At 39.8% G+C, this 288,358-nt stretch overlaps 8 protein-coding genes across 21 annotated transcripts in view; 5 read left to right on the top strand and 3 right to left on the bottom strand.

The window, feature by feature from the left end:
* LOC119735233 (lysosomal acid lipase/cholesteryl ester hydrolase-like) overlaps positions 1-11,370 on the bottom strand; it is a 153,329-nt gene extending 141,959 nt beyond the window's left edge. Inside the window, exons 1-2 of the mRNA XM_038208939.1 lie at positions 10,795-11,370; positions 5,751-6,115 (exon numbers count right to left, since the gene is read on the bottom strand). Of these exons, the coding sequence (XP_038064867.1) occupies positions 5,751-6,115; positions 10,795-10,926 (497 nt within the window). The 5' untranslated portion in view covers positions 10,927-11,370. The remainder of the gene's footprint in view (positions 1-5,750; positions 6,116-10,794) is intronic.
* Positions 11,371-12,646: 1,276 nt separating this feature from the next.
* Positions 12,647-47,697, top strand: LOC119735939 (AT-rich interactive domain-containing protein 2-like). The gene is made up of 18 exons (XM_038209896.1): positions 12,647-13,187; positions 13,334-13,427; positions 18,868-18,965; positions 24,091-24,230; positions 25,523-25,741; positions 27,034-27,171; positions 28,185-28,267; positions 29,699-29,857; positions 30,624-30,720; positions 31,729-31,938; positions 33,856-34,053; positions 34,972-35,068; positions 35,746-35,880; positions 36,174-40,553; positions 41,357-41,495; positions 42,561-42,740; positions 43,392-43,483; positions 43,667-47,697. Exons 1-18 carry the CDS (start codon positions 13,096-13,098, stop codon positions 43,806-43,808), a joined length of 6,693 nt encoding a protein of 2,230 aa, XP_038065824.1. The 5' UTR covers positions 12,647-13,095; the 3' UTR covers positions 43,809-47,697.
* Positions 47,698-49,674: 1,977 nt separating this feature from the next.
* Positions 49,675-68,062, top strand: LOC119736055. Its single transcript, XM_038210059.1, has 9 exons — positions 49,675-49,914; positions 52,402-52,615; positions 53,676-53,818; positions 55,983-59,225; positions 59,799-59,946; positions 60,556-60,674; positions 61,145-61,273; positions 63,535-63,634; positions 64,154-68,062. The coding sequence occupies exons 1-9, from the start codon at positions 49,767-49,769 to the stop codon at positions 67,341-67,343; spliced, it is 7,434 nt and encodes a 2,477-aa protein (XP_038065987.1). The 5' UTR covers positions 49,675-49,766; the 3' UTR covers positions 67,344-68,062.
* A 2,576-nt stretch (positions 68,063-70,638) lies between these two features.
* LOC119736278 (amino acid transporter AVT1J-like) lies at positions 70,639-80,972 on the bottom strand. 2 transcript variants are annotated; one of them, XM_038210322.1, is made up of 9 exons: positions 80,773-80,972; positions 77,452-77,595; positions 76,859-76,974; positions 75,207-75,375; positions 74,467-74,655; positions 73,561-73,802; positions 72,982-73,188; positions 72,169-72,367; positions 70,639-71,076 (listed from the first exon to the last, which is right to left on the bottom strand). In XM_038210322.1, exons 2-9 carry the CDS (start codon positions 77,559-77,561, stop codon positions 70,914-70,916), a joined length of 1,395 nt encoding a protein of 464 aa, XP_038066250.1. In that variant the 5' UTR covers positions 77,562-77,595; positions 80,773-80,972; the 3' UTR covers positions 70,639-70,913. The 2 variants fall into 2 exon arrangements, with proteins under 2 accessions (XP_038066250.1, XP_038066252.1); XM_038210324.1 differs by having other exon boundaries at positions 76,859-76,970; positions 77,451-77,595; positions 80,773-80,971.
* A 3,909-nt stretch (positions 80,973-84,881) lies between these two features.
* On the top strand, positions 84,882-110,851 carry LOC119735232 (inositol 1,4,5-triphosphate receptor associated 2-like). Its single transcript, XM_038208938.1, has 12 exons — positions 84,882-85,179; positions 88,724-89,271; positions 99,016-99,134; positions 100,809-100,942; positions 103,581-103,652; positions 104,301-104,376; positions 105,208-105,366; positions 106,775-106,871; positions 109,482-109,532; positions 109,690-109,740; positions 110,311-110,388; positions 110,795-110,851. The coding sequence occupies exons 2-12, from the start codon at positions 88,741-88,743 to the stop codon at positions 110,849-110,851; spliced, it is 1,425 nt and encodes a 474-aa protein (XP_038064866.1). The 5' UTR covers positions 84,882-85,179; positions 88,724-88,740.
* A 34,109-nt stretch (positions 110,852-144,960) lies between these two features.
* LOC119735558 (inositol 1,4,5-triphosphate receptor associated 1-like) lies at positions 144,961-221,969 on the top strand. Of its 12 annotated transcripts, none has more exons than XM_038209298.1 (32): positions 144,961-145,133; positions 147,873-148,145; positions 151,954-152,045; positions 152,931-152,968; positions 154,705-154,865; positions 155,717-155,808; positions 157,010-157,050; positions 157,608-157,639; positions 158,980-159,102; positions 171,062-171,169; positions 174,743-174,887; positions 176,419-177,043; positions 177,608-177,725; positions 179,221-179,357; positions 180,030-180,133; positions 181,219-181,386; positions 182,938-183,146; positions 187,700-187,864; positions 193,337-193,665; positions 196,341-196,512; positions 197,190-197,324; positions 198,269-198,366; positions 199,066-199,133; positions 204,672-204,724; positions 209,188-209,271; positions 211,079-211,150; positions 212,134-212,202; positions 215,377-215,448; positions 217,276-217,427; positions 218,436-218,672; positions 219,141-219,281; positions 220,478-221,969. In XM_038209298.1, the coding sequence occupies exons 1-32, from the start codon at positions 145,086-145,088 to the stop codon at positions 220,734-220,736; spliced, it is 4,620 nt and encodes a 1,539-aa protein (XP_038065226.1). In that variant the 5' UTR covers positions 144,961-145,085; the 3' UTR covers positions 220,737-221,969. The 12 variants fall into 12 exon arrangements, with proteins under 12 accessions (XP_038065226.1, XP_038065224.1, XP_038065230.1 ...); XM_038209296.1 differs by having other exon boundaries at positions 204,663-204,724; XM_038209302.1 differs by lacking the exon at positions 209,188-209,271.
* Positions 221,970-227,329: 5,360 nt separating this feature from the next.
* On the top strand, positions 227,330-241,229 carry LOC119735845 (growth arrest-specific protein 2-like). 2 transcript variants are annotated; one of them, XM_038209783.1, is made up of 7 exons: positions 227,330-227,436; positions 228,847-228,996; positions 229,514-229,635; positions 231,210-231,351; positions 234,575-234,759; positions 235,697-235,792; positions 237,089-241,229. In XM_038209783.1, exons 2-7 carry the CDS (start codon positions 228,876-228,878, stop codon positions 237,278-237,280), a joined length of 858 nt encoding a protein of 285 aa, XP_038065711.1. In that variant the 5' UTR covers positions 227,330-227,436; positions 228,847-228,875; the 3' UTR covers positions 237,281-241,229. The 2 variants fall into 2 exon arrangements, with proteins under 2 accessions (XP_038065711.1, XP_038065712.1); XM_038209784.1 differs by having other exon boundaries at positions 227,339-227,436; positions 228,798-228,996.
* Positions 241,230-242,792: 1,563 nt separating this feature from the next.
* LOC119735231 (nuclear pore complex protein Nup205-like) lies at positions 242,793-275,436 on the bottom strand. Its single transcript, XM_038208936.1, has 26 exons — positions 275,367-275,436; positions 275,094-275,305; positions 274,194-274,376; positions 272,836-273,093; positions 271,410-271,592; positions 270,566-270,816; positions 269,556-269,676; positions 268,211-268,469; positions 267,150-267,392; positions 266,205-266,360; positions 265,356-265,460; positions 264,735-264,985; positions 263,610-263,801; positions 262,774-263,059; positions 261,408-261,646; positions 260,732-260,923; positions 259,027-259,148; positions 258,667-258,826; positions 257,886-258,018; positions 256,918-257,190; positions 255,777-255,857; positions 254,990-255,156; positions 254,452-254,575; positions 253,172-253,300; positions 249,674-249,771; positions 242,793-243,435 (listed from the first exon to the last, which is right to left on the bottom strand). The coding sequence occupies exons 1-26, from the start codon at positions 275,434-275,436 to the stop codon at positions 243,283-243,285; spliced, it is 4,641 nt and encodes a 1,546-aa protein (XP_038064864.1). The 3' UTR covers positions 242,793-243,282.
* Positions 275,437-288,358: the final 12,922 nt, after the last annotated feature.

Genomic DNA, 288,358 nt, shown 5'->3' with positions numbered 1-288,358 from the left:
GACGTGTGGGTTCACGATCTTTCACATTGATCTCGAAGCCGAAGGTGTCGCTCTCCATACACCACAAGACTCCAAGAGTTTTCTCTGGTGGAAGAACATCTTGATCAATCTGCAGGCCTTTTACCTCCTTAGACCATTCTTCCCTAGGAATCGACCGTAAGACTTCTCGCTGATTGCTGACCCACTTGGTGAGTCTGAATCCACCCTCAGCTAACAGGTCTGTCACTTCCCTCGAGATGACCTTGGCCTCTTCTTTATCTGGTACTGACTTGCAAAAGTCATCGACGTAGAAATTCTTCCTGACAGCATTCGTAACTTCCGAGCGATAGCGCTGTTCGTTGTCTGTAGCTGTCTTACGTAGTGCATAATTGGCACAGCTGGGAGACGATGCTGGACCAAAGACGTGCACTGTCATTCTATACTCTTCTAATTCATGACTCAGATCTCCACCTGGCCACCATAGGAATCTTAGGAGATCTCTATCTTCCGATCTCACCCTCACTTGGTAGGACATTGCCTCTATGTCAGCTTTGACGGCAACTGGTTCTTGTCTGAATCTCATCAGCACACCTGTGAGACCATTGGTCATGTCTGGCCCTTGTAACAGCTGTCGGTTCAGGGAAACACCACCATACTCTGCGGCGCAGTCATACACCACTCTCATCTTCTGCTTCTGAACTTGGTAAACACCGTGATGTGGGATGAACCAGACTTTACCGTCACTTCTGAACTTCTGGCTGTCGGGAACCTTTTCAACATAACCCTTGCCTATGGTATCTTCCATAGCTTGCACATATTTCTCTTTGAACTCTTGGTTCTTATCGAACTTCCGCTTCAGTTGAACAGCTCTCTTTTCTGCCAGCGAGCGGTTGTCAGGCATTCTTACTGTGGGTCGCTGTAGTGGTAGTGCCATCTGATAGTGACCGCCTTGAAACTCTGTAGTTTCTTTGACAATGTCTAAGAAGGGCATGTCTTCCTTTGACAGTGCACTTTCATCTTGGCTTTCGCCCAACCTTTCATTGAAGTCTAAGTTCATGTAGTGCTTGTATTGATCTTCCAGGTTGGTCAAGCCATCTAGTACGTTGATGTAGTTCGCATCAAGTTGGGATTTCGGTCTGCCGGGCACTCCATAGATGACCCATCCCACAGGGGTCTTAACACCATAAGGATCTCCCGAGTTGCCTCTGATGACCTCAATTGGTGTTGTAGCAGCTGGTACGTTCATACCTATGATTAGGGTTACCCTTGGAATCGCTGGGCTGCACAGTTGTGGTAGTTGTATGTGTGACAGGTGGGTCCATCCCTGCAGATCATCTTTCGTTACCATGTCTTCTGGCGACACAGGAATGTCATTCTTGACATACACATCAGGTAGGTCGATGAAGCTGTTCTCCTCTATCATCCCTCCCAACTGGAGTCTATCTATCACGATAGCAGAGTCGACAACTTCTTCTGAATTCAAGGTTTTCAGTATTATACTTCTCTTCCTTGTTCTCACCTTCAGTGCTCTGCAAATCTCGCTCTCTGCGAAAACTGCTCCACATCCGTTGTCTAGAAATGCGTACGTGGCAATGCATTCATGACTTGAAGATGCCTTTACTAAGACGGGTACGATAGCCATTCGAGGACTGCCAGATGCGTGCAAATTCGCCCCAGCCCCTAGTACACCTGCACACCCCGTTGTGACTTGGGTCTGAGAGTTCTGCGCGGCGAACGAACTGAAACAAGTACTTGCCACGCGTAACATTTGAAACTGATTAAGAACGCGTAAGTGCGCGCAGTACGCAAACCAGAAGCGCGCAGAAGACTGGCCTCAACAGCGATCTTAAACGCAGTCACACAAAAAATCGACGAAAATGTGTCCGATCCGGCGGAAGACACCCTCCACATTTTTCCACGGACGTGGAGCGATTTGGCCTCACGAAAGACCGCGGTCTCAGATCGTTTCGGGAGCAAACATTTCTCGGAGGCCGAGTAAAATTTGCTCTTATATAGATGGTTGACCCAAGTTGAATAACAGTTGACTCGACTTTTTCCTCGCAGACAGTCTCGCAAATTGTAAGAAGTTCAAGTTTACGTTTGTTGAAGAGCCCAATATACTGAAACTTAATTATGACCTTCCTAATCAGCCTTCGCCTGTGTACTACGGCAAGCCTTTCAAGTACGTTTTCTCACAAATGCCACTGCCTCACAAAATGCCAATTTAACAGACCAACGGGAACATTTACAGACTGTTGCCATGGTACACAATTATCATGGGCGTCAATCGGTGGGGGACGGGGAACCCCTCCACCCCCCCCCCCCCCATTTTAAAGCGGTGGACACTGTTTTGGTCCCCTCCCCCCACTTTTCTTCCCCGAATAAAAATTGTAGCTACTACATGTATAATGATTCTATTACTCAGAATAGCTGATTCAATGACACCAAACTCGAAAATGATATTTAAAAGATGATCTTTTGCTAAAAAAAAAAAATTGTTTTAGTGGTCAGAAATTGCCTCAGATCGCACCACAGAAATTGCTTTTCTATAACTGCATTTCTTCTCAACTAAATCCCCCAATTACATTCATCTCCCCACATTTTCATCCCCAACTCTACGCCCTACCCGATCTATGATCGGGTAAATCAACGAGGGATCGATGCATTGCTTCAAATATTGTGATCTTTGAACTATGTTGGGTTGGAATAACGAAGAGTGCATAAATAATAATATTGGCGGTTGTTGGCTGTTTGGCCTTGCTTATATTATGGTTGAACCATGCCAACTTGAATAAAATAGTTAAATCGACTTTTTCCTCGCAGGTCTCGCAAATTGTAAGAAGTTCAAGTTTACGTTTGTTGAAGAGTTCAATACTGTACCTTCATAATGACCTTCCTCCATGATTCAGACTATGTAATTTTATGGTAACACACTCAACATTTTCATTGCAAATGCCACCTTCACGTTTTATTCCATTATGATTTATTGTCAAAACAGTACAATCAGCCTTCGCCTGTGTACTATACGGTAAGTCTTTCAACTCAGTTTTCCCACATTAACAAACGCGACTGCCTCACAAAATGCAATTTAACAGACCAACGGGAAAATTTACAGACAGTTATGCATGCCATGGTACATAATTATCATGGGCGCGGCGTCAATCGGTGGGGGACGGGGGACCCCCACCCCAACATTTTAAAGCGGGCAATATCGTTTGGTTCCCTACCCCCACTTTTTCTTCCCCGAATAAAAATTGTAGCCCACTATAATATTCTTTTGCTCAGAACAGCTGATTCAATGACTCCAAACTCGAAAATGATGTTTAAAAGATGATCTTTTGTTTTACTATCGTACGTGGTCAGAAATTGCCTCAGATCGCGTCACCGTAAATTGCTTTTCTATAGCTACATGTCTTCTCAACTAAATCCCCCATTTACATTTAACTCCCCACACTTTCAACCCCAACACAAATGAGCCCTACCCGATCTATGATCGGGTAAATCAGCTTGTAAGGGAATAAATGTGTGCTCCGGAGGTTTTTATCACTCTGTTTAATACCGCTTAGAGTCTGGGTGCTGATAATTACCCGAGCCGGAGGCGAGGGTTTAATACCGCTTAGAGTCTGGGTGCTGATAATTACCCGAGCCGGAGGCAAGGGTAATTATCAGCACCCAGACTCTAAGCGGTATTAAACAGAGTGATAAATACCGACCGAGCACATATTTATTCCCATTCATAAATACCTTTTCGGTACAAAATATCAAATAATTCGTTCACAAAATCCCGATTTTGTTGAACAAGTTCACTGCATGCTTTTTGAAAAATCCCTCTAGCAAAATAATGGAGTGTTCAGCTGGAGAGTAAGATGTAAACAACCCTTTTATGGAGATTGACGCGCGCGTAGCATGTTCTGCGCGATGTCGCGCAGAACGCACCTGGGGCGTTGCGTTTTGAATTTAGAACTATAAAATTCTGACTCGCTGGTAGTGTTGAGCATGCCTACGTGAGGATTGTGAACGTTCAACCAATGAAACGGTAAGAGGCACTGGATTTTTAGGAGTCCACATTTTATTGTGACACTGGAAAAGTGTTTAAGACCAGCTACATGTAGCCATTTCTTTATCATCCGTTTAAGACCGGCCACGTGACGGGCTCTCGACCAATAGGAATAGCTAAACTGTCCGAGGTATTTATGAAGAGCCGTTAATGCCAGTGCAGCCAATTTCATGGTCCTTAATTCTAATGTGCTCCTGAGCAAAACCAGGTGATGACCAGCCTAACGGCCTGGGTGGTATCATGCTAGCGCCTGATTTCCATTGATTTTTGCTTTGTGCACAAATTTGCTGAATAATATTTATCTCCTAAGCAGTTCAGAGAAATAGGGCCAAGGTTAATAAACTCAAAATTCTACAGAGGCCATGAAAGTGCATGTACCTAGCCAGTTGGTAAACAAATCAAACAGTTAGGCCTACCATTCATCATCTCTTCATTTTAAAGTGGTTGCCTGCTATGCTAGAGGCCATTAGGAATGCTGACAGGCTAAATAATATTCAGATGTGCTTTTATGCTGTTCACCAGATGACCATTGAACTATTGAACTATCCAATCAGATAATATAGGAAAGCAGTAGCCCTAACCCTGGCTCAAGGTTCATTTGAATCATGCAGAATCTTGTTGAAGTGAGCATGGTTAGGTTTATTTTCCCCAAAAAATGATGGTGTGACAGGCAGCCACCCAATATAAACCATCTTTGCATCTTGCCAACTGATCAGCTGTTTGGGCTTTACTGGCACGGTACTAATACTGTGCAAGTGCAAATCAGCTTGCCAGTGCCGGTATAGTTTATACCAAACAGAGACCAGTTGCAACCAAACATTTACAAACTGTACTAGTCATGTGACATACAGCAGGCCTAGCCTTTCAGCTAATAAGACTCCAATTAACTCTTACAACCAGCAAACCATGCAGCCTATGGGCCAGTATCCTCATATGCTGTCGAGAAGAAGCCACTGTCAGTCAGTCCTTCCTGATTTCATTTACACTTCTCAATGTGTCACTTCTAACCATTTTCAGTGTCTTTCATTTAAAGCCAGAGTCCACCATTTGCAGCTATCCAAAAAGTAACTGGCGTAGTTATTGTTGAAAAACATACTTGGTTGAAAGATAGTTAGGGGACTAAACTCCCTGTGAAATTATTCTTTCTGGCAAGCTGTCATTTTGAAGAAATCAACAAAAGAAGGTATTTCCAACGGTGCTTCTAAGAAGCACCGTAGGAAATTCAAATTAGTATTTCGTTTTGTTATTCGGCGAAGCGCGCGCAAGCATTGGCACAACGCACACGCGCGCGCGGTTGTTATAATTCGTAGGATCAGTGCGCGACATCGCGTAGCTGCAATGGGCTCAGTGAGAACGTGTATCGGACGAGGCTGAATTCAGGCCCAATTCAAAACATGATTCAGCAACTTTTGATTTGAATCGAGATCCTAGAATGTTGTTTTTCTCGAAATATACAGCTAAAGCTGAGCTGAAACTTCATCAGGTTAGTTGTTCAGCACCCTTCTTTAGATCTTGAGAACTGTTGTTGTTTCAAACGAACAAAATGCACAATTACAAATGATGGACTATACCTTTAACCCATAAGCACATTATGTTGTTTTACATTATACATTGTATTTATTCTGTAAAGAATTCATAAAACCACAGAGAGCTCAGGTGGTTTCAGGTGGTACAGGAAGTAATAAGCAAGGCAGTTGGCCCTTTTCTGACAAACCTCCAATCCCAGAACTCATTCGAGTCAGAACTCAGGTGGGTGTTCCCCATAGAGTAGACATTGCCCCTGACGTTGCCCAGCCACACGTCGAATCCCGCATCGGCCAGGATGTACGCAAAGCTCTGATTGGCCAGGTTGGTCAACCAATTGGTGGAGGAGCAGAGCAGGCCATGCTGCAGGAAGACCACAGGGCGCTTGGTGGTGTTGGTTGATGGCTCAGTGGCGTTGATTGCCTGGGCGGTTGACGAGTGGACACCAGTTTCGTTGCGGCCGTGCGGGATGCGCTGCAGGCCCAGAATGAAGCCATCGGCGGTGGTCACGAAGTGCCTTTCACACGGATAACCTTTACTTGTGATCAGCTCACTCTGTTGAAGATGAATCACAAAAACCACATCAAAACCTTGGTTTGATATAACTGGTATGAAAAAAAATTACACAAAAGAAAATACTAAACTTTATTGGCAAGGCAGGCCCAGCACTTTCACTTTGTGTTTCACTGAAATGGTGAACCAAATAAGGACCGTTTTAAATACAAATCCTTTACAATCACGGTGTTTAATATTGAGGATGATGATTTGCACCATGGAGGTCTGAATTTGTAATCAAAATACCTTGAACTTACAAGCAAGTGAAGATTGTTAAATATCTTTACCTTATGTTTTGACGATTTGTATCAGCTAAGGCTAAGGCACTGTACTTTTGGGCTGGCAAGATCTGACTTGTCCTTGTTCTTTAAGAATGGTACCAAAGGGCACTTCTGATATAAACATGATAAACACAACACTTTTCCCTCTGTCCTTGGTGAAATCCATTGACTTTTAAAGGGAATGTACAACATTTGCTTTTGCTGCAATTTTCAGAAACAAATGGATTTGGAGGATTAGAATATTGTAGCAAATATTGTTAAAGTAAACTGACTTGTTTCACGTTTTGGGTTCGGAGATGCTGTAAAGTCCAAGAAAACCAACCATGTTCTTGTAGTCTGGTTCCCTGAACCCACATAAGATGAAACTGAGCAATTTATAGATGTCGGGGAATTGTAAGGTAGAGGATCAGTCTAGCAGGATTGTACCCCTTCACAGGTGTGTAATCAATTGCAATGAAAATGTGGAATAACTTAATATGAAAAATTAGGAGCACTTTTTTGAAGAAAAAAAGTTTTCTCCAACACTGGTCGGCCGACCAGCATTGGAAAAATTCAAGTTAAAATTCTTACAAATGTCAGCACACCAGGAGCAACAATTTTTTCAGAATGCTTTAGAGTGTCATTCCGTAACAATTCAGTAAGATGTTTTGTGATAATTTGATCATTTTGTTTTTTGATGTTTCAAAATGTTGTATCTTCTCTTTAAAGGGAAAATACAACATTTGCAATTTTTGCAAACATCAAAAAATAAAACTACCAAATTAATTTGAAATACCTGGCTGGACTGTTGGTGAATGACAGTCTAAAGCATCCTGTAAAATCATGGCACCTAGTATACTGTCATTTTCAAGAAAAGGGGTACTTTCGTATCAATTTCCAACGCTGGTCGGCCGACCAGCGTTGGAAAAACACTGGCTTTTTTTCAAATACTGGCCCCAATTGACCATATTTAGTCCGCATTTGTTTGCAATCGATTACACACCTATGACAGGTACAAGCCAGCTAGATACTGGTTCCCTGGCCTTACAATTTCCCAACGTCTATAAAATTGCTGTTTCATCTTAAATGGAGTCAGGGAACCAGACTACAGGAAAACGATTGTTTTTCTTGGTCTTTAAAGCATCTACGAACCCAAAACGTCAAAAAAGTAAGTTACCAACCCCCCAAATCCATCCATTTTTGAAAATTACAGCAAAAGCAAATGATGAATATTCCCTTTAACTTGCATTTTACAGATTGGGGGCAAGGTCCCTGCATGTTGATGCCCACCCTAACTTCAGGGCAATTGGCCCACTGTGGGTCTCCAAAGTTTGTTATTCTTACTGAGAACTCTCAAGGGGAGTTCCCATCTTTGCACCTGCTCTGCTTCTTTTATTTATTAAAGGTGGCTGACAAAAAAATCTCCTTAAAGAAATAGAAACAGAGGAAAAAGAACTTATTGTGTCTCTTTACCAACTCCTGTGCGTGTCTTTTGTTTCAGTGTATTTTTTTTAACTGTCAACTTTGTTGAATTTGTTGGAAAACACTTTCTTAGTGAAACATTTAGATAAAAGCACATTTTCTGTGTTTTTGTTTGATACATTTTTATTGCCATTTGCAAATTACACATAGGTGAATGTAGGCATGGGGAGCATTGCAATAATTATTCCACCATTTCAGTCACAAAATAAAAAATGATAAAAATCATGGAAAAAAAGAAAAGCACTTGTTCTTGTTAATGTTGACTGCATGCTATGTTTAAAAACAGATAAATACTTTGATTTACTTTGAATTAAAATCAAATTTACACAGATTACTTGGTCAGGCAAATTGCTCTTTGGGACAAATGAACAATTTGATACATGTTTCCAAGACTTGCGTAGCGGGTACATCTTAACTTGAAAAAATATATTTAAATGTAACTGATCCTCACACTAACAGGTTTGGCCTTGAAATAAAGTAGGTAAATACACTCCCTCTGCAGAGTAATTAATTGCATATGAAACTACAAGAAAGGAATTGCAAGAATGCCAAATTAGTGTTTTGATTGGCTATTTAAGGAATCCGATCCTACGGTTGTACTTAGGACTAAACTAGCAGATGTTCTTCATACCAAATATTCTTGGGTACTGAAGCATCAAAACAGCTAGCCAACTTAAGCGTGAAAGTTGAGACATATGCAAAGATGATATCCACAAATAAAAACAGTTCATGAAATGGTTCTCCTTATTTCATGCAAAACACTAGCTGTGTGGACCTTTTGGTCTTACCAATGACTTTGGTGGTTTGGCAAAAGAGGTTTGTTTTTGGTTTTTAAGTTTAGGTATAAAAAATATTCTAGTTCAACTACATTGAATGTTATTATTGTACAACCTATTTTAGAGGGTTATTTTGTTAAAACGCAATAATGTCCTGCATCTGCCACATAGAACAACTGTTTCTTGCTCTCAGTGGTATAATCCAAGAAAGTTTTAACTTCACACATCATGGTACCGCCCAATCCTTGGTAAAGTGGACCTTCACTTGTGACCCTTAAGGCTACTCAGGAGGGGGTAAAATTTAAGCAAGATAGAACCAGCTGAATTCCTTTAACAGGTGTCTATCAAGAGGCTTGTTAAGTGAATTCCAACAGATTAATTCCCAATGTTTACAACTAGGACCCAACAGGGGGCTAGCAAGCAATTTCACAACTATATTGTTCCACAGTCTTTCATGTAATTCTGGCCTCCCGCCCTCCATCCAAAAGGCAGGGAACAAAATGAATCCAAAGAATTGAAAATACAACATTTCCCTTAATCTATCAATCCTTTCTTCTAAACCGTTATGCCTTGAACCCTGATCACACTCTAAAAAGGGGAAAAACAAAATGACGCCAAAAGTTATAACAGTTGAGCTCCACTTCCAAGTTCCATGTTCAGCAACAATATTGGAAATCTACTCAGCAGAAGTATGGAAGGGTACTTTTTGATTTGCATAAACATTTCGAAATTAAATTTCAGTCATGCAACTTTTCCTCAGATCAGCTGATTCACTCATTTTTCACTTCACACTTGAATTAAATTGAAAAACAGTATACAGAGTCTTGTAAGGTTTGGAGTTTCCACTTTTTTGTTACTTCTAATGTTCTAAGTTGCATGCCTGAGATTTCCAAAAAGGATAAAGATTAGTCATGTTAAAAGTCATGGTCTATCAAAAAAAGGGTAATCCTTACTTTTAGGACCCCATTCCTATATAGGAAGGGAAAGACTCACCAAAACAGTTGACTAAATGACACTCAAAATTGACATTCTGATATTTCTTGGCACATCTGAACAATTGGCAATGACACCTTCTTGAATATCAGCAGGATGTGGAAAGAGGGCAGGGCTTTGATTTATGAGGGAAATTCAGGGGTAAAAGACGAAGATGACAACCAGAAAACAGACTCAAAAACCAAGATGGCAAACCTGAAAGCTCAATGCGATGAAAGCTCGATGCTGATTGGCTGATAAAAAATAAACATCTTATTTATTTATTTTAGCAGCCAATCAGCATCGGGCTTTCATTATGTAGGGCTTTCACACGTGTGAGAACTACAACATGCACGTCTGACTGCGAAAAAAGGTAGGAAAGTCACATTTTCTTTGAAAGTGCTTTCAAAATTACAACTAACATGAGTTTATATGAAGAAAAAGGACTGCTTTAGCCTGCAAAAGTCACATTGGTACTGGACAGTCATCTGCAAAAGTCAGTTTTGAACAGAACTCGTAAAAAATAGAGGTGTCCTAAAAGTAAGGATTACCAAAAAAAGGATGTGAGTCCCTCAAGATAGATTTTGAAGGGGAAACACATAAGGCACAATCACATGAACATGATGAATGGGCCTGGCATGCCTGGGATGCCTATTTGGTGAGCTTATGCATGTTATGCCACGAGATCTCATCGCAGATTTGACCAACTTGACCAATTTGTTGAAGATTTGAAGTTTTTGTCAGTTTGTTTTAAAATCAACATGATCAATGACCATGGCGACTGATTGACATGATTGAACACGGGTGAGATGTCAACGGCGCGCTGAGAAAACAACCCTTTTGTTGCAACCACACCGACGGTGCTTAAGTTCATACATAATACTCCTATCTATGATTTTTCTGATAACCTTTCTTTAAATTTCATCATGCACCATGTTATCCAAAGTTATTGTAACGCAACATGTTCAAACATCGTAACACTATGACATGGAACTATGACACTTCAAGCATGACAGGGAACCGTAGGGCCTATTAACTATGTTGACAAATATTCACCATGATCATGATCAATATTAATCATGTTAATCATGTTAATACTGTACTAACTATACAGAAAAGTTAAGAAGTGAAAGATTTCAATCAAATAAACAAGTTGATGATCACTGAAGCTGGTATCACTGAAGCTTACCGCGTTTCTCATGACGTCCGGATCGGGTGCCTCGCTGGAGTTCCAGCTCCATAACCATTCCAACCACGCATCTCCGCGGCTGAACAGAGCCAAAAATACGAGGACACTGCAGAGAACCGAAAATCGAGCCATCTTGGTGGGACAACAGGACTCTTTCTGAAACTCGATCGATCAGCAAGCTGAGTATCAACACAGGCGGTGGGAAGAGAGTAGGGCCTATATCCTCGCCAAGTCCTCTCTGGAGCGTGAGAAGGCAGTAGCCGGATGGAATCACGGACAGCCCGTGATGGAATTAACTTGAGTCGGCCGGTCTTGATCTTGCGATCGAATTTGCGATCAAACCTAGAGCGCGCACAAGTGTACCACACGTGACGACTACTGATGAACTGCGACGATGACAGCTAGCTAGCTCAGCTGGATTTATTATTACGGTGATCGTGTAGTGCAAGTGCCCAACACACGTGGAAACCCCCCTTCTATTCAAAGCGCCAACTTCGAATCACACAGCATGTAGTGGGAAGATCTCCCCCATACAAAAATCACAAGGTCCACAGCATCATTCACGAACTTGTACATGTATGTGTATTCGTACGTGGTGGGCGCACACATGGCCACATGGCGATTCATCGTGGTTTGTTTACTACCGGTGGAAAGCACGTGCGTAAAATTTGCATAAGAAGTGGTTATGCATGAGTGCCTCGCACACACATGTCCTATCAACGAACATTGTGTGCAGTTTACGTTTGTTTCATTTCAATAATTTTAATGTATAATGAGGAAATTTGGAATTGCGAAAATGAGCACTCCCCAGAAATTAAGTCCCATTTTCTTCAATCAGAAATAAAAGATTTGAAAGTCATTATGTACATGTAGACCTGGAAGCAAGAACGTTCCAGGTTTCTTAATCGGGGTGATTTTATTAAACTACCCGGACAATTAATGCACAAAAGATTTACGAATGACTGTCGAACCATGGAGCTAACTCCACCCTCAACGCATGGCCTTTTGAAAGTAAAGATGTTATTCGTTCATGGTGACGGGGATATCCACGACTCGAGCTTAATTATTTGAATTGCGCCATAATGTGCTGCTTCGGTTTTGAATGGGTATTTCCCAAAATTTGTTGGCGACAGGGAGATATTTTCCTGGTGTGGGGCTGATAAAAAATCGCCGATTAACTCACCTTTAGAGAAAAAGGGGCCAACCGGAGGATCAACACAACATGTATTTGAATATCCAATGTTCAGATCTTTTTCTGTCTTTCTTTAAATAAATGGTCAGTCGATTGGAGTTAAATTTCGATAATGTCTGTCATTTTATATGATTCGTTCCAATATCGATTCATAATTATTGAGATGTGGCACAAAAGACAGAATATACAATTTATGGATAAAGTTCTTTATTTCTTGTATTCTTTTCTCTTGAACTCTGTGATTTGATCGAATTCGTTCTTGAAAGGCAAAGAACGCTTTTAATTATGTTTCAATTTTCTTTTTAATATTTGTGCCAATTTTTATTAGACCATTTTCCCCATTACAGTATTCATCTGCCCGATTGAATGATTATCTTTTCTTTATAATACGTCTGTTACTTAATTGTTCCTCTTGTTTCAAGATTTATTCTTGTTTCAAGTATTTTCCCAATTATTTTGTGCAGATTCAATCAAGTATCACTGGGGATTGTGTATGCAGTACTTTGAACCATTACCCAAATACACGTACGTTCAAAACACTGAAACAAACATCATACAAAAATAGTTTTGTAATTTGGCGCTCCATATCTAATTTGCATATCCAGGGCGCCGCCATATTTGCTGGAGTGGCTCGGCGCATTCTCAATTGCAGCACCCCCTCATAGCGCCATTGCTATTTTCGGCATGTTCATTTATGTCCTTTTTGTTACGGATTTCTCGGACCGCTTTTCCTTCACACAGTTGAACTCTACTACGTGGGCTATTTTCCATCACCAAGCGTCTTCTGAATTTGAAATTGACCGGCCCGTCGGTGAGCGGAGGGACTGTCCTTTGATCCCCGCGGCAAAATTTTGAGGAAATCGGCGGAAAAGGGGGAAAAATTGCGAGTTGAAAATAGCCTTTGCTAGCGGTTTAACAACAAGGAGTAACATACAGCGTGCATATGAGAAGTTGATTTTTTTGTCATGAACGGAGCTCCTGTGGCCAAGATTGGTGTTGGAAATTTAAACTGATGCGCCACTTGGCATACAGGAAATTCATTAACAGATGACCTAACAGAACTCATTCTCGAAAAGGTGCTGAAGTTGGAGAGTACATGGGGCAACATTATGGCGAAATTCCTGGATAAAGATCCGTTCAGTTACGAGCAAGAGCGTACAGCATTCGTCAACCAGCTTCGTCAGTTTCACGCATCGAAAGGGTAAATCCGAAAAGAACTCTATCCTCCCGACTTCGGTCTCCATTTCAATTCTTTATTTCGGGACTAACTTTTTTTCAATGCCATTGTTCTCCACAAGTTCACTCTTCTTCAATGTGTGTTGTTTTCTTTCTCTTTTGTCTGTTTAGGACACCGTTCTTTCGTTTGCCGACAATTGCTGGCAAAGAATTGGATTTATATCTGTTGTACAGCAAAGTCGTGGCTTGGGGTGGTTTGACGAAGGTAAGATTATTTTGCACTCGGAATTCCCGCACCTTGCCTTCCCCGGGTTTAGCATTTTACGTCCAAGTTGGCTCCAAATGGGGGTTCTTTCTGTGACTGGGGTATTCTATAGATGTGCGCGGAGATTGCCACATGGATGTTCGACCGCGGTGAAGGGAATAAAGATGTTGTTTGAGGTGTCTTTTGGGGACTGTTTGATGAATGTGAAATCGTTTCGGGTTGTGTTTCATTTCGAATAAAAGGTGGAAAACCATGGCGCAAATTCTACATGACATGTTTATCTGTGTGCGGCGTGTCGGGCGTGCGTTGGTCTATTCATTCACGTTGGTGGTTTTTGTCTTGTAAAAACATGAAAACAGAGGGGAATTCCTTGATGTATTATTGACAATGTTTGTGTACAATTGTGTGTGTGTGTTCTCTGTTGTCAAATAGGGATGGAATGGGTGTAGTGGGAAGGGACTGATGGGGTTAAATTTTAAGCAGTGCTGTGTGGTGTGTGCTGTGTGTCTAGAAACAGGGAGGGGTTTTGAAATGGAGCAATGCTTTGTCTGTCATGTCTGTTCGGTATCAAGTTGTATGTACAAAGGAAAACAATGATTCCTTAAATGTATTTCCCCAGTAATTTGAAGAGTAAAATCGAACTTTACGTTGTTTTGAATACTGCTGAAGTAAGATTTTGATTCAGCTTTCATGGCTTTGGACTGAGTATTTTATTAGCAATTTAGGCCTAGAGTAGTGACCTACTTTCCTTTCATTAATTTTTTTTTTTTTTTCAAATTTCTCGAGACCAACCTTGCATTTGCAACAAACCTGTACTGTAGGGCTGTTTCACGAAAAAGGGGGCAGGTTTTTTTAAAACGTTCCTGTTGTCATCGGAAGACAGCAGAGTGGTGAATAAAATCTATGATTTATAATTTACATGTAAGATTAAAAACTAGGCCCCTATCCAAAAAAATTATAACGGAAAGAATGTTGCAACCTCCTGAGGCCACTTTTATCAATCATCTCGAAATGTCAGTCATTGCACAAGTGTTGAAAAGACATGAATCTGGGACTGAGAAACATTTCCAATTTTGTAACAAAATTGGAGAGTCAAGAATTTTTTTAAAAGTATTTCCTAACAAATTGTTAGGATTAGAAATACTTAAAAAAAAATCTTGACACTCCATACATGTAGACCTTGTACACAACTGCTGAAGTGGCGTCTGGATACTACATTCTTTCCATTATACCCACTGCAAAGTTTAATTGATGGTCAGTGAAGAATGGGTAGTAAATCCATTAATTAAAAATTGTATACTTGGTAATTGTGATTACTTGCTTCACTTTCAAAACGTGACATGACTTTCTTCATCTTTCAATGAAAACCTTGTGTATGTGGGTGAAGCACCTGTTGTGGCATGTGCAGTAATGTGATGTAAATGAGATGTTCATTTTTACTATTATTCAGAATTGATAATTTTGTGTAGACAAGTGAAATTACAGTATGTCCGTAGGGACATTGCCATAATATCCTGAGATGCACGGGTGTACATTCTAGGAAATTACAAAATGTAGATTGTGACAAACGAGGAGGAGGCGAAGCCAAGGGTGATGTGCTCCAAGCGGGTTAAAAACGCAACATCACAGTCAAGAATTGTTTTGTTGTATCGTGCCAACAAGTCAAAAAGATTAGGTTTTTAACTTACTATTCAAGAAATACAAATTAAATCACTACACTGCCAGACTTAAGATTGAAAGCTTGCAGTTCTCTGTTGCGAGGTGCGCGGGCCCTACACACTTAACTATTATGCAACACGGTTGTATGAGATAATTTCCATGCAATGCGGTATACAGGCCAGTTTATACTTCATGCGAATGTCGTTAGGGTAACGGGGAGCGTCACAATGAACCTCTAAGTGTTGATGTCATGAAAGTTGCTTCGCTTTTGGCGTGAAGTATTAACTGGCCTTTATGAGGTACTGTATGCAACGCAGTGTATGTATGACGTAAATTCTTATATAGACTGGACACGTGGCCATTTTAGACCAATGAAATTATAGTATCCAAGACACAATATAACTTAGTCTCATAGCATCAGGGCCTATTATGGCATACGTTACACATTTTTCGATGCTGTCAATTTCTTAACATTGGTATGAATGTAATTTTTAAACAAATTGTAAAATGTAATCATTGAACTGATAAAGATAATGAAGTATTAAACCTTTGAAGGCTGGAGCTTGACTTTACAAGATTACAAAACATCTCATACAAACAGATGTGTATCATACCATGAACAGTTTTTGGCATAGCAGCATAGCAGACAAAAGTTGGGATTGCAACATGGCATATTTTACTGGATTTTTTTGGGTTTTTTTTACCACTTTCGAGAGCCCAGTGGATGGCAGTTTATGGCACACCCACCGCGTACACGTACTGGTTCGCGCGCATATACTGAGCCAGTGTTTCCCCTGGCAATGAACTGAGCGAGGTGGTAAAACTTCAAATTGATGATTGAAACAAAATTTAAGCAGTCTGGCCAACTGAAAAGAATGTAGCGCTCACAAAAATACACGATGATTCTGTCTACACATTGAAATTGTGAGTTCTTGATGCATAGAAGTCAAGGAAAACACTCATAAATTACACAAAATAAAAAGTTTTTGATTACTAGTATTCCTTTATTGCCAATCTTCACAGCGAGGTGGTGATATTGGCAAAAATTGACCGAGGTGGTCACTGAAAGTAGCGAGGTGGGCAGCCTCACGTTTGAATGGGCAGGGGAAACACTGTACTGAGCGTGAAGTATGAACTCTAGTTTTATTCTGAATCTACACAAACATTCGAATGTCTCTCCAAGTGGTCTCCCTCAACTCTCCCTTTCTTCTCGTTGAGAGGATGCTTGTGCATGGAACACATAGAGGGCAGTCTTTTAAGACATCAAATTTGTGATCACACCTTTGTACCGATGATAATCAGGTACATGAACTTGAAGATGTGTTAACAGTTGCATTAATGAATGGAGATTACCGTTAAACCCAGTTCATACTTGGTACAAAGCATGGATACATAATTATTGCAAACACAAGTTTTTGTTCAATACACTTTACGTGTAAATGATTGAAGAATCCATCCACGTCATGCAGTCTTTTATTTTGTGCGGTTAACTGAGAAGTGGGTGATGGACTTCGCATGTAACAGGTCACTAAAAACTTAAGATCCACGGCATAAACACCTTGCGGAGAAAACTGCAAGTCTTGTCAGTGTATTAATTACTCACACCATGGAGCAAGGAAAGCTCACACGTACATGTACATAACGTGTACAATATGTGTTCTGTGGTTATTTGTTGTCTAGCATCGTTTCCTTGCTCCATACTAGCATGTACCGGTACATGTGTACATGTACCACTGGCTGGAGTTTGTACAGTAAAATCAGTGTAGTTTATACAAGGACTACATGTATCTATACGGCTTCACAGCATACATTCGTACGTGTATGTACTGCGGTAGGTTGATGCACTGTTCGAATTGAATGTACAACATTTGGCAATAAATAATCAAAGACTGGGTCCATAGACATTGGTTAAAGGGAATAAACAACATTTGCAAACATCAAAAAACAAAACTACCAAATTATTATGAAATACCTTACTAGACTGTTAGTGAATGACAATGCATCCTGTAAAGTCATGGCACCTTGTGTGATATACATGTAATTGCAAGAAAAGTAGTATTTTTGTATCAATTTCCAACGCTGGTCGGCCGACCAGCGTTTGAAAAAAACTGGCTTATTTCAGACACTGCCCAAAATGCACCATATTTAGTTAGACCGCATTTTGTTTGCAATCGATTGCAAGCCTATGAACGGGTACAAACTAGCTAGATTGGTTCCCTGCCCTTACAATTCCACGATGTGTATAAATTACACTGTTTCATCTGAAGTGGGTTCAGGGAACCAGACTACAAGAAGTTGATTGTTTGGGTTTTTTTGGTGTGTGTGGTTTTTCCAGCATCTTCGAATTCAAAACTTCAAAACAAGTCAGTATAACAATATTTGCTATATAATACTAACCCCCCAAATCCATTCATGTCTGAAAATTACAGAAAAAGCACATTTATGTTCCTGTACATGTATATTGTCCTTTAACTTTAAAAAAGGATGTTTAACAAATGTCTCTCCCCACTTTGGTATGTTCAATAACTGTTTAGTGTTTCCATCAACCTAAAAAGTGAGTGATTTCGGCAACCCCGGTTGAAAAATGCACAAGCACACATGCATCAATGTCAGTTTTTTGTTGCATTTATGTAATCCTTTTTTAACAGCACCAATGAATCAAAAACTTGTCCTTTAATCGCCGAAATCACTCACCCTTCATTTTTGTTTCTTGAACAGCGTAATATTAAAATACACAACTGCTTTACAAATTTGTATCCAAAATACCATGTTAACCAAATATGGTCATGAAACATGATCCTGTATACTAACTTAGCACTTCATGTAGGGATTTTTTTTGCAACTTCAACTCAACCCAATAAACGAGAAAACAGGTCAGAATAAATTTACTGAAGACATCGAAAAGGTTACATGTTGACATTTCGGGATCAGAGAGAAAAGGAATGTGCAGTTATCCTACATTGTAGGTTTGCAGAGGTAATAAATGTTCAACAATAGTCTGCATTGCTCTTGTAAATAGATTAACATTGTACAGAGCTTTTCCAGGCCAACAATTTGTCCTATTTGCCCCTACCATAAAGCAAACATGGCAGACACATTCTCTCTTGATACATGTATACGCAATTTACTCAAGCACTTTATTTTGAAAGGCAATCTTACCCACAAAGAAAGCTGCAAATGTGTGAGGACAGCATTTCAGAAAAGGAAAAAAAATACATAAGTCTTTCACATCCTTTATTTCTTACATTTTACATTTTATCAAATACCGGTACTTCATTTAGTTAAGAAAATAGAACATGGACAAACCATGGATGTAGAACTTACGATTGTCTAGTTGTATCTCACATAAGATAAGGATTTACGGTAGCGCAATGTGACAAATCTCTTTTGTGAGTTTGTGAGGTTCTGAAAAGAACTGTGGAAACTCGGCTTTTAATCATGGTTTGCCCCGTTGTCAGGAGACTCTCACATACACACATTACACCATTGACAAATCAATCATTGGAGTGACATCAAACAGATTTCATTGATGTTAACTTGGATTTTACATTAATCACTAAGCTTCATTAGTCTCTACATGCGCACAAGGTACTCCTGTACATGTACAATGTACACTCATTAATCTGTATTGTCCTAGCCCATACATGTGCAGCATACATGTACATAAATGTGTAGCTTGGTAACTTCTCAAACCTCTTCTTTTGTATCTGAATGATACATGTAGATGTCATACAGTTGCCTCGTGTTAATCCATCTTCAAACTCGTCTTTGTCCAATCCAGGTCACTGATCAAGGAAAATGGGAGAGCCTTCAGGAGTACTTTGGGATCGCTGCCACCTGTGGCCATGCTGCCTTTGCCCTGCGCCAATTCTATGTCAAGTAAGTCTCATATTATTGGCTTCACCTTTGCATTTGATGCAAGATGGCTTGAGTGCCTGGTTGGAATAATATCAAATGACGAATCATGTTGTTATTCTTTTGTGATACATTGTATGCGTACAGTGCTATAACTGAAGCAATATTTTCCTCAATTTAACGCTGCTTAAATAATCTACCGGGTACATAATATGTACATACATGTACAGTGTACAATACAACATGCCCTGTTTTCAAAATAAATGATGTACCAACAAAATACTAATATTAATTATGCATTTTCACATCTGCATAGTACAATGTATACATGAACAAATGTATGTACCGTACATTGTCAATGATAAGTGTATGCCTTCTCATTTTGTATACAAAAGTGTATACAAACATGTATGCATGTATGTGTGTATGTATTTGATTGTTGCTAGAATTGTTGATGTGCATGCTATGTACTTTACTATGTACATTGTTCATTTTAAAAACTTTGTAGTACATACCATCGTACATGTACATGACCACTTGCATAAAATTCATGTACTATACATGTACATGTGCACACATGCACGTTGTTTTTGTACAGAAACAGTGGCAATGAATGGGATCATGTAGGTCGAACCATGTATCATACAATTACAACATGGTTTAGAGGAGAAGCTGTGCAAAATTACTGGTGCATGATTTTATTACCTCCCGAGTCCCGACGGGAAGCAATTTTGCATTTCTTCCCTGAAATACAATTTGTTTTATTACATCTCCTATACGTATTTTTATTATCAAAAGTGGAAAAATTCTTTGGGAAATCTCTCCCCTGGAATGCGTTTGCGATCATAAATGCTACAGGGTTGGAAGTCTAGGATCTAATCTTGAGGGACTACATGTACTTCCCTTGTACCACTGACCAATTAGGCAATAGTACAATGCATGTACAATGTACATGTACAGTATACATGTGTTGCACGTAGCCTTCCCTTCCCTCATGCATTGGACCATCGACCAATGAATATGTACGAGGTGCTATTTAAATATTCATGCAATCGCAAGCAGACATAAACATTAATGATGACAAATTGGCAATACAGTATATTTAGTGGCATGTATGCAATATTGTTTGTCAGGGTACGTGAATCAAACATCACGTGTACAGTACTGTACATGTACAATACCGTTTCCTGGATTTTGTCACCATTAGCAATGAACTGTGTGAGCAAGTGCGGGTAAATTTGAGAAGGTTAACAGTTAAACATTTCCATTTTATGCTTTGCCAAGTGTGGTGCACATACCCGTACAAGAGAGACCACAGGCAATATACACGTACATGCCTATAATATGACCATGTAAATATTAATAGTGGCAGTTTATTGCATTCAAGGTACATGTATGGCCAGCCAAACAAACAAAAATGGTTAGTGAAGATATTAAATTGCATGCACTGTGTTCACATGTCTTTGGGGGCCTTATCATTTTGAGGTGACTGATCCTTTGCATGACTGCAAATCAGCAAAGATAATTTGTTTACTTGAGGGATTATATTAACCTTTGTTGACTATCTTCAAGATCATTGCCGAGAATTTTTGTGATTACTTCCATTAGTTTTGATTCTGAATTCCTTAAGTAAATGATTACTGCTTAAAAATGCTTAATTGAAAATGAAATTCAGGGGAAACCTTTCATTATATTTATATTCCTTACTTACAAAAAAATTATTGAATTGCATACAAATTGCAGCTGGGTATGGGGGTTTGTACATTGTAAGTACATGTACCGGTAGTTGTCATTACTGTTATTCAAAACACTTTGATTTTATCAGATTATTTAGGTTTTTTTTAATTGCTTAGGATTTATTACAGTTTGGTTGGTGTGATTTTTTTTCTTCATTATTGTTTCACTGAAGGAGAAAAAAAATGGAAGTTTGTATTTGAACTTTGCACACAACAACTTGTGTGGCATTCATAACATCCAAAAAATCTTGCCTCGAAATTCATATTGTACACGTAATTGCTGACCTGTCTATCTAGAGATAGTGTTACAAACAACTCTGTGCCTGCATGTGGACCTTGGCCTTTGGGATGCTTAATTGTGTTTATCGCAAACATGCCTCAATATAACCAGCAAATTTTTTATGTTACACTTTATTTACATTTAAATTTTTTTGTATCTTTTATGTTAATTTTTGTGATGGAATTTGAAAAACAACACACAAAAATTTAGTAATTGTGACAAATGTCTTAATTTTTATTTACACCTAATTTTGTTAAATACATTGGTCACAATTTTGAATATGTAAAAGAAAAGAAAAACCTTCAAGCTTCCATATGATATTTTCCGAAATGCTTTTAAATTTGAAATGGGAATTTTTACCTTTTAAAAGGCTTTTAACAATTTGCGCTTCACCAGATGTGTTTCTCAAAAAAGCAGAATATTATTTTAAATGCTTTGTACTTATGTACGCACTCAGTCTGCCTTTAATACACTCAAATCAACAACGAGGTAGCTGCGCATACATATTCCTACCAGGATAAAAGTGTTGTTGTTATTATCCCCGGAGTCCTTTCACTACCTTCTCATAAAAGCGAGCCATTGATAATAAAGGCGCATTTCACACCGTGTGATGGAGTTCCCATAGCAGGGACTGGGCGCCCAAGGCTGGCCAGGATGGGCTTCTATTGTTACTGCGGTATGCTTCATTCCCTGCGCTTTGCCAAAGCCATCTATTGTTGCATTGTGTGCCCTGTAGTGTATCACTAGTGTGAATGATACACAGTGTACAGGTACTTTTTATGGGTGCCAAGCGCTTTGGTGTTACCACATGGTCTAAGAAAACAGATGTTTCATTGCCTTATTTTATTGCTGGTCAGTGTTTTATTTTTCTAGTTCTGCAAATACTGTATAATCCATGCACACTGTTGATTATGGTACCCGTGCACTTATTCAAAGACAGTGTACATGTACAACCTGAAGAGTGTCACGTAACGCAATTAACCAAAATGATCATAAACATACGATCGTTAAATTGACCATTTAAATGAAAGGGATCGAATGATAAGCATTAACCCTAACCCACCTCACTCCTCCAAAATCCTCCTGGCGGTTTTGGAGGATTCTAGAGGATTGAGGATGAATGGTGATTGAATCAAATGAGGATTCTGGAGGATTGAGGATGAATGGTGATTGAAGCACATGAGGATTTTGGAGGATTGAGGATGAATGGTGATTGAAGCACAAGAGGATTTTGGAGGATTGAGGATGAATGCATTTTGAGGCAGGACTGTCTGATGATTTTGAAGGATTTGGCGTTGGTTATCCTTCATTTAAACACGAGTGCAAAGTTTTGGGATGAGGAGGATTTTGGAGGATTGAGGATGAATGCATTTTGAGGCAGGACTGTCTGACAATTTTGAAAAATTTAGGCGGAGTTGCAAAATTTTGGAAAATTTTGGAGGATTTTGGAGGATTTTGGAGGATTGAGGATGGTTGTAAGCAACAAGGGCCTAGGGGGTTAGGGTTAAAACAGCACTACATGTAAGTGTATAACATGACATCTTGGTTATTCAAAGGTTAGACGATATTTATTTGCACAGTATTGAAATGGTAAAAAGCATGAAGGAATTTAGGTTACAATTTCTGCATTACATACATGAACACACACCATCATAATTGTATTGAGGTGTGAGATGTTTGCATAATGCTGTTGTGTACCACTGAACTTAAATGAGCAAGTACCATTTATTTCAACAAAACTATTCAGACAGCATTGGTTTTTTCTGTCCATTTCTTTCATTTTGTTCTTGATCATGTATGGTAAGCCCAAGTTTCTTACGGTACATTTACACAACATGTGTGTGTGACAAACTTAGTCTGACAGTTCTAACACGTAATTGGTTAAAGTTGGAGGCAGCATGTTACATGTAATTTGGGATTCATAGACTGTACATTTTGTATTCATTTACATGTAGTTCATGTACCGGTTTACAGTAATTTTTAGTAAAAAATAAATGCATATGTACATGTATTGTCACATGTTTATTCAGTCATTTTATGTATTAATACTTCATGATGTTGGCATCTTATGTGTCACTGGTTTCCCTGCACAATTAACATGTGCATGTGTATCCACAAACATTTGTCTTTGTTGGAGCACGGACCATTTAGCCTCACTTACTGGACCATGTGCATCAATACATGGACGTACGTACATGTACATTGTAAACCATGTGCTTAACAGACGTGCGGTAACTCAAATCACCGTGCTGAATGGGTTTAATGAATTGTGTGTATACTTGAATAGGAAGATGAGTTGGCGCAGCTGTTGGGATTAAAACAAGTTGGGCAGAGCCATTTCCTTTGTTAGGGTTTTGTCTGTTGGAAACATTTGTGAATGAATGTTTCAGTGCACGTGGTAGTGTTCTGGTTCTTCCACGTGCTTGCAGCACATTGCATAATGTGCGTTCATAGTGTAAAATGTACATGTACAGGTACACGTACAAGTGTGTACGTGTACATGTACATGTACTGAAACACTACATGTCAATATAAAATGTGTTGTTTTGCAGAAATCTTTGTTCAGTCATTTTCTGTTGACATCAACTTCATTAAACATGATGACACTGGAAATGGATTTTCTAACACAAAATTACAGTCCACATAAAACCATAGAGCTATATTAAATTACTAGAGCGCTAACTCCTCATTCTGCGCGCGGAGACGCTTTGAAGCCGTCCTGGGCGCAGACATTTTGAATTCATGTGCTTGTTTGTAGAACATAATGAATTTAAATGGATTGAATTTTGAAAGTGTACTCTACATGCAACGCGCAAGTAGAACATACGCAACAACTTAAGTGCGTCATTGACGCGACGGTTCATACATGTAAATATGTGACGGCAAAAGCATCTGCAGCGAATACGCGTACGCGTTGCGCTGTTTGCGCAAATTTCTAGGTCTCCATAGGTTTGTGCACAAACATGGATGCGCCCAGCAGGCATTACTTTGTACACGAAGTTTGCATTCTAGTAATTTAATATAGCTCTATGAATAAAACTGACAATTTTCCTGAAATCAAAAACAGACAATTTGAAATAGAATATCATTGGCCCTATACCTGCATTGTTTTGTTGTTGACGCCCCTTTTCAGATTTTTGGAGTCCTACGAGCGGATTCACCATCAAGGGGAGGATGCGGAGGAGGTGTTACGGTCACGGTCTCGGCCCGCGACGCCGTCCAGCCAACCCCAGAAGAGAAATATCGATACCAGGAAAGGCCTGGAGATCCCTGGTGAGTTAAGTGTTGCCTTACCTGGCTAAAACAATCGTGGTTTTGTCAAATGAATAATTTATCAGTCATATCGAAAGGTTATTCTATTAAAACAAAACCTACCTGAAAAACGATAATCCTTAATACATAACTGTTGGTTAATTGTGAATGATTGAATGAAATAAATGGTTTAATGAAATAAAATAATGTTTATATACATGGACCTGTATCCTAAGGTTTCTCATGAAAAGAAATGGTGAACTAAAACAAAAATTGTTGATGCTGCATTGTATGCAAAATTGCACATAGTATCTGTCTTAATCCTGAATGGTATTTAAAATACATGTTTGGTTTTATCAAAAGAAAATGTCTACAATAAAAAAAACATCCTTAATTATAGTATTATACAGCCGACTCTCGTTAATACAAACTCGTTCGGACCTAGCCAAATTGTTTGTTATATCAGGATTTTGTATTAAGAGGAACATGAGTCCCATTCATTGTGCTTATAAAGCACAGTCGGGATCAAGGCTTTGTGTTTGCTATAACCAGAATTTGTATTAACAGTGTTTGTACTAACAAGAGTCGTCTGTACATGGTTTGTAAGTGGGATAATCACTGAGCACATTGTGTGTAATCACCAAGTTCAGTAGCGTCTATAAAGACCCGACGAATAAAACTGAAAACAAAGCAATGACAGAGTGGTACATATTTATCTGCATGTACAAACACAAGCAGATAGACATGTATGATGTAGAATTGTAGATCACACAGATTTATAAGAAACCAATATCCTAGCTACAGTCAGTGTTTCCCCTGCCCATTCAAACGTGAGGTGGCCCACCTCGCTACTTTCAGTGACCACCTCGCTCAATTTTTGCCAATATCACCACCTCGCTGTGAAGATTGGCAAAAAAGAAAATATCAATTGAAAAATTTTCATTTTGTGTAATATACAAGCCTTTTCCTTTACCTCCATTTATCAAGAACTCACAATTTCGATGTGTTTTTGGAATCATCGCGCATTTTTGTGAGCGCTGCATTCTTTTCAGTTTGCAGACTGTATAAATTTCGTTTCAATCATCAACTTGAATTGGTACCACCTCGCTCAGTTCATTACCCAGGGGAAACACTGGCTACAGTTATAGAGTCAAATTTTATTCGTTGACAAATTGAAGACATAAATTGTCCATTTTTTAATAGTAACCGATTCCTGTAATTCATTTTGTGAAACTGCTGCTCGGCAAAGAAATAATGTCATTTTGGCCCGTTTGACAGAGAACAATAATAAAAGCCCTCTTTCGATCCAACAGAGCAACTGCGCATCAATGCGGGTCTGTCGACCCAGAAACCCCGTCTCTCCGACTACGACAAGATCATGTTCTCGCTGCAGAGCGGCCTACCCAATGAGGTGGACTTTGCCATCAACGTCTGCACGCTGCTGTCCAACGAGGGACGGCACGTACTCCACCTGGAGCGGGCCGTGAAGCTGATTGATCTGCTCCTGGCCCACTGCGGCGTGTTTTATGAAGGTGAGGGGTGGGGAAAAGGCTTGTCTCGCGTGTCTGACCGTGTCCGCATACATGTCATTGGATTGGTTGAGTGTGATCTCCCAGTGTGACAAGTCCATTGAAAAAAACTGATAATTCTTAAAATTTTGTGGTGCACATTTAATTTTATTTGAGTATTGACAGTCCTTATTTTGGCGTGTGCCAAGGAAAAGGTTGTAAGCAGCCCAGGCAAGCAAAATGCACTTTTGGAGAGTATCAAGTTGAAAGGTTTTGTGCTCCCATTTCTAAATTAAAAATCACATTAAGCTGAAATTTGGACTCATGATATTGTGCATTTTTCTTTCAAAATATTACTTAATTTGGAAGTTCAATTTTTCTGCTTACGAGCTTTTACCGGGAACTCCATCTGCCTGAAACGTGAACTCACCTTGCATTAAACGTGCCCTTAAGCAGCAAGTTAAATCCTATTGACCTTTTGCCGGGAACAAACTTGGCTTTGCGTACCCACTTGAGTGGAATGTTAGCGCACGCGGAACATATTTTATTACATTAGAATTAACGACCTTTTGCCGGGCACAAATAAAGAAAACCTCCTTACGACTTTCGTAAAAATTGTGTTAATTATGTCAGTATGACGTAGCCCTTTGAGACTAAATGTATATCATATGAAAGATATTTCCATGATCTATCGATTACCTGAAAAATCTGAATTTGACCTTTTGACCCATTTTGTTGCCCTAACAATCTCCTTTCACGCACCCGACGAATGTAATTTAATAGTTAGTGGATCATTAAATTTTGACAAGAAAAACTTCGTTACTGGAAATGAGTGGTGACCAGGGAGTAGAATATTGTCACAATGAACAAGGGATTCTACAGAATGTTACTGGGCAAGATGCGTGTGCTGTAACAAAGAAACTTGCATGTACATGTACATGTATCATTGTATGTTGTATCAATCCCTGTTTTCGACAAAGGCCCTTGCGCATATTACTGCGGGTCACTTCTGCCTCGCCAGATGTTACATAATCCATAATCCGTATGCCATAATAGGCAAATGCAAGGGGACTGAAGTCCCCTCACTCAAAGAGACAGTTACATGCCTAATTACCTGCTTATACATGTACAAACATGCATTTGTTTGTTTATGTATTGTACTGATACTGCACATGTATGATCAGTTGCTGTAATATCTGTCTGAAAATGCTTCATGCTTATTTGATTGATCTAATAGCCAGTGGTTGCTGGCTGTGAAATAATCGAATCATGTGCAGGGTTTCGAATCGATCAATGGGTTCATGTTTTCTCGGCAGGGCCTGGGGGCTTTCGGTCACTGTACACAGAGGACTGGAAACCCACCACAAAGCGTGACTTTGTGACGTTCTGGTACGACACGGTAACGGACAGCGATATACGGGAGATTATCGGCCCGGACACGTTACGAGCAAAAGGTGAGATTTCACTTGTGCACTGCAAAGTTTGAGGGATGACATTTGCGTCTGTAATTGGTACCTGTTAATGGGGTGATTTGTTGAGAGGAAGAGGGTTGCATGTATCCTGCAGGTGCACTTGTAAATCATAGCTTTTTAACATTTTGTTCTAGTTTTCAGGCAGATTTTTATGTTTATCGGCTGTTTACCAATGCCACAATACATGTCAGTATTTTTTTTTCCTTCTCCCTTCTCACTAATTTTGTTGAATTTTTAGAAATATGGTTTGTTTTTATGGATAATTTGATCTAAATGTTGTATGTTTGTATGTCATTTACAGACAGTCATGTTTGTTCCAACTATATATTGACCACATAACCACTGTGATTAAAATTTGTTGGTCAGTGAAAGAAATATGCAATTAAACTTCTTTTAATGAAGGTAATATACTTTTGATTTTGCTGTAATTTTCAGAAGTGGATGGATTCGGGGTTAGTATTTTGTAGTAAATCATGCTACACTGACCTGTTTAAAGTTTTGTGTTCATAGATGTTGGAAAAAAAGTCTTGTAGTCAGGTTCCCTGACCCTACTTGAGACTAAACGGAGGAATTCCAGGGAATTGTCAGGTTCAGGGAACCAGGCTGCCCTGGTAGCTGGCTTGTATCCATTCATGGATGTGTAAACTGATTGTAAACAAAATGTGGATTAACTAAATTTGGTAAATTGGGGGGCAGTATTGGAGGGAAAAAAATAGTTTTTTTCCAACGATGGTTGGCTGACCATCATTGAAAATTGGTACAAATTTTCACTTTTCTTGAAAATGACAGCGCACCAGGTACCTGATGCTTGGGACTTTTATTCACTTACATGTACAGTCAAGTGAGGTATTTGATAATTTTTTTTTTTTTTTAATATTTTTTTTTGATGTTTGCAAATGTTGTATATTACCTTTAAGCTGGATACCAAATTACACAAATGCTGTATTATACTGAAGAAACATTGACTATGTCTACGTCTGTTATTGGTTTGACAGCCCACTGTAAGATCAAAGATGCTGAGCAGTTTACCGTGAGGAAACTGGGTCTGAACGACATCGAAGGACAAAGAGCTCTCCAGGTAAAAATGGCAGCCTCTTTCCCTCCTCTTTTGATCCTTAGTGTGTGTCTCGGGTCCCAGCAATAGATATGGTGCATCATTTTTTATTTTCATTTTCAAAACTGAGATTCCCTGTAGCTCCGCAAACCACCAAGGGACTCCTCCAGCCCATGATCACGTTACACGTAGTGAGTCAAAAGTGGCACATGCCACTGGACTAGAAGTAACCTACAAATCATCAACACTATCACCTGACATTACTGTACCTTGACAAGCTTTCATGATTTCATGATAAATTTGGGTCGTGAGGAGATGACACTTACTGTACAATTGCATTTTTCTCCAAATTTGCATGTAACTGTAAGCAGCTTCATGAATAGTTGCAGGCATGTGCAGGTGGTTGCACATGCACAGAGTGTGAAACTTGACCCCAAAACTGCTCGAACAAAATATACCGCTGCAATTTATTTTGAACTGTCAAACAGGGAGTGTCAAATTCTTTCACTGTAAACATAGAATGCACTTGAAAGGGTGCGTAATTTGTACGGAGCCCACTTTTTGGTTAGGAAAAAGTATGGTAAACAGTCTGAAATTGCCTGACTGTTATCTTACCATCACCAGGTATTAAATATTCATGAAACATTATTTTTTATGAATTTAATTTCTTAAACATCAATTTGTGATGTGATCAAGCTCGTTTGTCAGGAATTTTTATTTGGAGATTCAGGCCAAAATAGGGCCACTTCATCACATCACTTCATCATAATTCTTGGTGTTCCAACTTCCATAATTTTTGCACTAAAGATGGTATCAGCATGCGGTTTTCACAGCAGTAATGCTGATATTGTGCTCTTTTCAAATCTGTAATAAAAAAAAATTTGACTAGGGTCGACAAACGACTCATGTTGCTTGATCGCATCACATTTTAACCTTTTCGTATGAAGTGTGGAACAAAATGTATCATCATCTTTCCTTAAAGCAGCTTTCAGGAGTTCCCTTACATCGGAGATTCATCCTCAAATTCCCCTTACAGAATGCAGGGGAAAGTTTGAAAAAATCTTCAAAACTTTCAAAGTTTTATGAATATAACCTAACTACTTTTAATTAAATTTCGCCACGTGTTGTAAGAATAGGTCTCCAACCAGCTAATGTGTGTTTTTAACTGAAATTTAATAGTATAGTGTCCGAAACGTTGAGTTTCTCCGGTTCTTTCAGAACCACACAAACTCAACGCAAGAGAGCTCCTGTCACAATGCAGCCGCAAAGTTAACCTTGCAAACCTTCAATTCTCATCAAACTGAAATTTACGTACATTCTCAAATGAAACATGCCTTATTCAGATTTTTTTATTTTGAATTGTACTAAATGATTCAAACAAACATTTTGTGCACTTGAGTTGTTTCTGTGAGTTGGTTCTGTGAGCTGTTTCTGTTCACTTATCGCGTCTCCCAGGTTGCGGTGATTTTGAGGAATTTATCCTTCGAGGACCACAACAAGCGAGTGATGGCAGCCCATAGGACTTTCTATCGGTTCCTCTTGCTGTGTGTCCACAATAGCTGCTCGGCTCTCCAGCAGATTGGGATGGACACATTGAGCAATATAGCTGAGGAGGTATGGAATAGTTGACTTGTGTGTCTTGCCACTTGCCCATGTAATTTTTATTATTATTTTTTTCAATCATTTCTGTCTGAGAGTGTTTTGAAAAACTTTTATGAATTTACCTGATGTGTTTCCTGCTTATTAGTCAGACATGTAATGGTTTAAAGACAAAGGCAATTTTCAACAAGTAAAACAAAAACAAATTGGGGGCTAAAATGGTCAAAAGGATAGTTTGAATCAAGCTATCCTTTTTGACCATTTTAGCCCCCAATTTGTTTGTAAATGTCCTAGTCAATATCTATAAGGTTTTTATTACCCTGCTGCTAATGGAGTACTTGTCAAAATCATTCCATCTTAATTTTTTTATATAAAATGGTTGTCCTTGTGTTGCACATGCAGCATTTGGCCAACCAGATGTCCTTTCATCTGTGGTATTTCTGTCCTCTCAAAAAGTGGTATGGCCGTTCAAACCCATGGCCAATGAATCTACTCAAGTGCATTGAAAATGATGAAACAATGTTCACAACTTAACTGTAAGCCATAAATCTTTGAATTTTTGCGTTGTAAAGCCAAAGCTTAGATACTAAAATAAGAAATCTCTCATTTCTGTTATGTTGCATTTCAATTGTATACCCGGGGGTCAACAAATTTGCAGCGGCATTGAGAAATTAATTGGCTTCTAAAATTGTGACGACCCTTAGTACATGTACTCCTGTGTAAACACATTTACAGCGGGTGAGTCAAATTGATGATCCAACTCTTCTTTTTCTCACGCCAGTTTATACTTGATCCCATTGACTACCGGAGCACACAGCTGATGTTTCACACCATAGATAAGGCCATGAAGAACCAGGACAAGTTCATCATACTGAGAGGTAAATAGTGCATGGCATCTGCTGGTAAAGTTTACAAGGTGGTTGAAGAAGGATATTTGTTAACAACTGCAACCGTGATATGGAAGCTGGTTCTTACAGTTAAAATCATCACAAGTCGCCCAGCCTTCTTTCAAGTCACAAGCTATTTAAATTAACTGTGACGAGGACATTCCATTGTAATTGTTTAAAGGGAATATACATCATTTGCTTTTGCTGTAATTTTCAGAAATGGATGGAATTGGGGGGTTGGAAATATATAGCAAATATAGTTACACTGACTTTTTTGAGGTTTTGGGTTCGAAAATGCTATAAAAACCAAGAAAAACAATCATTTTCCTGTAGTCTGGTTCCCTGACTCCATTTAAGAAGAAACAGAGCAGTTTACATACATTGGGGAATTGTAAGGTCAGGGAACCAGTCTAGCTGGCTTGTACCTGTTCATAGGTGTGTAATCGATTGCAAACAAGTGCGATGGTCAACTGGGGCCAGTATTTGAAAAAAAGCCAGTTTTTTCCAACGCTGGTCGGCCAATGAGCGTTGGAAATTGATACAAAAATACCACTTTTCTTGAAAATGACAGTATACCAGGTGCCATGATTTTACAGGATGCTTTACACTGTCATTCACTAACAGTACAGCAAGGTTTTTCAAAATGATTTGGTAGCTGTATTTTTTGATGTTTGCAAATGTTGTATTTTCCCTTTAACTCCTGTTACTTGTGATGCGTCTTTTGATCCAACTTTTTAATGACTGGATGCAAAAATGTATTACCTTGTCTTCATGGGAGTAAAGTGTAATTGTTTCATGTTTTGTGTTGTCTCAAAGGGAAAGAAAAAAAATTTACTTCACGTCAGCATCAACTATTTATTCAGAGTAGAAAATGTAGTTCACTTCTTGTGCTTTTGTAATGTTCAATATTTTTTTCTATGAGATACCTTTGTAAATCCACTCTCTGTAAAATGTCATTGTCGCGTTGATTAGAACTCTGTTGTTTTCCTTCACTGACAGCTATGGAAGTGGTAGAGAAGCTGTCACAAGTAGACAGCAACATTGACATCATCCGTCAGTGCATGGAGGAGCGGGTCTACCGTTCTGTCATCCGCCTCCTGACCATACACGACGTGCAGCTGCTGCTGGGGGCCTTGGAGGTCCTCCTGGCCCTGTCTGAGAGGGGTGAGGTGTTCTGCACCAGAATCGCCACCTTGGAGAAGAGTGTGGGTGAGTTGAACACTTGGAACAAGGGGGAAATCTCTGTCGAGGAACTTTCCTTTTATGAACCTACCGCTTACCCTCATGAAAGGAATCCTCTTAATCTGCCCAAATCCAAAACTCTAGTAAAACGATTGGCACCCTAGAATGAACCCTCCCTCTCTGTGTATAACCAGTAGTATAAATGGGTACTGGTATTAGCTGGGGAGTAACCTGCGATGGACTAGCATCCCATTCAGGGGGAATAGAAATATTCTCAGTCGTTTCATGCTTATGAAACCGGAGATAAATGCCGGCCTGATTGGGCCACATTGGCTCGTGACAAACTTTACTTTTACTCTGCAGAAAAATCCTGCTCAAAACAAAATATTTTTGCGACCAGCCAAAGTATCAGTGTTAACTCAGACCTGCCAACTAGTACGATTCTGCCGTATTTCGTACGGGAATTTGTTGAAAATACGACTGTACGTTTTTCCCCCATAAAATACAGGTTTTGACCAATTTGACAGGCCTGAAAAAATTCTAGTTCAAAGCGGCTGTGAGTGTAGATTTCTGCCGGATAAAACATCGTAAATTGCAAGCAGCCAAGCAAACGATATACTGCATGCACGAACTGAATCTGCTTTTGCGATTTCCCACTGTTCGATGTACATTATGTACACAGTATCACAAATTAGAACCAGCCCATTCCCGGAGTGCCGATACTTCAAGCAGCGGGCACCCCGCCACAAAAATAAATGTCTGTATTCGTACACACACATACCAGTAGTAGTACGTACGGCAGATCTTACGTGCAGTCAACAGACTTTCTTTTTCTCAGTGCACACACGATACACAGAATACACTTTGACGTCCATGTACGATAGTCACAACGTTATGTCAAACATTTTTGAATAGTAAAGTTTGATACTACATTCTGAAACGAATTCAAAAATCAGAAAAATCAACAATTAAAGCGGGCGGCCCAAACCGAAACCAGGTAAATCAGCCAGCAAATGCAAGAAATTGATTTCTTTTTCGGGCAGGCCAAGTTTATAATAAAACTCTGTTCGATTGCTGTGTATTTTTTTTAAACATTCAGTGTGTGCACGTGAATTATGATTGAAGAATCAAACTGGCACTTGGTGGCGACGTGATAAAACATGAATAAGTTTGATTTTACTTGGAAGTCATATTAATGTTTCACTTGCGTTATAGGTTTATTTATTTCAAACATGAGGAAGTCTAGTCTTTAGTTTATGTTTAGGTAGACTTGCATTGAATAGTTTTTAAAGCAGTTCGTTTATGAATAAGGTATATGATCAATATCCTTATTCATGCAAATTGTTTATTGGGTTTACCACCCGAAGGGAGACCTCTGGTCATTTTTTTTATAACTTTAATTAAGATTATTAATTTATTCGTATAACCCGTCTATGCATATTTTTGAAAAATACAGTTTTTTAAGAAAAATACAACTTCTTGAGATTCAGAGTACAATTTTTCGATCCAAAAGGTTGGCAGGACTGTTAACTTCTTCTCAGCTGATTTATTGCTTAGTACTTAAATTTGCCTTGCAGTTTGAATTGGTTTGTTGCCCAATGAAAGAGACCGATCCATTAAGCTCCGCCCATGATGTTTGGACCAATCACATCTGTTTTGACCAATTACATCTGTTTTGACCAATCACATCTGTTTTGACCAATCACATCTGTTTTGACCAATCACATCTGTTTTGACCAATCACCTGTCCGACATGTGTGAACAAAAGTACGACACGCATGGCTGAAATGTGCAGTGCAGCATTGAAGAGGCCCACGTGTAATACTGCCCACATGCGTGGAGTGGACGGGACGCCTTTTGGTTTCAGCCTGTAGATCAGTCATAAGCATGCTGCCTTTTCTGATGAACTGACGAGTTTGGTTTTCTTTGTTTTCCCCCTTTCAGATGTCTTAGTGTGCCTTGTGACATTAGATGCACAGTCTCTTGGTGCCGAGGCCTTTGTAGGCATCAAGATTGTTGACCACGCTCCCGATGGCATCCACCATCCCATCGTGACCATGGCCAGGTACCAGCCCATGTCACAGGCCACGCCGCCACCACCCCAAAATGCTGGGACTGCCGCCACACCTCCTCCTTCCATGAGTAAGTTCATATTCATAGAGATCATATTCATCCCCAACAACCTTGTTTAATCAAAATTCTCCAGGTATTTTTTGCCGGGAACGTCTGTGAATCCTCTGTCTTCTAAGATCTTTTTTTTTTTTTCTTTTTCTTTTTTTCAAATCAAATCAATTCGAAATTTATTTTCACATTGACATCCTCGGTAACAATTCAGACAGAAAACAGTATAAATATATGTATAAACAAAACATTCTTCACAGACAGTATGTAATTAAGTGTAAATATTAAATGTCAACATAAAGGAAAAAGGTGAAGCACTGCTTTTGCACCTTTCCCTGGGACAGGACAAAACTTAAACAACTAACTACACACGGACTAAGACAGGACAATAGGTTTAAGAGTGAGACCCGGTACAATATGTAAAATAATGACTAAGCAAAGCAGAGAAAAAAATGTTTTTTAAGTATCATGTACATGAACCAAATGGCACATGGGCTTCGCTCCCATGTGAAAATAATAGTTGCTTGGCTGTACATTTCTCATTTTCAAGATCGGGCAAGTGTCAGGGTTAATTTTCATTGAAGAGGTCAGAAACATGGAAAAGGGTTATTTCCTTTTTAATTTCATGTATACATATAATTTTGATTGATCATGTCAGTTCAAAAATATTAATGTTGGTATGTAATTATGTTGCAATTCTGTCATTTACTTGGTACAGATATCTTCTCTCAGAAGATATGTGATGCACCTGTTAATAACAGTTTAACAGCTGATGATGTGTCGGTTAAGAAACCTACATGCAAAACCTACAGATTTTCAAAGGCACTATTTAATTCTTTTGCATGTGTATATACACTACTTGTGATACTCATTTGTTCTTTTTCTTTCCGCAAATGAGGTGAGTATCCATTGGAATAAACACTTCCGTTTATGTTTCAGGACCTATGCAGCAGCAGCAGTCCACCCCAACACCTCCCCCAGCTCCTGCTCAACCCGTCAACCGAGACGCTGAGAATGAGAAATTTACTTGTCAATGGTGAGTGTACTCGATAAGATACTGAAAGTGGTCAGACTCAAACACAAGGGCTTGATATTAATGGGGGCAGGTGGCTAAATTACATTCTCGAAATTTGCTCCCTGTGTAGCATGAATTTAGGTTTTATGAAATACGGACTCATCGGTGTTATTGCGCATGCTCATGCATAGATAATTAGGAGAGAGACCTGTCATGTGGGAGGGTTTAACCAATAAAAGGGAAAAAGAGTCCGATTTTCATACGTGTCCGATTTTCATGTGACCCCGTAACCCATGATGACGGGAACAAATACTAGCTCCCAAAACATTTTCCTATCGTAGTTGTGCACCGTATTTTAGCGCCATGCTTTTTTATTTGCGCTAGCAAAAATATTGAAACATTACCCATTAAATGGGTGAATTTCCTTTCGTAACAATGCGGTATTTAGGGCTGATATTACTTTCTCAAAATGAATGCACAGTCAAGTCATGTACATGCAGTCATTGAGTACGCAGACAATGGCAAACAGTACCGGTGTGCCGAACCGTGCCATGTTACTGGCACCGTGCGTGTGGTGGGCCAAGCTAATTTACCCATCAGGTTTGGTGGTCCTTCACATCATGACATACTTCTTCAAGGGTTAAAATCTTCAGCCTGCAAACTGTGAACAAAAACTTGGTCTATTCCGGTCCCAACAGGTTGCATTCATTCTATGAGGCTGACAATGACGCCTCAGTGTCAAGACTGGATCTCTACAGTGACTACCTGTCTGCGTGTAGTAAAGCCTCCAGGGTCAACATGGTCACCTCCACAAATTTTGCAACGTGCATCAAGTAGGTGGACATAATTTTCCCGATCAGTTGATGCTCTTACTGCGTTAGGGATTGGGTTTTGCCGGTTTGGGGGATAAATATTTGTTGAATACTGGTTCCCAGAATTTGCCAAACAAGCCAATTAAAGGAAGATAATTGCTTTGAAAAATTAAACATTTTGAAAATTCCATTTATGTTTGAGCCTCACATATATCGTCTATACTGTGAAAATCTTTGAGGTATTGTTGCAACCACTAATACTCATCATGTAAGTTGTCAAGAGTTGTAATGGTATTTTGTATACCTTTTCACAGGATGGTGTTTCCAGCGGCAGGATTTCAGCGCGTGGATTCAGAGAGTGGTGCTCAAGTCTATATCACTGGTATCCACAAGCGCGTTCTACCACTGCCCTTCAACTGGCTGCTCTACCAGCAACTCCCCAAGCCTTCGCCCAACTACCAACCCCAGCTTGGAGGGCCCCAGTCCAACCTGGCCTCCAGCATCATGCAGCGGATGGCTCAGAGGCTGTCCCCTTCCCCTGGATCTTCCTCGTCCACCAGCCCTCAGCAACGGCTGTTCACCCAGGGGATGAGCAGTGTAGGTACCAACCTGATGCCCCCTCAAATGTACCGTGCCGGAATGATTCCGGGTCCTCCCAGTGGCAACACGGGAAGCACTTCCCAACTCCAGCAGTTGATCCTAGGGCACGGACTGCGACAGCAAAACCCTGTCACACAGGGACAAGTCGGTCATCCAACCTCCGTTGGATCGACTCCTAGTAATCAAAGAACTCATCCGCAGCAAGTAGTTCAAGCTACAGGAAGTGTACATGGGGCACAGCAACAGGTCCAAACTACACATTCAGTACCTTCAAACTGTTCAACACTTGCTGTTCAAAGTGCACAGCCAAAGGCAAACTCTGTTGATGACTCTGATATGCTGTCCCCTCAAGGAAGTCTTGTCAACCAGGCTGGTATCCCAAGTGCTTTTCTTCAAAATCCCTTACCACAGCACAGCCAGGCGATTGCTAATAATGATCCTAGCAAGAGCCCAGGTCGGAGTCCTGCCTCCCCTGGTAGGGCGCCACCGCCTTACAGACCTCGTAGTCCAGCAGGCAGTGGAGCCAAAGCCACTACTCCTACCTCTAGTGTCGCAAATTCCACAAGCCCCACACCCCCCTTGCCTGCAAGCTGTCCCAAACTGCCTAATTCCTCGGATACTATCCCAAATGAGGTGCTACAAGAAGGGGAGGTTAAGATAGAAAAGATTCCCAACATCCATGCTCAGCTGCCACTAGACACGAACCAAGTGTCCGTTGCATTCCCACAAGAAGGATCAGATAACTTTCCAGCCAATTCTATTCCATTACTGCAAGCCAAGGCGGCACCTGCAGTGTTCAACCCTGAAACAAGTAATGCACAGCAACAGACCTCATTGCAGGCCAAGCCAAGGGAAGTTTCCACAGATACCAATGCAACTCAAGCAGCCGGCAATGCTGCGGTAACAAGCAGCCAGCAGGTTGTAAACATTCCCAATCAGCAGGTGTTCATAACACAACAACAGCTGCAGCATGCCAGTGGCATTCCCGTGAACTCCCAGGGAATTCAGATAAGTGCCCAGGGAATCCAGATTAATCCACAGGGAATGAACCATTCCCAGGGGAACGTCATCGGGCACCAGCAGCAGATTGTCACACAGGGACCTCAGCAGAGCATCCAGATGCAAATACCAACAACTCAGGTTGGGGTACAGCAATGGATTCAGGCACAGCCCCAAGTAGGCCAACCCAACGCACAGGGTATTGTGAACATCAACGGACCAAGTATTGTTGCAACGAATGGTTTAAAGGGTCAGCCAAACATGCAGATTGTGCAACAAGGAGTTCTGTCTGGGACACATGGAATAAAGATTGGTGCTCTTCCCGTACAGACCAATGCACTTCCTGTGCAGACAGGCTTCCAGATCAAGCAATCTGACGCTCAAGGAATGCCTCCTATCTTACCCAAGACTGTCCCTGCCACTCAGCAGGTTATTGTTGGCAGCAGTGCTGCTACAAATGGGGGCAAGATGTATTCTGCATATGCCGTGGTACAGAATGTTCAACGTAGTGTGCCGACTGTTCTTGGGCAAGTCACGCCAACCAATCCTGGCCAGACAGGGCAAGGAGGTTCTTCAGGCACATCACAGCCAACAACGAGCGGTTCCGGAGCGTATATTCCAATTCAACCGAAATTGAGCGGACATCTCCATCAGCAACAGCAACAACAGCCACAGCAGCAGTCATATTCTGTTGCCCAGCCACAGCAGATTATCCATCAGCACATGGTCCAACAGCAGCAGCAGCAGCAACAGCAGCAGCCCCAACAGCAGTACATTCTCACCAGCATTCAAGGGACCTTGCCTCAACAGTCATTTGCAGTTTCAACTATTTCCAGTGCACCTCAAGTACAGCAAAGTTTTGCAGTGGGTGTAGCAGCCCATCCATCAACCCAGCCTTCAACGACAGTCTGTTCTCAGAGCCAGTCCATTGGCCATGTTGCAGCTCGGATACAGAGCCAAGGACAGCAGATCACATCTGCACACATAGACTCTCCCTTGATTAAGCAACTCCTGCAGTCTGGCTCGTCAGTTCACCCTCCCCAACCCAATCAGTTGCCTCAACCACAGGTTGTGAATCCAAATATGCAGAGCGCAGTTCAGTGGGTCGTCCCTCAGAATCCAAGCAGCGGGACAGCACCAGGGTATGGGCTAGTCAACATCCAGGGACCAATGGCACAGCAGTGTATGCCACAGCCTTACGCAGTGAATCCACCATTCACTCAAGTAGGCCATCCGGCTCCTCTGCAACCAGTGATGCACTTCATTCCCCCAGTGTGTACGAGTCCAAGCCCAGTACAGAGTCCAGCTTTAAGCTGCAGCTCTTCCTCAAGTCCGAATTCGACCTCCAAGTTATACCCAATGTCCCCATCCCCGTCTCCTCAGCATAAATCTGAGAAAAAGTCCAAGTCAAAATCACACAAGTCAAAGAAATCGTCCAAAAAGAAAAAGTCGAAATCTGGCAGTAGAAGTCCCCCAATCATATGCTCAAAGGCGGAGCATGGGAAAGACGTTTTGAAAGTTCAAGAGAAAGAAGCCCCCATCAACTTGATGGAGAACACTTCATTTGCTGAAGACAACAGCAATCAGTCATCGGAAAAGTCTGAAGATTTAATCGAAAACTCGAAACCTTGCAATAATTCTGAATCATTGGAACCAAAGACACAAACGGAGACAAACAGTGTAAAAGAGTGTGGAGATTATCAAGGGAATGCTAAGCCCACTTGTAATGGGTCAGCTACTAATGAAAGTAATGAAATTCCTGAAACAAACGAAATCCAAAGACTCAAATCCAAACTAGAGGAGGCTTCACTCAAGCAAAGCCTATTGAACGGGTTTGGAAATGGAGAGGATCTAGACAAAACGCAGCATGATGCCTTGATCCAACGGGCAGAATTCCTTTTGGAAAACTCAGGAAAGGACTTGGACAAAGTCCTCAAAAGCCCCAGAATTCGACGAAAAAGTGAGGAGTTTACATCCAAAGAAAGAACTTGCAGGTTAAGTATGGACCCGGATGCAGATACTGAGCCTTCAGAGAAACCCTGCATAAATCACATCGTGAATGGTGACATTCCTGAGAAAAGTGACAAAGCGGACACCGTAGTGAATGCAACGGATTCACAAAACCTGGATGGAGAGTCTAGAAAAGACCTCGGCAAGGATGACGTGAACTCACCTGCGGATCAAGGGGACAGTAAAACCAGTCATGAAGAACTAATGGACCACATGGATTCCAAAAAAGACAGAGACTCCGAGTCAGACAGCGGCATTGTCTTGAATGAGCGAACAGGGTTTATGCATGATGGCACCGGTGCTATAATTGCTCTCGCTGTTGGTAATGCAGACTCTAATAAAATGTCCAGTCAGGTTGCCTTCTGTCGGGACATCCGAGAACATCTGCCGGCAGACATGCCCATGTCTGACCTGGCTGCACCAACGTTGGAGAGCAATACAAACAACAACAGTAATCCCAGTCTCTGTGGTGCTGAAGGCACTGGAGAAACCACTGATAGCGTATCTCAGGAGGATCCCATGGAAGGTGTAGTCTGCCCCGCATTACCAAAGCCTCAACAACAAGCCGGTGACACAAGTAACCAATCTAGTGCTCCTCTGAACACAGAATCATCGACAAGCAGTGAAACAAACTCTGAGAACTCCACACTAGTGATGAGTGTCCCAGTTGTGCAAGGGCAGGTCCCCCAAACCCAAACACAAGCACCTTCAAGCACCTCGGCGAACGCACCCAGCATAAACTCCCGAGTGGCAACGCCCCCGCCGCCCTCAAAGCCAACACCCTCGTCAGAAATCAAGTCGGAGAAAAGTTCCAGCTCCAAATCCAGCTCCAAAAAGTCGTCAGGGAAGAGGTCAAGGCACAGCTCCAGAGAGTCCAGCTCTAGTAAGAAGAGGAGGCGGTCTTCCTCATCATCAGGCAGCTCACATCACAAGAAATCCTCTTCCTCATCCAGTGACAAGTCCAAGCATCATCACCATCATCACCATCAGTCGTCACAGCAACAGCAGGCGCAGCATCAAGTGCCGGTGCAGCAACAGCCAGCAGAGGCAGAGATTTGCATTTGTGACTGGAGGGGATGCAAAAGGTATGTGTTCATAACTGATGCTCATATCTTGTGACTGTTTATATCAAGCTCAACCTTGCTTGAGATTTATTGGGATTATTGGCATCATTGCAACAATAATATGTTGATTGTCCTGCCCACATGACAATTTTGGTTTTTTTTTTGATAAAGCGTACGTATTTTTCCAACACCACTAGGAAACGGGAAAGTATTGACTTTTTTAAATGGTACAGTTTAGACTGACTCTTGACAAGTGTTTCTAGGTTCAACCTTGAGGTTTTCATTTAGAAATAAATAACCGTTACCCAAGGAGAGTGTTTGACCTACATGTATTCTTCAATTTTTTGAGAGTCCGTTGCAAGCCGACAACTTTGGCCTATATGGTATGAAGTAAATTGAAAATGGAGTTCATTATTTTCCAATGATGTTATGTGATGTTGTCTCTTAAATGTATTTTGCGCTGATGGACCATGTTCAGTTCAGTTTTTGTAATAATTTGCAAGTCCTTTTTGTCTGAAAGAAAAAAGACTGAGTTTTAGTACCATAATTTGAAAGTTTTAGAACTTTGTTGTGTAGTGTTATGGCAAGGCAGGTGGTGAAATTAGACGCAAGCTGCTCTGAGAAAAATTACCAAGCACAATGGATTCTGAGTCATAAAATATACTCAAAGTTCAAACAAATACAGTACTATGATTGGTAAATGTTTGACGTCCAATCGTAGTTTCGCTCTCGCGCAAGATATTCTGAGAATATCTGGGATTACCTTTGCAACTCACTTTGCAAATCATTTTACGTGGTCAAAAATCTTGTTTTTTGTCACAAAGGAATTTCAAAACAAGGAAATCCTTGCACGTCCACGCCAGCACTGTTCACGTCATGGGCCCAGCCTACCGAGGCATGTGTGAGTGGGAGAACTGTGACAACATCCAGCGGCAACGGTGGTCTTGTGTCAGTCACATGTCGGTGAGTAATAAGATCTTCCTCTGTGATGTTGGTAGGGTTTTTGAAAGCCATCCTCCCTAGGGCTGAAACGATACACCTGGGTCACGATACGATACATATCATGATACATGCCAAAAGATACGATACGTATCACTATATATATTAAAACAATGTTCCATGCTGAAAAAAAATCCTGATCCAAGATGTCAAGGACACTCTCGGAGGCAGCAGCATGAGCAGGTTCAGTGGCCATGCTGATTGCAATTTGCAAAAGTGAAGTTCCCTAACACACACAATTCATCAAATTAATCAAATTAGGTTTTGCCTAACACTGTATACTCAGTGTGTTACCTCCCAAGTGAAAGTTGGAAAATATCACTAGGGTGGGACTCTAACCCACGGCCTCCTGCTTTCTAGTGCAGACGTCTTACCAATTCAATAAATAAAAAAATAGTGGGTAAAATGAGCGACGATCACACTGGACTAACATTACTTCACAATTCCAAACTCCCAAAGCAGAAACGAACAAGGAAAACAAAACCCGAGTCCGAAATAATATTACTGTCCTCTTATAATACATGATGCAAACCAGACCTAATCCTATATCTACAAAACAATGTGTAAAACCTTGCTCTTATTTGTTGTTTGATACATGTGTTTGTGCAAACTTTGTGTATGTGTATATATGTGTATGTGTATATATGCTGTATTCATGCCTCGTCATGTTCTCTGATTTTGTACATTGTATCTCTCCTTGTAATGAAAATCCTTTATTAGGGGCGGGTTCTAAAATTAAAACCCCAAGGCTGCCCCAGTGTTGTGTTGTCTTTAATTTTTTTTAGGTGGCAAGTCCGATTTATATAATTTGAACGAGTCGTTCACATCATTTGCTCAAAGCATGTGTAGCTTTGTTTGTTTTTATTGCTTATTTTACTTCTTCACTGGAAGCCTCATTGAGAGAAACAAAAACTTTTCAATGCTTAAATTTAGATATTGCAGTTGTGGTAGGGTTCAATTTACTTTATTAGTGTCTTAAGCACAGTTTTTGATTATTGTCTTCCCAATGCGATGTATTTTGCTCCACAGGAGAAGCACTGCACAGATCAGGCGCTGCGGGCAGCGGCCGAGAAACGCCAGCAGGCTTCCACACCGACGACGACTGCCGGTTCCACACCACAGCTCCCTACCCCAATCCTGTACAACGCTCACACTGCCTACCATGCCATCCGTAGGAGTCTTCACTCTCCATCTCTCAAGGATCTCCTGGTATGTTACCAACTTCCTTCCTTCATCTTTTTATTGGAAATGCAAATTTTGAAGGGTTTCAACTGCATATTTTGTATTGAGTTTGGAAGCAGCTTTAAAAGTTAATGTATTTAAATCCTAAGTCAATCAGATATCTTTCTAGGAACCATCCAGAATCCTCCAAAATTCTTTCCGCCTGGGAACCCAGTGAAACATATACTTGGTACTTGGTTGGTTCTTCTCCTAAGGACTTCCACAAGGGAGTATAACTAGGGGGCCAGAAACACCGGAGCAAACCCCTTCACTTAGCGATAAGTGTTACTGGGTTCTTTTACGTGCGTTAGGCCTTATTCAACACACGGGACTTCCGGCTTAACACCCCATCCAAAGGACGAAGCAATGCTGGTTAAGTGCCTTGCTTAAGGGCACAAGTGTCCGGGCCCGGGCTCGAACCCACGTCACTGTTGCCTCTGAAACACCAGAGCATGAGTTTGGTGCTCTTAACCACTAGGCCATGACACTTCTTTTTCCGTTGAAAAGTTTCCGTACTCTGTACGGAAACTTTTCAACATCAAGACCATCACGTCCATAAGTCCCCAAGCCATGAATAGCCCGGTGGAATCTGAAGGAAACTGTATAAAATTAAGCAATTACGCCTCCTCCTTACCACAGGGAGAAAGTGAAGGACCCGTGACCAAGAGTATCCGTATCACTGCTGCACTAGTCTTGAAGAACTTGGCCACATACTCAGCTGATGCAAGGAGGTATGTAAATCCAAACAATGCCGGTAAATAAAATTATTCATCAGTTGTTTGATAACAATTTAACAGATGGTGTTAAAGACCCTACGCTTGATCCAAGCTAGTTCTTAAAGTGATGGCAAATTGCCTGAAGACAGCAAGCAGGCGAATAACCGTTTTCTTTCTCTCTCCTCCTTGTCCTTGTAGTTCACTGCGCAGACACGAGATCCATCTTGCCAGATTGGCCATCAGTAACTTCGAGGCTTCTTCCACTCTGGCCAAATGTGTGGGCGAGCTGAATGACACCAGGCATCTGGCGTTGTCCTCGGACGATGAAGATGACTCTTGACCCATGTCCCTGGAGCCAAACCCCCGTCTGTCGACCTTCCTGTAAAATTCCGTTTACAGCAAATGCTTTCTCTTTTGAATGTTAAGTAACTGAGGGGGCACCTTTTGTGACCTATGCACCATTGTTGTCTGATGACAGCTTGAGATCCGTCAAATCGAACAGCTTTTATCAGTGAAACAAAACCTTCACAGCATTGGTTTACAGAAAGAATGGATCGGTCTTTAGAGTCTTGTGGACAAGGAAATTTATGGGAGGTTTCTGTTAGTATTCTTGGTTGGATGAGGCTGAAAGTCAAATTTAAGAAGTAGCTGGCAAATGACGAAGCAACAATGCGCATCAGAAAAATATCAATATGGTTCCTGTGGTGGATAATCTTTCCTTTTATTTTTTCTTGAGAGAGGTGCTGCCATCGCATTTTGGTTCCCAGAAGACTTCAGCAGAGAGTTTGAAATAAGTGTTACAGGCACCAGCCTTTGCCTCGTTCCAGATCCCTTTGTGAAGATGTGTGCTGGGAAAAAAAACTGATACCAAATGTCCTCATTGACTAATGATTCTGTTGCCACTTAATGTAAGCAGACAAACTGGGGGGGGGGGGAGGGGGAAAGAGACACCTGTTGGTTTCCGTAATCATCCAACTATAAATGCAGATTTGCCAGTTATGTCAGGGTATTGGAATATTTAGCCAACCGATGTTTTCTGTTTCATTGTGTGCCTGACGCGACATTGGAATGATTTAATATTTGTAGAAGAGGCTGATGGGAAACTTATCTCTGTTTTTTTTGGAAGAGCAGATTCAGCAGCAAAGTTGGAAAGTTAGAAACAGTCAATTCCCTTCTTTTTTTCTTTTTTTTACTTTAAATCAATGCACACACCTTTAAAATTGCACTGTTTAATTATTGGTTTTTTTCATCGGACAAGCCTTGTGGTCACCGTATTTTTAATCTTTCAAGTACAGAAAGTGATGCAAACAAATGTGAACTTGACAGAGTGATCCAGGACATTGCCTTTGTGAAAATTTGTTGATAGTTTGGTTGTTTTTGTCTAATACCCCTATGCAATTTAACATGACAAATATACTTTTTTTGTCGGAATGGAGCTTTCTGTTGAAGTGACTGTTCATCTCGGTTTCTGGAATAGTTTTCTTTTTCCATGTATTAGTTATTTTTTTATTTCTTTGTTTACCTTCTATTGCAATACCTCCCAAACAGATCTTTCTGGGTCGCGTCAAACTAGCGTTATCTTCCGACCTTGTCGCGATAGGTTATGGGGAACATTTTTGTGGCAGATACTTTTTCATTTTAACGATCTCCAAACAAGAGAAGAAAAAAAATACGCCAAAGCAGGAAATTACATTCACACTAAATACATTACTTGCACAAACATCTCTGTATTATAAAGGTCTTCAAAAAAAAGAACAAAAAATCAAAAGCTTGTCTTTTTCTTAACCGTTGGTGACAAGTTCAGAGAACAATTTCAGTTTTGTCTCGATTTGCTCTTTACTGTCGATCACAAAATGCAAGAAATTGAAGGTTCCATGAAAAAACGGACTACATGTTCAGCAGCCTGTACTAATTCCATATAGACAATTTTAAAACTCTGTTCTTTGCAGTCATGTGCAAGACATGCAAAGCTTCTTTTTGAGACTCTACAGCCGTCATTGCAGTCAGTGTAGTTGTTCATTTTTCTTTTTGTTAGGAAGGGGGGAGCAGTCGACGAGTTCCATCAGTTCTTTGTCTCTTTGCCTTGTTTCAGATTAGTGCTAATCTTGAAACCCTCTTTTATAGTGAGGTGTATATGCTCATCACCCTTTCGTGGCCTTTTCCGGACCAAAACGGTAATTCGGTTGCCTTCATGGTGACACCCGCTATAGCAAAATTGTAGAAGAGACGTGTTTTCGTTTATAAGTGGTTGTAAATAGGTATCCGTTTTTGTATCTCTCTACTGTGTATACTTGTACTATAAGATTGGAATAGATTATTTTCTAAATGAAATGCTGAGTTTCATTCTGAACCAAACTATCAAACCGTTTTGCTGTTTCGCAGTCTCATGAGAAAATATTCCTTGTTTGTGAAAAAAAAGATAAATACAGTAAGAGAAGCACAAAGTTCCCCTATACCATTTCACGCACATCTGACAAGTGACTCTCTGCTTTAATTCCAAATTTAGAAGTGTAACGTTAGAACATCAAAAGTGCTTCCTATCAAGTAACTTACCTGAACAGCTCTCTTGTATTCCATACTTCCTAGTCACAGTCACAACTAAGTATCTTTTTTCAAATGTTGCTGCAGTGGACCGAAGGTTTCAGTCGACGTCAAGGTTTCCATTGTGAGAAAAACTCATGCGCCCTCTTTCCCAGGTAGTCAAACTACCAGGAGGAGTTGTAGTCGACTGAAGTTGTCACAAGTCAGTCGCAAGTTATCTAGTGTCAAGCTGAGTAATGAGCTGTTCGTTTGAACTTTTTGCTACCTGTTGCCGTACTTGCATCTTGACTTGTGGTTTGACTCTTGATTGCTTTTTGATTGACTTGGGATGGACTTGACTGCCAGGACTAATGCCAGTCAACAGAGGGTGCATGTTACAGTCAGAGGAGACATCACTTATTCAATTATTTAATGAAATTTAATGAGAATGACTTAGTCCTAATGTTTACAGTTTACAGTTTGCATTCAATTTTACAGGAAAATTGCTCAAAACCCCTGCGTTAATTGTCATAGCATTGCCACACTCTATTTTTTATACAATCTACCCAGAAAATTTCAGAACTTAAGGTACACGTAAAGAGAAAAAGGGAGACGATTCGTCCACAGTACTTGTGATTTGATAGCAAAAAACCAACAAAAATCTCAGGACTGTTGTATTATGTTTTATATAGTGTATAGTTAAATTATTGTTATAAGAGTAATGTAATAGTGTAATAAGAGTATAATGTACATGAGTGTTATGTCCAGCCAACACTACAGCTATGTATTGGAAATACGATTTGCTGCTGTCAAAAAATAAGTTTACGAAAACCCCAAGACTTTTGATCGAGTTTATGGATTGCATGAAAGTGGACGCCTGTTGACTTGGATCTTAGAAGTAAATTATGATTGCATGTGTACTTTTTTCTTTGGTGGTAATTGCGAGTTGTTGGAGGGTGTGGCCACAGATGCATGCCTGCTTTGGTAGAAGGGAAGAAGCAGTTGGAGTTGCTGCAAAGACAGTGTTGATTGCCTTTCAAATCCAGGAAATGTGTTTTGCATGAGGTAACATTAAGAAATTGGAACCGCGAGGAAGAAAAATAACTTTTAGGAGTTATGTCAACCTGTGATCCAGATCATGAAAAGAAAAAGATCCATAAATCTGCCCGAAGTTAAGCATAAGGGATGTGTCTATGTTGGAAGGAGTTTTGTCAGAGTTTTTTAAAAACGAATCTGTACATTGTACATAAGAACATAAACGTTGGTTTATCGTGACTGTATGCGAGAAAGAGGTGTGAAGTGGCCCGTTGCGTTTTGGGGGCTACCTCCCCCTAAACACAACGATTCCTTATGATCTCAACGCTCTTTCCGTGAAAACGTTTTGCTAGTAATTTTCTGGATGAGAAAAACAAAAGATTCCAGCATACATGCCTGTTTAACGTTTATATTTCATATTTTTATGTGGACGATTACCAAGGAAAAAAAAGAGTCAGCTTGAGAAGACGGAGAATATTTAATGATGTAATAATTGTTGATTACAGATAATGAACTTTTTTCGTTTGTTTGTGTGTAGTGTTCTTTCCAATTTTTCTGCTGCGTGGAAAAGGAATTTATTAATGAAAGTTATATTAAGAGAAATGATTAGAAATATGTGCACTGGTTTTCTTTTTCTTTGAATAAACTTATTCTCTGCTTGGTTTACAACGGTAGATTTTGTTACCCTGTTATTTTTTTTATTTCATTATTTTTATTCGGCTGTTGAATATTTTGAATCAATTTCAATTTATCAACTTAAAGGTAATATACAACATTTGCAAACATCAAAAAACGAACCTACCAAATTATTATGAAATACCTTACTTGACTGTAAGTGAATAGTAGTCTCAAGCATCCTGTGAAATCATGGCACCTGGTGTGCTGTCATTTTCAAGAAAAGTGGAATTTATTTATCAATTTTCAACGATGGTCGGCCGACCATCGTTGGGAAAAAAACTTTACTTTCTTCAAATACTGCCATAACTGCCCCAGTTTATCAAAAGTGAGTTAGTCCACATTTTGTGGAAATATATACAGTCGATCGAACACCTTTATAAGAAAGTTCTTGGACTTCACAGATTACCTTGTTATAACAGGTACCTTATAATATCAGTAATGAAAAACAAAGATAAACAAAGATTTAGGACCTAAAATTGTCCTTGCTATAAGCAGGACGTTGTGTTTTAATAGTGCTCTCCTTATCAGTGTTCGACTGTACATATTGTAACGTGCAGAACTTTCAGCTCAGTGGATAATATACATTTTGAGAAAACACTGGATTTCGATGCTAACGCATGCAGAAAAAAAATGTTGCCAGCGCACATCCTAATTTGAAGGTGTCAGTACCAACCTCGTACCCAGTGCTTACTTTATTTCGAACCTCGTTTCTAATAGTAAGAGCAGGCATTGGTGGGTGCGTACTGCCCGACACCCTGGGGACGAGGTTGTGTCAGTACAGTTCATGGAATAAGGGTATTTCATTATGAGCTCTATCAAGGTTTCTGCCATCATATCGAAAGATTCTCTCTTTTTTTGGTTAACGGCCATGCTCTGACCAGTCATATTCGCGGATGTTTTTTGTTTTTTTTCTGTGAAAGCCATTGGGTCGGTATATAGGCCTGAATTTGACTGAATAAGTCATTGTCTCGCATAAAAAAAATGGCAAATGGTTTCAGACAAGAGAGATATATAATTGGCAGGGCATCACGGGGGAATTCACCAGCATGGGCGTCGCGAGGGGGGGGGGGGGCAAGGGGGGGGGCAAGGGGGGGCACTTGCCCCCCCCCCCCCCCCCGGAAAAGCAAAAAAAAAAAAAAAAAGGAAAAAAAAAAAAAAAGAGGCGCGAAGACAAAGTGGTGTAAATTTAATGAGTTGGGGGGGGGGGCAAAATGTCCCTGCCCCCCTCTAAAACTGATAAATCGAGAATGTGTTGAGAAATACAAGCATTTTTTGGCAAAATTTTTTTTGCCCCCCTCTAGAAAAAATCCTGGCGACGCCCATGTTCACCAGATATTAGTGTATCTCGTGTGGCGCTCTATACGTTATCCCGCAAGCGCGAGTGAGTGGAACCATAGATTTGGAACTTAAAATAAGTTCTATATCTATGAGTGGAACACGGAATGTGGGACACAGACGCACTACATTTTCCGTGTTCCGCGAGCGTGATAACGAATTTATCTTCAAACAAATTGACGCACAATGAAGATGAATCGCACGCTGTACACAAACTTCAGCGCTTATAAGTCCTATTACACGAGCGTGTTTGTACGGAATGGCGCGCGCATCTTAGAATAGCGCAACACGCGGAGGGCGGTGTGGTCGTGGCCGTGCTACATTGTTATATTTAGCACGGCTTACTGCCATGCATGGATCGACCAATCAGGATCGAGGATTCAAGTTTACTTGAAGATCAAGTTTAAAATTGGTCTATATCTAATAGTTTTCCATTCACTAGACTCTGAAGTCACGGTCATGATACCGAACGATAATGCAACAGTCGATCTTTCTACGACTTGTGTGTAGTCGACTAGAAAGCCCGTTTCTTTATCTCGCTCCAGCTCCCGCGCCTGCTCCTTTTATGCACGCGCCCGCGCGAGTCGAGCGCTCCGTGCGCGTCTCCACGCTTTGCACGCATTTTTCGAAGCAGTGCGCGTACGCATCGCCCAGACATACGATTTGCAAACCTAGAACTAGCCTAATTTGATTTTAAAAAATCGAAACTTCTTAGTTCCCAAATGTCGTCATGGATCCTCGTCGCTTTAGGGGATGGATATTGTTGGTAATTTTGGCCAGACTTGTACTTGTAGCTGAGCCTAGCGAAAATACAGTTTCTTTGGCTGCATTAGCCAAGAATGGGTGGCATTGCTATGACGGGAGAGAAGCGCCTAGTGGTAAGTCGATTTGTTGCTTAACTAGGCCGAGGCCTAAATAACATTTGACTTTGGATTTTAAATCAAGGCCTTAACAATAATGTAGCCTAGGCCTACAAACGACAAAGGATGGGTGGCATAAATCACTCTTTCAGCACCAATATACAAGTACATGTAGAACTATATAGGTCTACCATGTAAAACCGTTAAATCTACACTGCGGAGATCTAGCCCAGGCGGCCGTGGACTGACATGACTGATCCCTTACCGCAGTTGTAATGCAATCAAGACGGCGTCTAACCTTCACGTCAAGCAAATATTGACGAATATCCAACTGTTGGACGCACTGTCAATTACCCACGTAGAAGTTGGCTACACGATCGCCAGAAGTAGAAATGCCTCTTGCGATTTTTTAAAAAGACTTGTTTTTCACCAAATGTCGGCCTAGATAGAAGTCGGGGGCCTAGGTCGAAGTAGAAGTGATGAGGAAGGCATGGAAGGCCTAGGAGAAATAGGAGGGATAAAACTCCAATTCCCTAAATTTTTCTTAGGAACACATTTTGTGCAACTTTTTACTCCTCTTATGTACCGGTAGGCCTTTTTTGTTAATTTTATTGAAAAGTCAACTGAGGGCGTTCATTTGCTGTGATGTCATTTCAGGAAGACACTGCTCAGTTAAGGGGCTTTCTGTTCAAATTGGGAATTCACCCAACATGTACCAATTAAAAACAATTGTGTTAGAAAGTTTGCTAATTGGCTTACTGCCCTGCAGGGCCTACTGACACAAAACCGAATCACCAAAGAAAAGAAAAATCATGACAGCAAAATATCCAAAATTCTAGCAATTTTGTGTGTGTGCTGAAATAGCTGTATCATAAAGGTTTCCGCCCGGAATGACATCACAGTTTTGCTCATGAATATGGAAATTCACATCAGCATAAAAAAGGCACCAAAATTACCCTGGAAAATCGCAAAACGAAAATAGAATATAAGCTTAAATGGGACACAAAGGTGCATTTCCAAGAATTGCATTACAAAAATTACGTTGCATATAGCTGTAACATTAAGCTATAAGCCCTTTAATGTCACAAAACGGACTAGCCTAACCAGTTGGGACTAGCAGAAGTAATGTTGACATTAGCTTACGGTGTGAGCATCCCTTATAAATTAAAATGGGCGGTTCAAAATGACATTTCCGCTCGGCCCACTAAACAATATTGGACCAGTTAGGCCTAGGCCTATATCAGACTCTAACAAGTTTGTTTTAGGCCCTACCCCTTTGTTTTGCCTAGGCACCCGAATTGCATTGTATTTGTTTATCTTGCCTTCATTGAGTCTTGAATAAATTATTCACTCTGACGTAGTTTTTAAGACTACAGGCTTAAGTTCATTTGTGGGTCGCTTATACTTTTTTTATAGATCAAAATGTTCTCATCTCTCAATATTTAACACAGCTTGCTTCTCATTTTGTTTTTCAGCAATTTTTGTTTGTGTTCTCTCTTAATACATTTACGTAATGTTCTAGTTTGCAAGTTTGCATGCTTAGGTTCTGTCTTCATTCAACTGTCCGTGTGCATGTAAGCCTACTTGTTCTTGTTTCTGTTTTGTGTATTGTTGATGTACCCTAACGTGGCGCGGCCCCTAACGTGGCGCACTTTTATTTTTCGCCTGCAGCGCCTAGCTAGAGCAAAAGTTTTAACTGAAATTTCACAGAAAGTGAAATTTCGTCAAGTTCTAAACACTCCCGTTCATAAATCGCGAGTTTATTTACCCGTTACAAAGTTAAAAGAAAAAATTATTTTGGCGTGATTTTCCGATTTTATTTTCAAGTGCAAAGTGAACCCTTTGAAAATGCCCCGAAAAATAAGAAAATAATTTTCTGACAAACATCTTGCTGGGTTTGTAAGTAAAGATAAAAATTATTTATCAGAATTTATCAAGTTTACAGAAATTCTTAAATGTTAATTTGGAATTTTCTGAGATTATTTTATTCAAGTGCGCCACGTTAGGGAACACTCCGCCAATTTGTGCCCAATTTCCGGACGCGACCGTTTTTGCATTTCGGATTAAATTTTATGAAACTGAAATTGTTCACAGAGGTTAAATAGCAAGCATTAAAAAGGTAAAAGTACCAGTATTTCACTGCATGAATTTGAGGTTTGTCAACAAAGAGGTTTGGCAACACTACACGAGGAAAGTTGGGTAAGCTTCGAAGTGCGCCACGTTAGGGAACACGACTATATGTCCGTCCAAGGCATCTTCCAGTAGATGCCTCCATACCTATTCATATTTTCGCCTTTTCACGTACTTAATCGTGTATTCTATGCTGGTATTTCTCATTTTGGTATATAGGCCTATGTGAGTTTGAATTAAATTGAATTGGAATTGAAAATGTGTATGTGCATATAGCCAAGACGGTGTTCTTGTGGTTCTGTTTAAGTGTTAACATTTAAGGCGTAGTCTTTTTCTGAACTCAAACGCAATTATACTGATTATTAACACTATCAGAGCTACCAACGGATAGAGCACCATGCCTGAAAGTCATCCACCCCACGAATGGATTTGCCATCATCCCCTCCTCCGAGGATCATTTCCGGTTCGTCATTGGTGTCACCCCGCCGGAAGCTCATCGGCCGTCCTTGCCCATCCACATTGAATGGTTGGAGATAAAGAAGGGAAACACACAAGAAACTGGACAGTTGCGTCAAATCCAAGAGTGCCAGTGAGTAGTTTTACACATTGTACAAACGCATATGGCCTATTCTCGTAAATGAGGGGCCAATGAATTTTGGTATCCCTCTTTACATTGTGATATTTTGTTTCCCTAGTATTACCAACAGTAATCTCTTCAACACCCAAAGTAGCGTCCACTGTAGGCATGGCATCCTCTAAAGATGAGGTTCTCTCTGACTGGAGACCGCTTTCAGAAAACCCAAGTGTGGACGGAGGCACAGACGTTGACTATTCGCTCTTTTCGCACTTCCGCCATGGGCATGCAGAGCCTCGATCTGGCAACTTTGCACAATAAATATAGCCGGTTCAGTGATTCCCGTGTCGGGATTCAGTGATTCCCGTGTCGGGGTTCAGATCACTGAACCGGCCATTTTTATTGTGTAAAGTTGCCAGATCGAGGCTGTGCATGCCCATGGCGGAGTGTGAAAAGAGCGAATAGACTTTTCTACGCTTGGTTGGCAACCTGCATTTTTTGCCAACCACGGGTTGCAAATTATGGAAGGTCCAACACTGCAAAAATTAAAACGAGTTATTACAGATAACCGAAATATTATTTGATTGTTGGAAATACAACATTGTCAACAAAGCTACAACATTTTGCTAACCATGTTTTTTTTACTTTGTATTAAGGGCGTTATGGGGACTTTTTGGGGGGAAACATGTTGCCAACCATGGCTTCAATTTATGCACTTGCGGCAGCCCATATAAAATGGCGCCAATGTTTACAAACAAAAGAAAGGTCTACACCAATGATTTTAGTTGCTCAAATTATAGTACTTTTAATATCTGGCAGCAAAGCATATGAAACATCTAACTAATTTTCTGACAGCTAAATAGTTCACTGTTTCACGCGTAAAAGGGACACCAAAGCTGCGACATTTTAAAAACTGCTGTGAAATGTGTTTTTCTGTTCTTAGGCCTATTATGTAATATCTATGTTTTTAACCGTGTTTGACATTACTCAACCACTCTGAACAGATTGGTCATGACCAAAAAGCCGACATGATACTATCATCGTAATTAAACGCCTTGCTTCATTCTCTTTTAAGAAACCAGCGGGTTTGTGAAGTCAGAATCAGCCGAGTGGAGCCGCACCAGGCTGTGTACCTATTCCACGTTTCAGTCGGCTACCTAGGACGAGCACCGACGGCGTCGGATGACATTCTTTTGGAGGTTGAAGATTCAGGAACAGGTAGACATTCCCGGTCATACTTCTTAATTTTGCGTCATGTTTGATCTAATGTTTTATTTTAAAGGTTATAACAGACACCATGTGCAATCATTCAACAAAGAAACTGCCAAGATAGCATGAATTATCTCACTCGATTGTAAGTAAACAATAGGAGCAAGCATGCTGTGAAATCGTTGCCCTTCTTTGAGTGCTCTGTTTTTAAGAAAAGAGGAGTGACCATCACTTTCCACGCAATGGTTTGGAATCAACCATCGCGAGGCGGGGAAAACGGCGTTTTCACCCCTCAAATACTGCCTCCAATTGATCGAATTTGCTTTTGTTTTGCAGTTAGTGACATATCCCGAGAGTGAGACCTGCATTGTCACAATTTTTTCTAAACGTATGATCTCTACTGAGCTGAAACTTCGACAGGTTATTTTTTTTAACAATCTGCGTCAGATTTTGGTATTGTTCCATGAATCGGCAGAAGTACATTTTTTTTAAAGGGCCCATGTTTTTGTAATGTAATTGTTTTAACGCAGTTCTTAAAAATACACCTTTGTATCCTATTTAGCCTTATTTTCAATTTTAATTTTGCCATTTTTAAAGGCATTTTGGTGCCTTTTCAGTTTTTATGCTAATGAAAATTTGCATATTCATGAGCAAAAGTGTGATGTCATTTCAGGCGCAAAACTCAATGTTACAGCTATTTCAGCACAAAAATTGGCCAGAATTTTGGATAATTTGCTGTCATAAATGTTTTTTTTCTTCTTTGGTGATTTGTTGTCGTTTCAGCATATGACAGTAGGCCAAGGAGCAAAGTTTTCTCACAAAATGTTTCCAATTAGCAAATTTTGGCTTAACAATTTGAAAAGATTTGTCCGGAAAAGCATGGACAATTTTAAATGTTTAAAGAAGTGCTCTTTTCAATAAGATTAACCCAAAAGGGATGTCAAGGTTGTTGTTTTTTTTAGGAGTAGACAGTTGCACAAAATATGTTACAAAGTAAAATTAATGTGGGCCGTATTCACAAAACTCAAACTTAAGAGATAACTTAAGCCAGACTTAAATCTTAGCACCCTACTAACTTAAGTGGGACGCTTAATATGGTGTTCACGAAAGATCTAAGCACCCCAATTATATTAGTGCTCAACTTAACTTAAGTGTTCAAAACAGTCACTCTTGCTCAATGCACAAAATATGTACGTCATAAACGTTCCTACGCAGCAGCAGTTCAATCAATAATGTGCGTGTTTCCTCAACACAATCGTGCGTGTGCGTATTCTGCGACACAGTTTCCAAGCTCAATTTAATACACAAAAACTTATCTGCGTCACGCGCGCGTCCACCTAGTTCGTCATGCACATCGTATGCTCTCAGTGCATGTAGTTATTTACCATAGTTTTTACGGTCGTTTGAACAACTAAACTACAAGTGAATTGTTCATTTTATTTACTATCGAGTATGAAACAAATTGTCATGATGATTTATGTCATACGCGCTGGAAGGTAAGGCAGTTAATTTTAATTAATAGCCTTTCGGCAGTCACGTGGTAGGACTGTGCATGCCATTACATTGGTTTCGTCAATCGTACCCGTGCCGCCCGCATAAAAAATCAACAAATCGTTCGAAAATGACTGTCAGAATGTCGACGAACTACAATCTTTAGGTTGTCACACATTAATTTCAACGTGGCTTTCCTTTTACAATCATTCGTTATTGACGATATTTCCCTCTACCCCTAGAAAGTCCAATTTTGTGCCTAAAAATACCAACCAACGGAAAGGAATAAAGCCGCCATGACACCCTAGTGCCCCACTTAACTTGACTTAAGACAGGTCCGACCACACTTAGATTTAAGTCATGAAAATAAGTGGGGCGCTTAGTGAAAATGCTTTGTGAATACTGCTTAAATTGTAAAACTAGTCTAAGTCGCATATTTAAGTGGGGTGCTTGCTTTTTTATGACTTAAGTCGTTTTGTGAATACGGCCCCAGGGCGTTATACTTAAGTCTGTTAAACGTTAATGATGCTTGCTGTTGGTTGGCCATGGATTTCCGTGGAATCATCTTTTTGTGAATATTCATGTTGACATGTGTTCATCTCCCGGATGATACCCTTCTCTCTTTCTCTTGAAGTTAATGTATTTTCACACATGTAAAAAAGAAACAACATCTTCTTTGCAGACTTTACTGCGGACCTGGCTTCCGCCTCCAAGTATCAACCACCTCTACCGCCAGCTGTTACTACCGGAGACCAAAACCCGGTCCTGTTACCAAGAGACCGACAAAACTCCCGGCCCGCCCCTAGAATGGTTCAAGCGGACGACAGTCACCGTACCGATGCGCCTATGTTCTTTGAAGCCGACGACCAGCGGGCAGAGGGCGGGCCATGGGATCGGGTACCGGATCAAAATGGAGTCCTTGGACCGAGCGATGAAGATGTGATGAGTTTCAATGAACGGACCGACCTTCCATTCAGGGCCTCAGTGACTCGTAGACGTGCCCCGGTCAATCGTCCCGTATCCTTGCCGGACACTGATGTAGACTATGATTATAGTGATCGCCAAGTGATGGGAAAGTTGCCTCCTGCTCATCACGGGCGAATAACCGATGATTATTATGATGACGATGCGGACTTCCCGATCGCCGAAACAAGAGACAATCTCCGGGATCCTGTGAGGCACCCACTCAGACTGCCACAGCCGCCACGTCTTCTCGACGAATCACAACCGGGCTCACTTGTGGGCTTAGGAAACACAGAGGAGGACACTGAGGTAGATAATACTGAATTGCTGTTGGATGCAATCGACTCTATTAATGAGAAGCTCAGTCCAGCCACGACGACTCCAAGTCCGGCTGTTGTCAATAGAAACATGAAGGTTCTCTCTAAAGGTATAGACGACGTTCGGACGAACGTCACCAAGATTTTCGGCCTTCTATCAAACAGGAAAAGGCAAGCCGACACTTATTCTAAGGAGACCGGTGGTCATCACGAGAAACCGAAATTAACGGACAGGACGTCCGAGAAGAATGGGACTAGGAATGACTCATTACTGGGTGAACTGGGACAGATAGTCCATGGTCTTCGTGATCAGAAATGTAGGCACCTATTGAAGACATACACGGACTTCAAGAATCGCTTGCACTCCACGAAACACCCCTCAGGTCAAGTTTCGAAGCCTGTAGATACTGACGAAAACGATGAACACGATGCCGATACAAGCTTAGACAGTCCATCAGTAGTAAAGGGCGCCCAAAGACGCCTCGCGAGCATTTCAGGCAACAGTGGCGTAAAAGGTGACTTCCTAAAAATGTGGAATGAAATTGGTTTGACAGGGGACGACGCTATGCCGAATCAGCATCGGAGAAGAAAAACGAAGCAGGAAGTCAATAGTAATGGAGAAAAGGCAGAAGGGAAACACAACGATGCTACTCATTTCGATGAAAAACCGAAGCTGAATGGATTCTCGGAACCCACAACAGATGGAAATTTGCAAACGGAATACATGACAATTTTGACCCCAGAGCCAGGAGTTCTTGTGCGACAAGACTTAATTGTCCATCCCAATCCGGTTACCGACGACCTACGAGAAGCTGACCTGCTTCCCGATGACAATCTCCAAACAAGGATGAATGTGATCATCACGCCCGAGCCGGACGTGTTTCTCAGGCAGGACCTCGTCCTTATCCATCCCACACCGACACAGGCGGAGTCTTATGACAGTGTCCAAAATCCAGAATCGGGTGGGAGCTTTGAACAAAGCCAGAAGGAAGACAACTTCCAGACGGAGCTGAGAGAGATCGTCACTCCCGAACCCGGCATTATTCTCCGACAAGATTTGGTCCTGATCCATCCAGAGAATGGAACTACTTCGCATGTTACTAACCAAATTCAACCGCCAGATTTATTTCTAGAACCATTCCCTCACCTAGAAGAAAAGGTTGAGTATCAGACTGCCTTAATACCGACTGTCATTGGAAAGATTACCAAAGGGCATAGGACACAGGTGCATGACCTGGAGGCTCAGTCGTCTACCAATTCCCCACAAGACGTCGGATTTGAAATAGAGTTTGACGACACAGGCATATTTGACGACGGTGCAGGAACGTCTCAGCCAACTCAGGCACCTCCCATTGAAACACGAAGCATGACAGCTAAGCTACTGGATGGAGAAATGGCAAACGTAGATCAGGTATTTCATCGTCTCAAACTCGGTCCGAGTGTGATGCCGCAAACTTCAACTAGAAGTCAAAAGCCGGATTTCAAAGGTCCAAACTCGTTGCAGATTTATGAAAACCCATTCCCAGATTTAAACCCTGTGCCAACACAGCGACAGAAAGAAGAAAATGTGAAACTTCCCCTCCCCGTAGATTCCCATGAAAATGTCGATAATCGCAAGCACAAATTGGTCAACGTCTCCATCACCGGAAAGGTTGAGGCCGGTAACTTGGAATATTTCTCTGAAATGTTGGATCTTCTCAAAGCCGGCGAAGCTTCCAGTCAACTGACAAAACACCTGCTGCCACCCGCTGACGGGCGGGGAAACAACTTGGTTTTAATCAACCAAGAGGATCATGGTATCTACATAGGCAACCGTGATTTCGAGTCGGGCGGCGTCCAACCGAACATTACTTTAGCTGATGAAAAAGGCGACTCTTCCAGTCGGATTGGAAAAATAGTCAGTGGACACCAGCACCGAAAGAAGCCGTCAAGGGAGCAGATGGATAAAACAAAGATACACATTCATATTGAAGACGATGATGGGTACCAAGTAAATATTCATAAAGAAGCGGAAGCTGATTCGAGCAACGGTGGCAGTGGTGGGGTGCAACAGGCCAAGAAGTCGCGTAAAAATGCGTGGAAATCCAAAAGTGAAGATAACGATTTCGAAACAAACGAGGAGAGGGATGAGATGGATTTCGGTGACGACAATGATGATACTTTGGCAGATGATGAGGAAATGGATCAGATTGAAAAAGAGCTGAACTCAGTTGATAGGACGAGAGTGAGACGTGCCCGGAGACATCTCGGGGTCACTGGAGGTAAGCGGTTGGTCCTTGAGCAAGACAGCAAGAGAGAACAGAAAATGACAGGAGCCAAAGACCGGAGGAAGTTGACAAATACAGGTGCTAACCCGTCACCTGCTGACGGCAACCAGAAGCGCAGCAACCGGTTACGACGACAGGATCCGGAGTATGACCCTTCTGGTCAGGTGCAAGTGAAACCCCCGCCGTCATCCGATCAAACCGACCCCGTGACAACTTCTCCGGAGTGGTCGGACTGGAGCAGCTGGAGTTCCTGTTCAGAGACCTGCGGCAAGGGCATACTCGTCCGCAAGAGGACGTGCTCGCCGGAGAATCGGGACGACCTTTGCACCGGTAGCGGCGAGGAGAGTACGGAGTGTATTGTCGACGCGTGCCTGGAAGGTGAGCCGAGGATAAATGACTCTTTTTGGAAGAGAAAAACAAACAATGGTGTGCCCTGTTACGATCTTATTTGCGGATATGGAATAGGGAGGGGTCGAAATTTTCATTGACAAATGTATCAAATATGGAAAAATCTTTCAGATTTATCCGTGGTGAAAGTAGTATTATAAACAAGCCTATTTTGAGATGTGTGAGACGTGCCTATGCCATTTTATAGGTTAAAAGTTAAATGCTATCATTTGTCTAACATGTATGATGATTTGCCTTATGCTATTTCCAAGCCACGAAACAAGTTTAAAGATTTCACGCCTGTGCTTCTTGCTCAGGGCCTGTTATGAACATTTCAGAACTTATCTCAAACTTTTATTTGATGGTGATTGTCGCGTTACATTCGGAGAATGCACCACATTAAGAAAAAAATGAAATAAAAAAATTCAGAGGAACGGATTGGTACATGTACAACGAATATGTTGATGTACTTCAATGCCCTCCATAAATTGGCTTTCACAACGGTCGTAAAAACATACATAAGTGAGTATAATCAGAACATCTCCACCAAATTACCGGTCGCAGAGGAGAAGGCCGAAGATATTGTTCAAGAGGAGGGTCACAGCACAGAGATTGATTGCCGGTACGACACGAGCAAGACACCCACGGAAATCTACTGGATGAGCCCGACTGGGGAGAAGATTACTAAGGAGAGTGTCGCCTTCAGTGACAAGTGAGTGAGCCCATAACGATATACATGTATCAAACACTAAGAACTGCTTTGTCAATTAAATTATCACTGTGAAACCTATACGTGTATTTGCACCATTTGGAAGAAGCGGTTCAGTACAGATTCTACGATTTCATTCGGCTTTGCTAGTTTGGTGTTTGGTCTTAGAGCTGTATTTTGTTTTAGCGTGGCCATGTCGTTTCACATATTTCTTGTTACAGCCCCTTCGAAATAATGACTGACGGTTCTCACATTTTGAGTCAACAAGGTCTCCTGGGGTAATCAGTGATGCCGGAAATTAAGAATAAAATATGGAGGTCTCGGGCTCGCACCATAACTGGCACAGTTTTCATGAATCCCCCCCCCCCCGCCAAAAAAAAGATTTGAATCTCAAGTTTCATTAAACGTCAAAAGAGCCGTGTGTGATGGAATTTACCTGAACGAAATCACGTTATTGATGCAGCGAGCGAATACGTGTTTACCACATAAACATCGCTCGCGATTCTGCTTGGTACAAATATAATTGCAAATGTTCTGTGGTTTTCGTTGATGGCGGTCTACGCCAGTGCCCGACGGTTTTCGTCACTCATATAAATTTCTGTCCCTCGTTAGATTCAAGATAACGGGAAGCCAGCTGATAGTACGCGGTGTTCAGAGCGAAGATGCAGGAACCTATCACTGCGTCGTCATCATGGCCGATAATACGAGCGAGACAGCGGATGCTAAGATCGGTAAATATCCAGTCCATCGCTATACATCGGTTTTAAACTAAAACACGCCAAAATTTAATCTTAGACCCTGTTTATTATTTCTAACCTTTTTTTCTAAATGCAAAAATGTGATTAAAAAAAAAGACCTTTTGAGAAATAATGTTTTCCTCCTGACGTCGAAAATTATCTAGACACTAAAGCCTTAGATTCATTCCGTGAAATGCAAAGTTGTGATTTTGTACTGCGAAAGACATTTGACTGAAAGCTTGTACACAATCATGTAATTGTACATGTATGTGCTTATTGTATGAAAGGATTTTTTTATTGCTGTTCAAATCTGACTTGCAATTTGATCTGTAACTCCAGGTGCTTTTTCACTAAGCCTTTTTTTGGGGTGGGGGTGGGGGAGGGCGTAGTCGATGCAAAAGTGTTGCTGGATGTTCTCACGAGATTAGGAAAACATTAAATGTCTACAATTGTTTTTCTTTTAGACGTGCTCACTTGCAAGAACAACCCGTGTAAGAACGGCGGCTCCTGCGTGGAACACGATGGCAGTAACGGGCATCTGTTCCAGTGTGTATGTACCGTCGAATTTGAGGGCCACACGTGCGACCAAGTCTGTAAGAAACTTGATTTTTGACCATTTTTGTGATCTTTCTAACCTAACCTACTCTTTGTTAACCTGTGAACAAAAGAGGTCCACAGGATGCAGGAAGCGTGAGCGCTTTGATGACTTGCACGTCACTAGGTTTCCCCCTCTCTGGAAAACAGGTTTAGAGGCATTTTTGGATTAGGTTTATCCGTCGCAAAATGAAGAGGAACACTCAAGGAAATCGTGATAACAAATTTGGGTTGAAAGCGGGCTCACATCGGGAACAAAATGAGTCCTTATCTTTTTTCTCTTTACTACACGAATACAAAAGAACGTCCACAGTAGGTATAAGGTAAGGCTGTGTGTGTAGTGCGTGATCAGTTGCGGATCTATACTTGGTACTTGGTACTTGGTGGTTATCCTCTTCAGAACTCCTCGAGGAAGTATAACTAACAGGGTACAGGGTACAGGGCATGTGATGCAACATACGCGACGGAAGTGAACACCCCCCCCCCCCCCTCCATTCAAGGGCCGATCCAGAACACAATTTTTTGGGGGGGCCCAACAAAAATGTTGGTCCCCCAAAAAAGTGGGTCAAACAAATTACGGCGTGGGGTTCGGGGCCCGTTTAAGGGCCCCGAAAAAAATTTGGATTCTAGATGCTCTGTGGTACATGGTGCGATCTGAGGCAATAAAAAAAAAAAAAAGTTTTTTTTTGGGGGGGGTATGGTCCCCTTTGCCCCCCCCCCTCAGATCCGCCCTTGCCTCCCTTTTGTGTTGGTCATTGTGTTTCCGGAATCTCAGGAATTTCTTTGAGATTCTAGGGAGATGTGTTATAATACTGCAGACATGTATAGAGTATAGACCGTATTCACGAGGATATATTGTAAACTGTTGAATGGGATGATGCTACACTATTTTATGATTGGATTTTACCTTCCAAGCTTCACTTTTAATTTGTTTGTTTAAATGTTGCTTAAAACATTAGGTAATATTTTGTTGTCGCAAGTTTTAAATTATTCATCAGAGCACACTGGTATGAATTTGTGGGGGCACAGTCTAGGCCTAACGGGGGTTGGGGTGAGAGGATTTAACCCCCCCCCCCCCCGGGGGGGGGCCCAAAAAGGAGGAAATTGCACAGAAAAGAACAGAAAACGTCTGCTACCCCTCCCCTTCCTGGCAGTTAAAAGCCCCCGATCCAAGCCCGGATCTAATCTGTTCCTTATATATTGTTTCTGAAAACTCGCTGGGGTTTTGCTGCTTGGAGTATCTGTACGTGTTTCTCCCTCGAATCTATAAAACTGATCACTTATTTACCTTGGTCTTTCCTTCCAAGAAAGAGAGCCTATATGTGCAATTGATTAGTTACCTGTAGCTGGAGTTACCTCAGCCCTATTGTCATTTAGGATATAGGTCTGAGGTAACTCCAGCTAAGTTACATGTAATATGTACAGTGCGAGTCCAAACGAAGGTGACCCAAATGAATGTTGTTTTTCATAAAAAGCTATCAAATGTAAAACACCGATGAGATAAATCTTAAAAGAGCATGTTCTTCCACTCATCTCAAGAAGAATTACTGAAATTGATCCATGCTATCAGGGGTTGTGCACGTTTTACTAAAAGAACCCATTTTTATAGAGCGGAGTGCCATTGGAAGCTATTGAGCTGAGCGGGAATTACAGATTACACACAAGCATTCAGATACAAACGAGATTTTAATCATTTAAATCAAGACTGAAACGTTAATTTTACTGTCTGATTTTGTGTATTCAAATATATACACACAAAATAAGACAGTCAAACTAAATTATTAAAATCAATCTCATTATGAGGAACAAGTTTTTTTTTCCTGAAATATTTATGGAGATTTTGGTAATTTATGTTTTCTTGGTAAGTTCTCCTCCGTTCATTGAGGTGGGAAAACGTCCATGTTTCATTGTTCATCAGTTCGTAGACCGGTAAATGATCAGTGGTGGACAGCCGAGTTTTGTGATCTTCAAATCAAAATAGACTTAACTTGGGAATAGAGTATGCAAAATTACGTGAATTTTTCAGTTACTAGTCAATAACATGTTCTTTATTGCTGTGGTGTTTTTTTTTAAATGGGGCTAGGCACATATTTTTCATTTCCCCCCCTTATTCGGCCACTTTCTTTTTGACTCACCCTGTATTAACACAGGAAATAGAAGTAAAATTGCATAAGTTAACCATTTAGGCGGAAGTGATGTTAAAAAAAATCTGCTCAATCTTTCTTATTTTCATTTCCTCCCCATTATTTTGATGCTACAGCCTCGCTTTTCATCGGTGATACGTCCATGTCCGTGATAGCATTTTGTATTCTCGTCGCTGTTGTAGTTGGACTTTTCTTCTTCTATAAGAACAGAAAACCGTAAGTTTGGTTGAAAAAAAAACATTAATCGGTTATATGGGTTCCGTGGAGGAGTGGATTGGGTGATTTAATGTGAGGATGTAAAGAAGAATTTTGCATTCACGACGAATGAATTTAAAAAACACATGTTCTGTCACAAAAGAGCAACAAATGTGAATCATGAACTGATGTTGATCACTTAAATGTATCAGTCCCGCGAATATTTTCTCTCTCATGTTTTTTTTTACTCAGTCGTCCACTCAATTCTTATTACTCAATTCTTATTGATAATGCGATTGATAATTCTCATTGGGAAATCGCTTTTACCTTCATGTACTGTACGCATTCGTGTGGAAAATGTCCCCTATGATTTTTATCACTTCAATACTTTGATCATTATAAAAATGAATCTGCTCATTACATTTCATTTCATTCTCATCTTTCATGTTAATTCGTTTGATTATCAAACTGATGGGAACAAAAAGTCACAGTCTTTTTGTGCGTCTCATATTAAATTGCTTTTGTGTATGTTCCGAACAGAAAAAAGAGAGAACCTTCGCAGCCAGGTGCCTCTCCCACCACCGTCATACAAATGGACTCTGTCCCTCCCGACAAGCCTCTTCTAAGCGATGCCGAAATCGACCTGTTCAGGGAAATCTCGCGAGAGGAATTCAAGAACTTCAAGTCGTCGCATTCGTACAGTTTGTTCAAGGGCAAGAAGGAGAGCACGCCCCAAGCAACTTTAGACACTACGGAGATTGTCGAACCGATCACCGAAGCTGACAGAGAAGGCCACGATGGTCTTGACGAGAAGCCATCGGTGACTGGCTCCAAGGAGAGCCAATCAGCCATGCATAAGGAGTCCGTACCTGATGCAACATCGAGAAGAAAGTCCAGTAAGCAGATTGCGTCGACAGAAAAAGTTGTGGGAACGCCAACTAAGAAGTCTTCTTCAGCCGAGTCGGTCTCTCTCCCACCGTCTCCAGCACCAGCGATTGAACAGGTGGAGCAGCAGCGATCAACCCATATTGCTCTCTCCCCGTCACAGGGCCAGGCAAGTGTTGAGGATGTACTATCGTTGGCAGGGTACCAGGAGAGTAAACCCAGAGGTGGGAGCGTGTCCAGCGTCTTGTCCGGTCCTGTCCCCGTTTCTCCACTCACCATGCAGAAACGGAGCTCGCTGGTCGACAGCAAGATAAGGTCCAGCGGCAGTTCTGTATCCGGCGGGTCAACTCACTCGCGGTCGTCAATCTCTAGAGCCAAGAAGGCATTATTTACCGCTAGCCAAACAGAACATCTCTCCAGCCGCCACAGCGTGATATATGATGAAGACAGGGAAGCAATCACGGGTGGCGTCTCCATGGCAACTGTATCACGTCATAGCCGCGGGAGTCATCCCAGGGTCGACTCTGCCGTGATGCTATCGAGGACAGGTTCCGTTTCTACGAGCAGTCACGCAGCTCCCTTGATCGTCAAGTCATCGTCTGGGAAACTACGAGCCGTCAGGTATGAAGAACACATCCAGCAGCGGACTCCATCCTTCCAGGAGTCGCCTCCGCCAGTCGCTTCTCCTAGGCCACGAAGGAGCTCCGTGTACAGTTCTCATTCTGCGACGCTTGACACTGGGCGAGTTGAGGGATCACAAGCATGGATCCCAATTGAAGAGTCAACAACCTACGAAGCTCAGCCTGTCATAAAAACGCATACACCATCGGAATCTGAAAGCCTGATCAGGGAAACTTCTCTCCCTCTGTCGTCAGCAGGTTCACTCGATTCCTGCCGCCAGTCGGACATCAAACAAGTGACACAGGTAACAGCTTCCATAAAGGATCTTTCAAGGCATTTAGTCTCTGATGCAGGACCTTCGAGTGTTTCAGTTGCCAATGACAAGCAGTCTGAGAATGCCAAGAGCTTGTCGGAGGATGCCACTTACTCTGTAGCCGAGACGCAGGTGTATCAACATCCAACGTACGAAAGTCTCTCCAAAATGAACATCTCCAAGAGTAAGATCTCCGGCACTGGGGGCTCAGCAGCTTCGACCGTCTGTACGGCCCCACTTATTGTCAAGTCGTCTTCTGGCAATCTCCGCGCCGTTGTCCCTAAGGAGCAGTCGGACATCAAACAAGTGACCCAGGTAACAGCTTCCATAGAGGATCTTTCAAGGCATTTAGTCTCTGATGCAGGACCTTCGAGTGTTTCAGTTGCCAATGACAAGCAGTCTGAGATTGCCAAGAGCTTGTCGGAGGATGCCACTTACTCTGTAGCCGAGACGCAGGTGTATCAACATCCAACGTACGAAAGTCTCTCCGAAATGAACATCTCCAAGAGTAAGATCTCCGGCACTGGGGGCTCAGCAGCTTCGACCGTCTGTGCGGCCCCACTTATTGTCAAGTCGTCTTCTGGCAATCTCCGGGCCGTTGTCCCTGAGGAACACCATAAGCAGAGAAGACATACACTAGCGGGTTCACCTAAATCATCAGAGTCTTATACGAGACGAAGCTCTGTCTTCAGCTCACCAAGAGTTGGTTCAGTTGCTTCTACAAAAAGGTCCAGTGGTGTATTGGAGGAGCCAACCATGGGGACGGCCATTACTCCCTCCGAGGAAGAAGGTACCCAAGCCGCACAGGTGAGCCGGCCGTCTAAATTTGGCTTCCCGGCCTACACTCGGAGGTTCTCCCTGCCGCCAGACCCTGGGCCTCCCATGGATGACATAACAGAGAAACCATCTTCCCATGAGGGCCGAGAAACCACCGAGGTTAGTATTATGCGAAGAGCATCTTCTCTCGGGAGCTGTTTGTCGCATGAATCTCATGCCAGCTTACCCAGCGCCGTCCTGACAGCAAAAGAGATATCGAGGGTCCTCTCTGGGAAAACGTTATCATTCGTAAATGCCGAGCAAAGCGCCTCGACCGAGGAGTTGCCACCCAAGTCTGCTTCACAGGAGGATCGGAAGAATCTCATCACTGCATCATCATACCACACTGCCATCACAGACTTCAGCGATACCAACAATGCAGATGTTGAAGAAAAGACCCCGAGTCTAATGCTGGATTCACAAACGCATCTTGAAAGAGACACCCACGATGCAGACTCCATTGCCATGGCAACTTCTCATCATTGGCAGCCGCTTCCAGAATTTGACCAAATGGATGAGGAGTACGAGGAGAGCTTGCAAAGTCAGCAAACGGATATGCTACGTGTCACGCAGTCTGAAGAAAAAGCACAGCCTGTACTCTCTTCAACACCCAAAGTAGCGTCCACTGTAGGCATGGCATCCTCTAAAGATGAGCTTCTCTCTGACTGGAGGCCGCTTTCAGAAAACCCAAGTGTGGACGGAGGCACAGACGTTGACTGTACCAATGTCAATAGAGTAATCAGCAGTGGCCTGGGACCAGTAATCCCAATTGCGAATCCGGATGACAACATGGCAGTGGTAGACTCTGAACATGCTGAGCAGGACACATCCCAAACGAGGCGTGGTTCCAAATTTGGATACCCGGGTTACGTCGAGAGGTTCTCGCACCTCGGGGACAACTCAGAAACCCCAACCAGTGACCACACTCTAGTGGAACACCCGACCGAAGACCAGATTCACGATTCTCTGCTGGCTACATTAGCAAATCTCGTGGACGAGCCGTCAGAATCTCTCTCGAGTTCCCAGGATGACGAAGACGAAGCCGATTTGCCGTTTGACGATGCTCGTGAAAGGATGTCAGAGCGAGAGGATTAAGACAGTGGATCAGGGCAGATAATCCATTTGAAAAGATTAAGAGATTAGATACGGAAGGAAATTAGCGGCTCTAACCCTCGCAAGTTGGAACTTTGGATGAAGAGTAAGCCTCTTGTCCCACGTGAACGTCACAGCGAAACTGTGGACCATTTCTTGTAACTCTTGAAAACTTTGACGACAAAGGAGGAATAGGCAAAAGACTTTCACCTCCTCCATCAAAAGGATTAGACTTTGAGTTAATGCAACGCAGGTTTGTTTTTTAAAGTTTCCAACAAAGTTATATAAGTTTCAGAAACACTTCAATAAAGAGGCAATGTTCATTTATGTCGTTGGAAATGATTATAGATACTGAATAATTTATTTCAGTTGATTTAAATTTTATGAAATGTAAGCAGCTCAACAGCATTTAATGAAAGTTACAATTTGATTAACGTCGTTGCGTTTTTTTCATTAACAATTTCGACTGACATGTTAAAAAGAAATACAAATACTGAGTATTGTAATACAACAACATTGACCGCATTTGTGCTTGGTATAAAAATAAAATCCACCGCCGATTACTTTCACAGAGCAGGGATTTTAAAAGGTCACGAAATATGTCATTTATATTCAGGCCTCTTAAAGCTAATATACATATCACCAATTGTAAATAGTGAAAGACCAAAGCCGATTTTGTAAGGTTGAATAAAAAGTTTGCAACACAAAAAAATGTAAAAAGTTCCCGTTTATATACTATCTAATCCGTTTCTGCCATAAAAGCTCAAATGTTCAAAAGGACACAAAACTGACTGAAATCTTGCGTATTTTAAAAATACTATTTTAAATACTGTTTGGCTGCATGCAATGTAACCACAATTTTATCGTAGTTAATTTAAAAAGATTTACTTTCAGAGTACTTTGATATATCTGTTGATATTTTACAATGATATTCGCTCAGCCTGTTGAATAGTTTTTAAAATCCTCATTTCAGCATCTTCATTCGTTTTAAAAAAATTAAGATTTAAATGAAACTTTAATTTAAATGCAGTGATTGGTGATCAAATATACATCATACATTTATCTTTTAAAAATTACAAAATATACCGTGGATATCTATCATTTATATAAAAACATATTACATGAAAATTTTTAATCAGTATTGAAAGTTGATAAGAAATATACCAATTGACAATACTCTCATCGTATGTTGTGAATTCATCTCATATCGATAGTACAGAGGTTTTCTTTATATCACCACATTTCTTTGCATGCAGTGTATTACACAATATGCCGTGCATTATTAAGGGAATAAATGTGTGCTCCGGAGGTTTTTATCACTCTGTTTAATACCACTTAGAGTCTGGGTGCTGATAATTACCTGAGCCAGAGGCGAGGGTAATTATCAGCACCCAGACTCTAAGCGGTCTTAAACAGAGTGATAAATACCGACCGAGCACACATTTATTCCCATTCGTAAATACCTTTTCGGTAAGAAAAATCAAATAATTCGTTCAAAAAATCCCGGTTTTGTTCAACAAGTTCACTTCATGCTTTTTGAAACATCCCTCTAGCAAAATAATGGAGTGTTCAGCTGGCGAGTAAGATGTAAGCAACCCTTTTATGGAGATTGACGCGCGCGTAGCATGTTCTGCGCGATGTCGCGCAGAACGCACCTGGCGCGTTGCGTGTTGAATTTAGAACTATAAAATTCTGACTCCCTGGTAGTGTTGCGCATGCCTACGTGAGGATTGTGAACGTTCAACCAATGAAACGATAAGAGGTCCTGGATTTTTAGGAGTCCACATTTCATTGAACACTGGAAAAGTGTTTAAGACCAGCTAGCCATGTCTTTATCATCCGTTTAAGACCGGCCACGTGACGGGCTCTCGACCAATAGGAATAGCTAAACGGTCTGAGGTATTTATGAATAAGATTTAAATGAAACTTTAATTTAAATGCAGTGATTGATGATCAAATATACATCATACATTTATCTTTTAAAAATTACAAAATATACTTTGGATATCTAAAATTTTAATAAAAACATAATATTACATGAATATTTTTAATCAATATTGAAAGTTTATAGGAAATATACCAATTGACAATACGTTCATCGTATGTTGTATCTATATTGAAGAATTCATCTCATAACGATAGTACAGAGGTTTTCTTTATATCACCGCATTTCTTTGCATGCAGTGTATTACACAATATGCCGTGCATTATTGATAATTTATTGCCGAACAAAATTAGTTGCGTTGATTATGGCATGACGAATTTGCGGAACTGGTCCTAAAGGGAAGATAATTAGTAATTTCAAAATCGTAATCTGCCTCTGGGCCCATTTACAATTTGTGAATTTGTGACTGACATCATTCGCAACCGTGATTATAGGTAGAGTTGACCATTTGCAGCTATCCAAAAGGTAACGGACCAAATTATTGTTAAAAAGCTGACTTTGGTTTAAAAATACCAATGACACTGAACTCCCTGTGAAATTATTCTTTCTGGCATGCTGTCATTTTGAAGAAAACAATCAAAGAAGGTCATTCCCAAAGATGCGTCAAGTGACACATTTTTGGAAATTTCCGTTGGCAGTTGGTTTGTAATTGGGCGAATCCGTGAATGGGGGCCAACGCGTTGACATGACGCACACTCGCGCGTGGTTGATATTATTACCGAGAATCGTCGGTTCAGTGTGTGACATCACGTCCAGAATATTGGGTTTTTCTCCAAATATACATCATTCACAGAGCTAACATTTCCATCAGGTTAGTGGTTAAAGATATAGTCCATCATTTGTAATTTGTGCATTTTGTTCGTTTGAAGCAAAAAAGTGCTCAAAATCTAAAGAAGGGTACTGAACAACTAACCTGATGAAGTTTCAGCTCAGCTTCAGCTGTATATTCCGAGAAAAACCGCATTCTAGGATCTCGATCAATTTCAAATCAAAATTTGCTGAATCATGTTTTGAATTGTTTTGAATTGCAGCTATACGCGATGTCGCGCACTGATCCGACGAATTATAGCAACCGCGCGTGCCTGTGTGTCGTGCCAATGCTTGCGCGCGCTGCGCCGAATAACAAAACGAACTACTAATTTACATTTTCCTACGGTGCGTCTTAAGACGCACCGTTGGAAAGGCCTTCTTTCGTTGATTACTTAAAAATGATAGCTTGCCAGAAAGATTAATTTCACAGGGAGTTTAGTCCACTTACTATCTTTCAACCAAGTATGTTTTTCAACAATAATACGCCAGTTACTTTTTCGGATGGCTGCAAATGATGGACTTTAGCTTTAAGCACCCGTCTTTAGATTTTAAGCACTTTTGTTACCGTCAAAAAAAGGCACCAATGACATATGATATAGGCCTACCCTACCTTTAAAGTGTCTGAGTTTTTGGATACAGCTTTGGATTGTCAATGGCAAACAAAGTCACAAGCCTGATTCACACACGGCATTCAATCATCACAATTAATAACATCACATGCGGAGGTTATTTTGGATTTCCAATCCATGTGTCGGCTTTAAAGGGACACAAACAAAAATAAAGCAAAAAAGACTCTCCTCGTCTACCACCAGGTCAACCTATCCCGCCGTGCCATTTCGGACGACATAGCATGGCAAGGACAGTGTGGGGCCTTCAGCTGTTGCAATTTCATATATCTCACTGTACGTGGACGCCACTCCACCCACCAAACCTACCAGTATGATTTCAGCATGGAGGATGTACTCCCAAATTGCTATGTTCCTGCAAGAGAAACAGAACGAAGAAAGATATTAAAGTCATTAGAGAGGGTAGCCAGTATCGCAGCAAAATGGGATTTAATGCCCCCCCCCCCTATAATTAAAGGCGCTGTTAATCACAAAAGGTTGTGAAGGAATCTGGCAGAGTTTGCAAGGCATTGTATTTAGCTTGCCGCGAACGAGAGCTAAATGCTGAGGCACAAGTCATTGAGGTCATTTGCACAGCAGGTTGCTCACCGTGTGCGGTGGATTTTTGCTGCGTTTTCTGCCTCACGAGGCTGTGAGGCAAAATATCTCCCCTGTTTGATTTCTTTCGCCTCGCGAGGTAGAAAACTCACCGTGTGCAGTCAATCTGAGCTATGTTCTGAGCAAACGGCTTCGAATGACTTTTTGCCCAGCACGTAGCTCTCGTGTGCGGCGAAGTAGGTATTGCTGCCGTGATCAAGGTACACACACTCCACAGTGGCGTAGCGACTGTGGTAAGACCTTGACTTTGATAAGACCTTCCCCCTCCCCTCGACCAAACTAAACACCCAAAAAAGCAACAACAAAAAAACGGAGGGGAAAGCGGAGGGGGAAAGATGGGAGGGGTAGTTGTGCACACTTTCTGTACGCGGCCTGCTTACACGCATGGGCGTCGCCAGGATTTTTTCTAGAGGGGGGCAAAAAAAAATTTGGAAAAAAAATGCTTGTATTTCTCAACACATTCTCGATTTATCAGTTTTAGAGGGGGGCAGGGACATTTTGCCCCCCCCCCCCAACTCATTAAATTTACACCACTTTGTCTTCGCGCCTCTTTTTCTTTTCTTTTTTTCCTTTTTTTTCCCTTCCTTTTTTTTTGCTTTTCCGGGGGGGGGGGGGGGCAAGTTCCCCCCTTGCCCCCCCCCCCTTGCCCCCCCCATGCTTACACGTATTGCGCTGTTTGCAGAGTTGGCTTAAACCATCAGATTTGTCTCTGTCTTCGGCTTTAACCCCCCCCCCCCCCCCCATGAAAACAATTCTTATACAGGGAAATTGGCACCAGCAAACCCAGGAATAAATACGCAAGGAAGATTTGAACTGAACTTGATGAAAGCAAGGCCTTTCTTTCACTCACTTGGGACACCAGGCGCCGTCCGGGCTGGGCCTGATGCGGAGCAGCACGTAGAACAGCGAGGGGAAAACAAAGGTCAGCAAGGTCACCGTGGTGCCCCCGATCAGATTCAAGATGACGCTGAATTTGGGAATGGTCTCAGCAAGAAATACCACTGCGGCCATCACAACGGTGCGCAGAACGATCCGCTTCCAGCCAAATCCTGTAGGATAAAAAATCCCCCTAGAATGACCAACTTCAAATAGCTTCAGTGATTCTACCTGTAGTTCGAGTTATGCTCCAATAGATAATTTTCCTCATGTAGCCCGCTACGCGCATAATATAAAATTTTACTCTTGTATGATGAGGGTTTCTCCTCATTTAATTAAAATTTAATTAAATATATCTCTTTTGCCACTGTAAAGGTACTGGGTCGTCAGTATTACTCGGAATTCTTATTTGTCTAAATTTGCTTGTTGTTATGTATATTTTTCAGCTGGCAAAGAATGACAACGAATGTTTTTGTTACAATTCATACCTAGAGACTTCAGCAGACCATGGAGATATGAATGACTTGTGATTGGCGTTTGATGATTTTTTTTTTTTTTTTTCTCGTGGACTATACTGTTAGTTTATTCCTCTCTTCAACGATACTCTTGATTAACTTGGAGTTACTGGTCTGGTTTCTAGTTTTGTTATTCGGTATTTCACGTTTGGATTAGCAAAACATGCCCGAATATAAGGTACAGATGAGATTTACTTGTGACATAACTGATTACTAGTGAAGTTGTTTTGGTACATCCCACCCCCAACCCCCAAAGTATTAAAAGCACGTACTAAGTGGTATCTTGAGGAGTTCTTCGATCTCCTGGCAGAAGGGATTGATGACGATGATGACACCCATGGTGAGATGTAGCATGATCATGACAATCACGATGGTCGTGATTGTTCCTCCCGTCAGTGTGTCGAGGATGTTGGGTTCGAGCTGGTCCCCGTAGACCACATATCCACCCACTGACACTGGCAGATAGTATAAAACCACAACTGAAAAAAACAAAACAAGACAGAACACTCCTGTAATTGCCACGATATAGTTGCGTATACAGCTTGTCTGTCTTTCCCTTATGAACCTTTTAATGGTCCCAGGGGACCTCCCAGTAATGTTCTTTCTTACCGTCTGACTAACTGAATGTCACTTATGAGCCGGGCAGTTATATCATACAGGATGACCCCGTATATGCGTACCGACAACGAATGTTTCCATGAGGTGCATTGAGTTTCACTTCATCTTTTAAACTGGTTTGACGGACATTTACATGCCTACCCAGCGCCTTGGTTTAAAACTGTATGATAAACGATGGCTGGTTTAAACTGTCTTCAATAAAAAGGGCAGTACAGAGAGAAAAAGTGGCAAACTTGTGTAAGCAACCAGCACGGTCCAGTGGAATTTCCTGGTATCCTTCATGTCGTGTTGAACGGTCGGGAAGATGGCGTGACCACCGAAGGCGAACAAGATGGCGCCGAAGGCCGTGAAGAAACTCTGGAAGGTCGGGCTGGGATGCTGGACGTCAGGGACTGAACCGATGTCCACTATCTCCTGGACAACGATGAGAACACACGCCACGCCGGTTGAGACCGCAGCACCTGCTGCAATCGGCCTACAAGAAAGAGAAACAGAGTCGCCATATTTAAAATCCAAAGTGAGGTTTCCAATGCACAATTGAGAGGCTGTCAATGCATAACACGACATCATTTGCGTTCCTGAAATATGAACGTGGGTTGTATAGCCTACGTCATTGCATAAGCCAGCCCAGCTCAGATTTTCGATATTTTAGTTGTAATCCGCCACAGTACTGAACTTTTCAGTATGATGGTGTACGGGTGTTACGTTTGTACACAATCCCTTCAGTACGTGTTTCTCAAAGTGTCTAAATAGATGGATAGAGGTCCTTTTCGCTCAAGATAACAATTTGAAGCCAAAAAAAGGTGTATACATTCCAAGATTACTCTGTATTTGGTCAGTACCCATGTGAAAAAAGTTCAAGTTATATCTCCCTGGTTTTTGTCTGGCCATCTCCCCACTACAACAGCTCGATAGTGACTACATGTATATAGCTAAAAATGATGAGGACCACCTGTTTCCAGGCTTCATGACTGCATAAGCCCAACGACAGGATGATTGATGGCCTTGCGATATCAGCGGCTATATGTCACATGGTTTGAGCTGCAGCCAATACAAATCCTATGGGAATTGGCCTGGGTCTGATCTTTGCCTCGTACTGAGGCTGTCAGTACTGTCCGCACACCACAGAGTCAACTCACCAAAAGTCTTTGGGCGTCCCGAGCCAAGTCAACGGGCAAAGGCCGATGGCAAAGATGGGGATCCAAACACACGAGGATACGTGGACATGTACCTTTACTAGGAGACCCCCGAAGAGGTCCGAGGCGACCAAAAGAAACACGGTGGTCACGCTGAAGAGGGTCACATTGACGCAGATGGTGACAGCGATCCTACAAAGAACACAAGACATTTCACGGAACTGTTGAGCACATCAAACATACTTAGACCAAAAAGAGTTGCTAAGCCAAATAACGTAGAAACTTGCTGACAATCCATGTTTATAAACGGTAAATGTGTCCATCTATTTCCAAGGGCGGATCCAGAACACCATTTTGGGGGGGGGCCAAACAATTTTTTGGTCCCCCGAAAAAGTGGGTCCAAAAATTACGGCGTGGGGTTCGGGGCCCGCTTAAGGGCCCCGAATTTTTTTGGATTTTAGATGCTCTGTGGTGCGATCTGAGGCAATTTCTGACCACTTTAACCAATGTTTTTTGAGGAAAAGATGGTGGTGTACTCATTGCCTGCCTTTATTGCGACGTCACATAAAAAAAAAAAAAAAATTGGTTTCGTTTTTGGGGGGGGGGGGCATGGCCCCCTTTGGCCCCCCCCCCCTGGATCCGCCCTTGTCTATTTCACATTTGAAATAAAACCTCTGAATTTTAAATAAGAAACAAAAATGGAATTCAAAAGAAATGAAAAAAAAGAAGGTTTATGAATTCACCTGCCTGCTTTCCCCATTGCTTCAAAACCGATGGCCGGGTAGGGGTACCTGATATGTTCCCGGTAAAAGGGAAATCTGTCTTTTAGGATTTGCCAGGATCGGCCCAGGATGACGCCAGTATAAGCCGAGAGAAAAGCGCAGAAGAGCAGCAGCATTATCCCGCTCCAACCTTTGGTGCAATAAAAGAAGGGTCTCTTTGCATTACAAAGTCAACATTTTTAATTGAAGCTGCTAGTCCTTCATAATTCAAGATTTAAAATTAAACTGGTGGTTTGCTTTAAAGCTATAGTCCATCATTTGCAGCCATCTGAAAAGTAACTGGCGTAATTATTGTTGAAAAACAAACTTGGTTGAAAGATAGTAAGGCAACTAAACTCCCTGTGAAATTATTCTTTCTGTGAAGCTGTCATTTTGAAGTAATCAACGCAAAGAAGGCCTTTCCAACGGTGCGCTTAAGATGCACCGTAGGAAAATTTAAATTAGTAGTTCATTTTGTTATTCGGCGAAGCGTGCGCAAGCATTGGCACGACGCACAGGTGCGCACGGTTGCTATAATTCGTCGGATCAGTGCGCGACGTCGCGTAAAGCTGCAATTCAAAACAATTCAAAACATGACTCAGTAACTATTGATTTGAAATTGAGATCCTAGAATGCTGTTTTTCTCGGAATAAACAGCTGAAGCTGAGCTGAAACTTCATCAGGTTAGTTGTGCAGTATCCTTCATTAGATTTTGAACACTTTTGTTGCTTCAAACGAACAAAATGCACAAATTACAAATGATGGACTATATCTTTAAGCAAGACTTCTCGAATGTAAAACTACATAACAAGCTACGCTCTTTAGGTTTTGCCAACTCTGCTGGCCATATCATACTTATTGTATTTTTTATTTTGCCATGCATGAAGACGCAAGAAGGGGGGAATAAATATTTGAAATATTTTCAAACAGGCAATGACTTAGATTTTTTTTTGAGGGATAATGAGAATTAAATTGAAATTTCCCCGGGCTTGGTAGTAAAAATGGGGGTGTACACTATCTAACACCATTAACTAAATAATTACACGTGTTGAATTGTGAAACTGCATTCAGTTTGCAGTGTTACAATTTATCGTAAATTTTAATATATTTTCATTTACTGCTTTCGTTTGGTCTTGCTTTCCAGCCGGGACCACATGGTTGGCCGAACATGGGTGGATTTTTTTTGTTCGATATCTCATTCAAAAGTGAATAACTTATATATCGGGAGGCTAGTTTTACTACACCTCTCGAAGCAGTCAATATTTCTATAATATTCCACGGGAAATACATTTTAAAAAAAACTAATTCTGAAGCCATTGTTTGGTGGTCATTACAAAACATGGTGATGGGATGAACAGTCCATGCCCCGCTCAAAGAGTTTGGGAGGTATACTCTTTCTATTCAATGGCAATGATGCCTAGAGATAGGTCAATCTGAGCCACTAATTCTATCACGAAGGCCCCCTACAATAGAGAAACCAATATACAAAGAAACTGCCCCTTGACAGATTATCTGAACAATAGCTAGCGCAATGCTTTCGCCATTGAAGGGGGCCTTCGTGATTGAAATGACGGCGTGCCCGGATTGGTTTATTGGCACGCAGTGTATGCTCAGTCCACTTGTCGTTAATATACCTGCGGATTTGAGTGCAGCGGGAAGTGACAGGATACCACCGCCTGCCATCTCCCCAACAATGAACACTGCAGCGGTGATGATCGTCAGGCCTCGCCTATTGACGAGAGCAGGCTTTGAAAAAAGAAAGAAATATTCATCACAAATAAGGGGTACGCGAAAAGATTAACTATAGTTTGCAATTCAGAAACCGACGGCCCTTCCTTTGTCAGTTGCACAAACTTCACTGTGGTGACCAAGACATATTGCGCTCAACAATTTACTCTTATAACAAAATGTCGTAGGCTTGGATACCGTTCCTTTCAGATATTTTAATTAAAAAATAAACACTAATGATTAATGAAATGATATAAAACTTTTCTGCTCTCAACGGGAAAAAAATCACAACTATTCGTGCTGAAATTCGCATGAGTACACCTCATCTAATCTCATTTTGTTTTAATTTTACTGAGAATGTTCACGACGTCAAATTGGCTTTCACATTCACATTCGCTTCGAGTGCATCAATATACAGGCCTTTATCTTATTTGTCTAGGATATTGAGCTTGGGCTTGGATTTTAATCTGCAGACTATTTGGTCCTTGTGGCCTTTACCTTGTCATGGCAATCTGTACAGCCATCCATAGGAGCTTCATTGGTAACCAGCTCTGCCTTGTCCGATAGAGGTGTCATGGTGACTTCCGGTGCAGACCTCGCGTCAAACATGCAAGCAAGAGACCCGGATGATAAACCGCCGAACCTTTTAGAAAGAAAACAGTGTTCATTTTCAAACAAGTCGTGGATAATTCACCTTTATATATTCTCGTTAGCACATCAATAGGGAAATTCTTTTTAAAGGGGGGGGGGGCCTCTCCCACTCCACTCCCATTCAAGAGAAAATTTATTTGATTATGTCCATAACAAAGGGCCATGTAATGTAATTTTTATAAATGCAATCCTTGAAAATGCATCTTTGTGTCCGATTTAACCTCGTTTTCAATTTTCATTTTGCCATTTTTAAGGGTATTTGAGTGCCTTTTGGGTTTTTAGGCTAATCCAAATTTCCATATTCATGAGCAAAACTGTGATGTCATTTTAGGCAGAAGCCTCAGTGTTACAGCTATTTCTGCACCACAAAGTTGTCCGAATTTTGGATACTTTGCTTTTCTTTTCTTTTCTTTGGTGATTCGTTCTGTCAGTACAAGGCAGTAAGCCAATCAGCAAACTTTTCTCACAAAAGTTTTCAAAGAGCAATTTTTTGCTTCACAATTTTAACAGAAAACCCATAAACTGAACAGTGTCTTCCTGAAATGACATCACAGCAACAGTGCCCTCAGGAGTCCGGAAAAGCACGGACAATTTTAAATGTCTGCAGAAGTGCACTTTTAAATACAGTTTTCAATTAAATTAACCAAAAAGGGATTTCAAATACTTTTCATATAGATATTTAAAAAGGAGTAGAAAGCTGCACAAAATATTTTCCCAAGAAAAATTCAGTGTGGCTTCAATTTTAATAGATCGTTTGAACACTACCTCAACACATCAATGAGAAATCGTACTCGAGTTATAGTTCATTTTGATAATTCAAAATCACGTGAAAGTTTGCAAGCCATGTGGTATCAGTTCACCAATGACCTTAGTGCCATTTATTCATTTTTCACACGCAAATCTCCAATATTAATTCCGCTCCAGTCAAATGCTTTTGGCAAAATCAATCTTATCTTTATTCAAATAATGTTCTACAGATAGCGTCGTGTCTACACCCCAATCACATTGGGTTATGTCTCGCAAATTTTGCTTACTTTTCAGTTTTCATTCAGTCTGTACTAGGCTATAGGTTCAAGGTCCAGTTTAAAATGTGAGTCGTACTGTGCCCTCTTGTTGGCTGACGCAATGCTTTCAAGCCTTAGTAAAGCTTTATTAGATCATATGTCACTGGTGTTAAGGATGAGTGCTGTTGTGTACAGTGCAGTCCCCTACACCAGGGAGATAGTTGGTTACTGTACAACCATCGGTGGTCCTGCTTCGGGTAGGCCAACAACCATTATTGTATATAATACAACAGGCCACAACTTCCTGGTAACACGCTTAGCAAAACAGGATTTTAAGGGAAAATGCAAATTGGAGTTCTTGAAAGGCACCTTTTTATCCCATTTAACTCCTCGATAGTGTATTTCAACTTTTTATGGTGTTTACGGCTCTTTTTTGTTTTCTTTGCTAATACGATTTCTATGTTCTTGAGCAAAGCACTGCTTTCATTTTAAGCATGTATAGTACTAGGCGTATGTTTGATTGAGCAGAATTTTTCGATTTAGCTTTGGTTTGTTCTGTGTCTCTTCTTTGCTTGATTTATTTCAAAACAGCCATATGTAATCGGTGAGCAAACTTTTTGAACAAGCTGTTCTTATAGGCTATAAATTTCAGATTCGCATTTCATTGAACTGTACATCAAGTGTCTTGACACACAAACAGCAACACCGCTCTTTTGTGTATCAGGAAATGGCATGGGCATCAAACATTAATTCGAACATAATATTCCATAGGCTACAGATTTAGCAAGCCCAGATATAGACTCTAAAAACTGCGTTTAACCCATAGAGCTATATTAAACTATGGTTTAACCATTAAACACAACTTTGCTATCACTTTGTAAACATGTCTAGAAGCCTTACATTATGTGTTCAATTCCCAAACATCAATGTTCAATTGCTAAACACCATCCCTCCTTACTCTTAACATGTTTTTAAGTTATTAAAAATGTTTTCAAACTGATAGCAAGAAATTGTTTAGAAAAGTGTTTAATTGTCTAACACAGTTTTTGCAGTGTATTGGGTCTAGTGTGAAAATACTATTCACTATTAAAAAGTCAGCATCATCCCTAATAATTGAACTTTTCTACTTTTTTCTTAATTAATAGCATTATACCTTTGTGCTTTAGAAATGGTGAATAATAACAAATACTAGCTCCTAATAAGCCTTTGAAATAAGAAATATGTGAAGAAAAAAAAACAGTGAAATACTGCTGGAAAATCTAAATAATTCCATCAGGCCTGTTAAAATGATATGCTATAAAGTATTACAGCATGGCACGTCATGAACACCATAAATCCCAGTTTTCTTTTTTGGACTTTGCACTCATACTCCAGCGATTCCCAGATACAGATTTTTGACTGTTACTATCTATAAATCAGCATTTAGATTCATGCTGATCTCCAATATTGGGTGACCAACAGGTAAACCTTATTATGACCCTGTTGGATCTGATTGCTTGTTACGCTTCGAGTGACTGGGAGCATTATGTCCCAATAGTGGTGGTGGCAACTTTCATTAACAATTTCTCTGTCTTTTTTGGGGGGGGGGGGGGGTTGGTGTGGGGGGAGGGGGGACTGAGGTTTCCAGCTCCAGTATCCTATTCCTAACGTACTGACCGGACTCATGACTACAGTGTTGACTACCACTTCAATTTTCCTTTGTTGTAAGTTGAAATAGGCCTATACGGGCCTACACTTACAATTATTGTTCAGTATGATATTCAAGTTTAACAATTCAGTTCTAGTCCAGTTCAATGATTACTTCCGCATTCGGAGAGATCACGCGCCCGGCGAATTCGATTTGCGCAATAATATTGGAAGGACGATTTGTTAAACATGTGGGATAGCTGCAGTGCAAATTATACGTACTATTACTAGGCCTATAAATAAATTCGAAGGCGACGTATTGCTGTTAATGATTGAACAAGGAGTCTACATGAAATGACTCTGAACTTCTTTCTGATCTGCATGAGGCTTGAGGCTTTTTGGAGCGTTGTTTTTGGAGGTTCGGCTGCAGCTTTAATATCAACCATTGGACCAAGAGATTATGACAGTACTCTTTTTGGAAGAAGTTGGTATTCTTACTTCTTGGAGGAATAAATATGATTCTCCATAGAAGAACTTACCTGTCACGGTTCGCCTATGCAGTTTTGCCGCCGTGTTCACTGCCAAGTTCACGGCAGTGGTAGGTTGTTCCTGTTTAGTTGCTTTCTTTGTGTGTTAAACATGTACAATGTCAACTGTGCAATAATGCAGCGATTGCAGCCACTATGCAACCGCGGTGCAGGGTGCTATTTATACATGTTAATAATATTTCGTTGTGTTTGTTCAATGTCAGCGAGCACGTGATCGATCCACGAGGGCAAGGGGCGTAGACTGCGCTGACACGGGATCTACGATAGCCGAGATGCGCCATCGTGATCCACTTGAACTTGAACGCTGAACCCACGTGAATTGTTAAATTGACCCTGGCCGACCATGTAGGCTGTGGACAAGGTTGATGATGCAATTTGATGTAACTTTGCCCGCTAAATCAACTATCTATTTTAACCCCCTGCCATCCCCAAAGTCGTATGCAGTATTCCATCCACGCCGTTAAAGAAAACTATAGACTGTGCCGTGCGTGTTTAGTTTCCGGAGTTCCGAAGTTCAAGTTTGTGACAGTGTAATCGTCCACGTGACAATTTCGTGTACCAGCAGATTGTCATTGGCAAAATAATTCTGATCATTTTACATGTTTACCGTTAAAAGTTTAAACCCAAAGATGACGCAACTGCTTTTCTGCACGCGAGTTTTGACCTCGTAAATGCGTGAACAAATTGAACACGGCATACAAGAAATCATAGATGGTTGTATGTATTAATGTATTTAAAGCTACGTGAAATCAGTTATGAAGTAAAAAGGAGGAAGAGGTACGATTCGTGCTTGTATCATATAGGGTCAATTATCCAACTTGCTAAGTTTAAATCGATCCTGGGTTTAATAGCCTGGTCTGAAAGCAGGGGACGTATTGAAAGAAGTATAAACTCACAGTAGCGGATCTAGAGCGGAGGGGGGTCCCCCCCCCCCCTTCACTCAGCCGCTGACTAATGCTGTGATATTAGTAAAATGGGGCCAAAATAATAAATGGAATGCTAAAGTTCCTAAATTTATTCTGAAATTGCCTTAACGCTTAGAATGCAGGAGAAAGCATCAAAGATTTCAAAATTGTCCAGGGGGGAATGTCCCGGACACCCCCCCCCCCCTTAGCAGTACCAGCAGATTGTCATTGGCAAAATAATTCTGATCATTTTACATGTTTACCGTTAAAAGTTTATACAAAAAGAAGAAGAAGAAGAAGAAAGAATCCAAAAGATGACGCAACTGCTTTTCTGCACGCAAGTTTTGACCTCGTAAATGCGTGAACAAATTGAACACGGCACATACAAGAAATCATGGATGGTTGTATGTAATGTAAGCTACGTGAAATCAGTTATGAAATAAAAAAGGAGGAAGAGGTACGATTCGTGCTTGTATCATATAGGGTCAATATTATCCAACTTGCTCAGTTTAAATCGATACTGGGTTTAATAGCCTGGTCTGAAAGTAGGGGACGTATTGAAAGAATTATAAACTCACAGTAGCGGATCTAGAGCGGAGGGGTCCCCCCCCTGTTCAGCTGCTGACTAATGCTGTGATACTAGTAAAATGGGCCAAAATGATAAATGGAATGCTAAAGTTCTTACATATATTCTGAAATTGCCTTAACGCTTAAAATACAGGAGAAAACATCATAGATTTCAATATTTTCCAGGGGGAATGTCCCGGACCCCTCCCCCCAGCAGGGCGCGCGTGCAATCTGCCATCTTGGACTCAACCCCCGTTTTATACCCCCCCCCCCTGTTTCCCGACAGCCAGATCTGCCCCTGACTCTTCTTAATTTCTAAAAGACTCCCTAAGTGTCTATTACAAAATTAATGCTTTAGAAAATGTGCAACGAAGATAAACCATGGCCGTACCAGGGCCTGTTTATATAATCGTATGTCACGTGGTGCTAACCTGATGGCTTAGTTCCCTACCATTGCAAACTGTCATAAATATCAACTTCTCAAATTTATTATGTTGCCTTGACAAACAATATGTCTTATACCAGATCACCATTTCCTTCCTGAAATCCATACCGGGCATCTCGATGACTTTAGGATCAAAATCCCCTTTGCTAGAACAAATCTTTTAAATGTTCTGTTTTAGTTATTTCTCATATAATTATTTGGAATAGTCTGTCTATTGACGTTGTGACCAATCAACAGCGGTGGCATAGCCAAGGGGGAAGGGGGGGGGGGGTGTGAGGGGGAGGGACCATGTAACAATGACGTAGCCAACGAGGGGGGCGTGAGGTGGATTGGGGGCGTCCTTCTCCACGAGCGACCTTTTCCCCTCAAGCGCCTCTTTTTAACGTTGTGCGAACATGCGGCCATGAAGAGCGCCACTTATTGTCTGATACTTTGTCTGCTTTGAAGGGCGCCCCCATAGAAAGATGGCGTGTCCCCCCCCCCCACCCCCACACACACACACACACACTTTTTTCTTTTTGACCGATGAAAAAAAAACGTGTACCTTTTTCAGCAACGGTGCTATAAACATTGGGCGCCCCTTCTGTAATATCCAACCCCTCCCCTCGCCCCCCGGTGAGAACACTGGCTACGCTGTCAAGCAATCAATTCAAATGACTACAAAACTGTTCAATGCTTGTTTTTTTCCTTTAAACACTGTACACGTCGTCGAAGGTCAAAAACCCAAATATTGAATTTACCTCACCTCTACGCAAATTCCAAATTATGTACAAAACTTTTATTCATCGCGCGCCACGTACTACTAAATATTTGTAGGGCGCCCTCCTATCCTCTCCTCTCCTGAATTTTGAGACATAATCTTTGTATGTTTGTTTTATGCTTTATGGTTTGTATGTTTTATATATTTTCAACCCTTTTTGAAGCTTAAAGTCTTTAAAAAACACCGGCTTTAATTACTGTGGTTATGTAAAGGTTTCTATCTGATTACTTTTTTTCATTTATTGTAATGTGCTCTATTGTGTATAATTTTCGTATTTTGTTTGTTGTCTGGAAAGCCTTTGAAATAGTGGCTTAGTTCGCTTTTTGGGAAATCCCCGGGCCCGGGCTTGTATTTCTAAGTTGTTTCATTTTATGCCTCAAAATTAATGAATAAATATATAAATATATAAATTTTACCAGAGATAGCCTACACTTTCTGTTTTACATTCCATCCCAAATCTCCCCTAAAACTGTTGCCTGTCGCTGGCCCAGATTGACCCCCTGCCCCTATCATAAAGGGTCTGTTTGGAGTTTTAAATTTTATTTTGTGAACGTAATCCCCTGAGTTCGAAGCCACAAGTCCCCAGTGGCCACCCGGGGGGGGGGGGGGGGGGGGGCCTCGGGGGGCTTGAACCCCCAAGAGTTTGTCAATTTTTATTTTTTTTATTTTTTTGTAAGTCCCACGATTTGACCTTGGTGATAATGTATGTGGCCTATTTGCGAGTAGTATAATAGGGGTGTAAGTGGTGCCACCAACGTCAAAATAGTCCGCCCCCCCCCCGAAAAAAAATTCTGCGGCCAAAAATTTTGCTAATTTTTTGAAAAAAAAAAATTGCAAAAAGAAATTGTGAGCCCCCCCCCCCCCCCCCATCCAAATCCTGAGTGCGTCACTGCAAGTCCCGAATGCCTGATCTCCAGAAATATTTCTACAATCTGTCTGTCCCGGTATCCTATGTAATACCTAGCCCACGAGGTCATCGAGCGCAGGAGTTAACAGGTAGTGAACCCCGAGGGCAATGCGTACAAACATCCCCCTTCCCCTATCCCCACCCCTCGACAAAGTATTATGTGTACTGCCAACCTCTTTCTCAGTACGCTCCACTTTTAATGGAAACGTTGTTGAAAATACGAGTACTGCAAATGCGGCACCCGAGTACGGTAAAGCTCTCAAAGAAGCATTGACTGTGATTGGTTGAAAAGTTTGACGGGCAACAGAGGGCGCTATACTTAGTCTTTGTAGGCTCATCATCACCGCACCGCGATTTTGTTTGGCAATTTTTCACCAGTTTCAGGACAAGGTATCACCAAAATAATCTTCCACCGACAATATCGTTATTTTCTTGAATAGGAACGAAGACATCGTTGTTTAAACGGATCTGAACTGTTGAAAATCTACATCACCTAAACGGATTTAAGGCATTCTCGTGGCTGTCTTAGCCTAGTTTTACATTTGCGTCAAGTTATAATTACGATGACCTTTGACCCGAGATGTCACTTTCCAACAAATAAGAATTTGCAGACGGGAACGTGCTTGTGGCCGTGTAGAAAGGTAATCCACTTTCAATTCCCTTTGTATTTTATCAGAACGAAGGCAGTATAGGCCTACAACAACCACCTTCCACAACCTACCAACAAGGCACGAAGACATGGCGGGAATAATTCATGGTGTACGTCGTGGATGCAAACCGAGTCATTTTGGCAACCGGAATAAACATCAGTCATGTCAGTGTAGCCCCATAAATGTGGCCTGTTTACTGGACTGCCTCCGTAAACATAGGCCACACATCCACATGTACAAAAAACGTGTCGACTTTGCCAAATTTTGATTTTCACATTTAGGCTTACTTTGTAGATTTTTTTTGCTTTAGAAGCATTCTCACCCTCTATATAGCTATAGGCTAATCAGAAAGTGCTGCCTTTTTCAGATGTTTAATTTTTGTGAAATTTCATGTTGAAATTTTGATATGCAAACGTGTGCAAATGTATCTGGAAATTTCACGAAAAAAGGACATCTGAAAAAGGCAGCACTTTCTGATTAGCCTATAGAGGGTGAGAATGCTTCTAAAGCAAAAAAAAAACGTAAAAAGTAAGCCTAAATGTGAAAATCAAAATTTGGCAAAGTCGACACGTTTTTTGTACATGTGGATGTGTGGCCTATGTTTACGGAGGCAGTCCAGTAAATAGGCCACATTTATGGGGCTAATGTCAGTGATGATGATGATGATAAAATGTACGCAGTGGCTATTGTTACGGCAGCCGTAACGCATTTCCCATTTTCTATCGTTACGGTAGACTGCAACTTTTATAAAAACATGACAAGAAAATATAAAATTAGAAGGAAAAAAGTGAATTTGAACATTATGAAATTCGGACTTTATTTCCCTTTAAAAAAAAATCCTCCAAAGCCTCAGGTTAGAAAAGGAAAAAAATTCGAGTGCAAAACTGAGATTCGAACCCGCAACCTCGCGGTGCAAAATCCTACCCTCTATCGACTGAGCTGTCGCACTGCTCGCTAAAACGTGTGGAAACAAATAAAAAAATACCTGCGTGCGTATCAGTATTGTAGAGGGCGCTAAACAACGACTGCCGTAACGATAGCCACTTCGTAAAATGTAATACTGCGTTGAACTTAAGTTGTACTGTAGTGTAGCCAGTACTAGCCCCATAAATGTGGCCAATTTACTGGACTACCTCCGTAAATAAAGGCCACACTTAAAACTTGTACAAAAACATGTAGAACTTTGTCAAATTTTGATTTTCACATTTCCATTCCAAACATGATTCAGCAACTTTTGATTTGAAATCGAGATCTTACAATGTTGTTTTTCTTGAAATATAGGCCTACAGCTGAAGCTGAGCTGAAACTTCATCAGGTTAGCTGTTCGGCACCCTTCTTTTGAGAACTTTTGTCGCTTCAACGAACAAAATGCACAAATGATGGACTGTACCTTTAAGTTTCCCTATTGTAAAGTTAGGCAACCACAGGGAATACTACATTCTTCCTTAAAATAAATTGAAGACTATAAAAGCAGAAAAGATTCATGAGACATTGAACTCAGTCAACAGACTTGGGTCTGATATTTTTAGTTTAAAATAAATTCACAAAATGTAGTTCTTTTTCATGCTGTTACTATTGTTGCGGAAGTCAACTGTCGTGCATGTGTCAGTTAAATTGTCAAATCCATTCTCCCCCCCAAAAAAATCCAAACAAAGTCCACTGGAGCCGTGAATCAGAAAACAAGCTCGTGCGGAAATTTCTCGGAAGCTGCGGGCCAACGAAATCGTGTTCATGCATGAGTCACGTGATTGTGCCGTGTTATTTTTGGAAGGAGTAGTGTTTTGAGTACATTGTAAATAAATCAGCTTTTTGAATCCAATGACCCCACGATGACCTTTGACTCCAGTTTGGTCATGTGACATGTTGGGGCTGGGCTTCTGATACTTCTAACAAAGTTTGGTTGAATTTGGTCAAATATGTAGTCCTGAGCAATAGGCAATGTCAACATTTGTAACTAACTAACTAACGGACTATAACAAACTAATGGACTAACGGAGAGACATGATGATTTGTTGAGTTGCTATCCTGTAGCTAAAAAAATATAGTTTAGGATTTCAATAAAATATTTCCTGCAGCACATTAAATAAATCTCTTTTGTGAGTGTGTGAGGCTCTGAAAAGAACTGGGGGAACTCAATGTTTCAGACAGTACATTCTGCCGTTCGTCCCCCACAAAAGAGATTTGGGAAAGATTTATACAAAGTTCACTAATTTTCGTCTGTATTGACTAACAAGCCCACATATAGCAATTTCATGTCATCAAAGTCAATTTGAGCAGTGAGAAAATACAAGCATTTTCTTAGAAAACACTTAAAATTTTTCAGTCCAATCTCATAGGGTTTGTACACAGGGTGTTGAGTGAACTTCGTATAGGGCCTATGGAAATCTTTCCGAGATTTGTTGCATGGTGCAATCGTAAATTTTATTTTATTGCTATATTCGCCATGGAAACCATCAAATCTTACAAACATTTTAAGAAAGGCAAAGGGATGGAATTCAGAGGCTGATATTTTAAATGTGATTTCATGATGAAGTTACAATAATTTTCAGAATATAGGCTGTGTGGAGTATAAGCTGCAGCACGCAAAAATCTGCAAATTCAGACTTGAAGTAGGTGTATTAGCCGCACCGGCGTATAAGCCGCACCGGTTTCAATTTTGTAAGGCCTCCAAATTCTAAAGTCAAAACGCTCTGGACCAATTCATCATCACGTCGCCCGCAGGCGGGATCCCTGCGGCGTCTCCAATCTTCTCTATCCTTTACACTACGAATGCTATAAAAAGGGCCACAAAAGTTATATCAAAACATTTACGGTCGATACTCTTTAAAAAATAATATGGAAATTGACGATGAGAAATAAACACCGGGAATTGCTGCCGGCTGGCCCGGCCGGTCTGGCCCGGCAGCCATGCGCCGGTGAATGACAACATTTTCCCACAGCACTTGAGAGAGTATGCAAAAATACACCATGTGTCGTCTGACTGGGAGCGATACAAAGCTTGCTTTGTGGCAATAGTTGCTGATTGGTTTTGTCCTAAGAATAAACATCAGTGACTATATTGCACATTATTGAATGCATTTTTGTTTTTCTACCTTTCGTTACAGCAGTAAAGATGTTTTAAAACGTATTCAATCCCAAATTACAGACAAAATTGAAATCACAAATATGTTAGTTAAAAAGTAACTGGATACAAATAGAGATAAAAACAGTCCAAAATACGATATTGCCTTTGCAAGCCATATTAATTACAAAAGCTGAGCTTCAGCATTCACCTGCATACATAGAAGAAAGGTTATCTGCCACTCTACCGCCGTTTCACTTTGTGAAGGCTCAAAGGCCGCAACATGTGTAACAGACGCAACACGACAGCTTACCACTAATGCCACATTGAAAAACTCCAAACGGCTGCTTTAACACATGTACACAAAATATGGGCCACAGTACTCCAACTGATGAGTGCAAAACAAACAGTGCAGAAATATCAATAGCAAAGCTCGGGTAAGGTACACATGTACAGACCGTGCATGTCCTTTTTGTGTGTAAAATCTAAAGTACAATGCAAAATGTTGTGGTGACTGAAATCTTACGGTTGGGTTTCTACTTTAGGCATTGGCTGCGGGTGGCAATCGTTCCGTGCCTCAACATTGTGTACCGGTACTTGCTGGTGGTTGGCAATGACTTTTATCATGTGCTTCTTGTTGCTTTCAGGTACATAAGTCAGTGAGATGAGCTTCTTGTTCTCACCAAAGAAAAGCAACAATGGCCTGCAGAAGAAGCCACGGGGGCATTCCGACAAGTCGACTGATGACCTGGCTCTGTCAGAGCGGCCCCTCACCATCGGATGCTGCCAGCCCCCAGTCGACCTAAGCCCCACCTCTGAGATGAAGAGAAGCCCGACTGACAATTCAAGGCCAGCGTCGCATGGCCAGCTGTCCTCCGTAGCTGCTGAGACCAACTACGAGGGTCAGGGATCCTCCCCGCAACGCTTGCCGCCAAGACGGCAAAACGCCAGTTGGTGGGCTTCGCCGCTACCCCCAGATCTTATCTTTGCGCAGAATCGCCGGGAGCGTGGCCAGCGCAGACGGTCCGGACAGAGCTCAGGAAGCAGCGCCACTACAGACGACGGGGGACTGAGTGTCATTGACAAGGAAGATCTGCTGGATACGATATTTGTCTCCTGCGATACAGAAGGAAAGGGACGTGTAGCTGTGTCAAGAGTTATACAACACATACAGATGATCATTGAATCAAGTGAGGTAAGTTTGGAGTGAAGTATTATCACACATAAATTATGCACCTGAACATCAGAGTACATGTTGGCTATTGGCTTCTGGTTTTTGTCCTCATGACATTTTTGGGGGGTCGGAGCGAATACGTAGTCTATGCAATAGACCCTGGCCCTGACGAAGCCGACCATGGTCTATTATACGTAAACAGATTCGGCAATTAATTATGCAACTAGACTGTGTATGACCTCGGGAAATTGACCAATCAGCAGGGGCCTTCTATACGCACGTAAACATCACGCCCACGGTGAGTAGCATTTTTGTACAGGTTGTTGTATTACAAAAACGCGGTATCGAAATTGACCAATCACAATCTTAGTCCTGATTTCGAATGAAATGACGTCACGCATACAAAGATATCAGACTTTATAGACAGCAGACTGGGCTCCTTGGATAACGGGTGATACTCAGACTAGTGAATATGTTGCATGGAAGGTATACGTGACTCCATTGTGAAAAGGAGAAGTAAAAACAGTTTACTGTTATGTCTGAAAGCTTGCATGCAGTTTTGTTGAGATCTACAACTTGTGATCAAACACAAGTACATACCGGTACATTTACGTTCAGGCCATAAGCCTGGGGGTTGGTCGGTATCAAATGAGGGGAATAATGCTCATTGTGATATTTTGCAAAGTATGCAGCCCTGTAGTTGGAAAATATGTGATAGCATTGCAGCTGTGGCAGCTGTTTGGGTGCTATAACTTTTTTGTAAAAATGGCGGCCAAAACATGCTTGTTACCATAATTAATCCGGTATTAACAAGCATATTTGGGGCCATTTTGAACCCCAAAAAAATCGAAAGTGATAACACCCAAAAAACTGCCACCGCTCACACTGCAAAGCTATCACACATTTTCCAACTCTAGATGTGCATACCAGTACCTTGCCAAAAATTGCTATTTATAAGCATTGTTCCTTTCGATCGTTTGATACCGGTGGCCCAATTTTTGGACCAAAGCTGATAGCCTAGTTTGTGCCTCATTCTGATTTTGTTTGCTTAAAACATGCTATGCATTTGTACTTGTATGCCCTTTGGAATGTGATACCAAAAACATAAATTGCAGATTTAATGTGCAGTGCGATGGGCTATTAATTTTAGAAAGCTTGCCAACACCAACACATTCTAATGGGATTAATATACATGAACACTGTTTCTCTCAGATTTATGAAAAATAATAATCATTTTTCAATTTATGTGACAATTGAGTGATGCAATAAGCACAACACTCACTCTAGCTAAATCAAAACTAATTGGTGTCTCTGCAACACTTTATGAACTGTATTTTGAGGGGAGTAACACAAGCAGACACTAAAGTAGAATGGTGTACTGTGTGCATAGTCTACATTGCAACTCAGTTTTTCCACGGCGGTGTGAAACACGCCGTGGGCTTGAGCTGAGTGCTTAACTTGGTTGGTTGGTGGGTTGGTTGGTTGGTTGGTGGACAGCTTACTCAGGGTGTATTATACTGTTCCATGCCACACGTGTATCACAGCTTTGCCAGTGAGTTTCTATGGAATACCTACAGCTTGTGACACTGATGCGCATGCGTCTAATTTACATCTTAGATCACGCCCCATTACATTGCAAAATTCGTGGTAGTACTGTTCATGGAACCGCCGTGGGTTGTACCACTTGGTTCTTGTTAAATAATGTGGTTTTTGTCCTTTTTTGCAACGATGCTGCTTCGAAAATGTTTTTTTTTACAATATTTTATAATACCAAACTGGAATTGGCTTTTTTGAGGAGATTTAAATCAATCTTTATCAAGCCTTTCAAAATCCTTGCCTCAAAAGGCTCAATCCCAAAATACTGATCCCTGGCTATTCCCCAATGCAAAAGGGTGTTCAAAACAATTAAACAAACAAACTACAAACAACCCAACAAACACACAGATGAGTTTCTTAACCAGTTCACGTCGGATGACGTGTATACACGCAAACATTTTGCAGTTTTGGGAAAGGATTACGGATAAACACGCAGCGAGCAAGGTCGGAAATATCAGGGTATGCTACCCGCAGATGATGGCCTGAACCCGTCTGGCATCGAGGTTTGTGAAAACAGTCCCGCGTCTGGGTCCGGTCTTGTCAAAATAATCCCGGCGCGAACTGGTTAAAGAGAAAAGCTACCGGTACTGATGATAAGGGTGAAAAAGTCGAAACCAGTCTACACTAGATGCATTCACACATAAAATAGGACATAAGAAAGATACCGTTTATGGTTGTACCACGTATTAAAGCTATAGTCCATCATTTGTAATTAGTGCATTTTGTTCGTTTGAAGCAACAAAAGTGTTCAAAATCTAATGAAGGATACTGAGCAACTAACCTGATGAAGTTTCAGCTAAGCTTCAGCTGTACATTCCGAGAAAAGCAGCATTCTAAGATCTCAATTTCAAATCAAAAGTTACTGAATCATGTTTTGAATTGTTTTGAATTGCAGCTATACGCGGCGTCGCGCACTGATCCGACGAATTATAACAACCGCGCGCGCGTGTGCGTCGTTCCAATACTTGTGCGCGCTGCGCTGAATAACAAAACGAACTACTAATTTAAATTTTCCTACGGTGCTTCTTAAGAATCACCGTTGGAAATGCCTTCTTTCGTTGATTACTTCAAAATGACAGCTTCCCAGAAAGAATAATTTCACAGGGAGTTTAGTTCCCTTACTATCTTTCAACCAAGTTTGTTTTTCAACAGTAATTACGCCAGTTACTTTTCGGATGGCTGCAAATGATGGACTATAGCTTTAACCGATCTATTTCATGAGTTTGTGAGGTTCTGAAAAGAACCGGGGAAACTCAATGTTTCAGACAGTATGCTCTGCCCATCGTCAGGAGACTATCGGGCAGAGTACACACACTCACAGTTTCGAGATTTGTTACAAACTTTATCTTTTTGCTATCTTCACTATGCAAACCTTAAAATCTTATCCAAAATAGAACATAATTTCTTTTAAAAAATAATCTTCTGTAGGCCCCTTTATATTTAGAGCTCAAAACTATTTGTTAAATAAATGAACGTAGATATCATTTCGGTTTTAAAACATGTCGAATGTGTATCAAATTCTCGGCCCCCAGAATTGCAAAATTTCACACATTGCACATCACCCAAATACCACCACACTGCGCAGGACGAGTTGCGACCTGTTCTTTCGTGTCAAATATTTTTTCCGACTGATTAACTGTGATGGGAATGAATCTAACACAGACACCTGGTTAAACAGTGCCAACAATAGATTTATGGAGCCGTTGTCAATACACGTCACTCGTCAAACAAGGATCCTGGATGCAAATTATTTTTGATAAAGTGCTTTAAAGAATTTTTTTTAGATTTTTCAACTGTAATTATTTTGCACTAAGTATATTTAAATTTTAAATCTATTTCATATTATCTAAATTTACATTTGACAAATTTATCGCTTCGTTGATTAGATTTGCTTATTTAAGAACCTTTTGGAGAGAGATCAGATATAAACGAATGTGCATAAGTATACAATTTCTCAAAATAGACTATGACGTTGCAGAAATACAGTCAAATTGATTAAAACATTTTTGATTGTAATAGCTTTGTATGTTTACACGCTGTTATGGGAGGCATGTTTAATTCAATACACTTACATGTATGTAAATGAAATTTTAGGTTTGAAATTTGGGTACAGAGACACTATCACATATTTTCCTGGGAAAGTTTTACATTAATTAAGGTAGCATAAAAACTAGTACCTAAACTTTCCTGACTGAGCTGTTTGCTTTGAAAAAAAAAAAATCATACTTGTGTCCATACTCTGTGCTGTTTTAATTTGTTAATTAACTACTGTAGGTTTACATGTAAAATGTCCATTTCCAAAGAGCCATTTTGTTAATTCCGTCTGTTTTCCACTGAAAGCTGGTTCATACCCGGTAGTCTTGGAGAAAGTGACACACGAATTAATATTTGTGACATTGTGGCAAGTAATGGCACTGATAATTTTAGAAAAGGTTAAACACATTTCAATTGTCAAACTTGAAAATATGCTATGAAGCCAAATTCAGTTAAAGTATGAACTTGCCTTACGTACAACGTAGAATGGAAGTTATTGGCATTTAATTAATAAGCACTTTCGTATTGAGTGCAGGATCACAGAATCGTGTCTGTGAACATATGTTGTGTCTTTTGTTTGCAATTGACTGAGCTTCCGATTAAATATTTTAGATGAAAACAAAAGTGTATCTGAATGCTTTCTATTCCAGCTAATAAACTCCAGTAACAAGATTAATTTGCAGTACAACACTCAATTGGTCAGTCCACCCGCTATATTCAGAAATTGCACACACAGTAAATAGAATAGTTTGTTTTATACAACACCTGAATAAATCCCCGTCATCTGATTGGTGGATCGTTGATCACATGTCTTGAATTATTCGTACCAATGCACGGCGTGCGCGTGGCGCGCAGCGCGCAGTGCAATGGTAGTACTATTGCACTGTGATTAGAAGTACCATTGTACTGTCACTGCACATGTTGCCGAAGGTGGCTCTGTGGTGTTTTAATTGGCAATAAAAGTTCTGAACTTATTGAACTGTTTGAGTTCTAAACTTATGGAAAAGTTTAAGGTGAGATAAATTGAATATTATAGTTCTCAACCTGTTGAACAGTTTGCATAATATGATAACTCTGAACTTGTCAAACTTGTAAACAATTTTTAACCTGAATAAATTGGCTATTAAAAGTCAACCAATCAGATGACGAGGATTTATTCAGGTGTTATATAAAACAAATAATGAATGTTTTACGTTCGTGCAATAGAAAGAATAATTTCATTCGGTGACGGATGAAATGTTCCATTCCACTCGGCTTCGCCTCGTGAAATGGAACATTTCATCTGTCACCTCATGAAATTATTATTTCCATTGCACTCACAAACATTCATTATTTGTATACTAGTCTGAGTGAAGATATAGAGGTGTCCTAATCCGTACAATCCTTTGCATACAGGTCATTGACGACATTGGATTGATTGTTATTGATATTTAATCAACACTTTAAACTGCATAATAGGTTTTTTAATGCTTCACTGACTTGCACACAATGGTGTTTGAGTTAGAGATTTTATTTAGGGATAAGCACGTGTTGCGGGGGGCTTATTATACATATATGATGGCATTTATTTAGACCTGCGGAATAAAAGCCATAAAAATATTGAGTTGAACTCTGCAAGCAGCAGAGCGTCAGTCAGTTATGCGTGTTGATTAGTAGCGACAGTGTCAAATGCGGATTTCTAACAGTAGGGCCTATTTGTTGACAGGTACATTGTAAGTTGAAGTAGCTACAGCCAACTTTTATTAGATGGATGGTACATCATTGGCCAAGTTTGGGCAAGGACCATTAGTCGACTAGTGGTTGATTTGTGACGTACCTTACGCCTGCGCACTAATAGCAAAGTGCGAACGTCTCTAGTCAAACGCTGGTCAAAATGTCATCGCAAAACTTCTGGATCCTGGCTCTCTTCTAGCATTATGAATGCGCGCGGCTATTGGTTACCAGCGAAGCAACCAACCCCAGTAGGCTGGTTCCAAATAGTCGACTAGCGTAGTCAACCACCGTCGACTAGACAGAGTTCGGGCAAACGTTAGTTAACCATTGGTCAACTATAGTCCTTGTGCGAACTTGGCCTATATTGCAATCGTTAAAACTCTTTCTTTTTTTCAAAAGAGCATGCAGGCTAGTTGTTTGACAGTTGGTGTTATTTGAATCTTTATATAAAATCCCATGAATGTGAAATTATTGAAGTCTTATATGGAGGTTGTGAAAAATATCTACTTTTGTTTTCTAACCCGATATTTTCTAAAGCTCATCTTCATTTGGGTAAAGAAAATTTCCAAAGCAGTTTGAAAAGTTGCAAATTTAAAGATTTTGCTTGGAGAAATTGCTAAGCGTAACCACACATGCCTGTAATTGGCCCCTATCGACTGCACAGTGCCCGAACAAAGCGCAGGTAATTCAATTCGCGTTCTCCCATGCATACAAGCACTGTGCCTGCCATTCATTTCGGGCAGTGTAACATTCTCAGTATCACCCAGCAATTTCCACTTGCGTACTCTTTAAATTTGCAATTTTTCAAACTGCATCATTTTTCATAAACTGTTGTCAATGTTGGACAATTTACAGTCTTTGGTAGCAAACGGAGTATCAAAATGTAGCTACACCACACTCCCAAAAGGTTTATATAAATGACGTTATCATAAGTCGATCAGATTCAAAATTATGACCCCTCCATTGAGTGTTGACTTCTTTTTTTTGGCGGTGTTCATGTACCATGTTGTTCATTAACATTTATTTTAATTTATTATAATAAAGTGGTAGTTGGGAATGGGATATCATAGAAGTAATTTTTTTTGATAGGGGAGGGGTGCCTCTACCCACCTTTTGTGAACATTTGACTTAATTTCGTGAAGTTAGATTTTTTGGTCAAAAATCAGATTTTTTGATGATCACGGATATGGAATTTTTTTTCAGATTTGGGACATTTTGATGCGTAATATCATAACCTCTCATAGTGCACCTTGTCTATAAAGCTCATCCGGGCATAGCGGTACATGTGCTGGTATACAAAATTACTTGGTGAAAGTACCTCGTTCCAATTTTATGGCACTCTTTACCAGAGCAAAAGAAAAGTCTGCAATTTACTGCAGTTGATAATTCTACTTAAAAAAATTAGTTCATTTCATCGGTAAGCTAGGAATTGTGCATTTACGTGTAGATATTCTGTATAAGTGATGAAAACAAAAGGATATGGAAAACATTTCAGAATTGGGACATTTGGGAAAAAAAACTAAAATGTTTGTTTCCTCCCTGGATCCTGACTGTAGGGAGCTGAAATCTCTTGGGGATTTATTACTGGCCTCTACCCACCTTGTGTGAACATTTGACTTAATTTCGTGAAGTTGGATTTTTTGGTCAAACATCAGATTTTTTGATGATCACGGATATGGAATTTTTTTTCAGATTTGGGACATTTTGGTAAAAATCTAAAATGTTTGTTTTCTCCCTGGATCCTGACTGTAGGGAGCTGAAATCTCTTGGGGATTTATTTCTGGGCTCTACCCACCTTGTGTGAACATTTGACTTAATTTCGTGAAGTTGGATTTTTTTGTCAAAAACAAGTTTTTTTGATGACCGCGAATATGGAAATCTTGTCAGATTTGAGACATTTTGGTAAAAATCTAAAATAATAGTTTTCTCCCTGGATCATGACTGTAGTGAGCTTAAATCTCCCAGGAATTCATTTCTGGCCTCTACCCAACTTGTGTGAACATTTGACTTAATTTCGTGAAGTTGGATTTTTTGGTCAAAAATCAGTTTTTTTGATGACCGCGGATATGGAAATCTTTTCAGATTTGAGACATTTTGGTAAAAATCTAAAATAATGGTTTTCTCCCGGGATCATGACTGTAGTGAGCTTAAATCTCCCAGGAATTCATTTCTGGCCTCTCCCCACCTTGTGTGAACATTTGACTTAATTTCATGAAGTTGGATTTTTGGGTCAAAAATCTGTTTTTTTGATGACATTGGATATGGAAAAGTTTTCAGATTTGAGACATTTGGGAAAAAAACTAAAATGTTTGTTTTCTCCCTGGATCCTGACTGTAGGGAGCTGAAATCTCTCGGGATTTATTCCTGGCTTCTACCCACCTTTTGTGAACATTTGACTTAATTTCGTGAAGTTGGATTTTTTGGTCAAAAATCAGTTTTTTTGATGACCGCGGATATGGAAATCTTTACAGATTTGAGACATTTTGGTAAAAATCTAAAATGTTTGTTTTCTCCCTGGATCATGACTGTAGTGAGCTTAAATCTCCCAGGATTTCATTTCTGGCCTCTCCCCACCTTGTGTGAACATTTGACTTAATTTCGTGAAGTTTGATTTTTGGGTCAAAAATCTGTTTTTTTGATGACCGCGGATATGGAAAACTTTTCAGATTTGAGACAATTGGGAAAAAAACTAAAATGGTTATTTTCTCCCTGGATCCTGACTGTAGGGAGCTGAAATCTCTCGGGGATTTATTTCTGGCCTCTACCCACCTTTTGTGAACATTTGACTTAATTTCGTGAAGTTGGATTTTTTGGTCAAAAATCAGCTTTTTTGATGACATTGGATATGGAAATCTTTTCAGATTTGAGACACTTTGTTAAAAATATAAAATGATGGTTTTCTCCCGGGATCATGACTGTAGTCAGCTTAAATCTCCCAGGAATTCATTGCTGGCCTCAACCCACCTTCTGTGAACATTTGACTTAATTTCGTGAAGTTGAATTTTTGGGTCAAAAATCATTTTTTTTGATGACCGCGGATATGGAAAACTTTTCAGATTTGAGACATTTGGAAAAAAAAACTAAAGTGTTTGTTTTCTCCCTAGATCCTGACTGTAGGGAGCTGAAATCTCTCGGGGATTTATTTCTGGCCTCTACCCACCTTGTGTGAACATTTTACTCAATTTCGTGAAGTTGGATTTTTTGGGTCAAAAATCAGTTTTTTTGATGACCGCGGATATGGAATCCTTTTCAGATTTGAGACATTTTGGTGAAAATCTAAAATGTTTGTTTTCTCCCTGGATCATGACTGAAGGGAGCTGAAATCTCCCAGGATTTCATTTCTGGCCTCTCCCCACCTTGAGTGAACATTTGACGTAATTTCGTGAAGTTTGATTTTTGGGTCAAAAATCTGTTTTTTTGATGACCGCGGATATGGAAAACTTTTCAGATTTGAGACATTTGGGAAAAAAACTAAAATGGTTATTTTCTCCCTGGATCCTGACTGTAGGGAGCTGAAATCTCTCGGGGATTTATTTCTGGCCTCTACCCACCTTTTGTGAACATTTGACTTAATTTCATGAAGTTGGATTTTTTGGTCAAAAATCAGATTTTTTGATGATCACGGATATGGAATTTTTTTTCAGATTTGGGACATTTTGATGCGTAATATAATGACCTCTCATAGTGCACCTTGTCTATAAAGCTCATTCGGGCGTAGCGGTACATGTGCTGGTATACAAAATTACTTGGTGAAAGTACCTCGTTCCAAATTTATGGCACTGTTAACCAGAGTAAAAGAAAATTCTGCAATTTACTTCAGTTGATAATTCTGCTTTAAAAAAACTAGTTTATTTCATCGGTAAGCCAGGAATTGTGCATATGTGTGTAGATATTCTGTATCAGTGATGAAAACAAAAGTTAATGCAGTGGTCACCAGGAATTATTCTGGCTGAATTTTCAGCCCCACTGGGCCTTCGTCGGAGCTATGACTGTTTGAATGCAGAAAAATCCACATTCAAACCGCCTGGCATGAGCGTTCCAAGCTTGTAGATGATGCATTGTTCCATCTCCAAGCGCTGGGCGTTCGATGTTGTCATGGTCATAGCTCCGACGAAGGCCCAGTGGGGCCGAAAATTCAGCCAGAATAATTCCTGGTGAGCACTGCTTTAACTTTTGTTTTCATCACTTATACTTTTCTTCAGTGCTACGCAGTTCCGCTTCATTTTGCAGATGTTCTGTATGTACAGGTGCTGAAAGCACAAATAAATACAGAATCACATAATTTCATGGTTAGCACCTGGAGCCATACAATTGAGCCCTGAGCACCATAAATTGTAAATACAATGTCAATATCACATTTGATAAGGGGCTAAATTTGCTACTATTTTTGTTTATAAATTCCTTCTTTTTTTGTCATCCCAGTCCAGGGACATTGATGAGCTTGCATTGCAGCTGGATCCTACAGGACTGGATCTAGAGATTGACCTCCCGACGTACCAGAACGGGATAGCCCAGTGGGTCAAGAATGTGCAGAAGCAAAGGCAAGTCATTCTCCTTTTTTTATTCGCACAGGCAATCCAAGGCGATTTTGAATATTTTATAATTATAAGATGGAATTTTGCGTCGGGGTGATATAAATCAAAGTCTCGAGTCCCACCCGAGTGATTTTTTTCCAACTTTCACTCCGGAGGTAACACACTGAGTATACAGTGTTTAAACGTCGGTGAAGGGCAAAAACCTAATTTGAATATTTGATAACAAAACAAAACAAAAGCAAAACTCAATATTTTTAACGGTGGAAAAATTGGTTGCCCCTCTTTTCTAAGAAGGGTGCGTATTGAAGCTACATGTAGTTCCTAGCCATTTGCATTGATTCCGATTTGTGGTTACAATGTGGAGCATTGTGATCCAATGGTTACAGTGTTGGATTCACCGTGCCGTGGTGCATGACAGGGAACATGGTACTTGTGTTCTTGGGCAAGACACTTTATTACATTTGCCTCTCTCCACCCAGGAGTATAAATGGGTACCTGTGAAGGTAAAGACTAGAATGCACTGAACTCGAGCTGCTGCTGCTGCAAAAAAACATGGTCTCACAACCCGATGAACTGGGGTAATAATAATTGGTGAAAGCGTGTTGAGACCTGTGGTATAAAGCCCTATACAGCCTGTCTAAAAAAAAATGGTACAATCAGAAAAAAAATTGGTTAAATATGAAATTTCAAAATAAGTCATTCTTACTTGGCATAATATTAAAGAACAAAGACTGGGCTTTCCAATAGTGTTTGTTTGATCTTATTTTCTTTTGTCAATTCAGAGATATAATCAATTTAGTGCGATACACCAAAATTGATTTTGTGCCACTTTTATGCATGGGCAGAGTTGTTTCGAGTACTGTGCCATGCTGTCTTGAAGCTCACAAAAGATTGCAACTTGGCAAAAGAAACAAACTAAATGTTTGTGTTCCGCGTAAACTGGAGTTATCTCTGGATTGACAAAAGCAAATGAGATGATATAAAAAGTATTGGAAAGCCTGGTCTTTTTTCTTTAATGTGATGCTCAAAACGACTTACTTATGTTGAGATTTAGTATTGAAAAAAAATCGTTTTCGATTGTTTCATTTTTTTTTGAGACAGTCTGTATAAGCCCCACATTATTATTATTATTACATGTATTTGACCGTTGGGACAAATTTATAAAATTCTGCTTTTGTTCACAAATTAGCCCAATTTCATAGCTTTGCCATGAAGGTTATATGCCCCATGCAGTAGTTGAATTTCGTGGTTTTTTTTGGAGATTAAAGCATGTCTGGTACGTTATAAGTTGGGATTGAGCTGTTCAAGTCAGAACCTGCATGCCACTAATCTGAAAGTTAATCAAGAATGACTAACCAACCAAGGCTTGTGTTCCTGCGTCATCGGGTTGATGCCTCGTGCACAGTTCATTTTGTAAGTGCACCAGCTGACTGATTGACACCTCACAAACTGAAGTGCCATGCTAGAGTATTCTAGATAACAAGCATGACTTCTACACATGTGGACCTGGGAAGTCTGTGATATAATCATTAACAACAGCAGTGCTCAATACCAGGAATGACTGACTCAGTTTATCTTTGTGAAGAGGGCCCTCTTTTATAATTGTGCTTATCCTCTGTACAATAAGAAAGTAGTAGATGTTCATTTTGTCCTTGCATTGTTTGCATGCATGTGCACCAGGAAGGGCGAGTTAAGCGGAGCCATGGAGGACCGAACGAGTGGCGGCAATACCTTCCCTGCAGTTTCCACGCCAGAAATCGCCCCTCACTGGAAAACTAGAAGTCTAGACGGAGGTACCGGGTATCTTCGCAGTGGTGAGTTCCAATCATTAATTGTGATATTGGATTGAAAACTTATCGGCTGCAACAGTATACAGCTATAGTTCAGTCAAGAACCATGATAGGTAGACTAGTATTCATTGCAGTGGAGTGGCGTGGCCTCGTGGTCTGCAGCATTGAATGTTGTCTGCCTGTAATTCTGCAGGTTGTGGGTTCGAGTCCAGCCTGGGGTCATGGTGCGTGTGCCCTTGGGCTGGGCACTTTGTCACTCATTACTTAATTCTCCCCACCCAGGAGTGAACTTGGTACTTATGAGGGCAGCGATGGTTGTTGTGATTGATTTTAGCTGCTTAGCGCCGAAATGGCAGCATCGAGCTGTATACTCCCCAGGGAGCTGAGATGGTATTTAGAATGATTCATTGGCTCAATGAGCAGGGTAATAATGATGTAGCACCTTGAGCACCAATGCTGGTGGATATGTGCGCTTTATAAATACACATTATTATTAGAGCAATTTATTAACTTTCTGGTAGGATGCATCACTGATAATCACTATCCATCATGCGTATTGCAATGTACAGCAGAGAGCCAGAACCGTGAGATTTGGTGATGTTCCACAGCAGTTTGATTAGCGATTTTCATACATAAAAATAAGCATGTACATAATGTACATATAGGTTCAAAATAAGGATTCCAGTACTTGCCAACCAATAGCCCTAGCTTGATTCTACTTGCTCAGAGCTGTAACTGATGTGATTGCTTGTAATGTAAACGCCCTCTCTGGGCTACTGTCATTTTATGGCAGGCAAAAAAGGTATTGTCTATTCACTAATCTTCAAAGTAGAAAGAAGAAATCGACTGTAGCGGGGCTTGAGCCTGCGACCTCCGGAATACCATTCCGGTGCTCCAACTGAGCTGTCCAGCCCTATATTGGCGGTTCCCCAGTTTGTCATTGATGTCTTTGTTCAAGGGGCGCTAGTCAGAAGCCATTAACCTGTATATGTCATCTAGCCTGTGATCACAGCCAAAGTTATGATGCTAGCAACATCAGCAATGCTGCAAACCTGGGAAATACCAAACAGGGATTATTCAAAGAGGATACAGCTTTTTTTGTTACAAATCTTCAAATAATAAACCACAAAGGGAAGCTGACCAGGTTCGTTATTATAATTTTCGAAGTTGAACAAAGAAATTGACTGGAGCGGGGTTTGAACCTGCGACCTCCAGATTACCGTTCCGGTGCTCTACCAACTGAGCTGTTCAGCCCTATGTTGGCAGGTTCAAGCCCCGATCCAGTCAATTTCTTTGTTCAACTTCGAAAAATATAATAACAAACCTGGTCAGTTTGCCTTTGTGGTTTAATTGAAGATTATTCACTGATCTGTTAAACTTTCAAACACATTCTGTTTGGGCTTCAAATTTGTTTGCTCAAGATTCAATGGCATTAAACAATGTAAAAATTGAACCACGTTTTTTTTTAGATTAAGACTGTATTTATTATTATTTTAAGGGGGGGGGGGGAGAGGGTAAACATGCATTTCAGGAGGAATTAGTTAAAAAATACATGCTATCATTTTAACTATTGAACTACAGTCTGTGGAACAGCTGCAGTTTGATATATATATATGTGTTTCGTGGAATGGACTTTACCCATTGCAAAGATGAAAGTAACATTTGATGATTCAATTTTTGATGATTCAATTCTACTTGCTAGCCAGTTTGCGGTATGCGTGCCAGAAATAGCCGGAGTTTACCAGCAGTCTGGAACAGATGACGCACGGGTGCAGTTGATTTTGAAGTTTGGTAATTAATGTGGTATACGCTAGATATCTACAATCAGCGTCACATTGCTCCAGTGCGTCATGATGACACATACTGCGCGTGCTACCGTTTTAGACTTGGCAACGCTTCCTTGTTGCCAAACAATGAACCTTTTGATGGGATACAGACAGGGCAAAGTTGTGACCCTCTTCCGTAGGTCACTGGCCTGGTTTTCATCCCCAGTTGCAGAGTTTGTAAAACTCATTTTACAACTTCAGGGGTCAATACCTTGTTGCATAAATTCATTGCATCGACACTTGTAATTTGCAACTTTTGGGCCAATTATTTTTTGGTGTTACCAGTAGTCAACAGGGAATGAACATGGCCAGCTCCTTTGCATTCAGCTTTTGAAAAAAAACACTCAAAGTTATTTATAAGCATTTATAAGCATTATGGGGAGTCAGGTTGGCGTAGCGGTACTTTCCTCGCCTTCCACCGCTGTGACCCGGGTTCGAATCCCGCCCGGGCCAATATGTGGATTGGGTTTTCAGTCCCTACCTGATTCCGTGGGTTTTCCTCAGAATATTCCTCTGGGCTTTTCCTCCCACCTCTAAAAACTGTCATTTCTTCTCATTAGGCCTATATTCTCATTATCCATCCTGTTATTAGGCTTGCGCAGGTGGATGTGGCTGAAATAAAATAAAATAAAAAAAATTATTAATTCAAAAATATGTTCAACATATTTTACTTTCAAAATGTTGTTGCATTTATAATTTAATCTCAAAATTCAAAACAGAAACTTACAGACATTTGTATCAAAAGAATACACTGATTTCATTCACTTTACAAAGCTAAGTGTATTGATATGCAGGTTTTTGACATTAAATTTGAACATTTCTTTGCATTTTCGCAGTTTCTACACCTCTGAGTGAAACCAGGGCGCATTGGAAAACAAGAAATACAGAAACCTCACGTCTCTTTAGCGGTAAGAAAGAAGAAAGACTCTAAGAGTGTTTAAGAGTTCATTGACTGTGTTCTCAATACTATATTGTCTGCTGTGTTCACAGAAATTTTACATCCACTCATCATATCATTTTATACTTGAAAGTTTTTGGATATGAAACAGATATAATTGATTTCTTGTACCATGCTTATCTGTTGACAATGTCACATACTTGTTGTCTTTTGTCTGGATGAATTCTCGTCTAGCTGAGTCTCTTGCCAATCTGTTAACAAGTAACCTGTCATTTTTGTTTCATAATCTTCCATCTTTCGATTTTGTTTTGATAATTAAATTTATTCAGTGTTTTTTTTTCCAGACATTTCTTTTTATACTCCAATTAAAAAAACCCAGCCATACACATCAAATTCGTTCACCAGCACCTTCCCCCCATCAGAACCACATTTGACCCACATGTGGTAATGTTTGGCACAGCTGTCTGCCCTGGACTGACCCCCCCTTCCCAATAAAAAAAAAAACCACAACACAGATTTTCTTGTAAGAGCCTTGTCCAGATATGCCAACAGTCTCCTGTAGAAAGGAAGTCCCAATTTCCTGTTCCCAATCACTTACGGCCCCCCCTCGTGATATCCCACGCTCTGTCTATGTCATTGACTGTTCTCATGTACCCAGGCCTGTTGGATTCCTCGCTGGATTTGTCCGCATGCAGCTATGGGAGTCTGGAGGCAGAGGGCGGCGACTCAGCACCGTAAGTACGCAAAACACGTAAATGTGCGCGTGTTTTTTTATTGTACATTTCATGGCGTTGGTAAGCAGGGAGAAAACTTGACAGGCTGTTTGTGGACGTGACTGTTGAGGGATTAGTTTTGTTGGAATGAGACTTGATCAGCTGTGCATGTGAGGTTTTATTTTCAGCACGCGTCTGTGTGTAATTTGTAGTGTGTGCGTGCATACTTATGGTACATATCTGTGTCTATCAGACAATACAATGCTTGGTAAATATAAAGTCAGAACTTCTAGTTTTTTTACTGAAAGTTGGAAGTTTGGAGTGGTTTGTGCCTTGTTTGTTGACTAGTGAGCGAAAATTTGGTATTGGAGAGGTTTATGCCTTGTTTGTTGACTAGTGAGCAAAAATTTGGTATGATACAATTCGGTCATCAAAATGTCATAGGTCAAACAGTGATTTGATGTGGGTAGCTGTTTTGTTGGAGTATAACGCTCCAGATCCAGATTCCTGAGTGAGGCACAAATTGCATTATGATTTTAGCATGCTTACATTTAAGTAATGTTTAGTTTTCCAGGTTAAGTATTTGAAAGTTTCTTGTTCCAAATTAACCAAAGTTTATCATGTACACTAGTTAATAATCAGTTCTGTCATTGTGAGGCTTGTCCCATTCTTTTTTGAAAGAGTAATTCCATTGATCAATTGAAGTGACTCTTTCTGGTAATATCATGATAACTCAGTTTGCTTTGTACAAGAAATGTTTTCGGTTATGCCATACTTTCTTGTAGTTACATACACATAAAAGATATCAAAACGGCAGAAATTTGAAATTTTGTTGGTTGGTCCGTTTGACAGTGATATGGGGGACTTGCAGAACCGCATCGAGGACCTGCAGTTTCAGATCCGCAAACTGACAGAGCACAACATGAAGCTGCAGGTGCAGATTGAGACCTCGGATGAGTCCAACGAACAACTGATGTCACAGATTGACACACTCAAAGGAGAGCTGAAAAGGTAAAAGGGGGGTCACCATAAGCCCCGCCCCTTCCCTGTAAACCCCCCCCCCCCCCACCATGTAGAATCTAAAAAGGTAACTTAACAAGATAGCAATGTGTGAAGCAAAGAAGTGTGGAGTTACATCAGAAGTAGCAAATTTTTTACTCGGCTAAAAAAGAAATTTGCTCTTAATATGTGTTTCAAGTAAGATGGGTAAACAGAATAGTTTTCAATATTTAAAGCACTTTAAAGGAAGGGTAGATCATTTGTCATTTGTGCATCTTTTTTGTTTGGAGCAACAAAAGTGCTCCAAATCTTAAGAGGAGTGCTTATCAACTAACCTGATGAAGTTTTAGCTTTGTGAAAGCTGTATATTCTGACAAAACAATATTCTATGATCTCGGTTTCAATTCAAAAGTTGCCAAGTCATGTTTTGAATTGCGCCTGAAATCAGCGTCCAGGACACGTTCTCATTCAGTCGATTGCAGCTACGCCATGTCACGCACTGACCTGACAAATAATAGCAACCGCTCACGCGTGTGAGTCGTGTCAACGCTTGCCCGCACCCGTTCACGGATTCACCAAATTACAAATCAACTAGTAACGGAAATTTCCAAAAATGTGTCACTTGACGCATCTTTGGAAATAGCCTTCTTTTATTGCTTTCTTCAAAATGACAGCAAGTCAGAAAGAATAATTTCACAGGGACTTTAGTGCCATTACTATCTTAAAACTTTCAACAATAATTTTGTCAGTTACTTTTTGGATAGCTGTAGGTGTTATACTCTACCGTTAATTGACTTGAAAGTTACAAATGTGAAGTGAATAACTCCATGACATTAACTTGAGAATAGCGGTATTGACTTGATGTCTTAGTTCTGTTAGTATCATTAGGAGAATGATAATTGGCAGAGCGTACTGACCAGAATATTAATTTGCTTCACCTCTGGTTCTTCTCAGAACCATTTCTAATAGAGTTAGTCACTTCACATGGTGTATCCACAAACTTTTCCCAAGTTGTACTCTCCAGTGGCAAAGATAGGGGCAGCATAGGCGGCACCCCCCCCCCCCCAACTCGAGGCCTGTGCCCCCTTGTGCCCCTTCCCCTCAGAATTTGTGGAAGGTCAAAAATAGCTTCTTTTGTTTAAAAGCCCATTGAGTGCCCCCCCTCCAGAGATAGGGGCCCCCTCATTAAATGAGGGGGCCCCTATCTCTGGAGGGGGGCACTCAATGGGCTTTTAAACAAAAGAAGCTATTTTTGACCTTCCACAAATTCTGAGGTGCACAAATAAATTTTATTTGTGCACCTTTTGTGAATGGGACACTTATGCCATATGTACTCTCCACCATGCAAAGCCCAAACAATTTCTGCATTTTAGTTTTAAAAATGTATTTGAGCTTTCGTTTTTATGCTCTGTTACCCTAGCTTGCAGCAAGCGTGGCACCGGAGCCAATCTATCCGAGATGAAAATGAAGAATTGAAGACAGCCAACAAGGAATGGCACAGGAAACATGCACAACTGGTACGTGAAGCCCTGATAGTTTCAAGTGTTTGTAAAATACTAATCTCTGGCACCTTGCAATTTTATTTGCTGCTAGGGCTGTCCATTTTCGAATAAGTTAGTATTTGAGTATTCGAAACTGTGTTTGACAGAATATTCGGATATTTCAAACTGCCAGCTGTAACTGCAACTGCGGTCAAGATTTGCACGTAGAGCGCGCCAGTTAAAAGTTGCATGTGGTGATCGATATGGGCCACTGGAGTTTTCTGCAGTATCATTTTGTAACTGTCGAGGGCCTTAACCTGCTAAAAGGAATGGAACAATCAACCGCTGTGGAAAAAAAAGTTACCGTTAACAAAAAACAGTGGCACCTGACAATAAAGCACCCCAAACTTTAGGATAAAATGACATCACAGTCGTGTGTGAACGTGCATATTTTTTTTTTTTTTTGCAAATGCTCAAACCAGCAAAAAGCTATTTGAATATTCAGTTGATGATCAAATACTTGAATATATTTGGTATATTCGGGACAGCCCTATTTACTTCTGTTTTGTGGACACAACTGGACCTACATGTACAAATCGGAGGCCTGTTCAGCAGTTTTTACGCCTTCCTTCTTGTGTGTATTCATTCCCTCCGAAGACAGTGCAAAACATTTATTACAAAATTCATGTTTTCAATAGGAAAAAAAATTGTTGTTACTACCCTGTAAAGATACAACTGAATTCAACCTTTTTTCCAGTGAACTTAAATAATGGGATATTAAATGTCATTCATAAATACCTGAGACAGTATACCCATTCCTATTGGTTGAGAGCCAGTCACGTGGGTTGTTTTAAGCAGCCGGAAAACACCGCTGCAATCTGCGCCACATCGCGCAGTACGCGTCGCACGCGCCAATCTCCATATAAGGAGATGTTTAGCATTACACTTGCGAGGCACATACCATAGGAGGTAAAACTGTTGAAGAAAATCGTTGGAATTTTGTCAATTTTAGCCCTCTTATTTTGACTTTTTGACCGAAAAGGTATTTATGATTGGAAATTAATAATGTGCTTGGCTGGTTTTAAACAAGTACATTTAAATGTGCTTGGCTAGTTTTAAACAAGTAGGGCCTACATTTAAATGTGCTTGGCTGGTTTTAAACGAGTACATTTAAATGTGCTTGGCTGGTTTTAAACGAGTACATTTAAATGTGCTTGGCTAGTTTTAAACGAGTACATTTAAATGTGCTTGGCAAGTTTTAAACAAGTACATTTAAATGTGCTTGGCTAGTTTTAAACAAGTAGGGCCTACATTTAAATGTGCTTGGCTAGTTTTAAACGAGTACATTTGTGCTTGGCTGGTTTTAAACAAGTAGGGCCTACATTTAAATGTGCTTGGCTAGTTTTAAACGAGTACATTTAAATGTGCTTGGCTGGTTTTAAACAAGTACATTTAAATGTGCTTGGCTAGTTTTGAACAAGTACATTTAAATGTGCTTGGCTAGTTTTAAACAAGTAGGGCCTACATTTAAATGTGCTTGGCTAGTTTTAAACAAGTACATTTAAATGTGCTTTGCTAGTTTTTCCGGCAAATGTTTTTCCGGCAGTGCTCCTTCCAAAATGCGCAGTGTACCTTTAAAACCAAAATAATTAAATCCACATGTAAAACAAGGAAAAGTATGATTGTGCGTACAGGGACATGTGAATTCACCTGTTAACACCAAACTAGGCTTTTTTTTTAATTGGCCTTTTAAACAAACACAGCAACCTTCCGAGTCTTGTTACCGAGACTATTTTTGCTAAGCAACCGATTTCCTTCTTACCAAGAATGTTTACTTTCCTCGTTTCATAGTCTGATATTTTTTTTTTCAAAGTTCAACACATCTGTTCAAATAATTCCAAGGAAAAACGCATCAACATTGGCCCTGTGACAAGAAAGCTGCTAATAGTTAACACCTCCACGGTTAAAAGTATCACTGACAGTGGACTTGAAGAAATTTGCTGAAGTCGCACACCTTTCAGGGGTCGAAATGAGGGTTTGCGGGTATTGGGAAAGAGAATACAGTCCTTACAATACTGTTTGTTGCACTTCAGTTGGACATTCCGTTGACAAGTTATTTCTGATTAAAGTTTGCATTTCTTGACATGTCAAAAAAGTAAATACTGAGGAAAAGGTCTTTAAACTTTCAAGTTTTGTTGTCGTAAAATGAAAGATGCCAATTGTTTTCCATAAACACACTTTTATTCCATGATTCTCATACTATTTCTTTAAAATGTGTGTTGTAGACATATCAAAGATTACAAAAATCAATAAATCTGAAATCTGTAAAAAATCATCCCATTTGTTTTTTGCATTTTTTCTCCACTATGGCCTGAGCCCAGTTCCATCTCATTTTGCCAGAAAGTACGCCTCACATTTTGCAATAGTGCCCAAGATTTGTGAGTAAACCCTGAGCTAAGGCTCAAGAGTGCGAGTCGACATAAAGATTTGTAATTGTTTCTTCTCATGAACTCGGCATGTCTTGCAAGTTTTCTAAAGTGTGTTTTGAATTTCTTGTCATTCAATAAGTCTTGGTAGCATTTGTCCTGTAAATATACATTTCAAGGGTTTTATTTTATCAAATTTTCTTGCATTTGTTTTTCATAGGAAAGAGACAAACGTATTCTTGATGAAAAATTGGTCAACCTGCAGGCAGAGGTAAAAAAAAAGAGACAAATTATGTATATTAAGAATCATGAGCCAAAAATACAGAGGATTCAAAGGAGGTTGAATTAAACACTAAAAAAAACCTGCATTTTTGTTTTATTCTTGTTGTCAGTAATGATTGATGACTGTTCTATATTTTGAATTTCAGGCTAACAAGAGAAAAGCTGTGGAGACCAAATTGCAAGCAGTGCAAGAGAAGGTAGGCTGAACCTAATGCATTTGTCCACCTTTTTTGTTTTTGTTTAATCACTTACCAGGTTTCTTCAATTTACATATCCGTGCTAAGCAATTTCAGAGGTGTATTACCCCCAAATGCCCTCACCAAACCCCCCCCCCTCCCCTCCACCACCGAACACCCCCCCCCCCCCCCACCACCAGTATTAGAGACTGCTGCAATACTTTTGGATGCAGTTGAAGGTGTAATCTCTCTTTTGATTAACACAAATTATCCACTATTGACCTTTTGGAACAAAGAATTTTGTCAACCAAATGATGCCTGTCGTAGTATGTCAAAAGGAGTCCCTGTGCACTACATTTTGTTGTACACAGAGTTTTGTACCTTTTATGAAAAGCTTAAAAAGTCAGATCATAGGAATAAACCAGTGTGTGATGATTTTTTAAATTTTTGTTAATTTTTTTTTTGGCACAGAGTAGAAAGTACTAATAATATTACATTTGTGAAGGGCAAAACCCCTTATTACAATTCACCTCTGCCTGAGACAAAATTCCATCTTACAACAGTGAATTTTTTGGTTGATTGATTGAACAGCTGAGTATTTCCTTAGCGGAGGCAGATTCAATGCAGGAGGAACACCGAAGATTGCAGACAGTCCTGCAGGAATATAAGGTACAAAATCCTCATCGGATTATCTTAAGGGGAATTACCCACAATAATTTGTCTGGGAGTGTGTGTGGCCTAGTGGTTAGGGTTTGAGACTCGTGATCAGAAGGTCAGGGGTTTGAATTCAGCTGCTGGTCATATGTTGTGGCCTTGGGCAAGCCACTTCACCCCTGCTTGCGTCTCTCCACCCAGGAGTATGAATGGGTACCGGCATTAGTTGGGGAGTAACCTGCGATGGACTGGCATCCCATCCAGGGGGAACAGAAATATCCTCGGTCGTTTTACGCAACTGAAACCCAGTTATCCGCTGATTCCTCGTTTTTTAGTTCTCATGAATGCCATGACAAATTGAAAAACACTGTACAAAGTCTTGTGTGGTTTGGAATTTCCTATTTTTTTTCTAAATCCCCAGTCGCATGCCTGGAAACAGGAGAGAAACGACAGCCTGATTGGCCATATGGGCTTGTGACAGACTTGACTTTACTCTACCCACAAATAATTTGTTAGAGTGAACTAAAACACAGTTTATTACTAATAAGATCTGTTGACATTTATTTCAATGTTGAATTTGTGATTGGCTACAAGTGTGTATGTAAATTGCGGGCAGCAACAGTAGTTTCATTGCACTGTTTGCTCATTTACAAGAGCCAGTGCGTGAGACACAGTGCATGTGTGCAGAAGTCTGTGTGCATATTGCATGAGCATGACCAATTATCTGACAATTTGCACAAACCTAAACTGTCTTTGCACAGAAGTGAGCACAAGCATTTCTGTACTTAGGAAATGGTGCTCACTGCCTCTCTTTTATAGCTCCTTCACACCAAAGTAGTTCTCAAAACGACCTACCCCGTCCGTTGTTGCCAGTCCTCATTCGAGTTCACCGCTTCAAGATGTAAACATGCACACGCACTGCAATTGATGCCCAACTGCACCATGTCGTAATACCTTCCTAGTAGGATCGAAGTACGGCATTTCCATTCGTAGTACGTCCATCTCGTTTTGAGTATGTTGTCACTCCGTCTAATTGCAGAACGGAATGGCCGCCAGAAAATTTTGAGCAGGCTCGAAGTTCTGGAGCACCCTTCCCGTCCGAGCACGTCCATGAAGTTCGTAAAAGACAGTAATAAGTTGCTACTACATCCACTCCGTTCGCACACAGTTTGAGCCCGTTCGGCAACATTTTTAAGAACATAGTGAGAACTAGTTTGGTGTGATGGGGGTATTACTAATCTACTTTACGTATCAAAAACTAGTGCTCAAGAAATTCAGGTGGTTCTGTTTAACCTATTGCATGAGCATCACAGGCCGCATCTGAATAGGTGACTGAAAGTGCTTCCTATAGACAATTGGGTTTACTGCTGGCCCAAGCCAATTAAGTTGAATGCGGATTTGAGCTGTGTGTACTTTTGAAGTCTTTTTCTTTCTTATTGAAATGCAGGATCGGAGTGCGGAGAGTGAAGCACATCTTGAGGTCAAGAATACTGAACTCACAGAGGTACAAGATAGCTAGGGTCCTATTGTTTGCCTTGGATGTGTTCACAGATTTTTCTTACCTCGTTACTATTTTCTTCACTGATTTTCGAATAGACTCTTTGCGTTAACAGAAGGTGGTGCTTATTGACCACTTTTGATAGCCCCAGTGGGAGGAACACGCCCTATGCATGTACCAGTTTATGCATGTATTACGCAAAATACTCACAACTAACATAATTCCGATTATACACAAACCCAGAGCGTCTTCGCGTGAGCATGCATCAGGTGTCATCAACAATGCGTTTGAATGTCTCTCCTAATGGTCTCCCCACCAACTCTCCCTCTGTGACCTTTGAGAAAGTATTTGTGCATGGGGTCCATTGACTAGTCCTGGGGTGGCGCCAAGCTTGGGCGTCGCCAGGATGTGCTAGCCCCCCCCCCCCCCCTCCCCTCGGAAAAGCAACAAAAAAAATAAACAAATAAAATAAAGAAAATAAGAAAAAGAAAAAAAGGTTTGAAGTCATATTTGCTATTAATTTATACACATGTAACTAAATGGGCATCTGCAGGGGTGTCAATGGGGGTGGGTAAATGTCCCCCGCCCACCCTCGAAAAAATGATAAATTGAGAATATGCTATAACAAGTACATGAACAAGGATTTGGGGGCAAAATGTGCTTTTGCCCCCCCCCCACAAAAAAACCTGGCAACGCCCATGGCGCCAAGTGCATGTCCATGTGGTCAAGTTCACGCCCATGTGGTCAAGTTCACGCCCATGTGGTCAGGTTCACGCCCATGTGGTCAAGTTCATGCCCATGTGGCCAAGTTCACGTCCATGTGGTCAAGTTCACGCCCATGTGGCCAAGTTCACGCCCATGTGGCCAAGTTCACGCCCATGTGGCCAAGTTCACGCCCATGTGGCCAAGTTCACGCCCATGTGGCCAAGTTCACGCCCATGTGGCCAAGTTCACGCTCATGTGGTCAAGTTCACGCCCATGTGGCACACATGAAACCCTAGTGGTTGTAGGAAAATTTAGTGACAGCGTACCTCTGGTACATGTTTATATTGTCATGTGCCAAGGAAAAGGTTAGCAGCAGAGGCACGCAAAAATCAAGTTTAAAGGTTTTTGTGCTCCCATTTCTAAATGGAAAATTACATAAGCCTGGAATTTTGAATGATGAAATTTGTTAATAATTCAAATAACATTCTGAATTTTTATTTCAAAATATTAGTTAATTTTAAAGTTATTTTCATTTTTATGTTAACCTTTTGCCGGGAACTCATCCTGCCTTAAATATGCGCTTAAGCGGCATGCTAATTCATAACGACCTCCTGCGGGAAATAAACTTTGCTTTACCTCCGCACTTCAGTGGGACGTAAATTTGCCATGCGGTGGGAACACTGCTTTGCTACATTAGTAAGCAATTGAAAACATGCTAACGTCCTTATGCCGGGGAAAAATAATGAAAAACCTCCTTCCGTCAATTTTATTCTGTTAAATATGTCAGAATGAGGCAATATGTGCACCAAACGAAAGATTTTAAATGCTCTATTGATTAACCGAAAAACCTGAATTTGACCATTTTTCACCCTAACGACATTCCATGCGCCCATCGATATGGCCTAAAGGGACCGATACAAACAAAAGGGACAGTGGAACCACAGAGTCTTTAGAAATCTCAATACCCCACGAGTAAAATGCTACAGAGTAAAAGATTTCAGTATTTAGAAATCTCATCTCATCAATGCCCCACAAGTCAAATGCTATGGAATTTAAGTTTCAGTTGAAACAAAGAACAAAAGTAGGGAAGTAATGGTTTACTAAAAGAATCCCAACTTAAATCGCTTTTTGTGAGACAATTTTGAATTCATTGATTTTTTTTTGGGGGGGGGAACAAACCGAGAAATCCTTCTGTGAACATACAAGTAAATAGACAGAAGCTGTCAAAAACTAAAATGCTTGTAGCAGGTGCAGCAGACACATTTTCAATCTTCTTTTTTTTTTGGCAACACAATCTTTAACATTCAATTATCATGAAGGCCAGATGTGCAAACTCCAACATTGCCATTAAATCATTCCTACCTGTAATTTTTTGACATAAAGGTGCTCTAAACCATGTGTTTAAACCATCTCTCATATTAAACTTATTCAAGAGTTGCCAGAGTTAGTTAGAAATATAGGCCTGTAAAAACAAGAACTTTCAGTCATATAATGTGCTCGTTTGATGCATGGCAAAATCCAACATGATCTCGTTTTTGATAACCTTCCATGGCTTAAAGATATAGTCCATCATTTGTAATTTGTGCATTTTGTTCGTTTGAAGCAACAAAAGTGTTCAAAATCTAATGAAGGATACTGAACAACTAACCTGATGAAGTTTCAACTCAGCTTCAGCTGTATATTCCAAGAAAAACAGCATTCTAGGATCTCAATTTGAAATCAAAAATTGCTGAATCATGTTTTGAATTGTTTTGAATTGCAGCTATACGCGATGTCGTGCACTGATCCGATGAATTATAGCAACCGCGCCGGCCTGTGCATCATGCCAATGCTTGCGCGCGCTGCAACAAATAGCAAAACGAACTACTAATTTAAATTTTCTTACGACGCACTGTTGGAAGGCCTGCTTTCGTTGATTACTTCAAAATGATAACTTGCCAGAAAGGTTAACTTCACAGGGAGTTTAGTCCACTTATTATCTTTCAACCAAGTATGTTTTTCAACAATAATACGCCAGTTACTTTTTCGGATGGCTGCAAATGATGGACTATAGCTTTAAAAAACAATTTCATGTCTTTTGGTCTGGTTCCCTAGAAAGCTAAGCGGTGTGAGGAGATGCAAGCCAATCTGGAGGAACTGTACAGCCTTAATCGGGTGAGTCCTCAAATTACAAATTACAATTGATAAATATGCAGAGTTGTTAGTCCGTGGCCAGTCCATGGTCAATCAGATACGCAGCAGTGAGCTTGAAGATTGTACCTCGTGTGTTAAAGGGGAAAATACAACATTTGCAAACATCGAAAAATAAAACTACCAAGTTTTTACGAAGTACCTTACTAGGATGTTGGTAAATGACAGTCTAAAGCATCCTGTAAAATTAGGGCACCTGGTGTGAAGTCATTTTCAAGAAAATGGCATTTTTGTATGCATTTTTCATTTTTAGTGAAGTCAGGGAACCAGACTACTTGAACATTTTTGTTTTTCTTGGTTTTTCAAGCATTTTCGGACACAAAACTTCAAACATGTCAGTGTAACAATATTTTGTTCTATTATACTACCCCTCAACTAGTTCATTTCTGAAAATTACAGCGAAAGCCAATGATGTACATTCCCTTTAACAACCTTCTCACAGACATTGGCGTAGCTTTAGGGACCCAAGGGGAGCAACGGCATCCTATTTCAGGGGGAAGGGGGATTTTGTCAATTCGGCCTGAGACAACATTATGTTCTAAATTGCTTCACATGTTTTAATAGAGAAATTTGATTGATTTGGGGGTTTGGGGGCTGGCGCACCCAAGGGGAAGAGAACGTTTATATGGGGCAAGCTGATGACTACACACAACTGCTCATCCATGGCTTTAGATCTATGTATAAATTTCAACTTGTGATGACTGCGTTTGGGGGTAGAGATCCAGTCTTAGACTTACTGTAATGGAGGACTCTTTGAAACATAATCAAGTCGTGGTCTTGTGAGTGCTTTAAGAGGTTGTTTGCTGTAATTTCATTTCTCCGCCACAGTGATTAGAATATTACCATAATATTTGTGGAGCTCCAGTATTGGACTTTACTGAGATGAAAGACTTTTTTGAATGCTCAATGCAAAAAGATCACAGTGTGAGCTTGTGTCTTTTGGTTTCTGCTTTCTTTTTGTCTTCAAATTGGCATCTGTGATGTGGTTAAAGTTGTTGGACTCTTGCGAAGCGGCCTATTTGTGTTCTCCTTTTCCTTCTGCTGGTAGCTTAATTGGCACCTGTGATTTTTTCCAAGCTTGGAGATCATGAGGTGATGTGCCCGTGAGCAAGCTAGTCAACATCAATCACTTCTCTCAATCTTGTGTTTAATCGGCACGTGAAGTTCCACTTCACATGTTGGTTGAGTAAAGCACTCTCCCAATCTTACCAAGTCAGGAGATCTTGATTTGTCCTTAAAGCAATTTGGTAATCGGGTAGCAAATTGGCACCTGTGATGTGAGTTGAGTACCAGTGTTGGATTTATTTTTGAAGTTGAATGTTTTTTTCCAATCTAATCTAATCGGTGATGACACTGCGGATATCCTTGTGCAAGCCACTTTGCTGACTTAACGGTTGTTTCAAATCGACACCTGTGTTGCGCATTTAAGTGTAGTTTCAGTGTTGGACGTGTGCATGCAGGAGGGACTCTTCAAATCTACTAAGTAAGGAAATAATGGTGTATTTAGTATGTTCTGAAGCAAGGATAAAAAATAAATAAAATAAAATAAATTGTAATGCTTATATAACACTTTCCATTGTATCAACAATCTCAATCAGGCAACGAGACCACGTGGCAGCCGATTATCAGTGCACATTCGGTCCTCTACCCTCACAGGTACCCATTTATACTCCTGGGTGGAGAGAGGCAATTGTATGGTAGTTAAGCGTCTTGCCCAAGGGCAAAACACCATGGTCCTGGCAGGGTTCGAACCCACGTACCATCGTACATGAATCAATTATGGTAACCGCTATCAGTGCGCATTCGGTCCTCCACCCTCACAGGTACCCATTTGCACTCCTGGGTAGAGAGAGGCAATTGTAGTGAAGTGTCTTGCCCAAGGGCACAAACACCATGTTCCTGGCAGGGTTCGAACCCAAGTACCATCGTACATGAATCAATCACGGTGGACCATTGCAATCCCTACTCTTCATTGACACCTGTGTTTTGGGTGAAGTTCCAGTGTTGGACTTGCGTGGAGTGAAACATCTTTTCCAAACTAAGCAGTTCAGCAGACCATGGTACGTGTGTCCTTTGACAAGACACTTTACTGCAACTTCGGGTGGTTAATTGTTTCTTGTGATTTCAGTGTTGGAGCTCCAGTGTTGGACATGTGTAGCGTGGAATAGTGGAAGGATTTTCAAATCTAAATTGTTTTTTTAATATTTTTTTTTTGGGAGGGGGGGGGGGGGTAGGGGGCTGTGTATGGGTGTCCATGACTTTGCCAATTGGCTCAAAGGTCAATAGCGTAGGTTTGTGATTTTCTATTTTTTTTTAGAGTGAGTCACCAGTGTGTGTCCTTGAATTGGCCATTAGAGACAGTAAATTGATGTGAGAGTCATTTAGAGATACTCTAAATTTGATGCAGTATCAACTTCAGCTAAAAGGGAAAAAGGACAATAGTTGGGCAAATACATATGTAAGCTCACTCAGGCATCTCCCCCCCCCCCCAATTTTCGACAGCAAATTCTTTCCTGCAGAAAAGGCATTTCATACTTTGTGGGAGAAACAACCCACAAACTGTTTAAACGTGTAAAGCACCAATCAGGTCTCAGAATGATGACGCACCCTTAAATTTCAGGTCATCTTCAAACAAAGCTCGTTTTCAGACCGGTACATTTATTGTTAAATGTTTTTAAAGGAAGTTTTAAAACAAAGCCAATCAATCAAACGTTTATTGTGTGATTGATTATTGTTTTTTTTAAAACGTGTTTGATTTTTTTTAAAAGGCAGATTCATGATCCATGGTGTTCAAAATCAATAAGTGTTCAAAATCATCAAACTCTTCTGATAGGAATTAACATGAACATGTAAACTTGGTTAAATTTCAGCAAATCAGTTTTGTAATTTGGCCCCAGAAATAGCTCAAGTTTTTAGTGAAACTCTGGAGGCCATTTGAAGAAACAGATTTGGAAGAAGGAGTTGTTATTCGGTGGAGCTGTTTTTTGGCAGTGACATATGGATCGAAGGAAAAGGGCTTTTCCTTCCTGAAGCTTCCAGAATGTTGACTTCAACTTTGTTGTGACAACAAACAACGGTTTGACCTTTTCCAGGTGACGTGGAGTTGATGGTATTAGTCATTTTTATTTCTTTTTTTGGCGGCCTTCGGTAGAAATAAAGCAGCCAACCGCAGCATAACCATTGAATATTAGAGCCAACAGACTGTAACTGTTTGAAACTGGGACAAGATTTGAAATTTTTAGAGTTCATCGGTTGAAGCAGTTATAGCACGCTGCCTGACGCTTCGTATTAGTTTTTAGATTTTAGTATTAGATTTTAGTAACTATCTGTTTTTCAGCTGAACATTAAAATTTTCAGGTAGCAGCAAAATCTAAATAATATCTTAAGTTTGTTCATATTAACACGTGTATTTTACATTTCAATATTAATATCAAAATAAAATTGAAAGTTTGACTTCACTAACTTAATGATAAAAACTAAACAGTATAATAATACAGGAGAAATAGCAACGGTATACCGAACCCTAACAGAACTCGATCAACCCATCAAACCCCAACAGCCTGATTTGTTGGAATCTGTCGGGATGGGTACGGTACCCCTAAACTGACAGTCTTTTACATTGGGTTGGCACACCTCCAGAAACTAAGTCAGAAATAAGTGTGTGCAGTTTCCCATATGGGCAATTCCACGGTTACTCATGTTACATTTTCGTAAAGTGAGTAACCGATTTTGTGTGTCCTGTTTATCATGCATAACACATTTTTCTGGATGTCATCTTTGGTGCTTAGGTAGGTCTAGGTCTACTCTATCTACCATGGGGATAACAGTTATTAAACCTTTTCAGTAAGGTAATTACAGCCCAAGGAAACTCAAAAGTGCATAAAAAATGTAACGTGATTAACCGTGGAATTGCCCATAAGGTGTTGGAATTTGCCAGGATGGGTATGGTTCCTTGTAAATCATGTTAGGGAGTTAGGGTTAAAGACCAAAACGACAAAACGAAACAAGCGAAATTAGACAGATGTCACCAGTCGGCAGAGCTACATGTACTTTTTGAATTGCAGGTCCTTTGCCGAATGTTACTTTGCTGTCTACCCACACAATATTCATTGGGAGTCTGATTGATATATGAAACTGAAAAGCTGAGCATCCTCTTTCTGATGCATTTGAAAAATTCAAATCTTGTCATGGCATTAAATCGTGAGAATCAGTTTGTTTAAAAAACAAAAATTAATTTTCATGTTTCCTTTTCAAAAGACAATTACATTTTCCTGTCATGATTAATTTGAGGCATTTGAAACAGAATTAATAATTACCTTGAAAAGCATGGAAAGTCACATTTACAATTGATTATTGTCAGATTCTAATTTTGTAACTTCCATCAATGCCCTTGTTAAAGTAAAGTGGTACAGGTAGCATAAATGCACGTACACCAACTTCCGTCTATTTTTTTAACCGATCCCAAATTCCCAAGTAACCAGGCAACCTCTTAACAAAAAAAAAGTCCATTCTTGATCAACCCCAGCCTGGTTGCCCCCCCCCCCTGCTCACATGGAAATTGAAAAATGTGTTTGCAGGAAAAGCAGGTGTGTCCACAGAAAAGCTTGGCGAAAAAAGTCCATCCTGTCCGCACACCGAGGGAGGCGAAAAACAGGAAGCTGTGTGCGGCAGGCCTTGGTAGATTGCAATAGCATACCTACACCTGGCTTTCAATCAGTACGGGTTAGGTTTGCGGTTGGTTAATTGTTGTTGGGAACTTGGCATGGATTACATTTATTTGAGTATCATGAGGGTTTTTGAAAAATTAGGCAATTTCAGATTTAACCCCGAAAGAATTTAACCTCGGAAATAAATGAGCTGAAGGTGGATTCGAACCCAAGCCTTGGGAATTCCAGAGGGAGCTTCAGTGTGTGTTTTCAGTCTAGGGTTGTGCATGAAGAATTAAACCTCGGAAAGAAATCTGCTGAAGGTGGATTCGAACCCAAGCCTTGGGAATTCCAGAGTGAGCTACAGTGTGTGTATTAAGTCTAGGGTTGTGCTGAAGAATTAATCCTCGGAAAGAAATGAGCTGAAGGTGGATTCGAACCCAAGCCTTGGGAATCCCAGAAGGAGCTACAGTGTGTGTATTCAGTCTAGGGATGTGCATGAAGATAAAAACCTTGGAAAGAAATGAGCTGAAGGTGGATTTGAACCCAAGCCTTAGGAATTCCAGAGTGAGCTACAGTGTGTGTATTAAGTCTAGGGTTGTGCATGAAGAATTAAACCTTGGAAAGAAATGAGCTGAAGGTGGATTCGAACCCAAGCCTTAGGAATTCCAGAGGGAGCTACAGTGTGTGTATTCAGTCTAGGGATGTGAATCGGAAACAGGTACCCGAGTACCCGACCACAGATGTCAGGAACCGGTTCCAAATTATGGAATCGAGTACCCCTAACCAACTTTACATATAACTTAGTAATTTCTCAGACAATGAAAAATAAAGGTTTTTCAAATGTCATTTGTGGAAAATTTCAAGATCCAAACCAGGTTAAATGGAAAAACAAAATAGATTTCACATTTATCACGACGCTTGCGAAAATGCAACTTAAAGCTACATGCATGCCTATTGAGCTCACTGTACACACATGTATCTTGCTGTATCAACGCACCAATGTGGTAGTATAATCGTGCAGACCTTTATGGACAATCTGTACAGTACTTCCGACAATTTATATTTTGGGGTTGGTTTCTTTAAAGGGTACCCGGTTTCCTGTTTTTTTTTTCAGTCGGGTACTAGATTCCCGTATTACCCGTAAATGCACACCCCTAATTCAGTCTTATATTGGCTGTCTTCAAATAGTGCTGTCTTTTTTTCAAGGGGCACATTCAAAAGATACATTTGTCAACATAGATAATATTTAGCGAATTAGTCAATGCAGTAATGAAAGCAACATGATTTCAAGACGTTTACTCCAGTGTTTCTTGGTTGAAAACAAGTTTGCTTATGTTTACAGAAAGTTAAAACAGGAACTTAATAGGAACTCAGGAATTTAACAATTTCCAGAAGGAACTGCCTGACTCAGGCCAACATGCGGATTTTTAAAAAATATTTTCTTTTTAAAATTTACCCCAGCCATACTCTCAAGAGGATGTATATTTGCCTTATACCTTTTGCTGCTTTGTTTTCCCAAAATATTTAATCTGAGAAAATCAGTCACATCCTTCAATGCACATTCCAATATCTCACATTAGACTGGAAAACAGAAATACATGTAGTACTAATGACCAGCTTAGTTAATTGTGATGTCAATACATAATGGATCAAACATGCTTTAACCAGTTCACTTTGAAGGCCGTTTGTACATGCAAAAGTGTTGCGGTATCTCGAACGGATGACAGATAAACACGCAGGGAACGAGGCCGGAAATATCTGTCGACAACCCGCTCACAGGGAGCGAGGCCGGAAATATGAGTGTGCTTCAATACGCCTGGCTTGAAATCGATTGAAAATATATCCTGCGCCTTGTTCCATTCTTGTCAAAATAATCCCGGCTTGAACTGGTTAAGCATCATCCACAGTCTGTAGAAGTGTATTGTCTATTTTGTGCTTCAGTCATTAATGCAGTAAGACGGAAAGTACAAAAACAGATTGAACAAATACTCTGTGTATTCAGCCAAGCTAACATCTGCTCTATGTTGCTGTGTATTAAGAAATTTAAATTTGATGAGATAAAACTTTACAGTGAATGTAATTTGACCCAGTGATAATCCTGCCGCGGTGCTAAAAGTTATTCATAAATAGTCTTAAGGCAGTTTACCCATTCCTATTGGTCGAGAGTCCATCACATGTGTGGTTTTAAACGGTTGATAAAACAGTTCTGCTTTTAAACTCTTTTTCCTGGCACCGCTGCATTCTGCGCCACATTGCGCAGTATGCGCCGCACTACGCAGTATGTGCCGCACACGCGCTTAATCTCAACATAGGAGATTTGTAGGACGACTGGTGCGAGGCACCTACCATAAACAGAGCTAGAGAGGTGTTCCACAAATCATTAAGTAAAATTGTTGAACAAAATCTTGTATTAAACAAGGACATTTATAATTCTTGCCTTTTTTTTGTTTTTCTGACTGAAAGGTATAAAGGGAAATAAATGTGTGCTTGGCGGGTATTAAACAAGTACGTTTAAAACTGGCTAGACATGGACGTGGATAATGGCACTTGCTTTTAGCTCGGGTCATTATCTGCGTCTAGGCTACAAGCTGGTTTTAAACGTATTTGTTTAAAACGGACCAAGCACATATTTATTCCCTTATTAAATAACTGTAGGTAAAATGTTGGCAATTAAGTAAACAGAGAGTAAATTAGGCTGTTTTCAGGTGAATTCACGCTGTCATTGGTAATCGGTGTCAGATTGGAGGATATCTATGGGCAGACAATCTACAATCTTGCACTCGTTGGACGGAAGGACACTGAGGAGGCAGAGTCTTATTTTACTTCTTCCTTCACATCTTCCCTGCTCCAATAATTTCTCGGTCTGTTTCCCGGCTCTCCGTCCTTCACCGTTGTTATCTGCATCCTCATCTCCTCCATTAAATGCCACGTCTGTCTCTTCCGTCCTCTTCCATGTACCCTCAACCACTTGCTGTCTCCCAGTGGTCCAAATAATCATTCTCCCCATATCAATATCCAGGGGCTTTATATCCATTTTAATTGAATCTTGTCTTCTGATCAGTTGGACACGTCTGGGGTTTGCCCTGCAGTTTTCGTTGATGGACACGTAGACTCACTTCCCGTGGGTCCCCGATCAAGGCTAAGAGACTGTTGTTGGAATGGGTATTTGTCATCGCCCACAGAGAATGAGGTCCCTAATCCACACTCTCCATCAACAATGTGATATGCCGACTGTGAAAACATACTTAAAGCCGGTATGGATTTTGGGCCAAGATGCTCGGATACTCAATATATCTGAGAAGGACAACAAATTGTGTGTTTATTATGTTAACCGATCTACCTGGGGTATTTATGGGGCAAACTTGCCAACGTCAAAATGTTGACGTATATTTAGAAAATAATAAAAGTCTTCCCTTGCTCGTTTGGGTGTGTGTGTGTGTTAATGGCCTGTTAAGCAATAAAGCAGGTTAATACAGTCAGTGACACCTTAAAGTAAACAAAGTAAGTATAAAGGACCGACCGACAAACATAAAAAAAAATTACAAAATAAAATTATTTCTCACAAATGTACCTGTATAGATAATTTTAAGGGTGCTACCATAGAGCTATATTAAATTACTAGAGCGCTAACTCATGCACAAAGTGATGCCTGCTGGGTGCATCCATGTTTGTACACAAACCTATGGAGAACTAGAATTTTGTACGTATTTTGTACGTCTATGCGTTTGTATTCCATACCGGTGCGTCATCGAAGCCGATACCCCAAAATACAAAACGCATGGGATGTCAGCAGCGCAATGCGTGTGCGTATCCGCTGTAACCGTGTTTTTTTTTAACGGTAACACGCGTAAGAAGTTTGCGTACATTCTACTTGCACGTTGCATTTAGAGTACACTTTTAAAATTCAATCCATCTAATTTCATTATGTTCTACAAACACGCACATGAATTCAAAATGTCTGCGCCCAGAGCGGCTTCAAAGCTTCTCCGCGCGCAAGAATGAGGAGTTAGCGCTCTAGTAATTTAATATAGCTCTATGGGTGTTATGCACAATTTGTTTCTTGCGGCCTGACCGAAACAGGCAGGTACGCGATGCGGCGATTCTACTTTTCTCTGTTGCCAGAGGGACCAGTTTATAGGCCAATGTATACCTGACGGGTCCACTGTACTAATTCAATTTAGCCCCATTGAAAACGGTGTAAAATCAACAAAGTTCAGGGCCAAGTAACATGCAAGCAACATCACTGGGGTTTCTGAAACAAAAATTAAATAATTGTCTTGTCTTTCATCTTTTCATTTCTTTTCAATTTTAGGTACATTAGCCAATTACATTTTAAAATATTCACACCCAAATAAAATCACCTCCCAAAAAGTGATAGTTCCCGAGCCTGCATGTAGCCATTTTACAAGTGGCATCCTTCCACTTTCACAGGCAAATAGGACCCATTTTTCATCCGTGATTTTATCAAGCCTGCCCTCAGATGGAAGCCCCAAAACCAGGGAGTTGATCCTTGGGTATATTTACACAATTCCACCGTTTTTAAAGCCAAACGGTCTCCGTTTTCAAAAGAAATTGTGGGGGCACTTTTTATGCTAATCAGCTGGCGTAGAAATTCTCGCTTGAATTAGTTCAGTGCACCCTGACTCACTGATTCACTCACTAACTGTATCTTGTGAATTAGACTTGCTTAAAGGAAACATGCTGTGAAAATCCAGCTCATCTTGTTTTCATGCACATTACTTTGCGCTGCAACAATACATACAAGATCTTAATACTTATTTTCATTGGAAGTGACAAGAAAGGGGTAATTTTTTCAATTATTTATAGCGAATCCTTTCATCAATACATGTAAGAGGGTGCTATTTTGCCTTTGTCACACAAGGTACATGTACTCCTTGTCAAAAGTGCGTACGAATAGTACAAAATTAGTCCTTCAAAATTACCCACAAAAAAGGTTTGGAAGAAATAGCGGCTACTACTATTGTCCAAACAAGCTGTTTGACATGATAAACAAATAAAAAGTGGAACTTACTCCAAGAAAATGAAGAAAACTTTGATATATTTGTACACAAAGCTATAGAGACACAACTGTTTTACCTTGAATGACATCACGCTTTGGCTCATGAATATGGAAATTTTCATTAGCATAAAAATTAAACCGTTGAAATTCTCCCTTTTACTGCTGTACAAAGGAGGTGGAAAGTCATAGTAACATGGCAAGAAAGCTGTTTTAAATGTATGTAAAAAAATAAAATCCTATTGCATGTTTCCTTTAAGTCGCACTGTGGCCTCAAAGTTTGAAATAGGAATTCCCCTTACTGCCAATGAATGAGCTAATTAATCCGACCTATTGTGTGCTGCCCACATGAAAAGACTTCCAGTAAGCCATTCTCATTAGCCATTTTCAGTCGATTGAATAGAATTTTGTGTGCTGGGACTAGCTTGTCCTTGTCATGTTAATTTTATAATTCTCCCGCTTTTTAAAATCTGACACAACTCTCGTTGGAAAAAAGAAGAAAGTAATACCCGTAAAAGCTCGACCATCAAGTTAATGCGGCCCTCGTTCACACACGGGCAAACAGTTCAAGTGTTCGTGTCGCAGCATCTATCACAACGTCCAGTGTTTGCCTGCCGGCTTGCACCGCGGCCCAAAACATCTGTCTTTACACGTACGCAGGAGTACCGGTATTGCCTGATAACAATGCGAGACACGATCTAGCTGCAGGTAATTAAAAAAAAAAGAACAGGGGACTTTCCCATTTGCTGATGTGATTATCAGACGCAGCGTATGACATGCACTTCTTTACATCTGGTAGCTCAGGCACCTTCTACTTGTCCCATTTGTAGGAAATTGAAGTTTGAAGCTTTTTCCCTGAATTTGGAATTTACAGCCTGTCTCCAAAAAAATGGTACAATCAGAAAAAAAATTTGTCAAATATGAAATTTCAAAATAAGTCATTCTTACTTGGCATAATATTAAAGAAAAAAGACTGGGCTTTCCAATAGTGTTTATTTATTTGCTTTTGTCAATTCAGAGATATAATCAATTTAGTGTGATACACCAAAATCGATTTTGTGCCACATTTATGCATGGGCAGAGTTGTTTCGAGTACTGTGCCATGCTGTCTTGAAGCTCACAAAAGATTGCAACTTGGCAAAAGAAACAAACTCGATTTTTGTGTTCTGCAGTAAACTGGAGTTATCTCTGGATTGACAAAAGCAAATGAGATGATACAAAAAGTATTGGAAAGCCTGGTCTTTTTTCTTTAATCTGATGCTCAAAACGACTTACTTATGTTGAGATTTAATATTGAAAAAAAAAATCGTTTTCGATTGTACCATTTTTTTTGAGACAGGCTGTTGTATTTTACATCATGATGTAATTTTCATGAGTAGTACATGTATTAAAGCCAGCATCATGCAACTTGGACTTATAGCTTGCAAAGATTTAAGCTTTTGTCTGGTTTTAAAGAGACAAAAGGCCATTTGTCTCTGAAGAAGGCCTTGCTGAGGCTGAAATATCAGGCCACTTTAATGTTTTGGTTTGTATATTTCAAGTCAATCCAGTCAGTGAGCAGTTTGTAGCACTTAAGTTCATTTTCCTTGTGTTAAAGACTGTGCATTATAACTTATTTATTTAATTTGTTGACTGACAAAAAAAAAATCCAAATTCAAGATAAGAGGCTGTCAAATTGAAGAAATAATTTGTCCTGCACGTAAACTGTCACGGAGGAAACAAAGTCTGTGACATTTTACGCGCTACATACATGTACCAATTGAAGTCAATCCAGTCAGTGAGCAGTTTGTAGCACTTTAGTTCATGTTCCTTGTGTTCAAGACTGTGCATTCTAACTTATTTATTTAATTTGCTGTCTGCCAACAAATTCCAAATTCAAGATAAGAGTCTGTCAAATTGAAGAAATAATTTGTCCTGCACATAAACCGACACGGAGGAAACGAAGTCTGTGACATTTCACCCGATACAAACATGTACCAATCAAGTATTTATCGAGTAATAAAATGCAAACGTTCAATAGTGCATCCAGCTAATTACAATAGTGCACGTGTGCGTCGTACAGTACACGTAATATGAGGGGATCAAGCTCTGATTCAACATCCCTGTATGCCGAGTGGTACAGTCCGTTTGTTGGTTGAGGATCACATGCAGAGCGATGCGAAAAACTCTCATCATTTTTTTTCACCGGATCGTTCAAGTTACCTTCGTTGCTTGGCACAACCTCTGGGTCGACCAATAGACAGCAACCCATCTCATCCGCTCCTACTAGCTCTGACGTTATCAGAGGATAAGAATTCCGGGGAGCTCAGCTGGCAAATTAAATTGAGAGCGTCTCGCTAAGGAACAGGTCTCGCAGCAACTGGATTTTTGGATTATAAGTCACGCATCGTTTCCTCTGCGGATCTCGCTCGGATTTTTATCTCTGCTCTCCTAGCCGCAGACGTGGTTTGTGGTCCGGATGGTTTTGTCAAGTATTGGAAGGCAGCGGCTCACTGTGAATGCCTGTGGGCCTGTTGACCCTGGTCCTCTTAAGGAATAATCTGCACAGAATCAGCTTCCACTTTGCTCTGGGGAAACAAAATACTTCTGAAAGAAGCTCAAATTTAAAATGTCTTCTGGCGGGTGAGAATATTCAGTCAGTATACAGATGTACAATTTACCTGTTTTTGTGTTTAGTATCTTTTTTATTGGAGTGAGGACGTTTTGTGATTCTTTTAGACGAAAGGGTGTCTAAATCAGCTCTTGATTCTTCTGACCTTTACCATGTGACCACTTGTGGAGTTTAATTATTTTCATCATCAGGTGATTGTATTTTTTCTGTGTCTTGGTTTTTAAAAACCATCCTTGAAGCCATCTCCATCACAATGAGGAACAGGTGTTTGCTTAAAGTTGATTGGTATACATTCAAAGCTTGTACAAACAAAATGAATACATGTACCTTTACCTGGAGTTGTAGTTTTGCAGGTTTATTGCATGTTCTAAATTTTTTTTGCTGTCGTGAAGGAAAATAACATTTCAAAAATCCGTTTTACATTCTTTGGTAAATGCTTTGAATAGTGAGTCAGTGTGTCTGTCCAAAATGGCACCCATTGGACAGTCAATGTAGTTTGTTGTGCATGCAATTACAATGTACATCTGAGTTAAGGGACGTCAGAGTTAAAGGGAATGTACAACATTTGCTTTTGCTGCAATTTCAGAAATATATGCATTTGGAGGATTAGTAACTATAGCAAATATTGTTAAACTGACTTGTTTCACTTTTTGGGCTTGTAGACGCTGGAAAAACCAAGAAAACCAATCATGTTCTTGTAGTCTGGTTCCCTGACCACACTTAAGATGAAACGGAACAATTTTTTAGACAATTTGGGGAATTGTAAGGTTAGAGAATCAGTCTAGCAGGCTTGTACTCCTTCACAGGTGTGTAACTTGCAAAGAAAATGCGGAATAACTAAATATGAAAATTAGGAGCAGTTTTTGAGAAAAAAAACCCCAGTTTTCTCCAATGCTGGTCGGCCGACCAGCATTGGAAAAATACAATTTTTTCTGAAAATGTCAGTACACCAGGAGCAACGATTTTTCATTCCCTTACAATCCAGTAAGGTATTTCGTGATAATTTGATCATTTCGTTTTTTGATGTTTGCAAATGTTGTATCTTCCATTTAATTGGTCCAAACATCCTTACTAGAAACTTCCTATTCTTGTGATGAATTACTTGTAGGCCTAAATAGATTAAAAGTTTCATTCTCGGGTCGGGCAGAAGCCCAAAATAAGATCCATAGAAAAATGAGAACCAAATAGATTCCTGCATGCAAAAAATAGAAAACGTGAAAGCCAAGCAGATTCCTGAAGAAAAAGTAACCCCAGTGTTGTGAAAATCAAAATAGAGTGCAGAGGGACTGGGTTCAATATACACCAACCGTGTTCTTAATTTGTATATTTAATGTTGATAGCACGGTGTAGACGCACTGGCTAATGACAGCATTGTTGGTCCACTAGGAAGTCTCCACTTGGAAACAGTGTAGTCTGGATCCGTGTCGGTAATTTCATTTGGAGAAGCTTAATGTCAGTAATGGGTAATTAAATGACTGCACGAATCAGTGTACATGTAAGTGTACATGTATGTAGGGGCAGTTTACAAAATACATGTAGGCCTATGTCGTTTTTTGTTTCAGTAGATTTTGTCTCAGTTATATACCATGGAGCTAGGGAGCTATGTGCATGGTGACCGTTTTAGCCGATTTTCGGCTAACTTTGACAGAATTTTTGTTTAAAAAACGAGTTTGACAGAAAATTTGACAGAATGGATTTTTTTGGCAGATTTCTGGCAGAATTCTGCAAAACGGGTATTTGACAGAAAAGCATAGCAAATTTGAAAAAAAATGGAAATTTTTGTTTAAAAAGCTTCAATCTTGTCAAACAAACCCTTGCGTAATGGAACAGGTTGGCTGGTCGAAGTGTTGAGATTCACTGGGAACCAGACTTTATCAAGACGCAACCGTGTTTTGTCTGAAATCTACGCAATTTCATAACATCTATATGTGACTACAGTTTGTTTATAACGTAATTTAAACCTAAATTAAGGCAATATTACAACATCTGCATGTGATTTTAAGTGTTTATAGTGTATTTCGAGTAATTTGGGGCATCGGAATTTGGCGGAGTTTTGATGAATCTGACAGATTTTTGAATTGCATTTGGCAGAATTTGGCAATGACCTTACGGTCACCCTGGCTATGTGTTTATAGCTCCATGGTTATACCCTGTACACAGTACAAGACTCAAGAATACCAGACTCAAGAATTCTTTTTTGTCAAATGTCCATTTAATTTCAATTGCAGAGTCTGCATTATAAAGAATTGCATGCAGCATGCAACAAAATTCAAATCTACAATATACTTCATGCAGATGAAAAACATTGAAACAGCCACCTGCAGATCCTCGACCAATGGACCGATCCAGTAAGCACCGCCCCATGGTGTACTGACCAATCACAGCCGTGATTTATGTCCGACATGCGTGCACAAAAGTCCGACATGCGTGCACGCGCGTATGATGCGCGCAGCAGGAAAATGCAGTGTGGCATGGGAGAGGAGCACGCGTTAATTTGCCCACGTGCGCAGTGGGCGGAGCTTACTGGATCGGTCCATTGTCTGATCTGACAGTCAATCAATTATCCAATCAATAAACCAACAGTGGATTGTCTATTTTGTGCTGTATCAGTATCTGTCCTTACACTACATACAATCATTCCATTCAATTCAATTCAACATGGTTTATTAACAAATCATGAATAGCAGCCACAGCTGAATTGCACGTAATTTAGGCCTACATTAAAAAAGTACATTTTTAAAAGGTAAAAGGCCTACCGTGTTTGTATATAATAAAAGTATGACATTAAATACTAATATTAGAAATGGTTTAAGCATTGTGCATACAAATCTGACTAAGGAAAATTGTCTGTTTAAAGAAATACATATTATTGCTACAGATTGTGTTGCAGTCAATTGATCTTACTTTGAAAAGGGAGCATTTAAATTGCGTTAAAACTTATAAAAGACATTCAAAAAGGTTGCAGGTAAAAATTATTTATAGTTTCATTTAAGATTAGAATTATACAAATGAGCCAGATGGGGAATGAGTTTAAAAATTGTGCAAGCTGTGTGGCAGTCAAATTATCATATTTAAATGAAAGGTAGTATTAAAATACCGTTAAAAACTTGTAAAATACATTAAAAAGGTTGCAGGTAAAAATCAATTCATTTCATTTAGGATTAGAGTTATACAGATGTACCAGATGAGGAATGGCACTACTCTGCATTCTATTTGTTTTACACTTAAGTTCTGGGACTTTATTCGAATTTCTTAGTGTACGTATCATGTAATTCAACAAAGGTACTTGTAACTGACAGTGAGGATTTCACATGCAAAAATACAGTTATTGTCAAAAAAAAGTTAGGCGTTCTTGCAAAATGAGACAGAACTGGGCAAAGGGCGAAATGAGGGTTAGCGGATATTGGGAATGAGAATACAATTCCCCTTACAATACTGTTTGTTTTTCAATCGGACATTCTGTTGACAAGTTATGGCTGTTTATAGTTCGTATTTATCGACATGTCAATAGAGTAAAACACTGAGAAAAAGGCCTTTAAAATTTCAAGTTTCGTATTCCTGAAAATGAAAGATGCCAATTGATTTTCCTTAAAAGCACTTTTATTCAACAATTAATGTACTTTTCTTTCAAACATGTGTAGTAGACATATCAAAGATTACAAATATCAACAAATCTGAAAATTTAAAAACAAAATCACCTCTATTTTTTGTTGTTGTTGTTGTTGTTGCATTTTTCTCCACTACGAGCTATGCCCAGTACCGTCTCATTTTGCCAGAGCGCCTCACAAATGTCATTGTGCTATTGAGTCAAATCATGCTGTAGATTACTCAACAGTGGTTGTAGATGAAAATGCCACTCCAATCAATGCCTCTGTTAAACCATAGAGCAAGGAACGGTTAAACCTTTTTTTTTTTTTTTCATTCTTTATTATTTTTACCACATCTCATTTCATTATGTGACAAGGCATAAATACATACATGTAGTTTTGGGTATTATAAAGTTCGAGCTTGTTTTACAAAATATATTTATACACTTTGGACGCATTATTTTCTAATTAGAGATGGTGGAAGGGGATCCCCAAAAAGCGGAGCTTGTCGAGTAGAGATCCCCTTTAACATGGATTAATACAAACATTTAATGAAAAACAAATGAAAAACAATTGAACGTATAAATTTTAAATTGTACATAACACACGGAAAAACATAATATTGCTGATCAGAAAAAAAGAAATACAGAGTAGTAACCCAGTAAGAAGATTAATCTGAGCTATTATAATTTGATAGTAAATTCGATTTAAGTTTGGATTTAAATAATGGAAGGCTACGAGTGCCCTGGAGTGATTTATGTAAGGACTTCCAGTACTTAGGGCCTTAATGCCTAATTGTCTTTTTATAAACAGTTGTTCTTGCAAATGAAAAGTGAAATTCTCTACGTTGTCTGGTAAAATGGTGATGTATAGTTTCGTTTATGTACCTTACTGGTACATAAACATCAATCCAAAGTGAACATGCAACTAAAGTCAATTTCTCTTTTTTTGTTTTGTTCACTTGACGGGAAATATACATTTTTTGAGAACTTGGGGAGTAGCAATAGACTTGAAAAAAGAAGAAGAAAGAACCACTTTGAGTTTGGCTGTTGGCTTCCAGCCTTCCAGGGAAATACAATTATTCGTCCTACATGTTTATGAATAGTAATCCCTTCTAATTGCATTCAAAACTTCTCTAATCCTTATTGTCCAGCATCTTTTAAATGCCAAGTCTTTAGCTGATTTTAATTTCTTCCATTAATTAATGAACCCTAACACCCTAGCATAATTTACTAGGAACCGTACCCATCCTGGCAAATTCCAACACTCACATGGGAAATTGTACACACACACTGTTGGACTTGGATTCTGAAGGTATGCCAAACCCATACGTAAAAGACCATCAGTTTAGGGGTACTGTACCCATCCTGACAGATTTCAACAAAAATCTGCTGTTTGGCTTTGATTTAAAGCCTGATAACACTCAGAATTTCACTTTAAAAAAAATCTGTCAGCACTCTCTCTGCAATTCTTGCTTCTCTCCCGTTAAATAGATTGGACGCGATTGGACGTATCACGGAGATCAATTTTCTCCCTCATAAATTGCGATGGGTAGCAGGGCTCACCACTTTCTTATCTTGCCCGTACAGCACTGTGAAAAAAAAACCGTGGAATTTTCAATTATTTTGGGGTGGTAAATGGAGGGGGAAAAAACAGGAGGGGAAAAAAACAGGAGTGAATTCTTGGTGGGATTGGGTCTGCCAAGGCATGTAGTTTAGTGAAGGAAGACTCGGTTATGGTAACAGTGTATCTGAGATGGTTGGGTGATTCCACTGCAAAGTGACCATTTTGGGATCCATTTCGGGGCTGCTCCCATGTTTCCTACAGGTGAAATATTTCTTACGATAGTTGCATGGCATAGTGCAACTATCTATTTTGGTTAGAATTAAAAACAAACAAAATGTAAATTTCATCCTTTTCAAACAAACAATTTGTAAATTTCATCCTTTTCAAACATACACATTGTAAATTTCATTCTTTTCAAACATACAAATTGTAAATTTCATCCTGTTTGGTTCTCAGTTGCAATTCAAAGGCATCAAGTTAAGCTGGTAATTCTTTGTGAATAGATTTTTGCAAAATTGAAAGTATTTTATACACGTAGACTCGAAGAAGAACAAAAAGAATAAGTGAGCAGTACTTTGAATGAAATACTCTTTGCATAGATTGAGCCAAGATGGTAATTTAATTGAATCTAATTTTAGAACATTAAAACATTTCATAGAAGAATTACATGTATGGCAAACCAAAGAGGAATTATAGTGAACAGTACTACTCCCTCAAGCATGGTAATTCTATGTGAGTAGAATCTTAGAAAATTGAACAATTACATGGAATAGAAGAATTCTGAGAAGAAAAGAAGAAGCAGTACTAGGAATGAACTAACTCTGTTAAACCAAGATGGTAATTCTATGTGAATAGCATCTTAGAAAATTGAAAATTAAATAGATAGAGCCCCCTTTTCCCAAGCCCTATAACACCCCCCCCCCCCCCCCGAATGAAATATTCCATTTATAGATTATTTACGGTAATGTCGCACACATTTTTGGGAGCATAAGTGAAGAACGATTGCAAGAGCCACCTTTTCCAAAGTCCTATGAAACTCCCCCCCCCCCGAAACAGATCAGCCCATTGTACCCACACAAAAAATAAAATAATCCAAAAACCTATTTAAAAAAAATGGATAAAAAGGGCCATTGCACCCACCCAAAAATTTAAATAACCAAAAACCTAAAAAACAAAAAATTTAACAAAAAAGGTGGAAAGGAGAAATCCTTTGGGCATTAAGCCCGGTTCATACTTCACCCGAAAGTGAAAGCGAAGCGAAATTTGTGACGTCAACAATACATTCGATGCGCGTCCACCATTGTTGACGACATGAATTTCGCTTCGCACATGCTTTGGCGTGAAGTATGAACCGGGCTTCACATGAACGCAAGTCCTGGGATTACTAACACCTGTTCCATTTATCCACACAATGGTGATGGGCCTTGCAATGTAAACTATCAATGCCGGCGTGGATAATGGCCTGCAGAAGTGGGTAATTTCAGACGCTTTAGGGGGGCACTCGAGAGCCGCACTTGGCAAACACCTTGCGTGTGGCTAGCAGGGACATGCTGGGGTTACCATATATCATTAGTGGGCGTGACATATGGGCAGCCCACACTCTTTCTTTCTCGAGATGTTGGAAATGCATTTATTTTCAAGGATGAATTTGAGTAGCGTCCCCGTTTTTGTTGATGACATTCTGAGCTATAGGTAATAATAATAATAATAATAATTTATTAATTTATAGTGCCTAAATTCCATTTAAAATATGTTCAAATGCGCATTACAGTCATAAAAAAATAAAAATAAACAGACGTATACGCAAAATTCAACAATAAAATGAACACTGATACAGGGTACAAAAAATCAATAAAAAGCTCTCATAAAAAGATGAGTTTTAAGTAATTGTTTAAAAACATAACTTAGGTGCAGCACACTCAAATGCACGATCACCAAGGGTGACCTTGGTTCGACTTGCTGAGTAACTGAGGAGTGTTTTGTCATTGGAAGATCTGAGATTGTAATTGGATGAAGATCGTTTTTGGATTAGATGGCATAAATATAAGGGAGCTAGACCATAAAGAATTTTATAAGTTATTAACAGAATTTTAAACTCAATCCTGAATCTCACCGGAAGCCAATGTAAATCAAAAAATAGGTATCTGTATAATATTAAAAATAACTTTATTTACTGATGGCAGCCATGTCAATTCAGGCATGATTTCCAATGCGGGGCCATCATTAAAACATGGGATATTGAAATTCATTAAAATTTAAAAAGGAATGATTACCAGGGAAAAACCTTTAAAATTCAATAATCCAGACAACATATAAGCTACAATTAAATATTAATAAAAATAATTATAAAAAGCTACATTCCAATAAGTATATCCGTAATGACGATGGCACAATCAAGAATATTGTCAATACATACTAAATTGTCTTTTTTTCGTATGACATTCCACTTCAATGAAAACCGTTTATAAATAAAGAATGATTTGTGATTAATTTTTTTTTTTATACCAACGATGAAACTTGTGATGCTGATGTGAGTACAAATCTAACAATAAAACACCGAAGAAATGTACGTAAAATGTATTCAGTGCATAACACTCAAAATGGTAAAACTGCAAAACCTTACCTGCACTATAAATTTGGGGTTCACGTTATTCCTGTCCCTGTTACATCTGACATCTACTATTTTGTAATTCAGGATGCAGTACCTAATGTATTCTTCCTCCAAGGGTGATTATGCAAAGCAAACAACATACATGTACTAAAAAAAAAATAGAAATTAGTTTAAAGCCATTTTTAATGACACTTGAATGGCAAATTGCAAAGTTCAGAGACAGGATAATTCTCACACTTTGGACCCTTTAATTAATTAATTAATTAATGAACCACAAGTTATAGCATGATGGATGTAAAAATACATACTATGCATAAGGCCCCCCCCAAAAAAGTCTCCGGTTTCTGGTATGGAGCTTGCCCAATAAGTGGTGCGGCGACGCTTTTTTTTTTTTTTTACCTGTTTTTTTTTGCTTCAAATGTCGGCTGATGACTGCAAATGGTGCCCGACTAAACTTAGTGCAAATATATGGGAGTCCAGAGAGGCCACATAAAGCTTATTCTCGATCATAACCCCATCTAAAAACACGTTAAAATTGTGCAGCAGCAGGATTCCAGTCAAACCAGTGAGTTTGGCGGTTTTGAGACATCATCTTTTATTGGAAAAAAAACCTTTTTCATTTTGCCGACGCGCATGGCTACGGCAACGCGCGCGCATACCAGAAACCGGAGACTTTTTTTTTGGCCTAATGTGATTTGCAGATGAAGGACTTTTTTTAGTGTAGGGCCTATAGGCCTACCAGCATAAAACTAAAATTGAAATGCCATTGTAATGAACAAACGAGCCTCATATTGTGGCATGTGTAGCATGCCATCTTACATTGTATTCATGGTGATTATATGGCTAGTTCATATAATTAACACAAATTATGCGAATACGAAGCGAGTTAAAATGTGCGTTAGAATTTTTTTAATTTGCAGCCTGAAAATTTGATCTGATGTCACAAATTTGCGGTTGTATTTGAACCCGTCTATGCATGAATGTAGGAGCATTTAACAGATTAATGCCCCCACGTTCAGCGACTTTTCTTTTGCAGCGACAGGCTTTCTTAAATGTTTCTCCTTCAAGTTTCATTTCATGGCCTTACAAGGGATACTTTTTTAGTATCGGTCCTTAAAGGGAATATACAACATTAGCAAACATCGAAAAACAAAACTACCACATTATTACGAAATACCTTACTAGGATGTTGGTAAATGACAGTCTAAAGCATCCTGTAAAATTATGGCACCTGGTGTGAAGTCATTTTCAAGAAAAGTGGTATTTTGTATACATTTCCAACGGTGGTCGGCCGACAACCGTTGGAAAAACCTAACTATTTTTCAACTACTGCATGCTCCAAATTTACCATTTTTTTTAGTCCAAATTTTGTTTGCAATTTTCCGGCATCTATAAATTGATCCATATCATCTTTAGTGGAGTCAGGGAACCAGACTACGTGAAGATTTTTGGTTTTCTTAGTTTTCCCAGTATTTTTGAACACAAAACTTCAAATATGTCAGTGTAACAATAATTGATCTATTATACTAACCCCTCATATAGTTCATTTCTGAAAATTACGGCAAAAGCCAATGATGTACATTCCCTTTAAGAAGTTATATACTGTAAATCATTATACGTACATGTAGTTTGATTCATTTTTGGTTTGCATTTTTTTGTAGTCCATCAAATTTTGCTTCCATAAATATTCGCGTGCCAATTTCCATGTAACGAGATGTTAAGCCCTATGCACGCAAGGCACATACCATAGACATGGCCAGAGGGGTGTTTTACAAAACATGAAGTAAAATGATTGATCAACGTCGTTGAAAATTTGTGAATTTTTAAATTTGTTTTTACTTTTTGACCGAAAGGTAATTTAGGAATGGGACTAAATATTCAGCTCGGGCCTTAATCCGCGTCCAGCCCTCAAGCCGGTTTGAAACGTACATGTACTTGTTTAAAACCAACATATTGATTCCCTTATTAAAGGGAATGTACATCATTGGCTTATGCTTTAATTTTCAGAAATGAACTATTTGAGGGATTAGTATAATAGATCAAATTATTGTTACACTGACATGTTTGAAGTTTTGTTGTTGAAAATGCTGGAAAAACCAAGAAAAACAAAAATGTTCAAGTAGCCTGGTTCCCTGACTCCACTGAAGATGAAATGGATCAATTTACAGATGCCGGAAAATTGTACGCTAAGGGAACCAGTCTAGCTGACCTGCACCCATTCATGAACATAAAATCAATTAGCAAACAAAACTGGACTGAAAAAAATAGTAAATTTGGAGCAGTAGTGAAAAATAGTTAGGTTTTCCTACGGTGGTCGGCCGACCACCGTTGGAAATGTAAACAAAAATACAATTTTCTTGAAAATGACTTCACACCAGGTGCCATAATTTTACAGGATGCTTTAGACTGTCATTTACCAACATCCTGTAAGGTATTTCGTAAAAACTTGGTCATTTTATTTTTCGATGTTTGCAAATGTTGTATTTTCCCTTTAACACACAAAACAGCAATGAAATGAACACGTGCCTTGCTGGGGTTCATGGAATTATTTTCACGCCCTCGGGGAAAACTTAATTGGTACCTCCAGCTTTGCTATGAAATGTATTCATATATGCCCGGTGCCCCCTCAAAGGACCACATGACAGCACATTTTCAACTTTTTATTATTTAATCATGTTTCTCTACAGCTTGTCAAAAACCAGAATAACTTAAAGGGAAAATACAACATTTGCAAGCATCGAAAAATAAAACTACCAAGTTTTTATGAAATACTTTACAGGATGTCGGTACATGACAGTCTAAAGCATCCTGTAAAATTATGGCACCTGGTGTGAAGTCATTTTCAAGTAAATGGTATTTTTGTATACATTTCCAACGGTGGTCGGCCGACCACCATTGGAAAAACTTGTAACTATTTTTCAACTGCTGCTCCAAATTTACCATTTGTTTTCAGTCCAAATTTTGTTTGCTATTGGTTGCATGTTCATGAATGGGGGCAGACCAGCTAGACTGGATATACCGTACAATTTTCCGGCATCTATAAATTGATCCATTTAATTTTCAGTGGAGTCAGGGAACCAGACTACTTGAACATTTTTGTTTTTATGTTTTTTTTCATCATTTTCGAACACAAAACTTCAAACATGTCAGTGCAACAATAATTTGATCTATTATACTAACCCCTCAAATAGTTCATTTCTGAAAATTAAAGCAAAAACCAATGATGTACATGTACATTCCCTTTAATGCTCGTTTATCTCTGAAGGTATAATCTTTACATACGGCTCATTTACAAGTATGAGTTAAAAAAAAATAATGAACCCATGGGATTACTGTAGTGATCAAATTCCCTGGAAAACATGGGACCATTAAAGGGGTGTGCATCGGAACTGGGTACCCGAGTGTTTTTTCTTCTCCATGGTGTACCCGACCGCTGATGTCAGGAACCGGTTCCAGATTATGGGATCGGGTACCCGTTACCAACTTTGCAAATTACTTAGTAACTTCTCAGACAATGAAAAGGAAAGCTTTGGAATGCCATTTGTGGGAATTTCAAAATGAAAACCAGGCTGCATTAAAAATCAGAACAGATTTCATGTTTATGAGCATTTTAACGTGCAACAGATGATGCTTGCAAAAGTTGCAGTTTACTCTTCAAACATCAAACAACTTCAAGGATTTGAAGTTTGGGGTTGGGTTTCTTTAACCGGTACCCGGGTACCCATGTACATTATACTTGAATAGGGTACCCAGGTACATTATACTTGAATAGGGTACCCAGGTACATTATACTTGAATAGGGTACCCAGGTACATTATACTTGAATAGGGTACCCAGGTACATTATACTTGAATAGGGTACCCAGGTACATTGTACTTGAATAGGGTACCCAGGTACATTGTATTTGAATAGGGTACCCGGGTACGTTATACTTGAATAGGGTACCCAGGTACATTATACTTGAATAGGGTACCCAGGTACATTGTACTTGAATAGGGTACCCAGGTACATTATACTTGAATAGGGTACCCAGGTATATTTTACTTGAATAGGGTACCCAGGTACATTATACTTGAATAGGGTACCCAGGTATATTTTACTTGAATAGGGTACCCAGGTACATTATACTTGAATAGGGTACCCGGGTACATTATACTTGAATAGGGTACCCAGGTACATTATACTTGAATAGAGTACCCGGGTACATTATACTTGAATAGGGTACCCAGGTACATTATACTTGAATAGGGTACCTGGTCCCTGTACTACCCGTAAATGTGCACCACTAGACCGCTTTGCAGGGAAAAGTCCTGTATGTACGTGTATGTGGAAATTTCACCCTCGTTTTTTTTCTTGCAGCATATGAAATGTTGAGTTGATGGAAACTGGGAATTGATTTTTTTCTCTTATTTTTCTTTGGGCTGCGTAAAAACACATGAGGCAAACTATGCCTGACGTTAACTAATAGCTTTGTAGAAATTCCGTACTTTGCCTGTGCAGGGGTCTGGAGATGACAGCATTCAATTTTTAGAAGGTTATCTACAAATTTGGGTTGAACATGAATTGTATATATCCATGTTTGCTAAACATTTATACGACATCTGGCAAGTCAAAAATTGGGTTTTATCATTATAATAAATCACATGATGTTTAATTTAGGCATACATGTATGTTCCTTTTTAGTTGCTAGTATTTTTCTAAAAAAAAAAAAAATTCCAATTAGTCTTTGAGTCTTTACCATATTCAGAAAAATTCCAAAATGTTCTTAAGCTGTAAAAAAAAAAATTAAAAAAAGGAAAATATCAACTGAATCAAAACTGCAAAAGGTACAATTATGACACACAACAGTTTACAGAAGCCAGTTATTCAAGTAAGGCAAACAAAAAAAAGTCTCCGGTTTCTGGTATGGAGCTTGCCCAAAAAGTGGTGTGGCGACGCGGCTTTTTTTTTTTTTTTACCTGATTTTTTTGCTTCAAATGTCGGCTGATGACTGCAAATGGTGCCCGACTAAACTTAGTGCAAATATATGGGAGTCCAGAGAGGCCACATAAAGCTTATTCTCGACCATAACCCAATCTAAAAACACGTTAAAATTGTGCAGCAGCAGGATTCCAGTCAAACCAGTGAGTTTGGCGGTTTTGAGACATCATCTTTCATTGAAAAAAAAACTTTTTCATTTTGCCGACGCGCATGGCTACGGCGACGCGCGCGCATACCAGAAACCGGAGACTTTTTTTTTTTGCCTAATGTACAAAACGTGTAGACAATAAGTTAAAGCTGTATTTACTGACAAAAGGAAAGCTATATACAAGCAAATAATTGTCCTTCATTTCAGTAGTTATTAGTCTAATTGCTCAGATGCCCCCCCCCCCAAAAAATAATAAGCCCTTGAAAATTTCTTTGGGCCATGCAATGTGCTTTTAAAAACGCAAGGGTATGCTTTTAGTAGCTGGGATTCTAACTGACTTCTCTGTGTAACATGATACTTTTGCTCTTTGAAAAGACTGGCCAGTTTCTTGTCAGGCTAGAACATGTTCATACATTTCTTAAACCGAATAAAAGTTTTCCAGTAAGACTATTCAGAAACTCTCGCGTCCAGTGCATAAATAAAAAATAAAGTCACCTCTTTTTAATTTTTGCCCAAATTTTTTTTACCAGTATTTGCCCGACAACAGCGATTTTGGTCAGAAAATTTAACAATCTTTAAAATATTATTAATAATTTGACTTATTTAATTTCAAAGGTTCAAACAGTGGGGCGCTGTGGTCCAATGGTTACGGTGTTCGACTTGTGTGCCGTGGTACATGGGCTCGAATCCTGACCATGGGAACATGGTGCTTGTGCTCTTGGGCAAGGCACTTTACCATTATTGCTTCGTCCTTCGGATGGGACGTAAAGCCGTAGGTCCCGTGTGTTGTGTAATGCACGTTAAAGAACCCAGTAATACTTGACGCTAAGAGTGGGGGTTTGCCATGGTGTTTCTGGCAGTGGCAGCAATTATGCTACATAATGGGTCTCATATGTTCATATACTTCATTTACCTGTCTTTGGTTGCATTCTCCCCCAGTGCTTTGTATCCTCTGGTAAAAGGCGCTATATAAATACAGTTATTATTATTATTATAAACACAATAGGAATATCCGAGTCTCATTCTTCCAATCTTTTGTAGTACTAAAAGTGTAAAACAAAACTTAAAACAAGTACGATAAGAACTCATTTGATAAAACTACCATGGTTGTGTATAGTGCAGCCTGGCACAAAATTGCTGATATCCTGCAGCGTCTTGTTTTGTACCTCTCATGTCAACTTCAACTCTTCCATCACTGACAGAGATCTAAAGGTGTTTTCAAGGTTTAAAAGCCTGGCACCCAGTTTTTTTTATCTTTAAAATTGGGAGCAGCAACCCAGAGTTTTTTTTTTTTAAAGTTGTTCCTGTTATTGGTTTGAAAGGTTAAACTTAGAAAGTCTGTCATGGCTATCAGCTTTTAACCCAGCTCTTGTCAACGGTACAGCTGTGGCTGATTTGGTGGGTTTTTTTTCTGGAACCATTTTGGCCGCAAAGATTGAAGTTTTCTTTGCCTGTGACAACTCCCGGTTTATCTGTTCGGACAGCTGGTCTTTTTAAGGTTTTTTTAGTGGGTGCTGAATAGAAGCTTGGTCATAGTGTGGAATACGACCGGACTCGAAGTTTTTCCACAGCATTTTGTGTTAGTGCAAGCAAGAGGGAGGTGGTTCGAATCTCACCCAAGGCATCTGGGCTGCTTTTCTTTTCTGCAGGAGTTCAGATGCCCTCGTAGTGCAGTGACATTTCTATCCTGCCGTTTTACCGCGCTTTATTGATTCTTATCGCAGTACGTGACACTTGAGCTTCCATGACAGTTTGCGAGACCCATTTATTTGTAACCTAGACATAAACTCTGCGGTGGCACGTGAGGATCCTACAGCAATATCCGCAAAGGCTTTTTCTGTTTGCCCACATCTGATGGAAAGTCCGGTACCGGGCTACCAGGTAGCAGAAAATCTCCAAAGCTTTTAGTGGTACTGTGTTAAGTGTTAACAGCAGATCATAAAGTTAAATGATGGGGGATGATCTTCTTACAAGTCGCTACTATGGATTCTACAACGGGATATCCCTTGTGCAACTGGGAACCGAACATCAGCAGGTAGGTTAACTCTTTGCATACAGCAAAGCTGAAATTAATTGCGCATTGTATTTTTAGTAGTTCCCAAGTTTTACTTTAGCAATAGAATTTGATATAGATCAGTGCCCAACTGAAAAACAAACATTTGCATGAATAGTTTCCCTGCAGTAGTCGCTGCTACATCAGATTCGAACCAGCCAGCCAATTCTGGCAAGCTCGGTGGTCAAGTGGTAAGACATCTGCACTAGAAAGCAGGAGGTGATGGATTTGAATTCCAACGGAGTCATTTTTTTCTCACTTTCACTCGTGGGGGGGGGGGGGGGGACCACACTGAGTATGCAGTGTTAATATGTCGGTGAAGGGCAAAAACCGCAAAACCTTATATTGAATTTACATCACCCCGACGCAAATTTCATTCTATGCATAGTTTCGTTGCGGTACCCACTGCAAACTGCAACATCAGATTCAAACCAGCCAATTGATCCTGTTAGCTTGGTGGTCGAGTGGAAAGACGTTTGCACTAAAGAGCAGGAGGTCGTGGGTTCGAGTTCCACCCGAGTGATTTTTTCTCACTTTCACAGGGGGGGGGGGGGAACACACTGAGTACATACAGTGTTTATACGTCGGTGAAGGACAAACTTATATTGAATACACATTTGCGGGTTTAATTTTTTTTATTTTAGTTTGAAATGCCTTGATGAAGTAAAATACAAAACACTCTTGTTTATGTAAATACAAAAAAATTGTGAATATTTTACTGAGTCAATAGGTATTTCAAATTTAGTGTTTCACGTTGTGCACGTAGCGTGAAAAACTACTGGACCAATAGAAAGCACTACCAGTACTTTGAAGCCAATAAATTTACTTTCCCTGACCTCAAAATGGGTTCGACTTACTGTACATGCAAAAAAAAATGTACTTTTAAACCTCCATGTACATTTAATCATTGTTTTGTTCGTGTCTGAATTTCCTCTGGTTCTGAAGGATTTGGCTGCCTGGTCAGCCAGTTGAGTTAAAAGCAGCAACTTTTATAACCACTGCATGAAAACGTTTGTGAAAAAAATGGCATCTGAATGTAGGCTAGTGGAATGTACAGTGAACTGGCTTAAGGAGTTTAGTAAAGGGAAAAACAATCCCACGACCTGAACTGTGTTTAATGACGCAATCATGGATTCCTAAATTATTCCTATATTTGGAATCCTATATTCCTAAATTAATCTAATTGTCATGCATGTAGGCCACCATAATTAAATAACTCTCTTAAACAGCACGGTTTACATGGATATTTTTCAGTTAAAAAACCCACCAAAACAAACAAATCCCTGCATTGTACACGCAATTGGAATAATATCTGTTTACTTAAAGGCCTGTCAGTCGTGGAATATCAGATTCAGTTGCAGTTTAAAGTCAACATATAACGGACATCTAATCTAATTGGACATCAACCATCCACAATAAGAAGAGCAGAGAAAATTTGATTAATCCACTTGGCGTACCATATTTTTCGCAAGCCCCACTCTTGGTAATCTATAAATCCTATATGAAACCTTTTTGTTTTGGCCTTGAATTTCTTCTGAAAGTCTTGGGAATTTCCCTTGTATTTGATTATTGTCCAATTCTTGTTTGGTGATTCTTTGAGTGGTGGTGTTTATGCTCCAAATACTTCCATATTTTTTTCCAAAGGATATTTTGTTCTACTTGTTGGATCCTGTTGCACTCAGCAGGCCACAAACGTCAAAAGCTAAAGGATTGTGGAATAGTTTACCCATCCCTATCAGAAACTCCGATACTGTGCCAATCTTCAAGAAGGCTCTCAAAACCCATTTTTTCCCCACACCATAGCTGGTCGTATGCCCTTTTTGTTTTTCTGTAGTTCTTTCTGTGGTTCTTCTTTCTTTGTTTCAGCGCCTTGTATCCTTTGGCAATTTGGCGCTCTATAAATCCAGTTATTATTATTATTATTATTATTATTATGAATTTGCAAAGGATTATGAATAAGAGTAGCACAAATTACACAAAAATCAGTTAGAGATTCTTCCAAATTTTCCAGATTTGTGGATTTGTGGATCGGGTACTCCACCAAATATTTTTCTGTGATTTATATTTTCCCAATCTCTCCCCTGAAAAATTCCAACTTTCAAGTCATTGATGACAGAACCGGTTGTTGCATCAATTCAAACCTGCTAGTTGACTCCTTCAATTTAAGCCGAGTAAAAAAAATATTATGGAGTTCTCGTCTGGCCTTTTTGAAAAATGAAGGAGGCGGGCGCTTTCTTTCCTCTTTTTTTTCACCAAGATGGTGCTTTTTCCAAGATGGCGGATGGAATCTTCAATTTTCTCGACTGTTTTGCTGATACAAAATTGTTTCCAGAGGAGGCATAACCCTCTCTACCTAGCTACAATTTTGTTGGAAACAAATAACAATATATATTTACAAAATATGTGTACCGTAAATGTATCAACTTAAAAAAAGAAATTTTAAAAAGGAGGCGGCCGAGTAAAAAACGAAGTGGGCAGGAACAAGACACTGGTTTATTTTTTACTCAGCCTTTTGTTATCAAATGGCTGAGATGTCTCCACTCTGTCAAGTGGGAAATCGTGAATGGGACTATCACACTGGTGAATTTGTTAGTTTTTCTCTAGAGCTTTATCTCCCAAAAATGTCTTTGATTAAGGGCAAAATAAATATATTAGAAGTGTAGGGCCTATATCTGCTCCATTCACAAGTACCCCCTCACCGGCAAAGAGAGTACAGTTGGGGGTGACCGACCGACGCCATCTTGCCTGACTGCAATTCATATGCTGCGAAGCACGGCCACTGCATGTACATAGTACAAATCCCCTGGTGTACGTGCGTCACACACAAGGAACAGTGCGCGTCAACCAGCGAAATGTCCCGCCCATGGGACGTCGTTACTAGGTAAAAGGGCGCCCTCTTTCTTCGGCGCATGGAGCCCATACACACTTATATTTAACCACAAATTCTTATTTGAAATTTTTTTTACTACAGGTCTTGAAATCGGAAAAGACCCAGTTGGAGGTTAAACTTTCCGAAGTTCACCAAGAGCTAGACTCCTATCGTACCCGGCAGCTCATTGCTCCCAATGAGGAAGTGTGCAGTCCAACGTCACCCAGAATGGAGTCAGGACTGGGGAGAAGTCTACACTCAGAACTCAGATCAGTAGTAAGTTTTCAAAATTGAAAAGTAGTGCACAGTTTGATAAAATCAATGTCTTACATTCTCGAAAGACTTAAAGGGCCCATGTATTTTTTTTAATATTTAATGTAATCCTTGAAAATGCACCTTTTTTCAATTAACATTTTGCCATTTTTAAGGGCAGTTTGTGCCTTTTTGATTTTTAAGCTAATGCATATTTCCATATTCATGAGCAAAAGTGTGATGTCATTTTGGGCAGAAAGCTCTTTGTTACAGCTGTTTCAGCACCACAATTTGCCAGAATTTTGTATATTTTGCTGTAGTAAATTTCATTTTCTTTGGTGATTTGTTGTTGTTTTAGTACATGACAGTTTTCCAATGAGCAAAGTTTAGTAAGCAATGCGCAAAGTTTTGTCACAAAATTTGTTCAATGCGCACAATTTGGATTCACAGTTTGAACAGAAAACTCCTAACTTAACAGTGTCTTTTTGAAGGGCAAAACCTAATTTGATTTATATCACCCCGACGCAAAATTCCATCTTATGAAGTGTCTTCCTGAAATGACATCACAGCAACAGTGCCCTCATTTGTCAGGAAAAGCATAGAATTAATAAGAAAATATTTATCCAAGTGCACTTTTCAATACAATTAACCAAAAAGGGATGCCAAATAGTTTTTATACATTTAAGAGAACAAAATTGCACAAAATATGTTTCTAAGAAAAATGGGTGTCATGGAAAAACCCATAATTAAACTAGTAGTGGTGGATTAACCTTATTAAATACAATGGAAAACCTGAACAGTATGCCATACATGGAAAATTGAGAATTTTGTAAAGAATGAACTATTATAGAAAGTATAGACTACCCGTTCCTTTCTTATTAAAAAAATACCTCCTTGGAGGAAGCAGCTACTCTCCAGCTATTCCAACAATGTCAATCTTAATTAGCTTCGTATAGATTTCCTACGAATTGGAACATCTACGTCAGAAGGAACCTATATATATCTTGAGATTTGCCTCTTACATGTTGCTTTAACCTTCACCCATTTTTAATTGAAATGGCAGGTTGTTTTGCCATCAGAAATAAGTCTCAGATGCACACTGCTCACCTGCACGTGCCTATTCACTTCCATTGCGAATTTTCCTTGTGTACATTAAATGATGTGAAAATTAACCCTTGCTCTAAAGACTTATAACTCTTAAAGGGAATGTACAACATTTGCTTTTGCTGCAATTTTAAGCAATAAATGGATTTGGAAGATTAGTATGTTATAGAAAATATTGTTAAACTGACTTGTTTCACGTTTTGGAAAAACCAAGAAAACCTATCATGTTCTTGTAGTCTGGCTCCCTGAACCCACTTAAGGTGAAACGGAGCAATTAATACACTTTGGGGATTCTTAAGGTCAGAGAATCAGTCTAGCAGGCTTGTACCCTTTCACAGGTGTGTAATCAATTGCAAAGAAATGTCAGAATAATTAAATATGAAAAATCAGGAAATGCTTTTGAAAATAGCCAGTTTTCTCCAACGCTGGTCGGCCGACCAGCGCTGAGCGCTGAAAAAATACACTTTTTCTTGAAAATGTCAGCACACCAGGAGCCACAATTTTAAAGGATGCTTTAGACCATCAGTCCCTAACAATTCAGTAAGGTAGTTCGTGATAATTTGATCATTTCGTTTTTTGATGTTTGCAAATGATGTGTCTTCCCTTTAATTGTACACTGCTGGTAAAAAGACAGTTTTATCTTTTCTTTTGATATCAATAATGGTGCTCAGTTTTCCATGACATCAGGGATATACATTTACATGCACGTAAAGGTATAAAAGAAGATTAGATTTCACCCTTTATGATGCATCTGTTCCAACCACGAGCAACTTAAACCAATTTCATATTTTTGAAATGACCAATATTTTTTAATAACCTTTCTCAATGCACACTGTATGGATGCTCAAAGATAGAATAGGTATCATTTTTCTTAAGACTGTTTCAAACAATTTTTTAAATTATCACTGTAAATTCTCTGCAAACCAGTCTTGAAGACTAGTATACATTAGTATATACAGGGAGTCCTGAAAATCATGCTGCATGTAAACCCCGCCATTTTCACCAATTTACAACCAGAATTTACTGCAAATGTTTACACGATCTTCAAGGTTACAGATTTAGCTTAAGAATATCATTTGTTTAAAAATGGGTTTCTAGGCTTTGCCGTTATTCAAACATATCTTTAGATTTACAAAAGCAATCTCAATGAAACAAACGGTATTCTCGAGCTAAATCTATTACCTTGAAGATGGTGTAAACATTTGCAGAACATTTTGGTTGTAAATTAGCAAAAGTGGAGGGGTTTTACATTCACCATTTTGTACATGTCCAGCGAAACACATAACCGACATTGCCAATTAGCACAAAATCAACTATATAATGTACAGGGTTATTAAAAAAAAAATATGTCCCTTTGGATAATTTTTTTGTCTCCCACAAAAAACAGGAAAGATTACAAGTGTTTCTCTTCAGCCAACACTTGATCTTGGTATTGACCACAGTCAGTACAAATGTCACTGATATTCATCCATGCATGCAAAGGATACAGACTTTGTAGAAAAACTTGTAACCTCTCCATTTCTGTGGGAGACAAGGAATTATCTAAAGGGATACCCTGTACATGTACAATGCCTTTAAACTATCTTGATCCACTTGTATCTTTGCAACTTTTGAATATGGCGCTGAATATAATTATCAAAAAATGTCACTTTTGTGAAGGTTTCTGCAGACGGGGACCTCCCCTCCCCGATTTGCGGCAACGAAGACTTCGACTTCGAAAATCACATCGGCGGCAACTCCGGCGTCGCTCCCGATACCCCGTTGTCACGACAACTGTCCTCTTCTTCTTCCACCTGTTCTTCCTCCTCCAAGGCGACTCAGCTCTTGCGGCACTTCCGTCAGCGGAAGGAAGACGTCATGAGCCAGCTGCAAGCCTTCCTGGATGAAAACGACGATCAGTCTGGAGGGGAGGATACAGGCTTAGCTCCCAAGGTACAGCAGATGCCCAGGATGCAATTTTTTTTTTCTACAACCAAGTATAGCCTGCCACATAATGTACATGCGTAATTTGTTAAAGGGAAAATACAACATTTGCAAACATCAAAAAATAAAACTACCAAATCATTTTGAAATACCTTGCTGGACTGTTAGTGAATGACAGTGTAAAGCATCCTGTAAAATCATGGCACCTGGTATACTGTCATTTTCAAGAAAAGTGCTATTTTTGTATCAATTTCCAACGCTGATCGGCCGATCAGCGTTGGAAAAAAACTGGCTTTTTTTCAAATACTGGCCCCAATTGACCATCGCACTTGTTTGCAATCGATTACACACCTATGAACGGGTACAAGCCAGCTAGACTGGTTCCCTGACCTTACAATTCCCCAATGTATGTAAACTGCTCTGTTTCTTCTTATATGGAGTCAGGGAACCTGACTACAGGAAAATGATTGTTTTTCTTGGTTTTTATAGCATTTTCGAACCCCAAACTTCAAAAAAGTCAGTGTAACTATATTTGCTATATATTCCAACCCCCCAATTCCATCCATTTCTGAAAATTACAGCAAAAGCAAATGATGTATATTCCCTTTAATGGAATGGTTCTTGAAGTTCACTTTCTTTAAAAAGAAAAACAAAATCTCTACATCAGTGACACAGAAGACAAGGAAATTGTATTCAATTGAAAAGGAGGACTTGATTGGACATGATTTTAAACAAAATTACATTTTGGGAGCAAAAAAAGGGAAAAAAAGGTGTTGGGGAAACCCAAACCTCTGATATTCCTATAGACCAATCTGGCGACAGCCATTTTCTGAGGTGGCACTAGGCTTGTGTGAGTCGAGCTCAGGTTGTAGACTAAACCGGTACTTGGGGCTCCTTCAACCAACAGAGTTACCAAAATGCGCAGGTATCTTAGTCTTTAATAATAATAACAATAATAATAATAACCCTGGATTGGAAATTTTGGGAGACATCCCCATGGTCTTTTCAAACTAAAATGTGTCCTAAATAACGCAATATTCCCTTGTCCTTTTTCCACGAATTTTGGTATGTTTACTAATTAGTAAACAGCAAAATGTTGCCTCTAAAGGGGGGCTGTGACATTAGGGAGACATGAAAATGTCTCCCTAATGACCGATGTCTCCCATCATGCGAAGAAATTACAATAACGTGTCTCCTTAGTGGTACCATTACACGTATAAAGATAAGTACATGTATAATAGTGGGAATTCATAAAGCTCATGTATCCACCAGGACTGGTGCTTAAGGCGCTACATCATTATTACCCCTGCTCATTGGGCCCATGAAACATTCCATCTCAGCTCCCTGGGGAGTATACAGCTCGATGTAGCCTGTTAGGCGCAAGGAAGCTAATTCAACCATGCACAATAACCATCTCTGCCGTCACAGGTACCCATTTACTCCTGGGTGGAGAGAAGCAATGAGTGACAAAGTGCCTTGCCCAAGGGCACATGCACCATGACCCCAGGCTGGACTTGAACCCACAACCTGCAGCTTTACCCGCAGACCACGAATCCAATGCCCTTAACCACGAGGCCACAGCATTCGCGTGAGCGTGGTACCATGTACTGCATCAACTGCTTCTAATTGTGGTCGACGGATTCCGCTATATCCACCTGCCCTTCTCACTAGGCTATGAAGCTACTATGATCTTCACTTGAAATGAAAACCTTTCAAAGTTATCTAAAATCGTATTGATTTTTCTCAATAACGTGATTCGTGCATGCAATTGATACGTCTAGCGATTCCGCCTGGTTGCAGACGAAAAATAAGTGCCCAGGATTTGCAGTTCAGCTGCTGTGGATTGTGTGCATTACCAGTAGATTTCCACATGTGAACTTCTCATGAGAGGTCAGAAAGCCTGCATGTGCTGATGTGCACATACAGCCACGGCGCAAATTAAACTAAAGTGCCTCCACTTGAGACAAATACCAGGATCTTTTTAAAAATAAAAACAAATAGCAGAAGTTTTAGTTGTGCCCCTCATGTGTTTTTGTCTTGTAGGCTGTTCTTATGGATTTCCTGCAAAAATGTCAGAACCCACTTAACATGTATTTGGGTCATTCCACCGGGTTGGGGAACAATGTGTGACATATGACCACATTAAGAAAAGCATGAATGCCTTGCTAGCAGTTGCTCTACATAATGTTTGTTGTTGGGTGTTTCGCTACTGCAGAAAGTTTGAAATCATTTCAATGTATTTTGCCAAAAATGTGGGCAAAAAATGTCGTTTAGGAAGTAACATCGGACACCGTGTCAGTGTTACGTCCAAATATGACTTTTTTTTTCAAATTTCTGCGAAACATTACCCAAATTCACTTTGTGTACTTCTTACTATACATGCAACACAATAAGAAAAGCTTTTGTTATGGTAGTCAGGTTTTTACACCGTTACATCCACACTTGAGGTATTGTTTCTGCTATACATGTATTTGAACCCTGACTCTACCAAAACAAAAGCTTTTCTTGGTGCTTAGGTGTCCAGTTGTAAATATGCAGTGTCAGTTTGGGTAACATTTTACATATGTGTAAAAAATGGCCAAAAAAAAAAGGATATTTGGATGTTTGGATGTAACATTGACACGGTGTCAATGTTACGTCCGAATAAATACATTTTTGCTCATATTTTTGTCAAAGTACTTTCAAATGATTTCAAACTTTCTCAAGTATTGAAACACCCTGAGACAAATATTATGTTGAGCAAATGTTTAGAATGCATTGATATTTTAATAATATAACCAATATAAATTTAAGAAAACAATTGGAACATCCCCCAATTGCTCCATGGACTCTGATTGTAACTGCGTTCATTTGCTAAGTGGTCTTCTTGGTATATTAATAGCCTGCCCATTCGACTTACCAGAGAGTTGCCATTCATTTTTTCCTTCAGCATTGAAGCTCTGGGGTGTTTTTGTAAAGGCCCATTGGTCATTGAATCCTGCAAAGTACACCCAGTCATTGGGAGTGCATTTCATGCAGCACCTCACTCGGCACTTTTTGTTGGCATGACTGTGAGCTCAGTGAAAGAGAACTTCCAGTGAAATCAGAGAACCGTTATTCAGTTCGAAAAAAAAATTAGGATAACTGGATTTTGAAATCTCTGATTTCTCTGACCACTTGGGGGTACAACACACAATGTGGAAATATTCAAATGAAAATCCAGAAAGAGTGACCTGAGCAAATTAACTGAACCCAGCAAAATGAAGACAAAATTTTAAGGACTTACAACCTTCCTGGACAAATGTGACCTGCCATAGCATAATGAGGAATAACCCCCAGCTTTGACTTTTCAAGTTATATACATCATGTTAAAGTGCAAATCCTGGTCTTTCCAATGATACCAAATTTATTTCTGTAGCTGAATTTATTCCAAAGATATGCCGCTGGATATTCAACAGTGTCCCGCCAATCTTTGCCAACCTCGTTTCAAGAAAAACGGCTTTGAAAAACAAGATACGCATTGCGCCGCCAACGGCAGTAATAAATGTTCTCAAGTTTTTCCACTTTTGGGGTATTTTTCCCCAACAAAAATACATAGTCAAAAGTGTGAATCTTGGAGACCTTGACTACTCAAAAATACAAAACAACCAATATCAGTTTTCACATGATTTTTCTACTATATCCGACTTCAGGCGTCGATTACTCAAAACAAGGTTGTAGGGGACATTCCTCATTTTGCCTCAATAGGTCACAAATGTAGCGCCCTGTGTGTGCATTGGATGAATGCAATTTCAAGTTGAGTTTCAAAAGAGACTTTATTTCCTTGAAATGATCACAGGTGGCTTTCACACAGCTTCTAGACAGCGAACTGGACTCCATGATAGAAAGGATGACATCGCTGGCTAAAACCAAGAAACAGTCGGAGCAGAGGTATGTAAGAGATGATATCACTTGCCAATTAGAATGCATCCGAATTAAATGGCTACGTCACGGCTGCAATTTACACATGTGCCTATGGAAGCCACTGAAGCCACTTCCCATAGACACGTGTTTCTGCTAGCCGTAGCCAAGTAATTTAGCCGTGTCTTATGTTCCTTACACTTTGTGGCATATTGTGTGAACATGCATCGGCACGTTTGGAAACATTTTTATTCTTTGCTCAAAATGGACTTTTTTTTAGATGCCTCATTAAAGAAATTGAGTAAATAATTTAATAATCTTACTGTTTTCACCAAGACTTGCAGAGATGCCAACCATTACTCTTTTGGAGTAATTATTAGGATTTTGAGGCATGTTACTACTCTTGAACATTCCAGCTGCCCTATACGCCAACATTGTGGCTACTCTGAAAAGTACTGTGGTTACTCTGAAAAGTACTGTGGTTACTCTTAAACTTGACTGTTGTCCTATGTATTTACATTAGCATTACTCTTTGCAGGAAGAATCATTACTATTTTGTAGTCTGTAAAGTTGGCATCTCTGAGACTTGCGACACTTTCAGAGCAATAATGTTTTTCCAAGCTTACTCAAATATTCATGATGCGTTCTGCAAAAATTTTTTTTTTTAAATTGAGCTGAGCCCAAATAAATGCAAACTTATTTCTCACGGGAAACTAAATTTCATGGCAGAAATCTGGTGGCATATTAATTTGTGAACGTCTGCCTTTTCTCAGAACATTTTTGAGAAATTTGAGAAAAAGTAAATCATTGAGAAAAAAAAGGCTATAAAAACTTTGCATTTCAAAACAGAGCTAAAGAACAGCAGTTTTGCCAATTTCAAATTCTAAGGAAGTTTTCCTGTTTTTCCCCCGACAGAGCCAACAAGCTTTCTTTCATGCTGCAGAGTTTGCAAGGTAAGGTGTATATTCGATTTTTTCATTGTGTCAGTTTGTTTAAACTTTGTTTAAAATTTATTGACATTTGGCACATTTGATTTTATCGGTTGCTGAAACTGGCACCGTTGAACAGTTGTGCATGGATCCAACTTACAGAGTAAATTTGCATGTGGGTCATTCTATAAATTTGGGGTCCAAAGTGTGACATTTTTCCCGTCCCTGTTACCTTGGTACTTTGTAATTTGCCATTCAAGCATCATTAAAAGTGACTTCAAATGATTGTTTATTTGTTGGGTAGGTAGTTTGCTATTCATATACACTCTTGGAGGATGACTGCATTAAGGAGTGCATCAGAATTATACAATCATAGATGTCAGATGTAACAGGGACGGGAAAATAAGTGGACCCCAAATTTATAGAATGACCCATTTGCACAAAAATATTCAGTGCTTCATGCTGCAAGATGGTGGTGTTGAATTTCAGTTTGGAAAAAAAATATTAACTGAACTCCGTGAACTACAAGGAGCCTAAAAATGCACTAAAACATCAGACAGGTCTTTTGTCCTTCAATTTTGCATATTTATTAAGTCGGATGGAAAGGTACTTAGGTTTTGAGAAGGAAATAATGGATCAATTTTTTGAAATCTGAGAAAGTTTGAAGGCTTCTTAGCAATTCCAATATCCCAGTGCTGAAGTTTTCTTGTTGAATATGCACTGTGGGGATGGAGGGGGGGATTACTTGAAATTGAAATAGTAGGTCAGTTTTGTTTTTTGTTACTGAGAGAGTGAATATAATCCTGATACACATATTTTTGGGCTACTAAAAATCTACCGCTCTTGAAATTGCGTGGAGACAAATCAAAACCAACAACTAAGGTGCATGTATATTTTTCCAAGTTTACTTTCATTCCCCCTGCCATCTGGTATAATTTTTTTAATTATTGGCAATCGTTAATGCACTTGAAATTAATAAATTATGGAGTTACAATAAATGAATCCATTTTGTAAATGCTAATTGGGTCTTCTAAGGCAAATGAGTAGAAAAACTCATTCGCAAACCTCTATTTTAGAAGATAAAGCTTTAAAGATTAAAAAAAATTGAAAAAGCCTTTTCGAACCTCTGAGATTTTTCAACTTTGAAATACATGGTATGCAATTTTAATCCACCGCACCTCAACATTAGAAGATAAAGTTTTAAATGTTTAATATTTTAAAGGCCTTTTTAAACCTCAGCGATTTTTCAACTTTGAAGTACATGTATTTCAATTTTGGTAAATATTTTAGTAGATTTCAAAACCAAGCTCTTGAAAAAGTGTCTTATAATTAATTGTTGAGTAGTTTTGGCCAAAAAAAAAAGTCTCCGGTTTCTGGTATGGAGCTTGCCCAAAAAGTGGTGCGGCGACGCGGCTTTTTTTTTTTTTGACCTGATTTTTTGGCTTCAAATGTCGGCTGATGACTGCAAATGGTGCCCGACTAAACTTAGTGCAAATATATGGGAGTCCAGAGAGGCCACATAAAGCTTATTCTCGACCATAACCCAATCTAAAAACACGTTAAAATTGTGCAGCAGCAGGATTCCAGTCAAACCAGTGAGTTTGGCGGTTTTGGGACATCATCTTTCATTGAAAAAAAAACTTTTTCATTTTGCCGACGCGCATGGCTTCGGCGACGCGCGCGTATACCAGAAACCGGAGACTTTTTTTTTTTGGCCTTAATGTGTAATTTTTTCCCGATATTTTTTCTTTGTAATAAAGATGACTATGTAAGAATCACTAAGAAGTACGAGGAGGCCATCAAGCACTGCAAGGAGCTAACGGCCACTAAGAGCCAACTGGAGACGGTCCGCATGGAAAACCAAACCCTGCAGTTCGACATCCAGAGGGGCAAACAGAAAACTGAAGAACTGGAGAAGGATGTAAGTTGACTTTCCAATTTTGTCAGCTCCGTCATTTTTTTCACTAAAACTGACCAAAAAAAGAGATAATTTGTCCAACATGGGGAGGGGTAGTAGTCCTAATATGTGATGCGATCAAGCAAAATGAGTCGTTTGTCGACCCTGGTCAAAAAGTTTTTTTTTTTACAGATTTGAAAAGAGCACAATCTCGGCATTACTGCTGTGAAAACCGCATGCTGATACCATCTTTAGTTTAAAAATTACGGAGGTCGGAACACCAAGAGATGTGATGAAGTGATGTGATGAAGTGGCCCTATTTTGGCCTGAATCTCCAAATGAAAATTCCCGACAAACGACTCATTTAGCTTGATTGCATCACATATATTGTCCATGAATGATTCTGCTGTTTTATTACCAGAGAGGGGAAATAATAAAATTGGAAAGCAAAATAAGCAACATAAAACAGCAGTTGGGACTGGATGGATGGCTTGGGGCTAGTTGCTCTAGATTGAGGGGGAATACGAAATGAATACAAATACGACTTCACTTCTTTGCTGCTGCAGAATTCACTTTGGATAAAGTGTATAGTTTAGGAGACACTTCTTTTGTCAATCCTCCTGAGCTTTGAGATGTACGCTTAAATCAACACTATAAAAGCAAAATAACTTCACATCCGAATGCAGCATGTTTAAAAAAATTTTGTGAAACTTTTTATTAAAAGGACAACTTGTATTGATGATGCCTTTAAGCAAAGCAATATGTTATGTCAAAACTTCGGAATTTACCTTGGGACTAAAGTTATTAAAATTTGGTTTTGTTGGTAGTATTTATTCACAGTTTTCCCTCCTTTTTCCTTACACCATTCCCCACAGCTTTCCTCATTACAGCGGGACCTAGAAACGGCTCACACGGCGCAGCAGAACTATAGACAAATGGCAGAGACACAACTTGGGGAACTTCGAAGGTAAGGTGTTAGGGAGAAATAGAGCCTCCTGTAGTTATACTCCCTGGCAGGGGCGTTGCCAAGGTGGGTGGAGGGGGGGGGGGGCACATCCCCATTAAAAAAATTGTCTCCCCAGTCGCCCCTCCCCCCCCCCCCCCCCTTACCGGAAGTTTGTTAGTCCTATAAGTGACGGTGGTTAAAGTGTTTAACAGAAATTGCCCCCCCCCCAACTGTAAGTTCCAGTCCCCCCCCCCACCAAACTGTAACTTCCAGCCCGCCCCCACTTGCCCCCCCCCCCACTCCCCCCCCCCCCCTCCCGATGGTGAGAACGATGGCTACACCACTGCTCCCTGGTTTGGTTGAAATGTTGGGATGGTGCTTTGAGGTTTCTGCCTTGGATATGGTGGTTGTTCTGGCAGCAGACTTTCCAATCTTTTAAGTGCAGTTGGTCATTTAGCAGAGATTTTTCATTCATTAATCACGCCATTGCATGGCCTACGTCATTAAGCGTGCATTTTTGGTTTCATTCACCACATTATAGAGCCGATTACATTGAGTGCTAGTTCATCTTGTCAGCAGGTTTTTCCCTGGATCAGCTATTGTCACTTGTGGTTTCTTGGTCCTTGCATTTCATCCTTTGAGTGGATGAAACGGAAAAGCCCTCTTACTATGATTGCATGTAGGTAGATGTTTTTGTAATTGCTTGTTCAGAGTTTATCTTTACTCTGCTCTGGAGTGCTGTGGCCTCGCGGTCTGGGGCATTGAACTCGTGGTCTGCGGGTAATTCTGCAGGTTGTGGGTTCCAGTCCAGCCTGGGGTATTGGTGCGTGTGCCCTTGGGCAAGGCACTTTGTCTCTCATTGCTTCTACCCACCCAGGAGTAAATGGGTACCTATGAGATGGTTATTGTGATTGAATTAGCTTCCTTGCGCCTAACAGGCTGCATCGAGCTGTATACTCCCCAGGGAGCTGATATGGTATTTGGAATGTTTCATTGGCCCAGTGATCAGGGGTAATAATTATGTGAAGCGCTTTGATATTAGTTAAAAGCGCTATATAAGAACCTGTTGTTGATATGAGATTGTCTCCTGTATTTTTGGAAGGAAATTTCCAAAGCTTGCTTTACATTGAACATGTATGTCAGTTGTGTCTAGATTTTTTTTTCATTATGATGTACCAGATGTCATTGTTGTTTTTATGGTCTATATCCTTTTCCTCAACAGATTATTTAAAGAAATGGAAAAGAAGTACAAGATTGCACAAGGTACTTTATTTGTACTAAGCAGTGTGAAAATATGCTAAATATGTAAAATAAAATCAGATTGATTAAAAACCAAACACAGGAACTGACAGAATCACTTTTGAGCAATTTTAACTCAATGGAACCATAGAAAGTTGACACAATCTGAATTGAAACCTGACACCTGTTCAGTTTACTTCATTTATCCTCTTTTTTTGTGTGTGATAGTTATTCCTTTTTTTGTGACGTTTGCTTGAAATGAACTTTATTTTGTTTTTGTTTTTAGAGATTAAAAAAAGGTAGCAGGGAAAATTGGCATATATTGACCAGGTTTATAGTTTTGCTGAGTATTGTGTACTTTTCCTGTTTATCTGTACCCCACCTCCCAAGAGACTGAGTAAAAGTGACCAAACAATGAAAGCAAGTCTTTAACATGTCCGGGTATAAAATGAATAATTTATTGTAGGTTCAAGCCCGCTCCAGTCAATTTCTTCGTTCAACTTTTAAAATAATTAGTTTGGGATAGTTTTCCTCAAAATTCAAATTTAAAATGGAAATGTTCTTGCATTTTGCTTTTTTAGATAACACAAGGAAGCAAGAGGCCTCATACAAGGTAAACTGATCAAATTAAACACAAATATTGTTTAAAAAATAAGGAAAGAACAAAATAAACAAATATGTTTATTTCGTGTTTTAGCCAAAAGTCAGTTGACAGGATTGAAATTGAAAAATGTTAGATAAGAACTTTGTGTGAAATAGCTTTGACTTTGGTGCATTCTTTGGCTGTTTATTTTGATCATGGACCCATCCCAAACTGCAAAAGTAAATCTCAACATTACTGTTTGTAATTCAACTAAAATAATGTATAAAACTTGTCATGGTCTCTGAAGAGGATAGACATACCATAGGCCTAAGTAAAATTTGAAAATTAATTAGAGCACGTTTAGACTTTGTTGGTCTCCTGTCATCTTTGAAGTCTTGAGACCCTTTGAAGTCTTAAGATTATTATTATTCGTGGTTTATTAAAATTCAACTTTGTTGCCAAAGGCAACATTGCATTGAATTCACAATGAGTGATAAAAGTTAATAAAAAGTTAAACTTCATTAAAAAAAGATTAAATTAGATTAAACATGGACAGAATCGTTGCACGATATCAAAAATATTACACATGTACACAAGAATTAAAAAGGGTGCCAAAGACAAAACATGCAATAAATAAAAAAAATGGGGAGTATAGACGAAAAACGCAAACCTTATTGCACAAAATTACAGAGGTGGAGTATTGAATTGTAACAGACAGTTTTTCTTCAGTAGTTGAACCATAGCTATAGCTCCATGGTTGAACCATGAATGGAATTGCACTGTTAGAAATCCACTCAAAAACATGCCCAGTACTTAAAGGGAATATACAACATTTGCAAACATCAAAAAATAAAACTATCAAGTTTTTACGAAATACCTTACTTGGATGTTGGTAAATGACAGTCAAAAGCATCCTGTAAAATTATGGCTCCTGGTGTGAAGTCATTTTCAAGAAATTGGTATTTTTGTATACATTTCCAACAGTGGTCGGCCGATCACCGTTGGAAAAACCTAACTATTTTTCAACTTCTGCTTCAAATTTACCATTTTTCAAGTTCAGTCCAAATTTTGTTTGCTATTGGTAACATGTTCATGAACGGGTGCAGGCCAGCTACACTGGTTCCCTTACCTTACAATTTTCCAGCATCTATAAATTGATCCATTTTATCCTTAGTGAAGTCAGGGGTATAGGGAAAAAACAGACTAAACAATGCCGTAACATCAATTATTGCATAAAAATGATTCTCTGCTGGTACACAGTGTACTGTGAAAAGTACTGTCATCAAAGGCCAACCTTGACTCCCCTATGATCCCTGCACAGGCCTTGCAGTACACAAAACTGTCGTACTGCCCTCTTTTGTACACTACAGGCCAAGGTTGCCCAGCAAGCCTCCACACACAGAGCCCAGTTGAAGTCTTTGCTTGATCTAGTGAGTAGAGACAGCTGTGTGGACCCACCACTGCTGCAACAAGTTGTCCAGTCTTCCCATGAAGTAAGTGTGTATTATTAGATCTATCTAATTGGTCCGGTGATGACAGTGCGTTGTAGATTTAGATTAGCTTATATGACACTGATCACATAAATATAATACCTGCAAACCTGGGACAGGGCTGTATCATGATAATGCTGTGTATATATATGTATATATATATATAGACACTGTACTCTGTTACTTTCACTGTGCACACTGATTGTACAACCACTGTGTTTAAAGGGAATATACAAAATTTGCAAACATCGAAAAATAAAACTACCTAGTTTTTACGAAATACCTTACTAGGATGTTGGTAAATGACAGTCTAAAGCATCCTGTAAAATTATGGCACCTGGTGTGAAGTCATTTTCAAGAAAATGGTATTTTTGTAAAAATTTCCAACGGTGGTCGGCCGACCACCGTTGGAAAAACCGAACTATTTTTCAACTACTGCTCCAAAATTAACTATTTTTTCTTTCAGTCCAAATTTTGTTTGCTATTGGTTACATGTTCATGAACGGGTGCAGGCCGGCTAGACTGGTTCCATTACCTTACAAGTTTCCGGCATCTATAAATTGATCCATTTTATAGTTAGTGGAGTCGGGGAACCAGACTACTTGAACATTTTTGTTTTTCTTGTTTTTTTCCCAGAATTTTCGAACACAAACCTTCAAACATGTCAGTCTAACAATATTTGATCTATTACACTAACCCCTCAAATAGTTATTTTCTGAAAATTACAGCAAAAGCCAATGATGTACATTCCCTTTAACTGTAACTTGCACTAGGGAGGACTCACTGTGAAAGTCGATAAGTGTTTTTTGCTATGTCTGTATATTACAAGATCGTCTGTGATTTCCTTCTGTTTTCTCAACACAACAGAAACTTTTGCACTCGTTTTTTTAATGATTTTGTTGTTAATGTGCATACAGGTGCCATACTGCAAGTGCAGTTTGGCCATGACTGAATGAACAAATATATACATTGTATTTGAGATATTTATATGAAATGACATTGTATTTGAGATATTTATATGAAATGATATTTACGTGTTCCGGTACAGTGGGATTAATTTGCAATTTCCTAATACGAGGAAATAGTCTCCATGAATTTGTTGAGACCAGTTAGTTGTTGCATATGGCTTTAGACTGTGTATAATTAAAGTTTAGTGCTCATCAATCACCCAGTTTTACGTGCATGTTTTGATAAATTTCGTAAATTATAATAGTTTATGCAATAGTACCCGCTGCTATGTACATCAGATTCGAACCAGCCAACCGATCCCGTTAGCTCGGTGGTCGAGTGGTAAGACATCTGCACTAGAAAGCAGGAGGTCGTGGGTTCGAGTCCCACCCGAGTGATTTTTTTCCAACTTTCACTCGGGAGGTAACACACTGAGTATACAGTGTTTAAACGTCGGTGAAGGGCAAAACCTAATTTGATTTATATCACCCTGACGCAAAACAAATTCCATGTTATGATAAATGTTGTCTTCATCGGGGTGTAAACTTTATGATTTGTAAAAGAAAAAAGGAATCGCGGGATAGTATGGCAACTTACACTTCCAGCCTGTTTCACCTATTGAACTACTTGTCTTGAGCTCGACCTCTCTAATGTTTACAAACATGTTGTCCTTGGGTGTCATTTCAGTTTCACACTGTCATTGTGTACGTGACACTTAAACTGTCTGAAAACACTGCTCTGAGGGACAAAGACGTTTTGTCTTCCTGGTATGTTCTTTAAAGGCTGCTTTGGAATGTTTGTTGAGATTCAAGGAAGTACTTGGAATGGAATTCTTACAATTGTTTCCGTGAAGGACGATCCCTGCATCAAGAGGCTTTTGTCATGGGGAAATTGTGGGTCTCACAATGGCGCTTAATTTATCACCACTTTTATAGCCGTCTGATTTCTTTTGGAGCAAGAAGATTTTGGTGCAACCATGGTGCAACATTCTTCCACTGCACTGATGTGGCAATTTGTTGTGCAAATTTTTTTTCTGAGAATCATGACAATTAATTTGTATTACTATACAAGTGTTTCCAATTTGTTAAATTTGTCTATTCAGTAATGTTTAGCAATAGGTTTTCAGAAAAAAAGTTCGAAAATGAAACTTAAATTAAAACAAATATAGAGAAGTTTGATAGTTTCTATTTAGGGGTAGGCGTGGGGTTAGGGGCCCTTCCTTTAGCCTGATGTAGTGTAGAGAGTCCAAAAAGTAAGCATATCCAGAAAGTAAACTACCGATACTAGGAGTGGTAAAATATAACAAATTAGATTTTACGTATCAAGAAACAGTGTTTATTTCATCTAAAGAACACAGAGCCTAATGTCTCAAAAATTGAGTGTTTATAGTATACATTGAGTTGACGTGACATTAGGCGTCATGTACTTTCATGTAAGAAATTCCTGCTTGGCAAAACAGTTATTGACACAATCTTCCTCGTTGTTTCCCCTTGTTGTACACTGCACATTATTCATGTATGATGTATAATGTACCAGTCCAAGGCCTTTACCATAACATACGTCAAACCACAAGACATGTGTCTGTGTATGTACAAAAACCGAGTACATGTATGCTTGCATTTTCCCCAGTGAAAGTACCGGTAGGCATCACGTGATCATATTCAACGCTCAACAATTTGCATTTGAGTCAAATAGTCTGATCAGGAAATCTTTCATGTAATCCTGGATAGTATACAGGATGTATTTATTGAAAAAAAAAAAAAGGATGAAAAGTAAAAGTGAAATTGATATTAGGACGTGAACATGAAAAATAGTTTGCAAACATCGTACTGTACATACATATACAATGTCTTTTTTTTTTCTTATTGTAACTCCCATACAAGTGTGCCACAAACCTTTGCAAAAAATATTGGGGGAAAACTGATTATCAGTACCCAAACAAAATAACATTGAATTATAATACAATTCTATTGCGAAATTTTGTTTTGAAATGATGAATGAACTGATTATTGATTGGCAGAAACGTTTATTTGTTTGATTTTTTGTAAAAACACAACATTACGTGCAGTTGGAAGCAATTGACGTCAACTTGTTTCTCTCGCCTCCTGGTTTCAAGTTGATTATTTTGAAATTTGTTCTTTGGGAACACTATCGAGAGATGGATGAAGCGATAAAACAGACAGAAACAGTGAATGTGATACAAGGAAGAAACATACGAGTATTTCCTCCGTGATGTAGAATAATTTCAAAAGCAGTGACAATGTTAGGACCTTGAAACTTTTAGTCTTGAGATCACATCCTTTGGAGACATAGTAGAATCACAACTTCTGTCACAGGATCACATTGAGTAGGTAAGTGTTGCATACTTTGTTTTGTTAAAGACACCTTGGATCAATTGCAATTACCGTGAAACGTAGCTACCGATTTTTTTCAAGAAAACCCTTGCTCAAAGTCAAGATGGGACTGGTACCAAATACCCTGTGAAAATATTCCACCAGAAATGGTAGCTTTTGGAAGTGACAAATCATTGAAAGTGGCTTAAGAAAATGTGCCAATGGGCAATTTTTTTTTTAACATGCGTTTACAACAAAATCCTGTTACGATATCCCCAAAAATGTGCATACGCTTTCTATACATGTTTTTCTCCAAATGTGTAGTATCCACTAAGCTGAACAAGTTTTATTACCAATTTTGTTGCTTCAAATGAAAAATTGCACAAAAGAAAACTGTTCGTTGTACGTTTTTAATTTATATGAAGGCCACTTTCAAAGTAGTTATTCGGATATTGCAGGCATGTATCTTTCGCTTGTATTTATCGGCAGATTTGAAAAACAGTGAAATCAGGATAAAAAAGATCACTAAGAAGTAACAACTCTGCATGCAGTACAAAATAGTAATAGTGTCCAATATGCAATGCGCAGCCTTTTTAGTGTTACTATCACAAAAAAAAATGTTTTTTAATTATATTGGATTTTATTATAACCTGTTCAACCAATTATATTGAATACGAATGCCTTATAAATGCACAGTTGTGCTGTACATGTACCATGTACATACCATCATAGTTTCAGAATCGTACAGGCTGTAAACATTTATGGTCCTGGTCAAAGCTTGTTATGAGTAGGTGCATGCCCAAAGTATAAATTATAATGCGATTCTTGTTTTTTTTTAAATCAAATATTATTCTATTGGAATGAACACAGTATATTTTCCACTGCGAATTTCTGTATGCTTTGTAGCGAAGGGAATTTCACAAGTGAGTGTCGTAAAACAAAACTGTATGAAATTTAACTGTTCAAATTGCATACATGTACGATACAGTTGTGCATATAAACATGTAGTTTGCCCTTTTCCAAGTATGAATATGTTAATAATTACAGTCCAAATTTATGTCAAACAAGCAATGCGGTGTGAAGTACATGTCCGTCAAATTGCTTTTTGATAAAGCTATCAAAGTTATTCACTTAACAATTATATAAATAACCCAAAAAATCATGCATTACAATTCCCCCATATTCACTGTCGAAATACCCAACGCACTTTCCTGAAAACTCAATGAAATTGGAAAATGCCATGGAAATGTTAAACAAATAAATTAAAAACCCTCGCAGTGCAGGACATAAAACTGGTCTATACAACTGGCCCCAGATTATTTTGGTTGGGAAAATATTTATTGGTGGAGCGGGTCCTCAGCTGAAAGAATAAAAAAATATACACATAAACTCTAAATAGCTCACTCTGGAGCTTGGTGAAGAATCTAAGCACTGTTTTTTTTTTCTCGAGTTGAATCTCTTGTACACATAGGGAAATGAAAATCAGCAGTTTCGATATAACACAATATTGCGTGGACTTTTAAAGAGAGACTTTTGAAGGAGATACTTTAGAAGGTCCTTTTTTTTAATGGCCCAAAAGGGTGTTGTGCATGCATGTAGTTCTCTGATATTGTGGTCTCTTGACAGGGAACTGGACAAATTAATAAAATCTTGAAAGTTCAAGTACTTTGGGAGAAATAAACAATGTGTACACATGAGGCAAGCTTTGTTGCTGGTTAAAGCTACAGTACAACATTTGCAGCTATCTAAAAAGTAATTGACAAACTTATTGTTGAAATGCATACTTGGTTTAAAGATAGTAATGGGACTAAACTCCCTGTGAAATTATTCTTTCTGACAAACTGTCATTTTGAAGAAAACAATGAAAGAAGGCCATTTCCAACGCTGCGTCTCGAACACGAATCGTTGGAAATGCCCATTAGTAGTTTGTTTTTAATTTGGCGAAGCGCGCAAGCGTTTGCAATTGCTATAATTCGCGTAGCTGCAATTGGCTAAACGAGAACGTGTTCCAGACGCTGATTTCGGGTGCAATTCAAAACATGACTCGGCAACTTTTGAATTGAAATGGAGGTCCTAGAATATTGTTCTCTCGGAATGTACAGAATCCACTGAGCTAAAACTTCATCAGGTTAGTTTGTTAAGAACCCTTCTTTTGATATTGGGCACTGGTTGCTTCAAACGAAAAAATGCATAAATGACGAATGATGTACTTTACATGTACCTCTAATAAAATCTTAAAAGTTCAAGTACTTTGGGAGAAAAAAAAAACAATGGATACACCTGAGGCTGGCAATATTGTTGCTGGTTTAGCCCTTTTCACTGGACACAAAAAAACCCAACTTTCAAACTTTTCTTGTGCTGCTGATATCGTACTAATATTGCAATGGCATGAAGGGCAGTCATGCTAGAATATGACCAATATCCCTGGCAAATACAATGCATCTCAATCCTTGAGAGACTTTCAATTTGACCACGACCGACCGGACTTCTCAATGGTCACAGGAAGGATTCTTATCGAGTGTCTCAAGGCTGATTGGAATTGGCTGAAACCCCACTTTAAAGGGAATGTACATCATTGGTTTTTGATGGAATTTTCAGAAATGAACTATTTGAGGGGTTAGTATATATAGATCAAATATTGTTACATTGACATTTTTGAAGTTTTTTGTTCGAAAAGGTTGGAAAAACCAAGAAAAACAAAAATGTTTAAGTAGTCTGGTTCCCTGACTCCACAAAAGATAAAATGGATCAATTTATAGATGATGGAAAATTGTAAGGCACGGGAACCAGTCTAGCTGGCCTGCACCCGTTCATGAAACATGTAACCAATAGCAAACAAAATTTGGACTGAAAAAATTGTTAATTTGGAGCAGTAGTTGAAAAATAGTTAGGTTTTTCCAACGCTGGTCGGCCGACCACCGTTGGAAATGTATACAAAAATACCATTTTCTTGAAAATGACTTCACATCAGGTGCCATAATTTTACAAAATGCTTGAGACTATCATTTACCAACATCCTAGTAAGGTATTTCGTAAAAACTTGGTAGTTTTATTTTTCGATGTTTGCAAATGTTGTATATTCCCTTTAAGCCTCTCAATCAGTGTAGTTGTTCAATTCTGAGGCATTCAACAGCATGGAATGCAAATTGATTTTCTTCAAATCTTTCAGATCAAATGGACAAAGCTTGAAATACAAACCCTAGCTAATTGTTCTCGCTTGCATTCTCACAAATTCAAATTGGACCGACAGTAAAAAAAGAGTCCCGATAAAAATAATTCTTAAAAATGAATGTGACATGTACATGTATTTTGACCATTTAGGCATATTCCTGGCTGTCTTCTTGCTTCGGTAATTTGCTCTTACTCAACTTTTGACCTCTGCCCGATTTTAAATCAAAATAATCTGGTATTATGAAATACCCTTTCTGTTTACTTTTGGTTGTTTGTCCGCTTCAAGGATAGGCCATCGCAGAATACACACTCATGTTGACTGGACACAAGAATCCTGTTTATTCAACATCTTTGTTTACATTTTGTATCAAAAAAATGTCCATGTGTTATCCTAATAATGTATACAGATTCTAAATAGCTGCGTAAACACTGTGTATGGGTACTTTCTCACAGTGATATATAAGGATGTACATGTATGTAAATGTACATATAAAAATGCACAGTATAAGGAACATCTCCACCAAGTACAGCACTATTATTGGGTTAGGGAAGACACTCCCACCCCCCAAAAAATTGAAACCACACCCACTCATCCACCCCATAAAAAGTACTCATATTACAAACAACAGTTTTATGTTGGAAATTTCTTGAAGTGCCTTGGGGGAGGGGGCGTCCTCAAAAAAATTAGTTTTAATTTTCACTTCAAAATTCCCAAAAGCCGTTTCTGATATTCCATCAAATTCCCATAATTGTCATATTTTTTTTACTAACAACATTGAAAAAAGATTTCCTAGAGGTCCTCACTTGAAATATTTTTTTCAACCCCAAAATTTAAGAATTGAGAGCTTGTCAGTGCAAAAAGATCCTGAAATTCATGGAAGTCTTAAAATGGATACACCGGTGAAGGGGTACTGGCGATATATTTGGTGTTAGTAATAGTTCAGCCCCTCGTGTGTGGCACACACTATATAGCCTGATAGCCCCAAGCAGTGATGACTTTGAATTGAAACGAGGAGAAATAAAAATTGAAAAGGTCACAGGAATTGCGCAGAAAGTTTATTTTTGTGGTGGTATTTTTTTCTGCCTGGAATATGAAGTGATTTATGTCTGATAATACATTGTCAGTTTCTAGTAGATAATTCTTCTTCATATTTATTTTCTGTTGTTGAGAAGCATATACCGGGTAGCAGCAGTTAATATGTGCATGTATGTGAATTAGTTGGTGTTGGATGGTCTCTTCGTTGAAACCAGGATCTGTGACTGTGTATAGACCTCATGCGCAGTGCCCCCTCACTGGGGGACAGTTTTTGTTATTTAAATTTAGTGACAATGAAAGTACAAAGTCAGGTACAAATAAAGAGGGCTATGACAATTTGCTAATTTTGTTGGTTATGATAATTGATATCTCTGTATGTCAACCCTATGTAGATCTGTCCGAAACTCAAGGCCCGATCCTGACTTCGTGTCAGCACTTTCTGAGTAAATGAATGTTCCAAGAGTTGTTCCTAGTCACATTTTTTTACTGATTGTGGAAGTGAAGTTTAGGATATGGACTGATTTACTTGTATTTTATTTGATTTCCTCACATGATTCAGAGGTGTTCACACCGAGTTTCCAATTTCCAAGTTAAAATGTTATTGTTGTGGTTCAACGGTTGAAGGCGTGCAGCAAAAATTACTTACATAAAATAATCCCAGTCATCCTCTTCTGGCCCCCTTGCCCCTGGCCCCCGGCCCCCTCTCCCCCCTCTTCCCCCCTCCCCCCTCTTCCCCCCTCTTCCCCCCTCTTCCCCCCTCTTCCCCCCTCTTCCCCCCTCTTCCCCCTTCCCTTCTGCCCCCCTAAATTCCCCCTGCCCTCTTCATCCCAACAAAAAAGTGTAAAGGACCCGCAATACAACCGCATAAAAACTCAAGTTACTTCTGATTTCATCAACTTTGGGGGGAAAAAAATCACCTGTATGGCCTCTCGCCTTTTTTCAAGCATTTCAATTCTTTTTGCTATCCGGTTCCTTTTTTGTCAGATCACGGGTGTGAAATGCTGACGTGGGTTGCCTATTTCAATAGTGGTTATTTGTTCGCTGTGTCTCTCTACACCTTAACATCATACAAATGGTATTCGGTGTCACAATGAAATAAATGGGCGTTTTCGGGGCTGACCCATACAAGCTTTATATTTTTCCATGAAAGCCTTACAAATCGGGACTTCTTTGAGTGGTATTATAATGCTATTTTTAGATTACGAATGATTATGCTTATTCATTTTGTTATAGTGATTATATTTTGTTGGGATAAGTGTGCGTTAAAATATCCATATCCGGTTTATTGTCATTTGAATTTGAATTATAACACTTATCCAGGGATAGAGTTTGACAATTCCTCTATGTGTTGCTATCCTTGATTTCAAGTCTATTCTGGTCACCATACACACCTCACCAAGAAATCTGTCAAATTAACGTAACTCCATTTACTGACAAAGTTAAAAATATCCATATTCGGTTTATTGTCCTTTGAATTTGAATTATAACACTTATCCAGGGATAGAGTTTGACAATTCCTCTATGTGTTGCTATCCTTGATCTCAAGTCTATTCTGGTCACCATACACACCTCGCCAAGAAATCTGTCAAATTAACGTAACTCCATTTACTGACAAAGTTGTCGATCCAAGACTACATTTTCGCTGATTGAAATTCTACAATGACTTGCAGTCAGGCATTTTCACTCCGCATTAGTGTTTCGAAACTCAAAAATAAAACATGCCTTTTGAGACTGCAGGCCCTCAAAAGGCATGTTTTATTTTTGAGTTTCGAAACACTAATGCGGAGTGAAAATGCCTGACTGCAAGTCATTGTAGAATTTCAATATCCGTAAGCCTGTATTTTGTTAACATTTCAGTGTCTTGCAAATGTTGCAAATGGCCCATAGACTGATCTATTAAAAGGTAGAGTAAATCGCTTGTCATTTGTGCATACATGTATTTGTTTCGTTTGGAGCAACAAAGTGCTCAAAATCTAAAGAAGGGTGCTCACGTGTAACATCTAACCTGATGAAGTTTTAGCTCAGTGAATTGCTGTACATTCCGAGAAAACAATATTCTAGGATCTCGATTTCAATTAAAAAGTTAATTGCCGTTCGGGACACGTTCTCATTCAGCCGATTGCAGCTACGCTATGTCACGCACTGAACCGATGAATTATAGCAAACGTGCGTGCGTGTGTGCATCATGTCAACGCAGCATGTCGCCGAATTAAAAGCGAAATATTAACGGAAATTTCCAAAAATGCAAGACGCATCTTTGGAGATGACCTTCTTTTATTGTTTTCTTCAAAGTGACAGCATGCCAGAAAGAAAATCCCAGGGAGTTTAGTGCCATTACTATCTATATAAACCAAGTATGCTTTTCCAACAATAATTTGGTTAGTTACTTTTTGGGTAGCTACAAATGATCTCCTCTACCTTTAAGCCCCGCCCCCTGTGTACTTGAGCAACAATTAACACAGGAATATATCTCCAATGCCCACACTGCATGCAAGTGCACGCAATGTCAGACATTTGTGCACCCATGTCGGACATTGTGGGCTGTGATTGGTCAGAACTACATCCAAGGGCGGGGCATAATGGATCCGTTTATTTATGCATAGAACCAACAAAATGTATACATTGGGATACATACTTGTGTGGTATCCAGCAGTTACAAGCCTTGTAGTAGGCGTACGTACTTGATTTCCTGACTTTACGCATTGTGAAATTGAAAATGACTCAACTCCTATGGGATATGTTGTGTTTGCCACAAAGGGTAAATTTCCCTTGAAAACTGGATTGGCATAGATGTACATGTACATGTATACACATAAACAGAAAAAAAATATGTTAATTTAAAAACAATTTAAAAAGCACTTTGCTTTCATTAGGCCAAAAAAAAAAGTCTCCGGTTTCTGGTATGGAGCTTGCCCCAAAAATGGTGCGGCGACGTGGCTTTTTTTTTTTTTACCTGATTTTTTTGCTTCAAATGTCGGCTGATGACTGCAAATGGTGCCCAACTATTAACTTAGTACAAATAGGCCTATATGGGATTGGGAGTCCAGAGAGGCCACATAAAGCTTATTCTCGACCATAACCCCACCTAAAAACACGTTAAAATTGTGCAGCAGCAGAATTCCAGTCAAACCAGTGAGTTTGGCGGTTTTGAGACATCATCTTTCATTGAAAAAAAACTTTTTCATTTTGCCGACGCGCATGGCTATGGCGACGCGCGCGCATACCAGAAACCGGAGACTTTTTTTTTTTGGCCTTTAAGGTGCAGGTACCGTATATGAAGGGTGTTTCATGCAGCATTGTACACATTTTGCAGCCTTGATTGTTGTTAGATTTAGGCTATGTACGTGCTCCATTTTCTCAGAGTCTGTCTTATACTCTAACATACAGTGTACAAAATTGCTCCAATCCATAGTCTAGATAAATGTCCATACTCTTGCTTGACAGGGTACTGGACAAATTAAAGAAGTCGAGTTCCAGTACACGTGCATTAGATGTGAGGAAAAATGGAGATCTATATTTACCCTGAAGGCAGAAGGGCATCAGACTTATTTTTTTCCCAAAGGCAAAAAAAAAGAGAAGAAAACAACCCCAAGACTTTAAAACTATGTCTCTGGAGTGTCTTGGCTTGATGCCAAGGCTGTGTATTTTCAGCGCGTCTGTCTAGGCATTTCTTCCTGTTTTTCGAGCCCGGTACCCAAAAATTTACTCAACGAGTCTGGGCTGAAGACTTTGGGTGAAAACTTCCGGAGTGCTTTATATTTTAAATTGTTATTTTCTTGTGCGTGTACCATACGAACAGTAGCCAACCGTGTTTGTATCCTCTAACTGCGGTGCTTGTTTGTGCCGGTCTGCGTTCAAGGTTATTTCCTCCTGATAATCACAAGTTATCAAGGGCCTTTGATTCCTCTGGCATGTCTGTGGGCAATGCATGACGGTACAATTTTGTAGATTACATTTTTCAGTGTTCAGTGAACTGGGGAGACCCCCCCCCCCTCCATGTGTGTGCATTTACATGTAGGATTATGATGTTTCACAATTGCACAGAGCAGTGTTTCAGAAGGGTTGAACAAGTAGGCCTATATACCCACTATTTTTGACAACTTTCACTGCATGTAGTGTAAATCACAACCTTAAGAACATAATGCTCTGATGATCTGCTACAACCACAGGTGAAATCAGACAGGTACTTTTTAACTGCCCTGGGATGATTCATTTTCATGGACACGTGCCAAGCTGGCTGCAGTCCAATGCTGTCCCTCGCACTGAGCATGGTTTATATTCTAACAAATGAAAAATGTCTTCCTTTGTGGGAGCTGATCAGAAACGTGAGTGCAACCTCGCTGATGCTGGTGCCAAATCTCAAGGTCCGTGGCCCAGTTTCCAGTCAGACTCCCAAGTGTGAAACAAAGCTAATGTGTTAGCTTAAAATATGTAAACTTAAAAGGTTGCTTGTTACTCTCTCTCTTGGTTACAGAGCAACCAGGGTTCCCGTAGCAATAAACAGGTGTTGGAGACGGTCTCAGCCTACCTCACGGGGCTCAAGACTCAGCTTGCTAAGGTTAGAGGTCAACTCATCTCATTGGTAAGTCCAAATTGCTTTGAATCTGCTCAGAAAATCGCTATCTTAGCATGCCGGCATAGTTGTTAAAACTTACCAAAAGTTGTCTCTGTTTAAGTTCATATGAGACAATGGAAAAAGCCATAGAGATGATGTTATTTGTTCACGTAGGTATTTTGAACACTTATACACAGTGTGATAGCAATTTCCATAAAATGTCAGAAATGTTTTTTTTTTATTTTTAAATTAAAAAAATAAAAGAAAGATAGCTTGCAGCGCATGTGGTTGCCCCAAGTTGGTAGTGAAAAATGCCTTGAGTGATTTTTTTTATTCAGAAAGGTGATACACAGTTTAATCACTTTACTATAAATATTTAGCACCAGTAACACAGGTTAAAACCTTATAAACACAACTTTGCAGTTTTCCAGAATATTTTTCTTTTCTCTAATGTGGAATCCCTGACAGATTCTTTTCTTCCATTTCTTCTTCCCTTTTTTCAAACTGTGCTGGGTTGAAACATCAAATTCTGAAATATTTGAGCCAAATTTTTTTTTTGGGGGGGGGGGAGCTGGAAAAAAACCCTAATTTAATTTGTTTGTAAGCTGGGGCAATACGAACTTGAGTTTCTGTTTTTTTATGGAACTCAGGTTTTTTTTCCCTTGAAAAAAGAAGGTCTTTAATATCAAGTACTCTGTTTTTGATTTGTTTTTTGTTTTGTTTAAAAAATGGCTTTTTTCTTCAGCTTTTATTTTCTTGCATGCATGTACAGTGGTACTACATAGTACTTGATTTATTTTTTGGTTGGAAGGTCACAGGAAAAGAAAATATCAATATCGATCATTTCTCTATAAATCCAAAGCTATTTACATGTTAATCAATATGCATGCCCTCAAACATTCCTGAGAAATTGAAGGTCTTTTTTCTTTTTTAGGAATTCCTTGTTTGTTAACTGAGGGAAGAATGTGTGGGTGTGTGGGTGTCATTTCTTTTTTTTATGTGGAGTACACAATGGGTGCCCGGCTCCAGCGCAAAGTGCTCTTTACAGCCGATTCGGGTTAACCTTGAAGTTAACAGACCTGCAAACAATACATACATACAGATCATACCCTGAAGGTATATTTGAGTTCATGCTGCGCTCTACTGGAAATACATTGTTGTGCCAATTGCATATATTGTATGTACATGGAAATATGTGACCCTCTCCACAAAAAAAGTATTAAAGGGAATATACAACATTTGCAAATATCGAAAAACAAAACTACCAAATTTTTAGGAAATACCTTACTAGGATGTTGGAAAATGACATCCTAAAGCATCCTGTAAAATTATGGCACCTGGTGTGAAGTCATTTTCAAGAAAAGTGATATTTTGCATAAATTTCCAACACTGGTCGGCCGACCACTGTTGGAAAACCCTAACTATTTTTCTACTACTGCTCCAAATTTACCTTTTTTTCAGTCCAAATTTTGTTTGCTATTGGTTACATGTTCATGAACGGGTGCAGACCAGCTAGACTGGTTCCCTTATCCGGCATCCATAAATTGATCCATTTCATCTTTAGCGGAGTCAGGGAACCAGACTACTTGAATATTTTTGTTTTTCTTGGTTTTTCCAGCATTTTCGAACACAAAACTTAAAACATGACAGTGTAACATTATTTGCTCTAATATACTAACCCCTCAAATAGTTCATTTTCTAAAAATTACAGCAAAAGCCAACGATGTACTTTCCCTTTAAGTTGCGCTGTGCACTATCGTGTAATGGCCCGCTCAACATCAAGAGGGTGATTATTTCATGAAAATTTAGTGAAAATGTGATTTTCATTTTTTTTGTCATGAATGACATCTTTATAACCTTAAGTTTCATGGTTCATACACAGAAACTTTGATTTCGATGAATAAAGTGGGGAGAAAAACCCACAATTTTGAATGCATTGTGCCCAAATCTAGAACAGTGGCAGCTACTTCAAAGCCTGTTTTCTCAGTTACCGTGTGCTTGTGTAATTTGAACTCCAAGGAAGTAATTGATGCAAATATGTCATATCTCCAGAAGGGCTGTGGAACTCTATTAATACATGTACACTGTATATATATGAATACCAAATGAAAGCTTACATTGTGGACTTTCCAACCATGTATATAGCTCAATTTCACTTTTTTTGCGACATACTCTCTTTTTTTTGTGGAGCAGGTCACATATTTGCATCTTGAATAGAAAAATATGCCCTGCCATGATCATACATTGTGTAATCCCTTGCACTTTGTTTATTAATTCTCTATGCCGGATCAGAAAATTTGTCTGTAATTAAAGACCATTGTCATAATGAATGTTTACGAGTGCAATGGTAAGAATACTTTCATGAAGTGGAATGTTCCATTCCACGAGGCGAAGCCGAATCGACTGGAATATTCCATCTGTGACCGAATGAAATGATTCTTTCCATTGCATGAGTTTGAAACATTCATTATTTGTTTTCTGCAACACCTGAAAAAATCCTCGTCAGCTGATTGTGGTCATACGGAGCCACCAATAGTGTGACTGTGCAACGGAACTTCTATTTTTGCAGTATGGCCGGGCCGCGATTTTTTTTCTCCCAAACGACATCCACATATGTATGGGTGTACGCTATGGCGTTTTGGACTTAACTTTTATAAAAACATGAGAAGAAAATATGAAATAAGAAAAAAAAGTGAATTTGAACATTATTAAATTCTGACTTTATTTCCCCTTTAAAAGAAAATGCTCCAAAGCCTCAGGTTAGAAAAGGAAACAAATTCGAGTGCAAAACCGAGATTCGAACCCGCAACCTCGTGGTGCAAAATCCTACCTTCTATCGACTGTGCTGTTGCATTGCAGCCAAAACGTGGGGAAACAAATAATTATATACCTACGTGCGTATCATAAAAGTGTCGTAGAGGGCGCTAAATAACCATGTATGTGGATGTCGTTTGGGAGAAAAAAAATCGCGGCCGGGCCGTGGGTTGGGACAAATAATCGCATGTCATTGACAGGGATTTATTCAGGCGTTGAATAAATCATTCTATTTTGTTTGCTTGTGCACCCAATTTAGTAAAAAAATTATGAACACTGTAATAAATATTGTGTTGAGATTCTGCTTACCAGCCTTTACCCAGTGTCTCTGTAACAGATAGCCAGAAAAAAAACAAATTTTGTTCCTACTTTATGGTGCAAGGATTTTTTCACTCCGAGTGGAGTGCTGTGGCCTCGTGGTTAAGGGCACTGATTCGTGGTCTGCGGGTAAAGCTGCAGGTTGTTGGTTCGAGTCCTGGCGGGGTCATGGTACGTGTGCCCTTAGGAAAGGCACTTTGTCACTCATTGCTTCTCTCCACCCAGGAGTAAATGGGTACCTATGAGGGCAGTGATGGTTATGGTGATTGAATTAGCTTCCTTGCGCCTAACAGGCTGCATCGAGTTGTATACTCCCCAGGGAGCTGAGATGGTATTTGGAATGTTTAATTGGCCCAATGATTAAAGGTAATAATAATGTGAAGAGCATTGATCTTAGTTAAAAGCGCTATACATGTATAAGAACCTGTTATTATTATTATTATTATTATTCCTCCCACAAATCGTCAGAAACGTGAAAAGTTTTCCCTGGAGTACAGACAGCTGCGACTAAAGAGAGGGAGAAACCGAGAGGGCTGCAGCAAGCAGACCCTTCCCAGGGGATCTAGAGAAGGATGCGTCTGCAGTATTGACACAGATTGCTCTGTACTGTTAGGTAGGTCTGTCTTACCTGATTGGGTTTGATTAGTCATAGGGAATGTAGTCATTGTAGTATAGCTTCCGTTCGTATGACGTCCAAGTACTATATGACAATCCACTTTCCCTGCGATCAGTCACCATTGTAGGAGCCAAACATTTGTGACCTGTTCTGTCAAAATCAGACTTTTCTGGGCATAAGGTCAAAAATGAGATTTTTACATATTGTTAAAATACGTTCTTTTTCCTTTTAATAGGTGGTTTAATTTTTGAAACCGGTCATTCCTGGGCAGAGTTATGGTATTTTGAAGTTCATTGAGTCGAAAAGTAGAAAACGGAGAAAATGGCCACGAACGTCACAAAACAGACATTTCTATAACTGATATACCTTTACAAATCATCAAAAATACTATATTAAGAGTTCAAATTAGGTTGTCAAACTTTTATAGCATATTTTAGACATGTTAAGGATTACAAAGATGTAAAAACTTGACAATCGAAAAAAATCACCCCACAGCGTGTTTTGGCCATATCTCAATTTCAACCTCTGCCCAGAAGCGTCTACTTTTGACAGAACAGGTCACATTTGGTTTATAGCAACCACGTCGTGTGTACTGTAAACTAGACAGTAGGGCTTATTTTCACGTGTTGACCCAGCACTTGGAGTTGACTCCACGTTTTTATCACAGTTTTTGCCATCCGTCACACAGCTTTGAAGGCTTACCTATCTACTAACTGCCCGCGGCACTGTACAATCTTTGCTTTCTACTATGGTGATGCTGACTTTCCGGTACCCGTATGTAGGCTCGGTCAAGTGGATCAGTAAGATCCCTCTTATAGGCTGCTTCTCAATCCCTTGTCAGTGGCAGATCCAGCATTTACGCAAAGGGGGAGACGGGTGCCGAAAATTGATGTGAAACCCGAACATACAAGAAGGGCATATAAAAATGTTCATGTGTGTGAACATTTCTGTCTTTGAAGTTATTTAATAAACCCGTTGACAGCGGAAGAAACAGAGACAAAAGATAAGACGTATGCCGCCTATATAACAAATTCTGAAAATGGGGGAAGGGGAGGTGCTGGCTGTGCCCCCCTCTGGATCTGCTTCTGCTTGTCCAGTGCTATTGTCGAGGCCTCTTTGCCCATTGCAATGATGTGGGAGCAAGCTGACAATAGACACAGCTGTAGCTCTGGAAGACATGGTCTTAGTCTCAACACAGCCTCAATACCATATTTCAATGTCTTTCTCTTCGATATAGAGTCTGAGAATAGCCAGTGCGTTATTGCCCTTATGACCTTCTGATGATAGGCCAACACTTTTCAAGTTTTAAATGTGCTCACATAGGTACTGCATTTTACATGTGCAGGTTCTTGAAAAGTAGGCCAATCAGAAGGTGGAATTGTTACATAGTGTAGCAATCAATACCATTTAAAAAAAAAAAATAATTGAGGGCAATGCCTGTCCTAATGCCCATATAAATTCAAGTCTTGGGAAAAATGTTGCCGACTTTTCAAACTTCAGAACCTCTTACCACTTTCTTTGTTTTCAGATGCCCTGACTCTAGAAGTTATCGACAAAGCCTCCCAAGGCCATTCCAACTCCCTCCTCCTGCATCACCAAAGTGCCAAGTTGCCGTGGCAACAGACGGACCACCTCTCTCAGGATGACAGTCTCGTCGACTGCCTGAGGGACGCGCCAGGGTCAGTCATCGACAAGCTGCACTTCAACCTCCTCCGTGAGTTCAAAACCAAGAAGAGGCGGAAGTCGCAGACGGTGGCCACGCAGACGGAGATTCAACGCACCCCGGACAGGCAGGTCCGTCCCTACTCTCGCAGCTCCCACTCCCAGACGAGCCTCGCGGATTCCCGGAACAGGGACACTGACGCCCAAACAGAAACAGACTCTGCAGATGAGTTCAGATTGTCCTCCTTGCAAGTCACCAACGGAGCCGACGTCAAACAGGCTTATCTAGTCAACAAACCGCCCACGCTGAGTTCAGCAATCCTCCTACCGGTGGACGAGGCATCATCCCCCGGTGACAGCGCGTCGGACCTGAGCGACTCCTTTGTCACCGCTTTCTCATCTCCTGTGAGCTGTTCTCCACTGAGGGGCTCGTTCAGGAGTTCCCTGGAGAGAGACGACTTTTCTGATATTCTAGCGTCACCGTTTTCAAGGTTTGTATGATTGTTGGCCGGACATAAGACGGCAGACTTAGCCATTTCATTTCCATCACCTTGAAATAATGTCTTTAAACCTCTGAAGTGAACTAAAATTATGGCCTTTAAGTCAAGTGATGCTTAGAATCTAACTGCGTCTTAACGTCCATATTCTTTGTACTCATTACTGAATGTAAGTCTAACTGGTAAGAATCATTGCTGTCTAACATTTCTAATCAACTTACTTTGCTGATAACGAACCGCCCAAATGATTGCTTTGAAGTTTACTTGGATTTGTCGTTAACCCGTTTTCTCCTCGGGGCCCAAGTCTTAATAAAGGAGACCCATCCAGCTTGCACTTCTAAAGACAAACTGTGTGTAAACTCTCTGGTGTTGAAATTGTAGAGTTTACTATTTTCTCCTTTTAATATGACATAAATGGTAGAGGACATTTCTGAACCTAATTGGTAACCCATTGCCTTGTGTCTTGTAGATAAAACTCCTTAAAACTTTCCTTTGAGAGTGAACTTGGATGCTTAGTGCCGCTACTAACCCCCTTCTCTATCTCCTTGATTAACCCAGAAATGGCTCCCCAGAGAGCCCTAGCGGAACACCAGACAAGGAGCCGTCTGATAGCCAAGAGGTGCCCCCCAAGATCCCTGTAGTTAAACCTGACATTAAGATTCAGTCCCTGCAAAGGGTATGTAATTACACATAGCCTTCCTCAACAGATGGTTCCTTGCATTGCTGTAATCATCCTTGGCCAAATTTTCTAGCTGTGCTTACCATAATCGAAGAAGAATTAAAAGACAGAGTACATCATTTGCAGCTATCCAAAAAAGTAACTGACAAAATTATTGTTGAAAATCATGCTTGATTTAAAGATGGTGATGGTACTAAACTCCCTGTGAAATGATTCTTTCTTGCATGCTGTCATTTTGAAGAAAACAATAAAAGAAGGTCATTTCCAACGATGCGTCTAAAGACGCATTTTTGGAAATTTCCATTAGAAGTGTGCACGCAAGCGTTGACACGATGCACACGCGTGCGCGGTTGCTATATTCAGCAGTCCAGCACTTGACATCACGTAGCTGCAGTTAATGGAATGAGAACGTGTCCCGGACACTGATTTCGGGTGCAATTCAAAACATAACTCGGCAACTTTTGAATTGAGATCAAAACCCTAGAACATAGTTTTCTTGGAATGTACAGCATTCACTGAGCTGAAACTTCACCTTGCTAGTTGTTAGGCACCCCTCTTTGGATTTTGAGCACTTTTGTTGCTTCAAAATGCACAAATGACAAATGATGTACTCTACCTTTAAGCAGATGCAAAGAAGACTTGCTAACTAGTCGAAGAACTTTCTGTGCCAACGGTTTATAGCAAAGTTCATGGGTCATCTAGGAATGTTGGCTTGCTGTCATGCGTGCACACTGTGGCTGATGTACTAACAGGGTTAGAAAATTCTCTGTGCTCATGCTGTTGATGCAGAATGGTGATCGTAAAAATGTTGTCTTTAGTAGTGCCATGAAATTGGCCTTATATTTAAAGCCAGAGTCCATCATTTGCAGCTATCCTAAAAGTAACTGGCGTAATTATTGTTGAAAAACATACTTGGTTAAAGATAGTAAGGAGACTCAACTCCCTGTGAAATTATTCTTTTTGGCAAGCTGTCATTTTGAAGAAATCAACAAAAGAAGGCCTTTCCAACAGTGCTTCTTAAGAAGCACGGTGCTTCAGTGCGCGCAAGCATTGGCACGACGCACAGGCGCGCGTGTGGTTGCTATAATTCGTTGGATCAGTGCGCGACATCGCGTAGCTGCAATCGGCTCAGTGAGAACGTGTCTCGGACGCTGAATTCAGGCCCAATTTAAAACATGATTCAGCAACTTTTGATTTGAATCAAGATCCTAGAATGTTGTTTCTCTCAAAATATACAGCTAAAGCTGAGCTGAAACTTTATCAGGTTAGTTGTTCAGCACCCTTCTTTAGATCTTGAGCACTTTTGTTGCTTCAAACGAACAAAATGCACAAATTACAAATGATGGACTATACCTTTACAGAGTTAGATCATAGACCAAGATTGAGGCGGAGTCCACTCACTGAGGTGTCTCAAACCTCAAGCCAGAGCCAAAGAATAGCAAAGGTTTGAATGTTAGTCCTTGACAAAACTCTTCCCTTGACATTTGCACAGAAGAGTGCTCAGGACCGGCAAGAGGCCGCCCAGAGAATGGCGGACATGCTGGCCAACAGCTATGCAAGACCTAACATTGTGGTGGAAGGCTGCCAAGCGGACAGTGAAGACAACGACGTGAATGCTAACTATGACAGGTGGGTAGTTAAGTCCGCTAAATAGTGGACATCCACTCGCAAAACTTGTGTACACATCCGCCTACAAGCGTTACCAGACGCCAACGGAATGTCCTCTAAAAAGTTGACATCAACTGGAAATGCTACAATGTATATAACAGATGTCCATCAAATAGTCAACATCCACTAACTGTGTTAGTGGATGTTAAATGAATGCCTACTGTCACAGTGGATAGTTCTGTCCACTGCGAGTAGATGTCCACTCCCAAGTGAATGCTAAATGCGACAGGTGGTTGCCTCTGTTCACCGGATAGTGGACATTAGCTACCATGTGAAGACATCCACTACTAAGTAGTGGATGTCATCCACTTCTGAGTAGTGGATGTCCAGTGAATGCTAACTTTGACATGTGGGTAGTTCTGTCCTCTAAATAGTGGATATTCATTTTATAAGTTCAGAAATCCACTAACAAGTGTAAGTGGATGTCCATAATGGACGTCCAGACTAGTTGATGTCCACATCCAAGAACCTCTTTAGTGGATCACCCTGGTCATACAAAATCCTTTTTATTCAGTTGGCAATTGAATTGCATGCTTACTGTGTATGATTTGATTTTGGGGAAAGAGTATGTCCATATGATTATCAATCCCTTTATACAAAGTCAAAGTAGCCACTGCTTTATTCCTGCTTCAGATCTGGCAAATACAGCCCCTCAACTCCAAGGAAGCTTTCCCCCGCCCGTCTAAAGAGACGCTCCTACCTTGACAAGGAGAAAGACAAGAGAACCTCTGCATTGGGTAAGCTGAAACCACCATAATTTCACGTTCTAATAATTTCATATTCAAATAAATGCTTGCACTCGTGTTCCATTTATCTGTCCTTATGATGTTCAGTTATCAAATAACAGGCAAGGTACGGGTACATGTATGTGAATGGTATTGGTTGGTGCACACTTGCTTAGATCAATTGAAAATGAACGTGAATGGCAATTTGTGATGTTATGGCAAGTCGGCCTGTGAATTTGTGAAAGTTGAACACATTTTCCCGGTGAATGTCCCAATGAATGTTTAGTGAAGTCAAATTTTGCTCAGACGACTACCCAGATCCCTCAGACCAAGTGCCTAGTCTGGTTGATTTTGTTTAGTACCACATCTTAATAATAATAATAATAATACTGAACATTTATATAGCGCTCTAACTGTCATAGAAAGTACCACAGCGCTTTACACAAAAATTTACGAAAATCCAAAAAAAAAAAAACACCAGAAAACAGAACAAGAAATAAACCACATTCAAAATACATGAGTAAGTAATAACATATCAATTAATTAATTAATTAAACAGATCAGATAAACAGATCAATTAAACAGATGGGTTTTCAGGGATTTTTTGAATGTTGCTAGTGAGCTAGAGTGGCGGATGATATAGGGTAAATTGTTCCAGAGTTTTGGGGCAGCAGCGTGGAAGCTTTTCTCTCCAGTGGAAGTGCGAGTTTTTGGTACATGGAGTAATCTGGTGTCAGTAGATGATCGGAGGCTTCTGGTCGGCTTGTAAAGCTGAATGAGTTCGGTTAAGTATGAAGGTGCAGAGTCAGTGTTAAGACATTGGTAAACGAGGGCCAGAAGTTTGAAGTTGATTCGGTTGGGGATTGTCAGCCAGTGAAGATCGTGGAGGATAGGAGTGACGTTGTCATATTTTCCAGCCTGATAAATCAGTTTAGCAGCACGATTTTGGGGTTGGCGGTATTGACTGTGTGGCCCATTGCCCATGGTGAAAAAGTGGGAGGGATATTTCCTCCTTACTCCCCCCCCCCACCCCCCAAATGGACATGTGTCTGCACAATTTGTTGATTTGGCAAACAATTTTTTTGTTTCTATTCCAGGGTCCGAGGGCAAGAGCCTGGAGCTCCTGCTGAGCGGCAATCTCTCAGACGTAGACATGACCGAGGAAGAGAAGGAGATCACTCAACGCTTGCTGGAGGCTTCCAAGAAGGCCTCGGAGAGACACAAGAACAGACGGGGCCGGAGATGGTCCCCAAGCACCTCCCCAGGTCAGTTAGCAGGGACTATCGGGTTCCAAAAAGCTCCTGTTTACATGGTGCACGTTAACAGGCCTGACTGAGCAGGGAAAAAATGTGTTTGTTTTATGGGCTGGTTTATTGTATGAACATGTTGAGTCTCATGGCCTAGCTTTAAGAGCACCGCACCGGACTTATGCTCTGGTGTTTCAGAGGCAGCAGAATGTGGGTTCGAGCCCGGGTCAGGACACTTGTGCCCTTAAGCAAGGCACTTAACCATTATTGCTTCGTCCTTTGGACGGGACTTAAAGCCGTAGGTCCCTTGTGTTATGTAATGCAATGCACGTAAAAGAACCCAGTAACACTTATCGCTAAGAGAAGGGGTTTGCGCTGGTGTTTCTGGCCTCCTGTTTAATCTCCCCTGCAGAGTCCTTAGGAGAAGAACCAACCAAGTACATGCCGTGCTGTTGAGCGATAAAGCGTTGAGCTTAGAAATCATCATCGCAAAAAAAATCAGCCACTGTGTACAGCATTTAAATTGCGCCACCATCACCAAGGCCATGTAGAGTCCTAGTGCCACCCCCCCCCCCCCCCTTTGCTTTTCATATTAAATTTGGGGTGGGAAATTTTTTGCCCCACTTGTTCGGGGAACAAAAACCAAATTTGGTCCCCAAAAATTGTGTTCTGGATCAGGCCTTGGAAATCGTAGTGAATTGTCAAAAATAAGGTGTAACGACCAAACAGCACATAGGTGGTCATAACCTATAAATGTTTTAATAATTTACATTGATTAACATACCACTGCACATTTTGCAGCCCATGTGAAAATATTTGCTGCCACGTGATAGGCCACTTTTCGTTTCCATTTATTGTTACAGTGCTTCTATAAATAGGCTCTTAGAAAATCATAGCAGTTATCCACAACAGAACCAAGAGATTACCACAGAAAGGCCATTTTTTTGCATCAAATTAAAGGGAATATACAACATTTGCAAACATCAAAAAATAAAACTACCAAGTTTTTACAAAATAACTTACTAGGATGTTGGTTAATGACAGTTTAAAGCATCCTGTAAAATTACGGCACCTGGTGTGAAGTCATTTTCAAGAAAACGGTGGTCGGCCGACCACCATTGGAAAAACCTAACTATTTTTCAACTACTGCTCCAAATTTACCATTTTTTTTTTCTGTCCAAATTTTGTTTGCTATTGGTTCCATGTTCATGAACGGGTGCAGGTCAGCTAGACTGGTTACCTTACCTTACAATTTTCCGGCATCTATAAATTGATCCATTTTATCTTTAGTGGAGTCAGGGAACCAGACTACTTGGACTTTTTTTTTTCTTGGTTTTTCCAGCATTTTCGAACACAAAACTTCAAACATGTCAGTGTAACAATATTTTATCTAGTACTATACTAACCCCTCAAATAGTTCATTTCTGAAAATTACAGCAAAAACCAATAATGTACATTCCCTTTAAACAATTGACGCATGTATGAAGAAGTGAAACTGTATTCTGTAGGTCACAAGAATTTTGAAGTTTTATTGGATGATTTTTTTTTTGGACTGGTTGTGTTATACAGAACAACGTTCACTCAGCCCCAACTCGGCCGACCGCTCCCGCTCCCCTTCACCCTCCACCAGGACTCCAGAGGATCAGTCCCCACCATCCGCCCCGGGAGAGACGCCTCCGGGTACCTTGGGAGGGGTGACAGACCCCACAGCAGACAAGGTGACAGAAGGGACAGCGGAGGGCACAGCAGAGCTCCAGGAGGAGAGAACGGGTGCAGAGGTCAGGACTCTTTGATTTGTTTCATTCTCTGTAATTTTGTGACATTTTCCCTGTTTTATTCACCACTCTCTTTGAAAAACAAACAGCATTTAAATATATACATGTTGATGTAATGTAAGTTCTTGGAAAAAAAAACACAGCCCATATCGTGCCTAGGCTTTTTTTTAATATAGCACTTTCACTTTCTTATTTATTTTTGCTGTTGGGGGTGGGGCCTTTTCAAAAAAATCTCCTAATGCACTCTTTAAAAGAACAATTTTCGCAAGTCTGAAATAAGAGACATTAGCCGTGCCTGAATTGGCTGTCGGTGGCTGTGGCTTAGGTGTGTTTTCTATTAAAATGCTGCAGGAAGTATCCATAGCCATAAACAGAAATGCCAGTTTCAAAGACAAGTACATGCATACAAACAGTGATATCCTATTTGGTATTTTCTTCAAAACAATTCCAAGGAAAGTTGACTTACATTTCCAGTTGGACATTGGAGATTGCACTTATACGGCAGCATAGAAATTATCAATTAATTTAACTTCTTTGTACCATTTTTTCTGCTGAAATACGTTTGAAATGGTACAATTTGTTTTGACCGACAAATGTTGGTTTGTCAAGTTCGTCGGGAGTTATTTTGTACCATTGTTACAAGAAGGTGTATTTGATTTATTGCTCTCAATGTTGGCAGGAATGTATACACCTACCGTGGTTCCCTGTTGAAAGATCTCCAGCAGCTTGCTTGTTTGGTCGATAAGTTAAAAATATCAAATTTCCAGAAAACAAAGATCATGGGAAAAAAACCTGGAATTATCCCCCACATTGTCAGGTACTGTGTGACTGTAACCTGATCCGTGCACATTACAGAAAGAGATATTTATAGCATTTTAGGCTACTAGATCACCCTCCATTCGCGGAGGTCATGACCTTGATTGACCTTAGCTGACTGAAACCAGTAATCAACTTGGCTCTATTGTTATTGCACGATTTAGCAATGATCATCAAGTGTCTAAACACTTTCATGGTTACAATTCTCTAGAGGCTTTTATGTTTGTTTGTGCATGTTATTGCCATGGGGTGGTGAAATCAGTTCTCAAGTGTAGCTTTGGCACCAAACCATGAAATTTGATCATTTCGTGAAAATGTTGTTAAAAATCTGAAGAAAGTTTGAATTAAAGTTTAATATTTATCTTGGAAGATTGAATTAATGAGAGTGAAAACAGCAGTATTTCAACCGTGTGAGGCTTGGGCATTGTGCTTCAAGTTCGCAACAACCTACTTTTTTTTTACATTAATTGTGAAATGTTGTGTAAAAATAAAACCAAGAATTTTGCTCTTCATTTATTTACTCACTTCTCGGAAAGCATTAAAGATGAATTCCCCTTGCTATTTTCGAGTTTCATCTGGGAAATATTTGTTTTTCAATTGCTATTTTCCTAGCAATATAAAAGTTATTCCCTAATGAATGAGACATTGAACAAAAAAATCCACCAACGTTTAGTTTATTTCTTCATAAAATTCAACTTTTACAATATTAAATTCAGCTCTTGCAGGGCGGGTTATCTGTGAACAAAATGAAAGCCCTTTTTTGAGAGGGTTGCAGACGCATATTTTTTTCGTAACCCCCCACCCCCCCAAAAAACGTACAAATTGGAAATTTGTACGTTTTGGGGGGGGGGGGTGGGGGGTTACGAAAAAAATATTTTTTTACATTAATTGTGAAATGTTGTGTAAAATAAAACCAAGAATTTTGCTCTTCATTTATTTACTCACTTCTCGGAAAGCATTAAAGATGAATTCCCCTTGCTATTTTCGAGTTTCATCTGGGAAATATTTGTTTTTCAATTGCTATTTTCCTAGCAATATAAAATTGGAAATTTGTTAGAGAAAAATATTCATTTTTGAGGAGCATGGGGCATGCATCTTCAAGTAAATTTGTGTTGGCAAGTGGTAAGCCCAAAATGTTTTATAAAAAATACACATCTCTAAGACATGTTCCGGCTATGTACAGAGAGTAGCAACTGATAGTTTCAAAGCGGTAAGACTGCTTCAGTCAAAATACCGGTGGTTCAAGTTACTTAGCAAGGACACCGGTTTCTTAAAATAGATCTCTTTATTGCTCTGTGATGGTGAAACAAATTGTTGCCTTAACTTTTAAAGTTAATCAGCGTACCTCCAATGCCACACGTTAGTATCACTTTAAGAAGAACTTTTTGAATCAGAGGTGAAGTAAGGTAGCCTTTATCAAACTTATTATTTTTATGTGAAACACACAATAAAATGTGTTCTTTTTGGTTGATAAGCTGAAAAAGTGGTTATTATCAATCATTATTTTGGATACGTTGGTATTCTAAAAATTTCACTTTTGAAAAAAAGTAATGTAAGTTGGTAAGGAAGCACGTTGCTTAATTTACAAATGCTGACTGTAGCTGTATTGTCTAGGCCCGAAACTGATACAGATTGAAAAGATTGAATGACGTCTCTAGCTGTAAACAATTTGTTCAGTTCCAAACTTGGAAATTCAGAGTACTTAAGTTTCCTCGGTTTTGACATGGCATTGAACTGTAACTCGAACTGTATTGTTTCCAGTCGGTGAACTTGCCCACCAGGGGCTAATCTCACGGCGCTGCTAAGCACAAAACTTTGCTTAGCACAAAAAAAGTCTGGCTTATAAAAGCAGGTTACCAGTCAAAATTCCAAGTGATTTTCATAGCAAACAACAGCTGAATACTAATCACAAGCAATATACATCACATGGAGTTTTGGCTGGTAACCTGCTTTTACAAGCCAGACTTTTTTTGTGCTAAGCAAATTTTTGTGCTTAGCAGTGCCGTGAAATTGGCTCCATGCAGACTTTAAACCTGACGGAAGTATGGCAAGAAATTGAAAGAAACTCTCTTCGTAGCTTGAAGCTGATCCAAAGGTTTGGTGGCCAACTTAAATAAATATACTTCAAGGACGTTTTCGATAACGTCATTTGTTTTGTCTGATGATTATGTACATGTAAGTCCTCAACTCTAGGTTTATATTTTTATTTAGCATTAACTTTTTTTATATACAGCATCTATGAAATAAAGGTAATCTGAAAATAATGAGTGGTAATATATTACAGTTATGAATCAAAACACAATCACTTAGTGTAACAGGTGGTTTGATGGTGGCCTTAATTGTGCAATTTGAACACTGCAGTAGATATAGATTTTAGAGGTGGCCACTTTTAATCAAATAGTACACTGTATTATTAGCTTTTTCTTGTAAGAGCCCAAACTTAAACAGATTTTTGAACACATTATATTGCATATGGAGAGTCAGGTTAGAAGAGGGGCCCTTTCCTCGCCTTTAACCTCTGTTAGGCAGGTGCGATTCCTACCAAGGCTAAGATGTGGATGGGTGTGTTTGGAAAATTGGAATATCATTTGGGATTTTGCTCCTGCCTCTAATACAGATAACTTCTTCATTTTTTGTTGGGTTTTTACTCTTCACCAACGTAGTTTGATATAAAACACTGTATAATCAGTGTTGTCAGGTTGTCCGCGGGCTTGCAAGAAAACCTTCAAAAGTTTACTCAGGTGGGCTCGAACCCACTACCTCCTGCTTAATAGTCCGACCTACCAAGCATCATGCCTCCGGCTTGTGTCACAAGCCTCAGAGTCAATTCACACGCTCATACGCCAGATAATCACAATCACACGCCCCTGTTCGAAAAATAAATTTTGTTTTCGTGTTTGGGCTAAGCATTTTGGCAACTTTGGTTCTGTGCAAAGATTGAAAAAAGCCGTGCAGTGTGGTTCTGCATGAGCGTAAGTGGTGGTTCAATCAAACATGTTTCTGGTTATGGTCGCAAAAAACAACCCCCAACGCCATCAACCAAAAGGGGCACCCTCGTCTCCTGGGCAAGCCAAGGTTACATTATGATGGCCTTTTCCTCTCTGCACTGTCACACTCCCAGCTTTTGTGTGATCTTGGCATCTCTGAATAGTACAAATGTTGCCGGGGTCGGCTTGCCGATTTAAGTCTGATGTAGCAGCGGGTACGACAACCAAACTTTTTTATCAGATGGAATTTGCATCAGGGAGATGTAATATATTTTTTTTTGTGGTGATCAAACTTTTTGGGGGGGACGGTGTGGGGGGGGGGGACTTCAAACCCAATATAAAAGTTTCGTCTCCCCAATGCAAATTCCATCTTATCAAAAAAAATGAAAAATTTTCATTGTCTTCTCTCCTTAGGTTTCTTTGCTACAGTGCCCTTGTACTCTTTCAATTTATAATTGGTTTATTTCATAAAAATCATATTGCAGCAAAATGCTGAATTACATGACATTTACAGTGTTACATTTACAGTAAAACAAAAATTTCATCAAAAAACCCCAAAAAACTGGAAATTACATTTACATTGGATAATAAGAGTTTTTAAATTGGAGATAAAATATTTAGTTATATAAAAATACAGTACAACAGACAAATGATTAACGATTGACGATGGTTTCCAGTTTCAGTACCAGAAAACAATTATCAAATAAAAAGATCATAGGAATGACCATGTTTTAACATTTTTGTGTTTATCAGGGTGAATCAGACAAGGAGGACAACAAGCAAACACCCAAGAACGAGAGAAAGGACTCGGAGGTTGAAGTCTTTGACATCAAGGCGGACATCTTGAAGGCAACTGGCTCTCTACAGGCGGAGATGCCTCCAGTCAAACCCATCCTGCCACTGGCTAAACTCAGAGAGGTAAAAATGACACTAACAAAATCTTTCATTTATCATTGACGGGATGGTTAAGATGTTTGCACCAGTAAGTATGAGGTATTTGGTTGTGAATCTCAACTTAATCAGTTTGGCAGGAGTGAAATTTGTCCGGCTTTTTACTGATTCCAGGATTTTTATCAGGTTATTTCATGATTTTGAAAGAATCGCTTTTGAAGTCCGGAGGTCCTGAGGTTTTTACTGTAAATCTCTTTTTACCTATAAAAGTTTATGTAGAAAAAAAGGAATGGGTATGCAAGGGGTGCCCTTAGGCAAATAAAAATATATCATAAACCCTGCGTTGTTGCTCTTGGGCCCTCGGTGACCCTTGAACGCTCTGCCGATTATTTTGTGGATTTTTCATTTTACCCTGATATGCGATTTCACAAGCTCCTGGAAAGCACTGAGTGTGCAGTGGTAAAAAACAACAACACTAGTTTGGTGAAACGGAAAATGAAACCAATTTTAACATTTACATCTCATTGATGCCAAAATTCCATTACATAATATCAACTAGTCCATTCATTTTCCAGTAGTGACATTCACAAGAATTGTTTATGTTTTAAAACCGTTCATGTCTGTAACTAGGGATTTCATGGGTATTGTCACATATTCTATACATGTGTCTATTTTCAAATGTTGAACTGGGAATATCTAATGCAGTTTAGTAATTAAGCGCTAAATTTAATTCACCACTAGTCCTAGTTATGCACATTTAATTGTCAAACAGGTTGGCTGAAAATAAATATGTGCTTGGCCAATCTTGGCCGGTTTTAAAATAAGTACGTTTGAAACTAGCTAAGAGCCTGGATGCGGATGAAGGCCTGAGCCGAAATGCACATATTTATTCCCATTCATAAATACCTTTCAGTCCAAAAGTCAGAACAAATAAAACATGCACAGATTTCCAACACTTTTTTTCAACAATATTTTTCAACAGTGTTTTAAACCTTCCTGTATTGTGCCCAATGATTTATTGATAAGGCTGTTGAAAAGCTACAGATGCAGAGAAATGCATTGCCCACATGCACTGACAATATGGAGTCAATTGTGTAAGTTATTTCAAAAGATACCCCATAGTACCAGCAACATTGATCAAGTGAGGAAAAAAACCAAATTGCCCGTTATAGTCGTGACAGACGTTAATTATTTTTTGTGTGTTTATAATTCCACTGTGTGTTGACACTCCAGAATTTATATAAAGAAACGAAATGTGATCTGTGGTATGAAGCCCGGGAAGGACAGGGTGGAATTTTTTTTTTTGTAATTTGCTAATTCGTTCGCACGAATTGCTAATTCGTTCGCACGAATTGCTATTTCGTAGGCACGAATTGCTATTTCGTTCGCACGAATTGTTAATTCGTTCCCATGAATTACTAATTCGTTCGCACGAATTGCTAATTCGTGCGCACAAATTGCTAACTCGTTCGCACGAATTGCTATTTCGTTCGCACGAATTGCTATTTCATTCGCACGAATTGCTATTTCGTTCCCACGAATTGCTAATTCGTTCCCACGAATTGCTAATTCGTTCCCACGAATTAGTAACGCGTTCCCGGATGCACGAGTTAGCAATTCGTTCCCACGAATTAGGAAATCGTGCGAACGAAATAGCAATTCGTGGGAACGAATTAACAATTCGCGCGAACGAAATAGCAATTCGTGCCTACAAAATAGCAATTCGTGCGAACGAAATAGCAATTCGTGCGAACGAAATAGCAATTCGTGCGAACGAAATAGCAATTCGTGCGAACGAAATAGCAATTCGTGCGAACGAAATAGCAATTCGTGCGAACGAAATAGCAATTCGTGCGAACGAAATAGCAATTCGTGCGAATGAAATAGCAATTCGTGCGAACGAGTTAGCAATTCGTGCGAACGAATTAGTAATTCGTGGGAACGAATTAGCAAATTACAAAAAAAAATTCCACCCTGTCCCTTCCCGGGCTACATACTGTGGGGATTGTGACAGCTGCATTTTTAAAATTAGTTTCTAGGGGGGAAATATGATTGTATAAAGAAACAACTGCATGATTTTGCAACGGCAGAAATTAAAGATGTGAAGGGTGTGTTTGTGTTGGTTCGGGGACCGCATTTCATGGGATTTTCCTTCCATTAAACATGATTTTTTTTGTATCTAGACTGGGGTCCGAAGACAACTACCAAAGTGGTACAGCAAATCAAAAACTTATTTTTTTTTCAAAAAAAAAAGGAAGAAGGAATTCAAGTAAAATTTAAGATACACTTAAGTAAAAGTTTACTTATAAATAGAACTTGTTAAAAACCCGTCCACTGGCACATACATAATGTAAATGTACATATACACCGTAAGATTCTGTTGTTGGTCAACTGTGCACCAAACACACGTGGGACTTTTCCCTGACTGTTTTACTGGTATGCGTGTCTCTTGTACTAAATTCAGCTGTAATGTGTACACGTCCCCCTCAACAAAACCCAGGACACCATTTCCTTAACCACTCTCCCCTAAAAAGTACAAAACCAGACAAATCAATGTATCACTCCCCCCAAAAAACAAAAACAAAAACAAAAACAAAAAATCAGGACTGGTGTAGCTTTCCTATATTAGTAGGATTTCAAATTTTTTCCCCTTTCATTTCCTATTATTTCCTCCATATCAGCATTCTGTAATAAGCCTGTCTAAAAAAAAATGGTACAATCGAAAACGATTTTTTTTTTCAATATTAAATCTCAACATAAATAAGTCATTTTGAGCATCACATTAAAGAAAAAAGACGAGGCTTTCCAATATTTTTTGTTTCATCTCATTTGCTTTTGACAATCCAGAGATAACTCCAGTTTACTGCGGAACACAAAAATTGAGTTTGTTTCTTTTGCCAAGTTGCAATCTTTTGTGAGCTTCAAGACAGCATGGCACAGTACTCGAAACAACTGTGCCCATGCATAAAAGTGGCACAAAATCGATTTTGGTGTATCGCACTAAATTGATTATATCTCTGAATTGACAAAAGCAAATAAGATCAAACAAACACTATTGGATAGCCCAGTCTTTGTTCTTTAATATTATGCCAAGTAAGAATGACTTATTTTGAAATTTCGTATTTAACCAATTTTTTTTCTGATTGTACCATTTTTTTTAGACAGGCTGTATAAACACTTTTGGGGCTCTACAGGACACTTTTTTCCTATTTTCCCCTGTGGGTCACATATGCCTGCAAAACACCCTACCCCCTCAAAAAATGATAAAAATCCCAAACAAAATCCCAGACCCACCCCAAAAACCCCCACAATACTCCCCCCCCCAAAAAAAAATACATGTATAACAAACAACTTAGTTTGAAACCATATGCCCCTTCAGTAGGTTTGTCTACCTCATTAACCTGTTTTGAAAATCACAGAATACATGCATATGTACATTCCTTTGAAAAGAGAATGTTGCTTCAAGTTGACTGCAGAGGGGATGGGTGGTTTGTGAATGGAATAATGCTTTTGGGTTGGAACAGATCTTCAGTGATATGTTTTGAATTAATAATTTCTGTAATGATTTGTGAATGTAACAGTAGTACATCCAGATGGGATTTGTTTTGTTTCCCGTTTTGCATTCAGTTTTGCTTGTGCTTTGTACCTTCTGTTCTGTTCTATGGTGTTTTCCTCTCTGAAACCAAAAGTTTTATGGAAACTTTGACGCATTTTAGGTTGTAGCAAATAATTTTGCTTGTTGAACTACCTTTTGTGCAGATTGCAGACTTCCTTTTGAAAATACTGAAACAATTGGCAATATAAAAAATTTCTATTTAAGCATAATTCTATAAATTGGGTCGAAAAAAATCACAATTAAAAAAAAAGTAAATGATGAAAATTCATTGAGGCAGTAATTACAAATTCCACCAAAGCTGGGTTATCGGACGTGTTATCATCAAGCAAACAACAGCAGGTAAGTGGCCAGCTCACTCAAACTGAGTCAACAAATACGCCAGGAAAAGGTCCAACATGTTGAGATGTAACAGAGCGAAGCTCGGTAGCCCTGTACACGCCAGTACAACCTCCGCTCTGGCGCTGGCATGTTGATTGTAAGTACACCATCGAACCAGCGGATGTGAGCAGGTGAACGTCGGGCTTTCAAAATTCCTTCGCCTCTTGGAGCTTTTTGTCACAAAGAGGGTTCCTGAAATGGGCATTTCTGTCTCGGGCTGTTGGCCGGTTGTTCCGGGCCAACATTGATTCAGCTGGTTGGAGAGTCTGGACAGCCTGTTTGTGTAATGACTAACGGTTCCACTTGCAGTTGATTACAATTTGACCTCGGGTAAAAAAAAAAAAACACCCCAAAAATCTGTGATCTTGATCTTGATCATGGGTTATTGGCTCTGCACGTACTAGCAGAAATGGGACAGGCATGCGGTGTGTACACTGAACTATGCCTGTAATACTCCGCAATGGGCCGCCGTTGGACGGCCAGACAACGATCAGACTCTGTGTACCAAACAGCGACGACTGTCAAAATGAGAATGTTGAGAACGGCCAGGAGGAGAGCGAGGTAAGTTGTAGGGAATTGATTGGAAATGGTAGATTTTGGTGGGACAAGCTGGCTATGACATTTCCCTGCTGTGTGAACATGATTGAAAGGAATTGTAAATATTTTTGGTGTCAGTTGCGTCTGATGTACGTTGGTAAGAATTTTAAAAAGTGTTGTAGTTTTTCTATATTTTTGTGTTGGTAACATGTTCAAAAAGGCCTTTTTGTAAACTGAAGTAAAGGTTTTGAAAAGTTGTTCGCGGTTTATTTAACTCCCATTGAGTTTTGTTATTGTGCCCTAATCTTTCCCAATTTTTGTCCCCCAGGATATATAACCACACTAAAGGTGCTTCGTTTATTGTAGATGTATTTTAGATTGTCTTTTATTTAATTTTGTTTTGATTCTGTTCTGGTCCTGTCCAATATCTTCTAACCAGGGTGACCGTAAGGCCATGGCCCAATTCTGCTAAATGCACTTCAAAAATCTGTCAGATTTATCAAAAATCTGCCAAATTCCCCAGAATTACTCAAAATACACAATAAACACTTAAAATCGCATGCAGATGTTGTAGTATTGCCTTAATTAAGGTTCAAATTACATTACAAACAATCTATAGTCACATAAAGATGTTATAAAATTGCGTACATTTCAGGCAAAACGCGGTTGCGTCACGACGAATTTCGGTTCCCAGTGAACCTCAGCACCCAACCTGTCCCATTGGCATTATGCAAAAGATTTTTAAAAAATGTAAACAAATGTACCATTTTTTTCAAATTTGCCATGTTTTTCTGTCAAATAACCATTTTTGCAGAATTCTGCCAGAAATCTGTCCCAAAAAATCCATTGTGTCAAATTTTCTGTCAAACTCGTTTTTTTTAACAAAAACTCTGTCAAAGTTTGCCGAAATCGGCTAAAAGGGTCACCATGCTTCTAACTGTTCTTTGCCTCCCCTTTTTCTCCCACAGGAGCACAAACAACACAGAAAAACTAACTTCCAGTTCACAATGCCCGAGCTGACCGAAGCCACAGAGGTGGACCATGGTCGGGAAAACCCCTCCCTCTCTGCCACTCCCGTCCCGCCTACCGTAACCACGCTGTTGTCGTCACATCCCACCCCCGTACCAGGGTCACCAGGTCCAGAGATCCAGTACAACTCAGTGCAGGACTCTACCACTGTCGTTGAAGAAGAGGGGGAGAAGGAACCAGAAAAATCAAAGTCATCGGAAGAGGAGAAATCCCTGCTTCCAGATTCGATTCTCTACAAGCTGGGGCTTAAAGTGGGCAACTCAAAAGAGTGAGTAGAGAATTTATTGACATATTGTTTACTTCCTTGTGATTTTTGTATTTCCAAAGTGCCCAATTTACATTCAATGCATTGCATGTGATGATAATAATAATATGTGGTCCTGAAATAGCGCTTTCAAAGCGCTTCATCATTATTACCCTGCTCATTTGAGGCATCATTAGTGTATTGTTTTAATTGTTGCTAATTAGGTTATCAATTCCATGCTAAAGCAAAGAGTTAAGAAACTTAGCAAAGTTGTTGGCACTAAATTCCTCCAACATTTTTTTTTCAGAGTGTTCAATCACAGAAGTAACGCATTGAGCCCCACAAGAACAAGCTTAATTCCATATTCATAAATACCTAAGACAGTTTACCCATTCCTATTGGTCAAGAACCCGTCACGTGGGTGGTTTTAAACGGTTGATAAAACACCAACTGGCTGGTTCTAAACACTATTCTGGTGTCACATGAAATTTGGATTCTCACAATCTTCACTTGGGCATGCGCAATACTACAAAAGATGAAGATGAATTTAGGCCTACCAGATTTTATGACGACGAGTTCCAGCAAGCATCGTGACCATTTCTACCAATGAGTCCAAATTTCATAGAGTCCTAAATTCACACTACACCGGCACCACCGCGTTCTGCACCACTTCGCATAGTACGTGATGCCAATTGCGCACGCCAATGCCCACGCCAATCTCCACAGGAGGTTTTTAGTACTACTCGCGAGAGGCACAACACCAAAAACATAGCTAGAGGGGTGTTTAAAAAAAAAACGTGAAGTAGTTGAACGTGAAGTTGTTGAACGAAATCGTTGGAAATTTATAATTTTTGACTTTTTTGACTTTTTGACCCAAAGGTATTTATGAATGGGAATAAGTATGTGCTTGGCCAGTATTAAACAAGAACGTTTAAAACCGGCTTGGGACCTGGTCGTCGATAATGTCCCTCGCCTTTAGCTCGGGCCATTATCAGCGTCCAGACCCCAAGCCGGTTTTAAATGTACTTGTTTAAAACTGGCCAAGCGCCTATTTATTCCCTTATTTATTTTCTATGTGTTACCCAGATAATGTAAGATTGATTGATGAAACATACATTTATTTCTAAACTTTGAGGTGAATCACCAGAAGATGAATAATGCATCTACATGCCATATATATTTAAGTGTAAGCCACAAAAACTGTAATCAAAATACTTGATGCGTTTCAACAAATTGTTTCTCGTGTGAACGGTACACCTGGTTAGGGGCTTTTCCATTGTCAGCTTGCAGACTGTATTTATTGCTCATTGGGCGTTTAGTCATTCCATCCTTTGATAATTGCGATAACAAGCTTTGGACTGCCAAAGAACAAAAGTGTGTCCAACAGATGTTTTTCTGGAAATAAATTATACTTGTCATTTGACTTACAGTAGCTGCACAAATTGCATGCTACATGTACTCAAGTACATCTGTTTAATATTTTCCTTTTAATTTGCCACTTCATTTTAACAATATCACAAGTATTTTTTTTAGATTCAGATATGTTTGACCACTTTGTGTTCTCATTTGTGCAGCACATTTTCAGTGCATGTTTTGCGTAGTCCGTTGTTTCGCAGTAATGCTCGTATTCATTCCATGAGAAATCACATTGACTCTTGTACAGCTGAACTACATGTATTTCTCCTAGGGGTGTGCATTTACGGGTTGTACGGGAACCGGGTACCCTATTGAAAAAAATATGGGTACCCGGGTACCTGTTAAAGAAACCCAACCCCAAAATTGAAATCTTGGAAGTTACTATACAGATTGTCCAGAAAGGTGCACATGATAATACTACCACATCAGTGCGTCAATACAGCAAGATACAAGTGTGTACAGTGAGCATAGCTTTACAACGTAAACTGCAACTTTCGCAAGCGTCGTAACGGGAAATATGTTTTGTTTGCCCATGTTGCCTGGTTTTCATTTTGAAACTTCCCAACAAATGACATGCAAAGTGTTTCTTTGTCATTGTCTGAGAAGTTTAATACTTAGTGATTTGTTACTTATTGATCCCATAATCTGGAACCGGTTCCTGACATCAACGGTCGGGTACTCGGGTACCCGTTTCCGATAAACAGCCCTAGTTTCTCCTGATTTCATGTGTTTGTGATGCATTCTGGTCATTCAATGTTTAAAGGCACGTGGATTATTGGTAATTACCTGGAAAGTTACCTGCTGATTTAATGAGTAAACTTTGCTCAAAGTGAAGATAAGGCGAGTACCAAATATCCTATAAATTATTTCACCGTGAAATGGTTGTGATCAAAAGAAAATAACAATTGAAGCTGGTTTTAAAAAGTGTGCCCGCTGGCACACTTTTTTATACCGGTATGTGCGTTAGCAACGGAATCCAGTTACGAGACCCAAAAAGCAACACATATGTTTCTCTTTTTTCTTTTTCTTCAAAATGTTTACTAGTCACTGAGCTAGAACTTGAGGAAACATAAAATGTGTTCGAGTGTCCCTCCCAGTGGTCTCTGCAAACAATCCCGTTGCAACTGTTGAGGGAGTATTTGTGATAACAAAACAAATACACGAGTTAAGCTATGAACATTAATCCTACATTCATAAAAAAATTGAGATTACTTCAACTATTTCACTTATTTTTTTTTTAGCCAAGCTCTTTGGTTACTTTGGTTTTTGTTGCTTTGTCTTAGTACCATTGCCATGACGGAGAATGAAATTGAGGAGAAGTTCAACTCGCTTCAGCTAGCCTTCAAGGCCAACCAGTACACGCTGGATCAACGGCAGAAACTGCAGCACCGGCAGAGAGACCTAGCCGAGAAGAACATTGAGGGAGAGATCGAGGGATTACAGCAAACCTTGCAGGTGGGTTCCTGTTGAACAGGGGCGTGTTTTCGCGACCGTGACCAGAACCAGAAACCGTCATTTACTGCATGCGCGCGCATAATACCAAAGTATTATTTGAAGTAGCAGACGATATCGTTGACAAACGACAAACATCATTTTCACTCACTTTACAGGCCAACATTCGGTATGTTTTCACCACTGCTGCCCTCTTGTCACATTCTAGAAGAAAGTAACCTTTTTGGTTCGCTGCATGCAATAACACTTTGGGACGTTTGGGACGACAAAAATACCATCTGCTTACGGTTGAGTATTTTCCGCAATTTTGAACCTGTAATAACCAACTTCAACCTTCGGTCGAAATAATGACGTCACACAGCCATTACCGAAGACACGAAAACACCCGACCAATGACCAAAGTGGAAATATGTTTCTGGTCACGGTCGCTAAAACACGCCCCTGGATTTCGGTCAAAATGACGTTTTGGTCATTTCCAAGGTATCAATTAATCTCTTCTTTTTGCGATACACTTATGATTAATTGAATACTGGGCTGATTTTTCTTTCAATCCATTTTGGAAAATATGAGAATAACATTTTTAAAAAGATGCCAACAAAATAATTTCTATGACTACTACTTTGGTCACCTTTAGAGAACATATGTCTGTTAATCCCCTGTTCGGATGATGTTTCTTACAGTTGTTGGAGCCTCTTGCCGGCGCTGACACAGTGTCTAGGGACTGCATCAACAGAATCAAGCAGCACGTGGAAGTCTTGCAATCCTCCTCGCTGAGACTGTCCAGCAAGGCAGAGGGATTCGGAGCTGTCCAACAGGTATGGCATTCCAGATTTTATTCAGGGAATAAATGTGTGCTTGGGAGGAGTTAAATACTATGTTTAAAGGTATAGTCTATCAATTGTAATTTCTGCATTTTGTTCGTTTGATGTAACAAAAGTGCTCAAAATCTAAAGAAGGGTGCTGAACAACTAACCTGATGAAGTTTCAGCTCAGCTTCAGCTGTATATTCCGAGAAAAACAGCATTCTAGGATCTCGATTTCAAATCAAAAGTTGCTGAATCATGTTTTAAATTGGGCTTGAATTCAGCGTCCGAGACACGTTCTCACTGAGCCGATTGCAGCTACGCGATGTCGCGCACCGCTCCGACGAATTATAGCGTCGTGCCAAAGCTTGCGCGCACTTTGTCGAATAAAAAAATGAACTACTGACGGAAATTTCCAACGGTGCGTCTTAAGACACACCGTTGGAAAGGCCTTCTTTCGTTGATTTCTTCAAAATGACAGCTTGCCAGTAAGAATAAATGCACAGGTAGTTTAGTTCCCTTACTATCTTTCAACCAAGTATGTTTTTCAACAATAATTACGTCAGTTACTTTTTGGATAGCTGCAAATGATGGACTATAGCTTTAAGACTGGTTGGAGTCGGGTGTGGCGAGTGCGTTGTGAATTTAGGACTATGAAATACTGACTCACTGGTAGCATTGCGCATGCCAACATGTACGTGAGGATTGTGAACGTTCAACCAATAAAACGATGAAAGGCACTGGATTTCATAGGAGTCCAAATTTCATATGACACTGGAAAAAGGTTTAAAGACAAGCCATGTCTTTATCATCCATTTAAAACCACCCACGTGACGTGTTCTCGACCAATGGGAATGGCTAAACAGTCTTAGTTATTGATGAATGATTGTTTACGTGTAATTGTTATTGTGTAATTTTAATAACCGTCACCTCTTTTTGTTCCTCATCTATTCTAGGAGGGAAGGCTAAGCAAGGCAACCGACGTGATGATCACCCACGTGGAGAACCTGAAACGTCTGTTTGAACGGGAGCATGCAGAACTAGAAGATGCAAGGTATGGTGTAATTCGCCGAACAAAAATTCATTGTTGAGGTGGTGCCACGGCTGCGCACATGCCGAACGCGTTGAAGACAGTCGCGCATGCATTTTGGTGACCCTATTGGTTGGAGGAGCTCAGAGTGCATGCGTATTACCGGTGCGACTCGCGCAAGCCTGGCGCCACCGCGGAAAATGCCATAGTAGTCTATATAGAGGGAGGTGTTACAATTGTCGGTTGTGATGTCGTCCATGTTATTGAATGAAAGTATTGCCAATTTCATTGATCTTCTAAATGTAAGTGAGGAATCCTTGCTTATTAGAGCAGAAAATTCAGTGCTAATGGTGAGCATATTTCATGGGTAAGTAATGTGTTTTGGCTTGTGATCATGCATACGTCCCATAACTAAGATCAGCCCAGAATTTCTGTGACAACACAAGGCTATCACAAACACTGGATTCAATGGTAAGCAGTGCCAACTTTTTTTTTTGGCAAACTCTCTCGGGCTGGACTTCAGTTACGACGTGAGATTTGCATCTCAGTGTCAATTTAAAGCCTATAGGATAGCATCTCGAAGCAGAAAACCACAATGCATTGTGAGCGGCATACATTGTAGAAAGTTTGTCTGGTCTCTATAATTTGAAATATGCCCATTCGGCCAAGTCAAGGCCAGGCTCACGAACTAACCTTGCTGATATTTTTGAATCCCACTTTTAGAAAACTTCTTCAAGAAAATCGCAAGTGGTTCCGAGGCAACAGCATAACAAATAATCTCTCCATAGACGGTAAGAATTTGTAATTTCATATTCTAATTCTTGCATGCCGTAATAAAAAAAATGCACATTAAATTCTGGTTTCAGGAAATGGTCACAATTTTGTACAGTGGGCTTTTTGCAAGGTAATTTGTTAGGTACATATTTTTAATACTGAGTTTTGCCCACAAGATGTTAAGCAAATTCTGGGAAATTGATTGTTGTCTGTCTTGTCATATCTGGAATAATTCTTTGGTGTCTTACAACTGCTACGCGAAAGTGGAGCATCCTAGATTTGGCTCTGAATTTCATTCTGTCTTTTTCTTATATGACAATTTTTGAAAATGGAAATCTAACTTTAGCCTTTTGTTCTCCACCCCTCTGTTTACCCGTGGTGTTGTTTACGTTCCCTGCTTGTCTGGTTTTTGCCTACCGTGGTGAGTTGATATTGTGACCAGTCTAAATGACTTGCTGTGGAGGATGGTTTCCCAACATGGTTCACTAACACAAAAAAAGCTGTTACTGTAGGATTCTTCAGACTTAGGTCTGAAATCAGACCTTTTGTATCTGAAAGACATTATTTGTATAGAAATGTAGTTTTCAGACATTTCTTCCAATTTTTTTTTACCTTTAACTCTTTCAGTGCCCGCGAAATTTGAAAAGTTTAACCCTGAAGTGCCCAACTTTGAGCGTTTTTTATTAATTGTTTAAAATTCTGTAAAAAAAAAGTAAATAAGTTTTACTCACTCAATTTGTTGTTGTTGCTCTCTGGTATATTCTTGGTATATTCTTGGTATATTGGAAAGTCAATAGTTGTCACGTACATAGTGATACACCCTAAAACACTGTCCTGCACACAGGGGAATTCCACACTTTTTGCAGAAAACTATGAGTGTCAGTGCTGCGCCCTCTCGCAATAACTCGAATGAAACAAATAAATACAGGTCGTACCTAAATGAAAATGATATTATTAGAAAGAGCGAGAGCGCCCCCTCATACATGTACATGTACGACTTTGGCACTGAAAAAGTTAAATTGACGGTCTCGTCCATAAGTCAGTAAAGATGATGCATGAACTCAGCAGTGCCTGTACTACGTTCTATTACATTGCACTTGTTATGCGCTTGTATACATTGAATGGAATGGGCGCAATGTAAATCAATACATTATAATTATTATATCATTATAGTTACTCCTTGATCAATCCATAACACCATAGGGTCATTCCATGCCAACTCAACAAATGTTGCACACCATCACCTCTTGGATTTTTTTCTTTTTTGGTGTACTGAAAGATACTTAGGAGAAATGCAAATTCTGAAAATTTGGGGTCTCTACGACTTTTCGTTCTTGCGCAACAGCATTTTGAAATTTGAGGTGGGCGGGGCCAAAAGTGCGTCGCGTCACGAAATTCAATGTTTAAAGGGCCATATATTTAAAACTATACCCCCCAGACATTTCAAACTTGGTAATCTGGGCTATTTTTTGCTGTAGATTTCAAATATTTTAACAGAAAGAAAGTAGCTTGTTTCATTTTTAAGTTAAAGGGGCCCCAAAATGGCCCAAAACTCATCTGGACCAATGTTCGGGGGGGTGTAAGTCAAAAATTTAAAATATTTTTTTCACCAATTTTTTGGCCTGTAATAGCCCCCAAGTGAAACTACTTTCATGTAAAATCTTACACTTATATTAACTTCATTGAATGAGATATAGCCCTTGCAAAAAGCAAATTGTTTATTTTTACGATAACTTGACCCCCCCAAAAACCAAAGTCAGACATTCCGCCCCAAATTTTGCTTCACATATGTTTGAGGTTGGTCCTTAGTGAAGTCCTCTGAAAAGTTTCATGTTGGTGTCTAAATGTCTTCAGTGGATAGCTGGGCTTTATAATGAGTCTATATCTTACGATGCTGGTTCCGTAACATACAACTAAGTACACGTACATCATGTACATTGTACAATGTACCAAGAATAACAGCAGTCGGTACATAAAGAATAAGTTGGGTATGAAACTTAGCTTACATTTGTACATGTACATGTAGACTTTTGATCAGTTGATATAATTGTTTACAGTTTCACAGGTGAAATTATGCATTCCTTGTGATGTAGTTTTGATGAAGTTGAATGAGTTGCATGATGGTTGGCTCACTAAGTTTGTATTGCCTTCCACCGCTATGTAGAAGTTCTGGTGTTGGTACGCAACACAACACATCAACAAATGGAATGTTACATTTATCCTCTCTTTGTGGCCAATAGAGAGTATTTGTTGATTCCGTCCTGTACATGAAGCGGACATACACATCCTCATGAAGTTGTGATACATCTTCTACAATAGCAATGTACCAAACATCATCATAGACCACACAAACATATTTTCCTGGGTTGAGGTCAGCTGCTACAATTGGTGCATGATGAGTTTCCTGCATGAACTAGGTTCCCCTTATCCATAATGAAAACTAAGATCAATCAGGTTAAAACCATAGACCCTTTACTCAAACTGAATCACTTCTCTTTGGTTCAGGTTAGTGCTATACTATGCTGTGCAAGTGAGAACTGGTTAATGTATACATGTACATGACATGCATGCTGTGTGATGAGCACATGGAAAGAATAAGACTCTCAAGTCATTTAAAGGTAGAGTCCATCATTTGCAGCCATCCGAAAAGTAACTGGCGTAATTATTGTTGAAAAACTAACTTGGTTGAAAGATAGTAAGGAGACTAAACTCCCTGTGAAATTATTCTTTCTGGGAAGCTGTCATTTTGAAGTAATCAACGAAAGAAGGCATTTCCAACGGTGATTCTTAAGAAGCACCGTAGGAAAATTTAAATTAGTAGTTCGTTTTGTTATTCAGCGAAGCGCGCACAAGTATTCGAACGACGCACACGCGCGCGCGGTTGTTATAATTCGTCGGATCAGTGCGCGATGTCGCGTAATAGTTGCAATTCAAAACAATTCAAAACATGATTCAGCAACTTTTGATTTGAAATTGAGATCTTAGAATGCTGTTTTTCTCGGAATGTACAGCTGAAGCTTAGCTGAAACTTCATCAGGTTAGTTGCTCAGTATCCTTCATTAGATTTTGAACTCTTTTGTTGCTTCAAACGAACAAAATGCACAAATTACAAATGATGGACTCTACCTTTAACCTAATTTGCCTATAATGCACACATAGGTCTACAAGCAACTGTTTATTGAGCAGGAAATGGGTAGTCTTGACCCAAGTCTATCAACAGTCTATCAACAGGGATTTTGTTGTGCTGGTTCCGTAAAATTACGGAACCTGCAGCATCGTAAGATATAGACTCTTTATAAAGCCCAGCTATCCACTGAAGACATTTAGACACCAACATGAAACTTTTCAGAGGACTTCACTAAGGACCAACCTCAAACATATGTGAAGCAAAATTTGGTGCGGAATGTCTGACGTTGGTTTTTGGGGGGGTCAAGTTATCGTAAAAATAAGAAATTTGCTTTTTGCAAGGGCTATATCTCATTCAATGAAGTTAATATAAGTGTAAGATTTTACATGAAAGTAGTTTCAATTGGGGGCTATTACAGGCAAAAAAATTGGTGAAAAAAATATTTTCAATTTTTGACTTACACCCCCCCAAACAATGGTCCAGATGGGTTTTGGGCCATTTTGGGGCCCCTCTAACTTAAAAATAAAACAAGCTACTTTCTTTCTGTTTAAATATTTGAAATCTACAGCAAAAAATAGCCCAGATTACCAAGTTTGAAATGTCTGGGGGGTATAGTTTTAAATATATGGCCCTTTAAACATTGAATTTCGTGACGCGACGCACTTTTGGCCCCGCCCACCTCAAATTTAAAAATGCTGTTGCGCAAGAACAAAAACTCGTAGAGACCCCAAATTTTCAGAATTTGCATTTCTCCTAAGTATCTTTCAGTACACCAAAAAAGAAAAAAATCCAAGAGGTGATGGTGTGCAACATTTGTTGAGTTGGCATGGAATGACCCCATAGATTTTCTGGGGCGTTTTCGGGGTGCTTAGTAACAGGCTGTTTTGAAGGCGATACAGGGACTAATGGGTTTAGAAGCAATGTTGAGCGCCCTCTGTTGTTGGCTACCAGGTAGTGGCAGGCAAAAAGCATTCACAAATCCCGAATGTCACAAGAAAGTTGCCACTTACATGCAATTATTAGAAAGATATGCCTGCTAACTTTATGTCGACATTGATACATAAATGTGTCAAAGTGAATCATGTTGAGAACCCCCCTGTTGCATTTTGTCTGCTCAAGTTTCTTATCTTCTGCATGTTTCCTCCAAACTCTCTTCAAGTTTGTTTGGTGAAAGGGAAGACATCTAATTTCTTTATCGCTTTGCTAATGGAATGGCTTTGGCACTCTCGGTACAACTTGCACCCATTCCAATACTAATCTAAACGTCCTTGTCCTGCATTTAATTTTGTTGTGTTCTTCTGTGCTCGTTTCAAATGTTTTTGATGTTACTTTGTGGTTTTATGAAAAATTCTGTGTTTCCGGTAATCTGACCAACCCTAACAATTTGGATGTGCATAGGGTCGGCAGTTTTTAATTTTTTTTCTTTTCATTTTTCATTTTCATTTTTTTTTTTTTTAATGTTGATTTGTACTTTTTTTAATGTTTTTGTTGATTATTTTTTCCAATTTCATGAAAATGTTTTTGGTAGCGATATACTACCCAAAATACAAGTCTGAAATACTTTTAAATACGTTCTTTCAACTATATCTACTTGTCCAGTTGATTTCACATACTCCAATGTGTACACAAAATTTTTAAAAATGTAAAAATAAATAAATATAAATACCCTACCGGTACCTGACCGTTCTTTTTTTGGGGGGGGGGGGATATTACCGGAAACACAACATTTGTTTGGCCTAAGCATAATTTGAGTTTTACTTCATTTTATTCTTTTTCTTAGCTGTATAGAAACTTTCTAAATATATAACAAATGCCCTTAGATACACAATTTTAGTTGTGATTCTTATCTTAACTGTTCATTACCGATATGTCTGTTGGTAATGACAATGATATATCTGTTGGAGACAATGAGCCAGTACATTGGCAGCTATCATCATTGTTTTGCTGTTTTAGAACTTTCTATCTAATTTAAGGCAACTAATACCCTACTCATAAGAGAAAAAGTTCCTCTTTCTGCATAGCCTTAACAAACTTGCTATTATAAGTTGTTTAGTTTCATTTTTATCTGGAAAAGAACTCGTGGTTGAAAACCCATTTTAGCACAAACACTTCATTTGCAGTTATAGAGTTTGTAAATGGTGATGGTTTCAACATTCCTCCATCCTCAATAAGTTTTTAAAAAACTTGTTTTTCATTTTCATTTACAGTCACTGTAAAAAGCCTTATCACTAACATTTCAGCATGCAGTGGAAATGGTGAACTAACAGTCCCTCAACGCAATAACAAACGTAACACGATTTGAATTGCATTTTGAGAAATTCAACTAATAGGGCTTTCCAGAGTGAGCGTTTTGCATCCTGGATGTTTGCTAGCCTTTGTTGGTCTTGATTCCCTCTTTCTGCATTGCTTTCCCCTACAGGGGAGACAGATTCCAAGCTACTAAGTCGGAGGGCATTGTCAGTATCTGGCGGAAGCTCAAAGGTAGGTCTTTAAATGAGAGCACAGAGTCTCTTCTTTCATTGCACTTTTGATTTTCATTCATGCCCATGGGCGTCAATTGGTGGGGGGGGAAGTCTTTCCCACTTTTTGAAGTTGGGGGGGGGGGGGATATCATATCGTTTGGCCCCCCCCCCCACTTTTTTCATCCCCGAATAAAAATTGTAGCCTACTTAGCTCAGAATAGCTGATTTAATGACTCCAGAACTCGAAAAAGATGTTTAAAAGATGATCTGCTGCTAAAAAAAAAATTGGTTTTAGTGGTCAGAATTTGCCTCAGATTGCACCACAGAACGTCTAGGATCAAACAAATTTTTGCATTAGTGCTCATCAAGGCATGTCCCCCCCCCCCCACTTTTGAGAAGCGATTGACGCCCTTGTTCATGTGTGTGTTAAATTGTGCACAACTCACAGTGCAAGAACGTTGCAGATGTTGGTTATCAACAGCGCATGGCATGCAGTCTGTATGGGCTCCGTGCACGGGTACCAACTCAAAGATTACAAAGAGATATGGTAGTTGGGGAGACCACTCGATAGACCTTGATCATGCTGCCGCCATTTCAGTCATGTTCCCTGTATCCAGTAACAGTACCGATTGATTTTTTTTTATGCAAAAAGGAACCAGACTATTTTTTCTTCCAGCCTCACTTTGGTTACATTAATTTGAATGGGAAAAATCAAGACAGCCGCAACATGGTAATGGTCTATGGGAGGGACTCTTGAAAGCAATGCTGCCACACGCTTGGCGCTCACGTGAAGACAGTCGTGTACATTTGGATTAAATCAGTCCCTATGTACTTAGCCATACTCATGCAAACCAGTAGGTGCAAGTGGTGTGCCCCTGCCACTAAGGCCATGTCCGAATGACTTGGCTACGGCTCAAAATTACACACGAGTCTATGAGCAGTGGCTGCAGCCGCTACCATACACTCATGTGTGATTTCAAGCCGTGGCTAAGTGATTTGGACACGGCTTAAGGTTCCCGTAAGTGGTCACACAGTGTCATCTACTCGTGCACGGGGTCCATATTAGGATCCGTTTACTTTCCTGTGCGCAGTTATCAGCATGGGAACTTCTGTTCTGCAAGTGCGGCTGAATTTTCAAAAAAAGCGGAAATTTTTGACAAGAAGACATGTGAGACGAAATGATGAGGACTTTGTTCCCGTCATCTGTTACTGATAGCAGTGGTCATGTTAATATGTCCAAACTATAGTTGGAACTGCCCCAAGTATTAGTTGGGTGAGTCCCAACGTTATAGTTAGGACGATCTCATTTATAGTTGGGATCTTCCAAACTATAGTTGGGATGATGCTTAAGTTTGAGCTTAACAGCCACACCGTGCATTAGCCAGATGACCCTGCAAGCTCGGTGGTCAAAACAGAAGGTTGTTGGTTCGAGTCCTACCTGTGAATTTTTTTGTTCTCGCATGCTCTCACAAAAGCACTGAGCATGTGATACTAATATTATGTCATTGAATGGCAGGAACATGAATAAACTGTACTGCTAAACAACATTGGGCTGCTTTGGGGCTTTTGGGAGAGTGTTAATGCTATATTCCCATGTGTGCAGTTAAAATCATAAAGGTAGCTACGCATGCCAATTCACCAGCTTTGGATGCTTGTTCTCTAAAACCGTCTTTATGAAGGCATATAGAATCATTTGCTTTTCATACAATGTGTTCGTTTCCAATAATAACAACACTCAAAATCTGAAGAATATTCAAAACCTAACCTATTGTAGTTTCAGCTCAGTGGATATTACATGACATTTTGAGAAAACAGTGAAATACCGTGCACAAGCTTTTTGATCGCAAAACACATTTTTGTCAATAGCACTTTTTATTTCCAAAAATCAGTCAATTGACTGATCGTTGGAAATCATCTACCTTTCTTGATTTCTTCTAAATGAGTGCAGCCAGACGGAATAATTTCACGAGGTGTTTAGTACCAGTACGATCTTTAATCTAAGTAAGATTTTTGATAATAATTTGGTAGGTTACTTTTTGGGATAAATGCAAATGGTCTTATATATATGCCTTTAATAATCCAGCTCAAAATATAATTACATTGCCCTTTTACCATATGTTTTATCATGCTATGTGCAGACTAGACAGATTTTTTTAAAGGGAAATTGTCACAAATGTCAAATATAAATGTCATCCATATGTCACCAAATTTCAGTAAATCCCATGTTTTGGAAGGTAATATGTGTTATGATTGATATACCATTCACACTTCATCAATTCGATATCGTTATTGTTGAGTATCTCGAAGTCCCTTCCTTGAGTTCAATTCACGACTGTTTCATTTTGGGAAATTGTCACAAATGTGAGAATGAAAAGTGTTCATCCATATGTCGCAAAATTTCAGTCAATCTTATGTTTAGAATGGAATCTTTGTTATGATTGATATACATGTACCATTCACGGTTCAACCATTTGACATCACTATTGTAGAGTATCCCAGAGTTACTTTCATAATTTCAATTCACGACTGTTTCATGTTGGGAAATTGTCACAAATGTGAGAATGAAAAGTGTTCATCCATATGTCGCAAAATTTTAGTCAATCTTATGTTTTGAATGGAATCTTTGTTACGATTGATATACATGTACCATTCACGGTTCATCCATTTGACATCACTATTGTAGAGTATCCCGGAGTTACTTTCATAAGTTCATCTCACGACTGTTTCATTTTGGGAAATTGTCACAAATGTGAGAATGAAAAATGTTCATCCATATGTCGCCAAATTTCAGTCAATCCTATGTTTTGAATGGAATCTTTGTTATGATTGATATACATGTACCATTCACAGTTCATTCACTATTGTAGAGTATCCCGGAGTTACTTTCATAAGTTCATCTCACGACTGTTTCATTTTCCTACATCCCCTTCCGTCCCCCACCTCCACCAACCCTACCCTTCATGTCCCATCATCTCACGAACGGGACATCCCCTCTGAAAACCAGAAACCCACCAGTCTGTTCCAGCTGGCCAAAATGCTAACCAACCCCAACAAGAATGCATCGGGTCAGGAATCCACCAAAGGCAAACCGGTGGTCACCACCCAAATCCGACACCAGGTCTTGAGTCTTGAACATAATGCACACAGTACATCCTGTGATGGTCGTTAGTGTTGTAGTTTGAGTTGGACTGTCTTGTTGCATGTGATCCAATCCAGAATCATAGGTCAGATCTCAAATCTAAACAAAACCAACAATAATAATAAATTAATTTTGAAAAAAAAAAAAAAATCGATAACATCATTTTGATTAAACATTGCCATGTAGTTGTGGCCCCAAAATTGTGGTCATCTTTCCATAACATTGAACCTCCCACTTTTCCATAAAGTTTTGGCCACTTTTTCATAAATTTGTGGCCTCTTTTCCATAAATTTGTGGCCACTTTTCCGTAATAATGTGGCCATTTTCCTATAAGAATGTGGCCACTTTTCCATTAGAATGTGGCCACTTTTCAAAAAAATTGTGGCCACTTTTCAAAAAAATTGTGGCCGCCTGTCCATAGTTGCCACTTTGCTCAATGTAACCCCTTCATTGTGAACACCACTCCATTGTGACTATATCATCCAACTGCAGCTACATTTTTTTGGCCATGTGGCTTAATTATGGCTGCAGTCGTGGCCGTGTCAACATTTCATCTCGGCCACTTTAAATTCAATGAGTTTATAATAATCAGCCTGTTGTATACCCCTACTAAATGGATTGAGGTATGTGCCTCTTTGTCTGGATTCAATCACTCCATCCTAAGTTCCATCCCTCCCTCACTCCCCCTTGCGCCAAAAAAATTGGTTTTGAGTTCAGTTTGGCAGATATGATTAGTCTATCTGCCTCTACGTGTTTTTTTTTTATCTGGCTCACATTTTATTTTGTATTCCTTTTGTATGTCAAGCAAACTTACAGAACATTTTAGCCTTCCAAATTACAGGCATGAGCTTTTTCAGACTTTTGTCTTGAATTCAGATTTTGTGAATCTGAGAGAAAGACATTATAGAAGGAAATGCATCTTTCAGACCTTTAATCCAAATTTCAGACTTTTTTACATTGACAATCTTACCCCTGAAAGTAGCACTGAACAACTGAATTAAGGGTGTTTCATGTAAACCCCTATTTTGTAATTCTTGACAATGTTTTCTGAGTGTTTTTGCCTTGAAATGTTTCCATCCTTCTTATTTTTGCAAGTGTGACGTGTAAATGCTCCAAGTTATTTTACAGTTGACAGTGTGGAGTTTGTGGTTTCTAAAGTCACTTTCAGAATTGTGCCATTACTTATGCTTTGCTATCTCCCCCTATGTATTCAGTGTGCATATTAACCATGTGTCATGTGTTCCCTTCAGTATTTTTGCATATCACTCTGTATGTATCCCGCCATCCATTATTTGCCTCCATTGTCTTTGATGCATTTGTTGCCTGTTTGTGATCGTCGTCAGTCTGAAATCCGCAAGCGCTCCGTCAGCTGTGTTAGTCCGCCCCGCCTTGGCGTACCACACTCGTTTTTCCCCGATCCCAATCAGGTAATGAACACGTTGAGAGTCTCCACCGACAAATCCTCACAACCGGTGGCGGTCAAGATATGATTTTTTAACCACCAGTTAGCTTTAATCTAATTGAAACACAATCGCACCCAAGTTCTTGGCTTTTTTTTTTTTTTTTACGTTTCACTGCAACAGCAGTGCCTTGAACTTGTTTTTGTTTCCGCACCCATACACCATCTTGACTGTTGGCTAATTTTGATCTGCCTCTGTTGCTGTACTTTTTTAATTTGTAACGAGTAAAAGTTCTTTTGGGTTGATAATCCCCTCGCACATTGTCGTGTTCTTTTTGCCTTGGTTTCATATGATTTTCTTTCGCTGAATCTTCCTCATTTGCTGGATTAAAACAAATTAATTGCAAATCTGCAGTCACTCAAAATCAGGACTAAATTTTTGTTGAAACTTGCTTAGTTGCCTGTTTGACTAGCACCAAAATGAGCTACGTGTATGTGGGATTCCTGGTAACAAAAATTTCAACAGATTTTTGACATAATATAACATAAAAATTAAAATAGTACAAGTCAACGGAACTATCCGCTCCGTTCACAAGTACCCCTTCACTGGCAAAGAAAGCATAGTTGGGGGTGACCGGCCGACACCATCTTGCCTGACTGCAATTCTGCCGTGACGCGCGGCCGTACCATGTACCACTGCGTGTACATAGTACAAATCCCCTGGTGTACATGCGTCACACACAAGGAACGGTGCGCGTCAACCAGCGAAATGTCCCACCCATGGGACGTCGTTGCTAGGTAAAAGGGCGCCCTCTTTCGTTGGGGCACAGAGCCCATAGCTGTGGAGGTTTATGAGGAATAACATTTTAGCAAGATGATCATGGTGGCATGGGTGGCTTCGAATCCTGGCCGCGGATCACATGTGAGTAGAGTTGTGCGTTGGTTCTCTCCTGTGCCACGAGGGTTTTTCTCCGGGCCCTCCGGTTTTCCTTCCCCCCGGAAAAATCAAACACTTTCGATCTCAGGCTGTGCTCCGTGGTCATATATGGGTCGATGTGGTCGGCAGCCATAGGCGCCTTTACGTGCCAGCGGCCCGACCACGTTGTAGCCGCGTCCTTAGCAATTCAGCATCCCAGCTGCGAGTAAGGATGATTAGCCTCCCAAATTATTATTATTATTATTACTATTATGATGAGGGTATGCACTCATAGTATAACATGTAGGTTGTGGGTTAACGTTGGGAGGTTGGCATTAACTTGAAGACCTGATATTTCCTCTGAGACGTGTTGTGTTTTGAGGTTATTGGACGTTTATGGCTAGGTCATGCATACACATGGACTGGAATTTAGCTCAACGACAGCAGCCTGGGAAACATATTCTATAAAAAATAACCTCAATTAACTTCAATTGTCGTTCACTGTGTTACTTTTTGTCAAAGTGTGACAAAAGTGGTGGTGTTAATACTCACATACTTCAATGAGAAATCCTGTTGTGGATATTTGGGTACACATTTGGTCGCGGTTGGAAGAAAAGCACGGCATGAGATGGCACTGACTGGATCCCAGGGCCTCTTAGACCTGATCTTGTTCCATCTAGTTCCATTCCAACTTTTCTCTAGTCATCACGGTCAAACATAATTCACAACCTCAATCCATGTCACCGTTCTTCACTGCACTGCATGATGCATCATGATCATCATCAACATTTTGGATTGCTGTTAAACAATACATATCATCATCAGTAACACATGCATGCTCGTCGTCCGCACCACACACGCACTGCATGAACTGAATAATCTGGGAATTCTTGACGACTTGCCGTTGTGTCTCCTCTAGACCGGTAGACGGCGGGCAAGCGTGGCTACAGTGGTTGGATCGGGTTTGCTTAGCTCCTCCTACGCTTCACAGGTGAAGTTAACCTCAACAATAACCATCGTTACACATCTTTCCCGAAATCCGGTGACACCACACACTGATTTATACCTACAAACTAGATTGCTGATACAAACTAATCATGTTCATCCCAAAAGTGACTTTCGTTTTCTTTCGTGTAAAACTTGTTTGTTGGTCTTGTTTGTTTGCATTTCAGTGTCTGTGCTTAGTTTCTCTGTCGGTCTGTCTTTGGGATGTGTCTTTTCCTCCTTGTCTAAGCAATAGTTGCAGTGTTCATGTTCTGAAAACAACACTTATTACTTGTAATGTAATTTGTAAGAGAATCTGCTTCCTGTGGTTACTTCTTGCTTGTTTGTGATGTAATCTCGTTGCGTTTACTTTGTTTTATTTAATGGGGTTTTTTTTTTTTGGGGGGGGGCAATGCAGTTATTTAACTGTTTTTATTTGAAACAGAATTAAAATGAGGCTAAAAACAACTAATTTTCTTTGGGTGTGTATATCTGCCCTTTTTATTTATAATCAGTGTGAGCATAAAGTTGAAGTTTTCCTCTTTCTCTCAAAAACCCACACAAATCCTCTGTTCTGTGAATTGAAAAGTGACAATCATTAACAGAATTGTTTATTGCACTTCTCAATCCTTTTACCTTATTTTCTGATCCACCCTCTTTCCCATGACACTTTCCTTTTCGTTTTCCTTTTCTTTTGCCTTGCCATTTCTTTTTTTCTCATGTTTCTTTTTTCTATTTATATTTTACCATTTCCCTTTCCTACTCCTAGAACGTGCTCCTGTTAATTTAAAATGTTTTGTTTCCCCTTTTTAAAAAACTTTCCCCACATTTTTCTGTACTGTACTTTTTTTTTCCCTTTCGTTTTTATATCCTTTTCCTCTTTCCTTGAACATTGACAAGTTTCCTTTTTCCATGTGTGTGTTTGTCCATTTCCCGTTACCACTGACCGTTGCTAACCATTAACCATGACAAACTTTGTCCACTCACCAGCCGCTTTCATTTGGCGGTCAGCACTTCCGATCGCAAACGGAGCCCTCTGGCATTAGCCTGGGCCAAGGGGTAAGGATGGATGAACTAGCAGTGTTGTAGTCGCGTCCAGCATATGTCCTGAAATGTCTTTACGTGTAAATCATATGTCTTTCAGTCCGAAGCATCACATGCTAGATATACAGGGTGTCTAAATATTAAAAAAAACACCTCAAAGCGTCCTCTTTTTCACAACTTTTAAAACAACACATCGCAAATATCTATACATATTTAGAGAGTATAGTCCATTAGTTTTTTCAACATCGAAAAAATCTTTCCCATTCAGGTAAATATTTATTGAGTTATGGCCAATTAAAAACGAGTACCGCTTTTTCATTTTGTCCACGGTGACTGATATTTTGACTGCCGCAATGTTAGAACACGGACCGAAAGTTGCATTTGTGAAAAAAAGGCTACCAAGTAGAGGGCAGAGACAGAGCAGCACAGTAAACATCTAAGAAGTTAACCAAGCAGTTCTTTTCAGGACTACCATTACTTCCAAAAGAATAAAAGACCATTATTTCCAAAAAAATATGCTGCACAAAAACTAAACAAAGAAAGATTAAAACATTTAAGAAAACAAAACTACCCTCACCCCAAATCCATTACATTCCTAACAAATGACAATTGAAGACCGTGGACAGATTGAAAAATCAGTACTTATTTTCATTTGGCCATAACTCAATAAATATTTACCTGATTGGAAAGATTTTTTGTTGTTGTTGGAAAGCTACTGAAATATATTCTAAATAGGTATAGATATTTGCGATGTATTTTTTTTAAGCTTTGAAAAGGAGGACGCTTTGAGGTTTTTTTATTTTTTATTTTTTAGACACCCTGTATTAATTGTGCCGAAGAATTCCTTTCTTCCCTATCACTTGTGACTGGATTTCTCTTTCACTTGTGACTGGACTTCTGATGGACTCAACTTCAACACTGCGACCTTGGCATGCTCACCATCAGTGACCTATCAAATTTGTCAGTATCACCATGTCTGTGCCTGTAGGATAACCACAGCTAACTTTGAAGTCTTGAGTTAACTGGTTCTTCTGTGAACTTAATCTCTTCTCATCCCTTTTCATCTTTGAAAGTGAAGTTTTGTCTGTTAAATTGTTATTGGTTGTAGACTCGTCCAGCATTTTATTAGTTCTCTGTGTTTGTCTTCAGTGTAGCAAGGTGTGTTTCTAAAGGGCTAAATTCAGATTGGTGTTATTAAAATCTTTGCATTTATTATTTGTGAGGGCCTGGGCCCAATTTCACGGCGCTGCTAAGCACAAAAAACTTTGCTTAGCACAAAAAAGTCTGGCTTATAAAAGCAGGTTACCAGCCAAAACTCCATGTGATTTTCATGCTAAGCAAACAACAGCTGAATACTAATCACGAGCAAATTTCATGCTAAGCAAACAACAGCTGAATACTAATCACGAGCAAAATACATCACATGGAGTTTTGGCTGGTAACCTGCTTTTATAAGCCTGACTTGTTTTGTGCTAAGCAAATTTTTGTGCTTAGCAGCGCCGTGAAATTGGCCCCTGATTTTCACAAATTGTTTGGGACATTTCTTTGCAAGTAATTTGTGATAATTTTTGCTGGAGCTACACAGCTACACAACATGCCCTCCAAATTTCATCCTGTTTTTGTCATATTTAAACGCTCACAGCCAACATGCAGCTAACAATGCATTAATCTTATTAAATGTGGAAAAGAAATTTGCTAAGTGAAAAGTCAAGGAATATAGTAGTGGTTTTGATCAAGCCTAAATGTCTTGACTGCATGCTATTGTCAATAGTTGTGTTGTGCTTTATGGTTAAAATATGTAAAATTGCAGAGAACCTCGACTGTGTCTTGTGTGGTTGATAGAACATCCCTGTCTTGTCCTCTGAAATGTTATGTTTCCTTTCTCACGTTTTGATCGTACTGATGTCTTGTTTCATACAGGGTGAGTAAAAAAAGCAGAACCCAAACCCATAGAAAAATATTTCATATTTAAAGATCTATGTAGCACCAAAAATAATTAAGACTGGTAAGCCAATTTTAGAAATTACTTTAAGATGATAAAATTACGTCAGTTGCTCAATCCGTTCAAATTATATCACCATTTAAATGAAATGACCCTAAAATCTCTTTCGTCCAAAAATGCGATTTTCAAGAATTGTCGTTACAATTGTCTTCAAACATCACCAGCGATAAAATCTCAGTTTTAAAAATATTCAACAAAGTCCTTTTACAGGCCCGTCTTTTCAAAAAAGTGGATTTTATAAATCATATTGTTTGTCTAACCAGGGTTGTTAATAAACATAATACTACAGTTGTTGAAACAAGTATTCTGTGTCATTTTCTTTGTTGTTCCAAACAGTCAGAACACACAGTAAATTGCTTTTTTGGACGAAACTGATTTTAGGGTTACTTCGTTTAAATAGTGATACAATTTTAATGTGTAGAACAATTGAAATAATTTTCTCACTTAAAAGAAGTTTAATAAATGGGCTTCCAAGTCATAATTAATTTTGGTGCTACATAGTTTTTTCATGTGAAATATTTCTTTGTTTTGGGGTTCCGCTTTTTTTTTTACTCTCCCTGTATGATGTCACTGGAGGCAGTATTCAGGCTAGTGGTGCTGGGAAATCTCCTTGAAAATGCAACAGACAAATTATAATAATTGCTATAATCAGATTGGGAATTTCTTCAAGCTGTTGGAAAATCGTGTATTCTGCTCCATCTGAGGATTCCTTTAGCCTGTAATACGGTCAGTTCCCTCCAAGTTGACTGTAAAATATTGCCTCTTGTGACTTGGCCCTTGGGCAGATAGGGGCAATATTTGGGGGATTGTTCTCTTTGATGATAAAAGCATGGCATTTGGCACACACAGTATATCTTAAAAAAGATATTTGGCTATAGGGCCCTCGCAGATTTGTCCTTTGAACAAATAAAGGTAGAATAACAAGCAATTTTCAAAAATGGCTGCCATTGCTTGTTATTCTACTTACATTTTTTTCAAAGGACAAATCTGCGATGGCCCCATAGCCAAGTATCTCTCTCATGACATACTCTGTGTGCCAAATTCCATGCTTTTATCATCAAATGAAACATCCCATCGCCTATCTGCCGTTGTACCTCATAAACGTCTCGTTTCACAGTTTCTACTTGGTGATGGTGATTGCTTTTTCCCCCCAAACTAACCCAATTTTCTTGTCCTTGTACTCGCAGTCCCACTTGACCGGTGGGGTTAGACGGACATCCATGCAGCTCAGCGCTTCACTCAATGCTGCCGACTTCAAGGTTATTAATAGTAACTTAGGATGTTGAAAATTTAGTTTGATAAGCTTTCAGCCACAAGGGCGGATGGGGGGGGGGCCAAAAACAAAACCGATTTTTTTTTTTTTTTTTTTTTTTTTTTTTTTTTTTTTTAGTGGTATCGCAATAAAGACAGGCACTGTGATGTGTACACCACCATCTTTCCTCCAATATATTTGGTTAAAGTGGTCAGAAATAGCCTCAGATCGCACCACAGAGCATCTAGAATCCAACATTTTTCTGGGCCCTTAAGCGGGCCCCGAACCCCACGTCGTCATTTTTGGGACCCACTTTTTGGGGACCAAAATCTGTTTGGACTCGTTTATACTACGCTGCATCGGGAGTCATGTTTATTACGTCATGATTTACTATGTTTTGTTTGCTGCCCCCAACGACGACTTTTACACAAATTGCACGTTCGGGTCGAAACAGGACCTGAAAAACGGCTCTTAAAAGTACCTTTTGTACTCATTTCATGACAGACACAATAGTCATTTTTATTTCATCACACCTCAGGCTACATATACCCGAAAAATGACGGAAATGTCTTCGAGCATTTCACAACCTCATTAACACTAACTGAATGGTTGAGTAGCTTCCTGTTCATTAACCCAAAGTGAGTTAATTTGGTTGCACTGCACTGGTTCTCAGCACAAAAACAAATATACAGATTACAATTTTTGTCTAGATTTTTGGATCAGTGTCTGCAACACATTCAAAGATCAAGTTCCTAAGCTGAATTTGGGGGGAAAACACTTGACTTATTCCCACAATAATGTACTTGTGAGGTTCTGATCTGGGCCCAATTTCACGGCGCTGCTTAACAGTTAGCAGAAAAGTTGTGTTTAGCATAGCAGAAAAATTTGCTAACCTTAAGCACTATTTCACGGCGTGGACGTGCTAACGGTCGCGCGTGCACGGAGATTTCTATTGTTACGTCACTAAGTTAAGCAAAATTTTTCCTCTGAAGTAAGCGTGCCTTTTGCTGTGCTTATGCTTACGGTCTCCATGAAATAGACGGAGGCTCTGTTAGCAGAAAATCGTGTGCTTAGCAGCGCCGTGAAATTGGGCCCTGTACTGTTAAAATATTTTGTAAATAAATGCTCTCTCATGTGAAGTGACATTGTAATTTCGCTGTGGTCCAATTGGGCACTGTGGTCCAATGGTGTTCGACTCGTGTGCAGTGGTACATGGGTTCGAACCCTAACGGGGAAAATGGTGCTTGTGCTCTTGGGCAAGACACTTAACTACAATTGCCTCTCTCCACCTAGGAGTATAAATGGGTACCTGTGAAGGTAGAGACCAAATTGCGCTGATATCAAACTGCTGCAGAAAAAAAATGGTCTCATTCCTGATAAACAGCGATAATAATTGTGATGGAATTACAGCAATATAAATTATATGTGTAATGGTACCATTAAGGAGACAAGTTATTGTAATTTCTTCGCACGATGGGAGACATCGGTCATTAGGGAGACATTTTCATGTCTCCCTAATGTCACAGCCCCCTTTTAGAGGCAAAATTTTGCCGTCGCATTTATATTACATTTGTTGCTCGTGGTCTAATTAGTAAACATACCGAAGTTTGTGGGAAAAAAGACAAGGGAATATTGGGTTAGGGCACATTTAAGTTTGAAAAATTTTGTGCACAAGTCTATGGGAAAGTCTCCCTATTACCCCATTACCGGTAATTATTATTATAATTATTATTAATCTGAGTCTTTGCTCTCACATTTTAAGTTGTCAGTTAAGAAGTACTTGTGTATGCACACATTTTTATTTGACTTGCCCTGTCCACCCTTTGTGATACAGGAGGCAAAGGCCAGGCTGGCTGGTAGCCTGAGCCCGGGTAGACATACCCCGTTGTCGCGGACCGATAGCTCCATCATCATCAACCGACGGGCCAGCGATGAGGGCCAAGCAACTGAGCATGCCTCACTTGAAGGGACCATCTCCGCCCCAGCGTAAGAGCAGATTTTTTTAAGCATTCTGCCAAATCCAGACACTTCTTGGCAGAGCTTGAGATGGAGAAATGACCCAAAAAGCAACTTTGGCTGATTTTAAAAAAAGAATATTATTTTCTCTGAATATGTCTACAATATTCTGTAAAAGTTTCAGATAGTAATAGAGCCTCTTTGGTACTTTTTTTTGGGATATTGTACAGGTGTTACAATTCCTGAAATGAAAAGCCCAAAACTTGTATCAGGCAATTTCTCTCTCTTAACCTTTCTGACATCACAAACCTTGAATGGGCGTAATTTCGCAAAGGAAAGTTCTTTTTAAGAAATAAACTATCGTGTATGGGCAATCCACATTGGACAATCTACATTTCATATTGTAACAATATTTTGGGGAAAAATTCAACCCGCTGCCCAGAAGTGTTCGTTTTTGACAGAAAATGTCACATTCTTGAGACTGTAGATTTAAGCAAACTTAGAATTACATTGTAGCTACCAGTGCCTTTTATTTTTCACTCCTCTTCACAATTTAGGAGCACATAGGCCCAAGGCCTTGGTGCGAATAAGAAGGCTATCCATTGTTTTAAGTGTTGAAGTTTGGGTTTGAAAATTACTGTTTTGTCCAGTGTATTGTGATTGAAAGAAAGTAAAAGGTTGTTATTTGCATTGCTTATTCCGTGCAAAGAATACTCCACATGCTGTGGGTACCTTAAGCTTGGCCTTAAAGCCTTTCCCTCTTCAAAATCATACCGTCCATAATTCTTTGAACAAAGATACAAAAGCTAGCTGTCATTCTTATTTGACTAAAGCCCACATACGTTTAGGTCACCCTGTGATAGCTTCTGTAAGATGTGGTATTTCCAGCTTTTTCTGTCTACTTGTTTTGACAGCCTAGCATAGAGCTAAACAATTGGTGATTTTTGTTTATTTTCTAAACTCCTTACTGTTATTCTGTAAGTTTTATCGTCTAATTCCTCCCCCTTTTTTTTCTCCTTTTTTCCCTGCTCTTTGCAGTCTGAGTGCGTCCAGCCCGAGTGGGTCAAGTCCGCTGCCCAGCCCAAGCAGAAGACATGCTGTATCCCTCCCGGCCACACCCAATGCCACGACCATGGCCTCACCGGTGGCCACGGCTATGACCACACCCAACACCTTTCCCAAGATTGTTGACCCGGAGGCAGTCAAGAAGGGTCTGGCCGAGGTAGACAGCAACGAGGCCAAGAATGTCAAGAAGGAGGAAGTCTTCCAGAAAGGGTGAGGGATCTGTCCATCCCCCCCCCCCCCCCCCCCGACCAATTTCATTGCACTCTTTATTATGTTTGACCCTTCCACGCGTAATTTCATAAATACTTAGCACTGCCAGGCGGCTTGCGAGGAAAATTAACACGCTTATTTGAGCACTGAGTCCATTGGACCAACCAATGTGACTGATAAAGCTAAGGGTCTATCGACTATTGCTGACTAAAGTCTCAAAGTAGTGCCGAGCTAAAATATTCCGAAGATTTGAATTAATTTCGATGTTTGAAACGTTTAGGACCATTTCTTTGGGACGATCGTCGCAGTCATTGTGAACAACTCCAGAATCTAGTCAATTGAAAATTGATTCATCAGGTTTGCTCGTCTGAAACCAAAACTCCATTTGAGTCGCTACAGCAGTTTGATTAAGTGCCATCAAGACCATCAGGACCATCAGTCTGAAACGGGTGTTTTGATTGCTCTTAGGTATGAGGAGGGAGTCAGGACCCAAGTCACCCACGAGCTGGCCGACTTGAGAGAGCAGCAGAAGGCCTTCTGCGATAACCTCGAGGATCTCATCGATCAGGCCGAGGAGGAAGAAGAACGGGAGGAGGCAGAGAAAGAAATGTGAGTTACCTGGCATTGAGTGTTTTTGCTGTTAATTGAAACAAGGATTCCTCAAAAGCGGCGATGGCACACAAGCCTGAAGAACCTATTTGAAATAAGTTTAAAAAAAAAGGTAAAGGAACCCATAACCATTATTGGCCTTAGGGGCAGTGGGATGTTAGAGGTCCACTGTGTCTTGGGCGCGGCATATAAGTGGCGGTGCCTAGTCCTCTCCTCTCGCCGTCTTACCTTCCCTGAACGAATCAGGTACCCATTTCACTGTTGGGTCATCAGAGAGAGTTTTCCAGTTTTTGGTCCAAATGGGATTCGAACCGCCAACCTTCCACTCTGTAGCTCCACGTTCTAACTGCTCGGCTACGAGGCCCCTCTCAATTCTAGCGTCGCGGACATTACCCATTTTTTGTACTTCAGGAGCTCAGTGAATAAACCTGAAAATGTAATGTTTGTTACAGCCAAAAAATAATGATTCAGAGAAATCCAAAACTCCAAGAGTGTAACCTTCTTGACCAATACTATATAATACGATGGATGTGTAAGATTAAAAAACTATATCTTCAGGATTATTCACTGATCTCCAGAAGTACAAAAAGTATCTGATTTGTAATGTCCCTGACGCTGGAATTACCCAGCGAAGAAATGGTCATTGTTAACCCTAATCAGGCCGGGTTATTTTGGCAATCTCTCTCGGCCATCAAGAAGATCTCGGCCATCGAGTGACGAAAAATTTTGAAACTCGGTACATGCATAGAAATTCATCATGAACATACCCAAGAAATTTCATGACTATAGGTCAAACGGTTTTGGGATGATGGCTAATTAACTATTCATATGTACGAATGGTAATTCTGCTCTGTGTACACGACGTATATGGGAAAATTCAGTTTTCACGGCGCTAGCAGAAAATTTTTCGCTACGCGGCAACCCTGGTCCAATTTTTATGTTTTTGGTATCAAAAAGACGCACAAGGCTCGAGGCTAAAAAGTCTCTTTTTTTTTAAGGCTATCGCGGAAAAAGTTGAGGGGGGGTCCACCCCCCCCCCCGGCCCTTTTAGGGTTAAGAGAGCCCCCCCCCCCCCGGCCCTTTTAGGGTTAAGAGAGGAAAGCCATACATTAATATTTATAAGTAAGAAATGAAGCTAATAATACCAGCAACCTATTGCCAATCATGTTTTCTTTTGCTTGGTCTCCCTGCGACAGTCAAGCCGACAAAAGCAGCAATAAACTCTTCCAACGACTCCAAGAAGTGAGCCAGCGGTGGCCACGCGCCGTCCGCGTCGCCCGCCTTGTTCTCACCCTGTCTGTCTTCCTGATTGCCCTGGCGTACGTCTTTGTCACCGTAGTGCCTCTGGAGTCGTGCCTTAGCGGGAGCCCCGTCTCTTATTCACCGTGGAGAACTCTGAAGGAGTTTCTGTGGCCCTACACGGAACTGAGACACCACAATCACCCGCCACGATAGTATATGCTACCTCCGTTCAACCGGCTGTATATACACATTTATATCTATCTATTTACGTGAACCGTTTGTGGCCTTGAGGTTTTCAGAAATGCATACTGCAGATTTGATATGTAGCATCTCGCATGGGATTATTGTAGGGGAATCTTTGCAGAGCTTGTGCTTTGAAGTGTGTAATGATTGCACAAATGCATTTATTATGTAAGAAAGTAACTTTATTTTTGAGCCATGGGGGGAACAAGGGAGAATTTGAGAATAGGAAAAATTTTCCTCTTGGGTTCACTATATGTTCAAATATAAAATCTCTGTTTTCTAACTGCATCCTGGAAATTCCATTTGATCCCAAATGGGAATACTGGCACTGGTATATTTGCACGCTTACTTAAGACTGCTTTACCCCTGTGGAAACTACTCTATGTAATCATATGTAGGCAGATTCGGGGATTAATTATGCAACTACACTGTGCATGACCTCAAGAAACTGACCAATCAGCGGACGCCTGCTATAGCGCGTTAAGTGAGTTCCCCGCGTGCGTAAACATCAGGCCCAAGATGAGTAGCATGTTTGTACAGGTCGTTACAAAAACGCGGCATTGAAATTGACCAGTCAAAATCTTCGTCCAGATTTCGGAATGAAATGACGTCACTCATGCTTAGATATATATCAGACGTGTGACCAGAGTTGGGCTCCGTGGAGAAGGGGTGATACTCAGACTACGTGGAAACATGGCATCCTCCCATTTGGAATAAACTTGTGATCCTTAAACAAATTTTGATAATGAAACGGGAACTTCTTCGAGTTGAATTAATGTTGAAGTAACTTCATTAATGCTATAGTGGTATATTGGAAGAAGCATAATCACCTTTCCATCCCAAACCAATCCCTGCCCCTTAAAAAGTAAAAAAAAAGAGGGCACAGACTTACTGGAGCCTCGGTCATGGGCAAGGCCTGTGAACTCAATCCCCTACCTTACAAAAATGGGAGGAAAATGCTTTTTGCCTGAGCAGGTTCTAGAAATCTTCACACTGGGGCTTTTAGGTTGAAAAGTTCAGCAGTGATTTTATTTTTAAGGTTAACTCTTCCTAATGTGACTACGGTACTTGGATTATCCTGGAACATTGTAATTCAGATGGGCATTATTTTGGTTACGTAACTGCATCTATTGGAACATTTTCTATGTGATCATTTGATATATTTTTTTAATTAAAGTGTGATTTGTTATAGGATGTTCAAAATAGAAAAGAAAAAATTCTTCTTTTTTTTCTAGGCTAGGCTTGGACTAGCTGAACAGAAACTTTGGCTAAATGCTGTCACATTGTATTTTGCCATTATGATAATCGCGTACCATCCAGAAATTCAGATGACATGCACACATGCATCAGTGTCATTCTTTAAATTTGGGGTCCCAAGCGTGACATTTGTCCTATCCCCGTTACCACAAAACTTTTTTAATTTGCCGCTCAAGTATCATTAAAAAGGAATTCAAACTATTCTAATTTGCTAGCTAGGTAGTTCTAGGAGGAAAAAGACATTAACCCTAACTCCCTAAGGTGATTTAGTAGGAACCTTCCTCATCCTTGCAAATCCCAACACCATTTTGACTCTGTTTATTTGTGGTACGCCTGATCCCACGTAAAGCACAGTCAGTTTACTAGTGCAGTACTCATCCTAACAGAACCCAACAAACCCTGGTGTTGGAGTTTGGCTGGTTGGGGATCATTAGGGTCAAGGAGTGCATCCAGAACTTACAAAATCGCACGTCAGATGTAACAGGGACGGGGACAAAAGAGCACCCCAAATTTATGGAATGACCCAGCAGCTAAATTAAGTTTCTTGAGCCAGTTCTGATGATGAATTGTGTTTTCTTTGTTTATAAATGTTTGAATTTTTGAGTTACTGACTCTATTACAATGGCTGGTCCACTTAAAGTGTGTGCGCGATATATTCATTCAAACTGAAATTCCTGTGTTACTTGATGACAACTATTGTTTCAAGGAATGTTAAGTATTTGTTATTACTGATTTTTTTTTTGTTGCTCAGATAGAATTTGGGATACCATCCCAGACCTGACACCACCAGTTGTCATGTTTGTCAGCAGTCATCCTCAGCTTCTTTTCAGTGTTTTGTATTCCGTGCTTTGTTTGTCCTTCACTGTTTCGTTCCCAGCCTTCCCTGTTCTTTAAAAATTGTGTGTACACCTTTTGCTTGTTAGTGCTGTGTGTCAGTCTTATGGGCAATTCCACGGTTACTCACGTTACATTTTTGATGTACTTTTGAGTTTCCTTGGGCTGTAATTACCTTACTGAAAATGTTTAATAACTGTTATCCCTATGGTAGATAGAGTAGACCTAGACCTACCTAAGCACCAAAGATGACATCCAGAAAAATGTGTTATGTATGATAAAAAAGACGCACAAAATCGGTTACTCACGTTACGAAAATGTAATGTGAGTAACCGTGGAATTGCCCTTATGTATGTTAACTGTCCATGTTCTCTCTTTCTTTGTCCATTTCCTGTCAGCCCAGAGTCTGTCCCTCCCAAAAAGATGATCAATAATAACAAGCAAACAAACTTATCTATAGTCATAACTATTTATAACAATCTTTCACAATTAGGTAATTAAGCCAATGGAGAATATCAGTTTCATTCCTATGATTGATACCGAAACGTCACCGTTAGCAGAGTAGTGATAATAAGGAAGGCACGTACTTCTTGTACATTTGACCTATATTGGCATTTATTGTAGCTAGTTTACAAGGACTTGGCTTCATTTTGCTCAATCATTTTATTATCTTCCAACAATTATTTTTTACCATCCCTAGCTTAGCACCTAATTCCCAGTTTAACTAAACCAAATTTGTCTCCAATTTCATAGATGATTTTTAAAACTTGGGATTTTGGTGAGCACAAACATTTTTTTTGGGGGGGGGGAGAGTTGCTAATGGAATCAAGACATGCTCAAGTTTTTATTAACAAAAGTATCACGTTTGACAAACTTTGGAAAGTACAGGCAGCTACACCCTAGTCAACCATAACTCTATTTAATTTCACACTTTAGGTATTTCATTACCTCACCTTACCAGTCTGCTTCATGCATTTCTGCACCTGCTGCTTGACGTGAGAGTAAGGCCTAGGTCTTGCAGTCTTGAGCAGCAACTGCAGCAACTTCCCCCCACTGACCATCCGATGTCAAGACGAGCGAGGTCTTTGCTGTAGCATGGACCTCCATGTTATCTTTGGTCTTCCAGCAGTCTTTTGTTTTCCGTGGGGTGTATTCCAGTTGTAAAATCTTCTTGGAAGTCTGTTTGTATCCATACGTTTGGACGTGCCAAAACCATTGGAATCTCCTCTTCCTTATCACCTAGTTGAGCTGGGGTTTGTTGGTTTTGGCCTTGATACTCTTTGTTTGTCACATGATGTTTCCAGGAGATCTGAATCATTGATATGAACTGATAATAGTCTCCATTGGCCTAATTACTAATGCCCTAAGTATTCCTATCATATGTTTACTTCCGTGACTATTGTGTTCTAATCCACGTCTTATATCTGTACCTGCAAGTTTTTGCCTCATCTGCAATTATTAAAACAAAATCTTATTTTTAGATTAAACAAAAATTGAAGTGTTTTAATGTTTGCACCACATCTCCGCCAACAATATTGAGCCCTCTGAAAAGATGAGAGATTTATTTGGTAATTTTTTTGAGAGCAATGGTTGAATTACAGCATCTCATTTCTTCGATGAAGGGAAATAACACTGAAAAGTCTTCCTGTTAACGTCATATTTCCTGTACATTGCTGTCCAAGATAAAAAAAAATGAGAGGGTTTAAAAACTCTTGAAAGTCTATTTTCTAGGATCTTGTAAAGCCTGCACCAAGTTTATCGTTTTAGTATTCATGAAGATTCAGGGACTCCGCATATTTTTAAACTTTATTTCTTTATTTTTGTTGTGTATGGTGTCAGTTTAGGATTATTCTTGAAGGGAGTTGATTGAAGATAGTTATAAAAAAAAACTTTTATAAGGGTTTAAGTAAAAGCGTTTTGTACTGTGGCAGAACTTGGAACATTTTGGAGGGTTTCCCTCCTGCACAACAAATGTATTTGGAAAAAAAAAAGGTTTGTTATGATGCATTCAATATAATCAATTGAGAGTTAATGTGACAAGATTAAAGGAAAACCTTAAAACACATGTAATGACATTTCAAGGAATATAAATTGTGAAGACAATAAATCAATATCATCAGTAAATTATTGTTTTATTTAAGTTTCACAAACCTTAGGAATGAATTGAGAAAAAAACTTTGTGTTTAAGCAGGAAACATGAACTTAAAAAGAAATTATTGGAAAAAAAATACTGTAATATGCACGAATAATATGCTTTCTGAATTCTGTGCGATTTGTTCTGGTCGTTAAATTGCAAATTTATTCTACCCCTATAGAATATATTCAAATCATTACAGATGTGCCTTAGCCTTCGGGATGTTTGTATATATACGAAACTGTTGATAATATTTGTTATTTATATTTATATATTCATGCGGAGAAAGACAGGCAATAGGTGAATTCACTTCAGCGCTTGGATTATTAAGATTGGGTTAAATTTACATGTATAAGTTGCTCAGATATTCATATGTCTTCTTTTTTTAAACTGTTGAACAGTCTTCTGAATAAAGTACACTTGTTATTAAATATTAACTTTCATAACTGATTGTGATAGTTTTTGTAACTGTTACTGTATAATTTTTTAATTCTAATAATAATAGTAGGGTTTTTTTGGGAGGGGGGGGGTTGTGCGGTAGTGGTTTTAGTTTTTAAATATATGTTTTGCCGCCCCTTACTACCAGGAAAAAATCCAAGAATTTGCCAAAACACTTTGGAAATATCCAATCAGTTTGGACATTACACTTCATGAATTTCTTAATAAACATTTTTAAACGATAGTTTATTACTATTATTTTGTTGGCGTGCTGGTGGGGGGAGGGAGGGGGGGGGGGCTAGAAAGACGATATATCCGAATGGCGCAATAAGACCAACACCGTGCACAATAAATTCGCGATTGATGAGGGCGCACACAATTTCTACGCGAGCTCATTTGCATCAAAAGTGCCCCCCCCCCCACACACACATACACTTTTATGGAAGAAAGAGACCTGGTCTGGCTAAAAAAAAACCGGTGGAATTGTGCAAATATAGCCGAGGAGCAACTCCCTGGCTTTTTGGGCTATTATCTGAGGTAAGGGGAGACTTGACAAAATTACGGTCGAAAAACGGGTCCTATTTGCCCTAGCCTGCTGTAGGGATGCCATTTGTAAATTTGGCTGCGTTTACCCTTGCTCGATGCCGAAAGGAGCGCGGCTTTACACATCGGTGCCGCGTTTGGGGTCCTGCTTGCCGTACCGTTTGCGCCGTGCATGCTGTACTTCGCCACTCCCATCGTGTATTGAGCGAATCCGTGCTGAAAGGTTTTTTTTTCACCGGACACCCACCCTCCGTAAAATCAAATAGTGTTGAGGGGGGGGGGGGGGGGGGGGGGGGCTGGACACCATCATTTCGTAGACAATTTTCTGGAGATCAAGCATTAGTGAGTTGTGGCTGGGAGTGCCAACTTGGGGGTTTCGTCAGTACGATGGTTATCTCGCTAGTAGTGGGCTTTCAAAAAGAACTTTTCCAAATTGGAAAGACCCCTAGGAAATATCCAATCATTTTTTGGATAGCATACTTCATGAATTAAGTTAATAAACGAGGACATGTTTAAACAAAATTGTATTACTAATATATTTTTGGTGGGGGGGGGGGGGGGTAGAAAGATCCGAATGGCGCACTTGAAGTAGACCAACAACGGGCGCACTCGCGATTGATGAGGGTTCACAAAATTTCTACGCGAGCTCATTTGGCATCAAAAGTGCCCCCACAACTTTTTGTTGAAAAAAAAAAGAGACCGAGGATCAATTGCTTAGCTTTTTGGCTATTATCTGAGGGCAGACTTGACAAAATTACGGTCGAAAAATGGGTCCATTGGCCCTAGAAAATGCCATTTGTAAATTTGGCTGCACGCGTGCTTGGCCATTACCCTTGCCCCATTACTAGCACATTGCCGTAAAAAAATGGTCCTCCAATCATTCTACACAAAACCCCACGCGCCGGGGCTTTTGTGCAGGAACCTCATCAGTCTGACTTCGGCAAAACTGCAAGCCTCATTAAAAAGAATAAGTTAACCGCACCAACGTTTACGAGAATGTGTTCCTGATGATTTTTTTTCATCTCATCTCCTAAATCAGAAATACCATTGATTTGGAAGTCATGAGTCATATTTTTTGTATCACTAATTTAATGAACCACAAAAAAATAAGGAGACAATAGTCAATTGTTTTGGGTATGTTTATCCATTAAAAGGCTTTTAATAAGGAGACAATTGTATTTTTTTAAATATTTTTTTGGGGGTATATTTATAGTGGAAACCATTAAAAGGCTTTTTAAAACTTGGCCGGACAATGTATTAAGATTTTTTGACGATTTTCATCGACGTTGAGGGCGCTACACTGAAAAGAATTATCGTCTAGTACCACTTCAGTCGCCCGCAAAATACAACCGTTCTGTGTTCTAGTTCTCGGGTCCCGCCTCACGAATGACAACAAATAAACGACCACTGTTTGCAACGATCGTGACGAAACAGATTGGAAATCGATGGCATTTTCTTAATTAGGTAGGTTTGTTGATAATGCTGAATGCTTATAATTGAAAAGTTGACTTTATTTTCTTGAATGCGTTCATTGCTTTTCTGAACTGGAGAGTTTAAGAGGAATAATTTGAGAGTGTTTTGGAGGTCGGCCTAGTTCATCTGTCAAGTCCGTCACTGCACTCATGTCCAGCCGTCGTTGTCAGGTTGTGTCAGTCGTGTTGTCACTCACTGGCAAACTTCAAAACTTGGAATGATCACAACATAATGTCGACCGTTTCTGATAATTCGCGTGGAAACAATGTGGTATCCAGACGCCACTTCTTTGGTTGTGTACACAGTCTATGGAGAGTCGAGTGCATTTTCAAAGTAGGCCTATTTTCTGACAAAATTGGAATTTTCTCGGTCCAAGCATTCATGTCTGTTCAACATTTTTGCAACGACTGACCTTCATGGAGAATATATGATGAAGAAAGTGGCGTCAGGATGCAACATTCTTTCCATTCGCGTCCATTTGGCTGCGAGGCATGAATAAATCGGTTTCATCTTGTTTTTGTAAAGATTTCACTGTGGTGATTGTGAGATATTGAGCCTCTCATTTGTAGTTCGATGGTTGTGACTTCTTCTATTTAAAAAAAAAAGTGTTTGAATTAATAGCTGGGAACCGGTTCTGCACTTTTTCTGTTCTTAAGCCGGCAGATCGTATAGGCCTAGTTACAACTAAATACAAGTACCCTCATGCATGTGTATGCAAAATTACAAGTAGTCCTACTGGATTACAAGATATTAAATTGCCATTTGACGTTGAGCGAAGGAGTGGCCTAGTGGATAGCATGCCCGCCTCGCAGACATGCTGCTTGAGTTCGAGTCCCGGCCTCGCCGTTGTTTTTTAAACTTTATTTTTTGTGTCCCAAAAGTAAGAATTCTCTTTTATTATTCAAATTGAATCCTATAATTGCAGATTATTTTGTTTTCTTTTGCTGATTCATTGCTCTGGAGGATTTTCTTTTAAAGGGACATAATGTCATAAAGTCAGAAATTTTCCTTAGGTCTGATTCCTATGTAAGCGAGGGCCCAGAGGAAGACTTGTCACAATAAATTTTTTCAAAAATGTCCTGAAAAATTCTCACTGCACATGTTCAGTACGGCGCTGGTAAAAGAACAAACATAAATGGGACCCGGTTCCTGGTCAAATATATACTGCCTTTAATTTTATTCTACTATTTTGTACATTTATTGTGCAGCACTGTCTTTGCCATATCTATTTATTTTTTTTTATTTGCATTTTAAAGTCGTCAATAATAGAATCCAAAAATGTCCCCACCCCCCTCTCAAAAAATAAAAAAACTCAAATCAAAACCGTTACCTCTGTTGGCTTTCAATGACAGAAGTGTATTTTGACTGAGACGTTTTGGTGGCTGATTTGACCTGCTGCAGATTGAGTGCATGGATTGATTGATATCAAGATGGATGACATGGATGGGTCATCAGAAGGGGATGAGTACTTCCAAGAGATAGCCAGGGGAGCTGAGGAAAGTCTCATACCACTGCAGGAAGACCTGGCCGAATGGCTGACACGGGTACTTGGTGAGCAAAAGACAAAGACATAGGCCAACATAAAGGCAGATAATCACAACCTAACAGATCCATAGGATTTGACTGAATAGCTGACAGGGGTACTTGGGTGAGCAAAGACAAAGACATACATCAAGACAGATAATCACAAACTAACAGATTGATAAGATCTGGCTGAATGGCTGATATTGGTACTAGGTGAGGGAAAACAAAGACACACAGATAGGCAGATAATCACAGACTAACAAATGAATACAATCTGGCTGAATATCTGACACGGGTACTAAGTGAGGGAGAGATGAAGACATACAGATAGGCAGATGATTACAGACCAACAGATCAATCAAATCTGGCTGAATGGCAGACACGGGTACTAGGGGAAAAAACAAACAAGAAGACAGACTAACAGATGGACAGACTAAAGGATTGATAAGATCTGGCAGAATGGCTGAGGACACACAAAGATTTAAAATTTGTCCGTATTGTTGTAAATGTAGTTTAAATTTTGCCAACTATTTTTTTTTCGCAGGGGAGAAAACCACAACCACCGGTTTGATGGACTCAATAGCCAATGGTGTACTTTTATGCAAATTAGCCCAGCTCATTCAGGACAAGGCAGTAGAGTGTCAGCGAGCTGGGAAAGCCATAGGGGTGAGTGAGGTCCCAACATTTGGGACTCTCAAGACTGTGTATGAGAGTCCCAAGACTTAAAGATGTAGTCCATCATTTGTAATTTGTGCATTTTGTTTGTTTGAAGCAACAAAAGTGCTCAAAATCTCAAGAAGGGTACTGAACAACTAACCTAATGAAGTTTCAGCTCAGCTTCAGCTGTATATTCCGAGAAAAACAGCATTCTAGGATCTCAATTTCAAATCAAAAGTTGCTGAATCATGTTTTGAATTGGGCCTGAATTCAGCGTCCGAGACACGTTCTCACTGAGCCGATTGCAGCTACGCGATGTCACGCACTGATCCGACGAGTTATAGCAACTGCGCGTGCGTGTGCATTGTGCCACTGCTTCGGCGCACGCTTCGCCAATAACCCCCCCGAACTACTCATTTAAATTTCCTACGGTGCGTCTTAAGCACCGTTGGAAAGGCCTTCTTTCCTTGATTACTTCAAAATTACAGCTTGCCAGAAAGAATAATTTCACAGGGAGTTTAGTCCCTTTACTATCTTTCAACCAAGTATGTTTTTCAACAATAATTACGCCAGTTACTTTTCGGATAGCTGCAAATGATGGACTATACCTTTAACCCTAACCCTCCAGGGTATGTTTGCTAGAACCCTGCCAAACCTAGCAACATGCAACACTTGACTAAGTGGCAAGCCTGCCAAATGTAGCAAGATCCATTAGGGGAAAAGTCTCAAGGCCACACTGCCTTGGAGTCTGTGGTCACCGTACACAGCAGGATGCAACTGTGGCATTGTTCAGTTGGACTTAGCTGTCATTGTTTCAGAGCTGGCCATTCGTGCACTGGTGTGGGCAGTTAGATGCAACAAAAATGCACCACTTTTTTTCCACCTCATGCACTGTGTTGCATCTGGCAGGGTTAGGGTTTTAAGGTACTGAAAACATTAATATAGACTGGCACATAAAACAACCAGTCCAACAACCCGTTAGTACTGCACCAGTCAACTGTGTCAAAGGAAACATCTGGTACGCGGTCACTATTTCCGCACATCTCTTCTTGGTCTGCCACCAGACCACTGAAGGATCAATCTTTTCAAACAGTTGGACATGTACCAGTCTAGTCTTAGGCTTCAAATTGAAATCACTTGGCCTCACTCTCAGGTGCAACATGTTGAAGAAATGTCTCCTTTAAAAATTGAATTGAGACTTCAAACTTGGCTGCTGAAATACTGAGGACCTTTTCTTTGCCGCATGAAAATTTTGGAGAATTTTGTCAGCTAAAGAGTGAGTAAGTTGGCCTGATTTTTGTTTTGTGCTCAAGGTCCCAGTCTGGGGGTGAGTGCGTACAGTTTGGAAGCAGTTCAGGCTGGTTCCGACTGGTTCTGACTGGTTCTGACTGGTTCCGACCAGTTGAAACAAGTCAGAGTTTATGTATCACCAAAAAATATTCCAATGTGGAATATTATATATATGGAATTCAATGTGTAACACCTGAAATTTAAGCCCAGCTCAACCCATGAGTTGCGTCAAGATTGCTTTCATCCTAGAATGTAAAAAAAACCTACCCACCTTTGTTTTTGGTTTGATACAGAAAATGCCTTCCAAAAAGATCAAGTACCGACAGAATGCTGTCGCCGCGTCCTTCTTTGCCCGAGACAATGTAGCCACTTTTCTGTCCTGGTGCCGAGGTATTGGGCTTGAAGATACGTGCCTATTCGAAACTGAGGGCTTGGGTAAGTTTTAATAAAAATCACGTTATAAAGTCCGGGTATATTGGTGTCTATAGTGTTTGTACAACATATCTTTCCATTGTGACCTGCAGCCTGTTTTCTGTAACTTTTGTATCTGTGTAAAAGGTGCTACCTTCGTGGCGATGTAAACAAATCTTCAAGTAAACCAGAGAAGTTTATTTGATTATATTTCTTAAAGGGAATATACATCATTTGCTTTTGCTGTAATTTTCAGAAATGTATGGAATTGGGGGGTTAGAAATATATAGCAAATATAGTTACACTGACTTTTTTAAGGTTTTGGGTTCGAAAATGCTATAAAAACCAAGAAAAACGATCATTTTCCTGTAGTCTGGTTCCCTGACTCCATATAAGAAGAAACAGAACAGTTTACATAATTTGGGGAATTGTAAGGTCAGGGAACCAGTCTAGCTGGCTCGTACCCGTTCATAGGTTTGTAATCGATTGCAAACAAGTGCGATGGTCAATTGGGGCCAGTATTTGAAAAAAAAAGCCAGTTGTTTCCAACGCTGATCGGCCGATCAGCGTTGGAAATTGATACAAAAATACCACTTTTCTTGAAAATGACAGTATACCAGGTGCCAAGATTTTACAGGATGCTTTACACTGTCATTCACTAACAGTCCAGCAAGGTATTTCAAAATGATTTGGTAGTTTTATTTTTTGATGTTTGCAAATGTTGTATTTTCCCTTTAATTTAAAAAAAAGCTGTATCCTCTCTTGCAAGTGATTTGTCTGTATGAGAAGTTTTGGAATCTGCTACCCATTTTTGAAGACATAAAAAAACCCGAAAATAGTATTTTCAAGGTGGCGGATAAAGCTAGTTGCTTTATGGCTTATGATGATACAAAATGAATAACTGTAAAAGCTCAAGTAATTCTCTTCAGGGTGATTAAACAATTAACTTGAATTGTTTAAGAAAGAGATGAATGGACATTGCATTGTAATAATGCACAGTTTTCATGAAATTGACCGAGAGAAAATTACTATTTTCTAGACTAAACTCTGTAAAATCCAAAATTCTCCCTGCTTTGATCAGTCACCAGCAGCAAGTTAGAAGCGCTATTGCATGATACTAACATCTCAATTTCTCCCTGCTCCACCCAATAAAAGGGGGATTTTTAATTTTTTTTTTTTTTTTTTATAAATATCTTAGGTTAAAAATGTTCAGCTAATGCATGTCCGTATGTCTTTAGAAAGCCTAGGTTATTCACTGTTCTGTCTGGTCGTTAGCCCCTCATTGGGAATTTAATCGCTTCATTCAATTTCCTTGACAGGAAGTCATTGGTTTCCTTTCAGGAAATAGAGCTTTTTTTTTTATTCGGGTACAGGTTGTGAGCTGTAATGTTGATATTCAGTCAGTATAAAATCCCATGGATTTCAACTTGAACTTTAATAGATGTTGTTAATTTGTATCTCTGTTTCTTACAGAGAGGGGTTACCATTGTTTTGTTTTTTTAAACAAGTTGTCGTCTTACAGACTCCCTTTTCCTGAAGAGAAATCTTCAGACTGACTGGATGTTTCTGTACATGTAGCTTGACCAAAAACCTCTTTATTATAAACCTTTCATTACAATTCTTCATTATGTACATGTATGTATGTAAGGCCAAAAAAAAAATATTTGGTCTCTGGTCAGACCAAAGTTCCGGAATTGACGCGGCCACGCGGCTTTTTTTTTTTTTTTTGCTTTTTTTTTTTTTCCCTTCAAGCTTGGATTGTACAGACAAGGTGGGGTACTATTTTGCTTTTTTGGTGTCCTCATGTACATTAGTGTCATCCATAATTTGCCTTGGTGCTTTCGATCATTTGCCTTGGTGCAATTTCTCATTCCTTGGTGCTCTTTGGTAAAAAAAATTGAGGAGGTGCGGAAATAGAGGGCGCTGTTGGAGCTACCGCGGAACATTTTGGAAAAAAAAAAAGATCGATGCGCATGATTAAAATCGACGCGCGCGCTGACCAGAGACCAACTTATTTTTTTTTTTGCCTAACAATTTTTTTTTTTTTAAACAAGTTGTTGTCTTACAGACTCCCTTTTTCTGAAGAGAAATCTTCAGAATGACTGGATGTTTCTGTACATGTAGCGTGACCAAAAACCTCTTTATTATAAACCTTTCATAACAATTTATCATCATGTACGTGTATCAAAGCTCTGAAGAAAATTTCACACTCACCGCTTGTGTCATGTCTTTCTCCGGAAAGCTTGAAAATTAGTTCAGTGCTCAGCAGATTTCAAGGCCCCCCCCCCCACCTTATGGCATCATCCTATAGCCTCATTGCATGAACACAAAATGGTGCTATGTGACCACTTTTGAGAGTCCCAGTGTAGGGATGTGCATCGGAATTGGCTTTCCAAGTACCCGACTGTTGCTGTCAGGGAGCGGTTCCAGATTATGGGATCGTGTACCCATTACCAACTTTACAAATGTACTTAGTAACTTCTCAGACAAAGAGAAAGAAAGGTTTTGAATGTCATTCGTGGGGAATTTTCAAACCGAAAACTAGGCAACATGGGGCATACAAAACATATTTCACATTGATGACGCTCGCGAAAGTTGCAGTTTATACCATATAAAGCTATGCTCTAACTTGGACTTGATCGAATATTTGAATATTCAAAATGCGTTGATCCAAGTTTTACATGTGCCAGCCAAAATTGGCCTCTGATCTGGATTTGTGTGTGCCTGTGTTTGTCAAAAATCGACAAGAACTTATTAAAATGATATAAAGAGCATCCTTTATATCATTATACCTCTGGTTCTTTTCAGAACCATTCTCTTAGTTGAGAAATTATTCGCACATGGTGTTTCCGCAAACCTTTCATTATTTAGTATCTCCACCATGCAAAGCCTCAAATCTTACTTAAAGAGCATCCTGTATGTATCAATTTCTTTTTTTGAGGTAGTGGAATGGCTCATATTTGACAAATCTGAAACAAGAAATTTGAGCCAATATTGCTCACGGAATCTCTCAAATCATGTGTGTAAAATGGCTTTTGACAAAAGTGTGGCATTCGACAAACAATGCATCTTATAAGATGAAAATAATATCATGGAAATTTTTCATCGTCTCCTCACGACCGCTCACATTTTTGTAATATTTGAATCGAAAAACCTACCATTTGGATATTTGATGGATGATCGAATGTTCCAATATTCGGTACATTTGGCATAGCCCTAACTGCTTTGTTCCCACCTTCTCACCCAGTGCTACAGAAAACTCCCCAGAATGTGCTGGTGTGTCTCTACGAGCTAGCAAGGCTGGCAGGAAGATACGGCATCGATCCTCCAGGGCTGGTCAAACTGGAGAAGGAAATTGAGAAAGAGCAGCAGAATCCACGACCAGCCTCAGCAGTCACTAAGAAGAAGGCTGCTAGCTTGCTGGATACTGAGGTGGGTAGATCTTTCTGTTTACCAGGCGGGCTGTCGGTGGGGGTTGCTGTCTTCACTGTACAGGGCAGTGGGTCACTCTGTAAACTCTTCTAACTGCGTTTACTTGCTAGTAGTCTTCTTGGTATATGAATAGCCTGCCCATTTGACTTGTCAGAGAGTGCCGACCACTTTTTCAACATTACAGCTCTGGAGTGTTTTTTGTGTGTGAAGGCCCAGTGGTCATTGAATCCTGCAAACTATACCCAATCATTGGGAGTGCATTTCATGCGGCACCTCACTCGTCACTTGTTGTTGGCATGACTGTGAGCTGGATGGGAACTTCCGGTGTAATCAGATGACCGTTATTCACTTTGAAAAAAAATTAGGATAACCGGATTTTGAAATCTCTGATTTCTCCCACCACGAGTGTAGTTGCATTCCTATGGCCTTGGTTTAAATAGGGTCTATCTAGTCCATACAAAAATTACACCAACCTTTTTCACGCCGTTTTGACTTTAACCCATTCGCTGTACTGCCCCTAACCGCCCCGCCTGTTACACCTTGTAATGCCCAAAACCGCAAGAGCATTCTATGGTTTTATTGATTCATACTTGGCGTTGTTTTAACTCATGACAAATACAAAAGCTTTTCGATTCAGGTGAATGGCGACACCATAACCTTGATGTTTATTTGGTATTTTGTCAACATTGAATTTGTCCTTAGTTTGCATAAAGGGTGTCAATTACAAGTAGAGGCTTATAATGACTAGTTATAAATCAGATTTTGCTCCTTATTTCATAAAAAAAAAGTTTATTTTATATATCTCGGAATAAAATCCTCGGATATGTATTGCTCATACACTTACAATTCTATATTCCATATTTGTTTGTGTTTGAATAGAAATATAACGGAACTGAATTGAATTTCAAAGTGTTTGAAACCTTTTTATCTGTTTTAGGTGATGAATGTCGCAAAGCAATGTGATTTTGGTTTAGACATCAGAAGGGTGTCTGAAGGAAGGTATAACATCGGTGGCAAGATGGTCTTCATTAGGGTGAGTTTGAATAATTGATGTCTGGCTGTGCTTCTCTCACCCTATCTTGAATCCTTCAAATCAGGGGCGTCACTAGGGGTTTGAGAGGTCTCAGGGATGTTCCCCTGTTATTCAAGTTTTGTCGGCAAAGTCATCAATGTCCTGTTGGCAAATTGTGTGTCTGTCGGCACATAAGGTGCAATGAAAAGCGCCACCTATTGTCCAATTGTGTCCATTCCTGACCGCTTTGAGCTGCACCCCCCATCAGTCAGATGGTGTCAGTTAACCAATTCATACCGGGAATATTTTGACAAGAATGGAACGAGGCGTGGAATTACGTTTCACTCGACCTCAATGCCATCACCCTCGGGCAGCAGTCATATTTCCGGCCTCGCTTGCTGCGAGCAGGTCGCTGACGGATATTTCCAGCCTCGCTTGTTGCGTGTTTATCCGTCATCCGTTCCGAATACCACAAAACCTTTGCGTGTATACACGTCATTTGGCGCAAACTGGTTGACGACTTTGATGAAAGACACGTTTCTTGTGAATTTGACACTTTGTTTTCAGCCATAACATTCAAATTTCTGCACTCTAGATGGAAGAGAGCCATTAACTTTCACCAGTGATATTTTTTTTAAGTTTCAGCATCATCAAGTTTGACTGAAAGATTCAAATGTTAGTATACAAATATTGAATGCTTCAAGTGGTGTAGTAAAACTAGCCTCCCGAGGTGATCCATGGACCATTCTATTTTCCCGAGGCAAAGCCGAGGGAAAATAGAATGCTCCATGGATCACCGAGGGAGGCTAGTTTTACTTCACCACGAGATAAAGCATTCAATATTTGTTTTATAACACTTCACCCACAGATTCTGCTTGGTTTTAATATTTTAAATTATTCAAATTTGAACACAGTTGAAATAAACTTCAATTTCAATACAAAATTGGTGGAAAACATGTTTCTCTCTTCCAAACTACCCCTTCACAAAATGTTTGAACCCAAGTCTGCGGCGCGCTCTCTTTGGAACAATACGCTCTACGCGCAACGCGCACACCAGCATCCATTTGCACACAAATACCGCGCCGTGGAAATAGTACTTTGGTTGCTAATGGTATAGTACTTTGGTTGCTACGGGTATAGTACTTTTGGTCGTGCACAGAAAGATAGCAAAATTAGAATGTAACATGTGACTCGCGCTCGACCAATCAAGACACAGAATCTTTGGGTGAGGTGTTATAATCTCAAATATAAAGATAGTTAAGTGCATATCATATCATGGCCTTATATTTTGGACTATGTTTCCTTTTTCTTGGCCAGATGTTACGAGGGCGTCACGTGATGGTGCGGGTGGGCGGGGGCTGGGATACCTTGGAACACTTCCTGCAACGACATGAGGCTTCCAAGATCACCAGGGTCAGTCGGGGGAGCATCACCACCGAGTCGGGGGAAGCTGTGCCTGATGACTTCTTTGTTGTCGAAGCCAAGTACAAGAGTGATGGGAGAAGCTGATGGGAGAGGTAGGGTAACTCTAAGGGGGAAAATGGGGTTGGGGTTGGAATCAATCGAACTCTGATCAGCAGATTCTAAGATTTTTTTTTTTAAATGTGAAGCTTCTCAACCAAAACAAGATGTCTTAATCACATCAATGCTCAGGTGACGAAATAATGCTTTCAAGCTAATAAATAGGCAATGTGCTGCCAGAGGTGTTTTTTTTAAATTTTTGTTTTTAAAAATAATCTCGAAATGTGTATTCCGAGCCCAAGAGTTGCAAGCAGGCATTTTTCATCTGATGTTGCAGCTGTGTTTATTTTTTAACTAAAAAATTTAAGCACTATAAACAAGGCCGCAGACTTCATGTTAGATATCCAGGCCACTAAAATGTAATTTTGGCTTTAAACTAAAAACCAAGCTAAACTTGGCTTTATAAATATTAAGATAATATTAAGAGCAAAGTTCAGAGAGACGAGAACTAAACATGGTCCTGCAAAAATATTTGCAAAAGCTGTATATGAAAAAAAAAGCTCTAGCTACAAAAAAATCAAACGTAATAAACATCAGTCTAAGGCCCTCTTTGCAAGAAAATGTATCGAGTTCCAATTATTAAATCTTAAAAATGTACTTCCATTTAACCTTATAAAATATGCAAATTGAAGCATGTATATTAAAAATTACAAATTACAGACTGCCTTGATTTGGACCATAAAATGGTCGGCATAAAAAAAAAAAGTTGTCATAAATTGTTTATTCCAAGCTAAATTCTGCATACTTCCAAAACTTTTTTAACAATTTAATAACAGGACAAAGTTGGAATATTTTACAAACACCAGTTTGCCTACATTTTCATCTTGAGTATCTTTTTTGTAGGTAATGTGTGATTTGTGAAAAGGGGCAATTTGGTCGTCTACTTGTCACCAATAATTGGGAATTTTGAGTCCGTATTTTTAGTGGTGTGATCCATACAATGTTATGTCATAAACATACATGTTTTTAGTTATTTCAAGTACAAAGTTTTAACTATGATTCCCTAAGTTGACTGGAAATAACAGTCAATGCAGTTTTCCATTCCAGTTTAACCATTTTTGAATTTCTTTTTAAACATTTAAAGAAAAAAATAAGAGTTGTTTTATTTCTGGTGAAGAGTTCTTGAAATTATTTATTATTTATTTAATAGAAACACATGTATTCTCTTGAAAAGTCGGATTATTAACCACTAATTTTTACAAATTTTATATTGATGTTTCTTGTTTTGGAGTATTCAAATTGAGAAAAAGTCTAAATCATTTAAGAGTATGTAAAACTTTTATGTTGAACTTTTTATTTGAAAACAAAAGCAAATAATGACTTTTAGTTGTTTTGGAAAACAAAAGCAAATAATGTGGACGTATTTATCTCATTTCCGTCCAGTTAACGCACACCGAGGAACCCACCCACTTTGTCCACTACATTCCATATCCTACTTGCTAAAGACTTTGTGCTCTATAAGTTTAACATGTGTAAAAAATTATCAATGCAGTCTGCTCCTAGCATGCTTAGAGAAGTGATTATCTTTCCTTAAGTCTCTGAACTAAAAGTTAGAATTTTGTTGACAACTGAGACACAGTATTTAGTCAGTATTCACCATTTTAGAAAGTTTTCGTTTCCTTTCTTACTAAAGAGCTCTTTTTATTCATTTTCAGACATACCAATTTTTAATTTTGTGGTTTTTTTTTAATATATCAGAAATAGTTCTTGCCATGTACAGGGTGTCCCAAGAAAAACCGAACCCTCAAAGCGCCCTCTTTTTCACAGCTTTAAAACACATACATCTCAAATATCGATACATATTTGGAGACTATAGTTCGTTAGCTTTTCAACAATGAGAAATTCTTTCCATTCGGGTAAATTATATAACCAATTAGTCATAGCCAATTCAAAAAGGTGCCCATTTTCCATGTTGTCCATGATCTTGTTAGGAATGTAATGGATTTGGGGTGACGGTAGTTTTGCTTTCTTTAATTTTTTAATCTTTCTTTCTATATTTGGTTCTTTTTTATTTTTCACTTCTTGCAACAAGTCCTGAAAAAACTATTTGGTTAACGTCTTAGATGTTTACTGTTCTGCTCTGCCCTCTACTTGCCTCTTTCAGTCGGATGCAAGTTTCGGCCGGTGTTCTTATTGCAGCAGTCAAATATCAGACACTTGTGGGCAAAAAGGAAACAGCGGCACTTGTTTTCAATTGGCCATTACTCAATAAATATTTACCTGATTGGAAAGATTTTGTCATTGTTGAAAAGCTGATGAACTATTCTCTCCAAATATGTATTGATATTTGCGATGTATTTTTTTAAAAGCTGTAAAAAAAAAAAGGCGCTTTGATTTTTTTGTTTACACCTTGTAGTTAACCTTTATGGTATAACAGTCGATTCTTTTGGTGTACTGCTCTCTTTTTTAGACAATGAACAAAACATCACTGTTATTGTGCCCGTGCAACTTGTACATGAGCATGGTACCAGCAAGGTAATGGCTTTAAATACACTGATCCATAAAAACCCTGCCCCATGGTGATTTTTGACCTTTTACAGCCGTTATTAATGTCCGATGTGCATGCATGTGCGTATCATGCATGTGACTGCAACAGGCAGTTTTGTTTCCCATGTGCTCGGTGCACCGGGTATAATAGATCAGTCTGTGATGGTATACAAATAATGGATGGTTTATGAGTGCAATGGTAAGAATAATTTCATGAGTTGACAGATTCGCCTCGTGAAATGGAACATTCCATCTGTCATCAAAAGAAATTATTCTTTTTGTGGTGCAGCCGCGCCTTGTGTTGGGTTGGATAAGTCAATGCCACGTGATCAACGACTTACCAATCAGCGATGACTGGTATTTATTCAGGTGTTGTGTAATTCTAAATGGACATCAAAATTCCGAAAGACCTTTTTCTGACATAGTGAATTTTGTTCACAGCATCATAAATTTCTGGCTTAATTTTGGCAGTAAAAATCTGAAATCAACTTGTTTTACTTTTATTCTGTTGTAAATTTGTTTCCTGTTATTTACATATCTGTTGTTGTGTGTGTAATCTGCTATGATATTCCATATGGTGTATATGATCGTTAACCTTTGATTTGTATTCGCAGTAATTGTATTCAGTATAATTTGATTGCTAAATATATATGATTTGAACGTGAATTACAGAATTGTTTGTATATTTTAGGTTGTATTCAGATGCTTTTTAGCTCGAGAGTTTTATCCCATCTGTGTTCTGTTGATATTCTTGTGTAAATGTTGTGTTATCAATTCATGTGATTTATATTTTACCAGTGTGATATTCATTGCCGATTTGAATTTGAATTGTTTAACTTCTATAGACTCAATTTTGTGGCGTCACACTAAATGCATATGTCTACATGTACATGTACAGTCGACTCTCGTTAATACAAACACTGTTAATACAAATTCTGGTTATCGCAACCATAAAGCCTTGGTCCCAACTGTGCGTTTATGTGCACAATAGATGGGATCGGCACTCCACTCAATACAAAATGCTGACATGAACATTTTAGCTAGGTCCGGCCGAGTTTGTACTAACAAGATTTGACTGTATATTACTTTTGGTGTGCTGCATTACTGCTCAGTTTGATGCAACTATGAAGACTCCACTATTGTGAAATTTAGTTCTGTGGGGCCGTCAGATAATCTCAGAATAAGAGTGACGTTTCAAAGAGGTGATTTATTGATAATTTTATTCTGTTGGCATTTTTACTCACTATGAGCCTTCCTACCCACTCTGAGTTTCCGGATTCTCAAGCTAGTTTATATTGGGCATTTTAAACTTTTCATTCTGCCAAATATTTATATACCTTGCACACATAAGTTGAATTGAGTCAGTCTATTTTTGAGGTGCATGTATTTGCTATAAACTAAGCGACTTGTGTTCAAGACAGTTTTAATTAAAGAAATGACTTGCAAGTCACTCCGGTATTTAGTTTTGTGTCCTTTTTTTAATGGTACGTACATGATATGCATTGTACTTGCGTCTAGTATGTCTCTAGATGCAGTTCTGACCAACTACAAAGCGTCCAATTTTGATTGAGTACATATTTGAAAAGTAAGATTAACTGTTTAAGTATTTTTTTCTTGTGTATGAAGGAATAATATCTGGGGTGTGGCCATACTATGCTTACATCAAGAACTTGAAAAAAAAAGACATCAAAATTTAAATATCTTTCAGTTTTAACCAAAAGAGCAAGAGGTTAGCCTTGGAAAAACAAAATTATAAATATGTCAAATACATGAACAATATCTGTTCAATATATAACTTCCATCATAAAAACATAGAAAGATTTGAGGGCTTCATAGCAATTAAAACAAACACAGCATTAACAACAAATGAAAATTAGCAATACAAAGCACACATTATGGTTTATATGACAAGATTTAATCCAAATATTTAGCATACAAATCAACAGCTTTTAGCTGTATATTTACTGAGTACACTGTTAAACCAAAGACAAATAAAACCATTCAATACTTTGTTTCCTTTAAATTTTCAAAGCACTTCTTTCACCTAATTGTATGTACGAGGCAACTACAAAAAACAAGTCTGTACAATTAACCTATCGCAGTTGAATCGTGTCAACGCAGCTTGTGAAATATTGTCCAATTACATGATATACAAATGGATGCGGAACGCACAAAATCTGAGACAAACAAAACTTTAAGTACAAACTTCCATAGGGTTGTCTAAGGGGCGTGGCCAACCCGCAAACGGCGATAGGTCAATTCCTGGGAACCTAACTCGAAGGCTAAGTGCATTATTCTGTTGATAAAATAGAGGGTTACCAGCTAAACTGCTGCACAATTGTATATTACTACTTTGGCTGGTGAAAACCTAGAAGGCACTTTTTCAAACAAGGAATTAAGAGAAGTCTGCTTTAGATGGAAAAGTCGTTTAGGAATGATAAAAAAAAACCTTGACTCTAATTTGATCAAAACTAAAGAGGGGCCCTACACTACACAACCGCCGCCATTCTTTTGGCAAAGTCAGTACAATACTGTATATCCACAGTGTTTCCTAAAAGAGGCAAGTTTTGTTCTATTCCATTGGAGACATTTTACAAAGGAAGAACATACATAAATCAAGTCCGTGCAGTATAAAATACATACATGTACCCGACTACTTTTTTTATGTCATTTAAGTCTAACAACCCCGGCCAAGTTTCAAGTAGCTGCAGTGCAGGAAATAACTGTTTTGTGATTTTTATGACCTAAACAAAAATCGGCTAGGGAACCAGTCGCATGTAACGTTTGTTATGTGACATTTCGGTTGGTGACCCGTGTTTGTTTTTTAATACAAGCCAATTTTTTTTTCTGTGCTAAGCCAATTTGTTTCTTAGGCCGGTTCTAGACGCCTTGCTACTGCCGTGCCAAAACTCAATTAATTTGACTTTTCAAAATTTGGCACGGCGATAGCAGGGCGTTTAGAACCATTTGGCTCGGCAAATTGAGTTCGGCACAGCACCATCCTTTAGGGCGTGGCACTGTTTTAAACGCCTTGCCATTGCCCTGCTGAATTCAATTCAATTCGAAGTTAGGGCAAACATTTTAGGAATGCGCATGCTCACAATACCCTCTCTGGCGTCCACATCACGGGGAGTGAACTTAGCGCAAATATTTTGATCGCGCTGAAGTTCATTGAACTGCTTGAGCTGCTTTTACCTAGCCCATTACTCCAGTTGCATTAAGGTTTGACTATTACATTTGGCGTTTAGAGCAACTGCCGTGCTGTAGATGAGCTATCGCAGCACTCATTTCAATTAAGTTTTGTGCGGCAGAAGCACGGCGTATAGGACGGGCCTTAGGAACTTACAACAAGAGTCTCAGAGGGTGTAATAATGGTTGGTGTAATAATGGTTGCGCAAAATGTTAACCCATGCCTATCCAAGCGAAACAAAACTATTGCCCTCTAACTCCGCCTCAACGCATGAGGTCTATGCAGCGATCCAGGGTATGTAGAATGTTTCCTATCAGTGAGTTCCTAACGTCAGGAGTCGTTTGATGCGTCGGACCAGCACCGAGATGAAAGTGTAGCGGGACTGGCCACGAATGAACTGGGACTCGATGTCTCTGGTTCTCTTGAGTAGCATGTCACTCAGGCAGCTGTTGGCATCCACGCGAAGCTGATGGAGAGAAAGGGGGAAAAAGGAGAACTTGGCCAGTTTATATTGGGTTTTGCTCTTCGCTGATGTATTTTTTATATAACACTGTATACTCAGTGTTGCCCAAGGGCTTGCGAGAAAAAATTCACCAGCTTATACGGGTGGGATTCGAACCCATGACCTCCTGCTTACTAGTGTGTTGTGTAATGCACGTTAAAGAACCCAGTAACACTTATCGCCAAGAGAAGGGGTTTGCCCCGGTGTTTCTGGCAGTGGCTGCTTAATGCGCCGCAGCACTTTGTAAACCATTATAAAGGTGCTACATAATGGTTCTCATATTTCTCATGTACTTCATTTACCTGTCTCTAATAATAGACATAATTTCCAGCGCCTTGAGTACCTAAATGTTGGTAGATACGTGCGCTATATAAGACTTTGGTATTATTATTACTAGTGTAGATGTCTTACCACTCGACCACCTAACTTGCTGGTTGGCCAGTAAGTCTGTTCTAGCTGCAGCTGGTACCACAAACAAAACATTTTCTAAGTTGTTTGGAATCACTAAGTATCACTAAATATTCAGATCCGCCAAACTGAAGGGTATAGAAAGCAAAATACCAAAAACAAAAGATATTTCTTAAACACGAAACTATGCTTTCAATTAGCAGATCTTGGGGCTGTTTATTCCCATCCCCATGCTTAGGTGTTCAATGTATATGCTCATGTAGTCATTGCAAGCTGTTTATTTTAACCTTCCAAATGAAAATCTGTCAAGGAACATGAACATGGCAAGGTCCTCAAGCAGGCCCTTCTTCAGTCAATTAAAATGTACCTGTATACTGTAGCTTTTTTAAATTTTAGTTTCAAGGCCCTAGTTTTCCAGAAAATATCTAACTTATAATACAGGGATTTGCGCTTTACTGATATATTTTTTTAAGCACAAAATGCACAGTGCTGGCTGAAAGTGTCCTTGGTTTTCTTTCTTTTGGCAAGCTCCTGGACTTGGGTATACAGTGCTATAAATTTAGGTTGGTTAACAGCAAAGTCTAAATCCTGTCAACATGAAAATCCTTAGAACAAGACATTTTCTTGTACACTGGAGTTAAAAAAACAAATCCATGGCCAAATGCAAAACCAAAGTTCTTTTCAGAACCACACATACTCACAAAAGAGATTTATTCACATGGTGCTACCACAAACTTATCTTGTCTTAGAACCAAATATCAAAAACAAATTTAAGTAAATGATTGATGTATGCACCTACAAACATACATTTCTTCCCTTTCAAATGTATTATAAGCGCATTCACCAAAAAATATTGTCTCTAACTACATGAGAAAACGCATTTCTTCCTGAAATCCCCTCTGATGTAATAACATCCATGTTCCCAATTTTACTAGGTTTTACTCAACAACCAGACAGAATCACACATTAAAACTTGCTGTTAAAGGTAGAGTGCATTATTTGTCATTTCTGCATTTTTGAAGCATGTTTGAAGCAACAAAAATGCTCAAAATCTAAATGCGTCTTTAGACGCATCTTTGGAAATGACCTTCTTTTATTGTTTTTTTTTCTTCAAAATGACAGCATGCCAGAAAGAAGAATTTCACAGGGAGTGTAGTGCTATTACTGTGTTTAAACCAAGTTTGTTTTTCAACAATAATTCTGTCAGTTACGTTTGAGATAGCTGCAAATGATCTTATTCTACTCTACCTTTGAGAATTAACACACTTCTTGAAAGAAAATAATCCCAAGGTCTGTGAAACGCCCACTCTTACTGTGTTGTCATGATAAGGTGGATTGAATTTGAAGTATCATTTATTTTAACTTTGCTTTCACAAAACACAGCAGAAGGATTTAATTAACTGCGAGAGTTGTAAAGTAGAAGATGAAGATTTAACCAAGATACAAAGCAAACTAGATTAAAGGGAATGTACATCATTGGCTTTTGCTGTAATTTTCAGTAATGAACAATATGAGGGGTTAGTATAATAGATCAAATATTGTTACACTGACATGTTTGAAGTTTTGTGTTAAAAAATGCTGGAAAAACCAAGAAAAACTAAAATGTTCAAGTAGTCTGGTTCCCTGACTCCACTAAAGATGATATGGATCAATTCATAGATGCCGGAAAACTGTAAGGTAAGGGAACCAGTCTAGCTGGCCTGCACCCGTTCATGAACATGTAACCAATAGCAAACAAAATTTGGACTGAAAAAATGGTAAATTTGGAGCAGTAGTTGAAAAAATAGTTAGGTTTTTCCAACGGTGGTCGGCTGACCACCGTTGGAAATTTACAATAAAATACCACTTTTCTTGAAAATGACTTCACACCAGGTGCCATAAGTTTACAAGATGCTTAAGACCGTAATTTACCAACATCCTAGTGAGGTATTTCGTAAAAATTTGGTATTTTGTTTTTTTGATGTTTGCAAATGTTGTATATTCCCTTTAAAATCTGATTTCCATGATTCATGTACTGGTAGGAAAGCTCTTTTTAATTAAACCATTACAAGGTCTCCACTAGCACTGAATTCTTTTCCTTGACTTTCAAATAAAGCACCTTCATTTTGAAATCAGTTTCAATCAATTAAAGCAGAGGACAACAAGTGAATTGCAGCATCGGGCAGCTCAAGATAAATCTCAACCTATTGAAGGATTTATCTCTGCGATGTTTGTCCATAAGATAAGAGTGTGGGCAGCTACCCAGTTAGAACATACACGTACTTAAATTACAGTATGTCTGTAAGGCCAAAAAAAAAATAAGTCGGTCTCTGGTCAGCGCGTGCGTCGATTTTAATCATGCGCGTCGATCTTTTTTTTTCCAAAATGTTCCGCGGTAGCTCCAACAGCGCCCTCTATTTCCGCACCTCCTCAATTTTTTTTACCAAAGAGCACCAAGGAATGGGAAATTGCACCAAGGCAAATGATCGAAAGCACCAAGGCAAATTATGGAGGACACCAATGTACACGAGGACACCAAAAAAGCAAAATAGTACCCCACCTTGTCTGTACAATCCTAGCTTGAAGAAAAAAAAAAATGCGCGTGGACCGCGTCAATTCCGGAACTTTTGTCTGACCAGAGACCGAATATTTTTATTTTTTTGGCCTAAGGCCTGGTGTTGCAAGATACTAGAACACTGCATGTGCTGTGCAATGTGCTGACTAATGCTAACTTTGGTCCAGCAATCACTGTACAATTACCCACCGTACTGTGCTCATGTTGACTTGGTTGTATGCTTTTTGTGACAAAGCCTACCGTTGCCCAGGCAACATACAGCAACGGCCAATAGAAAGACTTCAGCTCTGGGTGCGCTTGAGACGTTAAATGTCTCTTTGTACAAGGTGTGACTGTTCGTCGGTTCTTGTCAACAAGAGGGACTATCTCCAAGCAGTTGGCAGGTCTCAACCGTATGCTTCTCATACTCAGCAAAAGGACCCATCAATAAAAGAACTCAGTCCCTTTGTGGAAAATAGAAAACTGTAAACAATCCAGTTTTTGCATCACTAAGTCCCACATCTTCAAGGTTGGTAAAGAGAAAGTCGCTGCAATGATGATGTTACAAATCCTGCTGATCACAAGTACGTACTTCACCCTTAACCAAATCTGCAGTTTTGGCAACGCTCAACCGCAACAGGAAGTTCCATGCCCAGAGGGATGGCAGCAACACAACGAAGCCTGTTACAAGCTATTTGTAGAAGCAAAGCTCAGTTACGATGACGCCGAGGAGAAATGTCAAGATGAAGGAGGGGACTTAGCCACGCCCAACACCGATGAGGAAAATGTATTCATAGCAGGTTTGTTTAATGGTGCCAACAAGCCGGATGGCATTAACTTGTGGCTTGGGTGCAGACGTGATAATAACGAAGAAAACTGGCCAACAGGATCCTGCTTAGGGGATAACCATGATAATACAAACCCATACCGTAACTTTCTGTGGTTTGAGTCTGACAGTGGCATTTGTGCGATGATGGTTAGTGGAAGCCCAAACAATGTATGGAAACCTACTGGAGCCTGTGACAAAAGCAAATATACGATGTGTGAGCTTGAGCATGATGACCAATCAAAGGAGGACATTACGCAGAAGCCAACATCCACAAAAAAGGTAACAACCACGCCCATCAAGGCTGTGGAGTCAATAACCACACCCATTAAGGCTAGAGAGTCAATAACCACACCCATTAAGGCTAGAGAGTCAATAACCACGCCCATCAAGGCTATGGAGTCAATAACCACACCCATCGAGGCTGTAAAATCAATTACCACACCCATTAAGGCTAGAGAGTCAATGACCACACCCATCAAGGCTGTGGAGCCAACAACCACACCCATCAAGGCTGTAAAATCAATGACCACACCCATTAAAGCTAGACAGCTAATGACGACGCCCATCAAGGCTTCAGAGTCAACAACCACACCCATCAAGGCTTCAGAGTCAACGACCACACCCATCCAGGCTGCAGACCGTCAACCGATGACACCAACCTCTAGACTATTTACTTCTCGGTGTACTGCTGTTTACAGAGACGACACAGGCCGCCCCAAGGATTTCTGCCCGAGACACCACGCCTACAAAACGACACCCATGAGTGCTGTGCCCTGCTGCCTGGCCTGTAGTAAGGATCCCAAGTGCCGTTCCTTTAATGTGGTGTCAGGCAAGACATGTCAACTCAATGATGTCACAACGGCTCATGCTGAGGGACTAGGGTTGGTTGCCCAGACAGAGGACTGTGTGGTTTATGAGCCTAATTAAAATCAACACCACAGTCTCTGCTTCATCGTTTTCGATTACTTCTCTCGCACTTACCAGTACTTTCGTCTTGGGTATAGTTGCACATGCGCAATCTGTACAATAAACGAACGTTCTCAAGTTACTTGAGGTCGAGCCATAGCAACCACATCATGCCAAGAGGTCATTAGGCGATTACATCCCCTTTGCAAATGGATTCGAGCCGTTGAAAGCGAACCATGGTGGCCACTGTGTGTGCTCTTCCAAAGTGAACAAGAAATGCCGGATGCCGGGTATGTTAAAAATTAATTAACTTTCCTCTCGTCCTCTAGTACTAGTGTGAAGCTGAAGTGAAGCTGGGAGACTTTTGAATCCTCCTCCGCCGCAGCGACCCAAGTAACTGTCTCAGCGGGTGAGTTACTTGGGCCAGGCTCGAGTAAGTGGCAGAAGTCACTTGAGAGTTTAATCGAACACAGTCCAGCTTGCATGGGTTAGTGCGGTTGAAGTAATCAAATGCGTGGCTTATGTATGTGATACTTTCAGGGAAAACGAAAACCCCTACCTATGTTTAGAACCAACCGAAGATCAGCAGATTGCAAAAAGAAATTCAAAGAAAATCCGGTGTAAAGTGGAGCACATCAAAAGCAAAGAACAACCCACCTTTCTTAAACTGAAAATTATTTTAAGGCAAACATGAAGACAACAAGAATCAAAGTGATGTCAATGTGTTGATTCATATCAAAATAAATTCAACGAAAATGGGTATTTCAACTTTTTTTTTTGCTGAAATGGAACCATCACCAGCCAAGGGCGGATCCAGGGGGGGCCAAAGGGGGCCATGGCCCCCCCCCAAAAAAACGAAATCAATTTTTTTATTTTTTTATGTGACATCGCAATAAAGGCAGGCAATGAGTACACCACCATCTTTTCCTCAAAAAACATTGGTTAAAGTGGTCAGAAATTGCCTCAGATCGCACCACAGAGCATCTAGAATCCAAAAAATTTTCGGGGCCCTTAAGCGGGCCCCGAACCCCACACCGTAATTTTTTTGACCCACTTTTTGGGGGGACCAAATTTTTTTTGGCCCCCCCCCCAAATTGTGTTCTGGATCCGCCCTTGTCACCAGCTTTAACAAAACTTGCTTCAGCTGCATGTTATGATTATTTCAAACAGTTTGGATGAGGACGATCGCAAATTTTGCGATAACTAATTCTACATGATTTTGTTTTGGTTGCAAAACAATTGTTGAATTATTTCCACGAACTTTGTCTGATTTTCTTTGGAATTTGGCGATAGCCTTCCAGTGCTCACAAGGCTAAAACAGACTCTCCTTTACGCTCAAGAATTTAGCTGTGATTTGCTTGTATACATTGGCAGTGGCGGGCTTACGATGAGCTCAATCAATTCATGAAATGTGTCTTCAATTGTTGTGCAGTTGATGCAATAGCGTAAAGTTTTGTGAAATTGGTTGCTGGCCTTTTTAAAAGTTTTATAAATATTATATCACAAGTGTAGAGTGTATATATTACCTGTTTGATATCGTCATCTGTAATGCCAAGTAGGACAGGGCTGATGGGTGTATGGCTTGGGTCATCACCGCCACCATCCAGAAGGAATCTGTTGGGATCTTAGGAAAAAGCAAAGACCGAGAAATCTCTTCTTGTTAACATGAACAACATGACAACTTTAAATATCAAACAAGGTCCCCTTTGTGTTTGTGTGATGTCTGAGAATGGTTATTGAAACCAGCAGCTGATTTCACGAAAAAGTTATTGAATCACCTCAGCCTGCCATTTTGAAAATAATTTTGTCCAACTTACTTTGGAATCATGCGGCAAGTCTAAAAATGCTGTCACAAGTAAAATACCCATTCATTTACTTCAAACACAAAGCTATGAGTGTCTTGTATCAACCTTGATAAGTTGTGCAATGACGGGCTCCATGATGATCACAATTTACTGGTAAAATAGGTCATTTTCGGTCGCTACGCCACAACTTACGCCACTATGATTGCGCAGGTTACGCCATAATTTATTACGCAAGTCGTGACTTACGTACTTTGAAACTTTTGTGAAATGTGCGCAGCGTGACTGTTGTGCAACTTACGCAATAAATTGTGGCGCAAGCAGAGTTGCTCCATTGCATAAAGTTTTGTGAAATCAGCTGCTGGTCCTATTTGGGTGAGAGAACTTAATTTTTTTTTTTTTGACAAGATGTATAAAATCAGTCTATATGATAGAAGACTTTCAAAATCAGTTAAGTTTTCAGTCCAAGTAAAATGGCTGAGCTGGATTTACAATGTATGATCTCCAGAGTTGATGTACCTGTGCTATAGTATTAGTAAATATAAGGAAAGCACTATTTACATTTGACTTGTATTTAAAGGGAATATACATCATTTGCTTTTGCTGTAAGTTTCAGAAATGGATGGAATTGGGGGGTTGGAAATATATAGCAAATATAGTTACACTGACTTTTTGGAGGTTTTGGGTGTGAAAATGCTATAAAAACCAAGAAAAAAGATCGTTTTCCTGTAGTATGGTTCCCTGACTCCATATAAGAAGAAACAGAGCAGTTTACATACATTGGGGAATTGTAAGGTCAGGGAACCAGTCTAGCTGGCTCGTACCCGTTCATAGGTTTGTAATCGATTGCAAACAAGTGCGAAGGTCAATTGGGGCCAGTATTTGAAAAAAAGCCAGTTGTTTCCAATGCTGATCGGCCGATCAGCGTTGGAAATTGATACAAAAATACCACTTTTCTTGAAAATGACAGTATACCAGGTGCCATGATTTTACAGGATGCTTTACACTGTCATTCGCTAACAGTCCAGCAAGGTATTTCAAAATGATTTGGTAGTTTTATTTGTTGATGTTTGCAAATGTTGTATTTTCCCTTTAACGTTTGACTTGTATTGTGGCTTTTAGTTGATGAAACTGATTATGATAATTTTGCAAACTGAACTGATAGATTGGCACTTAGTCTCTAGATTATCACAATTTACATTATCTATTTATGCAGGAAATGAGGTCATTTGTTGTAACCTGCCGGAATGTACAAGAACATTTCATTATTGATTCAATAGACTTATTTCACGAGGAAGCCATTTTCGATCGTGTTCCCTGAATCTATTTTATACATTGTAAACTATTGAATGGGATAGTGCCAGACTATTTATGATTGGGGTGCGTGCCAAGCCTCACTGTCATTTTTCTTTTGAACCCTCCTGCTGCTTAAAAGGTCACAAATGGTCAAATTTCCTTCCTCTCCTCCTGGCATACCCTTAACAAACCAATAGGTCACTTGACCAATATTGATCCAAGTAATAACAAGGCTCACAATGCATGTTTCCATAGGAGGGGTAATGTGGCTTAAAACAATATGATATGTTTAATCACAAATTTTAAATTATCGACAGAGTAGACTGGGATTAATTAGTAATGAACTTTTGTTTCATTGATTTCATTTTTACTCTCAAGTTCCAAAAATGAAGAGGTTACCTCGCTTTCAAATTAACATGGCCGACTCGTGAATCAAGTCTACATTGTAACTGGGAAGTCAAATTATTTGTGCGTAACAAATAGTTGCAATTTCAATGTAAAGAACAAATAATGCATTTTGTTCTGGCTTTAAGAATTCTTATTTGTGGTTCATTCTCATAAAATGATCGACAACAGCATATCCTGATTTAGAATTAAGACTATCATATGGTTGGTACAAAAGATTTTGACAATTTCAAGTTCAAATTGAATGATGTATTGTTTGCTGTTTTCCTTTCATTACCCAATAAAGTTTGAGTTTCTCAACAGAATAGCTTGTTGTGGTATCACCAGATTTGGGGCAAGCCGAAGAAACCTAGACATTGAATTTACGTCTACAGTATATCCCCCCCAAAAAAGTGTCTGTCTAAATATTTTTGAAATAACAACAACACCCTGAAGTAAATTTTGAAAATTTGAATTGTGCAGATGCTTGGCCTAAACCCCTTATGAGTGTTATTTAATTTCCCTCATGCATCACTGCACAATGCTCAATTGATCGCAACGACATTTTTAGACCCTGTGACCATGTCCCTTGCCTTTATTAATTTCAGTGCTTAATGTAAGCTGTGTAAAATCCTGCATGTTGTAAAAAAGGGCTGTGGTTGGGGATTAGAATCATTTGCCCTTGAGCATTAAACTGAGGTCTTGTCATGATGACTGAAAGCCATGTACTACATGGTTTTGTTTAATATTTCAAAAAAAAATTTATACTCAAAAACGTTTTTAAACGGACCCTTTTTTTGGGGACACACTGAAGAAATAAGTAGCCATGAAGCAGGCTTTCTGAATGCTTTTCTTAATTTTGGTAATAATAAAAGGTAATATAGGTCAAAGGAGCATTCAGTGTGTGCAAACCACCTGTGCCCAATTGGTCAGCATACAGAGATCAGTGGTCCCACCTCAAAAGCGTACAAAACGTACTCTTTTTGGTTGAGCCCTCCCCCCCTCAAAACAAGTACTTTCAAAAATGTTGATTTTCAAAGATATCCTGGAAACGAACAGTTCATAGCCCTGCAATGAGATATGGAATATTAGGGTGTTGAAGATAGGCTGCTAGGCACACAAGGCCCTTGCTGTGCGCGCGCGCACCCGTATGGAATTCATTGCTGCAGAAAGTGGCGGCTGAAAAGGACTACATCACGCGTTTGTTACCGCTGCGTACGCATAGCACGATGCTGAATGACAAATATGGATGTGCCCATGAATTGCAAGCGGGTCCGAAGCTCGCCAAGTTGAGGTTTTTGTGTGTGTTTTTTTATGAAAGATCTTCTGAAAAGCCCATTACAAAAATTACTGAACCCAAAATATTGATCGACATTTCTACAAAATGTCAAAAGCGTACATGGGTCGTTAACCCCCTCCCTCCCCCCGAGCGCACATTTAGTATGCTTTTGAAAATGTTGATAATTATGGATGACCCCTAAAAGCCAGTCGCCCAATCAGTCTATAATGCTGTCTGTTTTACACTTTTGTTTGGTCTCTCACCTGCTAAATTCCTGGGCTGCTGCCTTGGTAGGCTCATCTTATGTAACAGACTGTCCTTGGACGTCTGGCAATACAGCAGATAGAACTCTAGATGGCGCCAAACAAGGAACATGCTGCACTCAATCATGTCTGTAGTCAGCGTTAAGAACTTTCACCGAACAACGAAATGTGACTTTGGTGGAATTTGAACCGGCAATGTATGGAATGTCGTAGCAACTTCAACCACTTGAGCTACCGTGCGCTATGTTGGAGGTCATTTAAAATTGTTTGTATCTTTTATCAGTTGGCTCTTTGATTTGTTGTGAAATCGAGTATTTTGGACAAACATCTACAAACTATAGATTTGAGAGTTGAAATGAAAACTAGTTTTGATTTGGAGAAATAAAATACTAGGAGAGTCAATAAAGATGATTTTATAATTTTCAATGGAAAACAACACTTTTTAAAGAACCATTTTGCTGTAAATGAATACAGTTAAACAAACGTTATTAGCAATAAAAGGTTTGAAGACAACTTCAAAAGGAAAAGTTTTTGAAGAATGTCAGAAAGCCAAAAATGCATGAAGCGCAAAAAAAAATGAAAAAAATTAATTGGAGATGCAATCCAACTTTCCAGAGAAACTATTTTGAAAAGAACATGATTTTTAACAGCATATGTGATGCGATCAAGCTAAATGAGTCGTTCGTCAGGAATTTTTTATGTGGAGATTCAGGCCAAAATAGGGCCACTTCATCACATCACTACATCACATCTCTTGGTGTTCCGACTTCCATAATTTTTGTGAACTAAAGATGGTATCAGCATGCGGTTTCACAGCAGTAATGCTGAGATTGTGCTCTTTTCAAATCTGTAATAAAAAAATTTTGGACCAGGGTTGACAAATGACTCATGTAGCTTGATCACATCACATATAGGATCACTTGCATTTGCCCCAAAAGTATGCTACTGAATTATTATCAAAAAGCTTACTTGGTTTAAAGATTGTAATGGTACTACACACACCGTGAAGCTATTCCAACTGGCTTGCTGTCAATGAGAAGAAATAGAAATGTAGGGGATTTCCGCCGATAGATTTTTTTTGTGATCAACAGGTTGTACATGGTTTATCATTATTTTCTTGAAAAGCGTAATATCCGAGCTGAAACCTCAACAGGTTAGGTTTTGAACATTCGTCTTTTGGATTTTGAGAGGGGTTATTACTGGCAACAAACAAAAATGCAGGAAAGCAGATGATCCTATGTGCCTGTAAGGGTGTTAAGAGTCAAGCTTGAAGAGGATACAGTAGAGAAGAGCCAGCTCATCAGCTTTCTGACGGACGATGTCGGCCAGCTTTCTGGTGGCAAGCTGCAAGCGGTGACTGGGCAGCAGTTTCTCTGTTGTTGGTCCCGATATCGTCTGGATCAGCTGAAAGCAAAAAGAGAATCACACACAAAAATAAGAAAATATCCAATACTTTATCATGTGTCTGAATTCACAGACATATGAAAAACGTCGATTTCAAGGAGAGTTTTTCTAAACCTTGGTCATGCATTTAGCAGTAAGTTTCAGAGTTTCATGATTTTATCCCCCGCTGAGTTGAGACACTCTTGCTCCATGTGGCACTCTTTTACAGAAACATCAAATCGTCGATCGAATGTGAGGCCGAAATACTTCCATCGTTGTGGTGGGTGAGCCCTGAAAATGACATCAGAGCTAATTGAACGGCACGAGGCTAACCCAAGTCGACCCGGGTGAGCTAATCGAACACACCGATAACTGATATTATGTTAGAGCGCCCTCTACTGGCCATGCTTAAGGGTCACTTCTGAAGGACCATACCTCCTTCAGTTCTTCTGCAGACAGATCAGCCACATTCTTGAGTTTGTGGAGGTGTTGCTGATGTCTGTCCATGGTAGCCTCGAATTCGCTGGCCGCCTGCCGTAGATGACGGACCATGATGCCCATGCTGGGTGGCTTGGTCAGGTCCAGTGACGACAGATGAACACCTGTAATAAAAAAGGATTTGAGTTTCAGAAGGGATTCAGATTCTTGGACATGATTTGGGACTCTCGCCCTTCTGAACACAGGAAATACTGGAATTCGTCATTTCATCCACTGAAATGAAAAGAGAATGTGGAATTGTCTTTAAATATGATGTCTTTGAAAACCACGTTTTTATAAATGAAATAACGGCATTAGTGATCTTACATAGAATGTTATGACACTGATTAGGCATACAACTGGGCAGATAGACAAAGGAGGAAATTCAAAGCGTTGCAGGACTTTTAATGTGTTTTTCAAAAAAAAAATGTCATAAGTGTTAAGCAAAAAAGGAAACTGCATACCTGACAGATGTCAAAAAAATTGAGCTGAGAGGATAAAACTCCTTTTTTTTTAAATAGTGAAAACCCACACACGCAATGGCCACCACAGAACATGATTTGATTGATAATCAACTGAGGTGCACCATTTCATATGATATGTCACCACGTCACAGAATGCCACTTCAGATACCAATTGTATGTAACTCTCTGGTATAGGCACACTGTGTGAATTGGGCCAAAATTCTCCATTCTACAAAATTCCAAGACACTCTTAAAAAAGAACCTGGTCTGTGAGCATGTACCTTCTATTCTCTGATAATCCCTGGCCGTTGCCTCTTGTAGGCTTGCTGTGAATAAGATCTGACTGTCTTTGGCTGTTGCACCTAGGGCAAAGGATGAAAACAAAAACTTCAGACAGACTGCCGAAAAAGGTTTGGTATTCCAATTTCATATGTACACATCAAAATTTGACAATATTTCCTTTCGGGATAAAATACGCCGTATGCTGCAAAAATCGTAGCTGGTATCAGCAACATTTAACAAATTGTCATGTTCTAAAGTAAGTTTTGACAGCAAAGTGTTTCTGTATGAAAAATAGCAGAATGCAAATTTGGTTACCGCGTCCCCCATAGACTTGGGTAATTTATCTGCCGCGTTTATCCTGAAGTCTAAATCGTTGAATTGTGGTTATGCACGTGCGAAGTTGGAATACCGATTAGGCTTATTCATGAACATCCTATGGCTCCTGTACATGTCGCCAAGCCACAATTCACAACACAGTCAATTTGCCATTGCCAATGCAAATAGTGCCGTAACTGCTGGAAGAAAGAATTTTTCTGTGAAGAGTGATTTTTAAATTTTTTTATTACAGATCCTTCTGAATGCATTAGGATGCCTGTGGTACCATGCATTAACCCCAACCTTCCCAAATCCTCCAAAATCCTCTTTGCAAAATGGAGGATTTTGCAGGATTGAGGCTATATGGCAAAAGTGTGTGGCTGATTTCTGAGGACACACTATGTCTTGGGCCAGACCTTGTGTTGTTTATGCTCAGCCATGCATAAATTTAGGCCTATATTATACTTGAACTCCTCCGTACTGCTCCAGGATGTCACTGGCTCTGCTCAACATATTGACAGTGATTGCTGGAGGATTTTGCAGGATGGAGGCAGTGGTCACCCTTCCAAGGATCACATTCAAGAAATAACGGAGGATTTTGCAGGATTGAGACTGTATGCAATTTTTACAGAGAGGCAGTTGGAGGATTTTGCAGGATTGAGGTTACATCCTAGCAAAAATGCCTAGGGGTTAGAGTTAATGCTGATTGACACTAATTACAGGAATCAACCGTGAAGCTGCAAGAGTTCCTTTTGAGGAAAACAGTGGGAAGGCTTATAGTGCAAGTCAGTCACTCCTAATGCCCCTACTTTATTTTTGTAGTACCTGATTGGGCGACAATGTTTTTGCAGTAGCCAATCACGTTGCGGGATATCTCCAGCAGGACCTGGCGTATCTCGTTCCTGTGCGCGGCAGGTTCGGGGGCTTCGCTGCCCTCGGGCATTGCTGTGTCTAGTCTCTTGAGTTCTCTCAACCATCGGTCCAGGGAGCAGAACCGAGGCACCAGGGCCATGATCTGACGATGGATGCGACTCAGGTGGGTCTGGATGGGGATGTGGTTGGGGGTGTGGGGCTCCGTCGGAAGGTCGTAGTAGGTAACTGTAACACACAAAAAGGGTTAAAGTATGTAAAAGTCGGATTAAAAAAAATAACAGGCCTCACAGTTTGCCCTCTTCATCAATATAGATTTTCAATAGGTTTTCAAAATAAAAATACATGTTTTATCATGTTTTCTATATGTCAAAATACAGGCATTTATAAGTTTTAAGGGTGCAATTTTTCAGCATGAGGTAGAAGAAACACAGCGAATTGCTTAATTAAAAAGACCCCCACACTAGATGAAGTTACCTAAAACTAATGTACAGGATGTCGTTCATGCAAACTGCCCCGTACTGAAACGTTTGTAAAAAAAAAATTGAGAGGTACAAATTTACATTAATGATGTTGTTATTGCTACACTATAATAACAATAATTTGGATCAAATTGATTTTTAAAATGTTCTATAAAAATTGTAAATGATGCGTGTACAGGATAGGAATGCAGCTTGGCAAAACTTGATGACTGTTTCAACATTTTATGTGATTATTTCACCAGACTCAGCATATCTACATCTCCATAATTAACATGAGATGTACACTGTCTACAATTATTTACCCAAATGAAATAACCTTTGACGTTTGTGATTTAACATGCAACTTTTTCCTGTGAGCGCGTCATTTCTGGAGGTCTCTCTGGAGGCCCATGTGAATATGCCACACAGCACCATCTACACTCCATAAACAGTCACACTCACTGTCTGCAGCCACCGTGCAGATGACGCTAGTAGTCAACGCCAGCTCCTGGAGGGACTCTAAGTGGAGTTCACCGTACTGCTCTCTCAAGATGGCTGTGAAGACATCGGAGTGGGACACCACAAAATGCAGCACCTGCAAACAAACAAGAAATTCAATTAACCACTTGCTGTTGGGGATTATTTTTGGCTGAAAAACACCATTTTTGAAAAAGGCAAGATATACCGGTCAAATATTAAAATTAAGTCAAACACTACAAATACCGACTCTTGAGAGTCATTTGTACACTATTTGCACGATACTTCTCACTGTAACTTCACAATTTGCAACATTTCAATGCCCTACCACAGAGTGATATTTTCAACAACGACAGACCGTGTACAGTGGCCAAGTTCACGTTCACAACACAGTGTGTACAAACCCACGGGGAACAACTGACGTGTGTACACGTCCGCTACCACAGACTTGGGGAAAACCAGTCACCAGCCCCTGCGAAATTACATTGCCTGATCGTTTTTACACGTCCTCCTGTGTTAACTGGTTAACAACACTTAAACTTTATTGAGAGTAACATCTTGAGAGTTATTTATTTAGAAGTTCAAAACAATGGACTTCGTTTCAATACCGTTATAACCTTTAGTCTGCTGGAGTACTAGCATCACATTTCATGCTGTGAAAACCTTAAACGTTAACCGGACAAGTTTTACTTTTACTAGATTAGTATAACATAATGAACTATTAAATAACGAGCAGCTAAGGTGCCCCTTGTCAGAACGGGCTCACCTGAGTGGCTGCCTCCTTGTGCTGACTCCCCAGCGAGGTGAGAATTGCCATGCAGAGTCTGAGCATGGGAAACAGCAGCTGGCGGTAGCGCTGCATGACACTGGGAATGAAGGATTCAATGTCCACTGGCTCAAGGCTGGTGGACGCTATCCGCAGGCGGCTGTAGGGAAAGGGGTCAAAAGGTCAAAGGTCATAAATAGACAGTGTTCCACGTGTATGCACATTTAAGAACTTGACCAATCTGACAACATGGAAGGTCGAATCGTCACGCGGCACAGAAACAAATTTCAGAAGGATTAAGGTCTTTGCCTGTCCTCTATAGACGCATTTGGACATGTCTCCAGTCTAAAGACTACTTACCTCTGTGTACTGTGTTCGGGTCGAAGGTCAAGGAATCGGCATGACGACAGCCTTCCCATGAGCCCTGCACGCAGGAGTGCCTGGGCACCGACGGGATTCAGCGCTATCTTCTGCAACAAGGACTGAAAATGGGAAGGGAATAAAAATGATCAATATACACGTATGTGATGCGACACGCTAAACGAGTTGTTTGTCGGGAATTCTTATTTTGGAGATACAGGCCAAAATAGGGCCACTTCATCACATCACTTCATCACATCTCTTTGTGTTCCAACTTCCATAATTAGTGAACTAAAGATGGCATCAGCATGCGGTTTTAACAGCAGTAATGCTGAGGTTGTACTCTTTTCAAATCTGCAATAAAAAAAATTGACCAGGGTCGACAAACAACTCATGTAGCTTAATCGCATCACGTGTGCATTAGTTTCAAGATTCCACTAGGAATTTGGCATTAGGGATATGCACCCGTCTCAGACGACATGACCACACTTATTGATGTGTTACAACATGTGTGTATTGGTTACAAGACTTCTTAGATTTTGTCTAAAGAGCACTGAGCTCATGCGTATGAACAAAGAAGGACTTGTAGGAATGAACAATGGAGGAATGCGGTACCATCTCAGATATACCTTCTTATTGTGATACAGAGATCAGTGTACGATGTGGGCGAAACTTATAAACAAACATTGGCATTGATATTTTAAGCTTTGAAACACTGCTACCATCTTAATTATTAGACAAAGTTATTTCAACTTTAAATTTTCAAGCTTTGAAAAACTGCCACCCTGGTACATTGTTATCTATTTGACAAAATTCAAAGTAATTTTTCTGCAACGTTGCAAAGTCATAACATTACTTCACATCAAAAAATGTACGAAAAATCTAAAAACTAAATTGATTTCTAGAGTTTCAACCTCATTTTGTGCTTGCGCGAGTACTGGTTCCCCAAGAAATAGAGTTGAAATGGAGTCAATCATAAGTCAAATCACAAGTAAGGTCACATTTGTAAGAGGGCCTGCTCGGGATGAATAATGATAAAGGAATGTCTTTGTCCCAGCCTGTTTGAATAACTTGTGACTTGACTTGTGATGACTTGTGATGACTTGTGATGACTTGTGATGACTTGTGATTGACTTGTGATTGACTTTTGATGACTTGTGATTGACTTGTGAAGACTTTAATGACTTATGATGACTTGTGATTGCTTGTGATGATTTGTGATGACTTGTGATTGACTTGTGATGACTTGTGATGACTTGTGATTGACTTGTGATGACTTGTGATGACTTGTGATGACTTGTGATGACTTGTGATGGCTTGTGATGACTTGTGATGGCTTGTGATGATTTGTGATGACTTGTGATGACTTGTGATGACTTGGAATGACGTGTGATGACTTGTAATGACGTGTGATGACTTGTAATGACGTGTGATGACTTGTAATGACGTGTGATGACTTGTAATGACGTGTGATGACGTGTAATGACGTGTGATGACTTGTAATGACGTGTGATGACTTGTAATGACTTAACTTGAGACTGAATGACTCGTAATTGACTTGTGATGACTTGTGATTGACTTGTGATGAATTGTGAATGACTTGTAATGACTTGTGATGACTTGTAATGTCTTGTGGTTGACCTGTGGTGACTTGTGACTGACTTGATTGCAACTCTGTCAAGAAAGGACCTCATTCGGCACTTACCATCTGTGACTCGTAGATGAAGAGTGCCCTGAGAGGTTCAGGAGTTGGCTGGAGGGATTCCTGAAGAGACTGGTCCTCCTGGCTCAGGTTCTCTACCAGGTGACGGAGGTAACCCTTGGAGGAGAGGAACGCTAGCCAATCACCTCGCTTGTCAATCCCAACGATGGTGTCGATCACCGACAGGGCAAGCATCTGTGTGGGTTAATGATTACATTATGAAAACTCAACGAACTTAATCCCGACGTTCAAATGAAATTGCTGACCTACACGGCCTGATTTGATGGTTCTCTACTCTAAGCAAAAATCTTCATGGAAGTAAATTCTGCACTGGTTGGAAAATTATTTCATGTGATAACAGAACATGTTGACTTGTCTGTGTGTGTGTTTGTACATTCGTGCATCCGATTATCCTTGGCGTCTGAGAACTTGGAACAATGGCTAACCAGCGATAACAATAAACTTGAGGACCTGAGCCTAAGTCCTCAGAAGGATTTTTGTACAAACCTTGTGGGACATGTCAAGAAAAGTTTGAATAGGAACAAAGGAACGGAACAATAAGGCTCCTCAGTAGGATACTAAAACCAGACTGGGTGTGCTGGTAATTCAAGATCAGCTCTCAAAACTCAAAGCTCATTTTGTTTGGGGGAGTCAAATTTCCATCCAACGCAACACTCACCCTTCCGACCCCGTGCCCGTCACTGGCGTCCCGGCACACCAGTTCCATGACCCCTTCACCGTACTCTCGCATGGTGGCCAGGTTGGCCGTCGTGATGGTCTCGTACTCATCAAGGAGGGCAGAGTTGAGCACCGTGGCACCGTCTTGGAGGGTGGGGATCTCTCGCGGCTTGCGGGGAATCTGGAGGTAATTCAGGAGGGCGCCGTACAGGTTGGCCCGGGTGCGCTGCTGGCCGCCGCCTAAAAACAGCAGGGGAAATTGGTACTCGGTGAGTTTGATTACTTCACGAATTTCATAAAGGCTGGTTCACACTCAGTGCAAAAGCAAACGCCAATGGGCCTTATGCATGAGTCGGCCATATTGAATTGAAAGTGAGGTGAAATCTTCATTTTTGGAACTTGCGAAGAGAAAAGAAAGCAAGCAAATTACTAATTAATTTTAAGTCTGCTTGAATGAATAATTTTAAATTCGTAATTATACATTCCCTGTATGTAAATTTGTAATTATAATGTTTTATGCCAGATTTTTGAAAAAATACATAAAATAAGGCTACATAAAAAGTCTGGCGCCTATTCACAATTAATTTATGAAGTACATTCAGGGGACTCAACGAAAATGGCCAACTCGTGCATAAGGCCCATTGGTGATGTCAGGGCACGCTTTCGTGCTGTCAAGTCATGAATGATCAATGCATTTCAATTCCTTTTCCTTTGCAAGTATAGAAACAGGGTTTGTGCTCTGACACCGTATCAAATTCAAGATCTCTTCAAAACTGTGATTTTTGCTGCCTTCCACAATACTGACAATTGCATCAAAAAAGAATATTTAAACAGTTATCATCGCTGATCTAAAGTAACATCATGAGTGAATGAAACTTTTAGCCCGTATGTCCCTGTATAATTGGCCTGTCCATTACTCCCTGTTCTACTAGAAACCAACACAGCAACCCATAGGTTTTATGTATTCTTCAGGGATTAATCCATTGCTATGACGTCACACCATTGTTAAAAGTGTGGATTCGGAACTACGAATCTGTTACGCTGGTCACAAAGTGTGGATTCGGAATGAAGAATCTTTAGTAAAGTGCGAATTCGGAATTACCAATCCACACTTTGAACACGTCAGACAATTGTTCTCCATAATGAGCATTAATAGGACCGTGTGGGTGAAAACTTTCCTTCAGAAATTACCAATGCATCTTCACTGTCAGATTCTCCGCCGTCACTGCAAAACCTACTTCGAGTCAGAAAGAAATCATCATCTGAACTATCCATATGTCGACGGAAGGAGCCGGGAATATGTGTATTCTCCTTAACACAAATACAATATAGTCCTAGTGCTAAAGATTTAATTTGAGACATTCTACCTGATATCATGATGAACTTGAGCAACTCCTTCAAGATGGCAGTCAGCGACACCACCTCCACCCCTAGGCCCCTCAGAGGGGCGTGGCCCTCCCCGCCCAGCCCTGCCCCAGCCCCGCCTGTAGTCACCACCGAGCCGTCCAAGGCCCGCACGTACTGGGCAGAGAGCAGCTGTGGGATGCTCTCTGTCTGGTCGCTGAGGATACACTCCCTCAAGGAGGTCATCAGGGTCAGCAGGACTCCGCCCACTGGGGAGGCAAGGTCAGGGGTCACCTCCTCATCGCAAACCTTACATCCACACAACAAACAGAATATTAGAACAAGTTAGTTTAACAAGTCCATACTTTGTTTCTAATAGGCTAATTCAGCAAAATACATTGAGGCACGCACACCTTTTGACAACCCTGCTGGCCAAAAAAGGTGCGTATCAATGGTGGTTTTTTTATTAGTCTTCTGACAACTGTTGTGCTTAAAAAGAAATGAGACTCCTTTTTAGGATTACACATTTGTAAAAATAAAGTATTCAGAATGAGCAACTTTAAGACGATACACCTCCAGTTACCAAGTATTACAGGCACTGCAGACAAAAAACCTTTAACCAAATAAAGTTCATATTCATCATGAGTACGTACAAAAGCCAATCCGGAAAACACACTAACAATCAACATAACTAAATGATGTCAACAACTTATCAGTCAAACTGAAAAGGACAAACTGACATACTAAAAAATACAAACAAAACATTTAAACAGGTAATAAATAAAATCAAAATAGCAACCAAATGTACCCAAAAAACCCCCAAAAAACAACAACAACATGTTCAAAAATTTCATTTTACCTTGGACAGGAGTTCCTGCAGCAGTTCAATGACGACTTTTTGCTTGAGAGCCGGTGGCAGCACCTCAGCAGGACACGATGTCAGAACAACCTCCGCTACTTGTCTCCAGGCGTCAAAGTTGTGCCTCTTGGCTGCCAGACCCTGGCAAAAGCTGTTCCTCTTGGTCACGTTGTGAAGCACAGCTTCTATCTCCTGTTGAGGGAAGGAGGGGGGGGGGGTGGGGAAGGCAAAAACCATCAAAACTATAATGAGCATATTCAGCTGGTAACAGGCAGGTACTCCTTTTGGTATATTTATTTGCCCGAGTTTGTTAACCCTAACTCCCTAGGGGGTGTGCAAAATCGTATTGGATTTGGAGGATGCAGGACTGTTAGGGATCACTGAATGCTGTACATTCCGAGAAAACAATATTCGTGGGTCTTGATTTCAAATCGCAAGTTGCCAAGTCATGCTTTGAATTGCACCCGAAATCAGCATCCGGAACACGTTCTTATTCAGCCGATTGCAGCTACGCGATGTCCCGCACAGAACCAATGAATTATACCAACCTTCCGCGCGTGTGCGTCACTTCAATGCTTGCGCGTACTCATTCACGGCTTAGCCAAATTAAAAACGAACTAGTAACAGAAATCTCCAAAAATGGGTCTTTAGACGCATCGTTGGAAATGGCCTTCGTTCATTGTTTCTTCACAATGACAACTTGCCAGAAAGACTAATTTCACAGGGATTTTAGTCCCAATACTATCTCTAAATAAAGTATGTTTTGCAACAATAATTTCATCACTTTTTGGATAGCTGCAAATGATGGACTGTACCTTTAACCTATCAGTCCCTGTACCACCTAAAGCTACCCTGCCTGTTACTCCTTATACTGCCCAAAACCACCTATGGTTTTTATGGATTTATCAAGGAGTTAATACAGTGTATAACAATGTTATACACGCCCTAATGAGTTAAAAAGAAGTCAACAACAAACAAGGAAAGACACTGTACGCTGTGTCAAGCCAGTATATCTGACTCTAGAGGACTCTATTAAAAAACTAGGTCTGCAGCTTTGCTAATGTTGCTAGAACCGTAACTTTGGGCGTTTATCCCTGGCTACATGACATATACCCAAGTCAATACCTGCATGACAATAGGCCTCTGACCGATGGCAGATGCTCCCTGTAGGTTGTTCAGATTTGCCATCAGGAAGCGATGCAGCTGCCTGACGTCGCAGAGTGAAGCCACTCCACGCTCCGCGGGCAGCTCGAATGCCGCAATCATCTTCTCAATGTTGACTGGGTCGATGTACTCCAGGCGTAGGTGCGGAGGCAGGTCCTGCACAAAGTCAATGGAGTCCAGCAACGTCAGGATCTTGCGGCGCACTTGGGTACCTGAGTAGAGGAGGAGAATGGTTAAGTTCACCTTTCTATCTTGAAAAAGGAAGTAGTCTGGGCTACCTCACTGTTCACCCATTCTTACGTTTTTCCTTTTATTGACTTTTAATGGATTTGCTTAAGGTGTTTTGGACTGCAATTCATTACAAATTCAGTCACATGTAAATTAAAAGTCTGGTCACAAGTAAACAGGGGATGAACAACGAAAAAGGAATGCCTTGGTTTCAGTTCATTTGAAGAGCGATCACGCGACTTGACTTGGGACCTGGATGGTGTTGAGACTGGATGACTTTTTATGGACTTATGATGGACTTAAAGAGGCCATGGGATGGACTTGGTTACAACACTATTTGACAACTTGTCTTACCAGTGACTCTAGACTGTCCTGCCTGGTGCATCGTACTCATCCCCAGGGCACCGTGCTCAGTGATCAGACTCACGTCCCCTACTCCTCGCTCGTCTGCTTCCTCATCTGCAAAACCAAAGAAAAAAAAATGGAATGTACCCCTGAAATAAGATTAAGCTGAAACGTGATGATTCTTCGATGGAGGAAGAAGAACTAAAAAATTGATGTGGAGGAGCATAAATTATGCACAGATGAACCATTTGCTCAATTAGCTCTTGTAACACCAGGAAGCGATGGAAGCTGAAGTGGTTCGGCCACGTCAAGCGGCATAACAGCCTATGCAAGACCATCATGCAGGGCACCATCGAGGGAGGACGCAGGCGAGGGCGCCAACGGAAGAGCTGATTTGACAACGTAAAAGAATGGACAAACATGAATATGTCAGAACTCCTAGAGCAGGCCACTGACATACCAGCATGGAGGAGGACTTCAGCTTCTTCTGCCCTCAGGCCCCCCTGACGTCGGCAACAGTCAAGGAGAAAGTAACGTAACGTAGCATACATTGTAGTTGAAGATTATTCACCATTACAAGTAAGGGAAGAATGCAAAATCAAACAACCAGTAACTCAAAGTTGAACATCAAGGTACCCAGTAAAACCCTGTGGAACCTCGGGAAACCTCGGCTTGAGGTAAACCTTGAGGTACCCCTAATGTAATTAAATTGCCACATGATCATCTGCATTTCAGTCTTTTTTTTAATTTCATTATGAACGGCATCACAAATAAGTTGCTTAAGTTCAGCTCAGTGGTAATTACTTTCTTACCAAAAACAATGCCCATAAATTCTGATGAACATTTAAGTAGCCCTACCTCCAAAGAGAAGCGAGGGCGAGTCCTCTAGAAGAAGCCGCAGTAATCTCTGAATATGCGAGCGTTGTCGATTGACGGAGGTCAGTCTGATCTCCGTGGCAACAGCCTTCATCAGCCAGGACTGCTGGTTCAAAAGCAGCCGCTCCTCCACATTGCCTGCCATGAGAAAACAGAAAAAAACCAAAATATAGGTGTTTTTTTTTTAAAGAGCAAACATGATAACAATGAAAATAATGTTGTGAACAATGTAAATCATGTCATACAACAGGCGTTCCACAGTCATGCCAAACGAATAGTATTTAGAGCAAGGTCAACTTTATGTTCTAATTGTCCATTGATCAGATTCTGGTGTCCTCCTGAAAGACTGCAATGGTGGATCTTTTGCCCATATTCGCTCCAAATTGTATCAATCGTCACATTTATTTCAAACTTTTTTTAGCATGATTAAGAATCCGTGTGATACTTGACTGCCTGATTGACACAAGTGTTACTCTGACTTTGAATCAACCAGGGCCCAAATTGATCTGTTGAGCTATTAGAGAGCTTTGTTTTGGGGTCAACAATTTATTGTCTAATTTGATATCTGACTCGCTATTTCTGATACACTGCAGTGGATAAAACAGGAGCTATGACTCTGTTGTTTTCTATTTTGGAGTTAAATATTGGATGTCTGATATTCTGGTTTTTCTCATTACAAGAGCCCACTTAAATATGAATTCCCAAGACTTAGTGCACTCTATACGTAACACTTGATTTAGGGTAAGCTTCATGCAACTTCAAGTTCTGAAATAGTCAGGTATCTTTGTGCCATTGTCAGCCACTCTTTAGTGATACATGTACCAAGGTTTTGGGGTAAGCAGCTTCTAGAATTTGGCCCAATGTTTTTCTTAAACTCTGTCAATAGTTGGACAGGTGAGAACACTTTAGGAAAACTATTGTTAGTACCTGCATTGAAGGGCAGGTGTCTGAGCTGGCTGTAGAAGAAATCCTGGGAGGCACGGAGGTAGCGCATGGTGGGGTCCGAGGTCTCGCGGTTGGCGCAGAGACGGTAGATCATCTCGTAGGCCAGCTCAGCCAGCTGAGGCATGGCGTGGATGGCTAGGGGACCGGAGCGGGCCTGGGCGCCACGGTCCAGGGACAGGATGTTCAGGATGGAATGGAGGCAGGTGCGGGGGGAACCCAAGACACCTGTGACAAGACGAGGGAAAAAACCCAAGGTTGTACAAATCTGGAAGCTTGTCAAAAGATGGAATGATCAACCTTGTCTCTAAAGGGCATATGCAAGGAACCTTCCTAATTCTATAAAATCACCACAAATTAGGGTACATTCTCTATATTTTAACAACCTGGAGGCATGAAATCCAATCTAAAGTAATACCGTTTGTGTCTTGCCTTCTCAATCCCCAAATCCTTCAAACCCTTGATCTAGGGAAAAAAGGGTTGTAGCTTCCAATTCCAGAGCACCTGATTCAACTTGAAAAGGATGGTAATGAGGGCAGTAATCCAAATCTGGACTCAACTTTGTGGTAATGTTAAGTACATAGTTTTTCTGTTGATGGGACTGAATTCTATTTGACAGATGCTGTAAGAAGTAAGCAAGCAATGAGTGCCCTAAATTCAGAGGTAAAACTGAAATCAGACACGCAAAAACGGGCATCATGTACAAGTGTTAGCATGCCTAGCATTAGAAAGTCTATGTCTTTGAACACATCTACCAAACAGGGCATGAACCTACTATCCTTGGACTATTTGAAGAATAACTAAACAAACCTTTGCGGTTCTCTTACACTCGTCTGATTTTTGTGTGAACAGATGATGTAATTGATTTTGTAGATGAACAGATTGTGTAAATGGAAGGTAAAACCCTTCAGAGTTCTGGATACTCAGCATATTAAACCATGTTTTGTGACAATGTTGCCATTTTTTTAATGAAGTAATATAAGAACATTTCAAGGAAGAACGTGGAATCTGATGGGTTGATGTTTGGAGGTTTCTTGAACACCTACCAGGTTCCTGAAGGTTGGTCTTACTGGCCGGCTTACGGTACTCATAACCCAGCAAGAAGTGGGCCAGATTGGGCGAGGGCTGCTCCAGCGAGTACAGCAAGAGTCTCAGGATGTACAGGCGTGTGGCGCTGCGGACCTTGGCCGTGTCGTCTCCCTCCAGGGACTCGTCCTCTGCAGGGAGGGCGTCAGCGGAGGAGTCCTCTGGGTCGTCAGTCTCCAGGCAGTCCACAAAGCCACGCAGGAGGTTCCTGCGTACGTCCTGAAAGGGGGTGACATTTTTTAAATAGACAGGGTTGACATCTTCATACGCCACTGTTTGCCATTATAAAGAAGTTTTCTTCTACTAAACTCTTACCTGTGGGCACTGGACACTACGTATTTCTTTTCGCTCTAGTTGGACAACTTTTGTTAAAGATGTCCAGGCTTTGCTATTTGCAAGTTTCACCCCCCAAATATAGATTTAAATATTAAATTATTTCTTTTTCCTGCAATAGACATCGATGAAAAAATCAGTGATAATTATTTTACAAATTTTACATTATTTGCAGCCTGACAATATTTAAGTTCTTGCAAGGCAAACTGGTACCTGTCAGTGGTATGGTTTGTGCACAAATGCATTTGGATGCATCGTATATAAAAATAACCTTGTTTCTGACTGAACAGCTTCAATGTTTAAATTTCAACCTTTGGAGTGCATGTCTCCAAGAAATTAAACCTGCTTTCCAAGTAAAATTTCCCTAGTAATAATTATATAATATTGGATGGCTTTGAGGTGGATACCAGAATAAATTGCACGAACTATGACAATATTGTCATAGCGAGTGCAATATAATCTTGTATCCACCGAAAACAAGCCATCCAATATTATTATTATTATTTATATCAGGCTGACTTGATCTGCAAGAAGCACAATTCAAGACACTGTCTTCATTACATCTTTTTCGTTTACATCAAACGTTTTGAAGCTGCCACTGTAATTGTTGACAACAGTACAAGTATACCTGGCCTTCTGCACACTGCATGAGCGCTGCATGCACGCGGCGTGTTCCGTGTTCGACGGTGCGCGCGCGCGCTACGCTCTGTTGAGTGGTTGACAACTGTGACTTTCTATGCTCTTGATCGATTGGGAACCAGCGAAAATGCCCGGATGACTGCAATAATAATGTTATTGCAGTCAACCGGGTACTTTATCATTGTAGTCATCCGGGAACTTTTTATGAAAGCATACAATACGCCGATTTATTTTTACTGCTGGAAGCCTGATATAAATAATATTTAGTAATATTACCCTCAGGGCATCTTACTGATATTAGCACTGAAAAGATGTTTGACATGAAATCCATACCTGTTTTGCAGTGAAGAGTCCCACGATTTCTGGCTGCATATTTGAGGCACGCACCGTGCTGTAGAGAATCCTTGTGCTGGCCAGGGCGTGTTTAGGGTGGGTGTCTCCATGGGTGACAAACCTTACAGGAAAAAAAGGATCCTAGTCCTGAATCTCATGTTGCTTGACTTTTTTCTTCTTTAGGTTAGCCCTACCATTAGTGGGCATTGCCTTTAAAGGCATGATAGGTTCGGACAAAGAAAACATGGTTTTAACTCACAAATATGCATATTTCCATGTTTTACACAAAAAAATTTACCAAATTTTATGATCACTAGTGTTTTTTAAATTCAGTTGCCATGGTAAAAATTGACATCCTACAGAATATTTTTGGTACCATGCTGACCCCAATGAAAGTTAGGAAAAGTCACCAAACTTAATGTCGATTGGCCAAAGCATTCCAGGGAAAGATTCCCATATCTGGCCAGCACTTGACATCCTGTGCACAAACCCTATGGGACTGGTCTGAAAATTTCTAAGTGTTTTCTCAGTAAAAAGTCAAAATTTGTCCCTGCTACTTTCAACTTTTTAGGACATATTATCACTTTCTGATGGCTGATCGGTCATTTAAGAGAAAAATTACTGATGGCCAGATATGGGAATCTTTCCCATTCCAAAGCTTTTTAACATGAAGTTTTATAGAGGGGGGAGGGGGGGGGGGCAAATTGTGACATAGATTAGCCATCAACACCACCTTCAGATAGGATGGTAGGAGTGAGCTTTTTACAGGCAGAGCGGTGTAGTGAGTTGGCAAGTCGAAACTAGGACACATGCTCCTGCGTTGAGAGAGACAATTGTAGTAAAGTATCTAGCCTAAGAACACAAGCACCATGTTTTCCATCAGGGTTCGAACCCACATATCGCATGTGATTCCTACATCAAAACCATTGGACCTGGGTTCAAATCCTCTTTCGTTGTAATATTGGGAAAAACTGATCAGGAGATGTAGTTTATATTTGGCCATGTCTTACTTTGCAATGTTGACCAGGTGGTCTGCTGTTTCCGACCGAGGATTGATGGCCATCAGCAGCTCATCCATTGTGCTGACCATGACCCCCGACCCTTGAACTCTGACCAGGTCAACGAACGCGTTCTGCTTCTCCAGCGTCAGCTGGACCATCTGCAGACACATGAGGGCGCACTTCTCCATGTGGGGCTTGCCAGGAATGCCCGTCCTGTACTGGTCCAGGGTATGAGTGACTTCATCGATAATTTGAAGTATCTGAAACATAACAGAGTGAGGGAGAAGTAATGTCTGTCTTGAGGCAATTTGACCCCAAGGTCCACGTTTATCTTCAGTTTCCTTTGCATTTCTATTCCTCCTTGGATGGGATGTAAGTCTTTCACAAGTTACTCTCCAGCTAATGATAGTACTTGTTTATAATCCTTGATAACTTCAGGCAAGAGGGGTGAAGTGGCTTGCCCAGGGACACAACATATGGCCGGCAGCTAGATTCAAAGTCCAGACCCTCTGATCATACCGAGGATTGAGATTGGCGGGGAAAGAAAAAGCCATGAAATAATCCGCAGACGGTTTGCGGCGATGAGATTGTCAATTAAAAAAAAACATGTGAAAGGGCTGAAAGATGCATTTCTTTCTATACTGATAATGGCTTTCTCTCCGATTCAAAAAGTTTGATTTCAGACGAAAGTCTGAAAAATCTCATGCTGGGGTTTGGGAGCCCAGAGCAACGTAGGGCCTATGGTATGTTTGTTTTTGCCTGGGGTACCCCATAAAACCCTGTACAACCTCGTAAATCCTCGAGGTAAGCCTTGAGTTATTGACTGTTTTCCCCCCCTTTTTTTCCCCCTTACCAATCTGAGCATAGCATTGTCATTCAGCATGTGAACCATGAGATGGTAGCCGGGGGGCTTGTTGGCCACGCTAATGCCCCCTCCCTGTATCTCCACCGGATGGTCCACAAAGTCCTGAGGTTGGGGCTCGTAGTCCTGGAGCAGCTTGCAGAATATCTCGGTGACGCCTGCCGCTACCTCCCACTAAAATAGGAAAAATAAAATAAAGGAAATGAAATAAAAATAAATTTGGGGGGCTAATCATTCTTACTTGCAGCAAAAGTTGAATTGCGAAGGATGCAGCCACAACGACCCATGTCTATCCACGGAGCACAGCCAGATCCAAAGGGTTGAATTTTGCGGAGGGAGGAAAACCGGAGAACCCGGAGAAAAACCTTCATGGCACAAGACATAAGCAGCGAACAAATCTCCTCACATGTGACCTGAGCCGGGAATCGAACCCGGGACACAGCAATGAGAGGCGAGCGCTTACATACTGAGCCACCCATGCAAACAACAGTTTATTGATAATTATCGTAATAACAGCATGACACACCTATTTGAAACTGTGACTTTGTTGTTGACTAATGTGGAGACCGTAGCCTATTTTTTTTAATGTCAAAAGCTGCCATACCTTATTTTGAGTTACAGGCCCTCAAAAGACTTGTACAATGGACATCAATGTGAATTGTCTCAGTTTTCATCCACAAAATATCTTTCAAGTCAACAGTTTGTCAAACATACACACAGCTGAGCACGGTCTCTAAGTATGCCAAGCAATACTTAAAGGGCCCATGACATGATTTTTAGAATTGAATGTATTTTTGTGCAAATTTTCATTCACCTGAAATGTATGAATACTACAAGACATCCCTTTTGGCAAAAAACTTCATAACTTCCACTTAAAAATTGTTTTAAATGTTCCATGCTTTTTCCGAAAACACCAAAATTTTTGCAATTTTTGATGCTTAAAGGTAATGTACAACTACAACATTTGCAAACATTATAAAATGAAATTACTAAATTATTATACAATACCTTACTTGACTGTAAGTGAATAATAGTCTCAAGCACCCTGTGAAATCATTGCGCCTGGTATGCTGTCATTTTCAAGAAAAGTGGCATTTTGTATCATTTTCCAATGATGGTTCGGCCAATCATCATTGGAAGAAAACGGCTTTTTTCAAGTACTACCCCCAATTGACTGTAAGCTGACTGCTGTAAGTTATACCACCGCTTTGCTCATTAAGTTAAATGGGAGACAATGGTGCATGTCAAAGATTGCACTAACTAATGTCTATAAAATGGGCCCTTTACACTGGCACATCATAGGTCATAGTGTTATCCACGTACTGGCCAGTCAGACCTCTATATCTGCATGAGGTATTGAGGCAGTGCTCCAACAAAAAAATTCATTTTCATTCCCAAAATCTCTCAAACTATCCACCTTCTCTCCAGGGTCCCTGTAAGCCCGCCAACGGTACTTGAGGAACACGGTGTCCCTCAGAAACTCCAGGTAAGGGTCGAAGCCTGGTGCCCGGTACCCGGCACCGAGCATGGCCGGTATGGGTAGGTCCATCAAGGAATTCATCAGTTCCAGGAAGCCGCATGTGAGCGGGTACTCCTCATTGGATGATTCGATCTCGTCTAGCTCCACGGGGATGCCCGAGGCCGGGGAGCCTGGCAGGGCCACGGTAGGGATGACCTGTGTAACATGGACAACAAGGAGAGGAAAACAAACATTCAACACTGTTGAAGGTAATTTCAATATTGAGTTTTGCCTCTCACTGACGTATTTATACACACTGCATACCCAGTGTTGTTCTGAGTGATTGTGGGAATAAAATTCACAAACTACCCAGGTGCGACTCAAACCCGCGACCTCCTGCTTATTAGTGCAGATGTCTTACCACTTGACCACCGATCTTGCCGGGGTCGGCCGGCTGGTTTGAATCTGATAATGCAGCGGGTATCACAACCACAGAACATTGAGTATACAGTGTTTGTAAAAATACGTCGGTGAAGGGCAAAACCCAATATTGAATTTACATCACCCGACGTAAATTCCTTCTTAATATGAACTGTTGAATATCTCACGAAGAAGAGCAACCACCTGATGGAACAAAGATTGTATTACCTAAGCAAAGTGACGAGGGAGTGTCGTCAACAGTTGGAACAGTGGGAAAGTTCCCGGAGGAACAGCCTGTTCCTACACTGCAAAGTTCCCACGTTTCACGGACAACATAGATACTTTCAGTGAGACTGCTGGAACCCAGCAATAGACCAGTTCAGCTGAAACACACTGGACGTGCATTCTGCTTGATTTCTCCCACTGTGTTCAGTGGAGTGCTTTGTATATTCTCCTGAAAGTAATCTTTGTCCATATTCTGATGCAAGAAAACGTCCACTGTCAGAGTTCACTTGAACACTTTGTTACCAGACTTGAGACTGGATAACATATAATAATAATAACAACAGGCATTTCTATAGCGCTTTTAAATGGGGTATCAAGCGCTTTACAATTATTATTACCCCTGTTCAACGGACAAGCACTCCTGAAACCTTCTCAACTCTCTGGGGACCAGGTAGGTAGGCAGCCATTTCGGCGCTTTTGGCCGTAATCAACCTCTCACAACTTGCAATTGACTAAAGATTTCTAGAGCAAATCTCTGCTTTTTAGGTGCAGGGAGTCAGGTTGTTGGGATATCTGTTTCATCTAGCCACTCATGTTTCTTTCCATTTGGAGAAATTTCCCAAAAGAGGTTTTAGACAAGCAAAACCAAAGTCTGAATCTGCGCACCGTACCTGTGAGACCTCCAGGGACTGCCAGAGGGTGGCACCTACTTCCGGCGATTGCGCCAACGTGGCCAGGGTGCGTAGGCATTGACCTTTCAACTTTGGGGGCACGCTGCAGCTGAGAAGACCCAGGAGCAGGACAATGGGAAGCCAGGATTGGTTCTCACACAGAGCAATTCTGGCATTTTCATCCTAAAAGAAAAATATGCTTTTTAGTTATATTAATATGCTTGCAAAGTAAACCAGTCACTTTTGTCAAACAACTCAAGTTTATTCAAAATAACTCATTCAAGAAGCATGTTAGTCTTTGGGAAAAATCATTGTTTTCTCTCCTTCCCCCTCCCCTTTTTCCCCCTTGTTCGTCTCTACAAAGTCCCATAGACTTTATATGCACTTTTTCCAACTGGCATTTTGGTCACTTAAAAAAAAAAAGGTCATATCTTGATCAAACTCGGCTGAATACTTTGACCTACCAAAGATAGTCTGAAAACAATGACATCATGATGACGTCATCATTTGTCACACGATGTCAACTTAAAGGTGAGTTTCAAAGTCAAATATATACATGCTGATTAAGGCAAAAGTTAGCATGTCTATAAACAACAATGTCATGAGGATGTCGTCATGCAATTTCTTTTAGGCTTTTAAAATCTGAATTGTTAAATTCTTATATCAGGATGTGTGATTATATATGACTTAAGGAGCTGGGATAATTTGCAGACAAATTTTTTTTCACAGTGGGCCCAATGCATCAGGTATTAGTTGTATTAATTAATTAATTAATTAAGGATTCAGAGCTATGCTGATATTTAATGAGACGATGCCTTACAAACAAAAGCAAATCGGTAGAGCCATGTGTTCCATTCAACTACAGACCCACAGAAGTCTAGGTTTTTTTAATGTTCTCACCCATTTAGCGGTGACCTGTGTCAGCCTGAGGACAGCCAGCAACCCCTCCATCTCCTGTGGAGTGATCCCCTTAGTCACACTGTATCTATGCATGGAGTGGGCCTGTCCCACTTCGGGATGGGGGGAGCTGGTGGCTTCTTGCCGGAGGGTGGTGTAGTAGCGGTTGATGGACATGAAGAAGTGATCCCACGACACTGTGTTGGAACTACCCCCTACAAGCAAATGGAAAGTTCCAGAAAGGTATATATGTTATTACATTATTTAGAAAAATACCACATCCTGTGCCAAATTCGGGCGTTTCACAATGCAGTGCAGCACCAAGAGTTTTCCATGGAGAGCCCATTTTTCAAGTTTTCGACAAAACATGACCCATTTGAATGAGTGTCAGTAGGCAACTTGAACTAATTTGTTATAGATTGGGGCAAATCCCTGAAGAGTTCAACTCATTACATTCAGTATCAAGCGAGAAAAGAAAAATTTAAGATTTTTTACAAAATGCCCCTTTTTTATCATAAAAAAAGTCAGTTTTTGACCCAAGAATCCAACTTCACCAAATTTCCTAAAAAGTTCACACGAGGTGCCTAGAGGCCAGAATTGAATTCCCTGAAGAGTTCAACTCATTACATTCAGTATCTAGTGAGAAAAAAAAAAAATTTGGCTTTTAATAAAATGTCCCCAAAACTAAAATGTTTTCCATAGCCGGCATCATCGAAAAAGTCAGTTTTTGACCCAAAAATACAGATCTACAAAAATTGCTCAAAAGTTTACACCAGGTGCCTAGAGGCCAGAATTGAATTCCTTGAAGAGTTCAACTCATTACATTCAGTATCCAGTGAGAAAACAACACTTTTTGGCTTTTTACAAAATGTCCCCAAAACTTCAATGTTTTCCATAGCCGGCATCATCGAAAAAGTCAGTTTTTGACACAAAAATCCAGATCGACAAAAATTGCCCAAAAGTTTACACAAGGTGCCTACAGGCCAGAATTGAATTCTCTGAAGAGTTCAACTCATTACATTCAGTATCCAGTGAGAAACCAAACTTTTTGGCTTTTTACAAAATGCCCCCAAAACTTCAACTTTTTCCATATCCGGCATCATCGAAAAAGTCAGTTTTTGACCCAAAAATCCAGATCGAAAAAAATTGCTCAAAAGTTTACACCAGGTGCCTAGAGGCCAGAATTGAATTCCCTGGAGAGTTCAACTCATTACATTCAGTATCGAGTGAGAAACCAAACTTTTTGGCTTTTTACAAAATGCCCCAAAACTTCAACTTTTTCCATAGCCGGCATCATCGAAAAAGTCAGTTTTTGACCCAAAAATCCAGATCGACAAAAATTGCTCAAAAGTTTACACGAGGTGCCTAGAGGCCAGAATTGAATTCCCTGGAGAGTTCAACTCATTACATTCAGTATCCAGTGAGAAACCAAACTTTTTGGCTTTTTACAAAATGCCCCCAAAACTTCAACTTTTTCCATAGCCGGCATCATCGAAAAAGTCAGTTTTTGACCCAAAAATCCAGATCGACAAAAATTGCTCAAAAGTTTACACGAGGTGCCTAGAGGCCAGAATTGAATTCCCTAAAGAGTTCAACTCATTACATTCAGTATCCAGTGAGAAAAACAAAACTTATTTGCATTTTACAAAATGTCCCCAAAACTTCAACGTTTTCCATAGCCGGCATCATCGAAAAAGTCAGTTTTTGACCCAAAAATCCAGATCGACAAAAATTGCTCAAAAGTTTACACGAGGTGCCTAGAGGCCAGAATTGAATACCCTGAAGAGTTCAACTCATTACATTCAGTATCCAGTGAGAAAAACAAAACTTTTTTGCATTTTACAAAATGTCCCCAAAACTTCAACGTTTTCCATAGCCGGCATCATCGAAAAGGTCAGTTTTTGACCCAAAAATCCAGATCGAAAAAAATTGCTCAAAAGTTTACACAAGGTGCCTAGAGGCCAGAATCGAATTCCCTCAAGAGTTCAACTCATTACATTCAGTATCCAGTGAGAAACCAAACTTTTTGGCTTTTTACAAAATGCCCCCAAAACTTCAACATTTTCCATAGCCGGCATCATCGTAAAAGTCAGTTTTTTACCCAAAAATCCAACTCGACAAAAATTGCTCAAAAGTTTACACGAGGTGCCTAGAGGCCAGAATTGAATACCCTGAAGAGTTCAACTCATTACATTCAGTATCCAGTGAGAAACAAAACTTTTTGACTTTTTACAAAATGTTCCCAAAACTTCAACGTTTTCCATAGCCGGCATCATCGAAAAAGTCAGTTTTTGACCCAAAAATCCAACTCTACGAAAATTGCTCAAAAGTTTACACGAGGTGCCTAGAGGCCAGAATTGAATTCCCAGAAGAGTTCAACTCACTACATTCAGTATCCAGTGAGAAAACAACACTTTTTTGCATTTTACAAAATGTTCCCAAAACTTCATCTTTTTCCATAGCCGGCATCATCGAAAAAGTCAGTTTTTGACCCAAAAATCCAGATCGACAAAAATTGCTCAAAAGTTTACACGAGGTGCCTAGAGGCCAGAATTGAATTCCCAGAAGAGTTCAACTCACTACATTCAGTATCCAGTGAGAAAACAACACTTTTTTGCATTTTACAAAATGTTCCCAAAACTTCATCTTTTTCCATAGCCGGCATCATCGAAAAAGTCAGTTTTTGACCCAAAAATCCAACTCGAAAAAAATTGCTCAAAAGTTTACACGAGGTGCCTAGAGGCCAGAATTGAATTCCCAGAAGAGTTCAACTCATTACATTCAGTATCCAGTGAGAAACAAAACTTTTTGACTTTTTACAAAATGTTCCCAAAACTTCAACGTTTTCCATAGCCCGCATCATCGAAAAAGTCAGTTTTTGACCCAAAAATCCAACTCGACAAAAATTGCTCAAAAGTTTACACGAGGTGCCTAGAGGCCAGAATTGAATACCCTGAAGAGTTCAACTCATTACATTCAGTATCCAGTGAGAAACAAAACTTTTTGACTTTTTACAAAATGTTCCCAAAACTTCAACGTTTTCCATAGCCGGCATCATCGAAAAAGTCAGTTTTTGACCCAAAAATCCAACTCTACGAAAATTGCTCAAAAGTTTACACGAGGTGCCTAGAGGCCAGAATTGAATTCCCAGAAGAGTTCAACTCACTACATTCAGTATCCAGTGAGAAAACAACACTTTTTTGCATTTTACAAAATGTTCCCAAAACTTCATCGTTTTCCATAGCCGGCATCATCGAAAAAGTCAGTTTTTGACCCATAAATCCAGATCGAAAAAATTGCTCAAAAGTTTACACCAGGTGCCTAGAGGCCAGAATTGAATTCCCAGAAGAGTTCAACTCATTACATTCAGTATCCAGTGAGAAACAAAACTTTTTGACTTTTTACAAAATGTTCCCAAAACTTCAACGTTTTCCATAGCCGGTATCATCGAAAAAGTCAGTTTTTGACCCAAAAATCCAGATTGACAAAAATAGCTCAAAAGTTTACACGAGGTGCCTAGAGGCCAGAATTGAATTCCCTGAAGAGTTCAACTCATTACATTCAGTATCCAGTGAGAAAACAACACTTTTTTGCATTTTACACAATGTTCCCAAAACTTCAACGTTTTCCATAGCCGGCATCATCGAAAAAGTCAGTTTTTGACCCAAAAATCGAACTCGAAAAAAATTGCTAGAAAGTTTACACGAGGTGCCTAGAGGCCAGAATTGAATTCCCAGAAGAGTTCAACTCATTACATTCAGTATCCAGTGAGAAACAAAACTTTTTGACTTTTTACAAAATGTTCCCAAAACATCAACGTTTTCCATAGCCGGCATCATCGAAAAAGTCAGTTTTTGACCCAAAAATCCAGATCGACAAAAATTGCTCAAAAGTTTACACGAGGTGCCTAGAGGCCAGAATTGAATTCCCTGGAGAGTTCAACTCATTACATTCAGTATCCAGTGAGAAACAAAACTTTTTGACTTTTTACAAAATGTTCCCAAAACTTCAACGTTTTCCATAGCCGGCATCATCGAAAAAGTCAGTTTTTTGACCCAAAAATCCAACTCGACGAAAATTGCTCAAAAGTTTACACGAGGTGCCTAGAGGCCAGAATTGAATACCCTGAAGAGTTCAACTCATTACATTCAGTATCTAGTGAGAAAACAACACTTTTTGGCTTTTTACAAAATGTTCCCAAAACTTCATCGTTTTCCATAGCCGGCATCATCGAAAAAGTCAGTTTTTGACCCAAAAATCCAGATCGAAAAAATTGCTCAAAAGTTTACACCAGGTGCCTAGAGGCCAGAATTGAATTCCCAGAAGAGTTCAACTCATTACATTCAGTATCCAGTGAGAAACAAAACTTTTTGACTTTTTACAAAATGTTCCCAAAACTTCAACGTTTTCCATAGCCGGCATCATCGAAAAAGTCAGTTTTTGACCCAAAAATCCAACTCGAAAAAAATTGCTCAAAAGTTTACACGAGGTGCCTAGAGGCCAGAATTGAATTCCCTGGAGAGTTCAACTCATTACATTCAGTATCCAGTGAGAAACCAAACTTTTTGGCTTTTTACAAAATGCCCCCAAAACTTCAACTTTTTCCATAGCCGGCATCATCGAAAAAGTCAGTTTTTGACCCAAAAATCCAGATCGACAAAAATTGCTCAAAAGTTTACAAGAGGTGCCTAGAGGCCAGAATTGAATTCCTTGAAGAGTTCAACTCATTACATTCAGTATCCAGTGAGAAACAAAACTTTTTGACTTTTTACAAAATGTTCCCAAAACTTCAACGTTTTCCATAGCCGGCATCATCGAAAAAGTCAGTTTTTGACCCAAAAATCCAACTCGAAAAAAATTGCTCAAAAGTTTACACGAGGTGCCTAGAGGCCAGAATTGAATTCCCTGGAGAGTTCAACTCATTACATTCAGTATCCAGTGAGAAACCAAACTTTTTGGCTTTTTACAAAATGCCCCCCAAACTTCAACTTTTTCCATAGCCGGCATCATCGAAAAAGTCAGTTTTTGACCCAAAAATCCAGATCGACAAAAATTGCTCAAAAGTTTACACGAGGTGCCTAGAGGCCAGAATTGAATTCCCTAAAGAGTTCAACTCATTACATTCAGTATCCAGTGAGAAAACAACACTTTTTGGCTTTTTACAAAATGTTTCCAAAACTTCAACGTTTTCCATAGCCGGCATCATCGGAAAAGTCAGTTTTTGACCCAAAAATCCAGATCGACAAAAATTGCTCAAAAGTTTACACGAGGTGCCTAGAGGCCAGACTTGAATACCCTGAAGAGTTCAACTCAGTACATTCAGTATCCAGTGAGAAACAAAACTTTTTGGCTTTTTACAAAATGTTCCCAAAACTTCAACGTTTTCCATAGCCGGCATCATCGAAAAAGTCAGTTTTTGACCCAAAAATCCAGATCGACAAAAATTGCTCAAAAGTTTACACGAGGTGCCTAGAGGCCAGAATTGAATACCCTGAAGAGTTCAACTCATTACATTCAGTATCCAGTGAGAAAACAACACTTTTTTGCATTTTACAAAATGTTTCCAAAACTTCAACGTTTTCCATAGCCGGCATCATCATAAAAGTCAGTTTTTGACCCAAAAATCCAGATCGACGAAAATTGCTCAAAAGTTTACACGAGGTGCCTAGAGGCCAGAATTGAATTCCCTGAAGAGTTCAACTCATTACATTCAGTATCCAGTGAGAAACAAAACTTTTTGACTTTTTACAAAATGTTTCCAAAACTTCAACGTTTTCCATAGCCGGCATCATCGAAAAAGTCAGTTTTTGACCCAAAAATCCAGATCGACGAAAATTGCTCAAAAGTTTACACGAGGTGCCTAGAGGCCAGAATTGAATTCCCTGAAGAGTTCAACTCATTACATTCAGTATCCAGTGAGAAAACAAAAAATTTTTTTGCATTTTACAAAATGTTTCCAAAACTTCAACTTTTTCCATAGCCGGCATCATCGAAAAAGTCAGTTTCTGACCCAAAAATCCAGATCGACAAAAATTGCTCAAAAGTTTACACGAGGTGCCTAGAGGCCAGAATTGAATTCCTGAAGAGTCAACTGATTACATTCAGTATCCAGTGAGAAACAAAACTTTTTTCCATTTTACAAAATGTTTCCAAAACTTCAAGGTTTTCCATAGCCGGCATCATCGAAAAAGTCAGTTTTTGAACCAAAAATCCAGATCGACGAAAATTGCTCAAAAGTTTACATGAGGTGCCTAGAGGCCAGAATTGAATACCCTGAAGAGTTCAACTCATTACATTCAGTATCCAGTGAGAAACAAAACTTTTTTGCATTTTACAAAATGTTCCCAAAACTTCAACGTTTTCCATAGCCGGCATCATCGAAAAAGTCAGTTTTTGACCCAAAAATCCAGATCGACAAAAATTGCTCAAAAGTTTACACGAGGTGCCTAGAGGCCAACTCATTACATTCAGTATCCAGTGAGAAAACAACACTTTTTTGCATTTTACAAAATGTTTCCAAAACTTCAACGTTTTCCATAGCCGGCATCATCGAAAAAGTCAGTTTTTGACCCAAAAATCCAGATCGACAAAAATTGCTCAAAAGTTTACACGAGGTGCCTAGAGGCCAGACTTGAATACCCTGAAGAGTTCAACTCAGTACATTCAGTATCCAGTGAGAAACAAAACTTTTTGGCTTTTTACAAAATGTTCCCAAAACTTCAACGTTTTCCATAGCCGGCATCATCGAAAAAGTCAGTTTTTGACCCAAAAATCCAGATCGACAAAAATTGCTCAAAAGTTTACACGAGGTGCCTAGAGGCCAGAATTGAATACCCTGAAGAGTTCAACTCATTACATTCAGTATCCAGTGAGAAAACAACACTTTTTTGCATTTTACAAAATGTTTCCAAAACTTCAACGTTTTCCATAGCCGGCATCATCATAAAAGTCAGTTTTTGACCCAAAAATCCAGATCGACGAAAATTGCTCAAAAGTTTACACGAGGTGCCTAGAGGCCAGAATTGAATACCCTGAAGAGTTCAACTCATTACATTCAGTATCCAGTGAGAAACAAAACTTTTTGACTTTTTACAAAATGTTCCCAAAACTTCAACGTTTTCCATAGCCGGCATCATCGAAAAAGTCAGTTTTTGACCCAAAAATCCAACTCTACGAAAATTGCTCAAAAGTTTACACGAGGTGCCTAGAGGCCAGAATTGAATTCCCAGAAGAGTTCAACTCACTACATTCAGTATCCAGTGAGAAAACAACACTTTCTTGCATTTTACAAAATGTTCCCAAAACTTCATCTTTTTCCATAGCCGGCATCATCGAAAAAGTCAGTTTTTGACCCAAAAATCCAACTCGACAAAAAATTGCTCAAAAGTTTACACGAGGTGCCTAGAGGCCAGAATTGAATTCCCTGAAGAGTTCAACTCATTACATTCAGTATCCAGTGAGAAACAAAAGTTTTTGACTTTTTACAAAATGTTCCCAAAACTTCAACGTTTTCCATAGCCGGCATCATCGAAAAAGTCAGTTTTTGACCCAAAAATCCAGATAGACAAAAATTGCTCAAAAGTTTACACGAGGTGCCTAGAGGCCAGAATTGAATTCCCAGAAGAGTTCAACTCATTACATTCAGTATCCAGTGAGAAAAAAAAACTTTTTGACTTTTTACAAAATGTTCCCAAAACTTCAACGTTTTCCATAGCCGGCATCATCGAAAAAAGTCAGTTTTTGACCCAAAAATCCAACTCGACAAAAAATTGCTCAAAAGTTTACACGAGGTGCCTAGAGGCCAGAATTGAATTCCCTGGAGAGTTCAACTCATTACATTCAGTATCCAGTGAGAAACAAAACTTTTTGCTTTTTACAAAATGCCCCCAAAACTTCAACTTTTTCCATAGCCGGCATCATCGAAAAAGTCAGTTTTTGACCCAAAAATCCAGATCGACAAAATTGCTCAAAAGTTTACACGAGGTGCCTAGAGGCCAGAATTGAATTCCCTAAAGAGTTCAACTCATTACATTCAGTATCCAGTGAGAAAACAACACTTTTTTGCATTTTACAAAATGTTTCCAAAAACTTCAACGTTTTCCATAGCCGGCATCATCGGAAAAGTCAGTTTTTGACCCAAAAATCCAGATCGACAAAAATTGCTCAAAAGTTTACACGAGGTGCCTAGAGGCCAGACTTGAATACCCTGAAGAGTTCAACTCATTACATTCAGTATCCAGTGAGAAAACCAAACTTTTTGGCTTTTTACAAAATGTTCCCAAAACTTCAACGTTTTCCATAGCCGGCATCATCGAAAAAGTCAGTTTTGACCCAAAAATCCAACTCGACAAAAATTGCTCAAAAGTTTACACGAGGTGCCTAGAGGCCAGAATTGAATACCCTGAAGAGTTCAACTCATTACATTCAGTATCTAGTGAGAAAACAAACCTTTTTGGCTTTTTACAAAATGTTCCCAAAACTTCAACTTGTTTTCCATAGCCGGCATCATCGAAAAAGTCAGTTTTTGACCCAAAAATCCAGATCGACAAAAATTGCTCAAAAGTTTACACGAGGTGCCTAGAGGCCAGAATTGAATTCCCAGAAGAGTTCAACTCATTACATTCAGTATCCAGTGAGAAACAAAACTTTTTGACTTTTACAAAATGTTCCCAAAACTTCAACGTTTTCCATAGCCGGCATCATCGAAAAAGTCAGTTTTTGACCCAAAAATCCAATCGAAAAAAATTGCTCAAAAGTTTACACGAGGTGCCTAGAGGCCAGAATTGAATTCCCTGGAGAGTTCAACTCATTACATTCAGTATCCAGTGAGAAACAAAACTTTTTGGCTTTTTACAAAATGCCCCCAAAACTTCAACGTTTTCCATAGCCGGCATCATCGAAAAAGTCAGTTTTTGACCCAAAAATCCAGATCGAAAAAAAAATTGCTCAAAAGTTTACACGAGGTGCCTAGAGGCCAGAATTGAATTCCCTGAAGAGTTCAACTCATTACATTCAGTATCCAGTGAGAAAACAAAACTTTTTGCATTTTACAAAATGTTTCCAAAACTTCAACGTTTTCCATAGCCGGCATCATCGGAAAAGTCAGTTTTTGACCCAAAAATCCAGATCGACAAAAATTGCTCAAAAGTTTACACGAGGTGCCTAGAGGCCAGACTTGAATACCCTGAAGAGTTCAACTCATTACATTCAGTATCCAGTGAGAAACCAAAACTTTTTGGCTTTTTACAAAATGTTCCCAAAACTTCAACGTTTTCCATAGCCGGCATCATCGAAAAAGTCAGTTTTTGACCCAAAAATCCAACTCGACGAAAATTGCTCAAAAGTTTACACGAGGTGCCTAGAGGCCAGAATTGAATACCCTGAAGAGTTCAACTCATTACATTCAGTATCTAGTGAGAAAACAACACTTTTTGGCTTTTTACAAAATGTTCCCAAAAACTTCAACGTTTTCCATAGCCGGCATCATCGAAAAAGTCAGTTTTTGACCCAAAAATCCAGATCGAAAAAATTGCTCAAAAGTTTACACGAGGTGCCTAGAGGCCAGAATTGAATTCCCCAGAAGAGTTCAACTCATTACATTCAGTATCCAGTGAGAAACAAAACTTTTTGACTTTTTACAAAATGTTCCCAAAACTTCAACGTTTTCCATAGCCGGCATCATCGAAAAAGTCAGTTTTTGACCCAAAAATCCAGATTGACAAAAATTGCTCAAAAGTTTACACGAGGTGCCTAGAGGCCAGAATTGAATTCCCTGAAGAGTTCAACTCATTACATTCAGTATCCAGTGAGAAACCAAACTTTTTGGCTTTTTACAAAATGCCCCCCAAACTTCAACTTTTTCCATAGCCGGCATCATCGAAAAAGTCAGTTTTTGACCCAAAAATCCAGATCGACAAAAATTGCTCAAAAGTTTACACGAGGTGCCTAGAGGCCAGAATTGAATTCCCTAAAGAGTTCAACTCATTACATTCAGTATCCAGTGAGAAAACAAAACTTTTTTGGCATTTTACAAAATGTTTCCAAAACTTCAACGTTTTCCATAGCCGGCATCATCGGAAAAGTCAGTTTTTGACCCAAAAATCCAGATCGACAAAAATTGCTCAAAAGTTTACACGAGGTGCCTAGAGGCCAGACTTGAATACCCTGAAGAGTTCAACTCATTACATTCAGTATCCAGTGAGAAACCAAACTTTTTGGCTTTTTACAAAATGTTCCCAAACTTCAACGTTTTCCATAGCCGGCATCATCGAAAAAGTCAGTTTTTGACCCAAAAATCCAGATCGACAAAAATTGCTCAAAAGTTTACACGAGGTGCCTAGAGGCCAGAATTGAATTCCCTGAAGAGTTCAACTCATTACATTCAGTATCCAGTGAGAAAACAACACTTTTTTGCATTTTACAAAATGTTTCCAAAACTTCAACGTTTTCCATAGCCGGCATCATCGAAAAAGTCAGTTTTTGACCCAAAAATCCAGATCGACAAAAATTGCTCAAAAGTTTACACGAGGTGCCTAGAGGCCAGATTGAATACCCTGAAGAGTTCAACTCATTACATTCAGTATCCAGTGAGAAACAAAACTTTTTGGCTTTTTACAAAATGTTCCCAAACTTCAACGTTTTCCATAGCCGGCATCATCGAAAAAGTCAGTTTTTGACCCAAAAATCCAGATCGACAAAAATTGCTCAAAAGTTTACACGAGGTGCCTAGAGGCCAGAATTGAATACCCTGAAGAGTTCAACTCATTACATTCAGTATCCAGTGAGAAAACACAACACTTTTTTGGCATTTTTACAAAATGTTTCCAAAACTTCAACGTTTTCCATAGCCGGCATCATCATAAAAAGTCAGTTTTGACCCAAAAATCCAGATCGACAAAAATTGCTCAAAAGTTTACACGAGGTGCCTAGAGGCCAGAATTGAATTCCCTGAAGAGTTCAACTCATTACATTCAGTATCCAGTGAGAAACAAAACTTTTTGGCTTTTTACAAAATGTTCCCAAAACTTCAACGTTTTCCATAGCCGGCATCATCGAAAAAGTCAGTTTTTGACCCAAAAATCCAGATCGACGAAAATTGCTCAAAAGTTTACACGAGGTGCCTAGAGGCCAGAATTGAATTCCGTGAGTTCAACTCATTACATTCAGTATCCAGTGAGAAAACAAAAAAAATTTTTTGCATTTTACAAAATGTTTCCCAAAACTTCAACGTTTTCCATAGCCGGCATCATCGAAAAAGTCAGTTTTTGACCCAAAAATCCAGATCGACAAAAATTGCTCAAAAGTTTACACGAGGTGCCTAGAGGCCAGAATTGAATTCCCTGAAGAGTCAACTCATTACATTCAGTATCCAGTGAGAAAACAAAACTTTTTTGGCATTTTACAAAATGTTTCCAAAACTTCAACGTTTTCCATAGCCGGCATCATCGAAAAAGTCAGTTTTTGACCCAAAAAGCCAGATCGACGAAAATTGCTCAAAAGTTTACACGAGGTGCCTAGAGGCCAGAATTGAATTCCCTGAAGAGTTCAACTCATTACATTCAGTATCCAGTGAGAGAAACAAAACTTTTTTGCATTTTACAAATGTTCCCAAAACTTCAACGTTTTCCATAGCCGGCATCATCGAAAAAGTCAGTTTTTGACCCAAAAATCCAGATCGACAAAAATTGCTCAAAAGTTTACACGAGGTGCCTAGAGGCCCAACTCTTACATTCAGTATTACATTCAGTATCTGAGAAAACAAAACTTTTTTGCTTTTTACAAAATGTTTCCAAAACTTCAACGTTTTCCATAGCCGGCATCATCGAAAAAGTCAGTTTTTGACCCAAAAATCCAGATCGACAAAAATTGCTCAAAAGTTTACACGAGGTGCCTAGAGGCCAGACTTGAATACCCTGAAGAGTTCAACTCATACATTCAGTATCCAGTGAGAAACAAAACTTTTTGGCTTTTTACAAAATGTTCCCAAAACTTCAACGTTTTTCCATAGCCGGCATCATCGAAAAAGTCAGTTTTTGACCCAAAAATCCAGATCGACAAAAATTGCTCAAAAGTTTACACGAGGTGCCTAGAGGCCAGAATTGAATACCCTGAAGAGTTCAACTCATTACATTCAGTATCCAGTGAGAAAACAACACTTTTTTGCTTTTTACAAAATGTTCCCAAAACTTCACACGTTTTCCATAGCCGGCATCATCATAAAAGTCAGTTTTTGACCCAAAAATCCAATCGACGAAAATTGCTCAAAAGTTTACACGAGGTGCCTAGAGGCCAGAATTGAATTCCCTGAAGAGTTCAACTCATTACATTCAGTATCCAGTGAGAAACAAAACTTTTGACTTTTTACAAAATGTTCCCAAAACTTCAACGTTTTCCATAGCCGGCATCATCGAAAAAGTCAGTTTTTGACCCAAAAATCCAGATCGACGAAAATTGCTCAAAAGTTTACACGAGGTGCCTAGAGGCCAGAATTGAATTCCCTGAAGAGTTCAACTCATTACATTCAGTATCCAGTGAGAAAACAAAAAAAATTTTTGCATTTTACAAAATGTTTCCAAAACTTCAACTTTTTCCATAGCCGGCATCATCGAAAAAGTCAGTTTTTGACCCAAAAATCCAGATCGACAAAAATTGCTCAAAAGTTTACACGAGGTGCCTAGAGGCCAGAATTGAACTCCCTGAAGAGTTCAACTCATTACATTCAGTATCCAGTGAGAAACAAAACTTTTTTCCATTTTACAAAATGTTTCCCAAAACTTCAACGTTTTCCATAGCCGGCATCATCGAAAAAGTCAGTTTTTGACCCAAAAATCCAGATCGACAAAAATTGCTCAAAAGTTTACACGAGGTGCCTAGAGGCCAGAATTGAATACCCTGAAGAGTTCAACTCATAACATTCAGTATCCAGTGAGAAACAAAACTTTTTGGCTTTTTACAAAATGCCCCCCAAACTTCAACTTTTTCCATAGCCGGCATCATCGAAAAAGTCAGTTTTTGACCCAAAAATCAACTAGAACGACAAAAAATTGCTCAAAAGTTTACACGAGGTGCCTAGAGGCCAGAATTGAATTCCTGAAGAGTTCAACTCATTACATTCAGTATCCAGTGAGAAAACAAAACTTTTTGGCATTTTACAAAATGTTTCCAAAACTTCAACGTTTTCCATAGCCGGCATCATCGAAAAAGTCAGTTTTGACCCAAAAATCCAGATTGACAAAAATTGCTCAAAAGTTTACACGAGGTGCCTAGAG

The sequence above is a fragment of the Patiria miniata genome, unplaced genomic scaffold (assembly GCF_015706575.1).
Source record: "Patiria miniata isolate m_02_andy unplaced genomic scaffold, ASM1570657v1 HiC_scaffold_29, whole genome shotgun sequence".
In the NCBI taxonomy this organism is placed as follows: Eukaryota; Metazoa; Echinodermata; class Asteroidea; order Valvatida; family Asterinidae; genus Patiria; species Patiria miniata.
This window is presented reverse-complemented; position numbering and strand designations above follow the sequence as displayed.

What these genes read in the sequence shown, in the direction of transcription:
- LOC119736055 (XM_038210059.1), top strand. Translation starts at nt 49,767, where the DNA reads ATGGATCCTCGTCGCTTTAGGGGATGGATATTGTTGGTAATTTTGGCC. An exon ending in CGGGAGAGAAGCGCCTAGTG is followed by an intron (nt 49,915 to 52,401) that starts GTAAGTCGATTT and finishes TAACACTATCAG; the next exon opens with AGCTACCAACGGATAGAGCA. An exon ending in GGTTGAAGATTCAGGAACAG is followed by an intron (nt 53,819 to 55,982) that starts GTAGACATTCCC and finishes TCTTCTTTGCAG; the next exon opens with ACTTTACTGCGGACCTGGCT.
- LOC119735939 (XM_038209896.1), top strand. Translation starts at nt 13,096, where the DNA reads ATGGCGAAATTCCTGGATAAAGATCCGTTCAGTTACGAGCAAGAGCGT. An exon ending in GGACACGTTACGAGCAAAAG is followed by an intron (nt 27,172 to 28,184) that starts GTGAGATTTCAC and finishes TTGGTTTGACAG; the next exon opens with CCCACTGTAAGATCAAAGAT. An exon ending in GAGAAATTTACTTGTCAATG is followed by an intron (nt 35,069 to 35,745) that starts GTGAGTGTACTC and finishes CGGTCCCAACAG; the next exon opens with GTTGCATTCATTCTATGAGG.
- LOC119735558 (XM_038209296.1), top strand. Translation starts at nt 145,086, where the DNA reads ATGGAGTCAGGACTGGGGAGAAGTCTACACTCAGAACTCAGATCAGTA. An exon ending in CACTGGCTAAACTCAGAGAG is followed by an intron (nt 187,865 to 193,336) that starts GTAAAAATGACA and finishes TTTCTCCCACAG; the next exon opens with GAGCACAAACAACACAGAAA. An exon ending in AAATAATCTCTCCATAGACG is followed by an intron (nt 199,134 to 204,662) that starts GTAAGAATTTGT and finishes TTTCCCCTACAG; the next exon opens with GGGAGACAGATTCCAAGCTA.
- LOC119735231 (XM_038208936.1), bottom strand. Translation starts at nt 275,436, where the DNA reads ATGGGCTCTCCATGGAAAACTCTTGGTGCTGCACTGCATTGTGAAACG. An exon ending in AGAGGCCTATTGTCATGCAG is followed by an intron (nt 263,802 to 264,734) that starts GTATTGACTTGG and finishes TTCCCTCAACAG; the next exon opens with GAGATAGAAGCTGTGCTTCA. An exon ending in TGCAGGAACTCCTGTCCAAG is followed by an intron (nt 263,060 to 263,609) that starts GTAAAATGAAAT and finishes TGTGGATGTAAG; the next exon opens with GTTTGCGATGAGGAGGTGAC.
- LOC119735232 (XM_038208938.1), top strand. Translation starts at nt 88,741, where the DNA reads ATGAGCTTCTTGTTCTCACCAAAGAAAAGCAACAATGGCCTGCAGAAG. An exon ending in TACCGGGTATCTTCGCAGTG is followed by an intron (nt 100,943 to 103,580) that starts GTGAGTTCCAAT and finishes GCATTTTCGCAG; the next exon opens with TTTCTACACCTCTGAGTGAA. An exon ending in ACAGGAAACATGCACAACTG is followed by an intron (nt 106,872 to 109,481) that starts GTACGTGAAGCC and finishes TGTTTTTCATAG; the next exon opens with GAAAGAGACAAACGTATTCT.
- LOC119736278 (XM_038210322.1), bottom strand. Translation starts at nt 77,561, where the DNA reads ATGTTTGACGCGAGGTCTGCACCGGAAGTCACCATGACACCTCTATCG. An exon ending in CGTGCTGGTTGCTTACACAA is followed by an intron (nt 73,189 to 73,560) that starts GTTTGCCACTTT and finishes TGTTTTTTTCAG; the next exon opens with TTGTGGTTTTATACTATCTG. An exon ending in GACGGCGCCTGGTGTCCCAA is followed by an intron (nt 71,077 to 72,168) that starts GTGAGTGAAAGA and finishes TTTCTCTTGCAG; the next exon opens with GAACATAGCAATTTGGGAGT.
- LOC119735845 (XM_038209783.1), top strand. Translation starts at nt 228,876, where the DNA reads ATGGATGACATGGATGGGTCATCAGAAGGGGATGAGTACTTCCAAGAG. An exon ending in ATTCGAAACTGAGGGCTTGG is followed by an intron (nt 231,352 to 234,574) that starts GTAAGTTTTAAT and finishes CTTCTCACCCAG; the next exon opens with TGCTACAGAAAACTCCCCAG. An exon ending in CTAGCTTGCTGGATACTGAG is followed by an intron (nt 234,760 to 235,696) that starts GTGGGTAGATCT and finishes TATCTGTTTTAG; the next exon opens with GTGATGAATGTCGCAAAGCA.